General features: G+C 48.3%; 3 protein-coding genes and 1 long non-coding RNA gene across 13 annotated transcripts; 1 reads left to right on the plus strand and 3 right to left on the minus strand.

Annotated features, from left to right (window-relative positions):
• Positions 1-4,890: 4,890 nt before the first annotated feature.
• Positions 4,891-17,073, minus strand: LOC1269377 (homeobox protein homothorax). The gene is made up of 5 exons (XM_061648352.1): positions 17,061-17,073; positions 16,487-16,635; positions 10,526-10,602; positions 6,872-6,930; positions 4,891-5,045 (listed from the first exon to the last, which is right to left on the minus strand). Exons 1-5 carry the CDS (start codon positions 17,071-17,073, stop codon positions 4,891-4,893), a joined length of 453 nt encoding a protein of 150 aa, XP_061504336.1.
• Positions 17,074-50,433: 33,360 nt separating this feature from the next.
• On the minus strand, positions 50,434-193,642 carry LOC133391240 (homeobox protein homothorax). 10 transcript variants are annotated; one of them, XM_061643432.1, is made up of 11 exons: positions 193,500-193,631; positions 192,634-192,722; positions 192,157-192,556; positions 189,049-191,511; positions 165,067-165,320; positions 154,745-154,886; positions 132,313-132,363; positions 132,016-132,066; positions 121,431-121,616; positions 62,690-62,816; positions 50,434-52,657 (listed from the first exon to the last, which is right to left on the minus strand). In XM_061643432.1, exons 4-11 carry the CDS (start codon positions 189,061-189,063, stop codon positions 52,473-52,475), a joined length of 1,011 nt encoding a protein of 336 aa, XP_061499416.1. In that variant the 5' UTR covers positions 189,064-191,511; positions 192,157-192,556; positions 192,634-192,722; positions 193,500-193,631; the 3' UTR covers positions 50,434-52,472. The 10 variants fall into 10 exon arrangements, with proteins under 10 accessions (XP_061499416.1, XP_061499415.1, XP_061499413.1 ...); XM_061643431.1 differs by lacking the exon at positions 192,157-192,556; XM_061643429.1 differs by lacking the exon at positions 192,157-192,556 and having other exon boundaries at positions 192,612-192,722.
• Positions 193,643-204,201: 10,559 nt separating this feature from the next.
• LOC133391500 (uncharacterized) lies at positions 204,202-216,980 on the plus strand. Its single transcript, XM_061646156.1, has 5 exons — positions 204,202-204,915; positions 204,992-208,101; positions 208,178-211,287; positions 211,364-214,473; positions 214,550-216,980. The coding sequence occupies exons 4-5, from the start codon at positions 214,416-214,418 to the stop codon at positions 216,412-216,414; spliced, it is 1,923 nt and encodes a 640-aa protein (XP_061502140.1). The 5' UTR covers positions 204,202-204,915; positions 204,992-208,101; positions 208,178-211,287; positions 211,364-214,415; the 3' UTR covers positions 216,415-216,980.
• Positions 216,981-242,396: 25,416 nt separating this feature from the next.
• Positions 242,397-248,219, minus strand: LOC133391995 (uncharacterized). The gene is made up of 2 exons (XR_009765413.1): positions 246,863-248,219; positions 242,397-242,877 (listed from the first exon to the last, which is right to left on the minus strand). It is a non-coding gene; the product is annotated as an uncharacterized LOC133391995 (long non-coding RNA).
• Positions 248,220-288,358: the final 40,139 nt, after the last annotated feature.

The following is a 288,358-nucleotide window of genomic DNA, read 5'->3' on the forward strand; positions in this document are numbered from 1 at the left end:
ACTGTTGCCTAAAACGATCATCACAGTACCACCCATACTCGCTTGTTCGCTCACTTGCCCCGCTACAGTAGCTTGGTAGCATATATTGACGGTGGTTATTAACGTATGAAAATCAACGTTTTAAAAGTTACAAACAAACAAACAAAAAAGGCAACATATAAGCGAACGACGAAGTTTTTTTGCTAGAAATATTGGGGAAAACTAATAAGAATATGAAAGTTTACACCAAAGAGATGAACAACAGATGTAAAGAAGGAGAATGAAAAGAAAGAACGAAGAGAAAGTAAAGAAAATGTTAATCGAGCAGATAAAAGAGACTATAATGAACAAACGAAGAAAACCAAAAAAAAAAAAAACCACAAACAAAACACATCACGAAAATCATAATGTTGAACGATTGTTTTCTGTTTTATTTCAGCGATTGTTGTTCGATATAATTTTTTTTCTTCTTCCTGTTTTGTTTTCGCTCGTCTTCGGCATCATATTTTGTTTCTTACCTCCTAAGCATAACACGTTCACGTTAACCATCTTGAAACGGGGGCGGGGTACTAATTATTCGTACGCTTTTGACCATTGCTGTGCTGTTTTGCCTTGTTTTGGCATCACCACCAACCGCAAGCTTCGATGCTACGACGCTTGGTTTTGCTGCTTTTTAACTAACGCACACGGCCTCACTTTCTACTTCACCGCAAGCTTCAGTTGGTGGCGGCCAATTCTATGCCCTACCGTGTGTTCTCCTGCTCCTGTTTTCGTTCTGTTACTCTTTCCCTATATTTACAGCACAAAACTATTGCCCCCCTCCTTCTCATTCAACCGCTCATTCGCTACAGTAGTGAGCGAGCACAGAGTTACATGGTATTTGGAGCATTATTACCGCTTTATACAGACGCTGAAGCAACTGAGCTGTGATTTGTGTGATTGTTTGTGTGTGTGGCTTTTTTGCGGTGCGTTCTTGTGATGTGTGTGTGTGTGCATTTATGCTGTTTCTCTTTCATTCTGCTATATATATATAATTTTTGTTTAAAGGATACGCAACTTCACTAAGCTTTCCACAGCGCTGGTGGGCGCTGCAGCTGTATGCCTTTCACATACTCTCACACATACGCACACACACATACCCGCACCCACACACACACTCGCACACATTTAGAGCTTGTAATGCATGTGGATTAACGTTTCCACTGCATTGTTTGTTTGTTTGTTTGTTTTTTAAATTCACCCTGTAACACGTTCAATAGAAAACACTGAACCTTTCGTACATAAGTTGTGGTTTTGGGGCCGTTTTCAGATGGAAGGGTAACAGTGCAATGATGCGATGGGAGAGGGGGGGGGGAGGGGGGGAAAGGGAAGTAGGTGATCCTTATAATGTAAATTGGGGATGGAGGGGTTGGAGGGGAAACAAATTGAAACTAAAATAAAATTTACTGGTAGCTAGTACAATAATAATAATAATAATAATAATAATAATTAATAATTTTAATAATAATAATTTTCATTACATTAATTACTGCAATAATAGTAGTAAAAGTACCTAAGTTGAACAAAAAAAAAAGCTTTGCCTGTGGTTTGGTTGGCCTTAAGCAATTATTACACGACATCATTATTACAAATAACATTACACCAAACGGTAGCAGTTTCTGTTGTTGTTGTTTTTTTACAGCTAAAACCCTACAATCTAAGATGCGGACACGCGAGAAACCCCCGGGTGAAGGTGAAGGATTTACTGTGAAAAGGGGAAGGTGGGAGGATCACTTCCATCGCGCTCTGGTTGACGTTACTTCTGGCGGCAGCAGAAATAATTGTACGATCACTGCTCGCCATTTCTATTCCTACACACTCTGAAGTGTGTTCGACTGATCGACTCGTAGTGGAGTGCGGTGGGAATTGAGATTTGAAATGCTTCTACAAAGTTGTAACAAAACTGTATATTTTCCCATACACCTGCCCGCACACACACACACCAACTAAATGCGTTTTGTTTTTGAGCTTGCCTGCCGGAACGTGCACACGGAGCTAAAGTAACAAACAAACTATTCACCCTGTATAGATATCGATCCTTTGTAAGATCGCTCTTTTTTGTTGTAGTTGTGCATTTTTTGTTTTCTATGTTTCCCTATCATTCTATGTGTGTTTCTGCCTTCCACTATCCGATCCCATTTTTTTCCCAACATCCCACCTTTCATCCCTTCTTGATGGTTTCACATTCCCGCATTCGGGGTTTGAATTTAATATAAATCGTACTTACACACACGGCCCACTGGTGCCCTACCGCTCGCTCTGTTCACTCGCGCACTCGCGCATCGCGCCCTACTTTATCCATCTAACGTTAACGAAAGGATACCATTCACAATCTCGTGCCTCGTTTTACATGATGTGGGTGGGTGGGTGTGGGTGTGTGTATGCTTTCTTTTTTATCGTTAATTAAATTCGTTGATGTCTGGTGATTTTCGCAGCGATGCGCTTCTGAAGCGTTATAACGGCGTAACGCGATGTAACGCCGCTCCGCTTACTCTGATTTTTCCTTTTTTACTTCTCCTAATGTACACGCGCATACACAGTCACACATACATACAAACACAAACACACATACACACACATGCATGCACATGGTGGAATATCATTGTTGTCGTACGGCCTTAATGATTGGAAGAAATTATTTTTACGCGAATGCGTTACGAAATGCGTTACGTTCTCCGCGCGACTGGGAACTGTACGTATATGGCGAGGGGGGAGATTGTTTTTTTGTTGCTGTTGTTATAGGAGGAAGCATTAAGTCGCTGTAAACGGATGGCATTATTGCTATTGGTTTAGAAAATAGCATAAAATTTAAATAAAACCAAAAACAGTTTCCCACCTTCCGCCGGCGATTGCGGCGCCATCTGTTTAGCTTGCAAGCGCTTTTGCAAAAGCTTCAAAAAATTAAAGTGATCGCGTGTAATGATCGGAAGGCGTTCTGCGTTGGTTTGTTGGCGAAAAAATAGGTAAAAGTAAAGGGTTCGCATATTCACATATATAAATTGGTAACGTCTAATATTCCTCGAAACAAATATCCATTAATTGTGCAGGCATGTCTGTGTGTGTGTATGCATGTGTGTATGCTTATGAGTGTGTACACATTGCGTTAGATTAATCTCTAAGATGCGTTTCTTAGGTGTAGAGGGGGGGTGTGTGTGTGTGTGATGCTTTTTTCTCCTATATACACTTTCGATTGCTTATCCTTATTCTATCTTTTGTTGCTCTAACTTGTTTTTCTTCTTCCTTCTATCTCTCTGATATTCACATTTTTGTAGGTTTAGGTCTACGTGTACGTCCTTAGTTGTTGCTTTCGCTTTTGCTTTCCTTACCACTAGTACTATTACTTTACACGGTATATCCGGGGTTTTTTTTTGCACACAACTACCTCGACCGCGCATCAGCACACCACACTATTGCTCCAATGGGTGTGCGTGCGTGTGTATTGCGGGCCTATGCGGTTTCCTGCACTTGTTGTGCTGAGAGTTTTGCGTACCGGTTTGCGACCGGTAATAAGCTTACGCAAATGGTTGATGGTCTAATTGTTTTAGTAGAAATTAAATATCGCTTACGTAGCACAGCAGCGCGTTACGGCATCATCGCCCGTGCCCGTGGGACCCTTTGGGAGCAGATGGCGAGGAGAAGAAGGCGGTTGGTGGAATCTGGGGGATGATTCTGGGATGAGCGCGTAACCAGTCTGGGACGCCAAGACGGCCCGGCCCCCAAAACGGGCAAAGCAGTTTCATAACTGTTGGCACTTTTGAGCACACATACACGCACGCAAACACACACACATATACACGATAGTAACCCACGACAATGGGGTGATGGGAGTTGGGTGGTTGATGATGATGATGCTGATGAGGAGCCTTAAAGATAACTCGCCGAGGTGTGTGCAGCCGTGTGTGTGTGCGTGTGTGCTCGTGTTTGCGTTTAGCGAGAACCATCGAGGCGGTGGCCGGCCGGTCGCCAGACTCCCTCCAGTTCCGCCCGGAAAGCGAAATTGAGATCGTATCACACGGTGGCTGTGCTGCCCGTCGCGTAAATTGCCGGATCGATCGAATCGAGTTGCCCTTTTTTTCTGCATTTCACTAGCGTAGTCTTCCCATTCGGCTGGGCCAAGGATCCGATCGTCTGGGCCTCACACACACACACACATACTCCCAAACAACCAAAAATCCTGCGCAGAACCCGCGCTGCTGTGCAGGTGTGTGTGTGTGTGGTGGTTTTAACTTCCTTCCAGCTTCTTTTTTTTGTTGCTTGATTTTCGTGTTTGTTTCTTTTCCTTTTTTTTGGTTACTTCAAATGGCCACGTTTGCGTTGATGGTTGTGCTATACAACTTCAACAGTACTGTACCGCGCCGCTGCCGCCGCCGCCGCCGCCAGCAAAACGCATTCCAACGAGCGCCCTCCCGGGGGCTGTGTGTCTCTTGGGGATGGGAAGGTTGTGTGTTTGTGTTGTGGCGAAAATGGTATGACGCGATAAATGCATTCTTTGCCACCTAAAAGCATACAGAAAGAGAGGACATAGGTGTATTAGCTTTCAAGTTTGTTCCATACAATCGCAACTCTCATCATTACCTTTGCTTTTACGCATCCTTTACGGTCCGATCGACACCATCCGCTCTTCGATCGGTGTGCGATCGTGTGGCCCCGGTACCTGCGCTCCGTAGGCCACTGGCTGGTTGTGGGGGTAGGGGGGGGGGGGGGGTAGGAAACAAGGATGGGGCAGGTGTGGCTTTTTGTACAACCCACCGCCCCCGTTTCGACACACACACACTCACACTCGGCTCACTCGTCTGGCGGGGCAGAGGGGGGATGATCGTCGTCGTCGGCGGCGCTGGGCACAGTCGTTACCGTCGTCCCTGCAACGACCGCTTACAGATGGTGCGGGTAGTACTCGGCCGGCGGATAGTGGTAGCCCTGGTGGAATGCCGGATCGCCCGGTGCCCGGTGCATCATCTGCGCCTGGCCGTCCATCATGTAGCTCATCGCGTCCGGATAGCCGGCGGACGGGCCCGGATGCGTGTACACTGAAATCGGAGAATATACTGGTCAAACCAAAAAGAAAAGAAGAATAAGAAGAAGAAGAAAAAGAACGAACGTTCAGTTAACTTCAACATTACGAACGGGAGGGGGAGGGGGGGGGTGGGTGGTAGGGAACAAGTTACCAGGGAATGGAATGGGGAGAGGATAGGTGGTATATGTTGAACAATTACTACGAAGCAAATGGAACGTTCTGTCTAGGATCTATTGGCTAACTACTCGAAAGGCAAGACTGAGGTTGTTACTTAGAATATGTGTTAAAAATACAGATTGGTAGCTTATTTTGGTCTAATTTAACTAAAATATGATCTATCTTTTAGTAATTACACAAAACTCTGCACCATTTCAAGGTGTTGATTGAAAAACTGGACTAACAATTATATAAACATGCTTATTACGGGTTAAATAACACTTTAGCGAAGCTTAGTAAACGCAATTCTTCTTACAAATTGCCTGCATAGTGTCTGCAATTGTATACTATTCTTATTGTTATGGATTGTAGTAGGAATCATTGAAACGGAGTTGGTTACGGATTAGATCGGTGCATTCTACTGCATTCCTACTAGATTTTATAAGAATGTGCAAGGTATCCACGTTACGCGAAGCAAATGGCAATTTTTTTTTTCGAAATCAAAGAACATCAATTAAACTTAAAAACGTACGAAAGAATTCAACCGAATGCAATTCCACCGTCCTTATCGGAATGGAAAGAAGTAAATCGAAACCCGTGCTACCGTAAAACGAACCGTTTCCATTTTCCCATTAGATTCCGCATCGCGAGGACGCCGCTCATTCAAGGCTCATTTGTCACATTAATTTAGACTTCTCCGGTCTCGCGTGTGTATTTTCGCAAGCGCTCGCGCAAGATAGATTTCCCATTTCACATTATTAAACCCATTATCCTCCACCTCGCCCACCCCTTTTCCACACCGGCGGATCAATGCCGGGACACGGAGCATTTCATGAATAATGGAAATGCTATGCCCCGGGAAACGGTAATTAACGGGCCCGCCGAACCCGGCCCGGAGAGTGTGGTGCAAGAGGGGAGTGGGCAACCAATCCGACCGGGCTTAGCGCGGCACGGAGGATGCTCGATTTGAGGCGCAGTCTTTAAATGAATGACTAAAACCCCCCGATCAGAAGGAGTTGGAGAGCTGGTTTGGAAGTTTCGGCTCCCAACCGACTGATAAGGAGCAATCTCCGCGACCATGTTTTATGTCGCAGACTTGTATTTCTCGGAGCTCGCGACAGATGAAGTAAGTGGCCGTAGCTCGTAAATTACGCGCCCTTTTCGATTGGTTTTGGGCCGGATTTGCAGGGGGACGTTGGTGTGAGATTGATGCGCGTTCTTTGCTGACTGATCTAGCTGCTGGCTGGGAGCGCGGGTTGAAGACAGCACAAGATGCAAGCAAAGTGATAAGATACTCCGTAGGATGGAAGGAGCATGTAAAAATGGTTTGCTACATGAACAAAAAGGTTTTGCATTTTGCCGGGTACATTTTCTACAACCAAATTCATTCTAACAATAAAACGGAACACTGTTATCGGGTACAGCGAAAGAGACTGGAGGCCAGGAGCATCGACTCGACTGGAGGGTTTGGGGTGAGATAAAATTGCGCCACTTCGCTTCGCAAACGCAAATACAATACACATTAACAACCATTAGCTACGCTACGGTGGATAAGGACAAACACACACAGCCAGAAGGGCAAAAGAATGTTCGGGTCCGTTTGCCCAGTTTCTGTGCCTTGCCCCACCGAGAGACGATACCCGGCATCGCCTCGAGGCGGTAGTAGTAACTCCGATTACTAACCTGCTCGGTTGGACTGATCTATCATGGGTTGCACTATTCTGCGCCGCGCGTTGATAAACCTGTCGAGGAGAGGGGGAAAAAAGGAAGAAAAAGAATCGAATGAGAAAAACAGTAAGAAAACAACAACAACAACAGCGAGGACGACGTTCTGATAAAAGGATAAGACAGACAGAAACCTCTCTCCCCTGGCCCGTCCATCCCGCCCGTTTGCTTCGGGCCAAACCCGTGAGGGAGTGGCTGTTGGAAGAGGAAGAGGGACGCGGGTTTGGTTTCGAGAAAATGGAACAAACACATTAATCAAGTGAAGTGAAATGATTAGAGTTGAACCGAAACCCCGGGGATGAAGGATATCGCCGCGCGGCGTGTTTTTCCGCGCGTGCAAGGATGTGCGTGCAAGGCGTGCAAGGGGAGTGGGAAGGAAAGGGGAGGAGACGGGTGGATAAGCGAGCGCGCGAGGTGATAAAACATTCAAAAGGGGAAAATTCGCTGTGTGACACTGTGGAATGTGTGTGTGTTTGTGTGTTTGTATTGTCGGGGTTTGGTTTGCTGAAGATCGACTCTTTCGACCGAACCCCGCCCGGATCCGTCACACTGTATCTGGGTGTGTGTGTGTGTGTGTGTGTGTTAGTGTCTGTTTTATTTTTCTACTTCACTTGTTTGTGTTGCTTTCTAGCACACCAGCAACCGAAAAGAAGGGAAGGGACGTGCGCGCGCGTTTTCGGCGGAAAGCAACACGAGCGGGCGGAAAAACAACGAAGCGAACGCTCACGCTGATAAGAATCTGTAATTTCCAACCCAAAATTTTCCCAAAAAAGAGATTACTTCTCGGGAAAGAGAGGAGAGGTGCTAGTCCCGTCCCCCTTTTACGTCCCGTGGCAAGAATTCCATTCCCGAATTACACATCTTAGCCGGCGTTTTTCCTATCGGTGCCGGATCAGCACCCGAAACGTGCTGCCCCAAAGCGGATCGGTTTGTTTTTCCAAAAGGGGGCGAGGGCGGGCAAGCGGGGCGAGGGATGTGGGACGGCAATTTTCTTCCCTTTTTTCCGCCCGACCGACCATCCCTCCTCGCCCTTTCTCCCCTCAGAAACGAGCCAGGCCGAGAACACACCGACGCGCGCTGCCCGAGAGGGGCCCGAGATGGCGATTCGGATTGGATTGCACAGTTTATTTGATTTATGGAAATTAAACAATAATAAATCACCTCATCTAGTGATTGTAAAGGGAGCGGCGGGTGGGTTGCAGCTTCCACAAAATCCACCAACCTAGGGATTGGATCCTCTGTGCGGAGAAGGGAAAGGCACATTTCGGCTTCCTTTGAGCGTTCTTACTTTCATTTCCCTACAGTAGTCGGGGCTCCGTGCGTGTTGTGCACCCTTTGTGTTGTTTGGGCCTTTTTTTGTTGGCTGGCTGGCTGGCTGTAAGTACCGTACAGTAGTACCGCTCCTTTCCCTTCCCCCGGGGACGCAATTGGAAGTGACCAGCACGACGACTTTGGGTACTTTGGGCGAAGGGATTCATTTTTGTTTAGATATTTGTTTGTGCAGCGTCGTAAGTTAAACATGAAAATTGCTTTCCATCTGCATCGAAGGGTAACGCATGCGTTCGGCTGCTATGGAGGAGAGAGGAGCGGCCAGGCCGGAAAGAAATCCCAAAGAAAGTGAGACCAAAGAATTCGGTATGAATGCGAAATGACCCAGTGACAATGGTTGGGTGGCGCCGTTTGGCGAAGGACACACGAAGGGGACATGTGGATAAGTGTGTCTTTTCTTTTCTCCTTTTTTTTTGCTCGTTATTTGTGACCGGAGCGTGCTGGGGGGTAAAATGATTGAGTCCGGATTCGATTGGGACATGAGTTGGAAAATAGATGTCTTATCTGCCCGGTGCCCTCGATGCTTCGTTCACGGGGCAGGAAGGAGTTAAACACAGCGGGACAAACTATTAGAAACTAATATGGTATGGTACGTGCATTCAATGCTAGAATTGCTTGTTCGGGCAAATCTCTTAAGCTGGTGCTATTAATATTTAAGATTTGTTTGAATGATACGGCAAAAAGTGACTGAACGAAAATCTATCTTACTAGAAAAAATCTATTATCTTACTAGAAAAGGTAATACGTTTCGTATACCAAAGTGTGCTGTTCTAGTTAGAAAGATCACGTTTAGTGGTCGAGTGAATGTTAACGTTAATTTTAACTGTCAACTTTACGCTGATCTTTGGAGTCATAACAAGGAAATGTTATATTTAAATCTGTATTGTAAAGTGGAATATATGGCATATTGAACTTTCCTTCTCTAGGTGTATAATACGCTACATTTCGTTATGACTTCGGTGAGTTGTAATCAAAAAAATATATTTTCTCTTGAACAAGAAATGATCATTACAAGCGCAAATAGATTTAGAGATAGAATGTGCAAATTTACATTGATTTTTGTGTAAGATTTAAAAAAAAAGTGATGAAACACTATTCTCCAAACCAAAAGAAAACTAAGTCTCCAGTGGAAAACATATCAATTCCAATCGAATCAAACTCTCCTACTGATCTTTATTATCTTCTTCCGATGATTTGACTTAAACTGCCACAGAAAGTGGGGAAAAAGTGGTTAATATATGATTGAAAATTGCAATTTCGTGGAATGTATTTGCCGATAACTTGAAGCATAAACCATTTCGTTTGATAAATATAAGAAAAAAAAAAGTACAAAAATCAACAAAAATTGATCGGATGCAAACCATGCTGCATGCAACAGCTTCCGAGGGTCGTTCGTTTTATTAACCTACACCTTTCCCGCCAAGATGCAGGCTAAACGTTTGACATATTCTTCCTGTCAAACTGTACACACGCCTGCTTTGCCACTCATTGGACGCGCTAAGCATCGTTCCGAAAACAAACAAATCCCCTCCTCCCACTGTGCGCGGCTATTTTCTTTCCCGCGCTGTACATTGTACTAATCAAAGCAACACAGTGAGAATCAAATTGGCCCGGAGCTAGTGAGTGATTTTCCCCGTGCAGCTCGAAACGGCATACGGTACCCCTTCAGCTGCTGAACAGAAGGTGCGTGTGATGTGGTTTTCCACTGAGCGGGTAGGCAGAAGACGAACCTCGCTCGCCAAACAATGGCACAAAAGGGGTATTACAAGCGAACAATCGTCAAACTTCCCCTGTTCCGGCGAGATCCCTTGTCGGAAAACTTTACCGAAAACGCGTGTGTGTGCCAGGTAAGTGTGTACCTATACGGCACCACACACTAGCTAGCTCTTTGAAGAGGTCGTGGCGCGTGTTCCTGCTGGCAAACAACAAATTTTGTTCTGCCACCCAACCGAAACTGGGTTTGCCGGGTTGAGGTTTCCTCCTCCCTTGCTGCGTTAATTTTCCCATTTGGCCGTTTAATGAGGTCTCCTTTTTTGGGCTGGAAGCGTGCGCAGGGGCTTTGTCTGCCGATCCTTTTCACAAGGATCACAGCGCTGGGCCAGCCAACTACATGCGAAAAGGGGTGAAACGAAGCAAAAGCCGTCGGTGGAGAGAGAGCGAGCCTTGATCTCCCTTGGGGACCCGGGGAGGCGGTTGTTTTAGATGTCTGTCCAATTGTCGAATGCCAGTACATTCGCCGGTGTCGAAGAACGGGAGTGAACCACTGTACATGAAAGCACTTACCAGTTATTAACTTGCAGTATCGTCAGGCCCGTGTCTTGTGCTAGCTGCTTTTTCTGGTCCTCCGATGGGTAGGGATGCTGTGGGAAATGGAAGCAAAAAAGAAAGAAGAAACAGAATGAAATCAGTGAACATAGTGTGTGTTTGTGTCGAGCGTCGATGCAAAGTAGGCGGCTTTGGCAGCACACACGCGCTCAGCCACCATTCAAGTGCCACTTTGCCGACACTTTCCTGCAACGGAGTTGAGCAAGGGTGGTGGTGTTAGTGGCGGTGGTTGCCTGGTAAGGGGAAAAGGGATAAAAGACCCCAACTGGATGTTGTTGTGGCAGGCTGTTTGATCGCTTTTCGATTGTTTGTTAATTAAAATCTCGAGCAGTTCGTGCAAGAGCGGATGTTATTGGAGGACTGTGGCACAAGTGCCTTTTACGGCCATTTGATGGCGTGATAGCGTGTCGGGGAATTGGTGGATGGATTAAGGCTTAAGAACTGTTTCGGCAGTTCAGTTCCCTCGTGTTTGTTTTAAGAACCGTCGGCTATAGTTTAGATAATTTCTTTTATGTGTATGACCGCAGCTCGTTCCATTCCACTAATAGGGAACAGTGGAGTCTGTCTCCCACTAACAGACACTCTTTTTTTCTATTTTTTATCTTTACAGCCGCCTTCACGGCCACCATCGCACCCCACCGCGCGCGCTAGACATTGATCGGTCAATTAATAATATTTAATTGTTTTACATCGCTACACATAAACACACACACATCGTGCTCGCGTGCTCGTGCGTTTGGGCTCGGTCGCGGACAACACCGATTTGCTGTCGCGCCGGCCGCCTACCTACACAAGACGGCCGCGGCTGGAAGCGCCGCCACGGTGCAGTTTACATGCGCGTTCTCGGCCCGCTCGGCGCGCCCGTACCGTGTGCGTGGACAACCTGACCCACGCTGGCGCGCGCGCGCGCGCACTCTCGCGCCTATCTTCTCCACATTTACATGTTCGGGAACAACCCCCAACATCTCCTCCCACCAAAAAAAAAAAGGAAAAAGGAAGAAAAAAAAACATGTACCACACAGCACACACACCCGCCGACACCGAGGCGGACGGGTGCAGTATGGTGGTACCGAACAGGGTGAGTACAAAGTTTTGTGATTTCATTACTGAAACTGCATGTGGTGCATGGGTGCATCACTTCGGATGCACTTCGTGCTCTCGGAGGAGAGCGAGAGAGAGAGCGAGAGAAACAGAGAACAAACTGAAAAAAAAAAACGCCAAAGGAAGATCCGGGATAGTCTCGAATGGCAAATTTCACCCCCCGCCACGAATACCTTCCGATCTGCTCTACCCCGAGGGAGGGCAAAAAACAAAACAAAAAAAAATTATCTTATCCTCTTCCACGTGAATGTCAATACGGACTGACAAATATTTTTAGACATTTATATTTATGTAATGCAAATTATTGGCCCCCATGTATATGCATATAAAATACGCAAGCGCTGCTCTTAAATCAGCAGTTGGTGCTGCGCTCTGTGCGGCGCTCTGCCGGAATCCTGCGCGCCCGAGAGGCACGAGAGCGTCGGCGGCCGAAACCCGGCTCCAACCCTTCACCCCCCCCCCCGCGTGACGTTCCATGTCCATTGCCAGGGGGGGGGCAAGGGGAGCTAGTGCTGCTCTGCCGGTCATTGATATTCCATCGCGCAATGCATAAAGAAAACAAAGCAAAACCGACGTGCCCCAACGGACTGTCTCTCGCTCGCCGTACGTTTGTTTTATTTCGCATGTTTTGCGCATGTATGCAACCGGGATCGGGAACGGATCCCCCCGGCCACAACCCCCCGCACACCCGGTTCGTCACACGGGGTTGGAATCGTTTGTATTTTAATCCGTACTCGAAGTTCTCGAAGGCACCGGTGAAGACCTTCGAGGCCATCCTTACGCCTGGGACGAAGGGACCAGCGGGTCCACGCGGGTCCACGCGGGAAGGGAAGCACATGTGTGTACCGTATTACTACGACTATTAGTCGAATGTTGATTGTGTGTGTGTGTGTGTGTGTGCTTTTGGTCTTTTTCCCCTGCGCTTTTGTTTTTGTAGGGTTGTTGAGAATGAACCTGCCACTACTGATCGGTCTGTGTGTGCCTGGTTGGTAGTTGCTGTACCTTTGCTGTACTACCGCGAGTGCAGCTTCTCGATTTGCGCTGCACCGTTTGTCGCGGCATTGTCAACTCCCGCGTCATTCAAAGCCGAACTCTGGGAGCCGGAGCCGAAGTGCAGAAGGATGGGACATTGATGCATTTACCATGAGCGGTGCATGCCGACCAGAAGGACAATTGCATGTGTGCTACACCGCCTCATCCCCACCTTCCCCCGTTCGCTTCCCTCCCTCAAACAAGGGCGAATGAGCTCTGGGGACGGGGGTTTCGAAAGGGGGGCCGTTCAAAACTGCAAGGTGTACGCCGAGTGATCGATCGAATCGTACGACTCGATCGTATTTATCGTGAGTCATTGTGCAGTTTCTTGCGCTCTGTTGTCTCTGTCTCGCCCGATCGAACGTTTGTGGCAGCGAAAAGGGAGGGAGAAAGAAACATCGGAAAACAAAAAGCCCCATTACCATTTTTCTACCGACCGATCGGCATATGTGTCCCGGTGTCAAGTCCCCCTTCGTGCCCACGGCTGCCCGATCATTGGATTAATGTCAAATGTTTCAATTTAATGTAAAGTAGTAAAAATTAGGTCCCCCCCAAAACGGAGGGTTAAAGCAACAAAAAAAAAACCTTGCTTTTCCCACCGGCACAATAAAATGAAACTGCCGGAGGGGGGAGACGCGCAGGCAGAGCGGTAGAGAAGCGAAATAAAACAACAAAAAAAAGGCAGCACCGGTTGATCGCCGAAATCGATCGATCGTTCCGGCAATGAAAATGCAATAAAACGATCATCTGCCGCCGTCTGAGCGCGTTTGCAGGGCTCCGGGTGAGGGAGGGAGAGGTGGATATAAAAAAGCGACTCCATTGGGAAAATCGCACTTGAGCGAGCGAGAACGATGCGGACTTTTCACGTTACCGATGCGCGATCACAGTTTGAGATGATGTTTATGAGGCATTAAACGATGTTCGCGGGAGAGCATGTGGTGTACGGGCGCGCTTTTTGTTGCTTCTTCCCTCGCTCCACGCCTTTTGTTTTAAATTTTGCCACCTCTTCCCTCGCTCCCTCGCCGGTACACAGATGATCAGGAAAATGTGTTCGAATTCCGGAACAGAAATTAATAAAACACACACACGCAGAAGGGGAAAAGTAACGATACTCGATCATCTAAGCCATCTCACCGTCAGCGCCGAACGGCCGTTAGGATGACACATTTGTCGTTTAGGACCGATCGCGGGATCCGATTCGGAATGGGTCCGTATCCGTTTAGTAGGGAAGGGAAAGGCGAAGACAGAGACGTACGAGGCAACCATGCAACGCGGAATATGGGATATAATTTATTGCACTTTTACGGCGCTTAAGTTATGAGGCGAATGATTTATTTAGCAGCGAGCCTCCCCACCGCCGGTGCACGGAAAAAAAAAACGGAACAAGAAACGGATCCACCCGAAGACGGTGAACCCTTTTCGGGGTTGCAGCGAAGGTGCAAAAGGGCAGGAAGAAAAAAATAACAACTAAAGCACACATCGCAGCAGTAGCAACACTCCGCCACACGAGCGCGCACAGACAAGACAACAACTGTTCGGCCTGCCGAACGATTTAATTAGCAAACATGGTTCTATTCTTCCTCCCCCCGTTTCTGCCTGCTCTCTTGTGGAGCAGTGGAAGGGAAAGCGAGGGAGGGTCCGGTGGTCCGGCAAAACAAAACACCCGTCAAAGTCCCATTACCGAAGCAAAGTGTGAACAAAATGCTAGATGATGTGATGTCGGAATAAATTTGCATTATTGCATTTCTGTACACTCTTTCGGGAAGGTACGATGGCGCGCAGTGGCGCAAGTACCCCCCCGCTTCCCCCATTACCCAATCGGGGAGGCGGGGGGATACCATTTCTTCGAGAAGTTAGAGACCTCGTTCCGGCATTCCGGCGTAGGGGTTTTGCGTAACGTTTCCAATTGGAACATCACTGCATGCTTCTAGAATTCGCATAGAGATTTTTGGATTGCGCTTCTTCCCACACCCCGCTTTACGTGCTCGTAAACGATTCGGATGAATAATGCGGAACCTGCGCGCTTTGTTTGGCCGGCGTCGTAACACTCTCCGGGTGACGCACGACCGAACCCCGTGAGTGTCGTGCGAGCGTGTGTATGTCCCCTGTCCGTCCGATTGTCCGATGGCATAATCTATTCCGCCCCTAGGGTTCGACACTCCCCGGTTTGATCGATTGACTCTTCCTTTCGCCGGCCTCGAGAGCGTTCCTTTTTCGGGAATTGGAAACTTTCTTCCTTCCTTCCTGTGTTCTGGCACACACACACACACACACACACACACGCACACATAGACACTGCATTAGCGAATGGTTTTTCGTAAGTGTCGTCGATGCGTATCCCTTTTCCCCATTCGGCGGAGTGCTTGTTTCCACATTCGGGGGGCGTTAAACTATCCCGACGGCCGACGCTGATGCTGCGCCCGCGTACTCCCTTGGGCATCCGGGATTGGCGTTGGTGCAACCATCGCGCAGGGACGAGATTGTCACGGGTCAATTGCGAGTACATTTATAACTGTCACCGCGGGCCCATGAAGGCATGAAGAAAACGCATCAAGGAAATTGAAACGCATCACTTGAGCGATACCGCCACGGAGCGTGAGCGCAGCGATTCGGCTACTTTTGCTTACACACAGGGGGAAGTAGAAGCAGCGTTTCTTCGTATGGGTGCGGGCGGGTGTTTTTTTTTCGAAAGCAAAAACTAGCCCTCTTCCTCAAAGCGATGTGTCAAGTCTGGTTTAAACACTTTTCTCGAAGGATAAGCCGCCAACAAAGCAAGTTGACTTACTGGTTTAAATTGAATACTGGTGTACATCGTGTGCGAATTCTTCGGCCAAAGTTCCACCATACATTGGACAGCAGCCAAAAACGGTAATGGCAAAATGGAACGATCAATTGTGCGGTCTAGCGTGCGCATTAATCGAAGCCAAGGGTCGCTTATGATGATTCGCCCATGCTCACTCACAATTTTGAGCAAATCCTTTCCACGGCTTGAGTGGAATTTATACACCCTTCTTAAAACGTTAACCTTTGCCAACGACATCTTTGCTCGACATCACCATGTTCGAACATTTATTTGTATTATTCTCGCTCGCTATCTCTCTCCGCGCTAAGCTTTTTCTCAATTGTGGCCATTGTGGCCTTTCTTTACCTTCCCGTTGAAATGGGCCCCAATAAAAGCCATTCACGTGGCTGGCCGATAGCCCATCTTAAGTGTAATCTTAGTGGCAGCCGAATGAAATCATTTATATCATTTAAGCGAATGCATAAAAAATACATTTATCCTCTAACAAGTACCGCGTAGGGGGGGGGGGGGGGGGATGAGGGCGAGCTGTATCAAAGAAACGACGGCAGCGCAGATAACACGCTCCTCCTCCGCCGGGTATCGATTATATGGCCAGCCATCCCCCAGGAAAGGTCGTTATCGAGATGCTTCAATTACGGTCTAATGTGGGGAGGAGGCAACGAAGCACAAAAGCATCGCCCTTGCCCGCCCTCTGACCTCTTGACGCTGCACGGGGAACATTTGCACGCGTAAAACCGCGTAAGCCCCCTAGCCACTAGACGCAACCGATCTAGATTGTGCCGAATCCGGCGTTTCTCCGGCTGGAGAAAGAGTGAAGGAGCATCATCTAGCAGCAGCAGCACCAGCAACAACAATCGCCGGCAAAAAAGGCAAACCTCTAAGAAGCGGGATCAGCGCTCCTTAGTTACGATTTGCCAGCAACTAGAATGTTGGCAGGCATCCGTGGACCGCGTGCTCGCTAGAGACAAAACAAGACCACTTACCGTTAGGTGCTGGAAGAGCCACGCCCGCAGAATGTTGGTGGCCACCTTCGGGAAGATCCCCCGCTTCTTTTGGTTTTTCTTGCCGCTCGTATCGTCGTCCTCCTCGCCGGTACCCTCGCCGCTGCCGATGCTGGTATTGCTGGCATCACCTGGAAGGAGGAAAAAACAAAGGGGGGGAAAAATTAGACCATGGAGGAAGATTTTTAAAAGCAAAGCGAATCCATTGCTCACATCGCCAGCGGTTGGAGAAGGAAGGTAGCTTGTAGTTTCTTTGATTTTATTTTTTGGTTTTTGCCCACTCTATTTCTATTACCACCGTTCGCCAGATCTTTGGGACAGGCGTGTGGAAAATGTGTGTAAAATTGGCTCGTGAAAATGTGTTAAATATGCTGTTCCGCGTCGTTTTTTTTTGTTCGCCCGCTTCCCACGCTGCATGCGGTTTGTGCAGAAAGGGAACGAAAATGAAGGAGAGAGTTCGCTTCTTTTTTGTGTGTGGAGTCACAAATTGGGTATGTTTTTTTTATTTTAAAGAAAACAAGAAATTCACATCAAAATGGAACCCTCTCAAACCTGCCCATCACGACCATGGTGGCTAAGGTGATGTAAGGAATATTAACTGTGGAATTTGCAGGGGTTTGCAGGGGTTCTCATAGTTGTCGGACAGTTGCTTAATTCTTTCCTATTGGAAGTGAACTTCATAAGTTGGAAATTGGACTCGATGGCACGCTTTTTGGACAGGTTCCTTCGAAAATCCTGTTGGATTTGTCCAACAAGACTGCTATAGAGTCCAATTCCCATTACATTTAGTTCATTTCACGTCAAAGAAAATCAAAAAAGTCAATAAAGTGTTCCACAGCTATGAGAACTTCTGGAAAACCCTGTATGAGCAACGCTTTCCAGGTTCGTGAGCTAAAAAGCCCCTCGCACAATCGGTTGGTGAACCGTGAAGGGGGGCGTGATGCTTTTAAAGCGCATCTCATCCATCCTAACAGAGGCATATACTTGACAATGCACTAGATGCTTGCGTGCGTAGAGATGGAATGCTAGTCATGTACGAGAGGAGAAGCTAGTAAGTCTCGCTCGACTCCTCGAAAGTGGATAACACGTTTCAAACGTGGCGCTTAGGGTTGTAAATAAAAAAAAACCCATTTCTTTTCGATCCTTTTACTGCGCACCGGAAAGTGGGAAGCGTAAAAGGGCACGTTTTTGGCCGTAATTTGTTGCCGTTCAATTTACCCGCAATTCCCCCACGAAAGACCCGTCCCGAGACCGAGCGAGAAGCGCACCAGCTCACCATTAGTCAGCTAGTTCCGACTCCCACTCGCTGTTTTCAAGGTGGAAATGTGTGTAAGTTTGCGCATTTTATTTCTTTTTTTTTTGCAACACTGTTTGGCCGACCCAACACAGTGTTCTCGGTCGCCGGGCGCATGAGGGAAGCAGCGGCGGCAGCAGCAGCGTGAGAGAGCAACAGCAACGGAGACCCCGGCTCCAGAAGGGGTCACACTGGAGCGGACACTTTTATCGGACATGGGCAGTTAATGGGTGATCGAACGGTGGGAATTCGCCACGGGACGAAATTCTACCACCAACTTCCCTGCCCCCCCTGTCCCCCTCCCTCCACCCACCGTCTGGTCTGCCATCTGTGCGACGCGAAGGGATAATCAGCCGCACAAAACGTGAATCAAACGCATATATTTTAACATATTGCTTTTCGATCGCGCGCGCTCCACTGCCCAAATCGGGGCCTCGCTCTTAGCAAATGTGAAACCTTGGCGCTTCTTCTTCTTGGTTCTCTCTATCTCTCTCCCCTTCCCATTGTGTCGTTTGTGTCGTTTCTGCAGTTTTCTGAGCAGATCGTTTGCCGTGGTCGTCGGCGCTGGTGTTATTAATGTGACGTGTTTTGTTTGATAAGCACACGGAGCTGCAGAGAGGCCAAAACAGAAACGTGGCCGAAACGGGGTGACCACAGTGCCGGGGGGGGATCGAAACCGTGTGCTGATCGAATTTCAAGCTTGATCGTTGTGCACCGCCGTTCGATTGTGCAGTGTCTGTGTGTCTGTGCTAAGAGGGGGGAGGGGGGGGGGGCGCCTCCACTGACACCGTAAATGCATTTCGACGCAAATCAGCTTAAATTTATCTTTTAAATTTATTCCATCCACTGAACAAGGGGGGGTGGGGAGTTGCTGTGCTGCATTCGTCGATTTTGGAGCGAATAGTGTGTGTGTGTGCCGTATTGTGTGTAGTGCATTTTTTGTTGTTGTTGGAAATTAGTAGTTGTTGCATCGATTGGTTCGCACAACCAACGCAACAAATGCAGCCAAACCATGGCGACGGCGCACAGGGAAACAACTGGCCGCAGCGCAGGAGGGCGCGCAGGGATTGGACGGGGGGCAGCAGGAGATGATTAGATAATTTCCTTTAAACGGCGATTCGGTGAGCATATTTTTGATTGGAATAAATATGCAAATTCCACCCGAAGCGAAACATTTTTTGTGTGTGCGTCGGATGAGCCGGCTAGCACACTAGGCAAGCAGAACCGGCAAGCGCGCCGGTGTGCTATTCGTCTCATAATTGGAATGCGATTTACAAGGCTAAAAAGGGAAGCCAGACATTAAAAGTAAGAAATAGAGAGAGGGGGGGGGGGGCGGGTTGGGGACAAAAAAACAGCAAATCTTCCAACAAACAAATCACACACAAGGCAGCAAGACAGGCTCTGGACAGGACATGTTTGTCTGTTTTTTTGTTGTTGGTTGGTTGCTGTTGTTGCTGGTGCTGTAGAAGAGGGCGAAAAAAAAAGATCGATCGATGCGAGAAAACCGTTCCGTGATTTAAAGTCTTTGAATGGTCCTCTCCACTACGATAGCACCGCACGGTTGGGCCGGTTCCCAAGAGTGGCACCAGGCGGGGGTACAATCGTTTGCGTCGTCAAATCGTAGATTTTTAATTTAAAAATTTGCCGTTTTTTCGTCCCCTTTCTTGGATCGAGTCCCTGGACGAAAACAAAAAAAAACAAAACAAAACAAAAAAAACAACCACTGCTTATGGTAAATCTAACACACAACGGCTGGTGGTGGTTGGGCAGCATAATGTTTTTTGTTTAGCCTTTGTATATCATCCTGCAAGTCAACCGGTCGCCGCTGCTGCTGCTGCTGCTGCTGGCCAGCCGACGACCGCAGCTTTTGGGACGTTTTCTGGGTTGGTTGGGATTGGGTTGGTTGTTCTCTGGCAGTGTTGCCGGTGCGTTCTTCTCGGTTCGCTTCATTTATTCAAATTTAAACGCGATTCAATCATCTCATCATCGTACCATGCGGTCACGGTTGGGTGCCTTCATCTTTTTTTTTTTTTTTTTTTGTTAGGTTCGGTTCGTCTCTTTCGGCCGTGATTTCTCAACCCCAAAGTTTTGTGAATTGTTTCGTCAAAAAACTGACTTTATTTTTATTCCATCGTTGAACGTTTTTACTTTTCCTGTTGTTGTTTTTGTTACTGCCATTGAGGTTGGATCGAGAAATATCTTGTGTGTGTGCGTGTGTGTGTGCGTGGAGGAGGTGGTGAGGGGGTGTCGTGTGTTTTTTTTTGCTGTTGCTACTTTGCGTCGTTGTTTTGCGAAACGTCTCAGCGTTTGGGGCACGTTTTTTCTTCCTCCATTTGTTCTTCTGCTCGCGTTGTGCGTTTCTTTGCGGTGATGGTGCTCACCTACACGTTTGACAGAATGTAAAGAAGTTGGGTTCAGCTCCCCCTGCACTCCCCCCTCCTACCTGGGATGCGCTAAATGCCAGGATGGTGAAACACACGGCGAGCGCAGGGCGAAAAAGCACTGTCGGCAAGGCTTTTTACCAATCCATCGCAAAAGGAGTATCAGGGAGAGGGACCAAGGGGAGGAGGAGAAAAAAAACCACTCCACACAAACGCTACGATCGATCGAGGGGGGGGGGGGGGATTCCAAACAATCGAGAGCCTTTCGATCGGGCGAGAATTCGAACGCAAACGGACGCGAACGCGAACCACGGGCAAACGGAGCAAAATGGAGGAAGAAGCAAACAAAACACACACACACACAAAAAACCTGTACGCAACTCGCTTAAGCGTCGTCTGTCTGTCAAATATATTAAATACATTTCAGAATCTGCCGTCCGCGCCCCTTCCGCGTCCTCTTCCCCTGCCCGGCGAGCTCTGGAAATCCTTTTCCGAGCTCCCGGGCAAGCTGCCCCGGAACCACAAATTGATGATATCGGTCCCGCCAACCTCCCTGGGCCAACCTCGGGGATGGGGTGACGATGCTCGCGCACCGATACCGCGGTCGCACCGAAATGGTTACCGAGCCGCAAACCGCCCCCCGATTGCGACAGCGCGCGCTGCACCGACGGTGTCCCAGCGGGTTTAATCCCAGCGTCATCCCAGCGGCCGTCGTCGAGATTTTGGGATGGAAAATTGAAACCTGTCCTTTCCACCTTTGCTCCTCCTCCTGTTCTCCACCCCCACCCTACACCCTCTCACAATCGATCCCGAGAATGTGTCTTTCGGGTGCGCATTTCGCTGACGCTCCTCCCGGTTGCGATCCTCCGTTCTCGCTGGTTCCGCTGGTACTCACAGCGTCCCGCGCTTCTCATCTTAATAAAATGATTTGTAATATTCTTCGCCTGCCTGCCTTTGGTTCCACACGGCACACACACACACAGTGGAATGCACACCGCTTTGGGAACCCGGGACGGAAGAAAGGTTGTCTTCTCGAAAGAGGCATGCCTGTGGAACGATGGGCTCCGGTTCTTCGTGCGTTCTCCTGCCGTCTTGCTGAGAACGTTCCCCACTCGGACGTTCCTGTATGTGGGAAAGTGTTCAAACAAATATGTATTCAAATCAAGAGATGGATCAAAATTGATCTCCATTTCCAGGGCGCACGGAGGGGGAAGACCCCAAGGTGGGGCTGGGCAGCAAGGAGGATCACTTTAGAATGGGATTCGCTGGGAGAAGAACGAACCTCCAAAGAACACCAAACAGCACCACACGGAGCGCGAGAGAGAGAGAGGAACGTAAAGGGCAACCAGATCGGAACCGAAGTAAAGGAGGAGAAAACAAAACATAGAACAAAAAAAAAAAAAACAACCAAACCAGATAACTCCATGAAAAGCGTATTGGTTAGGCTGCTTGTAGTGGATCAAACAAACGCGGAGATGGAGATGGCTCGCGGACGAGATGGAACGCGATCTTCTCGGCTGTGCAGGCATCTTTTTGGACGGAGACGGAGCAGCCGAGAATAAATGTCCCGGTTAATCTTAACCAGTTCCCCAGAGGAAGCACAGGGGGTTTTCTTCTCCGTTTTCTTCCTCTTCGTTACAGGACCCGCGCGCGCATACGATAAACGATAACCAATGAATCGGCTCGCCTCATCAGCGTTTCTATTGCCGCGGATATCGGTCGGTGGATTGAACGTTTTTCACTCATTCTGTGCTTCCTCGGCTTGTGCTTATGCTCTCTGCTGTTGGGATTGTTTTGTTCTATTTTACTTTTAAGTGTACCTTTTTTAGTTTAGATTGTTCCTGCTCTCTCGTGCCCTCCAGCGTCCACTTGTTTTTTTCCCACCCCAACGGGTTGAACTTGTTTCGTGGGTTTTGTATGCTTAAATCTTTGCCTTCCTTTATCTGATTATTTCTACCCATTTGAAATGTTCATCAGACACGTCCGCAAGAGAGACTGTACACCGAGGAGGAGAGGGGATGATGCGATCTAGCAGCCTGCGCTATCGATCGCGTATTCAAAATGAGTGTTTCATTTCGGGGACGCGAACGAAACGAACTGAAATGTGAAGCAGCGAAACAAACCCGAAAAGAAACGCTCTTTTTTTTCCCCGCCCCCCGGAGGCTTCCAATTTATGAGTCTATGATAATGTTGACAAGTCGCGCTGTGTTTTCTGGGGCTGAATGGGCCCAAATTAGATAATGGCGATTAGATAGTGGCCGTGCGGCACAACCAATAAGTCTTTCTTTAAACTGTGAAACCAAAAGAAATGAAAAGACTGCTGGTGCTTGCACCCTTTCCCAATCCGCTCTCTCCTCAACCCAACTAACCCAAGGCGATCAAAATGTGGTGGAAAGGAACAACGAAACACACACACGAGCAACTGATTTCCCATCATTCACGCATTAAATGTTGCGAAATATTGAAAATGATGTGTAACACCGGTACCGATTTCCGGTACCCCGTGCCCGATGAATGCCAACTCAGCCTGGCCAAGTGAATTATTATTTCACCCATCATCCGTGTAATGATTTTATTTATATCACCGTACAACATCTTGCAACCTCAGTACAGCACGAGCGCGCGTTTGTTTGTATCCCGGCTGGCTGCAGGACCCTTTTGACGGGGTGGAGAGTGTTTTTTTGGTTGTTGCTCCGCTGTTTTTTGTTTGAAAAGCAACGTGCCCCGAACCGTAACACCGGCGGCCACAACACCGGCATGCGGAACAATTCACCCTCCGAATTGCCCGAAAAAAAGGAAAAAAAAAACGCACCAAACAATGCTTCCTGACTTTGAAATCCTGTCAGTCACAGCCATCTGACGGTTGGCTGGCCGGCGGCGACGACGTCGGATACACACTCGGTGCCGCACCCGCCACATCACTGTTTGTGTTGCGGGTGCGTGTGTGTCCGCGATCGAAATCGTCTTCCGGCATAGCGAGGACCTAGCGTCGGGCGAAGCGGAGCGAAGTCGTCCTTTGCAGGCTACTTCATTACATGTGTACTTTGGCAAGTACACAGCCGGTCACAGGGGGTTCATGGGTTTCTTCTGCCATTTAGCCCATTGTTGCTGCTGGTCGTAATCACACCTTCCACTCCCTTCTTTTCGTGTGCAACGAATCCTTCCCAGTGTGAAGACTGCGGCCAAAAACCGTTTTTACCCGAACGGGCGCGCGCACCCCTTTTTTGTCGATTGTTGGGAAACGGTCGCTGACGCCATATCACCATCGCTTGCCAATTCTTGAAATGTGTGTGCGTTTGTTGCTCGGGATATTCTATTTCCCGTTTAGGCACAATTGCACACGTGGGTTAAGCAGAGCAGGGGGAGGAAAAACGGAAAAACTGCCCATCCAGGCAAATAAAAACCAGCGCAAAACGGCGCGCATTTCGTGAACCCCGGAGGACGTTTCGTTTTGCTGGTGGGAAGTTTATCTGCCTGCCTGCCTGTGTTTGTGTGTATCTCGAGAGGCTATTATCGGGCGTAAAAATGAAAACGATAGTGTAAGGCGGGGGAGGGGAAACAGAAGTGGGAGTGAACGCCGTACGGCAAGTAATTTCTCAACCACCGCCCTCACACTGCAACATGTCAATTTCAGACGTCGTCGTGCAGATGACGGATGCAGACGAGTGTACCTTCTCCCCCCCCCGATTACTACCGACCGATTGCTGCCAAAGGAGCGGCCTAAGCCCGAACCGTTTCGGCCCATTTTCCGGGTTTGCCGTGCAGCGAGGGGATGGGAAAACTTCTGCAACAACTTCGACAACCGAGTTCCGGTTAGCGTTTGTTCCGGCGCCATTCATACCCGTGCGCCCCTATTGTAAAGGTGTTCTCGGCGTTGTGCGGCGTTCTGAAGAGCATTAAACGTTTGTGCGGAAAATTGCTGGGGGACGGGGGGGTTGATGGTACCGTACGGCACCATCCATACCATGGTATGACGATGCAGAGCACTTCGATGGAAAAGTTTGAACGGGGGGAAAAAGGTAAAGGAGAAGGCAGCGGTTGGGCACACGTGCACGTGCACGGTGTTCGGTACGTGCCGCAACCGTCTGCCGAGCTATGTGACAGATATGCACATGTATAGCAACGGGTGTGCATCACGTTTTTTGTGCCCCCTCTGCTGCAGGCTCCACCGCAGGAGGACACTATCATCATTGTCATCGGCACTCGGGGCACGACCACTTACCTGGGCTGCCGAGGAAGACTGAAGAGTACAGGACACGCCGGGACTGATCGACTCGGGCATCGGATGGCGATGACCATTCTCGCCTCGAACACCATCGACCTGTAGAGGGAGAAAGGAGAAAAAGAACACAGATGCATTAGAGTATGGCACGATTGGTATCGGATTGGTACCGTGCATGGGTACTGCTTGGGTTACTAGCACTCTAGTCGAGCGCCGAGACCGTTTGACTGTTGGACGACCATCGTCCTTGGCGAACACAGGCCTGAAAGTGATTTAGTATGTGCGTTTTTACGTACGAACGCGCTTTGCCAAAGGATGCCGAAGGCGTGATTAGAGCGCCTCGGGTGTAATGTTGACAATGCAAGGACAATGTGTGGGATGCAATGTAGTGTAGTGCATCCTCTTCCACTCGCTGCTCGCTGGCTTTGTGTGCTTTACCTTTAGCTCAAAACTGTTGAAACGCATTATAAAACAATCCCCGCATTATTAGTTGCACACGCCGTTAAACGTCCGAAGAGGATCAAAACAGCAAAGATCTAACCCCCTTCAGCCCATTACTGCTCTGTTTATCTGTATCCAATGGGCATTTCCGACTCATCGGCACTCTTCAGCGCCCTCGGACGCGGATCCACTTAGCCGCCTACCCTATGGGGAGTCCAGCTTCGAGTCGAGTTAGTTCGCTCCTAAACATCTGGTTAAAATCGATTACTCATTGTTCGATTTATCACGCCTGCTTGAATGTATCGACCCTTTTTTCTGCTTCGTTTCCCTTCGGCTGCTCCACGCACGCAGTGAAGTGCCGTGCTAATGGGTGTGTGTGTGTTTTCTTTCCGCCAGCGTTAAAGCGCGGCCGCAGGAACCATTAAACTTTGCTACACTTTGTAATGGGAGCAAAAGTGAAACTGAAGATTTTGCAAAACTATCTTTAATGTGCGCGATGCATGTTTGAAGCATATAGCGAAACCGAAGATCTCAAATATATCTTATGTGATCTGGTGCTGCACGGGGTACGACGGGGCACACTGTGTGACTTTTATTGGGCCTTTCGTTCGTTGCTGTCGCTGCTGGAACACATAAAAAGGATCGGCAGAACCGTTTGGAGCATGGCCCGGCCCTGTTTGTCTGATCGATCGATACAGACACACACACACGCGCGGACGATCATATGGGGTCTTCTGCTTTGGGTCGCAAGATCACAGGAAAAGTCGGCACCGTTTCGGAAACGTAAAAGTCATTACAGAATGGTGTATTTTTGGTCACACAAAGCACAATTCGTTTGAGTTTGTGTGCTGTGGAGATTTACAGCAAAAAAAAAAAAAAGAAAGGAAAACACATACGAGCATCAGCGAAAACAAACGAAAACGCAGGAAAATATGTAACACACACACCGCTATATCTCTCCCTTTTACCCTCCCTGCTGTACCGGAGATGGTGGAAAAACGCATAAACGCCAAAAAATAATGAACCCCCAATGAAAACTGTTTGAAGCCGCCATTCCGTTCTTCATCGATAGCGGAACTTTTCCCCTTTTGGTGGGGCCTGTTTTCTCTTCGGCTTTTCGTGCTTGTTGTTGCCTTGTTGCTCCTCTATTGCTTGCATCTTGCCGTTGTGTAAGTTTATTGCTGCGATTTAATTTTCCCCTGCTTTTGTTCTTTTCCCGTCCGGCGCTGGTCAGCGTTGCGCACGGAATAGAAGGCACAAGCCGTGGGTACCGGCGTGGCGGCGGTTTAAAAATCTTTTCGTGGAACTGCTGCTGCTGCTGCCCCAGATCAGCCGAAAATGTGTCGTTTCGGGGCGATACAAAATCGAACAAAGCCCGCCCATCCGTTCCCAACGGGCAACCAATGTTTTAACACGAATATCAAAGATTTGTGTACCATCGTGTCTCGGGGCGCAACAATAACACCAAGCAAATGCTACGTTGCGCTGGTAAAGAGCGTAAACCCGTGGCCGTGTGTGTGTGTGTGTTTTGTAACATTTTCCACGAGCGCACGAGGTTTCTCCCTGTTTTTTTTCCATGCCTCGGTGCGTGATCGGTGCCGGACGTTTTTGACAATTTCCGCGAAACGCCACGGCCTTCCCCCCCCCCCCTCACGGCAAGGGCTAGGCTGGCGATCGTTCACGGCGTGCGGCACCGATGGCGCGTGATGATCGCACCGCCGGCAGTCGAGGAGTGCCATCGATGGGTTCGTTTTTAAAAATAGAGAGGCAGCGGAGGCCTCCTTTCCTCACCCATGCTAGTTTTCGGACTTTGAACGTTAGAAACACACACACACACACACATAAACACACGGAGGGGTCACACGGTGTTAAAAGCGTTTTTCCACGTCAAGTAAAGGCCGGGAAATTTTAGGAAGTTTGTGTCGAAAAAGCAAAAGAAAATAAAAGGTAGAAAACGGGGGCGGGGTGTGGGTTTTCTTGTGATTTTGCCTTTGCTTTTCCACATTGAACAACAAAGCGAACGAAAAACAACTCAATCGTCTGTGTGTGTCGGTGTGCGATGCTGGATGTGCCTTTTTCTCCCGGCGCGTTTCCAGCGAACGGACCACCGGAACCATGCGTCACGCTCTTTTCGGTGGTAAACGCCGTGCCACAGTGCGCCAGGAAATGGTCGCTTTTGTGTGTGTGTGTGTGTGTTTTTAAGTAATATTTTCCCAAAGTGTCCATCTCATCTCATTTGAGAGCGCGCGTGTGTGTAAAGAGAAGAGGAGGAAGAAAGAGCGAGAGAGAGAAAAAGATGAGGCGAAGATTTCACCCGTTTCTTTACGGTCGTGTGTAACTCTTTGAGGAAACGCTAATGTTGGTGGCGATCATGGGCAAACATTATTGTTTAATTTGCTGGCAATAAACAAATCCATTTCCAGGCGCTTGATCTCCGGTGTGGGGCGGCGTTTTCCAGCGATGGAAACATTTTTCCGCCGTCTTTTTTTTTTCTTTCGCTGAGTGATGTAGCAGCCGGAGTGACGGACACACTTTGCCTTCGCCTCTGCTGGGGCCCTGCTTGCCTGTTTGTGTGTGAATATTTGATCGTCTCTTCCGTTCGCCATTAACGGGACGCGCGCGCTGGTTGGATAAATTAATAGAAGCAAAACAAACGTCGCTTAAAGCTGCTAGGGCGGAAGTGTGGCCATTTTCCTGCAGCCGGCTACGCGTGGGGTTAGTGCACGGTTTCGGTTTAGCTTTTCCAATTCCTTACCTTTAACCAGGGCCCGAGCGCGGAGAGTAATGTTGTGATTGTAAATCAGAAGAAAAGATAAAACCTCCCCAGCCTGCCTGGGTGTAGGTCGTTTTCCTGCGTTATTTTTAAGCCAAAGCCGTCGTTTTCCACCCCGCCGCACCGAAGAAGTTTCCATCCAGCCGCAACTCCAGCTCCCATCCCCGTCGGTAGGAATATAGTTAATTGCTTAGATTGGCAATTTTTCGGGGCACAAAAGTCATCCACTTGGAACGGTTTTATGGCTCCACTCGCCCGGCCCTTGTCTTACCTGCACCATTCCCGCGCGGGACCTGGGACACGATGACGATATAATAATTGGATAGAACATTTTAATGCTAAAAAATTGGCCTCCATTGGTCGGGGAAGCAGCCGAACCGCTAACGTGATTGGGAAGGAATGCCGCCCACGGTGTGTGCAAGCAAGAAACAGGACAGCAAAAAGAAACAAACCCCTCTCGAAATTCCCGAACCAATATCATCACCGACGTGTCGTCGAGTTATATGTTATGGAAATTCGTTAAACTTGTGCCCCCAGGACAATTATTTCTCTTGCCCACACCCAAGTCTCGCCCATTTTGCCACCTTTCCCGGCGAGAGAGACACAGAGCATGTGTGGCAAATTTCATTGCGGAAAAACAAATTTTCACTACCCATCGCGACCAGAAGGAATAAAGAAGAAAAAAAAAGGCTCAGTAGGGTCGAGGTGCGGATAGATGGAATATGGTGAGTGCACACACACGCACCCACAAGCACACGTACGCGGTGCTGGTGGAAATTCTCCAAAGAAATTGATGTAATTTTTATGGAAAATTCGCTCGTCTTGTCTAGAGAATAAAAAGTAATCGCAAGACGGATGAGGGCACCGACGGGAGACGACACGATACGCGTATGTGTTGAAGAATTTAATCAAATTCCTTTGCACACCAGGCGACGAACAGAGGGGGGGCGAGTTTTCCCGCAATTTCTCGCACGCGGCTCGGTGTGCCAGCTCGTCCCGGGGCGAAGGAAGATGAACTTTTGCACAGATTATAATAATGGATGCGTGTATGAGGGGCGTACTCTCAGGTGAAATTGTTTCTTCTAATTTTGTGTCGAAAAAGCGAACTTCTTAAAGTTCTTTCCACATACCCGCCCCCCCCATATGGTTTCACTCGTTTTGCGGTCATGTTCGCCGCATGGTTTCCCCTGGGTTGAATGTGTCGAGCAGCCCGAAACTTGGCGCATCAGCTCGGTACGGGTGTATTGGCGGCACTGGGAACGGTCAGGACTAAGCCAAAGCCGGGGGGGAAGGCATGGCCCGAAACTTGAGCCGACGGCCAAAAAATTAGCCGCTGAAATGTTGATGGAAGCGGAAACGAGAAGCGAATTAAGTCGCTTCCTCTGCACACACGGACAACACGCGGGTTCGCCGCGAAGTTTGGCGTGTTTCTCGCGAGCCTTAAAAGAGGAAGTTAGTTGCCCGGTCTTTAGAATATTATTTACGCTCGCAAGCACACTACGGCTTTGTGTGTGTGTGTGTTTGTTGGTTGAAATTATGCTGTGTGGGATATTACTATTATGCGCCAGCAGGCAACCGTCAACCGTAAGAACGGAACGTGCACATGCTAGAAAGAACGAAGGGTGAGGTCTTGTCCGTCGGCTAGGTAAAATCCAAACATTTAGGCCTTTGTTTTTTTCCCAGCCCAGGCGAAACAAAAAAAGGAATAAAACGTTAGCCCCTCCGTCTTTTTCCGTGCTGCTGCAGAACTACTTTTTCGGCGTTTCCATCGTTCATTCGCTAATGTGTCACCCACACTCAAACCCCTTAGCTCCGTGCTCAGAATTTAGCTAAACAACGAAAGCAATAAAAAGAAGCCAAAAGCAAAAGAAAACGAAGCACCACACAAACCCCCCGGTACTTCCGTTTCCCTACTCCCACGTAAAAGAAGGGGATGATGGGAGGAGCGGAGGTTTTCCATTTCTACTGAATGGCGGCGGCGACTCATTGCTTTTCGGACCAACGCCAAAGACGGAACTTTTGGGCAAACGTACACGCCACCTCAAACGGCATAACCCTAGTGAAACACACATGCACACACACACACACACACACACACACACAGACCGGGGCACCATTTTGAGTGGTTTTCGATGGTAAAATGGGGAACTCAACAACGGGGCAAAATAAAACAAAACAGCAAAGCCAACCCAAACGCGCTAACCAACGTGGAAACAACAGCAACAAAAAAGGCAGCGAACCAACCAATAATGGCCCGGCCGGCCGTCGTCCCGTTTGGTGGTTGTTGTCGTAGTGGGCCGTCGGTGATTCCATCAAGAAGCGTTTGCGAACAACATCCTCTCCCTCTTCTCCCTCCCCCCCATTCCCCCCCTCTCCTACACAATTACCCCATGTTGTGGCACACAATTAGAAGAAGACAGGCACAAACCGGGCCCAAACCAACGAGGACGACGGGTGGATGCGGTGTATATGTACACACACCGGTCGCCCCACAGCCGTTCGTGACCGATAGGGGAATGAGTTGTGTGCCGCTCTGTGTACCGCGGTGCTGATGAAATAAACTAACGCCCAAGAATCGAATAGCAATAATAGCAGCACTAATAACATGCAACACAGACACACACACACACATACACCGGGGGCTCGGGAAATGGACGCACACGCGAAACAAGAGCAGGCCCGCCAGCTGGGGCGCCGAAACTGAGGAATATAATCAGGCCAAGGCACACAAATGCTAATTTCTGTACATAGAGCAGTTCTCCCCCGTCCTCCCTCCGCCATAAAAACAACGGACCCCAGGATCTGAGGGGATCATGGGAAGTGTTTAAGAGAAAGAGAGAAAGAGAGAAGTAGAGAGAGGTAGAGAAGAACAGGAAGAAGCAAAATGGAAACTTTCGATGTGAAACTGAAACCCCCTTTGCTGAAGTGTAAGGCACGGTCAGGGACCATACGATATCGGAAGGATATATTGGAGATCGGAAGGATCAAAACCGGCGGCATATGTGCACAGCTGGTGTGTGTGTGTGCGTGTGTGTGTGATGTTGTGGGGAATTAGAAACTTAGAAGCTTGAAGCCGAAACTGCTACTGCCAAGAAGAAGCATGTCAAGCGTCACTGTTAAATAGGGGAAACCGTTTGAAATTCAACGCTTGCAAAGACTGGCACGATGCACGGCTTTTCAATTTCAAATCGTTTGACAGAATCAGTTCCAGCAAAGATGCAACGATTGAACCAGGATCCCGTAACGCGCTCTGTACATGTGCGTGTACACAATCGGACGATCATTCCACGATCGTTTGAACAAACGAGAGGACAGCAATCACAAGCGACATCAATCTGATAGCTAAACTGGTATGAGTTGAAGCGGCAAACAAGCCGAGAAGATGAAGGCTCCGGCATCGCTCAAAAGGTCCAACCCTCCGATGTTGTAATGGATATGGTTCTGCACCGGACAAGAGGAAACGAAAGTCCAGCAGTGGCAGTAGGATACTTCCAACTCTGATAATTTCTTTCTCTCAAGATGCTTAGTCCACAGTGTTTAAACGATGTACCGCCAGCCTCCCTCCATTCCCCAATAGTAGATGAAACTTATTGGAAAGTTTCCGGTCGAGTCAGACGGGCCGGCCACTCACTACTCAAGCTTTGACACTTTTGGCTTTAGGAAAAGTTGAAACACCGATAAAGCAACGGATGGCCATAAGTCAGTTGGGGGATGGTGGGATCTGATACGCACTGCAAGATAGGGCCCAGCTCGAGCAGTGATCAACGTGTGGAAAACTTTGGGAAAAAATATAGTCGTGTGCGTCTTCGTCGCCGGCAGAGCAAACAAACAAACTTTAACACTTACTTCATCGAATCGCACTCGTGAAATCGTGCCGGAAAGTTGGAAGTTGATGGTACGGGGGACTGGGAGTCAGGCGCAAAGTTTGCGTCCACAACCGGTAGCCGAAGCAGCGGACGGGACCATCCGTTTTGGCAGTCAATCTTGTGCGTAGTTATCAGTGTGGACAAGAAAAAATAAATAACTTCCAAAATCATCCGTCGAGGATCGCGCACCATTCGTCCGGGTTGAAATGGTTGACGGACGGTTGCGGGATAGCAGGGAGAACTCCACTGTCTATCCAAGTTGTTGGTACAAGCAACAAAAAAAAAAAAAACCGCGCTATCCAAAATTGATCACCTTTCGCGCTAGTATGAAACGCCCGTGAACGCGACTGTGGTGCGTAGTGTGCGTTTTTATTCACTCTCTCTCTCTCTCTCTCCCGCTCGGTTATTTGTGGCACGTTTCTGGCTGTGAACGGGGCATTATTTAGCTGTATAAATTTACGGTTTGTTTTTATTCGTTCATTATGATCCGAGCGCGCAGCAGTTTGCACCTTGCAGCGTGGGATCCTTCGCCGCGTTATCTTCGTCAGCCGTCGTCAGTCAAACAGTTTCGACTGACCAAAGGCAGAAACCAAAATTAAAAGGTTTGGAATTTTTCAAACCGCAGCTTCACAGCTCACTGGGTGTCCAACGGCCGACGGGAGTCTGGGGCGCTGGCGATCACCGGGCAAACCCCGCGCGAAAGGTCGTCAGCTTGAGTTTTTTTTTGCCCTTTTCCGAGACTGACGAGCGAGCAGGGATGCCAAGACTTTGATTGAAACCTTCGCTGAGATAGGGCAAGAGATATAGAGGCATCCTAGGTAACAGTTGTCCGTTTGACGAGTTTGTTCAAAACTTGAACAACTGTGCGATGGCCATAAAGCTCGCCCAGTCGGCGGCACAGGTCGGTGCGTCTCGGGCATTAATCATTTTTAGGCATATTTCTTGGGGTCCACTTTGGACCTCCGTTTTGGAGCCACGGGCCAAAAAACAAACGAGTGATGAGGTGTTTCACGCTGTATGGATTTCCGTTTGTGTGTTTGTCATAGCTGGCACGATAAAGTAATGGGGCAAGGGCAGCAGGAGGAGTTATTTGGGAATGCGGTAAGTTTTGAAATAACTAGCTTTAGACGCGTTTGAAGCAATGTGACGCTTTAAGGCACCCGGGGATTATAGAGGCGTCCATTCCATTTCATTGCCGCAGGCAGGTTTTGCTACATTGTGCGTGCGTTACGCCTTTCCGATTAGGCTGAAGGCTTCATTTTGCAGAGGGACGGGTTGGAGCAGGAGGGGAAGAAACTTCAAGGGGTTCCATTTTTGGGGCTGCTTACCTCCTCCCACAAAACCCATCCATTTGCGCATGTTACGACTATGGTTTCGTTCGGCTCTGGGTTCGAAATGAAAAATCCTTTACGAGCGCAGTTTGCTCTAGCCCGGGACACCATTCTGCTGGGGAATATTATGCACGTTTTGGATGTCGAGATACGGACCGGTAAAAGAAATAGCCTAAACGGGGGAAAAATAGCAGAAAGAAACCCCAACCTTTGCGAAAGAAACCGGGTCCTGGGTGTCGCTATTCGTTTTTTTTTTGGTGTGTGTGTGTGTGTCTTAAACTTTGTGGCAAATTGTTCTCGATCCTTTCGACATTGAGGTCGAACCGCCACCACCACCACTTCTACCGACCCGGCCGTTAGGCGCACCTGGGATCCCAACACCGAACGGCACGACGAGCGACGGTCGGAGCGTGCATATTAGATTGAAGAATTTACACATCCCAGCATATTCCACCGTATATAGTGGGGTTTTGCAGAGCTACTATACACCCTTTATCTTGTGTCTGTTTGTTTGTGTGTTTGTGTCTGTGTTTTAGCCTGATAGTTGGGCCGCGTTGGCAAGGCGGCAGTGACCAAAATTTGTTGGCGTATAAACTATGTGATAATGGTTCGTTTTGTCGTCCCTGCTCTGCTCTCAGTTTCTTGGCTGAGGACGCGAGGGGAACGTGCAAGTTACAGCCAAAACCCGTGTGCGCTTAGTTGGCAGAGCGCGGTGGGATTTTGGGAAAGGATTTTCTTCTCAATCTTACTGCTGCAGCACCAGCGGCAGCGGTACGATCTCTTAAGCTGAAGCTATTTTCTCTCTGTCCGAAGTTTCTTGGAATTGTGCAAAAGTTCATTACATCCCTAACGCAGGTGGAGGACATTCTCTAGTAACGAAAAAAAAAAACATCCTCGAGTACGTACACACACACACACAAACCGACCGGTATCTGCGGTACATTTGTGAGGATTTGTTTCCTTATTAAGAAGTTTGGGAAGTTTTTCGTTTTCACTGTGCTCAAATGAGATTGCACCTGGTTAAGCCGGAGTGGGATGAGTCGAATAAAAATGTTTCAAGATTTCGTTTTTCGTCTGCGTTTTTTTGTCTTTTTGTGTGTGTGTGTTAGTTATCTTGCACAGCAAAAACAAATAACAATCAATTTCAATGTAACTTTGCTTTGCACAGCGCCTTTGTGGCGTAGTTTCTTGTTACAGAGCGTTTGTCGAGTGTTGCGGTTTTTTGTTTGCAGCTCAACCAAAAAAGTCGCTACAAAACGTGATATACCAGTCCCAGAGAATGGAACAGAATGTCCCGTGGACTCATGTTACTAAAGTAACACAAATAAAAAAAGGAATAAGTAGAACATCACAAGATGCAGCGAAGATCGTAGCGCGATCGCGTGTTTTCGCAATTGCATCATAACACCGCCGCGGATTGGAAGTGTAGTAATAATTTTCCGTACCGTGTAAAGTTCTGTAATTAATTCGGATGACATGTTGACATTGATGGCATCGGGGAGGCATACTAGTCCTTCGACAGCAGAAGTGGGCCGCACGAAGGAAGTGAAGTGTGTGTGTGTGTGCAGTCTTTTAAATTAATATTGACACTGAGAAGAGAGAAAAAAAAACTGCCTTTCACGCGAGTACCCGCGAGGATCGCATTATATTGCCAATATGTGTCGCGCGTAGCCATTGCGACATTAATGCGACGTTTTGTGTGTGTGTGGCAAAAGCACATATTCCAAACGAACCCGGGACACACTCTCGGCGGTGCATATCGAATATGGACGGGACTAAAAATAAATGTCAAACGAGCGGGACAAGTGGTAAAGGGGGAACGGCAGGCATCCCGCGAGTTGTCAACGGCTCGCACGGGCACCAACGTTAAGCGCATCGCAACGTACACAACCAACCAACCAGGACCGGGTGGCCGTAGGAACATAAAGATCGGGAAAAATTAACAAACCATCCATCGGGAAGGATGTAATAAGGAAAGGCCACAACAACACCAACAAAACAGCAACAACAACAACAAAAACCCTAGCCACAGAAAGGGTAATCATTTAAAAACTACAAGCACACGAAGAGCGATACGTTTCGAGAAGGGAGGGGGGCACCGATGCGTCGTGAGCGGGTTGAAAAACTTGCCAAGAGCGAAGCGCAAGGAGCAAAGCAAAGCGCAGCAAAAAAAGAGCAGGAAAACACACACACAAGACTACAACGAAACCCCACAGCACAGCATGTTCGAGTGTTATCCATATTTGCATGCTGTATTAATTGTCGTTCTGTAATTTAGCAACCGAACCGAGCGATCGCAAAGGGGGGATGGAATGGGTGGAGGGTGGTGCACGCGTGATTTTCGCGATGACAGCGTGCAGTGGGGGCCGTCCGAACGGGCGTCCGGGCTGATATTGCTGTGCGCTGTTTACACCGTGTGATCGAACTGTTCGCACAGCCTACGCGAAGTCAGAACCGTTCGGGACAGGAATTTGTTTCCGGGCGCGTGTATGTGATGCAGTTTATCGCACCCATGGGGTGGAGGGGGTAGGGAGTGAGCGTCTAGTGCAGCGGAATTTTTCCTCATCCCTGGTGTGTGTGTGTGTGTTGAGTCCGCGAGCGCGCGTGTACCACTGATGCTGCTGCTGCTGCTGATGCGGCTGGTGGCAGTACCCGAGCCCGTGTGCTTTACAACATTTTTCATGTGCATGTGTCAATTTTGTCTTGTCCTGCGCTACGGGTTATTTTAAACTTTGTCTCTTTTTTTTATAAAAAGGGATTTGTTACCCAAAAAAATGCACAAAAAAGGTTGAAGGTAACATTTTTCCAATTCGCCACCGACCTGGAGAGAAATACGGGAGGGATGTGATTTTTAAACTTACGACGTCCTTCGTCGTCTTCTTGTTGGGTTTTCGTTGCTTTGCAGCCCTCACGCAACCACTAACCGTACTGGAGCTTTTTTTGTTCTTCTTGCTACAATACAATCAGTTTATAAGGGGTGTACCTTTTTGCTGTAAGAAAATGGCACTTTGGGGAAAAATAATTCTTGTCTGGATGGTATATTTTTCGTTGCTACCTTGGCCTGTCTCTTACACACACACCGTCCTGGGATCCGGACATTCCGTTTGTTGCGTCTTGTTGTCGTCCCAGTCGTCAATTAATTCAACTGTGACGGTGTTAATGGAATGGATTTTGCAGACAATAAAAAAGCCAAAACACAAACCTCTCGACAAAAAATAAGACGGGATAAGGGCGAGATACGTTGAGAGCGAAAGTAAGGTAACAGCAAAAACAAAAAAAAAAACGCCAAGGAAAACCAACATAAAATCGGAACCAAATCAAGGGCCTTCAAGTTGTGTTTCTATGTTTCTGTGCGTGGCTGCAAATGTGTGTCCTTCGCTTGACATAACTTTCTCCTCCCGTTACAGGGAGGTGCCCGCAAATGGCCGTTACCGTGGGCATCGGAAATGGTACCCAAGTGTGTCCTTTGCGCCCGTGAACGCACAATAACAAACAGTGGCCGGGTCCGTGGGATGTTGTTTTCAAATCAAATCCAGCCATCCTGCACGATTACGACAACTCTGAGGACATGGATGGCGGGTGTGGTGTACATTAAGTGTATTGAAAATTACTTTATGTGTCTGGTGAGCGATGTCTGTGGCCGGGAATGGGTTTTTTTGTGTGCTTGATGTTGGCTGATGCCTTCTGTAAGTTAAAGCATTTTCTCGCCTGCCGTTGCTTGAAGTTGTTATTTTTGGGACAGTTTTTTTGTTGTTGCTGCTAATCTATCTAGGTGACTGTTTGTTTTCATGTCATTACGCCCCTCAAAATGTACCGTAAACGGTGTCCAGATATCAATTGTAGCTGTGTAGTGTTATTATCGCTACCGCACGGTGATTGTGCAGTTCGGCGCTGCCTGGGGAAGAATGAATTCCCTTAGAAAGCGTTCCCTCCGACAAGCTTCCCGAGGGAGGTGAACCAATAGAAGCAGCGGAGCCGCATCGCTTTGTGTCTTTTTGAATGGACTATTGTCTTCCCATTATCTGTTCCCAGATAGGGGAGGAAGATGCGTCTAGAGAACGAGCCCAATATCTCGTACCATCTTCCAGCAGGACGGAGCGCAATATCTAGGCACTGATATAGGTACTTTTAGTTGGTTGGAATGAATTCCAATCTACAAAAAAAAAAAAAAATCGAAAATGAAAACCACAACAATAACAATCCCGTTCCGTCCCTGCAGCCAATGTTTGGAGAGATAATTTAAATCATTCCCCTCGGATCTCTCACCGGTGTGCTGACAGTTTGTCGGGGCGCCAGTCCACCGCCCGAGTGGCGCTAGCCTGCGTCCCATTATCGTTGCACTGCATCAGCAATCAAAGCGATCCCCAGGTATTGGAGACGCGAGTGCAAAAAGCTGCGACTCGAGAATGTCGCCTTGGGGGGGGGGGTTTTCTACGCGAGCAGTGTGGTGCCTTGTCCCACAACACCCCCCGTAACATTCATCGTCCGCAGGCGCCCGCCAAGCCCTAGATGAATGTAATCCTGTAATTGCCATCGGCATTGTCATTAGATGTATGAGCTATTGCGACCATATTAGCAATTTAGGTTCGCCCGTCTCTCCTCCGGGTGGAACAAAAAGGTGCGCTGGTGCGCCCTGGCCAATACCACACGACCAAAACGGTCGGACGGTCGGTCCGAGACACTGGCCGGGGACGAAATTAAACACGTAAAAGATGCCTAATCAAAGGCAGCAAAACTACAGCAAAACCAATATCTTGGTCCTTCCTTTTGTGATACGCCGCACGCCCTTTTTACCGTCGGTGGTCGGGCTATTGCTGCTGCCTTTCGGTATGTGTGTGTGTGTGTCCACACGGTCAATCAAAACAAATTGTAATAACGGTTTATGGCGATTGCGCCAAGGATTTAGCGTAACGAAATTTACTGCCAATTGCTTTTCGATCCTTTTTCCGAGCGACCCCAGCGAGCGTTCAAGGATCTTTTCCGTTACCCAATTTCCTCCGTGTGTGCTGCTCGTGGCGTCCCAGCAGAGCCCGCTATAGAGGGCAGAAAAGAAGTCGCCAACAGTGTGTCCCGGGGTGTATGTGTGTGTGCACTCGCCCGTGTGCAAGATGTGGAGGGAAACGATGATTTAAAAAGCAATTTCCCTCGGACTTTTTGTGCTGTGCTGGAAAAGTGAAGTGTGTCCTCGGCGGTCTTTTTTCGCTCTCGCTCCTGCTCTCCTCCGTCTCTCGTGCGTTTTGCACAAAAACTTTTCCCGCCCAAGAAGGCTGAAGGAGGAAAATGCGATGCTTGTGTTGAGATAAAAATGGCCAGCGCGCACCCGACCGGTGTGAAAGAATGCGCAAAACCGTTCGTCTCATGCTCCCTCCTCCTTCCGGCTTTCGGTATCGCCGTGTCGTGCCCATCCGGTGAATGGTCCGCAAAAATGTTATTACAGATTATTCGGATGAGATTTCCATTGTCGTGTGCGCTCGCGCTCTCTCTCTCTCTATCTCTGTTACGCTCATCCCAATGGGTTTGGCCGGCTGGGTCCGGGGTTTTTCGGGTTTTCCACGTACACAAAAGCTAATGCTTTACGCAAACGAATACTCGGAAAATGATCTGTGCATTGTTGATAGTAGTAGCGTACGGTGGGCACTACACAGCATACTCTCACACACACACACATACAGTAAAGCAGAGCAGACGGGGTTCATAATAGCAAAATGGTCGCTTGTGGAAAGAAAAATTCCATTTCACCGGTCTTGCGCTTCTTCGACGGGACACAAAATGGTGTGCACAGAGCGTTCGTTTGTGCTTGTGCTACCGTCTGTTGCTGGCCGGGTCGGGTCTTGTCGTCGCCCAAGAGTCCGCTCTGTCCTGGCCGTTGAAGTGCACCACATTTTCTTCTGCGGGCGGAAAGAAAAACAAACCAACCCCCGTCCGGCCAACCCGCGCGGGTCTCCCCTTTAGCCTGCGTCGTGGCGTCGTCTGTGTTGATATTTTGCTGACGGGGTTTTGCTATGCCCATTTCCATCGCCACAATTCCATCGCTGAGTGGCCCGGCCAGTTGGACGGCCAAGAACAAAGGCAGCGTTTTGCATGTGCCTGACGGTCCGACGGTTTCTCTGTCGCGTTTGCCCTTAAATCATTGCTCCAGGTGGCGCAAACGCAAAGGCTGCATCCCGGCAACCACGGCAGCAGGAACTGTTCGTTTGCACAAACCGGGAGGGACGGTGGCGCGCAAAATGTGTAACGAAACATGACCGATCCGATAACGCAACCCCGGAGCGGCTCAGGTATGGACGAGATGCGCGGCAGGCAAAGTAACGAGATGTGTGCGACCAGGGCCGAGCCGATAAAGTGAAACAAAACAGACAGACCCGAGAGAGAGAGATAAAGGCAAGGGACCGCTGTGGGTGTGGGCCTCCCCCTTCGCCAGGGGTCATCCCGTTGTAATAACGATTGGTCAGTCTCAAATGTCGCCCATCGTCCCTCTGTCGGTGCTGTCACTCGAGGTGAAAGACGCATAGGCCAAGCGTTGTCTTCGTCGTTGCCGCAAGCAAGCAAAGACACAATCGCCTGGGACGCATGGTCGTACCGAGAGCTGGCATGCGGCCTTCGAGACCGTACTTCTCTGGTCGGGTCCCTTTCTTCGATGTGACCTCCCGCTGTGGCGGTGCGGCGCGCTGCCTGGCCTTCTGCCTACAAGAATCGAAGGTACCTTAAGAGGGTGCCCTCGAACAAATGTGGACCCGCTGCCCACCGGGTTCGATTGACCGGTGACCGAAAACAGACTCGAAAAACCATGCTGCGTGTGTGTGTGTAGCTCTAGGTATCGTGCGCAGGACGCCATTTCACGCGGGCTCGCTGTCGGCTCGCTGTGATGTGCTGGACCGGCCGTAGGGACCGCAGCGCAGGACAGATTCACTCAAAACTGCCTCATTTCAGCCCATTTCGTTCCGCCTGCTGCCATATCGAGGTGGACCTCGATAATTCGATAAGGTTCGGGAAACTGACGGGAGGACCTACACAACTGCTTGGGAGGAGACTACGGCAACGTAACGGTTGACACATAGCCACACGGCCGGGATCGGGAAGAAAACAGGCCCCCTGGATCGACGTGTGTGTGTGTGTGTGTTTGTGTGTCACAAGATGGATGAGGATAATCCCCCGCAGCCGAGGCGAGTGAATGCGTTTTGGGCCCCCTCTCGACGCTTCATTTCTTTCGCCCGAAAAAGGCAAGATTCTTCTCGAACGCCTTCGATTGGTCGGTCCGGAGCCCGTGCGTAAAAGGCAGTGCCTTTCCGTCCCTCCGATAGGTTTGAAACCATGTGACAGTACAGGAGAGCGCACACACACACACAAGCTTTTTCAACACTGACTCGGTCGAGCGATCGTTCCCGTGCTCGCGGTGGAGCGTGCAGCGGTGAAAGAACTGATCGGAAACAGGGAGGGAGGGGGAGGAAAGCTCTCTCCCTACCAAATGATGTTAAACGATCGTTGAGAGCAGTTGAACTTTCCTTTGGTGCGTCCCGCGTGCAAGGAATCGACACCGCGGGGTGCCATATCAGTGTGTTGATTGCATCATTTTAAGGGTTTGTTTTGGGACGCTGCGTGTATGGGAGAGAAATTGATGATATTTGTGTGTAATGGAAGGGGGGGGAGGGTGTAGTATAGGTTTTGGTGAACGACTACACCAAGAAAGTTAGACAGCCCGGGAAAAGGTGACGAAGGTATAATGAATTTGGCATTGAAGCGGTCTTAAGATCGTAAGGAATGTGAAGAAGGGAGTGTAATTAAAATTTGAGCAAACTTTGATTGGCAAACTTCTTTTGCTCACACACATTCACACACACATTCGTCCGTGTGTTGCTGTAGACAGTAAGTCTGTGTTCAGCGTAGAAAAAAACTTTCCATCTGATCCGCTTTTTTGAACGCTCGCGACCCCGTAGAGTAAAAGACCAACCGTATTGGTATAAAGCTACGGGGTCAAGCTAAGGCATTCGTTTTGATAAAATTTCAAGCAAGCTGCTTTAATCTAAGCTTAAGTAAATGTACAACAAATGCTGCCGTTAACAAATTAAATAAAGTTCCCCATAGCCGCTAAAAAGCGAAACGTAAAATATTCACAAATAGGCACATAAATACGCACACACACACACACATACATAAAACCGAAAGTAACGAAATGCAAAATTAATCTATATGCTAATTATAATTTGCTACACACACACACACACACGCCGGCGTCGAACCCGTCGGGCCAGCGAAAGAATCGACTAAAGATCGTGAATGAAGAAGCGGCGGCACGTCGTGGAGAAGGCCACACCGGTCCAGCGTGCTGGCCATTACAATAAACGACACACTCTCTCGCACACACATACACACACACACGCACACATTCCCATGCACACACAAAGGCATAGTGAAGATACACTCGGCAAAGCAGCAGCAGCAGCAGCAGTTCCTTTGCAAATGCAACTAAAGTTGCATTAAGACTTCCAGACCGTTGCTGCGCATTGGGCGACGGGCGAGGTATGTGTGAGGCGACGGCGGCGGCCGCAGCAAAACAGCAAGAAATGCACATCGCATTTTAATTTGGCATTATCTGTATCATATTCGCTCCGCGCGAAACGATTTTGTTTTAAATGTCTTCCAAACTGCGGCACATCGTTTTGCGTCCGTTCGTTGTTTTTTTTTGTTGCCGTTTTGCGCCTTCTTTGCTTCGCACAAATATGTATCCCTCGTAGCATCCCTGCGTGTGGTGTGGTGCGGGGCCCCAGACTGCCAGACACAATTGTGCCTGCTAGCAAGTGCCACTGAGTTTTGCGTTTCATTTGTCTTCTCCCCCCATCGGCGGTGCATTGCACACAGCGCTCGGGTGGAGTTTGTTTCATTTTTATTATTTTTGTTCCCATTCCCCCCCCGGGGACGATCGTGCCCCGGGGCTTTGGGCTGTGCTTTTGCTCCTCCTTTGAATTCATAATTATTTACGGAAGGTGAGGGGGGGGGGAGGGGGGGAGTGGGGATGCAAAAGGAGTGCATCAATGTGCACAAACGCATAAGTCAATCAGAGTGAGCTGAGCGAACCCATTTAATGCTTCCAGGTGCCTCCCCCCCCCCGATACTGCTTCCCCATGGGCTCTTTAGCCCGTTCTCACCTGCCCGTGTCTTGGTCGTGTCATTTGAGTGAGCTTTAAAGCGGGTTGCGTGGCCTCATGCGTTCTCCCCTTTATCTTGTGCCTGGCAGGAATGCAACTGTCCCGCGGTGAGGGCGAAGCAAGTAAAGGGAGTTTTATTCCCTCTCATTATTCCTTCGATGAGTTCGGCACGTTTCTTCGCCGTTCCACCACAGATTGCGAGAAGCCACCAGAAAAAAAAAAACACATTTCGACGCACATTACCGCAATCGGGGCTGGTGCAACGATGGCGCACACACTTCAATCAACGCACATTGTGCGAAATTGGCTCCGTAACACTAAAAGAGCACCTCTTTGCATACAGATGGGGTTGAAATGGGAAAGAATGCAACGCTTATTAACGAGGGAGATAGAGTGGGAGAGAAACATACACAAAAGAAGAAGAAGAAGCAACACACATTTCTGCGATTAGTCGTTTAAGTCGATCGCGCGGCGTCGGCGGACAAATCTCTGCACCGCAGGACACGCGGCAGTTCCGGCTGCCGCGCGCATTTTAAGCAGCTTGCCGTGCTGGACGCTAAAGAGGCAGTCGCAGTAACATTGCATTGCGCGCAGCAAAACGGCAAACAAATCAGCTTCGCACGATTGCCCGGTGTGTGGGTTGAAAATGCGGAAAACCGTGAGTCGGGCTTTGGGGCGAAAAGGCGCCCGCGGGCAACGTGTTGTGTTTTTTTTGTTGCGCGCTCAGGCAACACGAGCACCTAGATCCCTTCGCCGCCCAAACCCAACCAATCCAATCTATGCGGGTCGATGCAGTAAGTCGCTGCACTTGCACACCGAAACTAGAACTCAATTAAGCAGAGATGGCAAACACACACAAACACACACCTCGGCATTCCCATGGGGATGGGCGTGCGAAAAGGAAAATAAATAAATACTCGGCCGCTGGAATCTGGAGCAGCGCAAACGACGATCGCATACCTTATGTGAAAGGAGGGGTTGGGGATGGAAAAGGGAGGGTGTGAAATGCACCAGCCACGGCAGCAGCAGCAGCAGCAGAAAGATGATTATTTCCGTGTTTATTTTCCACCCTTTTTCCGCCAGGGTTGGCGGATGGCGATCGGCATTGATCGGGATTGGCCAAATCGATTGGTTGCGTTTGTTGTGTGTGCCTTCCTTCCTTCCATAACTTCTGCTACTTACGCTGCACGGCACGATTCCGCCATACTGCTGCCGGTTCTGCACATTATCCGTCGGCACAATGGGCCGATCTGGCGAAATTTAACGCCAATTGCAGTCGCGCCCTCGTGTCCTCGTGGCCCGCCGTGCAATATGGGGATCGCGATCGGAGAGATGCTCGTTTCACGCTTCGGTCATTCTGCTGTCTCACTCTCTCACTCTCTTTCCCTCAGCCAATGTGTGTGCCTGTTGCTTGTTCAGTCGTTGTCGCGATGATCGTTAAGCTGCAGGCGCTAATAGGTTGCCATTTTGCGAATCGAAGATCAGCTGTCTTCGATTCCCGGGGCGCTCGAACCGACCGAGAGCGCAAACAAGCGTAAACGTTTGCTCTGCCTGCTCCCCTCGTGTGTTTCCCTTCCTGGTTTTGCTAACAATATTTATCGCTCGATTAAAGCACACACACACAGCGGGCTCGAAACAGCGAAGCAAAGACGAGCCAAAGGTACGGGGAAGTAGGAGGACGGCCGAACCGTGTGATGGCTATTAAGCAAAATCATACCCCAGTTAATCGCCTTTGCTTCAATAAATTACAGGTTATTTTATGATTCATCCAATCGAAGAAATTATTTCCATGTAAAAACTCGCCCGGTTAGGGCAAGAGAGAAGGTGGCTGATAAATCTCCTCGCCGCCGGACTTTGCTGTGCCTGCTCCCTTCCAACCGTTCGTCTTCCCTCAGACTTGCGGGGGAAAACACGGATGAAAAGCAAAAGCAAACTTCTTCCCTCTCCCCCGATCTCGCGCGTGCACCAAAAAGCACACTCTGTCATTTTTGGAGTGATTCCTATAATTATAATTTGTTACAGTGTAGGACACGACGTGTGTGTGTGTGTCTGCAGTGCCCGCGGACATATAAATCAGATGCCTCGCGGCTTAGAACACCTGTTTTGGGAGGGGGTTGTAGGAATACATTTTTTTTTCGCTCTCTATCTTTGATTAAGCTAAACGTTGCTGCGGCGCGGGGAGTATAAGCTTTATCGTTTTTTTTTTCGTAATTTGTGTGTGTCGGCGCGCGTTGGATTCATTTAACGCACGCGGCGGTACAACCGTACCCGAATCCGACCGGAGACGGAGGGGATCGGTCATTTTTGTGTTCGATCTCGGGTGCCCTATTAATGATTCAGCGGAGTGATATTTATTTAAATCAGTGTCTGTTTTTACCATAATGAATCATGTTCCGTTTGTAATGAACCACTTCCCAAATGCGCCAGTTTTTTTCAGCTTTTCCGTGGGAAGCGGTGTTTGCGCACCGTAGCCAGCAAAGGTAGCTTTAGGTTTTCCGATTAAAACAGGATTTTAATGTATTTTCCCGATAAAAAAAACACAAGTTCCCTTCAAATGCAGCTGATGTGCGAATAATGCCCGCCACACAGCGCGCTATTGGCGACCTCAAACGCTTCGATACGGCATGGGAGTGAGTTTCATTGAAAGCGGAAGCGGAAAATGAAAAATCGATCGACCGCAGAGCGATGAGAATCGTGGTAGGAGTGTAATGTTTACGAACCAAAAAAAAAGGTAGTGAAAGAAAATTTCAATCCCATTCCCCCGACGGAACCAACCGCCCACCTACCCGTCCGCCCAAAAGCCTTTATGCGCATATACATTTGGTATTTAGTGGCTGGTAGTTGCGGAAAAATCGATTAAATTTCCACGCCACGGTAGAGCGGGCGGAGAGGAGGTTAGAAGATCGATTGCTCTGAAAGCGGAAGGCGAGGGAAACACTCAATTCACGCTTGTAGTTCCAGGTGGGGAGGAGGCCTGGCCACACAAAGGAGTGCCAAACTTTAGGTTTTTACTTTTTTTTTGCTCTCCATTTCATCAGTTTTCCTCTTTTTACTTTCTAACCATCCCACCCGGAGAGGGTGAAGGGATGAATGATTGGCAATTTAAAAGGGGTGGAGCGAGGGTACGGGTTTTATCGTTTTGTGTGCGATTTTCGGGCGAAAAAGCGATTTATTTCGCTCGACTTTAAAGGCAATTTCAGCACCCCGAAGCCCGGCGAGGGGAGGGGGGGGGGGGGCGTAGGTCCGTGGAGGGAACTGCATCATGAAAAGATTCAATCGATCGAACATGAGAATAAAGACAGCTTCTTTGTTGTTGGCTGCACCGAGTGAGCGGGTGGGAGAATAATTTGCGTCTCGAAAATGTCGAAGGTGCTGCAAGTAGTTGAAGGATGCAGGGCGGTGCGCTGCACATACATAGTTGTGTGTGTGTGCAGTATGGGAAAATGTGATGAAAGAGGAAGAGACAAAAAAAGGGGAAAACAAAATCTAAAGAGCAGTAAAACCCTGCGGCAGGGGATGTCTATGCTTCGCCGCTAAAAAGTTCAATCTTTTCTCACGTGATTAGGAGAAGCGAAACTGCAACATGTTTTGCAGAAAATGGCAATGGCCGTCGTTGTAAAGACTGCAAGCCCTTCTACTTGTATGTGTGTGTGCGTTGATTTCCTTTGCATCTCCATTTTTAACTCCATCCGATAGAAAAACGGTTTCACGGGGTCCGCGGGAAAATGGGTATTTTTCATGTCAAAATTTATGGCTCATTCGCTCTTTCGCTCCCTTCTGTCGCATTTCCCCCGTTTTGCTGAACGAACCGGGGCCTGTGGCTGGCAGGTTTGGTGCAGCGTTGGATCGGCTCAACGTCTTATAATCATCATTACATAGTTTACGAGATACGAACTAGAAAATTGCCCCGCAGGGTTTTTTTTGAAAAACCATTCTTCGTCTCTCGAGTCAGTGGGAGTGTTCGGCGTCGTTCGTTCGGCCGTCAAAAGCCATCGTTTTCCGGTCGATCAGATCAGATCCTGCACACAGGCTGTGCACGATACTGATCGTCGATCCGTAGGGTGATCGGGTTTCGCCGGCGCATGGTCGGCCGCATTCCACCCTGTTCGAAAATAATGCTGATTAATGAAACGAATCATTTAAACAGTCACATTTGTGCTACGCAAGGGGAGGCCGTCGGTTCAATTAGCGATCGAAAAGCAAAGCGCGGCAAGGTTTGCTCTGTCGGGCGATTGGCATCGCGGGAGAAGATGTGTGGGGCTGCAAGGGGCAGCAAAAAAGAATAAATAAATAATCGTTGCTGCTGCTGCTGTTGCTGCTGGCGCCAGGAAGCGATGGACGCCGTCGGGAGTGCACGTAAATGCAACGCTCTGCAGCGCTGCAGACGTGCAGTGCAATGGACTAGGATTTAGAAATTAACCCAAGCACAAAGTTCGACGTGGCGGCTTCAATCCGGCCGTGGTGCAACGGCTGGAAGGGATTTACCAAATGCCGCAGTAAGCGAAGATCTCGGGGCGGTCAAACCGTTTAGCGAAACCTGTTTCTTTTTAATGGTCGAAAATAAATCTTTCTACGCGGGGCTGTGTACGCTGGTCGGCGGTTGGGCAGAGGAGATCCCTTACAGCGGGAATGTCTTCATACCCGATGGGGGCAGCGGGAAGGGCAAACTGACAGCGGGACACACCGAACCTGCTACCGGTTTGCAAACCGGGCGGGGTATGTTGCAATTGCAGCAACAGAAGTAAGCGATCTTAGCAAAAGCTACTCGTCGCTTCGCCTAATCAATGCCAATCACGATTTGCTTAGTAGCGATGCGGCGATGGGGGGCAGGGTGAAGAAGGGTAGCTTTTCCTCCATTACTCGGTCATCCCGCTCGTGTGTGTGTGCTCCCGTTTTGAAGAAAATTGGAACTATTTAATGGTAACCGTCGCCGCGAGGGAGTAGAGACGGTGGCATTTGCTGTGTGCCATTTTTGTGCGGTGGATGCAAATTGCCAGGCGAGTGGGGCTTGCTCGTGGGGGTGTGGTGGGTCCCACAATCAACGCCGCTCTCGACGCAGTAAAAAAAACGTACGGTTCCGCTTTTATTGTACCCGTGTTAAAACGCAGCGAAAGAGTACATCATTAGGGCGAACGTTTAATATTTAGCCGCCCGCGCGCTGTGATTTACCAGCCGCCGCGCCCTGCACGGCTAAAGCGTAAGGTAAAATACATGTGTTTTAATAGCCACCCCTTTTCGTATTTAGCCTTTACTGCCCAGCAGCACTCTCGCCCCTACCGCCCACTCTTTAACGCGCGCCTTCGGGTTTGTTGTTTGCGCGCGGTCACTCCGTTTTGATGGGTTTCCATATTTCAAGTTTTACAACTCTTTCGAGAGAAACCGTTTGAGTCTTGAAGGAAGAACCACACACGACTGGGGCAGGGTGTGGAGCGTGAGGAGGAGAGCTGGGAACACGGACACTATAAAACCGTGCTTAACCGATACGTTTTTAAATGGGGAGACGGATGAATGGTAAGAATGGGCAGCGAACAAAAAAAAAAAAAAACTACTACAAAAAACAAAGGCACCAAATGAATCATCCTTTCCCGGTGGTCGCTGTTAGTCTCGCACGACTCTCTTTTTCTCTCTCTCTCGCCTTTCCACGTACATACCACCATCCACGCGGAACTATAAAGTCTCAAAAACGTGCCACCGTGATTTATGTATATTGCGCGCGCGGCATACAGAGCGGTACAGAGTACAGTGTTCCGCCGCAAAACGGTGTCCCCGCCAGTCGTTGTTGGCCCGCGGCATCAATGTAATTGGAAAATTTTACAAGGCAAAGAGTTAAGTAGCGGAAGAAGAACATTGCATTGGAAAAAGCAATGGAAAACAATCACCTTGGTGTGTAGTTACACACCTTGTTGAGTGAGCTGGGATGGCAAATTCGGCAACGCTGGCTGTGGGGGTTGTGGTAGTGGTTTAGTGTTTTGTTTTCTGAAAATAGGATTTCACTAGCATTGGTAGCAGCAGCCGAGAGGAAGCATAAAGCAGTTAGTGCCCGGGGGATAATACGACCAAGATAACAACGCCCTCCAAGGTAGATGTTGGTGGGTGAACATGGAAACCATTCGAGAAGTAATTCCGATTGGATCAGTGTTTCTGTGCTTCTTTCGTTTTTTTTCCTTCTCTTTGCCGCTCCGTCCAAATCGGAAATGGATTCGCTTTAATGTCCTCTTCTCGCTATTCTCGTCCGGCGCAGGGTCCTTGCGCAGTTCCTTGGAATCACACACGCCGCAAACCGGTGCGGGAGTGCGCGCGCTCGCTCGCCTACTCTATATCGGAGCAGGAAAATTATCTCCCCCTTCTGATAATGTACGGAACGACAACAGCAGCAAAAAAAAGAAGGAAGCGAACATAAAGCATTAAGAAGGGAAATAACAGAATCACACAAAAAAAATGGTTGACAACGAAACCCGAAAGGAATCAAAGATAGCAGAAGCTGTTGACAAGAATTAATGAACGGAAGCGCATTTAACACAGAAAAAAATGTACAAACGAATCTTACAAACGCAGCAACCAAAAAAAAAAAAAAAGAACAAACAAACAGAAACGAAGGCAACACGCATCGGAACACACAATTCGCTCTAAAACTGAGGACGATCGGTCGCGGGCAGGCTAGTTTGCCATCCTTTCCGCCGATTGCGACCCGCGAATGAATGGAAGCGAATCTCGGGACCAGCTTTTCTTCGGTTCGGTTTGCAATTGACAAAAGCCATCCTCCCGGCGTGTCGTCGACTAGCGCAGGAGAGGAGGGAGAAACAGGGGGGGGGGGGGGGGTTCGCTTTAGAGAAAGACGATTAAAGGTACAGACCAAACAAACAAAAAAACCAACAAAAGCCCTTTGCTCGGGTAAAAGGGGAAAGAGCAAGAGAAAGAGAAAGAGAAAAAACACACAGTCACATGTACGGCGATTCATTTTATCGTGCCCAGGACCAAGGGCGCGGAAGCGCGCAGCAGCGAGCGGCACACAGGATTGAATTGATGAATGAGTTCTTTAGGGAAAAATGCGAACGCGCCAACCAGAGAGCCCGGCGATAAAACAAAAACAAAAGCCTTTTCAGAACAAAAACAAAAAAAAAAAACAAAAAATCCCTTTACGTTTGTACAACGCGCACCAAACCCACAAAGCATAATAATAAAACAAAACCCTCGCTACGCTACGGAAAGGACAGGAAATGTTTAACGGGAGTAAAATTTAAACTGCCGCGTCCACGTCCACGTCAAAGGACAATCCCTTCGCTTGTCTTGTGAGTGAGGGAAGACGAAAAGGAAGAGGAGGTACAAGGGGGGGGGGGGGGGTGAAGAAGAGCAGGAGGCTTCCGGAGAAGAGACCTGCCGCATAAACGACGACGACGACTGTTGTTTGCCGATCGCCAATTTGAGACGCGAGCGCGCACACACACCGTTGGTGGGGGTCACCCTTTCGTCCCCACTGTGGTCGCCGCGCCGCGTTTTGGGAATCAATTTCTCCAATTTAGGGCGGAAGGAGTTGAAACAGCAAAACCAAACAAAACCATCACCATGTGGGAAAACCGGCCGGGGGCCTGTGCCTGCCGCTGTGTTGGCCTCGTTGGCCGAAAAATAGTGCAAAGGAGATGCCGCGCCAAGGTAAGCGGTCGGGCGCTCGATGCACTCGCCGCGCTGCACTTCGATCATCTGCCCCAGTGCGATGCGAAGATGCGCGCGACCCGATTGTTCTACCGGCGGCGTATGTCTGGGTGAGTATTTTGAGCCACCCAACCGCACGCGGGATCGGTTTGAAAAGGCCGCGGCCGCGGGTTGATGATTGTATCATTGTATCGTTGTGCCGTGTCAGCTTCTGTTTCTTTTTTTGTTCGTTTCATTTTGTTTCTCTGAACGTCGCCAACGAGATCTCGCATTGCCCTTCCTGAATGAGAAAATGGAAGGGGGTTTACCTTTTAATGTGGACTTTGTTAGATCCGCGACTCGCCCGGGGTGTTCGCTGTTCGTCCTTTCGCTGTCCTTTGCGCGGCTGGAAGGCACCCACCTGCGCGCACAACTGCAGAAGGATCGGTTTCTCACTCGACTGCTGCTCCGCGCTAAATAAGGGCATTGTTTTACGACATCTTGCCGCCGTGTCCCCTCTCTGGCCGCGGTGCAAGCGCTCTCCTGCTAGACTAGTTTTTGCAGCAGCAGCAGCAGCACGCAGTTCGGCATCGAGCAACAATTTCGCTCGAGTGGCTGGTGGTGGCTTTTTATTCAAAGCACTCATTTGCAACGCGAAATCAATACCGGGGCGGAAAGAAACACGCCGTCGTCGCTATTGAATAAGCCATCCGCCTAAAAATGACGCCTTACACACACACACACACTGGAAGGGATGGGCCGGGAAAACGCCCGGGCGGAATGGATGGGCATTTAAAGGCTGCTCGGTCGGGCTATTAGCTTTGTGCCATTATTGTAATACACTCTTCCGTTTTTTTTTTGCTTTTTATTTGATTGTCCCCAACGATTGCTTTCGCTTTCGACCGTCGCAAAGCACAAAAGGACACCCGGGACGGGAAGAATATGGTCCCGGGATGCGTGTGTGGGGTGGCATGGCGTGGCAGAAGAGCCGTTTCAGAAAGAGTAAGAAAACGCGGACCAACGCCACGCCCGTGGGCATGGCAAAGGATGTGTGTGCCATTGTTTGTTTGGCGCGTATTGTTGCTTTGTTTTGTGTCTCGCCCGCTTTATGTCCCCGTGTTCCGCTCTCCTTGTGCGCGATGGTCCTCCGATTGCTCGGTAAACAAACCGCCCACCCGGTAGTAATCGGTGCCCCGCGGGAAGGGAGTGCCTCGCTCGAGACGCGAACAAAAAAAGGGATCCATTACCCGCAAAGTCAAGAGCAACGTTCGCGCGGGGTGTGTGTTACACGAAACCGTGGTTTTGGGAAAATTTGAATAAACTAGATTTGCATCACAACAGACACAGCGGCATCGCTCGGTTTGGCAAATGGACGAGCAGCCGGGGGGACCGGGTGGGAGCCCAGGGAGGACGAAAAAAAAGGATAAGAGCGTTTTGTTCGCTGTTTTGGCTCGGGCTAAGCCCTGAGTTGGCTGCCGAGTGCCGAGTTTTGGCACACTCTAGATAGCTTAAGGACCAAACGAAAAAAAAATGGGATATATACACACACACACGGGGCTAGAGGAAAACAAGCAGCACACAAAAAATAGACATCTCATCGAACAGACGAACGAATGAACTTTTTAATCCAATTCGACAACTCGATTGGGGCGGCGTAAGTGGTTTTGCTGGTACTACACCGGTGATTCTATTAATGCATTATGCTGTTTGGATGTTTGTCTAGTCTTTTTTTGTTGTTGCTTGCTGTTGTTGTTGCTGCTCTGCTTTGTTTTGGACCAGTTTTTTTTCAGCCGACTGAACACATCACGGAAAGTGCTTTAGGGACAGATGCCAAACGACGTTCTTGATGCCAACTGCACTCTGATGTCAGCTCCGTGCTTCAGGCCTCGCACTATCGAACGAAGAAATGTGACTCTAAGATAATTGAAGGGGGAGAGAAGATACTCCCAACAAAACTAAACAAAACAGTAAAAAAACCAAAACACACACACACACATTCGGGAAACAGTCTGAACTCATTCCCGCTAGCAAAGTGGCGAGTGCATAAATTAAAGCCAAAAAACGCCCGCAAGGGGACATTTCCCCTTGGCAGGATGTTGTAGATACTGCTGCTGCTGCTGCTGCTCGTCTTGGCGCAATGATGGACTGGTAGCAAATGCAAATTGAGTAAACGGGTTCCCTGTTTTTATGTGCGTTGCTAATGAAACTGACTAAACAGTACGCAAAACAACAGCGCGTAAAAAGCGCAAAGTCTCCCTGCAGTGACAGGAAGGAATGGAGTTTTGAAAACAACGAGAAGCGTTGTCAAGCGGCGCACTGCCAGGATTCTTCCCTCAGGGCAGTACCCGCGGGGCAGTGCGGCCTTTATTTCCCTTCGAGGCTTTGGGCAGGATGAGTTGCGTCGATTAATTCAAACGATCCTGCCCCGGTATGATTCGGTTGCTGGCATGGCCAAATGGCATTACAAATGATGTGATTAAACGATTTAGCGATAATAAAATTTGAAAAGATCTCATTAAAACGCGTCCCAGCGCTGTGACAACTCGGTGTGTGCATGTGGCCATTCTTTCTGTGCCATTGAGGCTTTCCCCCCGTTGTGACAATGTGTGACCGACGGGACAATTGGATGGGAAAGAGAGAGAGAGAGAGAGAGAGAGAGAGAGAGAAAGAGAGCGACTGTGAGATTTGATCAGCCGCCGACCCGTGTGCGTTAAAACCCGAGCTAATCCATAAAAATCGCCTCATCAACATGGACAAAGGTGAGCAATCTTTCGGCCCGATCGATGTGGCACTATTATTATTAGTATCATTATTGTTTTATATAGCAATATACCACCGGCGTTGTGCCGGTGAGCAGCGGCAGGGGAATGCCAATGTCGGGCCGCTCTCTAATACACCCCGATTAATACCGTCAATCCGGTGGTACCGGGTACGCCACGTACAGCGTTCCGGAACCACCGTGCGTTCGGAATCGTTTTATTACCCTCCTCGTACCCTGCCTGTGCGCCAAACGATGTATCGACGGCGGTGGAGATGTGTTGTAAAGCATATCGGATTGTAAAAAACTCACCATCTGTAGAGAAAGAGAAAGAGAGAGAGAGAGAAAAATGGTAATAGTGATTAGTGATTGCACAAAGCCAATAGAACGATAACAATAAAAGCGCCCGGGTCGTTGTTGGATGATGGGGAAAGGTGTTGCGAGGAGCAAGCCAATATCGTTTATGTTAATCATGATCACCATCGGCATCGTCATCATCGTCGCCGTCATTGACGCAATCGGTTCCCGGGCACCCGGCAGGAACGAACGCTGGGGCCGATTTAATATGGCAAACAGAAACGGCACTAAACTTTATCTATCCGGGACGGGAATTACGACACCATACAGAACAGTTCGCACACACACACACACCGGATGGGCGAAAATTAGCATCCTCGATCGAGAGAGGGGTTGGATGGGAATTTGATAAGAAATTGAACGGAAAATCAAACGATGGGGCGAATGGGAAGCAAATTTTTACGCAACCGAAACGACTCCGCAGCTCGATTTGACATCACGCGTGTTATCACATTGAATACTGGAGTGTGGATGTGTGTGTGTGTCTGTGTGTGTGGGTTTGTGCGGGGGTAGAAGATGTTCCGGAAGTTTGACGGCGGAAGACTACCGCCCTATCTATTATCGAGCATCTTTAGCAGAAGCACACAATGGGGTTGTAAGGAACGCATACGGCGTGAATGACACGGTTGGCAACAAAAGCTTGTCGGGGATGGTTGGTTCGCAAGGGAACGGAACTCCACGAGGATCACCCAACTCGTGCTGAAGGCAAGATGGCGCGCGATAATGATGATGTGGTTTCAATTTTCCTTTCCGCCAATAAACCTCGCCCGACCCTCCGGGCGAAATGGCAGAACCCGGGAAGATATTATCCTTTCAAGGCAACTCCCACGATCTTCCGAATATATTCAATCGAAAAACCCCCGGAGGATGATGCGGGAATTACGCGAAGGAAGGTTGGGTGTCTGCGGTTATCCTGCGGATGCTCATCATCGTGCACCGCAACTCTCGGCTCTTTGGATCCAGCCGATGGACGCGATGGATGAAATGTCTCATCCATTGCTTCAGCCACCCTGGACAGCCCGCGAATGGCGGTGCGAAGTTCGGAACGCCCATGACAAAACCGCGACCAAAGCCCGACCCCGGCACTTCCACGACAGCCACGACGACACGACGGAGCGTAGCGATTCGGGAGTCATAAAAAAGCTGTTAAAAATTTATGCTCCGAATGTTTACGAGCCCGATGATTGATAAACTGGACCGCGTTTAGGATGCGACCGGGACGCGCGCGCGGACAAGATGCCGTTTGATGCCCGGATGGTATTATTTCGTTTGATACCCACGTCCCGTTTTACGGCCCCGGTCTGCCGTCTGGCCCAGTTGATTCGGGCGATGAGATTTTTACAGCCTCACGGAGTCGCCTGCTTTCGGGGGAGAAAAAGGAGTCCCTATACTGTCTGGTGCCGAAGAGTGCACTTGAACTGTTTGACGGGGGCGTTGGCCACGAGGAGACACGGGTCGAGGAGAGGAGAAGGTTTTACGACCTCTCCGGTGTTTGAGGATAAGACATCTGTTGAACAGTGTGGCAGCCAGGGCGAAACCGCAGCCCGGCAAGATATCCGCAGCTACCGCGGAGAAGCTACAAACTCACGTCCTGTGGTCACACCACATCACAGCAAGCGACCAAGAAGTTCATTGATAATAAGATAAAAGTATTTAACAGCAATAACAAAAGCGCGGCCCATCATCACGACGACGTGGTCTTTGTGGTGGGTGTGTGTCTGTGTGTGTGTCTGGTATGTGGAGGTAATAAAAAGGCTTCCCTTGTTGTTGCTCTTTCGTGACGCTATCGAAAACCGGGCACGAGATGTCGGGTGAAACAATTGACACCATTCCGGTGATTATGGTTTGCGCTGAAATGGGAGTTGAATAGTTGTAAGGAGCACACCGGGGTAGTGTGGGGAGCAGGAAAAAAACCAACATTAAAACGGAGGAATTGAACTTTTCTGACCAAACCCCGCAGCTTTGAAGGCTTTCGACATTGTTCAACAGTACGATAAAACCTTTTTACACCCATCATTACCGCGAGCGATTTGATGGGAAGCTGGGATGGGGCAATGATGGGAAGCAGCCGTAGAAGAAGGTGTACCATTCTCTGGTAAGGACTCGTGCAGGATGCTTCTTGCCTTTTTGCTTGACGTGACGGGCGCTATTTGCTCGTCTAGCAGTGTCTCTAGCGGAGCGGTGGTCGGTTTAGCCGGCCGCTGCTGCATGATTAACAAGATCCATTTAAATGAAATAATAATGGACGAGTGCTTACGGGATAATTTTCGGGCGTTGAACAATTCCCGGTAATTTTAGGATCCGCTTCGCTCGGGCCCCCACCAACCACGGAGACGCGTTGATCGAAGCCCGTCCGGATCGGGCCGTTTTGGGCCTTCTAATTTTCCATTGTGTGGTGGTGTTTCTTCTGCTATTGAGTCGTACGAAATCAATTTCGAAACCCCTATTCATTGGTGATCTATCGAATGAAACTGTTCCGTCGTGCGATCGTTAGTGTACGGCGAACCGTGGCAAATAGCAGCGGCCCACGAAATGCAAAGACGCGAACGCTGGCCAGGCTTTGGATCTTTAGCAAGAGGGCTGGAGGTTTTCTGTCTCGCTGTGTGCCTTCTTCATGCCGTTTCTACGCTTTCCGATCCGATCCATGCCTAGGGAACGGTGCAACTGGTACGACGACCACGAACCCCGGGCGTGCTTACAAAAGCGTAGAAGAACGCACTTTGTGGCGCTCTATGACCACGACGGGTCTCCGCGTCCGGGCTCGGGGGACGCTGATGTGGACCCGGCCGCAAACGAGTGTGAATAATTGCTTTTCAATTATACAAGATCATCAAAACTAATAGCCGTGGCTATTGTGCCGATCTGGCTGGGAGGGCGTAGATAGACGAGGAGCAAAAGGTCCCAGTCATTCCCGGACGGCAAAAGGGATCCCGCGTGTGGACCGTTGCATGATCTCGCCTGCGGATTAAAACGGGTACTACTCTCACTCCATGGGATCGTGATAGACACACACACACAAACGGGCCCGTGACCGAAGTGAAGGGCTCGTCAGACTCTCTCGGCCGTCCCAAATGACCGGCCGTCCGATAATTGTAGTCATCTTGCCTTTCATCTGTGCAAACCGCAGACAAAACCTTGTGTTCGCGGCGCAGGCTATGCCCTGCCCGTCGCTGCTTAGATGAAGGGGCAAGGTTTATAAAGAGAGCCTCCGTGTGTGTGTCTGTGTGGTTTTGGGGTGTTCGTTTTTCTTTCTTTTAAAACATTTCATACGCCGTACGGGCTCGAACGTTGCGTAGTGGTACTTCTTTTCACCTGCGTGAGGTCACACAGCACCCTATTGCGCTTTGATGAGTTCACCTGTGTGTGGATGGTGTTGTATTATTTTGTTGTTGTTATATTTTCGTTGGATGGAACGCATTTGGGAAGAGAAGTATTGAAACGATGATTATGATGGTTTTTGATGCTCATCATGCGAACGTTTTCATCGTCCAGAGGGGCCGCCTCGTGTCAAGCCGGCCCAACAGCGCATTTGACCATCTCGGATGACCACAAGTGTCAAAATCATTTCATCGACAACATTAACACGCTCTTGTCGGAATTACGGTGCGCAAGTTTTTGTGTGTGTGTGGGAATACAGGGATCAGGGAAATAAAAAAAGTGCAGTTTTAGGGACTTGCTGGTTTTGCTTGGCTTGTCTGCGAGCTGAATGCGAGCTGTTGTGGGCTTTTGGAGGAATAGTGACACGGAACATTTAAGCGACCTGGCACTACTGTGGAATAGCTTTGATTTTTTTGTTATTATTTCAATACAAATGTAAGATGAGGTTTATTTTGCAATAGTTCACATAAATAGGACCGTTTTTAGCCTAGCAAACTCATTTGGTCCTTTGAACCGGATTCATACGTTCAATCTTTAGCTATCTTAGTGTTTTTGCATTATGAAACGTGATTTTAGTTTTTTGCTGCTTTTGAACAGAGATATCGATTGTGATATTGGTATCAACGGGTATCATGAGAGTTCGGTAGACCGTGGTTTAAGTAAAATGTGATCTAGAGCGTCATATCGGGTGACGCTAGCGCTCGTGCGCGTCATTTGAACGCAACAAACAATGTTGTCTAGGAAACTTTATACTTGCACTAAACCGCAACAATTGTTCAAGCTGTATTAATGCATCCAATCTGTTTGTTTTGTGTGTGCGTGGGCGATGATGTGGGGAGTCGCTATACTACTTCCATCACAAGCACAACCGGAAAGATCGCACCACACAGGAAGAATTCGATAATAAAACGATGCACTAAACCCGTTGTCATTGCACGGGTCTTGACAAAATAATACGACCCTTGTTGTGCACGATCATCTGCAGAGGGAATTATATCCTCCTCATAAAAACGCCACATACGGTACACATTAACGCACCAAGTGTACCAAGATCTCGTCCAACAGTTTTGCAAACTTCTCTACCTAATTTCCCTACAAGAATGGGACGAGCGAGCGGCAAACACACGGAAAGACAAGCATCGTAAAATCGGTTCGAGCTCCGGAATGTCCCATAACCGTTTCCCTTTTTTTCCTCCTCGTCCAACATTCTCCTCCAGTTGTCCCTTTCGGAAGGAAGATGCGGGTGTGCGTAGCACCAAGCGCTAATGCGACATTTGGTCGTTGTTTGCTGCCTCGGTGCGTTGGGTTTCGGCCTCTGCCGCGCGCCGTTAATTTTCGTTTTTCACTTCGCTGGCGCGTTTCGCGGTCTCGCGCCCCGGGTGCGAGGAGGTAAAATTATGCAGAAAAATTGTATTTATGGACGGCGCTGCTGCTGATGATGTCGCCACGTCATGCAACGACGCGCGAGTGCGTCTGCCAAAAAGGGGTCTCGCTCATTCACGACCTGGGGTGCTGCCGGGGGCTGCTGAGCACTGCAGCTCCGGCCAGCCAGGCATGTGCATGGCACGGCGCCCGAGGTGTGGTGTGTCCGGGGGTGCGCAGGACCCGGGTGGAGTTGTCGAAAAGCGAAACTTCTCTGCGTGATGGGGCCATTTTTAGCCTGTCGGGGCGTTTTCTATCTATAAAACATCCTCATCTGCTGGTAGCGCAGCATCATCTTCATCGTGTCCCCGTCGTCGTTGTCGTCGTTGTCGTCATCGTCGTGGTCGTTGTCGCTTGTTTGAGTGCATCGTGACTAATGCAGTTTCATCATGGTCGAGTTGAGGAACGCTCGTTGGAAAAGTGCTTCCAACCTCGAGCTGCTGAAGATGTGTGTTGTGGAGGATGGAGCGCCACCAGCACCGTATGCAAAGCGAGCCCGGGGCCCGGGGAGAAAATCCCGTGCGGAAATATGATGTGACAGTTTGGAAGATGGGATTTTGCTTCCACTCTGTTGCCGGTTACCCAGGATTTTCATCCCACCAACCCCTTTAAGGTCATAATGCTACACCACCGAGAGAATGTGTTCTCTACATCCGCTTCAGCATCGCTAGGGAGGAGGAGGGGAGGAACTTTGTGATTGAATTAGTCCACAGAATCTTTCTCGACCAGTGTTAGTCTCAGCGGGATGAGAAGGGGTTCGTTTTCTTTGGCTGCCGTATGTTTGCTGCTAACAAGACCAAAGACCAAATGATTGCATAAATCGCACGTGAGAAGCAGAAGAATGAAGGAAAACAGCAAAACAAAACAAAAATAACCAAAAATATACAAAAAACTTCTTCCGACTCCCGTCTGGACCTATCGGGAAGTCTCTAGTCGTGCGTCTTCCGGCCCTTTTGGAGGTGAGAATTTAAATCACCTTCCCACCAAGGCGGCGACGCACTTCACGAATGTTCGTCTAGTTTAGTCGCTGTATGCAAAACTCTCGACTCGCCAAACAACTCGCCTAGACCTTTCCTTGATGATGATGCATGGCGTTCGATTACCATGCCATGAATACGGTTCCACCGAACATAACAGACCCGGCAATGGGAACTTATTGAATCATCCGGACATCCACGATGGCGCGATCAAACGCCATGCACCGGTATCGTTTTGGGAATGGTGGACGACGAATTTAAAGAGCCTCTAAATGAGGCTCCATCCCCGTCCGCTACGTGCACCGACCCTTTCCTCGCATAATCTCGTGTGCGTGTTGCTTGCACAATGGTTGCATATTGTCGAATTTGTTTTGCATGCTTAAATGCTGTCGATCAGGCGATCAGCTTTAACACAAGGCGCCCGAAACAACAAAAGACCCGGCGACCCGGTATCCTTGACCGTGAGATAGAGGGAGAGAGCGAGAGAGAGCTCGTGGAACTGGCCCGGCGACAGCTCTGTCGCTAAACCTCCCCGCTCTTCCCTCTGGCAAAGTTGAGTGACATTTTTGTCGATACTATATATATATAAACCCTCGAGCTGTTGCCTCCACGCCACGGAAAAGCACCCAACAGGAGAAGCGGGCAAGCAAATAAATAAAGAAATCATCATCGTCCCTCCATTGTTCGGTATGATTGATCGTTTGTCTGCTCGAATGGTCCCGCCGGGGATGGTCGTTTCCCCGTGTCCACAAGAAACGGGTCGGGGAACGGAGAAGAATTCGGTCACGAGTGGTTTCGCATTTCGAGCAGATTTATTGCACTCGAAACACTTTCGCGCCCAAAACAACGCCGCCTGCCGTTTGAAGCGCGTTATGCTCGGTTCGGGATGATTGGGATGAAATATTTAGTCGATTCGGGGTCGGGAATGCCCGTAACCCGTCGTCTGGCGCGAGACTGAGGGAAAGCGCGAACGAAAAAAAACACGCACGCACGCACGCAACAACCACCGCTGCGTACTCAAATTTGTCGCTTTAACTGGCTGGCGGCGGAAAGCCGGCGGCACGGTCAATGTTTATGAGTGCGTGTTTGTTCCTCCTTCAAGCAGTGGTACCAAAAATAAACTGTTACTGTCAAAAGCAAAAAAAAAGAAGGAAGTATTAGGATCCCAAGACACAAACACACATTCATTCGTAGTCAAACCGTTGCGTAAGAAATAACAAATGAATTGCCAATAGTTTGCGGCGTTTCTAGTAGTAAATAGTGGCCGGAGAAAGAAGGGGCACAAACGGGATGGAAAAAAGCACGTAAAGCCCAAAGCAAGGGAGCTGGGTTGGGGATGTAAAGGGTGGCGGTGGCACACGATCAATCGACAAACGCGCGCGACCGAAACGCAAACCGCATTAAACGCCGAAAAGCGAACGCGCGCGCTAAAGTCATGAGACAGTCGAGTCATGTCCGACTGAATTATAACAGCTGATTCCACTTTAACTTGATTAATAGATACTTTTCGGCAGGCCGGCAAACCGGTCCTAGAAGTCGTAGGCCATTTTTTCGCCGCTCCCTGTCACCTTCCCGTACACCTCCCCAGTGCGTGTTTTTTTTGCGCGCGCACCTCATGGGGCGGGGGACGAGTTGTTCGAAGCGCCACCGCGTTGGACACCCTCCAGGCCCGAAAAAGGGCGTATCGAAGTGAAGTGGAGAGGGGGCGGTTTGGTGGTGGTGGTGGTGGTACCAGGAAGACCATCCATCTTTTCCCCCGCTGTTCCCGAGCCAGTGCGGGGTTCGGTTTGTCGCGTTTTTCAAGGTTCTCGCCTGGCTGTGAGTGTGCTTTTTTCGGGCGTTGGACATTTTGGAGACCATCGGAGAGAGAGAGAGCGAAAAGACAGCGGGGCTGCAGCGGGCGTTTGATCGTTATTTTTAACCGAATTTCGTGTTCATCCGTCATCCGCCCGTGTCCTTGACCGTGAATAGGCGATATTCTATGCGAAACGCATAGCGGCGGGCGGACGACGCGACGCAGGGACGTGGTGTGGCACAACGATTACGCTGCAAAGTTTGGGTATTTGCACTATTTTGTTTTTTGTTTGGTGCGAGACGGGAACGGCAAACGCACGACCCCACGAGGCCCCGTTGTAGGTCAATGGCTGAGGAGTGTTTTGTTGTTGTTGTTTTTTGGTGTTTCGCGTGAAGCATTTGGACGTTTGCAAACCTCCGCTTCGCTCCGTGCGCGCTCTGCACAAAACCGAAAGCGAAAGCGTGCGTGAAGTAATAATAAAATCACCCCAAAAACACCACGAAAATAATGGTCCCTCTCCACGCCTCCCAAAGTGTGTCATGCCGACGCGGTGACGTGTGAGAGTGCTGGGCTGCGATCGGTTCCAGCGTTTCGATCGGTTCCGGCTGGTTTTAGCCTGCTTGCAGGGGTTTGGAGATGATTATCCACCTTTCGTTTGATCGCTCGATGAAATCCCCCCCCCCATCTCCTCCTCGTGTTTCACGGCATGGGGTGGCTTATTTAATGTGTCAAAAACAAGTAAAAACCCATCCCAAACACTGCTGCATCGTTGCCTCACGCGAGTGCTGGCCCAAAAGATTGTATCCCGATTGCGATGATCGATTACGGACGATCGCAGCGGGACGACCCGTGGAGTGAAAAGGGATAGAAAAAAACGGACATATTTCTTGTTATGCTTTTTAATACACACTCGCAAACCCCCGTCACCCTTAGTTTTATGGCTGTTAAGACAAGAAATGAAGCAACGAAGCAGCAACAGCAAAAACAATCATAAAAACGGAAGTAAAGACCCCTGCGGGACCACTTACAGAGAGAGAGCGAGAGAGAGCGAGAGAGGGAACGGTAGAGCGGGTGGAGGCATTTAATTTTTCTTAAAGTAATAAAACTTTGGGCCAAGGTTGGAGGGGAAGGAGTAAGAAGCATAAACTCAGTGCAACTTCCTTTACTCATCCGGCGAGCGGACCTTGCGGTGCTCGATTGCAGCGTGAGCATGATAGAACACAACGATCCGCTTTAGCGATGGTTCTGGCCCGGACGGTGGTGGCAGGGAGCAGCAAAACAAAACACTTTTACTTTCCCATAAAATTGATAGTAACATCCATTAAAACGCCGTTGCCGGGAGGACGTGGTGACCCGCGGTGTGACGGTGGAGCTGGCTGGTGGTGGCCGACGGTAACCTTGTAACGCAATGGCGAGTTGCTTAAACCCTGGTGCTAAAGCTTGAAACACAACGATGACTTTGAGTAGTTGGTTATGCTGTTGGTGTTATTGTGTATGGATATGTGTGTGTTGTTTTGTTCGCCCCTTTTTAATTTACTTTGCTCGTTAATTCATCCACGGCAGCGTGTGTCATTTCGGACCTGGCTTGCCACTGCTACCCCTTGGAAGAAAGGTACACTCATCAAAAAAAAGTACCTCCACTCCCTCTACTATCTCTCTTGCTCTCTCGTTGCCCCTGGGGTGATTAATATTTAACAGATCGCTTGATTTAAGATCGCTCGTAAATAGTAAACCGGAGGTGGTGGTGCCAGTAAAGCAAACAATTGTACCGCCAGCACCATGACCAAGGACCTCCGCGGTGTGATCGTAAGTTATTTTCACACACCACAAACGGTAAGATCGCGGGAGAGGGAGTACTACCGGTGTATGTGGTCAACTGGCCACTGGCTCGTAATCCTATGACGTACGAGATGGCTCTTTATTGGACTGCCTGGTGTGTGTGTGTGTGTGTGTGTCATGCACACATGAATCATGCGATTGTTCGAACGCGGGGCCAACCGGGCAGATGAGGCAGAAGCGAAAGTATGTTACGGCGACTTGAACGAACCAGCAGGGCTGGTTGTTGCGTTGTAAGGAGCTTTTAAAGCCGTTAATATGAGAGCATTTGTTACATTGCACTCGCTTCCATTCTCTCTTTGTGTGTGTGTGTGCTTAAAGGGCATTCCAGGTAAAGGGGATTTTTACGAAAGTAGTAAGTAATTTCCATCTTAAACTCCCTGAGATGATGGGGCGGTTTAAAAAAATACTCCTTCTCTCGACACAACGAAGATGATGGTAATGATGATGATGATGATGATGATCATTGTTATTAAGCTGAATACGATTATTGGCAAAAGGGTTTCGAAGCTATTTGTTCGGCGAGAATAATCCCCCACACACACCCACAAACGACAATCGTCCCAGCGTACTACTACTCACCAGCATCCGCGGGGTCCATTCCGGTAGGGGGTTGCGCCGACAGGGGTCCAGGGGTGCTGCCGGAACCGGGCGACCGCACGTCGTCGTTCAGCTGCCCGGTGTACGATATCGATGAGCTTGGCGGTCTCTGTAGGCACGATGGGTGGGGAAAGAGAAACATGATTAGTTTGTGATGTACAGGTGTAAGGCATCAATTAACATGCACGAATCGTTACGACTAGCGACAAACTAACTAAGCTACTACTACTACCAAAGCTACAGCTACAAATGGAATTTACAGAAATGATAAAAAGAAACAAAAAAGTGCTACAAAAGTGAACCAAAAACCGAACCCAATAACTTCAACGTTTCATTCCTCCTCCAAACAAGTGCGTAGTTCGTGTGAAGTTACGTTTTTCGGGTGTATTGGATCACGAGATTATCGCGATGCTGGTTGAAAATGGAGCTGAAAATCGAAACTGACAGCTTTTCCGGCTGTATCGACGGTGGGATGGGTGCGTCGGAGGGTCCGAAACGGTTAAGCAAACCTCGGGCTCGGGATCGACCCAAGTCCCGAGTAAATTCCCGGGACCGTAATCCGTGGGCTATCGCGATTCGCGCGGCCAGCGATGCGGAAAATATTGATGCGAAATTTATCACGTCAAATTGTGAGTTTTCCCGGGGTTTCCATACCCCTTCTGCTGCTGCTGCTCTATTGTGTACGGTGGCGGCACACGACACACGTGCGCGTGTGAGCTTTGGTGTGTTGTGTTGTTTAGCCCGTGCCCGAGGTTTGCCCGGCGCGAGGCAAATGGTTCGTTCGGTGTTGTGGTGGAAAAAGGAAAAAGCACAAACGGAGCGCAAAGCGAGATATCACCGCGGGACGTGCAAAAACGGGGGTTCGTTGGTTTGTTTACCCGGCGTGCGTACACCGCAATCCGCGGGTGATCGGCATTTGTACACGGTTGTACGGGCAGACCTCCCAGTAAAAGGCTTTCCAGCCGATTGGATATTAGCGTCATATCGCCGGAAACCTGGGATCAGCGATACGCACGAAGGATTGAGGGAAGGTGGAAGAGGGAAGGAGGAGAGAGGGGTATATCAATTGTATGAACCTGTTTGGGCTGGGTTCGTTACACATTTCTCGCATTTTCCCCGCCACGTTTTGCTGGTGCGAAAATATGGTAAAATTTAATAAACACAATCCACGGGATTTTTATTTTTTCCGCTTCTTCACCAGCACCAGCTTTTCCCTTGGTTCAGTTTTTTTTGACTGCTCGCTGTGAGCCAGGGAGTTAGGCAGCTTGTACGCGTGGAGGGGTGCCTCCACAAAGGGAAGCACGGCGGCGGACGGACCGCGGGAGCAAATCAGGTATGGCACGAGACTTGCGTCCGAGGTTCGTCGCTAGCTAACAAAACATTCATTTTCCCGGCGGGGTGTCGCTGGCCAGTTTCAGCCGCGCTGCGGCGTTGCGGCCATTCCACTTGCAGGAAGCGAAAGGGGTTCCTAGCAGCGGACGACGAGCAACGGGGACGAGCAGCGAACAAAAAGGTCAAAACCGAATAACCAAAAAAAAAAAAAATCAAACATTTTGAATGCCCCATGAAGCCTTCTGCGGGTGTGCGCGGAGCCACACCAAGGGCCCAAGAAGATCACAATCACATACACACACACACGCGCGCGCGGAGAAGGAGGCTGAAAATGAAGAAAAGAAATCCGTCCCGCAATCGAACCCCGGGCGGTGTAGACGGACGGGACCCGCGCTCTCTAAATCCAATGATTTAGTATCCCACTGGGATATCGTTAAAATGACTCGCCTGATACCGATCAGAGCACAAGGAGGAAAGGGGGGGGGGGGGGGGGATCAGGTTTGAATTTTCCTGCCTTAACGCTCCTCCCGCCTTGCGTCATCATCATTTCAAGCGATGGTTATTGTTTTGCTTCGTTCTTCTCGTCCATTTGGTCTTTGGACCGGGCGAGGCGGGCGGTGGCTTTGGTTAAATGGTTCCTCTCTGTGGTCCTCATTGGACGGTAATAATTTCCCACCCGAGGAACGAAGGAGTGGGGGGGGGGGCTGCATGCGTCCAGCGGCGTAGGAATCCTGCGGTGCGCTGCGCGCTGTGGCAATCCGTCCCCTCCCGCTCGGTGGGTCCGTTCCGTAATGCGCCGATTAACGAGTTGAAATGGAAAAGAAATAATAATAACACTGCTTGGACAATGGGGCGTATGGTCTCGCAGGGTCTCGAGAGCACCGTCGGAGCAGTAAGCGGCCGCTGAAGATAATGGTACAAAACTAAACATCACACAATCGTTATGCACAGCGACACCAGTACCGGTCGCCTGCCCTTCGGTACACGTGTTAGGCGTGTTAGGCTTTAACCTCAGCAATGACGCTCCGCGCCGAATGAAGAAGACGCTGAGGGAAGCTTAACGTATATAATTACCGATCTTGAGAGGAGGCATTTGTCCAGGCATTTTGGGTTGGTGGGTGGATCTATAAAGCCTCTACCCGTCTGCGAGAAGTCTCGAAAAGCTTCTGATGCTGGGATATATTGGGGATCAATGCACACCCGAACCCATCACAACTTATGCATTTTGAGAGGAATTAGAGCAGGCTGCAGTTTTGAGGCACTCGGGTCGTTGTTCAACGTGTCCGTAGTGATTTAATTTGTTTGCAGCCTTTCCTTTCCAACAGCGCTGCAGAGTCAATATTCGCCATTGTGTCCGCAAACCTTTGTAGGTTCGAGAAGGTTGTCCGGGGCTTTTTTTAGTGTTTCGTTCCTCGGCTCCCAGTTGACACAATATATAAATATACTCCTCCCCAAGGCGTGTCAGGACAATGTGTCACCTCGGCAAACATGACATGGGGCGAACGTTTGATTTGGAGATCCCGTTTTTCCCTTGTCTTTTTGTTGTTGTTGTTTTCGCTCGGCGTGAAAACTCTGCTTACGGGTCCCCGTTGTGTCACAGTGGAAGATACACCAACTGTGCACGACTGTGGACTGTCAGTGTGCGAGTAGAATGTAGAATGTGGGGGGGGGGGGGGAGGATGGGATTTTTCAGTCTGACAGCGCCATTTTGTTGGTTTTTTGGAGAGTGCTGAAATGTGGTCCCCGAACCACGAGCACAAGGACCCCCACGATGGCATGTGTCTGTGTGGATGGGTGTATGTGTGCTTAACATCGAGCGTACGGTAGGAGGATGATGTCTCTGCAGCGTAAGTCCTAATCCCAGGATACACTCTGCTGCTGTGCTGGTGGTTTTCATCCATTAGACAGCAGCTGGTTGTGCGCTTCCACATCGAAGGACTCTCGGCACTCGGAGTATCTTCTGCAGACGGGCAAGCCCGGTACCCCCGGCGGGCCCTTGCGTTTGCGAAGGATGCTGAGCGCATATTTATGTAGGGCAGCTTCAATTCGGCAACCATTCCTGTTGTTCATCTCCGTTCTACACACACACACACACACACACGTCCGCTGGAGTGTTTCTGTTCCCCTGTGAGCACTTTCTCCACTTAGCACCGAAACGGAGTGCGAGTTGTACGGTTGAATTCGAAAATAAAAGAACCATTCTTTCCCTTCGTCCCGCGGCCTCTATTTCCCCGCGGTGTGACAGAGCATCAGGGGCGAGGCAAACAGTCTTCTCCAAAATGGCTCTCTCTCTCTCTATCGTGCGCCTCTGCCCGTCCTGGCAAACCTGCACCACGACGAGATCTTGAGCCCCGGTGCCAGTCAACTATGAAATTCACCTGTGAGTTAGACCCACCGTCTCCCACTGACTGTTTCCCCAAATTCTTGAGGCTCTCGCTCGCCAAGAAAGCACCAAAAAGGTCTTGCCTTGGTGTTTGTGTGTCCCGTGTGCCGTACGCGTTCATCTTTTTCCTTCCCCCGTGGGGATTCGGTGGAAGCCGGGGCGAAGCCTCAAATCCCACCGGAGAAAACAGCGAGCAGTGGTGGGTGTGGGGATGAGGAAATGAGTCCGCCATAAATCACTCACCCTCGCCGTTCCTTGCTTTCCACATCGGTCGGTCGGTCGTGCTGGGGATTCCGCTTGTACCGTTTTTCCTGGCGACCAAAAAACCGGAAAAAGTCCTCCCTATCCCCCCCCCCTTCTCTTCTGCCCTCTTCACCAGCACCTTCCTTCTGCTACTTTCGCCCGAAAAATACGGACCAATGTGTAGTGTGTGGGGTACCAGAAATAAAGCAGCAAGATTCTTTCTCTATCTCTTCACTTTCCTCCCTTCCCTGCCCGACCCTGCCCAGCACCGGCATTCCCATCAGCTCGACAATTTTCTCGGGTCTGCGGAAAAACAAAGAATTCTAATCAAAAAACCGTTCCAATTTCGGGTTCGCTTTCGCTTTGCCTGTGTGCTGTTGTGCGCCTTCGTTATGGATGTGTGTTGATGCTTTATATTTCGGCGTGCTCCCAGCTCGTCCCCTCTACACCAGTCCCTTTCCCCTCTCCTTCTCGTACCCATTGTGGTACGGTGGTTGCTTTCGTTCGAAGATTCTTCTTTTCTATTATTAGTTCCTCCCTCACAGCACACACACACGGTACGCTGCTGTCGTCCCATCTTCTGCGGTGCGGTTCGTAGCTCCCACCTAAATCTCCGACCACCTCTCTCCCCACCGCTCGGGGTGTTTGAGAGGGGGGGTTTGTTTCCCTGGCTGCCATCCCATAACTCAGGTCGCCCTGCAGAGGGTCGCATTTTCTAATTTCAATAGATACACATCGCTTTCCAATGTTTTAATGCCACGTGTCTCCCCCCCTATTCCTTGTCCACTCCGGTCCTGATGGTCGGCTGTGGGGAGCCGGAGCAAGTAAAGAAAAGTGGCGCACAGGACAGACGCGGACAAGTTATGCTCCTTATATTTTTTGTTTCTTCCTGGGAGTGCTCTGCTTTTTTTTCTTCTCCTTTCTGCTTCTTGCACTGTCCTCTTGCCTTTCGCCGCACGGTTTGTTTCTTGGATGTTAATGAACCTTCTTTCTAGGCTGCTGCTGGTGCTGCTAAGATTTCTCATCACGTTTGGAGGTTGTTAGTCTTGGGTGTGCGTTTTTTTTTCTCTCGTTCGTTCGTTTGCTGCCCTTCCCATCCCGCGACCCATTGGTTCTTTATTTACAGCGTTGGGGGATTGGCTTTTTTTTGTTGTTCACTGTTGTTCTTACTCCCTTTTCTCATCGGCCCCTTGCGCCCCGCTCAAAGTGCAATTTAATTTTCGGGAAAAAAGTACCCTCTTAAAAGATGACGTCCAGAACTCTCTCCCCGAACGCCTCTTTCCACGGACCTCCACGGTGAAGGTGGCGACTAAACGATCGTTATGCGGTCGGTTGGGCCCCCGCCGAAGCCGGAGGGATCGCTTATTTTCCTCCTCCACGCACGCAGGGGCGGGAAAATTGTCTGACAGAGCCAGCGTCTCTAGGGGGTGGATGGGGGGGGGGGGAGGGGGAGGTATTGTAGTAGGTGAGAAGTGCCGCTTTTCACTCTAAATGCCGTAATGCCCCCGTGTCCCTCGTACGGGGTGGGATAGGGAGTTTTTTCGTTGTTGTTGTTGCTGTAGTTGTGTACGCTCCTTTGGTTTCAATCCATTTTCTTATTTTAATTTTCAAATTCCCGTTCCGTTCCCGCTCAGCCCAGCCCGCGTGAGATGATGCCCGGTTAAGAACATGTGGATTTAACGGCGTTCCACGGGGCAACACGGGAGGAGGGCAACGTGGGGGGGAGGAGACGAAATGAGACAGCGATATTTATATTGCGGGTTTCATATTGAAATGGTGCGCACACACACACACACACACACTAGGGAGAGTGTTGATCAAGAGTGTGAAAACCGAAATGATCTTATTGAAAAGAAGGATTCGTTAATCCGTCTCGGTTTTCATATGCTATTTCGGCGCAGCGCGTTTACCCCTTGACAACCGCATCGAACCGCCTGTCAGTTATAATTTAGATCTTCTCAGGGTCTGCTTTTTCCCTCGTCTCGTGGGGTGTTGTTTTTTTTGGGTTTTGCTTTTGGATATTGCCTTACCACGCGAGGCTGAGCGTGAAGTCGTCGAGTTTTCCTTCCCGAGGTCGATTTGCTGAGACGGATGGATGTTGCGGAAGACTCATATTTGTCTGTATGTCTGTGTGTGTGTGTGTGTGCTCAGAAAGCAAATCGATTCCATCTGCCCGTCGAATGCGCTCCAGGTTTGGGGCATGTAGGATTCGTTTCCCATTTTCCAGCTTGCCACACACACACAAAAAAGTGCAAGCCGGGGCAACGGCGCATAATGATTTGCACATTGTGTTAAAAACCGTTTGCCGTTGGGATGTGCGCCACGCTATATGCTTCGATGGTGGGAAACAAAAGCCTAGAGCAAGGCGAGAGCACCACCCAACACAACAAAAGGAGTAAGATCAGTAACAACATCGAAAGAGAGAGAGAGAGAGAGAAAGGAAAAACGGCTAAGAAGAAAGCAAACAAACAAACTTGCCCGCGCATTTCATTTAAATAGCTCCTCATCAAAAGTAGACACATTGAAAGTGCATTTCCGTTACAGTTGTAGCGTGAATTTTAAATTATATCCAAACCTGGGCAAAAACCCCTCCCCCAGATCGGTTTTGAGCTAAAAAACAAAATGACTGTCGGTGTATGTGTTTGATTGTTTATTCGATTTAATATTGTACTGAAATCGGAATTGTCCAGAGGAGGAGAAGGTGATGAACGGGGAAACATTAAACAGTTCATGTTTCGCCCCTCCTCCCCCCGCCGACGGGGTGGAAAGAAAAAGGGCCAAAACTTTTCTGATCGATTTCAACGACAAACACACACAGACACACACTTACTACAGTGCTTTAAAGTGTCACTTTTAATTTTCTGCTTGACAATGAACACAAACAAAAGGAAGCATTTGTGCTGGAAACGCGTGTTACAATGGCGCACAAAGGTGGAAAAACTTTGCGCGAAAAATAACACGCTTCAAATTCATTACACGGTTGTGCGGTGGTTAATTTTCAATGGAAAATCGAACGATGGCGTATGGCGGTGGGGTGTGGGGGAGGGGGAGGGGGAGGGGGAGGGGGAGGGGGAGGGGAGCAGACAGAGTACTGCGAAAAACGTCAAGTTAAAACAAAGCAAAACAAACCAAAAAACAAAACAACTGTCGAAGAAAACATGGCGTCGGCATGGAGACGTACAAATGGCGGCCTGCTCAACGATGCTGAGAGTGCATGTGTGTGTGTGCATGTGTGTGTGCATTAAAACAACAGCACACACACACACACTGTGCGTGATGATTGTTGTTCTGTTTGTTTGTTTGCTTTTCCAACATTTTTTCTTTGGTTCACTTTCATCGCACCCCCATTTAGCCACCCGTCCCCCGCAGTTTTCCACCTGCAACCCGTTTTTCCGTTCCCTTTCCGGCAGCCCAAATGGGACACAGGGTTGAATGTTCTGTGGTGACATGGTAAATATTTTAAGTGCCCCTTCTCCTGGGGGCACTCTTCTTCATTCTGTTACCATTTGCTCGCTCGTGTGTGTCTCGCTTTTCCCGCGTTTTGTTTTTGACAATTTGACAATGTGCCGTTCTTTTTGTGTGTGTGTGTGTTCGCCCCCCCCCCCAACGGCAGGGTTGTGTAAGGGAGGACAAGGGAAGGGCACATTTTTACCCCCAAACCCTGAACTGCCGAATCACGCAGAACAATTATTTGTTTTGCGCAAACGGATAGCGCACCCAGCGCGCGTGTTCTGCTCCCGTTTTTCGGACACTTAATCATTGCGCGCCAACAAACACATACACGCACATGCACAGGCTGCAAGTAGATGGCTGGTTAATGTGCCCGGACGGGCTGCCAGCTTGTGCGAAGAAAAGCAGTGCAATGCAAATACGGCTGCCCGCCCATCTCCAACCCAAAAAGTACACACACAAACACACACACGCTGGTTTTAATTGATTAATTCAACAGATGACACCCCCGGTGGGCTTATTTTTGGTTGAAAGCAGCACCAGCAATCGAAAACAAAAAAAAAGTGCTAAAATGAAGTAATCGGTTAACCAGCGGACCCGAGCCGATGTGAGCGAACCGGCGAGTGCGGGGAAAGCGTCACAAGTGCGAGCCACGCGCTGTTGCGGTGTCGTAAAATAAATTATTCAGCATCATTTTCTGTCGAGTTAATGATCCAGTTTCTATTTTATATATATTGTGTGCGTGTGTGTGAGCAAGTTTTTGGTTGCCTTGTTCCGTCCTTGTGCGGAGCTCAGTGGTGATGTGCATCGATAATTTACGATTGCGTCCCGGAGTGCAGTGCCGGAGTGCAGTGGAAGATCGATTGATTAAATGTTTAAATGTTTCCCCGCCGCCGTCGGCAATCCGGTTGAGAGGGAGGGAGGGAAAAAATCGTACGTTTATTTGTTATGAGAAGAGCAGCGAAACAAACACGGCAGGCAAAGGAAGCACACTTGTAAGGAAGCGGGGCCGCCCCGAAAAGGTTATCAGTGCGGGCGCGCACCGCTCCAGTTCCCGCTTGACAGGCAGCAGCGCAAGGAGGCGGGCGGCTGCTGCAGATCGATGCATCATGCTTGTTGACTACAAGAAATTAGCTCGTAAATTGCGCTGTGTTACAGGCAAAACGTGCCCGGGCACAAGCAAACTATGCAAAATGCAATCCCCCATGCACAATCTGTTCGGAGATGCTCGTGTGTCCGATTTGTGTTGGCAGGATGGCTAATTTAAATAAGCAAAAGCATCAATCCAAACCTTTGAACCCCGTGTGCTTTATGTGCTGCAGAAAAAATAAAAAAACAAAAAGTGTTTGCAAAAAGCAGCAGCCACAAAACACCCTCTCGATGCCATCTGCATGCGGTGGGATATGCAATGCAACCCGCAGGCCATCTTTAATTAGCAAGCGCGCGCTCGAAAAATTCGAACCACCGGGCCCCGATGCAACCGATGCTCGCTATTTAAAGTGTGTCCGGGTGTGTGCAGTTTTAAAGGCACCTTTAATAGAGCTGGGGCCACCCAGGCCACCCTCCCGCCACGTACGTGGGGTGGAACAGTGCGTTTTCCCCGCGGCCCAAAAGAGCCTCTTGTCCCGCGTGTGGGCCGCGGTTTAAAGTGCGTTCTCGAAAATTTATGACGAATAAAACCTTCATTGACCTCCTGTTCCGACGACCTTCCCGAGCGCACTTCCCTTTGCCACCGTTTCCCTCCACCTCGCCGCCCCGTACTTATTTGTCCCATACGTTTTGCTAAATGGGTCTTTCGAATCGCGGTTTCCCCGAGCGCGCGCGAGCAGCCCCAACGAGAGCAGCGCGCCCCATGGTCAACTCGCCAAAAGGGGAGAAAATCGATTTTCCTTGCAGCAGCCAGACGCGTATGTGTGTGTGCAGGTTGCGTTTAATGTGTGGCCGGAATTTTCGTCCATATTCCAAAACTTCCCCAAACACACACACACACACTCACCCCGTGTGTGAGTGTGTGTGTGCAGCTAATAGATTGTTTGTTTTTGGCCCCTGTGCATGCAACGGCGATGATGCTGCTGCTGCTGCTGCTCGTAATGATGCACAGCTACAGCTATAGGCTTCGTGCACGGTCGCTATACATTTTGCGCGGCCTGTCGTCGGGGGTGCCGTCGGTTAAAACGACCAAGCCGAGTCTGCGTTTGCAGCAGTGCAGAGTGCACACGCAGAGCCGCCGGGAGATTGCAGCTTCAAACACGCTGGCTTAAGAGGTCCGGGATTTGGCGAGCCGGAAGGCCTGGCATTGCAGCAAGGGGTCATTGCAAAGCTGCTCTCCTCGGCTCAGCTCAGCTCCCTGTGGCTTTACCGCGCCACCCTTTAACTCCACCCGGGCCCAACCGCACCGGGATGGAACTTGAGAACTCGGCACCGGCCACCAATAATAATGGTGGTGGTGGTATTCGCGCAGTCTTTTCCTCCCGCTCGGTCGGAGTGGTCGAAGGGGGTGAGGGGGCCGTCTATTATAATTGCTCATTTTTACTTCGCTTCCTTCTTCTTCTTGGTGCGCGAATGGGGCGCGTTTGTAATGGGGTCTGGGAGCGAGGTTTAACGCACAAGCTTCTTCGTTTTTTTTCTTCTTTTTGCCTCCCCTTCCAACCGCTGTGTGAAGCTTAAGGGGAGCCCATTTGGCCGTGCTTTGGTTCATATCTTTTATACCGAGCTAACAACCACATTTCTCCTCCCTCCCACACACACACACACACACACTTGAGACACTGTGAAGGATGCGACACACACTGGGCTCAAGCCAGAAACGCATGGCGCGAAACACTTCACGGCCTCGGCGCGCATACGATGGCTTCTGCGTGAAAGATGAAGGCGTAGCTTCGGAGCCTTCAGCAGAGACGGAGAACGTCGGGGTTGGGTTTGGGGATAAAAAGAAGAGGGCGGAAGCGAAGGAAAAAGATACGCTGTGTCATGGTCCGCTTCGTGTAAAACCATCACGCATAAATTAGAATCAGCGAGTTGAAGTTTATTCACATAAATTAGTCAAGAAAGCAAATGGACGGGGTGTGCGCGAGCGGATCAACAGTGGTGGAGCCCTCTGGGGCCGACCACTGAGTGACCACACTGCTGGGACCCTGCGCGAAAAAAAAGGGAAGCGAACGCGCAATTGGACGCCGAATAATAAGGTTAAGAGGGGCTGCTTCAAAAACGTGAAGAGAGAAGCGGATAAAGAGTGAACAGATGAGAGAAGAGAGCTCGGGGAGGGGGTGCAAAACGCTGTAAAGAAGTAAGAATTAACCATGCCTTTGCCTTACAAAAGGGAGGGGTAGGGGGGGGGGGATGAAATGCACCAGGCGCGGGAGGGAAGGTGCGGAAGGTGATAATGAGGGATGGTAAGAAATCGGACAGACAGCAGGACTGCAGTGCGATTGGAGGAGCAATGGAGATCGCTCAGGCTAAGAAAAGATGTACACACACACACACACGAGCGCGAATACGCACAACGTCCGATTGAACTGATCATCTGATGCGTGCGAACAAAGCGCGAACCCTCCCCCTCCCCACTCGCCCCCCCCCGCTAGCAAAGAGCAGAACAAAAACCATGTGAGAAACAGTTCAAGAATATTCGTTAAGCGAACGAAAGAATTAAGAACCGAGCAACGAAATGGAAGAAAATAAGAAGAAGAAGAAGAAAAAGAAGAGCGAGAAAACAGCGAATTAAAGTGTAAGAAAAGGGCAGCAATGAACACGGGAGGGAAAGAAACAGCAAGCGGAGGAGGTAGCACAAAACAGAAAACAAGAAGAAGAAAATAAGACAAAACACAAAAAAAACGAAATGGCGAAGAAAATGTTTGATTGAAAAGTAAATGAAAAGTACGCAGCAGCAGCAGCAACAACAAAAAACACAGAAGAAAGAAAGAGAGAAAAAAAGAGTTGAAATAAATGAGAAAATGATAAAGCGAAGCAAAGGAAAGGGGAGAAAACAGAAGAAAACGAGGATTTCGCTTCCCTGACAAACAAGCGCACAACACTCGCGGCCCGGTACGTACGGCAGGGAGGCAAACGCAACGCTCGCAAGCAAGCAAAGCAGCAGAGTAAAACAAATGCGAGGAAATAAAAACGGCCTCAGACAAAACAGATAAGTAGACTGCGAAGACACAGAAAGTGCAACAGCAGCAGCAGCAGCAGCAAGTGAGCAGCGCACCGGACGTAACCGAAGCGGAATGAAGTATGCACGCACGAACGCACACATACACTGATGGGAGAGGGAAGGAGTGAGGGGGGCATGCTTACAGAGCAGCCCTAATTACACATCCCCCTGGAGTGGGGGTGGGAGGGGAGGGGATGCAGGGTACGCAAACTGCAAGCAAAGGGCCACAGACCCCCGCGCGCAAGGAATCGGCATCGAATGTGATTTAACCAGCCCGATAAATCGAACGGATGATTAATAAAGACCGTGGTCTCATTAAACGTCTGGGCCAGTTACGTACCGATGGCCACCGCCGACCTCCCTCTGCTGCCTGCCCTGGCAATGGTTTCGTATTTCGATTTCGCCGCTCCACTCCAGCCAGCGCCCGTTTTGCGCTAGTCGATAGTTTTGCTCACTGTGGTGTTTGCTCCGCACTAAGGCAGAGTGAACACATACAAAGAGTGATGATGCGAAAGGATAAACCCTTCGCCAGCAAAAGCCCGACGCTAAAGACGCTCGTCTTGCGGGCACAGCGGGCTACCTGGCAGCCGCGAATATTATATTATGTATCCCTCATTACGATTGCATTACATAGTGCGGCGGATCGTCTACTTCGGCCTGCTCCTGCTAGCTCCATCCTTTGCGCCGTGGAGTTTGAAGGAGTTTGGTAAATGGTGGATCGCATGTTGACGCTGCCACCAGAACACGGCCACTGTCACGAAGTTTCTCGCACACACACACAATCAGGCAGACACACAAACGTCAGAATCGCGAAGACCGAGCGAAAAAGGGTCGTTGACTGGCTCCTGTTGGGACTGAACCCTGTGTGTGTGTGTGTACTCCGGTTAAGAAATCCTTTTGCGAATCCAATCCAGCACACCGAGGGGGCAGTGCAAGCGAGACAAATCGAGACGAAATAGCATTTTGCTGGGGTGAAGAGACTACTGGACGTCACTGTGCGGGGTGGAGTGCGCATGTGCGCAAGGACACACGCGGGTGAAAGAACAGGAAGAAAGTTTGTGTAGCTGTGCGGGGTTTGCATCCCTTCCGTCACGGACTATAGGACTACGCGCGCACACACTCGCTGCTGCTGCTATTGGTCTCCGAATTGGCAAACCGTTCGCCGGTACATGCGCAAAAAGGACGGTTTGCCGTTCGGTACCGCGAAGCCGTTGGGCGAAGGCTCTTGGTTTGCTGGGCGAATGTGCGAATCATTGCGTGTTGGCTGCTATGGATGTAGATGTGCATTAGTGTCGGTTGGTGGTGCGAGTAGCTTTTCTTTTCTCTTCACCCTCCTTAGCGAGAAGTGTGTCGCTCTCCTAGCCTTCTTGGGGCCTTTCGCACACAGCAGCAAAAGCGCCAGCAAACCAGCCCTATATACATTGGAGTGAAGTTCAGCCTTCTTCCTGTGCTGGCGCATTTAACTCGCTCTCTCTTTCTCTCCTTGTCTGTGTGTGTGTGTGTGTGTGTGTGTGTGTTTCTACTATCACATCCCCAACACTTGGGGAGCTCAGCGGAGGACCCTTGCTGCGAGAAACCGTACATCTTACGGCTCCAATATTCGTCCTTTGTGACACGAAGAAGCCCGAACTCGGGGCTTATTCCATAATACCATTGCCTCCGCTTTGCGCTACGCTACATCACCACCACCACCACCGCCTCCATCCGGGCCCAACAACCGGTGGCCCTCCCATGGCAGTGCCCGACAGGCACGAGTGATTTATGTGCATCTATCTATTTGCCTCTCTAAAAGCTAGCCAGAAAATGAATCCTTCCCTCGCTCGCCATAGCGTTCCTGCCTCCCCCGGAACGCTCTCTGCTTCGTTTCGTCGGCTGCCGTGGGGTCGGTAATGGCTTTTTCCCCGGCACGCGGGGTTATTTTTCCATTTCCCTGCTCGCTGCCAAGGTCGACATTTAATGTAACAACAGCAAACTTCCATTCCAAGTGGATGCCGTGGGGAGGGCGACCGAGGGAAGGATCACATTGTAGCGCCGCCTAAGCAGGCACAACTTCCACCGTCGATGGCCACAACGATGGCCACAGTGGCAAACAGCAGTCCGAAGAAATGTGTGTGTGTGTGTGTGTGTGTGTGTGTTTCCCGCGCATCCTTCGCCTTCCCCGTGGATGTTTAAAGGTTCTTTTTTCTGTCAATCTAACTAAGAGCGCGCCTGTTGGCCCCGAAATGCAGCATTGCGAGTGGCTTTAAATTTCGAATCGAAAACATGGCGTTTTTTTTTGTTTGCTTCTCCCACAATTGCAGCAAAACAATCATGATGGATCATTGCCTATTTCAGCTCACCACCACCCTCCTCCAGGCGGCCGAAAGGGAGAATGTCACGTCACGTGCCTCCCGTGCCTCCCGCGTGGGACAGGCTTGGAGGTGAATTTGAATTCTGCTGCTGCTCCGCCGTCCGTTGTGCAAACTGGGGCTGTATGGGCCCGCGTGTCCCGGTAGCACGAAGACGACGTAGACCGACGGCCGACCCACGCCTGCCAGCCTAGCGCCGTCGGTCGCCATCGTCATTGCCGTTATCGCGATTGTGCACAATCGTTTTGTAACCAAAAATGGCTCATACAACAAATGCTGGCGCGCTGCTGCTGCTGCTGCTGCTGACTGGCAGTAGCCACTGGTAAACATTTATTTTCCCTAAGCCTCGGGAATGTGTGTGTGTGTGTACGTGCGCGCGCGAGAACCATAGATAAAGCAAACCTCTCCGGGGGCCTCATGAGTGGTGATTTGCTTACGCTGCCACAAACGCTGCCATGGAGCAGGCTTTGTACCTTTTTTTTGGGTGTTTTTTCCAGCTCACATTTTTTCCCCATCGTTTTCTTTTTGGTTATTGTTGTTTGGAGTGGTTTTGTGCTAGCATTTAATGATGTTTGCTAGCAGCAATATATTCCACCAGTGAACGCTGTCAGTCCTGGTGTGTGTGTGTGTGTGTGTGGATCGGAAATGCAAATAGTTTGCCTCAACAAATTTTTGGAGTTGCAGGAGGCTTACGGCCGTGAGGATCGGCGGAAGAGGGCAGTGTACACTGCTGCCGATCTTATTCCCAGATAGCGTGATATGAATTTAGTGGAATTAGTGTGTCTGAAGTGTCTAGCTGCTCGGGGATAGGCCACAAACCAGCAGAGATATAATAGACCCAACCCAACCCGAATCGTAAGCCTAGAAAACAGCCAAATTCAAAATCCCTCCATTTACCCCGTTCCTTTGGTGGGCCTGCTGTTGTTGTTGTTGTTGCGGGGACTTGCTTCGAGCGGTTTTTGGCCGAAATGATGTAGCAATGTGCTCTCTGCTGCCCAAGAAGTCGGCACAGCAGGTGCCAGTTTCAAGCGACCAGTCTCGCAGTCTTGTACCAGCGGGATGTGTGGGAGACACGGTGTACCGAGGCACAACAGTGGTCACCTTTCATAAAAAAACACCAGACCAGAGGCCTCCACAGCTCATGTCGTGGTGACATGTGCTCTTGTCAAACTCCAAAATGCGCCAAAGCAAACGCCCTTACGGTGTGTGTGTGTTTACTTTGCTCACCAATGTGCCACCGAGCCCGCCAACGGGCGCCTCACGCGGTCGCGCATTAAGCGTTTTAATATCTGAAGTGTGTTTGGGCGGGCATTAAACCGGGATTAGAACCGGGCATGGTTGTCAGATTGCGCTTTGCCTGCGCTTGTATGTACGTTTAATTGTGTCTTCACCAATTGGGCCGCTTTGCGTGTGCACTCGCGTCGCTATAGTCGCGTTGTGGAGTAGCTCCATCGCTCAGTAGGCGGCTCAATTTGTTTTTGGTTCGCCTGCGTTGCAGGCTTCATCTGACGCGAGCTGGGAGGTTCCGTCGCTTTATCGCGACGCGAAAATTACATGATCGATTTTTAAGCAGCACTGATTTACGCGTTATCTTTCGGGTTATTCCCCAAATGCTACCGCGCCCGACATCGATTTGTCGAGGCTCAGCTCCCGAGGTTCGAGCTATCGCCGCTTGTTTGGAAGATATCTATCGCCCTATTAGATGTGACCATTGGTGTGCGCCCACTGGTACAAGAATGCATTGGTGCAGGAGTAGACGGCAGGTGTGGGGTCGAGTCCTCCATTGCACGCGTTTGCAAACAGTAATTACACCTATCGAATCTAAAGCCGTAACGAATTGTGTATGTGTAGCGGAAGGGTCCATTTGTACAGCGTGATTGCAGCTTGAATGCGTTTCCGTATGGAATGATGCTTCTTTTCTGTCCCGTTGTCATGTGTGGGTGTCTGCAGAACGTGCCTAAGCATGAAATTGTATTCCAGGCGGCGAAAGAAAGCGGCAACTGTTCGACTCATTACGCACGAAGGCCATGGAGAACAGCAAATCGGGTGAGGTGGAGGAGGTGCGAAGAAGTAACAACCCTTCCTCTTCCCATCGGACACACTCGCCCAGGCACAGCTTGCCCACACAACGGGCAGTTTTGTGCAGTCTCATTTGCTTTAGCTCGGTCGTTGGGCATCTAACATCGCACCAGACACACACACACGTTAGGGGCCTTAGGCAGCGGGCGAATAAGTGTCGGGGGTATGATAGGGTTGCTGCTGCCGGTGCCTTCTGGCATTTGGCGGACGGATTGCCGGACGACAAGCGACCAACGACCACTTCATTCCAGACCCAACCCCAGCGGACCTCCACCATGGCAGTGTCTCGTGTGGTCTCCGCCGAGTGTCGTTAATCAAACACTTATTGATGGGGTAATTTCGTTCGTTTCGTTTATTTCCATTTGCCTTCATTGACGCCATTGTCGACGCCGTGAACGACTGATTCACAGCGTCGTGTTTGTCGGCCGTCGAAATCAATGTGGGTGTGTGTATGTGTGTGTGTGTGCTAAGGTTTTTTTTTTTACATTGTCAAGGTTTTAATGTCGGTTCGATATTTCCCTTTGCTGTCCGCTTCGGCTCCGATGCCGGACTTCCTATAAGCTATCTTATAGCTCGTCATATTAAGATTAGCTTTTGACATAACGAAGCTCAAAATGCCCCGTTGCGGGTACACCATAACGTTCCCATGGTTACAAGTTGGCAGCGTTTTTTTTTCTTCTTCTCCTTCCGCGGACTGATGAGTGGTCCGAACACAGCGCCGCGTTTTGAAATGGTTTTTGGCGTTGAAGTGGTTGAATAAGTTTGGCGGTGTCGGGCAGCACTATTTGACAGCTCGTTTTCGCGCGCATTTCCCCCAAAAACAGGCACGTGATTTGATTGCTGCTTTCCGATTAATGGAATGTTACTGTTGTTTTCGTTGTTGCTGCAGAGGCTCCACGACAGCAAGTCGTTCGAACTTTGACTGCCGCTGTTAAACTGTAACCTGTAAGTTGTAACATTGTGGCGAATTTAAGTTTACACATAAAACTTAGAATTCAACAGAAATATTAAAAGTGAAACGAGCAGCGGTCGAAAGAAGATTATTAGGAACAGAGTGAGCGTTGCAGTGAAGCATTGTATGCGGAGGGCGAGTTTTCATCCGGATAGAAATTACTTCTCCCGAAGGTGGCAAAAAACATACACCACCAAATTCCATTCAGAAACGGCTTCGACGGAGTTACCGAGAGCGAGAGCTAAAGGGATCGTAAAATAATCACCATAAAAATAAAAAACAAGCCCACCGATGCTGTTGCTGCTGCTGCTCCACCTTTGCGACCGGCCCCTTCAGGACACACAGACACGGGGAGGAACCTCTGGAACCTCTTGAGATGTTTACTGCGACGTACGGGCAGCAGCTTCAGCTGATAGTACCGACGGATCAGCGGCCGTTCGATACTGCCGTTCGAGGAAAATGCATTAAAAAAAAGCAAGCGAACCACGGCTTGCGCATATTAACTCTTGTGCGTCAAGTCTTGCGTATCGGACATGTGTAGAAATTAGTAAAAATAGCTTTGCCGGTGGGGTTTGGTGATGGTTCATTCAGAATTTAAGCACCCCCTCTGCTGCCTGCCTTCCATTCCACAAAAAACGAAAGCGAAACTAGCGACCGCGCCGAGCAGCCGAGCGGCGGTCGTTAAGAGACACCCGGATCATCTCACTTCCAAAACTGACTGCCTGAACTGGGACGGGGAGGAGGGTGTTGCGGGATCGTGAAGTTTTTATGATTTGTAGCATAATTTGACGAGTTCCTGGGATCGAGTTTTGAAACCATTTGGACGTGGTATAGCGTCGTGTGTGTGTGTGTTGCAAGCAAACGAGAGCTGAAAAAGCCATAGCGCTCAGCGCAACAAATAAGCATCGTTTCGGGGCGTTTTCGGATCTTTGTGCGATTCCAGCGATGCTGATGATGATGAGCTGAGGTCGAACGATGGCGACAACGGTTCTGGTTCTGGACGATCTTCATTTGCTGCTGCAGCTAGCTGGTAGCTGGCGGACGAAAATGATGCAAAAATTTATGACCCTCCGCGGGAATGCTCCTGCTGTATCCCATCGCGCGCGATTGTGGCGTGAAGATGACTGGTTTTTTGTTGTTGTTGCGTTTTCATTCCCTTCCTGTTGGGCCGCGTTGCCGCTCTCGAGCGCTTCGGGGTGGCTTTAATTTGTTCCCTCCAAGTGCAAGTGTCGTTTGGGGTCTTCTCGCCCAATCTTTCTCGCAAACGCAAGTATCCGAAAGAAAAAAAAGCAAACGCAAAACCTCATTCAGATTCTCCAGATCGTTTTCCGGCTCGTTAGCGTGGTTTTGGGTGCTTCTGCTGCTGCTGCTGCTACAGCAACCAAGTGCCAAAATGTGGCAACATATTTCTTGCGACGGGGCACGTTTGCCTTGCGGAACTATCTTTCCCTTTTTTTTTGCGCAGCAAACATGAATCACATCATTTCGGCCTGCCGCCTGTGCCCAAGGTGTGTGCTGCTGGATATTGCTTCTTCGCAATTTCGAGCAATGTCGCAACAAATGGTTACATTTTCCACCGCGTGCAAGCACCAGCGGGGGCCAGCAGCAGCCAGTGGATGGGAAAACCATTTGTAACGTTGGCACACTCCCCTCCCCCCCCCTCGCCCCTCACTCTGTCTGAGCCGCTTTTCCAGCGTCAGAAAGCGCTCGCTCATTCATCGGGAGACGGCCGTAAATGTTGTTTCGATGTTGCACATCGCAAGCCACACATTACATTACTGCTTCCCTCCCGGGAGAACGGATATCAGTCTGCAAACGGGGACGGGGGGGGGGAAGTTTCGGGCAAAGGAAAGTGATACAGCTAAGTGATGAATTGATCAAAAATTCACTTTCGCAAATGCCATTTGCAGCCCGTCGTGCCCCCGTCACCCGCAAAACCAGCACGACTGGGGCTGGCGCGCGCGCGCAGGGACACAAAACGCATTACAGTCCTTTCCCTAATTAAACCATCGTCCTAATGACATTCTCTGGTCGGTGCTGCCGGTGCCAGTGGTGGTTACGACTAGTGGCGTGCACGATTGCCGTCAAGGGAGCGGAAACTGCCCCTGCCGCCACCCTAGCGCTGGAGACAGATGGACGGATGGATGGGACCGGGATGAAACTCTCGGTGGCGGTGTGTCGCTGCGTCCTGTGTAACTATGGGTATGTGTATCTTCTTTCCAATTTCCTTCCAACCGTGTGGGTGGGATGGGTGTGTCATGTGTGCGCCCAGAACCAGAAGGAGGATAATCATGAATAATGTATTGTCCAAGTCCGGGACCGGTCGGACTGACTACGTTTGCACCCTTCGTCCTTCGTTCGTTGCGGATCTGTCGGTGGGATCCAATTTATTGAACTGCTCAATCTTCGGGCCCCCGAGGTCAGTACAGCCGGTACGGACTCGGTGACGGACTGTATTACTAGCGAGATGTCGTGTAGTTTTAGTTCTCCTCTTCTGTTGCTTCTGTTCTGTTGGAGCTCAATTTGGCATCGATCTTGCAGCCTTACCCACCAAAACCCGGTACGAAAATGCAGTAGCGCTAGTGGCTTATCCGGCTCAGGCGCAAGAAGATGCAAACCGCACACACACACACACCCCGCCGGGATGGGGGGAATATTTGTACCGCCGTGTGCGTGACCGTCTTCCGACAAATCTGTGTCTTATCAGGTAGAATAATAATAATGCAATATCAATGTATACGCGGCGGTGGAACGGGGGCAGTGAAACCAAACTCTCCCCTCTCACAACGTGGTCGGCAGAGCAGGGGGGCTGATTGAAATCCTGGCAGTTTGATGTATTGCGAGCAATAAATAATTCGCTCATCGGTTTCGCCTTGTCCGGACGGGACGGAACTTCATTTGGAATTCATCGCGCAATGTTGGGGATTTTGGGGGGCCGGGCGGCGTTGTTGCCACAATCCGGAGATAATAAAATTACATGTAATCGTGAGCGAGGCTAACAGTGACAACCGACAGTGATTTTTTTGTCGCGAACACTGGTGTGTGTGTGTGATTATTGATGATCTTTGGTACGGATTTTGGTAGAATGGCAGCACAAAAAAGAAACGTAAGGGAACAAGGTGTCTTTAGCCAAGAGGGCGATACAGAGAGTTTACCGGTTTCAATCAACAAACTTTGGAGCAGAGTTTTCCACACCCCACTCCCGAAGTTTGATTTTGTTTTAGCTTTTAATAACTTATGCCTAACAAAACAAAAATAGGGAGCCCAATTTCTTATGACAAGGGAGCATTGTCTCACCTGCAAACAGAGCGCCTTATTATGCACTGTTCGGCATCCGAACGCAGCGAACCTTGGGCACACAAATCAGAGCCATTCATAGTGCCACGCGGAACGGAAACCGTTCGTAAATCGAGCGTATCATAATCGAGAGAGCGGCAAAGGCATGGCGTGCAGCGGCAGCAGCGACCGGAATCATATGGCCTGCATTATGTTAATTTTTATTTGTGAGGTGCGGTGCTACATGACCGTCCTCCCGTGCCTGTGTTCCTTTCAAAAGTTGCTCACGTCAAACAACAACAAAAAACCCACGGACTTATGGTTTTGTTTTGTGTGTGCTACTCCTGCCCTCTATCGTAATACCCTCCGCAACAAACAAAGCCATTGTTTGTGTGTGTGTGTGCACGATAACAATAAAATACTAATACCGATAATATAATAGGATACCATATAATAACAATAATAATCACACTCTAAAAGTAACAACACCACGCGCGCAGCACGCCCCGAAGGGACACCATCCTCCGGCGACTGCGGCAGCCTGCTTCCTCCCACACTCACCGACGGTGGCCAGCGGGAGCGAGGTGACGGAAGTGTCAGCCCTGTCATAAAAAAATCATCCAACCTCAATCTCCGGTGGGAATATCGGAGCAACCACTCCGCGACCAAGGGCGCGCGGGTTCGTCGTCCGCGCACTGGAGAGAACTAACGTTTGCAAATCTTGCAGCTTCTTTTGTGTTGAATGTTGGGTGTTTTTTTTTTAGGAGAAGAAGGAGGAGTCGTTTTTTTATCCATTCATCGCCAGCAGCCCACTTTATGTGAGTGTTTAGAATGTTTTATGCTGTGGGAAAATGGTTCAAAACTGTTGTTAGTTTAAAAAATACGACTTTCAGCAGTGGGCAAGAATACAGAGCATTACATTTGGGCTGTTCCTATGGTTGTCATTCTAAGAAAGGTTGATGGGAAATGCGAGGAAGAGCTCTGGCTGAACCAACCCACACAAAGGGAGGTAAGATGGAATATCCCTTTCTCCCGGTTGGTTGGACGCTTTTCTGGAAGCTTTTCCCAAATTTAAACGGAATTAGGCGAATTGTTTGCTGAAAAGCGCAACGAAAAATGAATTTTCCTAAGTGAAACGACCCCCAAACCCCTTTTCTTCCCCCCCCCCCTCCCCCCCCACTGTGATGCAGAAGGCCGCAAGGAGCAGTGTTTCGCTGCGTTCCAAAAAGGCACAACAGAGCAGGCTTAAGAAATTTTTCCTCCTCAAACAAAAAAAAAAAAAAAATGAAGGAAAATACACAAGAACGCACAAAAGCGTTTAGAAAACACCCCGGAGAAAAGCATGAATATTATCCGGCATCAGGCAAATAGGTAGGAAAACAAAAAAAAACACAAAAAATAATACAACTAAACCCTACGCAAACCGTGCGCGCACACACAAGTCAACTTTTTGACTTATGACCGTCCCATTTTTTGTTTGTTGATTTTTCCCCCGCACGCGCACTTTTCCGACGGTGCTGGTTCGTTCTCTCTCGTTCTTTCTCGCTTCCCTAATTTGAGTCTACACCCTGTAACCGGGCTGATTTGTTGTGTTTGCTCGTGCCATTCGGGAGGCGCTATCAGCACGCTCCTTTGGAAAAAAGGCGGTGAGGAAAAGAAAGCAGGAGGGGATGATCCGCCTTCGCAACATTTGCCCAACATCGTTACTCTAATTATTCGCCTTTTTCGCTTTTCGTCCTACGTCAGCGCGTTTTTTTTCTGTTCGCTTCTCTGGGTAATGCGGCTAAAGCGCCGGAATCAGCGAAATCCGAAGTTTTGCGGATCTTGCCCCTTTTTTCCCGGCGGTGGCCTTTAGTGTAAATACGCACCGGCACGCACGGACACACGCACGAACAACCCGGATAAAAAAAAGAAAACTTCGGGTCTCTCTGTGTGTGTGCGCGGGCGGGTTGGCTGCCTCACAGGAACGTGATAATATTGGATTTGCATTTTAAATATTTGATATCGGTTTCCCCGCTTTTTGTCCTCCACTGCCCACCTCTCCAGCTCCAGCGCCCTAACTCGATGAGGTGAGGTTTCAAGACCCCGGCACCGTCCTCTTCCTTACCCACAGCTTCAACATAACGAGGGTAACATGGCGCAAAACTGTCAAGCGAGTGAAGGGACGCATACCGCACAGCAGTGCCAGGGTTCTGGCTTTCTGACTTTTCCGCCTGGGTAAAGTAATTTCCAACATGGAAAGTGAAATCCACCCCTTTACGCCATCCCCTCTCCACCCCTTTTGTTGATCGCCTGCCTGCCCCGCACACAGCTACGGCGAAGGGAACGGAAAACCCAGGGCACAGGGAATAAAACATTAGCCAACACCAAGCCAAGGCACGGGAGACGCCCGTTGTGCGTTTGTGCGTGAGAAAGCGCCGCGAGTGTGGCGGGCGGGAAAATGGGAAAGCAATGTTTAAATTTGGGCATTAATTATGTTAGGTAAATTTGTAACTTGATGCCACCACGGGCAGATTGGGTTTGGTTTGGGGAAGAAGCGGCCAAGGCTTCGGTCCCTGCCGATCCCGCCGTCGATTAGTGGCGTTGCGTCGGGGGGGCCCTTTGGTGACGTGTGACGTGATTGTCAAATGAATAACAATTATTCATCGTGTGCCGCGTGACGGTGTGTGTGTGTGTGAGGTGCGTGGCGGGCTGAAGTTTGGAAAGAGGGACGCGTTTGTAAAGTTTGAGGGTGTTTTGAATATTTTATTCTAATCAGTGTACGTGCTCACTTGCTAAATGAGCAAACAAACGGCCGGCAGATCTATGTTTGCCGTGGCAGGTATCGCCAATGTGTGTGTGTGTGTGCGTTAGTGTGCGCAGACAGGAGAGCAATTAACGGTCGAGAATATTGACAGCGATTTTCCTGACTTTCCACTACTTCGATGGGTGTTTTTCTGTCTTTTCAAAGGCCTGCTGTCGGTGATCTTCGGCCGAATCTTCGTCCTCATTACCCGGCATTGTGTGGGTCGCAAGTTGGGACTTCGCTGGCTTGGCTGCCAGCGTAAGCCGGACACCATCCACTGTACACTGTCAACGGGCGTAAGTAGATAAATTTGAAAAATCGTCCTAATACCCGTCCCAAATGGCTTTACTCGTGATGGGATGCGCTTCCAGCAGCTTACAAGCAGCGCTGCCAGCAGCAGAGGGTGTGCGAGAGCGAGAGTATCAAATTTTCAGCATAATTACCCCTTATCGATGAAAAACAGCACAATAGAATGGCAAACATTGGTTGGCACGGGGGTAGGGGGTGGTGGTGGTAATGCAAACAGACTGCTAGAAGACTGCCTTTTTGCTGGCATTGTCCCCCCCTCCCCCGCCGGTCTGGATAGCAAGTGTTCGAAGGGGAAGGATAATATTACAGCCTTCACCATTCCGTCCAGCATCCCGAACGAGCCGGCCCACCCCACTACCACACTGCCTGGGAGTTTTTTTTCGTTGTTTTGCTCGCTTCACTCCAAGAGCTTCTTTCGGGTTCGAGTTTGTACGCACGCTGGAACACCCCTCAGAAATACGGCGGCCCTCTCCAGCCTTGGCTAAGCCAAAACGCACCGGGTTCGGCACCGGGTTTCGGAGGGAAACTAGTTTGTTTGCGTTGGCGGTTGGTAAATCCTGACACCCGGGACACCCGGGCCAGTGTTTGCTGCTGGTGGAGGACGGTTCGGTTTGTTTGCGTGTTTGGCCAAAAGATAAAGCAGATTTTGGGTGCATTTCCATCCCATCCCGTCCGTGGCGTACGGCGAAGGCTAGCCCTCTGCTGCTGCTGCTGCTGCTTGCCATGATAGCACGCATTCTCGGCGTAGCTACTGTGTTTGTAGCTGAACGGTGGTGAACGGTGCGTGCTTGCCTGAGTCCCTTTAAACAAATCCCTTCTTGCCGGCCCCTCGGTTACGTTGGCAGAGCAGCGAAAGTGAGAAGAGCGAAGTAAAAAAAAAGAATACTCCCCGCACCAAACAACCAACTACGCAAAAGGATCACGAAAGTGTTTTATCGCGCAAATGGCATCGTTAACGGTACCGCATTTGTCGTTCCGTCGAATCCTGTCGCCCTGGACGGGGAAAGGGGCAGCATCAGCACCACCGCAGGCGGGCAAATGGTAATCTAAATCTAACGGCCTGTAACGGCCGTTTGCGCCACAGCAAGTGTAAAATAATTTTATAATTGAATGTACACTTCTGGTGTGTGTGTGTCCGTCCCTCTGCATGCGTAATCCTTTTCTGCTGTGGCGGCGGACGGCACCCCAGGATTTGGGTTGCCATTTTTAGTTAGGTATTAGAATAATTACCCAACCGAAGCTACCGAGCGAGAGAGAGATTTTACCGAGCAGCAATGACGTGAGGATCGGGAGGGGATGAAGAGGCAAGGCGAGGGTTTCGGTCAGTGAGTTTTGCCGATACTACTGCCCACAGCAGCAGCAGCAGCAGCAGCAGTAACTGCCCAGGGATTGATCAATGGCCCGAAGCACAATCAATCTTCATCCACCAGCCGGGGACACACATTCGTCCCCGGCCTAGCCCGGCCCGGGGGAAGCGTTACATTGACCCGGGGACATCATTTGCTGCCGAGCGGGAAACGGGTCCACCCCGTTAATCCCGCATGCCGTATGCCGTGAGACCATGAGAATTGATGTTCATCCCTCGGCTGTGGACGGACGGCTTTATCCAGGAATTTCCCAGGTTTCTGTGCGCACTGATAATTGCGTGCGAGGCGTTATGTTCCACTCTCCGATGGATAGATTGCGTGGCGTTTGCCGCTCGATAGCCGCACACACACAGACTACATACTGCTTACCCCTTGATCGTGCAATCGGCCGGACTAAAAGCGTGTGCAATGGGCCGAGTTGACCCCTTTTTGGCGAGGCTTTCCGAGTTTCCTCTGGACCGGGGATGTGCAGTCGTCCGACCGCGCGTGTATTACGCCGTAAGCTGAACGAATTGCGTATCACCGGACATTCCGATCAGAAAGATAGAGGGTGAGTGAGGGAACGGCTGTTTGATGCTGCATACACACACGCGTGCCTACAAAACACTTCCAAAACGATGAAGTCAAACCTGGCCGAAATGTCCGGGCCGGGCTCGGTGTCGAGTTAATTCTCCCTCCGGAGTTGGTGTTAAAAAATTAAAGGAATTCATTCGAAACAATTTCCTCGCCCATGTACCGCACCGTCCCGGAGTGTATTTTTTGTCTTCTTCTTCTTCTTCTTCTCCCTTCGTGAAGAACCACCGTGGTGGACTGACCATTCCGACATGTATCCGTGCTCCCAATCCCATCGGAATAGTTGAATTTAGTGCGCTGAACCATTTCGAATTGTGCACCGATATCGATCTGGTTTTTTTTTATTTCCATCCCCTGGACCGATTTTTCCGGCGTGGGTTGGTTGAACGTCCAGCAAAATGAGATCCTGTGTGTGTGGCTTCGAAAGGTTTCGGATTGCTTTCTCGTGTGTGTGCGGGATGCGTGTGTGTGTGTGCGTTATTTCTGTTACTTGATTGCTTCGATAGAACCGCAACAAGCCCGTGCCTGTGCGTTACGGCGAGTGTGATAAGGGAAAATGTTCACGCAACTTCATGGTTGTACCTTTTTTTTGTTGTTTGCTGCAAAAGATTCCGTTTGGCAACGGAAAACGGGAAAAGCGAAGAGGGACATGTAAATTGAAAAGGGTTTTTACGTTCCTTTAAGAGGGCCGATAGATAGTTTGGCCGGTTTATTTCTAGTTTATTCCTAGCCGCTCCTGCTGGCCGATTGAGTTCTATTTTATGCCCAACAACTCCATGCCAATGAACGGACAGAACGGCAGTGTGTGTGTGTGTACCAAAAACCGAATGTGCTATCAAGTCATTACAATGAAAAAGCAATTTAATCACTGCACTTCGGTGCCCGGCAAACGGCGTTTACGGGTTTAGTTTCGTTGTTTTAGGTAGTCGATTTTAGTATGTTTTTAGCACGCAATACTACAACACTACCAAACGGGCCGGGCAAACGATGTTGTAAGTGGAGTTTAATTTCGACTATCGCTGGGCGGGTAAAACGGGACAGTGTGCTGGCTCAGTTGCATCGTTTCCACGACACACGTTTGCTAGTTGTTTTCTGCGAGGAATGGTGTGCAATAAATAATGGCATTTTGGGGGAAAAAAAGTATGCACAGTCGTTCGATGATTCCTCCAAACGGGTAGCAATCGAATTATCTTTACCATATTTATATCTCTCTTTCTTGTTGCAAACGCGAACGCTTTAAACATTGAAACGTGGCTTTGAAGTGACTTTAATTGGGTAACAATTACCATTAAGAGCTTACCACACGTACAAAGCAACATAAAAAAAAAACCACTTTACTTTACCGTTCAATCGTTCCATTCTGAAAGGACATTCCCCTGGCAAACTGCAACAGCAGCAGCCTAAGGCTTAAGGCACGTTGGAGTACTCCTCTACACCGCGCACGGACATAAAATTCGCATAATGGGCACTCATAAAATTACGGAAATGCGATGATGGGCGAACTTCCAGACAAACCCAAAACTTGATTTCCGATTTCGCCAAACGCACTCGGCTGTTTTAAATGCTCGCTCAACCGCTCGTGGCGCGGCCCAGCAAAAAGGGGTTACAATTTACCCGCCGTTTGATCGATATGAATGATTGTAATCCAATTTGTTCGGGGCGCTTACAATTTATGCGAGTGCCATTACCCCGAGGGAGTTGTTGGCGAGACAACCGGTGGCCCGGAGGGGGCAGTGGCGGTTGCTTTTTTGCGACTTTTGTCTTGTCGTCCACGCGGCGGAGGTTGTAAGATTTGCCGCTAACTTCGTTGCAGTGGAGTGGTTTAATTTCATTCTGACCGTTCCCGGAATGCCCGGTGGCGGTTTTTACAGTTGAAATATTGAGTTTTTTTCGCCCCTCCTGTAAGCGTGTATCGTAGGGAAGGGGTGGAAGTGGTTGGTGGAAACCACAATCAAATAGTATGTTCGATTTCCAGTCCTTTACCCGACGCCCCCGGTTCCCCGCAAGACATACACTCAAAGCGATGAAAAGTGTCGAAAATTCAATTTTCTCACCACGAACCACGAATACAAAGCAATCCAGCCGGCCCAAAAGCGGGCCCATCCGGCAACTGTCACTGGTGGAAAGGGCTGCGTGGAGTAGGCTGCGTGAAAAGTTTTTCAATTTCGTAACCGCCTACCAGCGCCCGGCCCGGCGTGCACGCCCACGGGGGTTTATTTATGCGATTTTTCCCGAACGAATTTTTAAGCCACTTCGGGCTATAAATTCCAGCCGCCTCTTCATCTACGGCAGGGTGGCGGCAGCATGCAAACAAATACAAAAAACGAAGAAGAATCTTTCGCGGAAAGATTTGAAGGACTTCTGGGACTTTGTTCGAAACAGGAAGGCTTGAACTGGGTTGGAGGGGGAGACTTTACACTTTCTCCCAAGAGCGGGTGGTGTCAGTGCAGCCCGGGCTTTTGCACGATGAATGTCAATCGTTGGTCGGTGCCCTGCTCCGAACGGTCCAGAAATGCACACGAAATGCACCGTCGAAACGGAGGGAAAAAGCAAAAAAAAAAAAAAAACAAAAATTACCAACCCATTTCACGTGTGTACGGGAGTGCGCATATAAGCGTGTGATTAAAATTCCAGCTCACGCTGAACGCCTGGCCTGGCAAAGCCTACGCAAACCGTCGCAAATGAACGTTAAAACTGCCAGGTTTGTGTGTGTTTTTTTTTTGTTCGCAAAAGAACGAAGCAGTTTTTTTGTCGTGTTGTGTTGTTTCTCATCAACTTCAACGGGGGAGCGGCTTTCTCATGCGTCCGGCACACCGAAAGTTTGCAAATGAAGCTGTAAAATATGCTACCGTGCAGAGCTCGCTCTCCCATGCACCACCGAAGGCGCTGTGGACGGTGGACACACTTCCACACAATTGCCTCAGGGGAGGGCCAGGGTTGGGGGCTACAAACTGGACATTAAGAAGTCCTCAGAAGCTCGCACAGGAGTGACAAACGGTGTTGCTGCCACTGCGACAGCAACAACAACTACTACCACTACTACCCGTGTTACTTTAAGTCGAAATGCATTTTGTATTTTCAATGCATAAATTTGCAATTCCTATTGCCAGGCTCCTTGCGAGGCCGCACGACGACGGCCGCTTGTGGAGTGGCTCGGCGCCTTCGGGCGGTTTTGCCGTACACATCGATTCATCTTCGTCTTCCGCTGCGTTCCGTAAGGTTGCCTTCAACTAGCACGCTGGGAAGAAGGATTGGCCCGGAACAGGCTGAGGACAGCAGCACATACGACATCCGAATTGGACAGCAGGACACAACATTGAGGTCGGTTTTATCTATGTTCCGAATGTTGGTACACGTTGTGCTGCTGCCTCAAAGTGCTGCCTGCCCTGTGTGTCTCCCGTGTGATGTTATCACCGAGCGATAGCGAGGGAATGAGCTGCTGGAACAGTGTCCAGATCTTGTGCGAGCAGGGAAGTCTCTTCTCTTATGCTTTAACGCGCTCGCTTCGGATGGCCTTGGGGGGGTGGATGGCCAGCACGGGTGAAAGATGCGGTCTGCCCCGGATGAAGTTTATTGCATTTCGCTCCAGTAAAACCGGTGGCATGTTCTCTGCATCTGCATCTCCTCCAGCGATGCATTAACGTGACGAGAGACGGGGGGATGGTCGGCTTTGGTGGGCGAAAGTGCTCGATGGCATTCCAACCACGTCGACGACGACGAATTCGGGCTCGTCCATTCGTTATGCATTAGCCCATTAGTCTCCGCTAGCCCCGAAGGCGCCTCAACAGCCTTCGTCATCGTGATCGTTAAACACCGGGCGGACCGAATGCTCTCCCTCTCTCTGGGTTCCATTCGAAACCGTTCGAACCATTGCATCCCTTTTTCTGGACAGCCACTGCCCGCACAGCACACCCGCACGCCCGGAAATGGGCTCGAAATTAATGTTTAAGCCCGCTCCCCCGGTGCCCTGGACAAGCACAAGCGCCATCAAGCCGGGCCAAAGCACCGGGCGAGGTGCTAAACATTGCTTATGCTTTATCTTCTGGTTCCAGCACACGGAAAAAGGGTTGCCCGGTTTCGCCAACCTCGGGATGCCCAACCAACAAAGGCCCGAGGCCACCGGGAAGCAGCGGAGTGGGCACCCCTTGTGCGCTGTGGAAACACTCAATTGACAGGGCTTTTTAGATGCAACATGGTTGGTACACGCCGGCGCACACGCCGGATGTGTGCTGGCAGGGAGGGGGGGCTCGTAATCAAGAGCACAGCACAATTATCACTGATAGAATAACACTAGACAATCGAACATCGAATATTGTGGGCGTGTGAGCATCGGTTCGGTACAAGGAATCAGCTATCAGCCTTCCCCGAGCTCCCCCCGGTTCCCAGGGTTTTGTGGCGTAGCAATGGCCAAGAGTGGGGATACATCAAACCTTGCAGTTGTGCAGCTTTGTCCGGTAGGAGGTGGTGGTGCATAACATGTTTTGATTCTGTTGGAAATTGAACTTTGAAGGAATTGCATTTGCATCTGTCCGGTTTTAGCGCAATCAATTCGTTCGCTGAAATACCCGATAGAGCCGTACAGGCTGTCATTTCAATCGAAATGTATTCCGATTAACAAGATGTGCTTAAGCTGATTGTGCACAACGTTGGAGGGTTCAGTTGACAGTTAAAGCTTTTAAAAATATGATTCTCATCGCCGATTATTTACGTCCGATGATGAAGATTCTGTTAAAAGATGATGCAAAAAGCACATCAAAAAGCTCTTGGCCAATGCATTTTTGCGATCTTTGATTCACAATTAACAAAACTGTGAGTTGAGATGAGTCGCAACAAGAATTTTTAGAACCTAACGAGAATGAGAACATGGTTCCTTAGGTATTGAAAACTGCTATTCATTCCACCATAATCGTTTGTTTACGTTATTGAGCTTCTTTCTAACGATACTTTTGGCTACAGAAAATTGACCTTTGTTTCAAAAAAGGACCAACATTTGTTACGACAAACATTGATGAACCGCTCATGTTTTAGAAAATATGTTAAAAAAAAACAACAAAAATCCCTGGCATCATACCCCCCAATCGTTGTTGCTAATCGCAATCCGTTGAAACACGTTTCCAACTATTTGCAACTATCAACGATGCATCAATTTCGACAAACGACACAACGACACCGCTGCTGGATGCTGGACGGATGCCTTGTTGCCTGCCTTGTGACTAATCCGCACACGTCTCAATGCAATCCAGCGGTGTTCGCCGCTGCAGCCGCCAATCCACCAAGGCCGTCCAACGTGCAACGCTCGATGGTGCAAGTTCGATTGCATTTGCATATTAGTGCTCAATAAACGCAAACACACACAGACGCGCGCGTGTTCAAAAGTCCACGGAGAGGGAAGCACACATCATCCGCACCAGCAACAGCATCATCATCATCATCAACAACAACCGCATCTTCCACGAAGAAGGAGCAGGTTCTACAACACAGATCTCGCCATTTCGCTTCTCGGCGACGACGACGACGACGAGTTTCTCCTATCTCGGTTTTTGGGGCGTCGTCGATGGCGTGGCCGATGATGTCGGCAAGATTCCGATCGGTTCGCCAGAGCGCCATTATAGTGTGGTGCGTTGTGTGTGTGTGTGTATGTGCAGTTTTTTTTTGTTTTGTTTGCTCTTGCTGTTGCGCTTGCTAATGGATGGAAGCCAAGCTGGGTAAAGGTAAAGAGCAGAAGGTGATGCGCTTTGGTAATGCAGCTTGCAATTGCATGTGTTGCAGCATGCTGCTGCTGTGAAGCCGAACAAGGGGGGGGGGGGGGGTTGATGGCTGGGAGGAAGGATTGAAGAGTTGCAGCAGGATACCTGCACGCCTGGGCTGGCACGCAAAGCGGAAGAATGGCGTAGCAAGCAAGAAAGCAAGCGAACAGAGAGTAAAACACCAAGTCAAGTCAAGTTTGGTGCGCCCCGCGAACTCCGAGGAGCTTTAGCGAGCGTGCGTGCGAGCGAGACGAGAAGCTAAGCAGAAAACGGTGTGTGTGCACCTTTTAGCGCGCAGAAAGAGCACACACCGAGCTTGCTGTGGGTATATAGCGTGCGTGCGTGCACGTTTGTGTGTGTACGGCATCCAATTCCATTACTGCGGCGGGTCGGGTGGCGATGAGGGGCCCGGTGGAATTCCTTTCGATTACACGATGTTCTCCGGTGCGAATGGGTGGCTCGGTTCGACGGAAAAAGATGGACTGTTGGCGAACGTGTGGCTGTGTCTGTGTGTGCTTTGTGTGCAGTTTGTGTGCGCTGGATGGATGGATGGACGCCGGATGAACACGGATGGATGGATGGCTGTTTTCCTCCGCCCAGACGGTTGCTGCCGCCGTGTACTGGCTGCAGCACACACACGCAGCGCGACGTGCCCGAAATGCGGCATCCGCCATTTTGCGCTCCACCTCGAAGGCAAAATGGTTATTTCCATGCGCGAAACTGCCTGCCTGCCTGCCTTCCCGTTGGCAACACGCCACTAGTGCCACGCCACATCGTGTGCCAATCGTTCATCCCGAGCCGTGTCCCTGCGCTGTGCTCGGGTTGGATGGTTTGTAATCCATCCTTTTTCAAGCAGCAAAACAGCAAGAAGAAGAAGAGAATACAACAAAAAAAGCAACTAGAAAACCCGGGACGAATTGAAGTAGGACGACCAGCTCGTCGGCTCGGCACGGACGGGGATTCGTTTGTTGCCCCGTGTTGCCCGGTTGACGCTGTAGCCGGCACTACCGTCCAGCGTTTCCACCGACAACCGGACGTCCGAAATGGATCTGGGGTGTGAGTGGGGAGGTAGAAATAATTTTATAGCTAACGTTGGCAAGAACTCTGCCAACTCAGCAGACTTGGGCAGGATTGTGCGCGTCCAGGATACTAGCGCCAGGCATTGTGTGCCAGGGAGTCCGACCGTCCGTTCTGTCCACCAACGCTTCCGGCCCGCAAGCACAAAACGGTGTCGCACAGTTATTGAAAGGGATTGTGCCCCGTGGACGGTCCGAAGCAGCCAAGAACGGCTGCTGGCTTCGCACGATTGGTTCTGGTGGCAAGTCTGAGCCCTTCGTCCCCCCCAAACGGGCCGGTTCGAAGTGCGCTACCGAAACGCCTCGGATCGTGTGCTTCCATCGCTAAGCTGATGAAGCTGATCCTAGCAGAATTCCCATCCTCGGCCACCGTCCTCAACCGGCCACCGGGCCACAGTGGCATGGCAGATGCGTCGAAGCAATGTCTAAAATGCGGAGAAAATTGGCGCTGTCAGCTTTTAAGTAATTCGGACAGGCGAGATTTTCCTTTCCGAGCGGCTGTGGAGGGTCGCTTTTAAATTGGAAAAAGGTTTGCTGAATAGAGAAATTCTGCCATTCTGCAGCACGGGACGGCGATCAAATTTTGTCTGAGCGACAAGTCGACTTTGGTCGCTCGATGTAATTGATTACACAGTAAGCAACACACAGCAACATATGGAATTTAATTCATTACGATGATTAATTTCCGCTTTAATGAAGAGCAAGTTTTACAATGTTGTTTTGTTGTTTGTTTTTTATGACTGCTGTTGAGATACAAATTAAGAGTAGAGCTCATCGGGCAGTGTTCACTACGGTACTACCATGTCGTGGAATTACGGATCATTTGAGCGTATGTTTCATCGGACGGAACTGGTCGTAAAGGAACAGTTTTTAAAACCCAGGATCAACTGTAACGGTATGCAACTAAAGTGTACGAGCCGAAAGCCAGACGGGAGAAGAGCATGGACAGGTGGGATGTGACGCAGTGTGACATCTCGAAGCCGGGATTTCCACTCGATCATCGAAATCGCCGGAACCAACGGAGAACCAATATTGTCGCATCCCATCCCTTCCTTCCCAGTTCCATCATCTTCGACTGCATTTCAGTAGGATTAGTCACAGACCCAGCGAGTGTGTGTGTGTGTGTGTGTGTCAAGCTGTCAGTACCCAAAAATATACACTTAAACGTGCCACCACTCGTTTCGATCGAACACCAAGAACGAACCCGTCGGTGAAAGCCGTGGTGAAAAGGCAAGCAAGGCAAGCTGGTCCCGTTCTCGTCTTCGGGACCCTGTTTTTTCCCCCGACACACATTTTCCTCTCCCTGGTGCTGATGAGAAACACGCTCACAAACACCCGCCATCTCTGCTGATGGTTTGAAAATGTGTGTGTGTGTGTGTGTGTTTTTTTTTTGTGTTCCACACACACACCTCCTACACTTAAGCGTCTCCTCGCCCCCCGGGTACACCACCTCGGGCGTCTTCCGGGGGCCGGGGTTTTTTCCGTGGAAAATGTGATATTTTTCGTTCCACACGCTTTTCCCGCTTCTTCACAGCCGGAGCCGGAGCTGCACGGTTATTTGATCCGTACGTCAGCCGGTTTGATTTATTACATACTGATTATTGTCGCGCACAGGAACAGGCCCCGGAAAACACAAGGCGTCCCCGGGCACGGAGTCGTCGGGTTTTTGGGATGCATGTTTGGTAGATTCCACGGGAGCGGTGTGCACCGGGGGAAAAACCCGGCAGGCAGGCTAAGAAAATGGCGTAGTATCCGAGTACCCTACCAAGAGTGTTTGGTGTCCCTGCCGATCAGGAGCGGGGGAAAAGCAGTGGAGTGAAGTTTTTCCACAACACGGTAGAGATTGTGCGCCTCAGTTGCTTAAACAAAGAATGCCGAACGGGAAAAGTATTTTAATTAGACAAACGTCACATCCGCCCCCAGACTGTGGAGGGGGATGTTGGAAGAGCGCGGGTAGCGGATGTTAAATTGTTTGTGCACCAAATGTGTCCCTGTAAGTGGTTGAACGGGAACGATATAAAAATCTCCCCTTCGTAGAAACACAAAACGAAGCTGCGCTCGATGGTTGTTTACTGGTGCTATATATGTGTGCGTGTGAGATACACTTCTGGCCCCCCGAGGTTTATTTTCAAATACCGAAGACACACTTTAACTCATCGTGGAAATTGTATAGAAATGTGGCTCACTTTGAAAGCACTAAAAACGCTCATAATTACGCCTAGTACGGAAATGGTCTTTAATGCTCGCCAATCGTGTCGTACTCGTACTCGGCGGCCATTATCTCTGCACTGCCTCTATAGAGCTACTACGTCATGGGAAATGTGAGTGTGTGTGTGTCTCGCCAGGCTCGCAACAAAAGGATTGCTCGCACCGATTCCAATTTTCCTGCAGAGGAGCGAGGGCGCTCGCGATCATCCCACCCCGAAAAACGTAAACAAAGCGCCCAGCCTCGACCCAGACGCCTGAGGACTGAAAAATCGATTTTACACCCATTTTTTGGGGGGAGGGTTTGCAACGTGGAAGGGGGTACGGGCGCGGGAGAGGCCTAGGTGCACTTTTCGGCGGGGGAGGCGCGAAAATTTATGACAGCGGCCCACTCCTTTTATTACCCACGTGGTCGTTGCGTGGTGCGTCGCTCTGTCTCGGCCGGCGTTTCGCAGTCGGACACACACACACACACACTGGCTGCGATTCGGACGGTATCGAGCGATACTTAGGAAGTGTGTGTGTGTGTGTGTCCCGTGCCGATGGTGCCGTGCCTTCCAAGTTTCCCATTGAGAAAGGTTTTTAGTGACAATGACAAAGCACGTTCACGTGTACGTGAAAATGCCGGACACCTTTCGGGTTGCGTTGGCTCTCTCTCTCTCTTTCTCTCTCTCTGTCTGTCTGGCTGTGTGTGTGTTTTCGTTTGGTGCGTAGCGGCAACACAACAACGAGATGCGGCCCAAGGCCGACACACAGATGAGTTGGCAAGTTTTCCGTGGTGTGCCCTTCATTCATACGGCCGTTTTTGCTGCCCGTTGGCGCTGGCTCTATGCAGAAGCGGCTCGAGGTCGCAACACTGGGCCGATCGATAATTTTACGCATCGAGCGGCCGGCGGGAAAATTTTACTTTCCACCCATTTCCGAAGCAGTTAATCAAGCGCCCCCCGCCGGTGCGGGTCTAGCCTTTGCCGGCAGCGGCGGAGAAGCAGGGGCTTTTCTTTTGGTGGTCCAGTTCCAGCTTTCCGCCCCCAAAACAAACACGACAAGCTCTGGCAGCTCTGGCACAGAGCAGGAGCCGGCACAATGGGTCAGCCCGACATGGGGACAAAAACAGAACCAGCCGGAAAATAATGATCCTCCAAAAACGCGACAATAGCATGTGTGTGTGTGTGTTTTGCATGCTCGTTGACCGAAGGGAGAGACGGCTCCGTTTAAAGCAGCTTCGTCGAGCCGTGAGATTAACCAGGCTGGAGTGCGCGCGCGCGTCCGCTGTCCTACATGCGACCGGACAGGACAGGAACAGGCCTTTAATGTACTGTTGGCCAGTGGCGCAGGGCGCAGAGATAAGGAGAGTGAGAGGACAGACAGCTGGGAAAGTACTCGCCGCAGAGGAAGGAAAATCGATACAAAAGAGGGAATACCATCGTCCTGTGATGGCTGATCGATTTCTCATACATTGATCGGGTTAAACGGCACGCCGGACGGTAGGAGCTTGTGGAGTTACTGCTGAAGGAAAGAGCCAGCACAAAAAAAAAAGGTTGTCCCACAACAACAAACGCGCCGGCAACTGTATGATCACGGACTGCAGCATCCAAACCGTTTGCCGTGGACAATGCATGTGGACAACTGAACCATCTGCGGTCTGGCGTCGTGGCGGGGGCGGTAGTGATATAAAATCATGCAAAAAGACAGCAAAAACGCTTACCACCTCTCGCTCCCTCCCTGCATTTAACCGTTTAGCTGGAGCGTTGCCAAAAAAGGGACCCCAAAAGCGACACAAAGGTGGACCCCAAAAGCGGGCATCGAGACCGAAGGCGGTTTGTTTCGGGGCGGCATTGATCAATCAGAGGGCGGTCGCTCTTTCGCTCTCTGTGCGAGTGCGGCACAGTCGCTACCGGCAGCAGGTTGTGTGTGTGTGTGTGTGTGCACGGTTGGCGATCGAGGACACTTTGGGGATGTTTTTTTTGGGTTTGTTTGTCCACCCGCTTTTGGTAGCGAATTTTTTGTATAGCTTTGGTGGAAAAATAGAACCACGGCTTTCGTTTGTTCTGGCGGCGGTGGAGGCGGTTTTTCTTGAATTTATTTTCCATTTGTTCCCCCCCTCCCCCCCACCCAAAAAGCGGTGTATCTGTTACCGCACCCTGCCACAAAACATTATCAATCCTCCTCTCCCCTGCTTTCGACGAGAACGTCATCATTATCGGTGAAGGTAATGGGTGGAACAGTTGGCAGAAAACACTCGTTTGGTACTGTTTGGCCGCAGTTTTGGCTTTTTGTTTTGCTTGTTTCCTTGAAAATCCTTTGCCGTGCACCGTATTAACCTTTGCCAGTGCCGCTGTAATGGATGCCATAGTGCGGGGACAGTTTTTGCACAATGTGCCGCAATGAACGGCGACAGAAGCGGTTCCTCTTTAACCTGTCGCCAAAGCCAAAATAGCCATCAAAAAGGAATTAAAGGGGCAAAAGAACACCCAACAGAAAAGAAAGCAAAAGAGCTGCAATCGGGGCGAATAAAATGCCTTTATTCAAATGATGCACATCCCTCCGCCCCGAGCACTCATTGCAACTCTGCACGGGCTCACCAGCTTCCTATTGGAACTCTCGTGCGTACGTTTCCGATCGCTCTGGACGGGAAAGGGAAAGCCTTATCTGATGGGATTTTTTCATGAATATCTGATTGTGTTGTAATTGTATGTCATCCTCTATCGCCGTGACATGGAATGTAATCACATAATGGGAGCATCGGGATAAAGCGGAGTGGCTTTTTTCTCTCTCTTCTTTCGGAAAATGGTACCCTTCACGTACAAAAGCACGCGCAAGATAGGCAAGCAAGAAGAGACAACAACAACAAAAAAAAACAAACATGGCAAGATAATTTAAACGAGCAAATGAGCAAACGTCATACAAAATGGTGACTCTAAAGGGAGGGGGCGGAAGAGATGGACTTTTAAATAAAGCATACCATCTTCAGGCCCTGTACAACGACCTTTCAACATTCTGTTGCGTTTCCTGGAAGGAGAGGCCGATGTACTGTTTTTCTAATACGAAAAACAGCAGGTCCTTTAAATCAGTGCGACAAACCCCAGCGCCAAACAGCTCGAACTGACCATCGTGGACCATCAGGGCGGCTACGTGGCTCTCCAAGTCCACCTATAGTCCAGCTCCAAGTCCAGCTATAGCTATAAGTTTTCATTAGCACGGAAAGCCCATTAGAGCTGGACTAGATTTAATGGAACAACCTAATTCCGTCCGGCGTTTGTTTTGCTGGGCAGCGCTCCCTTCGCTTCGCCCACTGTGACCGCTTACCGGTTAAACTTTTCCATCATCCAGAGCCGGGTGTAGCCGGTGCAGCGTCGGTGGGGCGCGGACCGCAAGGGGAAGTGAGAAGAGGCCGGGCCAGGTTGTACTGCCCGAGCAAAACATATCTAATGATTTACGGTTATCAGTGACCGTTCCGGCGGCAAACGGGGGGAATGTTAATAATGAAAATAATTGAGATTTTTGTTGCTGCCTTTCCACACCAACTTCTTCTCCAAAAACCCCCAACCCTCCCCCAAGCCCAAGTGAAAACGGGCGTTGCGAATTTAGCACACAGTTTTTCCTTAATTTCTTTGCTTTTGCTCCTTCACCACCACCACCGTCCTCGTCGTTACGCATTGTTTCGTGTTGTTTGTGTTGTGGAAAAAGTTTTTCCCTCCCCGAGCACACCGAGCTCTCCAGCAGCAGCAGCAGCATCCAGCGTCCGAGTTGGTGTAAAAGTCCTCGCCAGCTTATTTGCACGACCTGCTGCACAAAGGGCTGCTGCTGGCAGAGGGGTAGAAGTGGGAAAGAAACAAGGGAGCGCTCTCCTTGCTGCTTAATTACATTTCTGGACACTTCCTTCAGGACTCGCTCGCTTGGGACGGCCCGAGAAGGGCGGAGGGGGGGGGGGGGGGGAAGAAAAGAAAATATTTCAATAACGCCTCCGAAACAATACCCACTTTTCGGGATTCTTTGGCCACCCCTTGTGTGTGTGTGTGCGTATTTTTTTCTTCTTCGTCTTCCCCTGCATCCATCAATCTATCCGTACCGGTTCCGGAAGCTGGTCGGTTTTGGTACAACTACTTCAACGCACAACGCGGCAACGCGGCTCTCGAGGGAAGGTGTCGGGTTCAAATGGGCTTTCCGTGCCTCTCCCTCACCCCCTCCCTCCATTCGAGGTTGCACCATGCCGGTTCCCATTTGGTGTGGTGGCTTCCGAATTTCCTTCTGAGCAGCGTTCTTCAACCCCTCGGATGAGCCTTTTAGAGGCCGGTAGTCCCGATTTCCCAAGCACCAAAGGGGACAACACAGCTGTGGAACGTGGAATCGCGGATTTTTCTTCCCCGCCAGTGGGTGGGTGAGGGCGAGTGCATACACACACACACACACACACACACACGCACAGACCCATGGGACAGCCGAAAATGAGGGAAAACCCATCAACCAAGCGGTTGCGTTTCACGTGCACACTCGGAAGGGGAGGAAACCCTCGGCCAAAAGCAAAGTATCGGATCGTTTCCCGGGGCTCGGGGATTTGGAAACGTTCTGCAGATGGCACCACCCGAACGCACCCCCCCTCCGGATGGTGGCTGGTAATTGGCGTCAATTTACTCTTCGCACCGTGTTCCGACCAGAACAGAAAATAAAAATAATAAAGATAGCATAAAACCGGTGGCAGCAGCAGCGGCAACAGCAGCAGACGTTGCTGCCACTTCGATCACCGCAGCAGTCAATAGCAGGGCTGCGGGCAGAATAAGGGCCCCTGGGTACCTAACGCGGTGCCGTAGGAGAAGCTGGGATTTTTCCCGCCCGCTTTGGGTAAGGGGGAAAAATAAACCCAAGGGGGAACGACGGCAGCTGACGGGCGGATGTAGTGTTGCAGCACGGTGCAGCAGCAGGAGCGACTCGTACGAAGGGTCTGCATTTGATTGAGCCGAAGAGTTTGGGAAAAACGGCGACCGTTTTTGACGAAGGGGAGAAATTGATTTGGCCACAGGGTTTGGATGCGTAGGGAGGGAAACGCAGGTGCAGGTGGCGGCGGTGGTGGTAGTCGACAGTATGGAACGCGTTATGGTGCGCGTTTGCTGTTGCTGCGTGTGTATTAACAACGGCAAGGGGGAACAATAGGCAAATGGTGCCAACAAAAACATACACACACACACCAAACCGCTCAAGGCCAATCCCTCGGAACCGCCGAAATGGTAGCATAATAAAAGTCTTATGTTTTTCTATTACTATTATCCTTGATGTAAATTGTGCGCCAAAGTGCGCTGGAGCGTTGTTTTGTTGTGACATGGGATTGCGCTTGTTGGGACGCTGTTGAGAGGAGTCAAACGTTGGAAAAATGTTGAAAAGTGTCGACTGAGTGTTTTAAAAATGTAATCCTTGTTTAAATTTAAACATTTTGTAACCTCTAAGCCCTTCAAAACTTGTTTAACAAAGAGTTCTGTACCATCTTTACGTCTCACTGTATTACTTGAAATGGTTCAAAGAACCATCTTTTCCTAATCATTTACTCCTAGCACAGCCGTATGCTGGAAGGTGTTGCCCGTGCTGAAACAGCGGTCCCGGAGCGCGCCCTTTCCATCGCTTCCCTCCCAGGCGGTGGGTGAAAAGTGGATGAGATTGTTACGCCAACAACACCAGCACCACCAACAGCACAACACACTCCCGGTGAACCGAAACCGTTGCTCGGTGTGTTCTCCCCAGGGAGGGACCGGGGCCTGCACCGCACCGTGCGGCCGGAGAAACGATAATGGAAATTTTCTCCTCCGCGCAAGGGAATCCGAAGGGAATCAGAAAAGCATTAGTGTGAAAGCCGAAGTAAGATGCGATCATATTTCATAATTTTCATGTCTACCGCGCATTTGCCGCGTTTGTCGTTTGTGTCGAAGGGGACGAACGTGTGCGCATGGGATCAGCCCAAGGACGACAACGACGACGATGGCGATGGCGACAAAGACGACGACGACAGCGACCGGCGTGGAAATGATGGAACGGAAAAGAATGAAACTAATGGTTGCAAAGTGCCACACGGGGGGTGAGGTGGTAGGCAGGTAGGCGGGGGGAAAAAAGCATTCCTACAAGGAAAACACATCCGTGGCCGTGCCGTGTTGAGCGTTGCGGTGGAATTTGCTCGCAAGAAGAGGTTAGGGCAACTAAGGCCCATGTTTGTGATTCCGGTAACCATCCAAATGCTTACCGTAGGGTTCCTCGCAAGCCTCGTCCCCTCAATCCCCACGCTCATGCCACAAAAGCGATGAAATCCTGGATTTACGGAGGAATTCGTTTGCCCGATTGATTTGCGAATCGAACAGAGTAAGGTCGGGGAAAGGAAAGAAACATTCGGCTGAAATTGGTCACGTGACGCACACGACGAGTGCGGTGTGTGTGTGCCGAAAACAAAAGGTAACAAAGCTCTCCCCCCCCTTAGGTTTGGGGAGGCGAAAGTAAACCCCTAATGGTACCCGAATCATTTGCCGTTTGTTGATTGGGGACTCGGGGTTTTCCTTGTTTGTTAATAATTTCTTTCCCCCAAATTTCTTTCTCGTACCACCATGTTGGGCAAGAGCCTCTAGAGCAAGAGCACACCGTAAGACGTCCATTGCGCTCTGCTCTGCTCTGCTAACCCCGTGGATCGGATGCCCAAGAACTACCAAGGAAGGATGGCGAAGTAACAGCACGCACAGTGCCTGGTGCTTGGGAAAATTCTTCCCACCAAGCGGAGGGAGTTTTGCGAAAAAAAGGGCCTCTCTCCAGGGATAAGGCACGGGGGCGCACGTGTACATAAGAGAGAGGAGGAGATGCGTGGGGGTGTAGGAATTATGATTGGCATTATTATTGTTATTAGTTCCAAAGTGATTTAAGCACTGTGTTTCGGTTATAATTAGCGTTAATCACAATATTGGACGTCATGCGTTACTCTGATCGGAAGGAGCGGCAAACAGCCACGGGTGCCCAGGCAGGCAGGCAGCCCGACAAATGTCCCGAGGGTCGCCCGGGAACACCTCCCACACGAAAATGCAGCATCCCACGGCATCGCCCCTGCACCAAACACACGCAGGACGGACGATTGTTACGTGCGTAGCATAAGTATGCGTCCTGCGTAAATTATGACGTTTTGCAGTGCCGTACGAACGAAGAATGCATGATCCCGGGCGTGTCGTGTGCGTGCGTGGCCACCCCTCAGGGGACACTCTCTCACACGGCACGGTACACACGGCCGGTTCTGATCGGGTCCTGACTGACTGTCCCGCTTGTCGGGGCGACAATTCGAGTCGTTCGGCGAGCCGTGCGACCGAGAATGCTTGGGACAGGGCCCACCTTTGCTATGGGAATCCGCCCTAGTTGCCCCCTTCTCGACAACCACTCAGCACATTTTTGACAGCTTCAAATCTGCAGTCCCGCTCAGGGGTCCGGTGCACTAGCTCCTGTTCGTTCGATGTACAATTTCGGTAAATTATTCCACTGCTCCATTCGATCTGCTCTTGCCAGCCAAAACTAGGGAATGTAGAACAGAACGACGTTTCCTTTCCCGGAGCGCAGCACGAATCAACGGAAAGACGATTAAGGAATTCCGACGGAAATTCGATAATTGCTTGGTAATTCAGTTTTCGGGCAAATGCTGCAAAACAGTGGATGAATACTAAAATGCAAACGCGCTGTCCCGAAAAGCGAGTACTTTCCCCCGATTTCAACCAAGACGACTGAGCTGAACTGGGTGTAAGTGTGGGGGCAACATTGTGCGAAACCCTTGTCCGCGTGCTGTGTAGGAGTTTCTAGCCAACTGTGGTTGGTCGTTTTTCGCTCCGAGATGAAGAATCGCTTCGGTAATGAAATTCATCCCACCGGCGGCAGTGTGATGCTGTGATGATCCAGTTGGCGAAAAGGATGTGCCAAGCACGGACACTACACTGTGGTTCGATGGTAAGTGGGTTTTCGGAATTACATTACTTCCCCCTGGCGCTGTAACCGTTGGTGGGTTGCGCTGGACCGATTTGACATCGTTTAGAAGCGATCAAGTGTAACGACGTTTGGTCAAAAGATTTTGCACGTTTGCGATTGTGGCGCGGCGAACAAGCTTGTGGGGCTGCAACGTGCAATGGGGCGCAATTCTTCAAACGAATTGCCTGCCTGCTGCTGGACGGCGCACTTAATCTACCGCCCATCCGCCGCCGCCGCCTGGCTCTTATCAGGATGACTATTGCCTGTGTAGCAACAACACTCATTTGTCTCGGGTACGCCTGTCAGTCAGGAGAGGTTGATTGGCGATGCAATGAAGCGTGCGAGCAGGAGGATAAGTGTCTTGTGTCTGTCTTGGGAAGTTTTAAGAAATAGCATGGCGAGAAGATTTCGCTCTTGTTTTGAGGACGTTACACGGACGTTACACTGGTTGAAGGGTTGAGGTGAAGGGAGCGGGAATGATGGTACGGTACTCGCATCAAATCACGTTCCCAGTAATCCCGTGCTGTACAAACACGGCACGAATACACAGGTCCGTGGTTGTGTGCGGTCGAAAGGGGAATTAAGCCGTTGTTCCGATGAAGGGAGGTTGTTCAATAAATCGGCCGAACTGCATGGTTCAACAGAACATATGTTTAAGGCCGGCATCCCTTCGAAAGCCGAAAGATCAACATACACACCAACAGTGCACATATGTGTGTACAGCTCGAAGTGTAGGACAAAGCAAATTTCGTTTGCGAAAAGATTGATTCACGACCAAGGAAGGCTGCCTTTTGCTTGATGTTATTTGTTCTGTTGGAATGAAGACACTCCGTCTGCCACACGAGTGTGACAGTGTGTGTGAGTGTGTGTCCACAGCAAGAAGCCGAACGATCAACAAGCCCATAATGGTACGTTTGTTTGGTCCTGTGCGAAGGACCGAAGCTTCCCAAACAGGAAAGGAGAAAAGCAACAGCGCTACACGACAGTTTAATGACAATTTCTTCGGCGTGCAAAACAACAACCCCTTGTCTCGAGGTTGAGGTTAAGGTGTCTCTCTGTGTGTGGGTGGGTGTGTGTTTGTTTTCCCTGTGTGTCTTACACACCTACACCAACTGCAAACCGACACCGGAAAGGGAAGGAAAATGCTTGGCCGCTTGGCGGTGTGTCTAAATAAAATCGTTCAACCGTTCATTGAACCACCACCCCCGTTTGGCCCCCGTGGGGCGCTTGGCAAGCGATCAATTATCCAACGACCATCTAGAGCCGTGCAGGAGAGAGAGAGCGAGACCGAAAGGACCTTTGGCTGGACTGCACATCGGCACTCCCCGGAATGCCCGAGACTTTATCGACTCGCCTCTATCGGGGGCGAACATTAGAATGTCTCGTCGCTCGGGGTGGGGCGGGCGGTGCGACAACACGGAAAGCCCATGGCGATGTCGCCAATGGACGACCGAAACGATGCGCTCGGACTGTAGGCTATTACGTTTAAATTAATGGTGTTTTTCTTCTCAACTCTTCCTCTGAAGTCCCCCTTTTTCTTCCTTGTTTAAGTGCTTTATTCCTGCTTCTAACGATCTCTGTGTGTTCGATTTTTCCGAGCTGGGCAGGAAAATGAGTTCATTCCTAGACACGGAAGTGGTTGGCATTTTCGTTATCATGACGCTGGGACAAAGATGTACCAAAGGTGGGGTGGTCTTGGCATTTTTTTTCTGTTTTAGTTTAATGGGACTCGTCTGCATCAGATCGCAAAACATGATTACAGCCAATTTCTTCGATCCATCACTCTTGGGCCCGGGGATGCGATAGGTCTTTAAAGTCACTTTAAAAACAAAAAAAGTTCACCGACGCACCGGGTGCGGTTAGCACAAGACGACAATAACCCGCCTCCGATGACACCCGGCCTCGGCTTTGAAGGTGTTTGTTCTTGCCGAAAGAGCACGGGGCGCATTAAATTTCACACCCCTGAAGCATGCCGCTCTAATGGTGGGACCTCGGCGTCGCTGGGGCCGGGGAAGTGCAATTTTATGCTCGAAAGACGATCAGTATCGGTTCGTCACATCATGCACATCCTGCGGGCAAATAAAAGTGACATTGAATCCGGTTCAAAATTAGCCACGACCGGTGGTGGACTCGGGTCGGGGAGGCTCACACAGGCACATGCAACCCCCGTGTTTTGTGCCAGCGCTCCCCAAACCCAAACATCAATTACCACCCGATACTCATCTCCCTGCTGATAGATGAGCCCGAGAATGTTCCCGAAAGTGATGCCCGATGATGAGGCTGATGATGCCCGTGCTCTGCATCACGTGCACGCGCTCAGATGCATAATGCACCCGCAAGAGCGCTGCACCACGCCAGCCGCGTCCCGCCCCGCGACGCACACCGTTTTGGCACACAGAACGGCGCGTAATTCAAAACGGGTTCCTCCAATCGGGTCGGAGCCTTGTTTTATCCCCGAAAAATTGCACACGCATGCACGCATGGATGCAAGTTTGTGGTAACATGAAACCAAGGGCCACGCGACACACACACGGCACAAAGGCTAGTGGCTGGACAGGGTGGGACAGCAGCAATCCGGATCATAAAGCTCTGTTGGTTTTTTTGTTTGCTTGTTTGGGGTTTGTTTCGGGAGCATTTGACGAATCTTTGCTTTTCTTTCTTTTTTGGGGGAGCGCAGCAAGTCTCCATTGCACACGGCCGTGAGCGGTTGGGAAGCCATAAGAGCATTTCATTCGCCGGATAATTGCATCACAGACGCACGCAACAGGGACTGGATCAAAACCAGCTGGCGGATGATATCAAAATTGCGTGTCGGGTGTTTTATTTTTTTATTATTTTTGGGCGGCAGAAGGAGTGCAAGAGCTTTGGCAAGTTGACTTATTTGCGTGTGTGCATGTACCCGCTTATTACCGTGCGATAGGGTTTCTCTTCCCGGACTACTTTGTATGGTGTGTAGCTCTTTTTTTTAAATCTTGTCCCTAAAAAAAATACAACAACCCCACAGACTGAGCATATGATCGCTTTCCGTCTGCCTGTGCCCAGCCGTTCTCCTTGCGGACCAACTGGTTGCGTCCCTTGTAACCGCAAACCCGTACCCCGGCCGAGTTTCATGACCCCCCCCCCCCCCCACAACGTTTGGAACGCAATAAAACCTAACCGTACGTAAACAAACAATTTGCCTCTGCTCTGCACTGGATGATTCTTCCCGCTCACCGTGAGGAAGTCAATCATAAAACCAGCGTCTCGCCTTTACACAGTTGGCTTAAAAAAAACAGAAACGCACACACTCCATATGGTATGGGTTTTCATTTACACGCGCCGCACACATCCGGAAGCTCATCTTTACTGGCCGGAGTGCACATCCCAGTGTATTATCCGATTGTCGATGTCGTCGGGATGCCATAAAACTTGATCCTTCGGCTTATTGCCCCTCTAGCGACCGGGTGTGTTGGTGAGTGGGAAACTTTGTGGTCAACCCAGCTCGGAAAAGGATGAACTGTGTGCGTCTAAACCGCGGTGTAATAAAACAACTCCAACACCGTTAACTACTTACTCCTCTTACACGCCGGGATTCCGATTGATGATCTTGCGCAACATCATCTTGCTGCTGCTGCTGCTGCCCGAGTCGTAAAACGCATCCCCAATCATTTCCCTTAAATGCACGATAAATGATGCGCAAAAAAAGAAGAAGAGCAAAAAGATGACGACCCCTCCAACCAGGAGTTTATCTATTTTCGGTCTATAAAACTTCGATTGAATGTGTACCGTACACGTTGGCACCCGCTTGATATGCTACCAGGGGGTTTTGCTGCATGTCTCAATTCGTCGGTTGCAGGTTTGAGCAAACATCACCAAACAGAAAAAAAAGAAAAAAAGCACGAAAGAAGCAACATGATTTGCCTTTTTTTTTGGTCGTTCCCCCTTTTTTGCACTAGGCTGGTTTGTTATCAGCAAGATCCTTAGGTCCGGAATTTCATCCGTCTCTAGCCGGGCAGAATCTGTTGCCACAGATGTTGCCACATGGTTTTTCCACATGGCCAGGGGGTTTAGTGCTCGGTCCCGAGCACGAGGATTTGGATTGACTCCGAACTGCCCAAGGGTTGATGAAAATTGGCTGTAAATTTTATGACTTGTAATACAGCCTAAAACAACGAACGACGAGCTGCCGGTAGCAGGTGTGCGACCACGGCAGCTGTGACACCACGCATACTGGCCGATGCGTAGTCTCAATTTGTCTGTTTAGGGATACCAGCAGATACCAGGGACAGTGCCACAAAGTAAAAACAAAACAGAAAAAAAAAAAACAATAAACAGTGCGATAGGCATCGCTCGTAGCATCCGCTGCCTGGGTTGGATGGCACTTGAAAACTTTGCTCGATTGAAAAGTGTAAATGAGTTGATTGAAAAACACAGACACACACACACACTTTGTCCACCTGTGTTTTTCAACCTGAACCTGGCCTGCACCCGGGATGCATCTTGTTTGCATCAATAACAACAATCCAACTCGTAAGCACCAAAACAAAACATCAAAACTAGCCTATCGAACACCATAAAACTGAAGTGGGAGAGTCGCGCGAGACTGCTCTCCCTTACAATATCGTCCACCGCACGAGCGGAAGGGTGTGCGCGGGTGTGCTCGGAGGGTTGTAAATTTTATTACCGGCCATCAAACGGTTTTCGATTAGCTGCGATGGGATTCGATCGCACACTCGCACACGCCGAGTCGTAAAACTCGACCGCGCGCGGGTTCCGCCTGCCGCAACAGTTCAGCTAGTGCAGTTTGGTGGCCGTACAGCGGCTCTTGCGGCGGGCAGAGGGGCAAACTATTACAGGAGGATCGTTTCCAATATCGGCCTACAACCCATTCCACCCCAAGTACTCAAGTACTTCCCTCTCCGGGCGGGGGGAATGTTTGGGAGTGCTGGCAGCTGGCATCATCGCACCGAACCATTTCGATCGGATGATGATGATGATGATGATTAGTGCAGTGACGCGCATTATGAGATGGGAAAACGGCGTGTGCAGATACAGCAGGCAACATGCAACAAGATAGTGTGACTCTTGGCGGGATGTTGTGACTGTCTAGTGTGTGTGTGTGTGTGTGTGTGTGTGTGTGTGTGTGTGTGTGTGTGTGTGTGTGTCGTAAAAAACACACACAACAAATCCGAGTGACAATGTTTCATAATCGGATACCGTTTTATGATGCAGCATAAAAACGTTCTATTGCGTTGGGACGGCTGGGTTGGAAGGGTGGGGTTAACGGGGGCGGTTTTATGAAGCGCACATTAAACGAAACTTGACGCCGATGATACCCCGCGCCACGAATGAAATAGAAAATCCCGGTCGATGTATGTTTCAATCAGGAAAAGGGGAACAGGTTGTTTTTGCTCCTAGCACGACAATGTTGCAGGCACATTTGCATGGCGATGCTGATGGTGTACATTGCAGATGGGACGAGATAAAACGGCTTTTCCCGTTTATAGCCGCCAATACGATGCTGTGTGATCAATGCTGGGAATATTAACAGTGCACGCCAGTGATTTGTGTGGTAAAAATGTGTGCTGAAAACGGTATTGGTGTGTGCATTGCTGCAGAAAACAAATCTCGTTTGAGTGAACGTTTCTCTAGAGCCTTTCTCCTCTTGTAACCAAACACGAATGAACAGACGAATTGTATGGGTGAAGTGATAGGGTCAGGGGTTTTTCTCAATGTTTACGACGATCAACAGGCTGCTCTCTCTCTCTTCCTGCTGCTCCTGCTGCTTCTGTGGTGGTACGGCCATGTTCTGTTCCGCTTCCAGCGCTCGCCCGCGCGTCGATCGGGATCGGGATGCAATCAAAACAACACGCTCTCTCGGCTTATTTTTTTTTTTATTTTCAACAACAAAACATTTATTTTGTCAAAAAATAGTTTAAATATTAGTTATAATGTTTTGCTTCACGGTTGTGTATTTTTTTTTTGTTCGTTTTCTTTTATAGACAAAATACATAATATCATGAGTTAGTGCGAGCGCACGCGCGCGCGCTCGCTGTGGCGGGGTGGCCGCCCCCCTCTTTTACTTAATGGTTTCGATCGCTCACGAGCTTCGCGCCTCACCGAGCTGTGATCGGGTTCAACTCTCGATCACATAAAGTGTAATGTAAATCAGAACGGTTTCTTTTTTGCGTTACAATTAGAATAATAATAATAATAAAATTATTTGTAATAATACACACCAAAAAAAAAAAAATAACTAGATCGGAAATAATCATCTTCTAAACACGGTGTTTTGCATGTAAACAAAGAAACCCGCACCCGATAGGGCGAAAAATAAAATGCGTCGGTGTGCGCGTGTGAGAGTGAGAGAGAAAGAAAGGGTTGAAAAAAAATGAGACGGAAGCAGAACATCATTGTACTATGCTCTAAACATTCAATTACAACGGAACGATCCCCGTAACGGAAGGAAAGAAAATTAAGAAGGAAGCACATTGGAAGGGTTTTGTGTTGCTTTGTTGTTGTTGTTTTGTTTCGCTATAATCGCGTAGGTTTTTGTTCGTTTTTTTTCTTTGTTTTTTGTTTTTGTTGTATTTGTTTTTGCTTTCTTCTTGCTCTAACTCTTTTTTGTTTTGTTTAATAATACCCTATGTATGTAGGAGGTATATGATGATGGAAAAAACGTTACGCTAAAGGAGAGATTCTTGGAAAAAACATCGTTTGGATCGTAACTGCATGAAAAACTCTCTGTGGCGCTCTCTTTCTCTCTCTCTCTCTCGCTGTCCGTAACATCATTGCTCTCTGTCTATCGGCTCTACCCCCTTCGGCTCCTGGGAATGTGTGTAGCTGTGCATGTATCGGAAGCAACCCGAGGATGTGTGTGTGTGCGTGTGTGTGTCTGTGTGGGAGGATGTGGGAAAAGGACACAAGGTTCGGATAAGGAAACGGATGAGTAACGGAAAACAAAACGCATCCGCACAATCCTTTCCTGTATTGCCGGTGGGAAATTGCAAGAAACATTTGCTACGTACGTTTGACAATCCGCTTCCGATGGGTCGCTTTTTCCTCCAATTGAGCGTGAAACACATTCAATTGGGGTACTCCATTCAAAGCTGGCTTCCTGTACAGCATTTCACTGCAGGAATTCGTAGCCCGAATTTGGTGGTGGTATTGTTTTTTTTTTTTTTTTTTGTCAAACGCGCACCGCTTCTTGCACTCACCCCGGTGGCGGGTGAAAGTGGAAAACAAAAGGACAGTAACGGTCTGTGTGTGTATGGTAAGCTGTGTTCATCTGCGTTGGGGTGTGTAGGGATGTGTGTAACGAGAAAGGAAGGAAGCAACAGCTTGTACATTTCGTGGATTATGCTATTCCCACTGGTAGTTCGGGAGTTTCTTACAGTTTGTTTTCCTTGTTTTGCTGGATGAGTTGGTTATGCGTAATGCGTTTTGAATTTTCCACCCTTTTTCATTTCTTTTTTTGTTTTGTTTTGTAATGTTTCTTCTGAATGCAATCGAAGCTCGAGCATTTTACGTATAGTAAGGTATTATTTACAAAATTATGGTTAGGATTTGTTTCCTCATTTCGTTTCCTTTCCCCGTGCCAGCACTGCTTTTTTGCGAGTAGTTCCTGGTGGAGTTTTGTTCCTGCTCTCGAGTGTACTCTTATTCAAAAAAAAAAAGGAAGCAATAGATTTATCCGTATAGAGCCACGTAATTATTTGCCTAGTTTTTTCTTCTTCTTGTTCTTCTTCTTTTCTTCCCATGTTCGCACCAAAAGTATGGCCTTTGCTTTGTGACTCGGGCGTTTCAGTCCGATATCAGCGTGAGGTGCTGGCTTTGCTGTGTGTGTGTGATACCTTTCGTGTACGCTTTATTTATTGTTTCCACGCTCAGTTCAAAGGTATGGTTTGTATTTTCCTCTCTTTCTCTCTCTCTCTCTCTTTTTGCTCACACTCACCTCAAGGGAGATCTTTCGTTACAAATTTTATATAATTAAAGAAACACATTTTTGTCAAAACAAAAAGCAAACAAAACAGATGGTTCTAATAAAAAATCCAAAGTTGGTATAAAATTAGCATTACACGATAGAAATGAAACAACATAACATTTGCTAGAATCTGCCACTGAGCCTGTACAAATAGTAGTGTATTCACCATGCGTGAACACGACCTATACATTAGGTTTACGTATTTTTTGTTTTGCGTCACCATGCAACATGATAAACTTTCGCTTACGTATATGCTTTGCCGTATTGTTTTAAGTATCCTTGTTCATGCGTTCATCACCATGCAAAGTTTGTTACGTTGCTAAATTGGAAAGGAGGGGGGGGGGGGGGGGGGGCCTGTATTCGTGGTGAGGCTTCACCCCCATCCAGGGTGGTAAGTAAGCAATGCCTTTCGTGGTTTGTTCCCTAACAATGGCAACAATACTGTACTGTGCTAACTCGTCCTAACTTTTCGTTTCTTCTTCTCCTATGCGTCTTGCATGCAAAACAACATACTCTCGTATACCCATGCGTGTGTGTGTGTGTGTGAGTAGGTAATTGTGTACAACACTGAGTTGGCATTAGAATAAAGGATGAAAGAATTAGAGCTAAATTTTTAACGCACTAAATAAAAGTGAACGAGAAAGAGTTCAACGCAACGTCTATAAACGAACCGTATTTTTTTAGAAAAAAAGATTTCGTTTTGTGTTTGTGTGTGTTTTTTTTTCGATAGCGAGCAAACACGAGATTCTAGAAAGTTGTTACTTAAAGGGATGATAACCGTTGTGTGTGTGCAAAGAGGGAAGCTGTAGATTCAAAAAGGAGAAGATTAGGAAATTGGGAAAAGATTCTCGGAGCTTCCGGTACGGATGGGAAGGGGTAGTGAACAGACAGACAGTGAGCTGCTTTCAAGGGAGGAGAAGAAAAGAGGGGAAAAGGAGTCTTGGGAAGGGAGGGGGGAAACGGATTCCTTCCTTACATCTGTTAGTTTCTTAGCATTTTGCCACTACATCTATGTACGTATATAGTCATTTTGTTTTGTTTGCATTCATTTGCATTATACTACTGGCATTAAAATGCTGCATTCTTCCGCGGTTAGTGCGCGTGTCCCGGGGTTACACGGCGCGGTTTCATACTTTCATAGTTTTCTGTTTTTATCGCATTTATATTACATACTTACAAGGTATTGCTAACTGAGCTGATTAGAACGTGCGCGCGCGCGCGCAGCGGCGGTGGCGGCAGCGGCGAGGGAGACAACCGAGGCCGAGGCAAAAACTGGCCGCACCATTTTCAAATTTTCCCCCCCCTTATTATGCTCCTTAATGTGTGGTTAGTATTCGATGCAAAAATTATATGATCAATAGTTTTACACGCTTTTGCTTCGTTTTGTTTGTTTTGTTTGATTGGTTGGTTACGCGTTTCATCGTTGCATGAAAGCATCATCGTATACGTTTTGTATTGTGGGTGTGTTAGTATTTCTTCTTCTTCCTTCTTTTTTGCTTTATACCGTTACCCCCATTTTTTGTTGCATAAGAAAGCGCAGGCAGTGTGCGGGAATGATTTGGGTGTTCTGTCGCTTGGCTGTTGCAGTAAGGACTTCCTGTTCCCTGCCCTTTCAGCCTTCACCTACAGCTCCACATAGGACAAGGTAGTGAGGTAAGACAGTGCATTCGTCCAATCAGTGGTCTGTTTGCCGCTCCAGGGCAAAGGGAATGGGGTGGGAGCCTTTATTGCAAACGCACCGGCGTTCATCAAATCATTTCCTCGCATACATCGTCCACACGCGCAATCCTTGCACTATACTAATCTTGCCTAAAAACAACAACAACAACGCAAAATAAAGCCACCCTCTGACTGCCACGGTGTGCACAGTTAGTAGTTGCCCTCTGTTTGCTGCCGCTGGAGTTGTTTTGTTATGAAAATACTTTAATAAGGTATACATTTACAATTTCATTCATCACGCAATCATGTGTTGCTCTTGGTATACGTATGTATGTCCGTGTTTTTCTTGCTTTCATTTGTTGGTATATTGTTCCGTATCTTGGGATTGCCATTGCATCCCCTCTCTTCATACGCAGGCCCTTCCCACCCGTCGTCCCGTTCGTAGCCGTGGCTTTAAATGCAATCGAAATGAATCGGTCCAACCGAACGGATTTGCTCTGCTCGGTGTGCAAAAATTAAAACGGAAATGTTGCGCTTCCCTGACTTGTGCACCCGCGTTTGTTTTCATTCTTTGCTTATCTTCCTGTTGCAAACCAATAATGCTTCGGGTTAGCGGGTTGGATGAAGATGAATGCGTATGCATATTCGTTTGAGTGGCGAATTGGTTGGAAATAAAATCGTGCTACGTTCCTACGTTGACGACCCCTGCTTGCACTGCTATTTTCCCTACCCTCTTTTTTTTTAAACTATTCTGGTAATTTTCTTGCACTTACACATTACGCGCTTATCATACTTATCGGCCATTATAATTTGTGTTTGCGTATTCCCTAGGCCCCTTGCGGTTAAAATACTCTACCGTTCGGTAATAAGTAAACGTGTAATAATTAATAAAAAAAAACAAACCAGAAAAAAACAGATACATAAAGCTTAATACTCGAATTAGTTAGCTTTATATCGGCGCACACTTGTGTCGCTTCGTTTTTTCTTCGTTTTCGTAGCTGTTATGCATTAAAATCGTATACTCATTTTACCACCACTTAGTTGCGTGGGTGTTTGTGTGTGTATTATTCATTGCTTAAATGGGTATTTTAATTTGTATCGACTCCATTTTGTAGTTGCAATATTTTTTTCGATTTTGATTTTTCTTGTTTCACTTGCACATTTCATTCACGATGTGACTGTATACTTGCTCACTTTACTAAACTTACGCACGTATGTAGAGCGTATAATCATTGACTTTCCTGGGAAACGCTAGGTGTGTTTAACCAACCTAAACTTGGATAAAATTTGGTTGAATTAAACTTCCCTTCTTTTCTCTCTCTCTCTCTCTCTCTCTCTCTGTCTCTTTATCTCTCTATCTTCACGTAATATTCTTAAGAGTCAATTGCCACTAAGATTCCTTTGCCCCCGGGCTGTGTTGCCTATCCGTCTGCACGCCTTCCTAATGCCACTGCAAACTGCATCTCGGTCAACTTACCGCTAGATAATGTTTAGATTAGCCTAACTTTGCTCTTTCCACTTTCACTTCCCGCGCACTGTTTGTTCTACCAACACTTAAAGAACGAGAAAAGTCAAAGTCAGTCGTACATTTGCGTTTACGTATTTAGTACGCGCCCCTCCCTGCTGCTGTTTGTGCGATAATTTTGCTAATTAAGGAAGTAATTCGTTTTGCCTTCTGTTCTAAGCAGCTTAGTTTGTGTGTGTGTGTGTGTGTCTGTTTCGTATTTGTACACGCAAAAGAAAAGCCGAGAGGGTAGTTAGCTTGAGATTACAATACGTTTTTTGCTCCATACGCAAGCGCTAGCCTAAACCACCACGCGTTTGCAAGGTACAGCTCGGACACGTGGAAGCGTGTGCGGGTGAGCGAAGGGAAGCGAAAATTCGTCCCCTCTAACCCCCCGGAGCGCGGGCAGGTGAGGGAGGGGAGCTTCGAAGAGCTCAAACCTGTGGAAGTGGCTAATATGTGGAAGCTTACGCGAGAACCGATAAGTACGAAAAGTACCCAAAACTCTTAACACTTCGTTCCGGCACGGGGTCCCATACAATTCGTTTGTTCATTCGTGTTGTTGATGGTTGATGTTGATGGTTAAAGGTAGAGAAAACAAAGCAGCAGCAGCAGCTACTGCACACTGCCCCGACGGGCACATCGAAAAGCGAAACCTTACTCGACAACATGTATGCGGAGGATAAGGATGATGAAAGTACAAAAGAGCCCTTTTTTTGTTAACCCCACACAAGATGCACAAGATGGTGATCGAGATAAAGTGAAACCATTTAGCATGGTTTTTCCTTAATGAATGGTTAAGAGAGTGGAGAGATAGTGTTTTTTTTTTAATGAGGGTTTGTCCTTATCCATCAAGATAAGGACATTATTCGAGCAGTTTGTTCAAAGGTTTAAAATCACATTAACTTGTGCACTCAAGCAGTACAGTTAACGGGTGCATCTAATTGATGCTTCATCGTCAACAGCGCCCCATGAAGGCGCTGGTCACGACCAAATTGGCGACAACATTGAGCACGAATCGTTAAATCAAATATCACAAATCTAATAAATTCCATTTGTCTTGGTATAAAAAAGGGCATGCACATTAAACAAAAAATAACAATATGGGAAAAGAAAAAAAGTAAAATGCTACATCTAAAAAGATAAATTAGTATTGCGTAACAATTTGGCAATGAAAGGTTCGTCCCCGGACGTTTGTTACAGGGTTGCTCGGGAGAGGAGTCGTTACAATTTACGATTATTGTTAGGTTGCTGGGTAGATGGGGAGGGGGTAAAAAATGGGAAGAAAAAGGGACGGGGCTACAGTTCCATTACAGGCAAGTGCCATAGAAACACTGTAAAAACAACAGTGCGCTAAATAAAATAAAGAGAATGAGAATGGCTGGAAAGTAAACGATTGATTAAACATGCTGCTGGCAGCAAACAACTGCAACAATATGCAACGCTCGGCGAGTGTGTGTGTGTGAGCGTGTGTGAAAGGAGAGGGAAGGAGGGGGGGGGTTCCCTCCAATACGTGAGTGGTGGTGGAGGGTTATTGTTGGTTTGGCTAACTATTTAGAACAAATCGCTGCCCACCGCTGCTCTGCTGTGGGCGATCGGGGTAAAATATTAGAAAACAATTTGCTAACACACACAGGCGCTGCCCGGCGTTGAACAGGACCCGTGTGCACAAGTGGTTAGAAGAAGAAGAAGTAGAAGAAAAAACACTATAAATCACTATAAAAGTAGAAGTGAGGGTGAGTGTTTTTTTCTCTGCTGAATTATTAAAAAATTGAAGGTAAATAGTAGCATTAGTCAATAATAATGGTTCGACAAGGTGGGCGGTGGGCAGAAAGGGAGTAGATGAAAAGGGGAGGGTGGGGTACGACATATTGTTTTTTTGCCAAATTGTTACGTCAATGTGTAAATATAGTTACTATTGGCGAGCTATATGGGCCTCTTGCAAAAACGAAGTGCTACAAAACTAATCTCGTTCGTTCGCTGGTAGTACTTTTTTGGGTTTGTTTTGTTTTGTTTGCCTGGTTTCGCTGCTGTTCGCATTCGCTATTGTTTTGTTTTGTTTTTTTCCTTTTGTTTTGCTTTTTTCATTTTGTTTCATTCTAAACGTTTGACTTTCTCAAAACAGATTTAGCAAATGTTTGCATCGTTGTTAAGCCTTTTACATGTTTAGTTTAGTTCTCCGCTAGTTCCAAAAACGCTTTACTGTGGTTTACACTAGAGCTGTAACGCTTGCAGTTTTAATACCCTCCGGTTTGCCTCGGACTGTTTTGTTTTGCTTTATGCTTTTTTGCTATACTTTTTCGTTCTCTTTCTCTTTCTCTTTCTTTTTCGTTCTTTTAGTGTTGTAGTTTGTAGTATTTGTTTTAGTTTGTTTTTTTTACGTATACGCATGAGGAGATTAATAATAGGTTTAATTTTGTTGTGTTCAAAATTCGAGCAATTCTGCACCCCTGCCCTGCTTTCTGCACTAGTTTGCTTACTTACTAATTACGTATTTCTGTTTCATCAGCAATTGCATTAGACTGATTTTCGTTTAGCTAGGTTTTGTGTTTGCCTCACTCCTCTTCGCTGCATTCATTTCGCTACCAAGTTCTACCCAGTTCTCCTGCCAGCACCACCCTGGGTGCCGGTGGCCCCGGTGGGTGCTCTGCCACTTGCTAACTGCCTTACTTGTATGGCTGACTCTCTTGTGTGCCGAGGTTGCCGCCATTGCTGGTACCGCTGCCGTGCCGTGGCGGCTGCTACCACTGCTACTACTGTATGCTCCTTCACTCCTCTGCCCTAGTTCTATGCGTTATGCGCGCGGAAATACTATTTACAATTTTCACAATCAAAGAAGGAAGTTGCGGGGCGTAGAACGCTTGGTTATCGCTTCCTGTCGCTTCGCTGCCTGGCTGTTTGACTTTTGTATGAACTGCGCTGTCTGACTTGCTTGACTTCTTGCGATTATCTTCTGCCTCATTTCCGGTCTGCGCTGTTTGCTGTCGCCCTAAGATCTGTGCGCTCATGCTACCGTTGGCGGCGGATCGGTGCCTGCGTGCCGTGTGCTACTTAGTGCGTGTACGATTGCTTTATGCATCGATTTACATGCCTTTGTGCGCTGCATCCAAGCAAGTGCGTGGAGCGGCAGTACACAACACAAAAAAAAAAAACAAAAAAAGCAAACCTTCCCTCGTACCGGAGGAAAGGTGCAAAAACAATCATTTATTTTAGCTTCCCTCGGCCGTTCTTGGCAGGATTGCATTTTTCCCCTCTTCGTCTTCTTCTTCTACTTTGCTTCCTCCGCAAAACCACAGAAAAACACATGTCCTGTGCTTCTAGTTTGCATGCTCGCATGCCCGTCGCCCGCGAAGGACGCTTTATTAATCGAGCACCGAAACATTTGCGCATGTTAAAATCCTTCTCCCAAGCCTGATCCTTTCCTGCGCGGTCGCGCTGCTACGCTCGGCTGGTACGGTGCCTGCCGCATTCTGCAAACTGCCATCATCGGTCATCCTGTCTGGCTGGCTATGCTAGTACGCTTCTTTTGCTACTCTGGGAACACTGGCTTGCTTGCATTTTTTTTTCTTCTCTTTTTCTTCCATGCCATAATTCGACCATGCCATGCGCACAGGCCCCATAATAAACGCACGCTATATCGTGTCGCTCGCCTACGTGAGCGAGCTGATCAAACAGACTGTACGTACGGTGCTAGCTGCCCCAAGCCGTGTGTGTACTACACAACCTTCGGGCAAAGAAACCGTAGCAAAACATGAAGGGGAGGAAGATGAAGAAAAAATCATGTACGAAAAGCACGCGAAATGCAACAAGATCTCGAATGCAAATTCACTCCGCGCTTGCAGAACGAATCGCAGGCGGGAGAGCAAAAAAAAAAACACAAAAGTATTTGGATGTGGTGTGTGCAGCAGGGCAGGGCTTTGCGCATCAGCCGGCTGCCACCCTTCCACCACGGCTGGTGCGGTGCTGGAAGAGCTTTTAATTTTAATATAATGTCTCCCCTCGGAATGCAATTCCGAAGCTTCTGTACGGTTGATGCAAACGCTTCATTAATCATCTCATTTCATTCGCATTGTGCATGCCAGCTGCCCCGGCAAAAGGCAGCCAGTCCACCAGCCAGCCAGCCAGCCAGAGATGAATGCACATGCTCAATTTGCGTAACGTAACCTGCCCAGTACCAGCCGGTCAGCCGTTTTGCAACTCAATTGTGCATTCTCCACCACCGGCGGTCCACCATGATCCGCCAAGGTTGCGCGGGCTTTCCGACAAGGGAAAAGCTGGAGAATTTGAAGGAAAAAAATACATGTAAAGAACTCGAGGGAGAACTCATAAATGCAATCATCAATGCGAAATAAGTAGCAGGCCCAGCACTGGCAAGAAAGTGTGTGTTTGTGTCTGGTTTTTATTCCCCTCGCTGCTCGTATACTGTAATACTCTCTGCCTTTGACTCGCCTTTCTGCTAGCGATGCTGTGATTTCTTGTTCAGCTGGTTTTGTTTAATAACTTTTTTTTTGGTATGCTTGGTATTCTAGTTTGCAGCCGGAAATGTGTGTTAAATCAATCAATGTTGCTCGTCTGCTCGTGTCTTAATGGTGGCATTTTTGGGGCGGCATTTTAAAATTAAAAAGCAAGTTCCAACTGTGTCCAACGTTGAGACGGCACACGGTTGTAAAACTGTAGCGGTAGCTATTATTTGCATGTTTTTTGTTCCTTTTGTTTGTTTCAGTTTCAATAGAACATGTTAAAAAATGTTTAAACAATTATCGATTAAAAAAAAATGGTTCATACATGTAGTATTGTGGTGGCTTTTTCTGTAACCTTTTTTTAGTTCATAATTTCGAAGCTTTCTGTTTACGTTTTTTGTTGTTGTTGTTGTTTCATTTGAATTGCATTGTTTCAAGTTTTAGGGGCTTGTTTCTCTAAACATAAAGAGGTGGGGGGGGGGAGAAGGGTTCTCTATTTAGCATAGTGGGGTTTTGTTTGTTTGCATTGTTTGTTTTTCCTCCTTTCATTTGTTGCGTTCTAGCGTTTTAGCGTTTTGTAGTTATTTGTTGGTAGTATTTTGTTTTTTTCTCTCTTTTGTTTTCATTTCTTAAACTCTTTCTCTTTGTTTGTTCCTTTTCTTGTTACTCAAATCTGTATCTGTATGGTTGTGTGTGTGTATGTGTTTTTTTCTGTTTTAAATGTCTTATCAAAGTTCTTCAGCGCGATCAAGTGAAGTTCTGGCCATTATCCCAGGGCATTGTGAGCACCCGCTTCGTTTTTGCAAGAAGGTCATAGTCGTACTACGAACATGGGTGCACCACCGCATTGTAGCTCGCCAATATAGGACCATGTGCTCCCGCGAAGGGGGTACTCACAACGTCTGGTGTGCTAGCTCCATCAGTATGCGATGTTGAATCTGCATTACTTCTACCCTCGCCATTGGCACCGCCTAATTCTGGTGGTTTGGTGGTGTCCCGTTCGTCAATCACTAAATCTATTGGCATTTTACCCTTTAAACACGATATATATCGATGGCAAAAATTATCACACAGTTCATGCACCTGAAACAACAGAGAAAGCAGAGAAAGGGAAAGGTGGTGTCACAAAAAAGCAGTTCAGAATTTCGCAAAATAAAAAAAGAAGTATTTGCAAGTCGCGATTATTGCTTATTGCTGTTTTCCTTCTTTTTTTGTACTGTGATTTGCTTTGCTTTTTTTTCCAGTCGAGGCATTCGCACTCGCCCTTCAGTTTCTTCCCTTCTCTTTTCTTCTCTTGCCTTCATCCAATTTGGGGGCCGGTTGTGTGCGTGTGCTACCCGTGTTTCTAGGACGCTATGATCTTCCATTGTAGTTTTGTTATTTTAATAATGTTTTTTTTGTGTTGTTTTAATTTCCCTTTTTTTGTTTTGTTGTTTACAACTCAGTTTAGCAGTGCAGTGCAACAATGCACCAAATGCACAACACAATCGTTCAAGTGCACGCGTCGATGGGTTGGGCGGTTGGCCGGTTGGGTGAGGTGAGAGCACCGCGTATTTTGCGTACCAAATGCACCGCCACCATCACCACCAGCAGCCACCAGTACCACCATCGACACAACATTTGCCATGGTTTGATGGCTTTGTTTCATGTTTCAATGCTGCATGGGATATTTATCAGTCGACCAGCAATAAAATATTGGCTACATTTTTGTCATTCTTTTGGAAGGTTTTTTTTGTTGGTTTGGTTTTTGTTCTTGTTTGTCGGTATGCGTTGTGCGTTTTTATTCGGATCTATTGCTCAATCGTGTTCGATTGGTGTAAAATTTATTTATCGCACACCGTGCAAAACGTCATTTTTGAATAGGTGGTTTGTTGTTTTTTGTTAAGGTTTTTTTCCACGTTTGTTTGTCTGTTTGGTATTTGTTATATCGAAGCTTCAGTATTTCATATCATGGGTGGGTTTTTTTGTTTGGACGAGTTGTGTTTAACACAGTGGAAAGAATGGTGAATTATTGCCCGCTTTTCGTATCCATCACACTTTTCATCAGGGATCAGAGTAAAACACAATGCTCCCAACCGTCGAATGTGTGTGTGTGTGTGAACGAGAAATCGACAACAAAGGCGAACTCATCCTTTTTTTTGCCTCTCTTTCGGTCTGTGTAGAGTCATAATTTATAATAAAGCATTGTTGCAGCAAAGGATCAAAATCGCATTTGACTGGCAGCATAAAAACCAATGCAATCGATATCATGCATCATGCTTTCGGTTAAGCTATCGGCAGAAGAAGAACGAACACACAACTGATGGTATTGGTGATCGTTTTCTGCTCTTCTTCCATTCCATTAAAGTGAAGGGTTTGATCACTGACGGCGACTTTTACACATTTCGCCACAACGATCAATGGACATAACAGATTAAAAAGTCAACACGAGTGTTTGATGCACGTGGGAATCTTATGCGTTATGAGCATGGTAGATCCTTTTCAAGATTTAATGCACCAAGCATAAAAACAGTTCCGTTCGAGGTTATGTGCATATGAGTGGTGCATTCGTTACAAACACACTTGTCATTGCACCTTTGCACCTTCCATTTGGTTTGGTGTGGTTTTGTGCAATCTAAATTCCACCACCGGCAAGGTGACAATGTGGACCGCGATAATTGAAGTTAATTTTTCCCAAAAGTCTACCCACTGGCCGCTACTGGCAAAAAGGCACCAGAATGCATTCAGAAAGCGGGGATGCACTGTTTTTGTCGATTGATCTTTACACAATCTGCAATCTTTTAAATGCTGCAAAAAGGAAGCAAAGGAATTGTGTGTGAACGAGCAAAAATACATACACACCCGAACCCTTGCTCACCGTGTTTGCGTTCGTAATTGTTTGTCATCCTTGTTTATACCATACGATCGTTCCCGATCGGGGAATTAAAAATAAAATCGAGCAATCGCTCAGAGCGATCGCTCAGAGGGGTAAGCATTTAGAATTTCCAAAACATTCGACAAGTTTCTCACTTGCCAGCGAGGTAAGGTGTTTCTGGGAGAAGGGGAGAGTTTTTTTTGTTGTTTGTTTGTTTTGTTTTACGCGTGTTGAGCGTTTGTCATCGTCCGTTTGATTTGTCATCCGGTCCTTACCATTTGCCACCATTTCGTTCGATCGATCTCGGTGACGCGCGCGTAGTCAGCTTTAACAAAGTGTTGATAGTGTTGATAGCGAGAGACAGTGTTACAGTACAAATATGAGAAGAAAACAAAACGATAAAGTTAAGCATTTCATTCAGCGAATTTCAGACAGTACGTTTTCTCTACCGATTACGCAGGATTTACGGAACTGCACCTATAGGCACGGAAAAGCGGTCGAAAACAACAAAAAAAAAAACACACCACTTGGTGCTGCATATTTTAGAATCGTTTAAATTGCGACGAGCCGATCAGACTCCAGAACCAGCATGATCAACGCACACACGCTTGATCGCTTCGTTCGTAATGGATTTGGATCTTCCGTGACCTAAACCCACCACCATCCATCGTCACTTGGAATGTTGCGCCAAAGCCCCAAAACGCACAGCACAACACTCATCATCAAACCGGGGGTCTCGGGTTTTAAAAATATGCAACCCCGAATGATGAAGGCAACGATGGGAGGAAATTAAAGCAAGACACACAATCGAACAGCAACAAAAAACGGGGGAACACGCGAAAGGTGAAAAAATCCTTCCACCGCACGAAAATCCTTCCTTGCGGGGACGGGGAATGAGCATCGCCGCGATCAGACATAACAAGCGTTTCGAAGGGCAGGAGTCAATGAGTTTTGAGCGCGTTTCAAAGTATTTTTCGATAAACATTCCACACCGTCGTGCTAAGCAGTCCACCCCGGACTGAAAGGGTTTCCCTGCTCCCGTAGGGTTTGGGGGTTTGTCAAGTTGGGGGGAGAAGTTTAATCACCTTCCGAATAAGTCCCAGGAACCGCCGACTGTGTGTGTGTGTGTGTGTGTGTGTGTGTGTGTTTGGCGTTAACGTTGAGGGCCTTGGGCACGGGAATCAATCCGGTTATTCTTCGGTTCTTTCCCGTGAATGTGAAACGCAAAACGCGATTCCTTTGCCAAATCCTTCCCAAACTGTCTTCAACCAAATGGCATGAGTGTGTGCGTTGATGTGTGTTTGCGTTCAGGTGGATACGGTGGATAAAATTCAGTTAGAAGTTGAGCGAAATCCGCACACGAAACCAGCACACGGACACACTTTTAGTGTTTCGGTTGCTCCAAGAACGCCTTTTTTCGAGCGAAAAGAAGCCATGAAGCACATGGTGGCAGCAGTGTGCAAAATTCTCTTGTGCCACATTCTCCAAACCGTACCCGAACGATTAGCATAGCTCGAGACGCACAGCGATGGCCGATTTGGCTCTGCCGGTTGGACCACGAGAGGTAATGGGCCTTCAGCCACCATTTTGAGGGAAGGAAACGAGCATTTAAGCAGCGAACTGTGTGCCTTGCTGAATCCATTTCGGGATGACGCTACCCATGCTCATTTTCTAGCCTCCCTCCCTGAAGGTAAGAGTTGATCGACAAATTATTAAACCTCCTCCACCTGCTGGGGCGCACAGGTGAATCAAATAAACTTCAACGATAAATGTTATCAGGTGCGGGCACAGTTTATTCGGGCATCAGCCACTAAACCAAAAAAGAAAACGAAGGGTACTTCAAACGAGGACGACGCCTGTACCTCATAAACAGTCATCGCTTTTTTATGCGATATCCCTGTGCGTCTATGTTTCCAAACAGAGAGGTTTCCAGCGAAAAATGACACAAAAACAAAACACAATGTCATCTTCTCGCCAAAGCCATAAAAAAACCCTTTCAAAAACCTGTGCAATCGCGTAGAAGCTGTCAAGTGCTTTTTTGGGATCGTTTTTTTTTTTTTTGGTTTTGTTTTGCCATAAACATAGACAACAACGACGCTTGGGCTTTGGGTGGCCCTTTCCCTGTTTCGGTGCAAATTGGCTCCTGGACGAGGGGGTGGAAGTGTTTGGGGCGGAAATTTATCTGCCGGTGACAGATATGGAACCGTCCATTGAACATAAACCAAAGCACACTAGATGCTCTAGCGTTAGCTCATTTCCAAAATGTGTGTGACGACGACGACGATGACGACGTCGACTGTGCGAGGTGGGTGCTACTCGTTCACATCGGAAGGGTTTCCTCTTCCATACCTGGGGTGGAGGTTGTTGCTGCTGATGTTGATTCGTTTTGCAGCACACGGAGCATGAGCGTTGAAGCGCTCTGTAGTGTCTCGTCTGCCAACGGCCGTGGATCCCGCAGGTCGTCCTTCGACGAAATCGAACGGACGGTTCCGGACGGAAAGATACAACCGAATGAAAACAAAGCAAGAGGGAGAGAGAGAGAGAGAGAGCGAAAAAAAAATCCGCTGATATACAGGTAAACCTGTTTTCCCAAAAACGTTAGAAAACCACGCAAGAACTAACGAGCTGCTCTTTGGTGCTGGTGCCTCATGGGGAGAGGTGTAAGAGCAAAACGGTAAGAGGGGGGCAGGGGGGGTGTACGATCGAACTCGAAATGAAATAAATTATTCTTGCCCATTTTGTTTGGGCCGCCTGCGATTGACGGCACACACTGGGCTTAGCTGTAGGGGGTTTGCAGGGGTTGAGAGGGGGTTGGGGTGTACCACAGCACAGTGGTCCCCCCCCTTTCGTACAAAAAATAAGAGGAACCAAACGTCGTCCACCGAAAAATCATCCCCCCACCCCTCCCCCTTCGAACGAATTCGTGTAGTGTTTCATTGTGTTCTTTATTTATTTATTTTGTGTTTTCATGGGGAGAGCCTCTCGTGTATGTGTGATTCTTTTTTTCATCATTTGGTATGGCCTGTTGTGCCTCCCTCTCTGTCTCCCCCTTTGAGCTTCGTGTCTCCGCCAATATTTATATGCCATATTCCCTTCCCTGATATCGTTTATCCTTTATTGTGTCGCGAGGTTGCTTTTTCTACCTCAACGCGTTTGGCCTGCGTTGTGTGTGTGTGTGAATGTTGCCTTTTGGAAGTATATTCAAATGTACATTCGATATTCTTCGCCGCCGAAACAGAAGATTCTGTTTTGTTTTTTGCCTTTTTTCCCCCTCTTGAGAAGAACGTCTGTTCCACGGCCGAAAAGCCCACAGCGAAAAGACAGCCCGGTGTGCTGTCTCCGCTGTGCCGGGGCGCGGTGGTTTCGGCTTGATTCATTTCCTCTCCCCCCTCCTATCCACGCTCATCTACGCGGCAGGTCATCGGCCACCGCCCAAACCCCCGGCTGCCCTGCGCAGTGCAGCTAGTGGCACCGCGGTGAGGACAAAAACCCCATTACCGGATCGTTTCAATATTCGCCCCTCGGCTCGAATTTCAAAAACCTCCGAATCGAATCCATATTTTATGTCCACCCCAACACCCCCCAACACCCCATTTGAATGGCTGGCTGGGTGTCGCTACTGCTGCCTGAGTTTCAACTGCGAAGCGAGCTCAAGCAGCGCAGACACATAAACCATCTGATTCGACGTACGAAACGGCGTTCCAGGCTTCGGGGCGAACGGTTTATTAAGGTTGATTAAAAAGCGCAATACAAGAGCCAAACAAAAACAAAAAACGGATGAGAACCACCGTGAAACCGTTGTTCGCAAATCATTCGTACACACATTAAAACGGTTCCACCATCGGCAGCAGCCACCCCCGATCCTGATTGCATGTAATCAAGCGGGTAGCGGGGAGAGAGCGGGATGTTAAAATTAAGCTTCACAGGCGGAGGTGGTACATCTCACCATGCGCGAAGCGGTGTGCACGCACAGCATTAAAAGGTCCTTCTTTCACCGTTCCTTTCTTTAAAATTCGTGCCTCAACCTACCATCCGCCCGTTCGGTACGATGAGCGGGTCCAATTTGTGCGCCCAATTAATTGTCCCGGCGATAATTCGCACCGGCAGCAGGGGAGGGGAAAACTGGGCGACAGAACAACATCTGGAAACGAACTCACAAATTACTGCGTGCGCAAAAAGCTATGCACCGTGGGGCTCGCGAAGAAGGAAGCTGTGTGATGGTGTCCTGGCTGCAAAAGTGTCTAAACTAAAACCTTTTTCTCACACAAGCACACACACACGCACACCGGTAAGGGGAAAAGGTTCCTTAGCTCTGCGTCATATATTTGTATTTTTTATGACATTCCCATGTGCGCCTCCGCGCCGTCGCTGCCGCTGGCGCGGGAAGTGATAATACACGGTTCCGGCCACTCACAGCAAAAGCACCTCCCACCCCATATGTGCGTGTATGGAGCTGAGTGGCTGCTCGTGTTGGTCATAAATCGGAGGATTTTATTGATCCCTTCCTTGATGTCCTTTTACCGTGCACGGGCGATGCTGCAGCAAGCCAAACGCCAATGGTCCGGACCAATTTCAACGAAACCTCATCCTCATATCAGCGTGCCATGGAGAACCATGCCAGGGAGATAAAAAAGCATACCCGATGGACCCGTGGTCCAGGATGGAGAGTAGCAGCAGCAGCAGCAGCAGCAGCAACAAAAAATATAATGGAACTACATATTTTTAACATTAGTAGACAACCGCACCATCTCCCATCGACCAAGCGCACACGCGCGCGAATCTAATCAGAAAAAAGAAGACTCCAGCATTGGAGTAGCCGTCATCGCTGAAAGCCTTGTGGTTTTGTGTCGGAGCTAAACGAAAAGGAAGGAAAAAACACACACACAGACACGTATTCTATCGCACACAGAAACAATTGAAAGATGATTTTTCATCCCCGTCAACTGTGCGCGGTGGTGTATCAACCGCACAGCCAAGAGCGACACCTCCAACCTTTGAATGTTGAGTCGAGGGACTCGAGAGCGCAATCAGCGATCGAGCGACTACGGTACCGGTTCAACAAATTGCGTCGGTACATCAAAGTGTCATTTGTGAGCGTTGATGAGGAAAGGAGGAGGTGGCTTTGCCTCCCCATAATACACACAACCATACACATAGGGCCGCTGGTTTTGCTACTAATATTATTATTGCAATCAATCATCGAGGCTCAATCCGATCACGATCCGACGATGCAATCGACGATGCTTGTCACACAAGGCTGCTTTCAATTGCCGGATAACGTACCCCGGTACGGTTGGATGGAGGGTGGGTGAAGGGACAAAATCCACCAACAGCTGATCAGTTTGCACTGATAAGTGGAGGGAAAGAACTCCACCAATCCCTTCACTTTTGCTCGGCACTGTTGTGCTCTGTTTATTGATATTTATTTTCATACATGTACATGTACACACACACATGATCGTGACACGGGGGGAGCAAATGGGGAGACGCGTCAATAGCGTCTACAAGCGGTTGAAGGGTCACCACCGCTATCACTACTGCCCAATTCGAGGGATTATTTGATTAGTGTCGCAGCCGGCGGCGACGGCACAAGGAGTGGCGCCAGCGTCAGACTTGGTGTAATGACGCCATGATGACTTATGGAAAATGGAGGCGATTTGTTGTCTCTCTCCCGCCTCAAAGCGATGAGGTTCGATTCTTAGTAATTCGTTTGCAAGTCGTAACAAACCTCCAACATGCCAGTCGGGATTGATACGCGAATATGTGCGGTAGTCAACCTGGTTGTGTTCCTAACAGGCAACACCATTTCCAATGTAGTTGTTGTACTCCCTGGTGGTCTGTGCTGCTTGGTAATTGTTTATACGGGATAAATTCTCACCTATTTCTGTTTAGAGACCACCTTAAAAAAAGCTCGCTTTAATGTATCTCCACGTAGCACCAAAACAACAACATTGCGAACAACATTGTGGTGTGCTCCACGGCTGGCGGGAAGGAATGCTTGTTCTCCCATGCCGGATCATATGAATCTCTCCGCTTCCCTTCCATACAACGGGGGTTTGATCCTCTCGTGAACAAAGTATGAGGAAGAAAATTATTTACGACTCATCCATCGCTCTTCCCCCTCAAAACTCTCGGCTACAAATTGGGTAGGAAAGGCATGCTCCCCCCAAAAAAAAGAAAGGGAGCAACAAAAAAAACCAACACCCCTTCACTAGAGCAAACAAAAGAATCAAACCGAGAACGCAGCACACCACCGCGCACCGTCCCGGCGGTCACTCCAAACTCCCACAATCCGGGGGTGTAATTAAAATGATAATGAAATGTATAACAGATTAGTGGCACGAATTTGTTGCAGTAAAATTAATTAACATTTTCATGACTAGAATTTCATTTCACCAATTTTCTATTCCGGTGCGCACTCCGGCTGCGCGACTGTTGCCCTGCTGCTGCTCCTTCTCTTCCGATGGGTGCTGCCCTCTCTGGTCTGTTTCGTTGTTCTGCGTTTTTTTCTATTTCTTCGCTGTGTGGCCGCGCGGGCTGCGTTCCGGAAGAACAGTTTTACCGCGCACTGGCCAATGGTCAATAAATGGGTGCTGCGGGATTTCCCCCGACCCCGCAAAGGTGTGCGTTCTATGGTTCAATTCGGTTCCTTTTAGCTGCGTAACAGCGGTAGTTTAGGGGTGTGTGTGTATGTGAGTGTGTGTGCGCGCGCGCACACGCACAAAATGCCATCCCGGCTAAACGGGCGGCCCCCGTCGAAAGGAGGACCCCGTGCGACCCAGGCTTGGTTGCGTTTTCGGAGGGAGGTAAAAGCGAAGGAATTGAAATAATAATAAAAAAGCCGTTCAAGTCGAACGCACCAAAGCGCGCCCGTTTTCAGAACGGTGCTTTTTGTCCTCTTGCCCACCACCACCATGCTGCCCGGTGCAGCATAGTAATGTTTTAAGAGCCTACTAGCCTCCTTATCGGTCTCGCTGAATCTACCTCATGTGTGTGTGTGTGTATGTTCGTGTTCCGTTCGCTTTATTGGTGGAGGATCCCCGCTGCAACTGTCTTTCCATGGCAAATGCTCCATTTTTTCCTTTGCTGCTCTCGGCAACGGACAATTGACGGGACCGGCTATCCAGGGGACCGACGGCTTACTGCCTCGGTGCACAAATGTCCCAATTGATGCTAATAAATACACCGCCACACACACACACACACACACACACCGAGGCGCGTTGTGGAAAACCCTTCCCGCGGGCTAGGGTGAACAGGTGAAAGAAAAACAGCAACAACCGATGATCGTTTGCTGGCGCGTTGCTTGCGTGTCGAAGGGGAGGAAGGAGGTTTTGGTAAAGAGCCTCGAAGAAAGGGCCAAGCGAAAGGGAACGGACGAATTCAAAGAGCAAGGAAGAAAGGTAAAAAAAGACACGACGGTATGTGTACATTTATTGCTGCCCTTTTGATGGACAGATACAAATTCTAATTTCATAATTAGAAACTGATAGGAAAATGGTTGTGTTTTTGTTTTGTTTCGTATCGTTCGAGGGATACAGATAGAACGGGGGGAAAACCGCTTCGCCGATAATATGAAGATAATTGTTTTAAATAAAAGTTAATGTGTCTGTAATATGCGGGCTGCGTCCTCTGCCCATAATCGGAGAGTTAACGTTTTAATTCGCTTTTTCGTTTAATTGTAGGTTTGTATCAACTATCAACACTTTGTTAATTACGCACGCTGACGATGATCGACGGAACGCATTGCGGTGTGCAATGGACTGGATTGGTCGGGCACAAACCCCAACAAAGTAAGTAGTATTAGTAGTTGTATGGTTTTGTATGATTAAGTATCCTATTTTTTTATACTGAAGCTTCAACAAATCGTTCCAAACTTAGTTCGTTTTGATTGTACTATATTGTTCTGACGTCTTTTGTATTACAACAATTGTAAATTACCACCAGCAGCCTCGGGGTGGGAGTAGTCGATCCCTCCTGTGAGACCTGTCTGGTGATAATGTAAGAAAAAAACCTTTTTTTCCGCAAGTTGACAAAAATGAAACGAAACGTCGCAGCAGACGCTCGATCGATAAATACCCAGCATCATCGGGCGAAACACAGCCATCACTCCACGAATGGGGCAACTGTCCACGATCGAGACACTGCACTGTGGGAGTGGTTTTGGGTGTGTAAACAACAAGAGAAGATCACCGCTTAGAAACACGGCCAGTAGTACACAGCGTACACGCTTCTTGGGTACGTTGGTGTCGGGCCCCAGTAAGGCAGCGAAATAAAAATATACATAAAACATCAAAAATCAACACTCCCAATGGGTACGGGCGTGCGGAACAGCTGGGTTGGACAAAGGGCAGAAAGTGTCTTAAAAAAGTGCATCTTTCTTCCAATAACAAAAAAAACCCTTTCATTGCTGTCACACCCTTTCACCACATTGGTCGTTCTGATTGAAGCTGTGTGTTTTGATGCTTTAGTTATTTATTATTTTCATGCTTTTCACGAAGAAAAGGAATGTCAGAAAGTTCGAAGATTGGTTGGTTGTACGAGTAAACTTCGAGTGGAAAATGAAAAACGTCAGTCGTTTGAGGGGTGTGTTTTTTTTTGTTTGTGTTTGGTAGGGGTAGTACTTACTTTTTCAAGCTCTAATAGATGAAACCTTAGAACTTGAATTGCTTGCACCATCTAGAAATGAGGTGGGGAGAGGGGAGAGAAGAAAATGATAACACATTCCATTAGTACACGATACAGTACGGTCCGATTGTCCGGCGGCTAGTGGTATGACCTCATTCACTGTGCGGCAGGACAAACAAAATCCCTTAACCCTTGATCATCTGCAGACAGCGATGTGTGGTCATATTACACTAGCGAACAATGCGCTCTATAGAGATAGAAACCCCTAACCCATCTACCGACGGGGATGATACTTACAAGTGAGTCCACTTCGGGATCTGCTACGTAGTAGGGTTTTTCTTGCCGAATCTGTGAAAGTGGGAGAGAGAGAGAGAAAGAGAGGTTAGAAAAAAAAATGGTAAGAAACATATAGCAAACATGTCCGCGATAACGGGAGGCGGTCTTAAAGATATGTACTACAGCGAGACCGAGTCGAGAGCGAGAGTGTGTACGGCACTATCAGCGGAAGCAATATCAGGTAGGTGTGATTTTTGGTAGTCAAACAAATACGCCCTCCCGCATCACACCACAAGCGTGCCCTTTACGCAAAGAGGAACGATTGAGCCGTATACGAACACACAGACGGTTAGGAAAATCAACCGGTGGCCATCCGTTTTTTTTATGGCGCACCAGACTTCATGGATTTATGACCTCAATCTTCCCAAAAAAGAAACACAGTCACACACACACACACACACACACACACACACACTCCAGCAGAGAGGAGAGGCCGCCTGTACCGCCTTCTTGTTGTGGCTCCTTAACGGCAACCCATCGTAAAAGTCATGAGTCATAAAATTATCAGCGCACACACAGTGGCACATTCCAGTCGCGGCGGTACTAGCGCGATGATACACAGAATGATTTGTTATTTTGATTCCTACTCTCGTGGTCTTTGTGGTTTTTTTGTTCTGCGTTCTTTGTCTGCGAGGAATTTGTCTTTCAAGCTGTTATCTGCGCAAGGATATTCGATCGCCTCTCGTGCTCGCCTTAAAGCCGTGCTCGGCTGGATGATGTTGACGTTGATGGCTTCGAGCGTGGTGGTTCCTTATCCTGGCCGAGAGCTAATGCTCTTTAACAACCTTAATCGCATCAATTACAGGGCGAAATAAAAAACAAGGAGAATCCGATGGCTGGCTGTACATGTACCTTTGCTCACCGAGTCGTCTGTGACGCCCGTTTGTTGCGAAATCACGATTTATGTGGTATCAGCCACTGCCTGCCCGATAGTGCGGGAGGATAGACTTTACCACTCACAGACACAGCCCATGCAATTTTTTCTTCATTTTAACTGCACAAGAACATCTTCAAATCGTAAGCATCCGAGGCTGCCGAACGAGCTAAAGGGCGGTCAAAATGAAAAGAGTCATTTGTTTTGATAACAAACTTTTTCCTCTCCCCAAAAGCAGCATGCACACTAATGGACTAGCTTTCTTGTTTTTTTTTGGCTACAATTTGACGGAAGTTTTGCTTGGCACAGTTGCAGAAAGTATCATTAGGGTGAAATGATTAGAATTTAAAGTCGGTACGTTCTGGTGTGGCAGGAAATGTGTACTGCTGCAAGATGGACGGAAGTCATCAGTGGTTTGTTATTTTTAAGAACAGGAGTACAAGCAAGGAAGAAAAAAGAAAAACGACAACTCCTTGCAGCATTCAAGTTTGGAAATTGCATTTGCTTCCTTTTAAAGCATATCATTCCGGTCTGCTGCCAACTGAACCAACCGTTCCCAACCGAACCAGTGCGAAGACCTTCAGCAAACAGGTGATTAAGGTACTCGGTGAGATGCTGAAACGTGGCCTGGGTGTTGCCCCGTGTGATCTCTGGCCGAGACGGCATTGGACACTGCGCATTGCCTCCGGACTGTCCATAATAATGTGCCCCCTTAATGGTCATTTGCTACCGATCGAAATGGAGCCTTTAACTGTCCCGGCTCGCCCACAGCGATACGACTCTTTTGGGGCTGAGCAAAAAATAGACAGACCAACTGATGATGGCCATCTTCGCAACCCCAAGATATCTCGAGCAAATTGTGTCCTGCTCATTTCCGGAGTAATATCTTTCTTTTCCCGCACGAGTGGGAAGCAGTCGTTGTCGGTAGGAAAAACACAGATTTAGATACTCCTGCTCTAGTGTGTCCCGTAACGACCGTATCGGTCGGTCTCATCAACGCTTCGTTAAATACGGACAACGATGTACCAAAACGCAAAATGGCTCCCAGCCAGCCGGCCCGATACGTCGCACAGCCCCGCCTGCAAACAGTGTGCCACCAGCAAACCAGCTCTCCTCCACACGAGCATATTATTTCACAGTTCGCCTAGCACGGACTGTCGACCCCGACCTCGCCCCCCGGCAGATCCAATTGTTGGCCACACGACAACGTTGGGACGGAGGTTCTGGTCCATATTTTGCTGGCCTGCTGCAAAACAGGAAACAGAAATAGGCCTTCAAGTTGAAGTGTGCGGTCCCCGGTATTGCTTTTCCGTTGCACGGCCGCCCTCTTTTTTTCTCGCTCCTTCCGGAAATTAAGGAAACCAACAAGGATCGGTGAGCAGGAAGAAAAGAGGCACAGGTACCACCGCCCTTGCCCCCCCAGCTTTGTGCCATTTCCATTTGGGGAGTACATTTGTGTTGTCTACGTTTCCGCCATCTGCTGGCAGGAAAAATAACTGCCAGTTACGCAATAGGAAAACGTTGCGCTCTGCCCCTGTTTGCCGTTCCCGTAAATAGAGGGGGGGGGGGGGGGGGGGGGTTTGCTGTCGCAAACGACACACGCAGGCAGAAACGCTGCTGTAAAGAAAGTGACAGTTTCTGCCTTCTTCGTCGTATCCTGTGTGCGCCTTTTGTGTGAGTGTATGTGTGTTTCTTCAATGATACGGTAGAATGAAATGGGGTGAATGGGGAAGTATTCCCCCCCCCCCCCCAACCGTTATGACTGCAAAAGGAAACATCCGGATCATTGTTAGGCGAAGGAAACGGCATGCCTATCAACGGCGCAAGAAAAGGGGCCCACACCGTGGGGTATCCTGCCACCAAGCGACCAAGGAAGGAAAATGGGTTCCCCTTCGAGGAAGTTGGAGATTTGTACGCCGCCTTACGGTGTTACGGAGCGACCGGAACTGGAAGAAAGGCCGACAAACGATAACATTCGCCAAAAACCGCCCGGCCGAAATTTGCCAAATTGGCACAAGAGGTTCTTCTGTGCGCACTGTGCCCAATCGTCGCTTTTCCGAGTGAGCGTGTGCGGTACGATTTGGCGAGAAGGAGTAGAAGAAATAGAAGAAGAAGAAGAAGAAAGAAAGAAAAAACTCCCAAACCATTCGGACACAACGAACCGCATCCGAAATGTGCCGGAACATACGCAGCGGGACATCATCATCATCATCGTGCACTGGCACACGGCTTTGCGGGTGGGTGGGCCGGAGCAGGGGTGGGCCATAATAATGCACGGGTCAGTGAGCCGGTGGATTGGAATTGGCACTCGTACTTCGGGGTGTACACCGGGCCGTAGTGTAGCGTACAAATTGAAGGTAAATTGACAAAGTCGAAGGGCTACTCCTACTGGGACAGGGAAAAAGTTGCTGTATTTGGCACTACGGGCACTTCAACCCTCCCGAAAGTTAAAGGGAATCTTGGAATTCTTAAACAAAAAAAAAGGAAAAACAATCTCCCCATTTTATAACGAAATACAAAACACAACACAATTCACGACTATTTTATTTCATAACTTCTTCTACCACCCCCATCAGCACCAACAAACGGGAAGACGCACATTGGAATGGATTTTGGGAGTTATACGGGCATTACGGGAAGGGATTACTTTGATGTGTACCCGACGATGAGGAGGGGGGGAGGATACGAAAAATATCCTTTTGTGTGTGTGTGTTTGGGCGTGTGTTTGGGCATGAAGGGGAGTCGGCTTATGTGAGGCTTCGTTGATCCCCTCGGTAAGAGAGGACCTGTGTTCATGAGAACCCTGGGACACGGTTCAACGTGGGCACCAGGGGATGGGCCATTAGGTGGTTTCGGTAATGGTTCGGGTAGTCGCAATCCGTGCCCCGGTAAAGCCCCGTATGCGCTGGCCGTGTTTTTTCTTTCGTTCCATCTCCTCCAAGAAAATCCTTCCCTTGCCTTTGCTTGCTGAGTGCACTTTCTTCGGTGCTTCTTTTGCAAACCCAGGGCAAACCCCGCACACATAAGAATGGGTAAAAAATGAGGAAAAAAATGAAATATCATCCTGCGTGAGTGTTTGGGTGTGTGCGTGTGTGTGTGCGAGCTGTTACTACCCTCACGGGCGAAGGAATTCCTAATGGGTTTTGTGCACCGTCGTGTTGTGCGTGTTGCGTCGTTCGGGGTTATTTTTTCGTTACCGGAGCAATAAATTTATAACTTTATTTCGCACACAGGCGCGCACCAAATAATAGCAGTAATAGCGCAGCGCAGCGGCAGAAATGCGTACAAGAGGGAGAGACCGTTTTGAAAATCTCAGCCAACAGTGCGAGCAGCGAGCCCGATGGAAAGCGAAATCTGTTCACGGTTTCGTGTCGATTTAGTTTTGGAGATTTAATTCAGCATTTTATGTGCGCCGAAAAGCGTCACATTTTTATGGGACCGTGTTGGAGCATATCGGGAGTCAATTAAATTGTTCCTTGTTTTCTCTCCTGTTTTCCCGGCTCCCCCCGCAAGGAAGTATTTCCGATAAGCATTTCTGTAAACACGGTACGGAACTGCAATTAGCCCTTAATTTGTCGTTAGAGTAGAACCGCTTTGTCGATTTCAGGGCCCGGTTGTCGGTCTCAGATAACTCCAAAACACGCACCCAGTTAACCCGGATGTAATAATCCGGGCTCCGATTGCATTTCAGCACTCAAAATTCGATTACCAGATACGACAACTTTGCGTGCTGAAGACGAATTCTGTTTCGTACCTAGAGAGAGAAAGAGCGCGCGCGCTCGTACACACAATTAACAGCACAACTCCGAAACTATTCGCCGATCTTATCAAAGCGCGCTGTATCATCTGTCTGGTTCGGTCGGACGGGGGCTCCAGCTAGCTCCCAAAAGGGACACGAACCGATGGCATGGTAATGTGTCATTCGAGCACGATTCTGGAAGTAAGTTCTGCGAGTTCGGCACCGACCGGCAAGGGATGAGGGACACTTCACCTTCCGTGACTTGTAGTGATTCTCACAAGGATCCACAAACCAAAATGCAACCCAAGCAGAGAGGAAAGTAATTCCCCTCGATAATTCTCGAACCGATTAGTCCGGGTTGGGGACTCGCTTCGGCCGAGCAACAGCTCAGGCAAGTGAATGGCAAGAGTTGCTTAAGCAGATTAACTTAAACAGTGTGCTACGGGCTCTATTTAACGCTCGACTTGGAACGCAAAACCGATTAGCTAGCTCCTGGACCTTGTTAGGACCTCCCGCTCAGCTCCTCGATTATCCCCACAGTTATGTTGTAGAAGGGCGTTCTCGTTTACGTCACCCCGTTCGGGGTGTTAAAAGATATTAAAACGCCGCTTTAAAAGGATAAGCTATAAATTAGCTCCGGAAGATCCCCGTAAACAGGGAAGATCTTTCGATCTAAGGACTGATCGACACTGAGCCGTCAAAAAAAAAAAAACGAGGCAAAGGCCCAAACCAACTGTTTGCCCTTCTGAAAACGTCATCATCAGCGCTTCGTTTCGTTCGTGTTCTTTGCTGGCGCTCACTGCGCTCGCACGTCTGCATCTGGGCCTTCAGTTTTACATAAATTATGAGCATTTATTAGTGCGGTGCCGATTGGAACCGATACCTCCCTCCCTCTCCCGGCAGCTTGGGATATTAAAATGTGTCATTAGGAAGGAAGAAATGGGAACAATTTTCTGTTAGCTCGGGGAGGCCGGACCTGCTGATGAGATAATTCCAGTGCGCTCCCAATGGCACCAGCCATCATCAGCAAGAACGATGAAGCAGTACGGATGGGGTCGAGAAAAACGGAGAAACCGAGGGCTGCAGACGGCAGGACCGAGCTCCGAAATGGTAATTAGTAATTACTTCTCCTGGCTCTACCCCAAACCCAGTGGGCCCCCCTTCCCTCTTCGCCCGGGCTAAGAAGGTCGGAACGATCGGGAAACTATCGTCTTTTAATTCCCAGCGGAAGGAAAACAACCGCAATAACGGGCACAATCGGAAGGGAAAACGAAGTTCCCTCGCGTTTGTTTTGGATTGGATTTCCTTCCCGATGCCTAATCGATACCTTTTGCTGGGCGGAGGATGGAGAGAATGAAGTTTGGGCTAACAGCATTGGCACGCGGGACTAATTTCATCATCCTCCGCGTGCGCGCGTGTATCGACTGCAGATAACCGGAAATAACATATCTTTCACATGCTGCTGCTGCTGCTGCTGCTCCATTCTCTGTTCCCGGCCACAACCCAAAAGTCATCCCCGTACCCGTCCATTGCCTAATGGCCTAATTGCTATCGAAATCGAAACCCGCAAACTAAATGCCCCGGCACCGTACCATTAAACAATCTTCATTTTCGGGATAGAATGGCAGAAAGAAAGACGTCTTGGTCGAGGCGCCACCGGCCAAATGTGGGGGCGAAAGATCGTTGTACGTTGGGTGGAAGGGGAAGGCAGGGAAGTGCCGATGGGTTGGTTTTGGTTGGTCAAATTTATGACCAAAACAATAATCAAATCGTTTCGAGATAGGCATAATAAAATATGCCTCTTTGCTTCCTCCTTGTGAGATAGGGTGGGGAGGTGAGATTGCGAGCGAGCGAGCGAGCGAGCGCGCGCGCCTGGAACCACTGGTGTGGCGTGAATCCCGTGAGGATGGCGCCTTCTACACTTCAACATATACACACACACACACTCACACGTGCGATGTAGATGTAAGTGAGGCTCATAAATTATCGTTCGGCTCCACCGCAATCAGAAGCCAGAAGTGTTGTGCGGCGTCGTGGTTACATGACTCGCAAACCCGGCAGAATGTGCAGACTGCATTAAAACCACTCACACAGTCTGGAAAGGGGGGGGGGGGGGACGAAAAAAAAGATAAATAAAAATACGTACACACACAAAAATAAACATTCCATCATCAAAAAGGGCATCCTGGGCTGTGTACGAACCATGTCCAGGGTCTCTCAGTCTCTCTCTCTCACTCTCTCTCTCTTTCTATCTCTCTGGAAGTCTGTTTTCGTTTCCTTCTGTTCGGCTCCACCACTGATCGTATTATGCTCCAACCGATCATGTGTGTGTGTGAGGATCGGACCGGTTGTACCGTGTGCATATAGTTGTAAATAGTTGTTGTTTGTAGATCGAGTATTGATTGCAGATTTTTCCCTCCCTTGTATGTTTTTTTTACGTACCCTGCTCCCCATCCCTCTCTCCCACCCTGCCCCAAACACCACGGTGGGCTGGCGGGCGTGAGAAAGAGATCAGCAGAGCGCTGACGCGCCAACAGCGAAAGCTCCCGCTCGGAGGACTCGGCCGACCACGGCGTTGCCATCCCGCGCTGGTGATTGCATAAATTTCCAAACAAATTCTCGTCATACTTTCACGCCTTTTTATGATGCACGCGCGTTGTGGTATTGGGAAAGTGTGCATGTGTGTGTGTGTGAGTGTGTACACTGGTGGACTTTGCTTTGCTTTGCTTCTGTTTTATTGCTACCATCGGGGGGGCAGTGGGGCCAGCTCATTTCGTTATTTATTCTGCCCCTGTCCAGAACTCCAAGCCCCGTGCTGAAGAAGTTTGCCGTTAACTGTTTGTTTGTACAGACGGAACAGTTTGTTAGCTGCGGCTGATGCTGTTGCTGCAGGCGGAGGCGGAGTTGAGTTGTTTTCGTTCTGCCGGTTGGTACTAATTATTTGTGGTCAAGTGATTAATTTACCTTTTAGCGTGTGGTTTTCTAGCCCGTGCTAAGGGGGGTTTATTTTTTTTTACGGTAGCACGCTTTTCGTACCATATCGCATAAATCTTCTGCTGTGTGTGTGTGTGTCTAGCTGGTGCGTGTGTTTGTGTGCGGAAGGAAGATGATCGTGCAAAGAGTTCCTGCCCCACAGCACCACCATCCGGGTTCGTCGCCAGTCGCTAACCGAAACGTAACGGAATAATGTCCAATTAAATGTCATTTGGTGCACAACACACATGGGAGGTGGGAGATTTGCAATCAATGACCTCCTTGGATACAACTGCACGTAGGCACTCGGACCCGTTCGCCGGCACACATATGGTGTGTATGTAAATGTATCTGCGTGACGAATTCGATTTCGATGACCTCATCGTCGAGCAGCAGCAGCAGCAGAAGCAGGCAAAAAACAAGCGACCGGGTGTGGAACAACTCCGGCGAGGAGGACACAACATAAAAGCCAACTCGGCACAACCGTGCGGTCGTCCTTGGCGAATACAAATGAAGCTGAAAGTGCACATTTCCATGCAGGAGATGCAGCACACAGCACGGACGGACAAAAGTGCACCAGCAGCGACCAGGTGAAGGAGCAGTAGTCGAACAAAAAAAAAACAAAAACCGAAAAAAACGAGAAACGCGCGACCCACAAAAAAACAACGAAACCTCGGCAACAGACAGCCGGCAACTGACCATCATCCGGTTCATTCAGCACGGCGGAACTGTTGTTGCTAACCTGGTGTATGCGTACGTATGCAGCGCGTACATAGAGGCTCTGAAAGACCTGCTGCTGCTGCTGTGGTTTGGTGCAATCTGCATCTGCGCATCAGCTACAATTGTACATTTCGATACCTAACGACGGTTGGTGCAGGAAGCAAAAACTGAGCCCCCTTCAAACTAAATCCATCGAAATCTGTTACCAATGGCAACAATAGCAAACGCGGCCGAAAGAAACGACCAGCAGGCCAGCATATGGTGCTGCCGTGGTTTGGTTGATGCGTATGGATGGAGTTTTTGTTTCCTCCTTTTTTTGGTTTTGTTTCTGATTTGTTTCATTGCATTTCTGCACAACTTCACCACCGCCGGGTTCGTTTTTGCATGCAGTGTGGCCGCACCAGCAATGCGCCGTGAAGCAATCCACAGCTGACACGGCAGCCCATGGTGACCTCTTCCCGGAGGGATTGGAATGACCTTTTTTTCGTTTTTGCCCCGTCCCGTCCCAATTGTCCTCAGTTGTCCTCCTGATGTAAAAACATTCCGAGATGGATAAGTAATAAGTGGACGGACACACGAGCGTTTACAAGATGCTGCTGATTTCCGGGAAGATCCTCCCATGCGCTAGGGCTTTTGGGTCTCGGGACGAAGCCCTATACGCGGTAAGGACTGTCCAGAAAGGGAAACTTCACAGAAACAGGTCCACTCAGCTGGCCTCAGGGTTTTGGTTGTGCTGAGAAGAAAATGATCACCCAAAGGAACAGATCGAATGCACTCGGTCGCATTAGGATTTTGAAAGCGAAAGGACACTGCCACGCTGTGGAACGAATGCAACATAATGCCATGGGAAGAAACACACACACAGACGCACAAAAACACATGGAATTGCAACGGTCCACGGCAAGTCTAACAAGCGAAGTGACGAACGGGAATGTTTTTGGGCTGTGTTTTCTTTATGACCAGGCAGTTTCATTTCAGCGATGGTGTCCCTGAAGCTCATCGAACGCAGCAAACGTTCGTCAGTTTTAGTTTCTTTCTCGATCTGCTGCTCAAGGTTTTCATGGGCAGCGATAATTGATTTTTGACACCCCTTAAGATTTTACCTCCCTTTTCACGGCCGTTAGCGCAATGGATGGTTGGGAATTTTGTAACATTTTAGAACCGTTCCTTTCCACAACATGGTTTAATGCAACATGTGCAAGAGACTGTTCACTGTGTGTGAGAGAGAAAAAACACAATTCTAATACACACAGCTCAGAACAAGAAGTGAACAAAATGGAAAATTATATTAAATGCACATCCCCTATAGCCTACCATTACCATTAGCCGAAGGGTGACAAAACCCATGCTGGGCATGAAGTGGCCATCGAGCCTCAAAGCGATCGTATCGGCGCGCACACAAAGAAAGCGATTACGCAATAATTAAATCAAACGCGTCGGCCGGTTTGCGCAATTGCTGGTTCGGGTCCCAGCAGGGACCTTTCCCGCTGTTCCGCTGTGTGTTACTGTTCCCCGACTGGAATCTAGGGGGAAGCGCCTCATCTGCAGAGCGACTAAAGCAGGGAGCAGAAGAAGAAAAAAAAAACGCTGTCCCAAAGCAATGACACAGAAACTCTAGACCCGCCGGCAGCGGAAACGAACGCATCGTCGTCGTTTTTGCGCAATTGTTTTGGGCTCCGGGTTGAGTATGGCTTTGCTGTTGCTCTCTGCATGCTACAAAGTATGGTGGCTGTGGCCTGGTATGCGCGTTCCACCTTTTTGCATCTTGCTAAGCAGCACCACTATTGCGTGTGCCGCCAGGGGCTGCGGGGTAAGAGATAATGAAGGTATGAGCGAGCGACATTGCGACGAGCGGAAGGAATGGTTGGTGTTTTTTTTTTCTTCTTTCTTTAATTTCAAGTTCGTTAGTTCGTTAGTGGTTCGTTTGTTCGATATCACGATGTGTGTGTGTGTGTGTGCTTATGTGCACAAATTCAGTTAGCAGGCTAGAAAAGGGAGGAAGGAAGCCAATGGGCGTTGCATTCGCACGGTCGTCTCACCGCATCGCCCCGATTCCAGCGGCTCTTTAGCAGCCAAAAAAGCAATCGATCTCACTGGGAGGGCGCAGAAGGATGCGTGCCTGTGTGTGTATCTACACCCCGTGAAGTTGCGTACGGTGAAGCCCTGAAAAATAAAACCCAATCCACCACGGCCCTGCAGTGCTACAATAAGAATAGCACCAGCACAACAACAACAACCGAAAAAAACGATTCTAACAGAGTTAAAGCAACCCCCAAAAAGCGAACTTTTGGGTGATCTTCTCGTTCCGTAGGCTTAGCTTAGCAAGGCAGAGCAGGGGCAGAACCAACCAGACAGAACAACAGGACGCGAAGACACACAGAACACAGCACAAAAACTGTAACAAAAACTCAAATGAAACGAAACGAAAACCATCCCAAGAGCATGAAAATAATGAAATTCCTAAAAAGGCTAGTCGGCCGGCACACGAACGTTCTGGATCGAGAAGAAAGAAAGAAAGAAAAAAACCCTCCGAAACGCACAAACACACGCACAATGTCACCCCGTGGATTGTTGTTGCCCCTTTTTTTGTTGGGCTCTACCTTCACCCATCACCAAAACGCAGCCTCGGGAAGAAAGGTCCGAGAAGGTCTGCTAAAAAGAGGGATATAGAGAAGAAAAAAAAACAAAACAAGCCACACACACACACACGGTCTTTGCCAATCCTAGAGTAAGCAGACCCATTGTGTATCGAAGGTTGCGCCTGCGAAGGCCAAAAAAAAAAGAACCCTTAAGGAGGTCCCAACTGCTAACACCCCGCTGATCATCAGCGATCATCTCTAAGGGGGAGTGGAAAGTGAAAAGCGGCAGAACTGCGCCGCTCCGCTGCTCCGGTCTGTTTGCAGACATGTTGCAGCAAGGGGTCTGCGAGAGAGAGGGTTAGGCTTTCTTTTACAAATTGGAACCCCGCACGGTCTATGATCGGACCCCGTGTGAGGGTTTGCGTTCGTAGCGCAACGGCTTTCTTTTCCCCTACGGGACATTAGAATTCCCGGCGGAGGATCAGGCGATGGAGAGAGAGAGAGAGTGCTGAACAGTACAAGCAACAGTAAGAGACCACCGAGGCCTAATGTCTGTGCCGTTCGGTTCCTAGCCATCGAAGGTCGATTTGTGTGTGTTGGATGTGGATCACTGTTTGAAGAAGGTTTGGAACGAATAAAACTCTGTTCGTGACTGTGATCCTCGGGCAGGTAGAAATAATCAGCGGGAAAATTGTTAGGCAAGGGTAGTGCGCGCGCGGCCTAGCACGATTCCCGTGCGCAAGGTCGCATTCATGCGGAGGAAGGGCTCTCCTTCCCCCCGGCCAAGCGCAAGGAACGAACGAAGAAAGGCGCAGCTACAGAAAAAGGGTAACACCGCACCACACGGCTGGGCGGACATAATGAATAGGAGCAAAGATGAAAGTCTCGGTTGATCACATAATTGTAATCTTCGATATTTTCCTACAGTTTCCCTTTTTGGCTGTGCGCTTAAGAGCTCGTGAAAGGAGGCCGCGCGTATCGTGCGCCGTTCGTCTTCCTTTCTTTCCTAGGGCTTTCCTAGGAACAGCACGCACTCCGGGATCTCATTGCGCATGGCGGACCCTTTTCTGGAAGGTGTTGTATGTTATTTTTCCTCCCTTTTGATGACTTCGTTTCCTTCCCTCCCCAGGGAGAGGTTGAGGCTTATTTTTGCTTCACTACCCACCCATAATGGAAAGTGTTTAAGCCTCACTGTTGGATGCGTCTAAGGGGTATTTCTTGTCTTCTCTCTCGGTTTTTTCTCACTCCCTCAAGCAGAACTCGATCGAAATAGTTCATTCCGCCATGCCCACGGGCAAACCACGGGCAGTTTGGATGATGCTCGAGGATCACATTCGAGCGGTTACCACCAACCCGCACAAATCCTTCGGCTTGCCGGTAGTGTACACAGGCTCGGGCGCAAATGTGTGCGACCGCCAGCAAAACATATGCTCACAAGTCGCTATGTGTGTCTATTTGTGGGCCCCCGGAGGGCTTTTGTTCCTGATGATCTCATCTGCGCGGTTGGAATTTGATCCAGCGCAGTCTTGGAGCGTTTCGGTGTGACCCCGATAAAAAAAATACCCCTATAGCGTTCGTTCTGGTTCCCTAGAGCTGTTGAGTACGGCTAGAAGCGTACCACAAATCATCAACAGCAGCAGCAGCAGCAGACGAGGAACGCGCGCAATGTGATCGTACGAATGCATTCCGCGCATTGCGTTCGCGTATGTTAAGATTCCATTTTGCTGCTAGAAGCAATGATCTATTCTGCGTTCGGAGTTTTCGCTTATCTCTCTGACCTTAATTCTGAGGCACCGGCACACCAGGCCTTGCTCCAGATTGGCCACCACCGGGAGAGCGAGATCGGGGTTTTGTCATTCCGTACGGTCGTGTCTGTGTGTCTGTGTGTGTTGAGAGAATAACCTTCAAAATCAGCTTAAATTTCAAACCCGTCTTCGAAAACCCGTCCAATATTTCCACCCAATGTGTGTGTGTGTATGTTCGCTGACTCGTTTTGCTCATTTCTTCAATCGTTCACGTGGTTCGCTTTTTTTTCAACGCGCGCGCACGCACTGTTGGCTTTGTACGCTAAAGCTGTTAAGCTTCTATTCTATTTTTATCTCTTATTTCATTTTTGCCGTTTCAATGGTTTTTATGTGTTTTTTTTTCTTCATCTTTCTTTCCCCGATTGCTTTTGTTGCTAACCAACAGCATCCTTGCGCACTTTGTCCTTCTCCCTTTTCCCTCCTCAGCGTACGCACTGCTGCATTGATCACTTATGCCCCAGTGCCAAACAAAACCAAAAACGGCATTAAAATAACGTCCCGCTTGCAAAAGGCTCGGGAATCGCTTTTCAGCAACACAACAGCATCAGCAGCAGCAGGAGAAAAAAGAGGCATCCCAAACCACCTCTCGGTGTGCCCTCCGAGCACTGGCAAATGGCTCACCGGGGCCTGGGTCCGCCCGGCTACCAAGGGCATTATAGCCTCCCGTTCATTCCGTCCCTCCGGCACCGTTCCTTCGAACTGTTTTCTAACCAACAAACAGCGAAACCTGAATTGTGCCTTCGGTTCGTTCGCATCGTTCCCTATATCTGTTCTACCACTCACTAACAAGAACCGGGTCGAACCGGGGTGTGTGTGTAAGAAAAAATAACTCAGCAACAATCACAACAGCGGGAACAGGGTCCCCGAAACAGAGTGTGTGTCGAATAAAATAAGATTCCAAACAACAACAAAAACAACAACATACTACAAAATAATTCCAAAAAGCCCGTCTCGAAACAGCGAGCAAATGGCACACGGGCAAAGGGACGGGAAACGGAGGGGGCAGCAACTTAAGACGAAGATCAAACCAACATAAGGAGCGAAGAATGTGTGTTAAGCTTGAGCAAGAGAGCGAGAGGGGAGAGAAAAAAACCCATCCAAGAAGAAAATCAGATTAGTGTCATCTGGAAGAAATGTTATTCGGCCGCCGATTCGTTCGTTCTGCCGTTGTTGCCGCCTCTTGCCTCGCCGCAAGTGGTCCGCGGCTTTCGGCTCTCGGGTTGGCTTAAATCCAACGCACGGGACGCGGCACGGTCAGAAAGCATCGAACCGATCGACAACGGCCAGAAAGCGAATACATTTATTTTAATGCGTTTAGAACGTTAGAATGCGGCATTACACACCCTGACCGTGCACCCTTGTGATCCGCCGCGTTCCACCTTTCGGCGCAACCTGACGGTGGGCACAGCAACCTGGCACAACCTGAATCACACGGTGCGGGAACAGATCACATCATAATTTGGAACGACAGGGCGAGCTACATGCCGTACTCTATGTGTCTGTCTCGCTGTGCGTTAACCGAGGCTAAGACAGGGTCCACCACCAAAAAGGTTATGAGCCTGCAATGTGAGCTCTCCACCGTGATCGGACATCACCAAGCGAGCGGTCATCTAAATATGCAGATGAAGTTGATCGTCGAAGTATGCTGCAGCTCCGAACGATTTGATGATATCTTTTGATTGAAAATTACTTAACCGAGCGCTCTCGCAAGCCCTTTACCGTCGTCCGCACTTGTGAACTCGGTCTCAATCACGGTCTAATGAATGTTTCGGCCCCGCCACACATTCAGCTCGATCGTACGGCGATAGAACTCGATCGTACGGCTTGGGATGGGGTGGGAGAACACAAAAAAAACCCAAGAAAACAAAACAGAGAGCCTTGGAAAGCGTCATATTTGATTGGTTTTGGTGTTTGCACCTGCCCATACAAGCTGTGTGAAGTGACATGCCCTCCCCATTAGCGCACAATAGAGCAAGGTGTTATGCCGTACGAAATGGTTCGTTGTCTATTTCAGCCAACACAATGGTAAAGGCTTTACGTAACTGTTCCAGTTTTTGTTTTTTTGAAGGGGACGTCAAAGACACTCCAAGTCACTGGTTCTAAGGCACTGGCGAGCAGATGAGCGTGGAACACAACAGCAATATAAAAAGCCCGCGCGATCCAGGGATAGGTCATCAGCAAAATTTACATTTCTGCTCAGTCACGCAGGGTCGTGCTTGGACGAACGTTCCGAAAAAAGGGAAGCCAAAACCGCCCCAAAAATTGTAAGCACACGAGCACACGGTGCGTCACAGGCCTGGTGTCCGCTGTATACTCTAGCAAAGTCACTGTCGTGTTTGAATGTGTGTGTGTCTGTATCCTCCCGCGTTATCTTGATGCAGAACATCATGATCCACCGGTACATTCCGTTTTTTTTTCCTTCTGTTGTCCAACTCCCAGCCGGCTGGTTCGTTGCTGTCCTTCTCCCGTTGCCCTTTGCTGGAATGCGGTCCGAAGGTACTCGCGAAACGTAATAGTATAGCTCCAGACGGCGTGGGGAGGAACAATGAGCACATTGTGCTGGACGACTTTTCGTTGGCGAGCTTCTAACTAAATGTAGGGCCGGGCCGAAGTAAACACCTTTCGTCGAACGGACTCTGCGGCGCTCATGCCCTCCTCATCGCCGTCTTGTCCGATCGTAAACGAAAGTCTCTTATTACAAGGATACAGCGAAGTAAGAAACACTGAGAGGTAGCGCAAAGAGCTGCCAAGCATGAGACGTCGTGATGTCCATCCGCGTCGTCTAGTGTCTTTTTCTTCCTCTTTGCCTTTTGGCCAGAGTACCAAACTGTGGGGAGTTGCTCTGCTTGTGTGTGTGTGTTTTTTTCTTACTCAAAAGCTGTCTTTATTAAACGCGTCTATACGCCGTCCAAAATGTGCGTCCCGAGACAACACGAGTCGTGTGGGCGCGCTCGTGTGGGATGACCGCTGATGACGCTGATGATGTCGGAGCAACGAAATAAATAACAAAATACGCTCGCATCCCCCGGGTAATGACCGGGTCACTCTTGGTAAGAGCGGGACCGCTCGGCCCACCCGCTCACGGTCTGGGATTGATTACGGTCAGACTAGAAATGACCTAGAATCAATCAATATTCCATCCGTCTTGTCCCATCCAATTCCACAAGTGCACTGTAAAATGAGCCTTCGCATTTGGTCACTGTAGACACACTCACGAGGTTTTTGTTGCAGAGGAATGTGTGGGGAGGAGTAAACGATACCAATATCACACACTTCGAGTACCGAAACGAGTCTTCGATGGGACTTGATTTGGTGAAGATATCCTGGTGTGAAGGGCAAGAGAGGCTATCAAACAAGCAACAGAACCATCGTCACCACCGAGTCACACACAAACACACCCCGTACCGCCCCAGCAAGGATCGGCTTCGGAATCGGAATCACGGGCAAGATAGCACACGCCGTGCCACCTTTTCCTCCATGGGGTTCTTTTTTACAGCCTCTTAAAACGGCCATAAAGTTGTCCGAATGCCCGCTCGCGCACGCTCGCGTGTTTTATCGCCCAGCCCAGCTTGATCTGGTTCTTCTGGCTCACGCTCTGCCGTATTCCAGCCTTGCACCTTCCTCCTCCGTGTGGTGTAAGTTTTCCCGGAGTTGTTGGGGATTTTCCTTTCGTCCCGTCCGTCTGTCTGTCTGTCGCTGCGGTCCCATCTACTCGGGGTGCTCATGCGATCCACCCGGCTCGGAGTGTCTCAGCAATACGTCGATTTGAGGAATGACATAAAATGTTGAATGATCTCGCTCGCTCGCTTGCTCTCGTGTGCGCGCCTCGGGAAAGATGATTCGGTACAGCACCGTGGCCGGGGCCCGTTCCGTGCCGCGACCCCCCGTCCCAAAGTGTTGATCGTTAAACGGGCCGCACATTTTAATGACTTTCGCGCTCCGTCTGCAGCGCGCCTTTGCCACCCTTTTGCCTTGTCGGTTGAGAGGACCTCTTCTCGTTCGGGATCGGCTCTCTGTGAATGAACCGCAGGGGCGCAGCAAACGAATGTCTCTGTGTTTCTGGCATCCATGCGCGATGAGATGGTGCTGTGGCGGCGGCGGCGGGACGCGACCTTGCCGCTTTTTTTTTCGTGCGACTTTGCTCGTTCGCCCAGGCGAATGCGCGCACACGCACACGGTAAGCGACGCGTTACGCTATGGCACCACCGAAGCATTCCGGTGTCGCCAAAAGTGCGATCTCACTCTCCGCGCGCACGCTCGCGCCCATGGCACGTCGCGTCGAAATGCGCGGTCGGTGTCTGTGCCCTCCCAGCCCGCCCGCTCGAATGGCATGGCTGGTGGCTCGGTGCGCGGTTTGAGAAAACTCATCTCCGGCCCTAGGCGCGCCGCCAGGAAATCGAGCTAATGGGTTGAGGTGCTGGGAGTTCTTTTCGCGTGTTTTTTTTCTCTGCTGTACGAAAACAAAAGCAGCAGCGGGCAAACAGGCACCAGGCATGCTTTCTTTCATTCATTTGTATTTATTTCTTAGATGTACATTAATCCTGAATTACAATTTAGTATTTTACATCGGTACCGGAGTTTCCATAACGCGATATTTCGTTGATTTTTCTTGCACTTGGCATTGTGGACACTATTCCTGATGTTAAATGAATTTGACGTATTGATGGAGGAAAAATTACAAAAAAACCTCTTAATTTGGCTGTATTTTCTAAACTATGTACTAACTTATTCTTTTATAAACTATACTAGGGGAACTAATTCATATTGGGATTTGCAATTAGGGAGAAAGAGAAAAAAAGGTAGTATTTACAAATATAAGTATCGTTTTAGATGAGGTTTTGTAGTGTATGTATGCCACTATTTGTGCATTTAGATCGATATTTAATATTGATTTTTTCTATAAACTCGCTAATCCTGTCAATTTTAGCTTTTCTATGAATAATGCTTGTACTGTACCAAGGCGGGAGATTTAGTATTCGTTTTAAGAATTTGTTTTGAAATATTTGCATTTTCTTTATGTGTGTTTTTGCACTGTTTCTCCATATTGGTGATGCATAGGTAATTATAGGTCTTACTAACGATTTGTACATAAGAAGTTTGTTTCGTAAATTCAATTTAGAGTTTCTATTAATAAATGGGTAAAGAATTCTAATCGCATTTGTGCCGCTAACTAATTTTTCTTCAATGTGTTTTTGAAATGTAAGCTTTTTATCTAATACTACTCCTAAATATTTAACGGTGTTATTCCAAGGAATTTCATTATTATTTATCGTAAGTGAACTATTTGGGAGATTTCTTGCGCTTCGGCACCTCGTGAAATATATTGCTTCCGTTTTTCCATCGTTAATTTTTAGCTTCCACTGCTCACAGAAGGTCACATATTTTCGTATGCCTTTGTTGAGGCTACACAATATGCTATCGGGATTGGAACTAGATGAGCTGATAGCAAAATCATCAGCAAAAGCGTATTTCTTAACTCCTTTCATTTTAGGTATATCGCTTGTAAATATATTAAATAGTATTGGGGACAGCACACTGCCTTGGGGCAGGCCGGCAAGTGGTTTAAAGGGTTCAGAATGATAAGAATGAAGATGAACGGAGCCAGATCGATTCGACAAGAAGGATTTAATGAGAAGAATTAATTTGGGGGGAAAATTGTTGCTGATCAATTTGAATATTAGTCCATCGTGCCATACTGTGTCAAATGCCTTTTCGAGATCAAGTGTAACTAGTCCTGTAGATTTTTTAATATTTCGATTCGATGTTATAGTGTTAGCGAGTCTATTTAATTGGTGAGTGGTGGCAAAATTGGCTTGAAATCCAAATTGGAAAGAAGGGATGATGTTATGAGACTTGGTATGAGAATCTAGCTTTTTTAATATGATCTTTTCGAAGATTTTACCCATACAGCTTAGTATGCTTATCGGTCTGTAATTTGCCGGAATCTTGGGGTCCTTTTTTGGTTTTGCTATGGGAATGATTTTCGCTATTTTCCAATTTTCAGGATAGTAGTTTAATTTTAAGCAGCTATTTAAGATAAAGCATAACAAAATTATTCCTTTTCTTGGTAAATGTTTTAATGCGTTGTTACTTATAAGGTCAGTACCAATCGACTTTTTTGTTTTTAAAGTTTTTATAATTTTATAAATTTCCTTTGGCTTCACAAGATGAGGCGGATTTATATTTACTCTTTCTGTATGATAGTTAAGAAACTGGGTTATTAAGGGGTCAATTTGTGCAGTTAATGGACTTGGACTGTTTAAAGTGGTGTTATTGGCATTCGCAAAATGAGCTTTTAATACTTCACTTTTTTCCTTTGGCGTGAGAAGTATTCTATCGTTTGCTTTGAGGTGAGGAATGGAGGTAGAGCAGCCTTTGATTATTTTTATAGATGTCCATAGTTTACTATTGTTTATGTTTTTAGAAGTATTAATTTTTGTTAAATTTCGAGACCATGACATATTTCGGTATTGGGATATATCATTTTTAATTTGATTTGCTAGTTCGTTGTAATGATCTTTAAGTGTCAAGTTTCTTCTGTTTCTTTGCCATCTACGTCTTACTGAGTCTCGTATTTTGATTTTGGATTTAATATTTTCAGGTAACACTAAAGTGAATCTAACTGGGTAGAATACTGGTATAGCATTGTTTTGTGCCAAAGTGATTGTTTTAGTTAAGTACGTTACCATTGTATCGATCTGGAAGGTGTTAATTATGTTTTGGAGGTTTAGTGAGGCGAGATTAATACGGCTGTTAATGATGTTTTTAAATAGAGGCCAGTTTGCTGCGGCATAATTTGGCATCCCATAAGGGGATTTGCTGATGATTTTACTGTCGATAGTTTTGAACAGGATGGGTAAGTGATCTGATGAAAATATTTTTAGTGTACAAGGGGGAGTTATATCGATTCGGCCATTTGCAAGAATTAGGTCAAGAGTAGAAGGTGATCGTCTGTGACAGCTTGGAATATAAGTGGGCTCGTTGGGGCTATGAAGGGAAAAGGTTCCTGTTTGAATTACATCAAATAGGATTTTACCCATACTATTGCCTTTGATGCAATTCCACAAGCGGTGCCGGGCGTTAAAATCTCCGCAAATTAGTGATTTTCCTTTAAGCTTACTTATTTTTCTTAAATCGTTATGGAAACTAACATGGTCGGAATTTGAACCAGGGTTATAAATTGATAATATAGCTAAGGGACCAGCTACTAATTTAACATTAATTCCTATGCATTCAATAACTTTGAGATCCAGTGCATGTAAAACTTCATGCGGTACTTCTTTTGCTACAACAATAGCCACTCCGCCTTTTTCACCGGTAGTTCTATCTAGTCTATGTACAATAAAGTTTGGGTGTGAGAAACGAGTTTGGGGTTTCAGGAAGGTTTCACTAATTGTAGCTATATCTATCTTTCTCTCTATTAAGGTATTGAAAAATTCATCTTTTTTTGTATGAATACCATTTGCATTCCATGATATGATTTTAAGTGTCCTAGGAGATTCAGACATGGGAGAAGCAATACTTTGCAGTTACCTTGATGATAACGGTGATGAGATCTTGTTTTGAGCGGACTGAGCTCATGCGAGCGAACACATCTTCGATGATTTCGCCTATTTCGTCTATCGCGAACATGTCCGCTTCGGGTGTATGTGTTCTATTTCGCTCGCTAAACAAGCCGGCGTAGGTAGGCGTTCTGCTATTCGGTGTAGCGATCGTTGGTGTGGGAGCGTTTTGTCGATGTAGCGGTGGGAACATCTCGTGTCGTAAGGCGAACGTCGGGGCGCTTTGCTTCTTGTTCCGTGTGTTGGTAGATGGACGGGATTTGCAACCACGGTAATTCGCAGTGTGGTGTTCGTTGCAATTTGCACAGCAGAGCTTATTTGTGGCGATTTTGCCATCAGGATTTAATGTGCTCTGTGATAGAGGGCAGGTTTTTGAAGTGTGCGTGCCAGCGCATTTCACACATATGGACGGGAGAAAGCAGTTTGCGCTACCATGGCCAAACTTTTGGCAGTTTGAACACTGGATTGGCCCGTTTTTTTGGTTGTAGTATTCGAAGTAAACACGATGATGGTTTATCGCTCGTACATTTTTTAGTTCGGCTAATGTTATCGAACCTTTAGTGAAATGTAAGAGGTACATTGCTTGGTCACTGTACCTTTTGTTTTTGATTGCCAAGCTCTTCACTGCAATTGGATTGACGTTATTTTCTTCTAGAGCACTTTTGATATCGTGCAAGTCCATAACGGGTAGGCCAAATACTACGACTTTTGTCGTCCTATCATCCGCGAGTTGATGCGTGTAGAAGGATACTTTCTGATCCTCAAATAGACTTTTTATTTTGCGAAAGTCGTCGACGGATGAAAATGTTACCACAATTCCTTTTCTGGTTTGGCTCGTTGTGTAGTTTACTACATGTGCTGCTACAATACGTCGGTGTACATCACTAACACTAGTACCCGTTACGATGATTGGCGGTATGCGTGTATTCTTTTGCTGGACGTTCTCGCTCGTGTGTGTAGATCGTGGATTGCGTTGCGGTTTAGGATACACAGCATCCATTTCTGCGTCGTTGTCCGTAAGGAGATCAAATTCGTTGTTAGTACGAATATTGGACGATGCTGACTCTCTTAAGCGTTGGAATTCCTCAAGAGGGATGGTAATACTTCTTGTCCGTTTGGACGCACCGGTTTTTACTCGGCCCATTGCTGGAGCCCGAGTGGCCAAGGCCGACAACCTTTTCTTCTTAATTTTTTTTTTGCTTTTTTATCTCTTCACTTGATAACGAAACACATCCGAACGCGTCGGTGGTTAGGTGAAGACTGAGGCACCAGGCATGCCCGAGTTCCTACACGGCCCAGGAATCCTGGTGGGTTGCATAAAAACCGTTAATTAATCGACTCTTGGCGGCTTGAACAACGCAAATAAACGCCACCATGGGGACACCACGTTAGGCAAATGCACGATCGACGGGACGTCCCGCAGGAGGGGGGCCTCACAGCGTATCGGAATCTTCCCCGGTTAGATCCCGAAGGAAATGAGAAGACAAAAAGAGCGAAGAGACAAACAAACCAAACTCGACAATGTGTGTGCGCAGGGCAGTGTGTTGGGCGAGAGGGACGGCTGCTGAGGCCTCCCGTTAAGACGCCACATACACACATCGGTTGGGCCCGTGGCGTGAAAAGGTCAGTCAAAGGCAAAATAGTGCGCACGCCCGCTCCGCTCAGCTCTTGGCTCTGGCAACAAATGACAAACAAAACCGATGGGACGCACAGTTCCCGCAGGCTGGTTTGGACCCCGGTTGGACCCATCAATTTCAAGCTGCGATACGACCATCGGTTGATTATGAATGATCGATCGTTTCTGCTGACTTGCAGCGTGCAGCGACGTGCGCGATCGCGATCCCCGTTGCGAGGAGCGCTTTGTTCTCCCGCACGCCGCACGATTAGATCCTGGGATCGTGGGATGCATTAGGCACTACTTTGTAGACCGAGCGTCTCCCGCTGCGCTTCGATGCCATATGCGGAGCAGCTCATTCGGTACGCCAAACAGGGAGGCCTTCATTAACACCAGGCCTCACTGAGGAGGTTTTGATCTTTGAAGGGTTTTGGGGAAGAAAACATTGAACACTCTTCATACTCGGGCTTAAAATATGATCCGCCGAAGGAGGAATCTCTTCCAGCACAACTATCCAAGGACTTACCTGTTTGCTGAATACAGCCACATCTTCGCTAAAGGAGTCGGACGAACAGACGTCACCACCGGCCACGCCCGGTTCTCGAGGGGTGCAGGTTGCTAGTTCACACTTTTCGAAGATTAGTGCCAACAGCGGGAATAGCGGGTGTCTGTGAAAGAGAAGAATGGCAAAGCAAAGGAGAGCATGAGAAATGGATCATTAGGCGCGGAGATCGCCACAAAGCAGCTACATCGGGAAGGGTGTGGAGCATTTTCATTAGCAAAGAGCAAGTTTGCTTGCTGTCGGACGGAGACGACCCAACATTTCGGACATTCCGAAACCGAGGAGAACGCCACCAAAGTTGTCTGTCACTGCTATTACAACTAACACCGCTAATAGCATTACTCGCTATGGTCAGGTTCTCGATTTCATCCGTTCGAAATAAGGTTGCCTGTTTTCCCCCAATCCATCCCGCTGGTGAACAGTGCACAAGTCTTGTTGTAATACGTCATGTAATTTCAACCCTGCCAATGTTGCATTAAAAAATATGCCACGTAATCGTAGTAATATGTTAGCTCCCAGCCCAGACCGGAAGACGACAGATGTGTGTGCGTTCGTTCGTTCTGCATTCGAATGCCCAGTGAAAGTGGATTAATGTACGCGCGTGTTTCTGGTTCGTCTACGACAAGGAGGGGGGCATAAAAATCTATTCCCCAGCAAATGCCCCACGCAACTCTCTCGCTGTGTGTATGTGTTGGGATGGGTGTTTGCTTTCCGATTGCGAGCTCACCCTGCCATAAAGCAATCCACGAGCAACAACTCCGTTCCAGCAGAAGCCCTCCGCTTCGGGCTTCGTATGTGTATGAGATCAACAATCAAAAAAATACCCTCTCCCCGCGTAAAATGTATCCATCGTGTGTGTACGGTTTTCGGGCCCGTGAGGGGGCCTGTCGTAAAGAGGAGATAGAGGCAGAGCACGGGAGAGCCGAAAGCTATGTCATTAGGAGTTTATGCGTTTGACAAATGTTGAATCACGTCCCTCTATCACTATCACCAGAACGCCAAACGGCACGATGATGGCCGGAGCGAGGCCGGCCGAGGTAACTTTCGGAAGTCGTTCGGTCTGTTTACTATTCCCTTTTCTCGCCGCACCCCGCACGTCGGTGGCACATACCGGGCCCGGTGGTGTTTCCTAGGAAGCTAGAATATTGCTCCAATAGAAATGGAATAGTGAACCAAAAAAAACCAACACCCTGGAATATGTACACACGCACCAGAGATGGTGAGGAGGAACAGTCATTCCCCTTTTTTTCTAAGGGAAACCGTGGTGGTATCACCCTTCTACCTTCCCAAAAATAAAACCAACCTGTGTTTACTTATTTGTACTACTTCCCATCACGGGTAAGAGTGAGCCTTCGTGTGTGAGTGTGCCTTATCTGTAGCCACAGTTTTGTATCACAACGACCGGTGTGGCGTGGGCATACGGTACACAGTTGCACGCATATTCGGAACAATTTAAGCATTATGACGTGTTATATATGGGTATATTGGATTGCTGCCAGCGTCTTGCATACAGATTGTGAAGCATACAGGGCCCACAAACGCACAAACACACACACACACACATGTTTGGCTCCACGTGGCATTCAGGTAGTCACGAAAAAAAAAAATAAACCGGGCCACTGATTTGTCCAGGTGCACTCACTCCCGGTGCGTGATACAGTGTGATAGACGCGCGCTCAATGCGCGCGTTGACAAACCGACCGTTTTGAAATGTGTGCTGCTGCGTACACCAGTTATGGTGATAACTTCACAACTTTAGCCTTTGCACGCGGACTGCCTAATGCCTTTTGATCTCTAACACCCCCACTTTAGAATGGAAATGCCGTCACACGGTTAGGGCATACTTGAGCACTTGAGCGCTTGTTATGCTCGTCCCCGTGGCCATAAAAGAAGGGGTAAAAGATTTTTTGCAGATAAAACTCAATAAAGAAGCCCCAAAAGTATCTGCCGCAAGTGTTTTCCTTCCCGACGAAGGCACGAGACATTCAGGTGTCGAGGAGTGCGCGGTGGTAGTGGTGAGCTTCTCGTGCCTCTCTTACTCCATGAGAGCATCTCCAAAAAGCCCTTTGAAGCATCGTTCTTCACAAACTTATTACCACGGTGATGGATTTATTTAAACGGTCTCTCTCGATAAGGATCTCATCGTGCTGTGTGCTGTCGCCTTTATACTTTGCCGTTCAACTTTCCAAACTCGTGGTGTTGGAGATGGTGCCGGTGATCGGGGAACCGGTGATGCGTCCCTGCGAAGAGCATCTGGAAAGGTGCGCGACTTCCCGAAAAAGTCGTCAACTTTCGACTTACTCCGATAACATCCTTTTCCAGGTGTTACACAATGTTGAACAGTACTTGTGCTTGTGAGTGCAAGAAAAAAAAAGTACGAATTCTACCACCGGCTGGAAAAGGCAAACAGGTTGCGGCATTTGATGGATAAAGTGACACCTCGGCAATCAAACCCGTTCCCATCCGTGTGCGCTTTGGAATGTTGCGCTCGAGGTGACTAAGTCTCGGTCTGAGTGCCCTAGTAGGGCACAAAGAAGCTTAAGGTGACACCAGCCTCCATATGGACCTTAAGGTAGTGGGGATGCTCTCCTTCTCTGTCTCTCTCTCTCTCTCTCTCTCTTTCTGGAAGAATCTCGTCTGTGTCTTGTCAGACGGCTTTTGCCCACGCACACCATCGGGGTAGTGTACCGAGTGTGTGCATCGTGTGATGTCTATATTGAATGTTTACAGCACACCGGGTGCACAGGCTGCTCGAGTGTGCACTACCGACGGTAGACACACACACACACACACACACTCACATACATACACATTTTGTGGTCACTTGTGTGGGCACATGGGGCCACTCGGGGTGCAGCGGTGTTTTGGAGTGCACAGTGGCAACGGCACACTAATCTCCGCATCGGTCCCGCTTGCGCTGACGCTGAGATCGCGCGGGCCGCACCGGCATGATTAGTGTGTGTACATGTCGAACGTTGTTTAGTGTGGATAAACAATGTGCCCCGGCAGCTCTCGAAACAGAGCACAGACTCCAGGAAGCGCTCGGTTGAAGTGGACACGGCCGGGGCAAGAAGGGGCCCCCACAAGAGGGTGCTCTTGCTGTATGGGAAATCTTCACAACGTCTCCCACACACGCAAGGTAAATACACACGCCTTGGTGGCAATGGTTGTGGACTGGTGCGGTACAGCTTCTTAACCGCCACTCACCCAGAGTAAAATGTAAATGCCTAAGCGAAAGTCGTACTAGAGCGACCGGGTTTCTTCTTCGGGGTTTTGTTCCTGCCATACACACAGACGGTGGCGCGGAGGTCGTCACATCCGTGGCGTCGTCCCGAACCCCGTACGGGCAAATCTCAGCCAGCGCCCGAGCACCATCGGGAGATCGCTGGCGACGACACCGACGCCAGCGTACGTAAATATTTTGATAATGTCACTAAATATTGTACCGCATCCGCCAGCGCGAATTGTTTATGTAATTTGTAGGATATATTTAACAAAATGCATCTTGTTTGTCCAACAATCTAAACCGGAGTGTGTTGTGGCGGAATGGGAACGAACGAGGGCTAGGGGTAATTTGGAGGTAGCTCAGCCTGTGCGCAACCCGGACGCATTCATTCAGCCTACTAGACAGGCGAATCGGGAAGGGTCTGGCACTAACAAACAGGCCCTTTGGGTGTTGATTGTTTTACAAAACCAGCGTAGAGCGCATTGTCGGGCCTGTCGGTGAAGGAGAGGGGTATAGAGTCCAGTTCCCAACCGTTTTTGGAGCAGCATTGCAAACTACTCAAATAAACCATTCCTTGCACCTAGCAAAGCAAACGCAGTGCTTCTAGTACGTCCTTCTGTGTGTGGAGTTTGCGGTCAATTGCTGCAGATTGCTGGGATGTTGGGTGTTTCGAGATTTCGCTCGAAACTCCTCCCGTCACCCAACTGCGCCTTGGGCGAAGGATGTGACTCCCCAGCCCGAGGGTGAAGAGCAGGGAACGGAACCCGTGCGCTCGCTGGAGTGTTGTTGTTGAAGGGCTGAAAAAATAAAACGCACAATCCGTACACATACGGCTAAGATTGGTTGCCCGGTCGGTCGGTCGTCCGGGTGTCCCCTCCTAGTCGGGTGGAAAAGTGTTCGGTAAATATACACAGTGTGCACCAGTGTGCCATCGAAGAGTGCAGCAGCAGCAGCAGCAGCAGTGTAGGATGATCCCGGGGACGGCCTAGCACCATTACGCCCCGGGAGCATCTTTAGCGATGTGCTGCTCGTCGTGCATTTCTTCCCGCACGGATGCATCCGACCGCGGTCGAGGGCATCTTGATGAAATGCATCGCGCTAAGAAGACGCGAAGACACCACCGCGTATGCGTCCTTCTGCGTGTGGGAGAGATGATAGAGGCCACCGTTGAGTGTGCGCGCGCGGAGAACGGAAGAAGATCGTTGCCGAGCAGTTGCGCGCTGCAACGCCCTGTACCTTTGTTGTTCTTGTTGTTGTTTTTGTACTGTTCTCTGGGTCGCATTCCATACACACAGAGTGCGATGTATCTGTGGCAGCTGCAGCAGCACTTGGCTTGGCGGGTGAAAGGTTTCGTGGCGCGTTTCCGTTCCGCCCGGTTCTTTCTTTTACGACCCTTTGCATTTTGCATGCATGCAGCAGCAGCAGGAGCAGTCTCGTTTTCTTCGCTGTCACTTGGCTCGGCGCAATGCCGTGAATCACATGTCTAACGAGATGCACCGGCAGCACGGCAACGATGAACCGAAGCCATCATCGCACAAGAAATAGAAGAAAGTACTCACAGAAAACACGATGGAAGTGTAAATAAAACACCCAGCACAAAAATTAAATCCGTCGAAATGCAGCGCGTTGGCGAAGGTTGGCACCCAGCGCGTCCGCTACTGCACCACTAGACCGATCATCAGCTGTCATCTTCGTCGCGTCGTCAGTTATGACAGTTCAATGTAAATAGACGCAGCATGCGTTGAAAATGGTTTGTTTTGGGGCTAATTTTGCGCTACCGATTTTACACCATCCCGCTGCCGTCCCCGAAGCATTGGGATGCATTTGGGAGTTCGAGCACAAAGAGATGCGATTGCATTGACGAGACGAGAACAAAAACAAGCAAGCAAAACAACAACGCAAAAAAAACCACACTAAAAGGTCCTTCCTTTTCTCTTCCACACACACACACACTCTCATTCTTGTGCTGCGCGCGTGAACTTTGGTCGCGGTTCGTTTCGCGCATCATCATCATTCGCGCACACGATCACGCACACCGAACACGCAAGACACAAAGTCGCGACGAGCCCGGTCGTCGGCCCGCTGCACCGCGCAGACCGGCCATCCATCTCAGCTCATCCCCCCAAAAACCTACCATCGACAGCACCACAGAGAGAGAATGAAGTTGATGGAAACCTTGTCACAACCAGCGACACCACCACCACAGGGTGTCGGCCAAACTCGCCAGAATGAACTCATCGCACGGGATGCAACGCGCGTTGTCCCGGCTGCTTTGGCCCCCGTTCGCTGCCCTAATCGAAATGGAACGAACACTTCAAACACTGTTACTGGATCGGGGTCCGATGATCGCTTCGGTTCCGAAAATGCCTGCCCCTGCGCTGCTCGCTGTGTGCCTCACGCACATCCTCCCGCGTCGCCAAAATACCATTTAATGGCAAAAGATCAACACACTTTAACGCAGCAGCAGCAGCAGCAGCATCATCGACAGATGACTCCCGTACTCGCGGCACTCGCGGCATTTCTCCCGTTCACCCGGCCTGCTACGGCCAAGACAACAAGGTTGCTGTCATACATAAAGTATGAATTTTTAATGAAACAGAATTGCATTTTGGCATTTAAAATGACTCGCCAGCTTTTAAGCAGGCACGGAAACCGGTTGCCATCGTGCGGTTAGAGAGGGAGACAGAGAGATGGAGAAGGATTTGAAGCCCATGCAAACTCCTGCCGGGAACGATGCGACTGACGGGTCGTACGCGTCGTCGTTGTGCCTCGGCACAGAGCGTCACTTGTCACAGTGCCACAGCGCGCAACCGGAAATGCAGCGCGAAACGCGCATGAAGTCTATCCGCCCAGCGGTAACGCGACCTCGTACCCCTCCATTACTCGTCTATCTGAACAGCGTTTGTACGGGACGTATTCTCACGGCAAAAAACCAAAATATAAACGCGATCCGGCTTAACGGGGACGGAACGATTAATTCCAGATTAATGACCGTTTCGCATAAAAGGTATTTGGCGAGGATGGCCCATGGGGGGTTGGAGGCGATGGAGAGAGAAACGACATTCTCGATTTAACGATCGAATAAAACTCTGCATCGATCCCGGAGCCATATCAAATGGAATAGAAGATGAGATGACCGAACCCTTCTTGGCCCGCGCGGCCCTTCTCGCGACGGATTCGCTCGTGATAAAGTTGTCGTACCCGGCCGCCGCTGACGATGAGGATGAGCCATCACAACCATCAAAACACACGTTCGCTCGTTCGTTCGGAGCGGAGCGGACCGTTCCGTGCGCTTGTTAATTAGGATCCGGGCCGGAGCTGGCTATAAACTCCGGCGTACATCAAATGTCAAATTAAAAATGGAACACACGGTTTATCGTCTTTTACCACTGTTCCTATGCATGTTAAATCGCCCCCATGAGTGCATATTTAATGTGTGTGTGTGTGTAGGGGCGCGTGGAAACATCGCGTTTTGATGGCTTGTAAACGTGTTCCGTGTCGTAGCGACCGCGATCGTCGTCGTCCATGGCAACGAAGGGGGAAATTCGTAAATGCGACTTCGACAACTGCACTGCGATGCGTCGTCGTCGCCGTCTTCGGCGTACTGTGTTTGCCAATTGAACAAAATGCAAATAATATTAGCACATAAACACAAACGCGCACACACACACGCGCCAGTGTTGCATTCGGTATCGTTTGATGCATCGTACTCGAATGCCGTAAATCAACAGCTCGTTACGCACGCGTTATGATTGGTGAGGTAGGGAGGTGCTTTTTTTTTTGCAAATATTCACTTACACCCAACAACACCTTCCGGGCAGGGATTTATCAATATTCTCGCAAGCAAACAACAATGCGGTCCCCATGGGCATGTACCCCGGGAGGGGTGAAAAAACATCCATTTATACTAAATAAATATGTCATTATCGCGATCCAGTACGGGCCGCCTTGATGGCTTATCAAAATTCAACCCGGCTCACACACCAGTGCGCACAGGTGTGGTGCCGCCGCGACACGGAAAGCATAATTTGTAAAACAACCACGGGGGCGGCGCGCACGCCCGCTATCATTGTCTGCCCTTCCCTGCCTGTCCCGTCTATTCCGCGGCCATCATTTATCCATCAATGTGCTCAAGCTGCAATGGGCAATACAATAGTGTGGTGAGCACACGGCCGCCTAATCGCTTCCGATGCGGTGCTGAGAGGGTGCTGTATGGGTGCATTAAAAGCGTACAAATTAAAAGATCACTTCCGCCGGCCACGGGCGAACGCACGGGTGCCAAACCAGCACTTAATCAATTTTCAACCACTCCACATACACACACACACACACACACCTAAAAAGAAGGGGAGGGAGGCGGAGGTGCAGCATAACATAAAAATCAACTAAACAAGTACGAATTCGGGCTAGCGTCAGAACTGCCCAAAAGAAAGGACAAAAACAAAAACCCCCCAACACATCAAGTTTCTCCGTCTGTCGCCTCACGTTCGTCGCCTATGCGGGGGTGCCGGTGGCCGTTTTTTTTCTGGTGTTGCTGTTCGTCGGTTCGTTTCCATTATAATGTGTATAATAAAATGCTGCGGCAGTAGCGATCGGATGATCAGATTGTGTGCAGCCACACGCGCTCTAATGGGATAATAACGGCTTGCAGTCGGGGCGGCTCGCCCCCCCCAGCACAAACGACGTCACCCTCACGTTGGTTTCCCGTTTTTTATTTGGGACAAATTGATGCCTTTCGAACGGCACAGTGTGTGTGTGTGTTTTGTTAATTTTATCCTCTCCACCGAAGGAAGGTCCTTTTCCAGTGGCCGAGCGCACGCGCAGCAACGGAACCGCAACCTGCCGCGGCCACCCACGGCAGGCAGGCAGGCAGCATAAAAGCTACTTATCGAGCATAATTATCCCTTTCGCACCCGAAAATGAAGAGAAAGAACGGGGATGGAGAAGGGCGGAGGGGATATGAATAAAAAACACGAGGCAACTAACAAAAACAATCAATATGCACAAACCATCGGACCGGCACACCATTTGTGAGCCTTTTATTTTTTCTTGTGGTAAAGTGTGTGCGTAGCTTGTGTTGTGTGGCTCACGTACAAGGGGAAGTGTGACACACAGCAGCGGGTGTGGAACACCCTTCCTTTTTGGGGGTACCTTTGGTTTAATAATGCAGACAGGTACGAAAGGACGAACCGATAAAACACACACACACCATCTGTGAACTGTGGTAGGCGAAGCAAGCGGGAAAAACTGTTCCTGATCAGTATGGATAACAAAGCAGCAAAAAGCCTCCGATCCTCTGCTCCAATGCATCAAAACGTTCGTTGTTATACCCGCTGCACCGTTGAGTGATGGGATAGCAGCGATCATGATAAGGTAAAGATCTCCACCCAAGCAGCATCATATAGCGCGATCAGTGAGCGAGCCGAAAGCCAAACGAAGCGTTCCGATCGACCCGCCAAACGGGACTATAATTAAGCTTAATAGATTGATCACAGCTTAAATTTATAGCTTCACGGCTCTGTGTTCCTCTCCTCCCCCTCCATCGATCCCAGTGTTGTGGCCTCTAGTTTGTTGCTGCAAAAGGGAAACTCATCGATCTCTCATGCAAGCTTGCAAACATTGGGACCGCATTTGAAGCGTTTTTTCCCTTGCAGCTCGAGAGATCGGCCCCAGCAAAGGCAGCTCTCCTCATGCAGCACGCAGACCCTCGCAGTATTTAATAGGGTATTATTACGGAATTTCAAAATCATCATAATTAGGCTGGCTGGCTGGCTTGGGTGTTGCAATTTGTTGCTTCCACAGACTGAGCTGGCGAATCCGGTTCGGATCTAATCACGGACGCATCCTTGATCGTCATTCATCGGGAGTCGGTGTGCCTTCGCTGCCATCCAGCGCGCTCCGTATCATGACTTAATTCTGCATCCTTTTGGCGTCCCTCACACCCGTTCCCAAAAAGGGGGAAATGAGCAGCCTGCAGCCACCAATAAATCGGATTAGTGAAATTGCCCACAGCGCGAGAAGACACACAACCATGGGATGGAAGTGGCTTGCTCCAATCAAAACCCCTCTCAAAAAAACTCAAAACAACATAAAGAAAACGTTATAATTTCCAAAAATGTTTACAATCGAGATAAAAGCAGTAATTATGCGTGTTTTCTTAAATGTTTACCACGGTGTTTTTAGCACCAGAACGCATCATCCTTCTGCTCCTTGGCCGAGGGGTTTTGATAGCCGTAAACGCAGCACCGGGCGAGTGTCCGATTTTTTGTTGTTGTTTTATTTCGTCGCTTCAAACCTTTCCCCTATGGATCCCGCACGCCCGCCCGCAAACGCGGAATGATTTATCGCTTTTTAATGTATTAACACGCCGAGCCGAATGGTGACGAACCACCTTCTCTCTCTCTGTCGGTCGCTTGGTGCGAAGGGATGCGAAGGGGTTGGCCGTTTTAATGCACAGCCAAAGCCTTCCAATGGACCGGCGGTCCATTTGTCAGGGCAACCTTTTTTCCCCCCCGCGAGAGCGAACGCTTCATTTTGCCTTCTGCTGCACGTTGTCAGCACAGTCCGGCAGCTGTGGCCGCGCACACTCTATGCAGCGGTGGCACACTCCACATACCAGCCGGGGGAGGCAAGGCAAAGGATCCTTCTCCCCGTTGTGCTGCCCGTTGTGGACCAAATGCAGTCGAGTGTGTGTGAGTGAGTGTGTTTTATCGGTCAAACTTAATGGCTGGGCCAGTTTGGGAGCAGCGCATCCGTACGGGCGCGCGCGCGCCCGCGGTGCTATCGATCTCGATCTCGAGATAGAAGTGTCTTGCTGCAGCAAAAATCGCTCGCCAAATTGGTAGCAAATGAAGGAAGTTCTTTGTGTGCTCTGTAGCACGCACGGAAGCGTACTTCACACTTCACGCGAATGTAAAGAGGCAGGCGTGAACCGGGGTTTGTTTTTTTTTGCTTGTGAACGATGTGACTATCGCGGCGGACTTTGCGCGTGTGATGATCGCGCCCGCGTATCATGGTGGATGATCTCGTTTGCTTGTCGTGTTTTTTTTTTTTTACTTACCCATAGATAGCTTCTTTATCTCGCTTGTGTATGTCGGGCTGCACTGCGCCCATGTGACTGGAGGCCGGTGAAACATGACTAGAGGTTCCGTGGTAGCCGTGCATGCCGACCGAGGCAGCGGCGGCCGCATGGTTCAGGTGCGGGGAGTGATGTGGTGGCAGGCCGGACAGCGCCGGAGGTCTGTGGCCGGCATGTGGGTCATACATTCCGGCGGCGCTCGCGTCCATCCCGTAGCCGTGGAGGCCATCCTCGTACTGTAGGAAGAGAAGGGGGAAAATAGAGAGAAAAAATTAGCTTAAATCGTGCCTCACAAAGAAAGGTTGAATTTATCGAACAGATCATCTCCAGCTGCAAACTCTAGCCTAGGAGGTCCACCAACCCACCAAGCGTCCGTTGCGTGTGCCTGCCAGTGCTGGTCCGAAAGGTGGCAGATCCTATTAAATCTCTGCGCTCGTGTCCATTATCCATCCTTTCTAACCCTCAAGGTGGAAGGAACGAGAGAAGGCGAAACCTTCATACACACACGCACGGATTGAGCAATTTCATCCCCAAAACAGCACTCCTACTTGCTTCACTTGGGAGCGTTTTGGACGTTTGTTACGACCGCACGAACTAGACCGAGCTTAGAGAGAGCTGCTTGGTCGTAAAACGTAACCCCCTCAACCCAATGTTTCTTCTGCTCTCTGGGAAAGCCCTGCTGAAGAGCTCGAATTTGATGACCCCCCAAAGATGACGACGGCGACGGTGATGGTGATGAAGAGGATAATGATGTTCCATCACAATAGATCAAACCCGGGCGGGCGGGGTATCTTCACAGTTTGTGAGCAATAAAACTCGTGCGCGTTGGGTGTCTTTCGGGCCACAATCGCGAGGAGGACGGACTGGTTTCAACCCTTGGCCGCTACTGACCGAACATTACCGGTCACCGCACACTGCATTCCATTGCTGAGGAGAAAGCCTCAAATTGACTCTCGCCATTAGGAGGTTCAAGCAGCGGGAGAACTCCAATTGCCTCCTAAACGGACCCTCATTATCGAGTCCCGGTTCGCGAATGGCGCAAACAACGCCAGCGCTGAGGACTTCCCACACCCCCAAAAGCCGCACTCTATAATCAATCGACTTGGTGTACCGCAGAAGGGGAGAGTTTGAGTTTGAATTAATATGTATGAACCGTTTTTCATTTGCCACCCTCTGTCGACTCTTTCGACCTGCTCGGTTCGATGTTTACGGCCAAGGATTCCATTGTTGGAGCGTGTGTGTGTGTGTGTTTGTCACTCCTCTTACTGAACCGAAGATGATCCAACCGATGATGACAATGTTGATGGTGTGCCTGTGCCGCCGCACACAGCGCGATTTCAATTTGTGTGTGCGAAAACGTGCCAGGACTTTACAATTGCTCTGCCGTGGAAAACTCGCTCACACACAAAACAACCCCTTTTTTTTGGGGGGGTTGCACAATGCTACAATAGGGCGAGAAGATCCTTTTTCTAAGCCCGCAACATTTCCGTGCAGCTGTGTCGTTTGAATGTTTTTCATCTTCGGGGTCTTTTTTTGTGTTGGTAGTACTGGTTTTTTTTTAAATAAAACATGCACTCCCTCCCCACAGCACACGCACAAGGAAGGATAACAAAATTGTTCATGTAAGTGCGCGCACCACGCGCCAGTGGGAGAGAATCGATTTAGATTCCATTTTCTTGCGGCTCCGCGAGATATACCCTTCCCCGTGCTGCCTGCCACGCAAAGCCCATAATTGAAAAACATTCATTTTATGCTTTTTTGTTCGGGTTTCAATTCCCCACCGCATCGTTTAGCGGCGCTCGCGCGCTCCCGGTTGTGGGGAGGAAAATGAAGGGTTTTTCCATTTTTTGTTTTGTTTTTGGCAATTTAGTTTTCCTTTTTTCGTCTTTTTTGTGGTGTCTCAGCCCCTCCTGCTGTGCGAATGAAGGTGAAACAAGGCGCAAAGTGAGTGTTTGTATGATCGCATCATTTCGATACAGAGCAAAACTCCATTTTATACAACCTATTTTGTTTTTGTTTTCCTCCCCATTGCTGGTAGGAAACAGAAGAATAAAAAAAATTGTAACCGGTACATCAAAAGCACAACCCTGCGGGGCTGCGATTTTCTCCCCCCTCATCCGCTACACCTCAGGTGGCCAGGCACTCCCAGGAGGCCATTGAAAACCCCTTTTTTATTGCGTGTGCGCCTTTTGCTGGTGCGCTGCTGCTGAAAATCTGAAATCAGTTCGCGGCCACCAAACAAAAGGCGACTTCTCCCTCTCTCTCTCTCTCTCGCTTGCTCGTTCGACCGCATAATGGGGAAAAGATGCTACGAAAAACACCCCGCGTATGCATATCATATCTCCCGGCGGTATTGTTGTGCAATTTTGTCTGCTGCGCGCTCAACCATGCACAGCCAATCGGCGTAGAATTGGCCTCCTGGTAGGAGGGAGTGGGGTTGGTTTCCAGGGCGCATCCGGGATTCCGGGAGGCAAGGGTTGAAAGATTGCTGTATTATCTGCGTTCGCTTCGCTGTATTCTTTTCGGCCACCTTTGGCATTTGTTCGGTGAAATTCGTCTCAGGCAGCAGCAGCAGCAGCAGCAGCCGCCATTTGATTACCAAACAGCAAAAAGAGCACGAAATAATCAAATCCCTTGGCTGCTCGCACACAACAACCAGTGCCTCCGGGGGCAGAGAATTTTGAGAAACAGGGGGAAATGGATTGTGGAAAAAAGGAACAAGCTAGAAATCACAACCCATCTCACCCTATCGAAGAGCAAAAGGGGGAGACGGGAGGAAGAAGGTAGGCACACCACACCCCTTTGCTGGCAAGGAATGGCAAGGCGGATGCTACAAATCCGTGTTCCGGAAATGCTAAACATCGTGCTGAACGGAGCTGAAAGTCAGAAAGAGAGAGAGAGAGAGAGAGTAAAAAAAAAGCACCATTCCAGGCCCCGTGCGTGAGTAATGGCAAAGTCTGGGAAGAAACGCGTCCTCGGAGAAGCATCCGTTTAGCATCCTCACAATGGCGGAGTTACATATATCTGTTCGACTAGAGTGTGTGTGTGTGTACACATACATTTCTATAAACAAATCCATTTCACAGCAGATGATGCTCTCACCACCAGGCAAATGATGTTCGTCTTCGGGAAAAAAAACGCCATCTTTACGCGCAAGATGCTGTTTCCGGACATTGTTTACATAGCCGCATACGATACTGCGCGTACTTGAGAACGTTCGACCCTGCCAGTCGAGCGTGTGAGGCGGGGGAAAGCGACAGTGAGATGAAGATGGAAGCGTTTAAAAGAAGATAAATACGTACTTTAATGGTAATTGTACGGAGGAAATCTATGTCATGCGATAAACCATTCGCGCTACCCTTTTTCCCATTCCAGCGTGCAGGACTTCCCCACTGCAAGCTGCACACACATCTGCACTACTCGATTAAAATTGATGATGGGAACGGCACCCACTGTCCTCTACTTCATCGCGCATATGGCAACGAGCTTGATATCCCCAAAATTTAACACACCGACGACTCCCCCCATTAGCGCCCCAAGGATGTCCCAAGCCAAGAACTGTTCTTCCCACAGGACGCTCCGGGGAAAAGCTTACGATGGAGCGCGCGGTTCTCAGAAATTTGGTCCCCAGTGGTGGGTCCTCAGATACATAGACGGCAAAGAATAAAACAAGAAGCTGCCACCACTCAGCCCCACAGAGCCAGGTCTAGCAGGACCGGAATGGCCCTGTTCCCGGCGAGCGGGAAACGAAGGCGAGGGACGTGGTTTGTGGTGTGGTGCACACTCGCGCCCGCAACTTGGGAACGATGATTGATTATGTTCTGGTAGATTTTGACACCAGGGATTTGGAGGGATGACGGGAAACTCGGGAGAAAATAATCAAGGAAACGTGAGACGACGACGACGACAACGACGAGGCAAGGCATTCTTGAAAACGACGCGAACCGCAGATGACAACAACAAGATGCAGAGGCAAAGATATATCTGTGGGGTATTGGATTTGTGGTGCTGCTGCCGATGCTGTGACTGTTGTTTGTGGTCCGGGATCGGGTGTTTTCGGTCCCGGGACCCGGGGGAGGAGAGGCGAATGTGCAGTCTCAGAATGCTGCTGTACACTCGCGCATGGGTTGCATGGGTTCAGTGTGGTTAGTTGTCTTTGCGGCCCCGAGACACGTATCGCACAGCCGCATCGCATCGCACCTCGCTGTCACCACGGATCGTTACCGGCAACTGAGGCGAGGGAGTGGTGCCAAACGGGCGGGTTTGCTGCGCGCCTGAAAAGCAGAAACATGTGCACTGCAGAACCATTCCAACAACAACAACAACAACAACAACAACCTTCCGGGTCCGAGGGGTTCCGCGGGCTTACATGGCACCGTTGACAGACCGAAGTGTAATAATCATCATCAGTTTGCATGTGTGGGTCTGAGGGTTCAAATCTTCGAAAGCCATTTCACACAAGGCCGGGGAAGATATATCTGGTAAAGATCACGGGATGATCTGCTGCAGCAGGGACACATGCTGCTGTAAGACCGTACGGGACCACATTGCGATGTTACTTGACACCCTCCGAGATGTCCCTCGAGAGGCAAAAAAGAGAAAGAGAGAGAGTAAGTCATTTTTCAAGCAGCTTAAACCTCCTACCCCGTCTGCAGGGATCGGTAATGACACATTCCCACAGAACGAACGCCCGCTGCAGACCGCTACGCGTACGGACACATTGCTGGGGCTCGGGGCTATCTGTTTGCTTTCCGAGCACATTTCGGCATTACGGAGGAAAGCTGAGGTAAAAATCTCATGTTTTTCGTGAACACCACTCAACGACATCACTAATTTCCCAATTCCTCCCCAGCTCCCAAGCAAGACACTGGCAATAATGCAGCTGACGATTGGGGGACGGACGTGTTTGGTGTGGCGGTTTCGGAATTTGCTTTCCCAAAATGTGCCAAGGGATGCGTGGAAAGATTGAATGTGGTCAAAATGTTTACCCCGTTCAACACACGAGCGCATGGGTTGTGTACATCCCCAGGACATGATGATCGGACCTGAATCACGAAGCAGTCCGGACGGTCCGTCCGGATCCGCCCGCACACAAAAACAGTGAGGGGACGAGGCCGTCCAGAGGCCATTTGCTTTGACCGATTAAACGCGACGTGGTGGTGGGGTGTTACAAATGGTAAAAGGGTTCAACAACAAACACACAGCACGCGATGAGGCTTCGGTCCTTGATTCTCCTTACCATCGTCAAACCGAAGTTTAACACACACGCTTCTCCAAAACCGTTCTAAAACCGTTTTGATATCGTTTTCAAAGCATACAAACACACACACAGTAACCGTAAGTAATGGACGGGGAGTCGAGAGTCGAGTAAATAGTCGAGTAATTGATATTAATACAAAGCCGGGCGAATCTTCCCCCATTCTTTCGACGGGCTGATCCCTTTGACCTTTTGCCGGTTTGGCGGGCCCCCTGTTTTTGGCATCGATAGCATGACGGCGGTAACGGCGGTTTCGGATGATGTAGCCGGAAAGGAACACCCGCAAAACGGACTAGCGTGATAAGAACAACAACAGAACACGACCAACGACGGACCGACCAATTGGCCCCGGGGAGTTGTCATTCCCTCCGATCCCTTGCTCTGGCTGCCGTTTTGTGTGCGCATCAATTAGGATAACGCCGTCGGGACCGCCGTCGTGTCGGTCCAGGGCCATTTGCATAAAATTAGGTCATGCTCGCACATAGAGGAGAGAGATTTTCCCGTTTCCTAACTTTTTTGCCGTGTATAAACTGGAGCACACACAAAAAAAGAACATAAACACCCACACACTTTTACGGAATCATACGCAATCTGTGTGCGTACAGCTCTCGTTCGAAACCGACGACCATTAACATGCGCATTATCAGCAAACGCAGTGACAACGATGGTCTTTTCCCAACTTCCCGTTGTTACAGGTTACAGGGGAAGCGACCGGAAGTACTCCGCGACAAGTTTTCCAATTTTCAACCAATCAACCGACACATCGGAATGGCCAATTATGGTAGTTCCGGCAGGTTCTACGATCACACCGTAGACATCCTTCCCTACCCACAACGCGTTAGCTACTACAGTTTGGATGTCTGGAGATTCTTATAGGGCCCCCTTGTTGTGTCCCGGGAATGGCCTGTATCCCATTAGAATACACTTATGGTTTCGTTTTCTAAGGAATAAATGGGGAGAACCTTGTGTGTCGCGCTCTTGTGCGAATTGAAATGTTTTCCTATCGGTCGGAGCGCAGCGTCTTGCCTCCGAAATCCAGCGCCAAGTATCAATCCTCTTGTGAAGTGAGTGTTTTATGTTTTCGTTTCTTGTGGTGAAGATTTTATTTTTTTTTTTTGAGGTAGTTAAGGCAAAGGCAATGATGCTTCTTTATACGAGTGGGCGTCGCGACCACTTTAAATGTGAGTGTGGGGATGGAAAGGGGCGGCGGCCCACACTCTTACGCAAAGTGCCATACAGTTTGAAGAGATTTTTTTTTCCGTGCATATGTGTGTGTGTGTGTCAATTGCCAACACAAAACGTGCCCTCCTTCTTTACAACCACGATCAGTACACGATCATTACACGGGTGAGTGGATTTTCGGGGAAGGCGATAGGAAGGTGTACCAGAGGATCGATTACAACCGCTATGGAAAGATTCCAACGGTACGGTGTGAGTGGTGGTTCAGCACTCTTGTGAAGAACCAAAACTCGGCCAAGAACCCACCACGAGTGTGTGTCTGTGTGTATATATAGAAAGAGCGTTTTAAAAAGGCTCTAATTGATTTCGAAGCACGCCATGTTTCTTGTCCATCCTTCGCCATCGCCTTCCATGCCCGCGGAACCTTTTGTTTGTGGCTGGGCTGATCGTGCCAGGGGCAACGGAGAAAGGGAGATATGTTCCGCATCAGGAGGAGAAGAAAGAAAAGAAAGAAACCTTTAGAAAAAAGGCCCGCGCTTATTCTCGCGGTCATGCTCGATTGACCGGTCGATTAAATGCACACGAACACACATTGTTGCTCGGCACGGCATCTAGCTTCACCCCTGCCCAGGTAGAGCTCCACACACGCTGTGTGTCCACGCGGTCCATGCCCGATCGTACCGGCCCGCTGCCCAATCATCCGGACGGATCAGGATCAGGTTTAAGTGGTGATCGTGCGCAAATTCCTTTCGCAGCGCTTGGTGGAACGGGGCGGGAGGATGATTTTTACAAATCATGAACACCTTTTCTTTACCCTTTCCACTCCCCATCGGCCTCCTGCGGTGGCCCTTGTTCCGCAAATAAAATTCCATTCGCCATGGTGCGGCCACGGTACCAACAATGGAGCTTGCCGTCGCAACCGTGCAAGCGATCGAAGCTTCCCGCGCGAGCCCCGCGCCGGCTACGACTACACAACAAACTGGCATGTCACGCACGCCCGAAAATCAGCCCTCCGCGTCGTCCGATCGACCGATCCCGTATAAGCGCATGATTGATTTTCCCCTCTTCCCTTGTCGCTGCACCAAATCTCGCTCCAGAAAAAAAGAAGCAGTCATTCTCGATCGGTAAGATCTGGTGCTGTGGAAGATGCCTCTCCGTCCGAAAAATCGGCCAGTCACTCTTAGTTGTCAAAATTTTCTACAGACCCTACCCGAAAGAACGTAGCTGCCAATGGCTGTGTTAGCGCCCTTTTGTTACGCCCTGTGGCCAGAACGTCCAGCGTCTTGCCGTCTGGCGATCGGTGCGCGATGGCTGCACTATATGCTCTTCGCGCTTTGGTGCTTCCGAAAGACCTCGCCACCCCACCCCCATCGGGTGGGAGATGCTGTGCCTGTCCAATCAATTTGACCATTTTAAAGCCTGCCGCACCAACCCGAGTAATGGAAAGGAAAACCGGGTGCCGGCAGTGTTATTATGTTGTGCAATAATATCTCTCTCGGTGAGCTGCCCTGGACTGCCGTGTAGGCGCGAGCGCGCCCGCTCGATCCTTTTGTGTGCCCGCGAGCTGATGGTACATTGAAGGGAGCGGGAGAGGAGGGGGGAAGGATGGACAAGTTTTGGAATATAAATTCGACTTCCACGGGCGCTTCTTAGTCTGCCGTCCATTTACGCTCTGACGTGCACACGTAAATTTGAAAGTTTTACAAAGTGGCGGACTTGCTGGAGGACTTGAAGCATTAGCCAAGAGGGAGCAGGTTGGGGGGGGCGAAGAAATTCAATAAAACCAGTCAAAAAGTATTACCTTCACCCCGCCGCGCCCGTCCATTCACAAGCAGGTCCAACCTCATGCCAGAAAAGAGATCGGGCATTCCTCTTAGCCCCCGAAAGTCGCCCCGAAGTGCTCTGGTATTCGCGAAGTGAAAAACTTTACCAACCGTAAACTGCCCCCCCCCCCCTCCCTCCTTCTCGTTCGCTCGCTGTGTAGCATGACGCAGTGGTGTGAAATTATATTTTCACCGCCTCAAGTACGAAACTGAACCGAGTGGGCGGTATTCTTTCTTGTCCCACCAAAGAAAAGGAACTTCAATTACTTGTGCGCTCGCCCTTACTTTTTTCGCGTTTCGGGGGAAGATTGGTTGGTTGCCTTTTGTCTGTAAGTCTACGCTTTTCTTACGCGGCTTAAGAAGCTCTATTCGGAGTGCGTAAGCGAGGCTCTCTATTGTAATGGATTATTAAAAACAAAATTATGCAAATGAGTTCCTGCCCAGCTGGGCCGGCTTCGTCTTTGCAGTTTGCAGAGGCGGGACTTTGCGTAGTTGGGCGAATTTTTATTGGGTGTTTGTGTGCTCCGCTATCATAGCCGTGGTTTCGCTGCGCGTTACGCGTTAAGGTGAAAAGAAGATGATTCGGGTGGCGCAAAAGGCGCGCATCGCATGATAAAAAAAGACAAGCACCGGTCGATGCTGGGAAGGCGAGCGAGCTGGAGTTGGGAGGCTGTGTGAGGCAACCGAAAAATTCCTGTTGTTATCAGCACTTTACTTCCTCCTCTCCGAAGCCAACAGCACCAACACTGTCGCTCACACACAAACAAACACACACAGCCAAATAACTTGAGAACTTTATTTTAATTAACTAATTATTTCGCAGCATAAAGCTACCCACGATCGGCTCGATAATAATTTTTGGGACGCGTTTTACGGCCTGCTCTTCAGCTTTATCTCTCGCTCTCTCCGGTCGCTGTAACAAAAACCATTACCAGCCAAAAGCTTTACCTAATTACCACCATGAGACTGGGGGATGCATGCTTGCCGATGTAACGGAATTCGGTGGGGGGCGGAGGGTGGTCGAGAAGCAATCGGTTGTGTTTTGCAAAAATGTTGCTAAACCAGCAGAGCAAACTCCAACATTCGCTAACAACAACGAACAAGCAAAAAAACAACAAGGGAGAATCCATTTCGTTATGGTTACGCGTGGCTAATCTTTTGCCGTTTCCGAAATCGGCATACAGTAAAAATGTATGGCCGTGTGTATGTGTGTGTACAAACACATTAAGCACAATTAAAACAAAACAAAAGATATGGCAAGCGCAACAGCAGAAGCACCAACACAAAAAAATCGCACAAAATTGTTTGTGCGCGCGGGCCAAATTTATGCATAATTATTGCACCGACGCACCGGAATCGAGCTGTGGTTTGCTATGGCATGGTTTTATTTTGTCCCCCCTTGGGGTTGTTTATGGCTATTTTTTACCAACCCCGCCACCTTTACACCTGTGCGTGTGTGTGTGTTGTGTGTCACACGATTGAGCGTATTTATTTGGCATTCCGCGGACATCAGGCCATCGGAAAAGGGTGCGTGTAATTTTGCCCCAGACGACCCTTGTAGGGGTTCAAACGTTCTGCCCAGGTGGACATCCACACACACTCTAAACGCTCTAAACACCCGGGCGCAGACAAAAGTCATATCGCCATAAAACCACAAACCGTCTGATTGGGTGTGCGGGGGACTGTGTGTGGGGTATGGTACGTGAAATAATTTTATATTAATGTGCAATAAAATATTGAGACCCCTACCCACTCCCCCCTTTTAGCCATTTCCCCCCCCCCCCCACCCCCTCTCTGTATGGTTCGAAGGTACGCGCGCACACACACGTTCCGATGACAAGTAATAAATAAAATATCGCTAAAACATCGTAAAGTACTCAGCTCAGCTGTGCACTACCATGGAACTCGAAACGGAACTGAACATTACTGGGCGCACTGCAAAACGGGGAGCGGGGAGCAAGGGTGACTAAAAGTGCTGATAGAAGGAAATAATTATGCCCAGCCACACGGTGTGCCCCCCCCCCCCCTCCCCCCCATCCCAGTCTGCGTCAGGACTTGCCTGACAGTGTCGCGCCCTTTTTCACAAACGGTTCGACCCCATCGGACCGGGGACCTGGCTGACCACAGAAAAAGCGTTCGCAGAATTACCACTGCCCTGTCAGCGCGACTGACGAACCCACCCACCTCCCCCCGCCGGTTGGGCGTGTGCGTGCTTGCACAGGAGGGGATGCCAGTGGCTCGCGCGTCAAACCTTTGACAGGACGCGTTCCCAACGTTGACGTACCCCAGACACCGTGTGGACACCGACGGAATTGGAACGAATTTGCTGCCGCCTCTCTCTCACTCTCCTTGAGTGAGTCCTGCTAGCGAAAAAAACAGGTAATAATTGTATATGGCCCTGTTTTTTCTTCACTTCAAACATTTATGCCTAAATTACAATCAACGACTTTCCAATAGGCATAATTCACGCAACATTAAATATGCATCGACCGTTCATTGATGGCGGCACTCCGTACGCAGTGGCACCGCACAAATTGCTTCACTGTGGCGGTTCCCCGTGGGTTAATCGATAGGGCAGGAAGAAAAGGGCCCCCACCGTGGGCAAAGGTAAGGCAAAACAACAGCAACAAAAATCCCTCCCCCTTATTGGAAGCTAGAATGTGTTAGTCACACGCCATGGGCCGCCGGCTGGCGAGGGTGTCGGTTGTTATCGAAGGCGACTATACATGTGCATGTACATCAGCTACAACTTGCTGCTTTTTATTGCAGCTCTGGTGCTCTATCGATCGGTTCCTTCCGATCGATACAATGATAGAGCGGGTTTCTTTTCCGTATTTTAAAGATAAAATTAGATTGCTTAAAATGTGTCTGTGTGGCTCGGTGTGTGTGTGTGTGTGTATTTAAGCTTTTTATTATTCATTTCCAATGCTAACACGCACGCGGCAGGCGGCGCGCTGTGTGCGCTTGGCAGTGAAATGGATGGAAGGTTCTTGCACATAAACCCCCGAACAATGTTGCCGATCACCGGAATGACGCTGCAAGAAAGGACAATTTAATGTAAGGAAGGTCCTTTAAAAACGGGGATCCAGCACAACGTTCGCAGGGAAATTTGTCAACTCATGTTCGACCCGGTGTGGCCGGTGTGTTTTGTCCCGCACTCCCTCGACCGGAACTCAGCTGGCGGAGGAGCGCCAAAAGTAGCTTAGTCATGGCGTTGCCTAGTCAAAACCGGGGTGGGTTGCAGGACAATGTCGGCCTTATGTGACATTCCCGATCCCGGATGGTGTGCTCTGTGCTGGTGGCTTTAAGTTTGCTCACGGTGTGCTGAGCCGCTTTAAAGTGGCAACGCAAAAAAGAACGTTTGAAAAAGCAAGTTCCCCCTTTTCTGCTGCTAGAGGGTCCACAAATTTACATACATCCTTGCTGGACGAGAACCACCAGAACCCTGCGGGGCCCTCGGCATTGGTCAGTTGCTGTCCAGCGCTGTCCACACAAACACACGCAAAGAAGCATTTGAATTTGGAGCGGACCGCGGACCGTGGTTCCTGGGGTTGGAAAATAAAGGCAACCTTAAGCACGGGCCTGGACCACGGTGCCGCCACCACCACCGTGGAAGTGTCCTCGGCCAAAAAGGAGGAAAAAGAGGCCAACCCAGTTCGCTTCAAAACACAAACGCATGCGTGTGTGCGTCCAGCGTCAAAGCGGAAGGGAGGCCGTCGCTGTTACCGTCCCTAGGCTTTTTTTGTTAAATGGTTCGAATCGAAGGGAATAATAATGTAAAGAGCCAACAGGGGAAGATAACGCAAAACCCCCCCACCCCAACCAGACCCTGGAAGGGTGAACGAGAAGTGTGGCGTACAGCAAAAGGAAGAAGCAGAACAAGAAGAGAAGGAAGCAGAAGGAAAAAAAACCATCACACACAGACGCTCACAACATTTGCTGGCGGAGAGGTCCTCCCGGGATGCGACACAGACCGCGCGCACGGAGGGGGAGGGGAAGGTTGTAACGGAACGAGAGCGGGCGCCGAAAAAGGATCATCAATCAATTCTATCCCCTTTGGTCGGTCGGTCGCTCGGTCGTCGTCGTCCGTGTGGTGTATGTGTATGCGCGCGGCCATTTTGAAATTCATTACTTACATGCCATACGCAGGCGAAAAACCCTCCCTATGTATATATATACCCGTCTGCCAACCCTGGAGCGACTCGTACAACTAATAAAGCAGCAGAACCAAAGCAGGCGGCCGCCGCCCCAGGATCGACGTAAACGCCAGACCAGACGACACACACACGCACGCACGCACGCACGCACCGGGTCTGGTACTGACAGCAACCGGGTCGTGATGAGGGAAGTTAACAAAACCCCCCTTCAAAAAACGTCCCGTTGAAAAGGATTTCAAGCTGGCTCAGCACCGGCAGAAGCTTAATAAGCGCGCAAAAGTAAGGTTTAAACGGAGCACAAATTACACAATTGAGCGCTGGGGGTTTGAGTGCGCCCCCTGAGGAGCAAACGGGCGGGGAGTTGCCTGGCGCCCAAAACTTATCTATCTTCAAAACACATTTGCCACCGAAAGTTTCCGGCGGCAAATCTCCGTCGCCAACATGCCGATAGAATCTGATTTCTTTCAAAGTGTCGTTTCGGGCGTATTGGGATATTGGCTTTAAGATTGTGCCAGTGACGCCGATACAATAGAGCCCATTTTTTGGTTGGCCCCTGGATGCTTGATTCCCATCCCTGATGTTCGATTGCTCGATGGCTCCAAAAAACAGGAAGCGTTACGGGAATTTCTCAATACCCACCGAAACCACGAAACCTGACGCACGCAGGGTGCCCTTCTCGCAGTTGTGATTAGTCGAACAAGTTCGCACCGTGTAGCGCTGATAACAATTGTCGAACTGTTTTCCCAAACCCCCCTCCCGGTGTGGCTGATGCTGCCACTGCTCAGTATCAGTTTCATTCATCGACGCTTCTCGACGTAAGCAGAGCTCGGTCGTCGCAGCAGTTCGATATCGCACCGATACCCCACGGTAGGGTTCACCCAAAACAACAGCAGCGACTTGAAGATTACAAAAACGGTACCCGGCGGCGGCGGCCACCAGAACCTGACCTGATAGTACCCCCGTTTGCAAACACACGGCACAGGCATTTCGTATCGGGCCTCGGTGCTGTTTTTTTATATTGTGGGGCACAGCCAACTTGTCTAGCCGCGCGGGGCACACCCGATCATCGACACGGGGCTACCCGTTCCGTCTGTTATCGCGTTAGTGGGCAATTGGAGCGCCCATAGTGTCACCTGAGGCTGGTGTGTAGTTGTGGCCTGAAGTCTGACCGGACACCGGAGCCGAGGAGAAGATCGAAGGAGGAGGGCAAAAGGAGCCAAATAAACAGTCGAACTCGTTTTCGGATAAAATAATTCAACGAGCCTCTCGATATCACCATCACACATCACACTCCTATCATATCAAGCGGGAGGGCACCGAGATACGCGTTGCTGTGTTGTTTGATTTATTTAACATTTTGCCCCAATCTTTTTACAACTTGATTGGGCTCGAGTGTGATACTTGTGTGTGTATGTGTGTGTGTAGTTGTCTGTGTGTTTTGCTTCTGATTAGTTTGATCACCATCGTTTTCTTATCAGGCTCAGCACACGGCTCTATCTCGAAGCCGGAAGGTGTTGGAAAAGAGGCACTCATTCCCCCGAATCTTACACTATTACGAATCATCAGCACCAGCACGGCGCAACGACACACTGTGGTGACAAGTTTGTCGAAGTTTGTCACACTGTGTGTCACATATCCGGTGCACATCTCGGAGCCCTCTTGGGTCGAGATTTTCGGCAAAGGGAAGTAGTGGTTCAAAATTAAGCTCGATAGGGCGAAACCACCCGGCAACCGGATTAAACGATCCCGGCGAACGGCCGCTCGCTCTGGCTCGTTACAACCAAGTGGGCAGTGTGGAGGGACACACACACACATTGAGACTCGAACCGGCAGCGGCTGTTAGAAAAATTGTGATCAATTGAAATGGAGAGCCATCGTTAGCATGGGCCCTCCCTTCCATCGCGGGTCTTCCCGCTCGCCGGCTCTGTCTGCTGCCGCCAGCGCGCATTGAATTGTCGTCAATTGATGGTGAACGACACCGCCCGGCAATCGGACCGCTTGATGTGTGTGTGCGTGTATGCTGGTATTCCGAGCGTTGTGGATGCTGGTTCGAAGTAGGCGCACTCAGGCCGGGCCTCATCAACGCCGACACCCACCGAGAGGTGACACTCTCGAGCGTCATCGAGCGAGCAAACCCGTCAACGACGCGGGTCCTTCGGGGTGACCCGTTTCGCCCGGCAAGCTGTCCGTAAAGGATCCGCGTTTGTTTCACTGCACCAACATCATCATCCACAATACATCATTATCATCAGCAGCGTCCTCCATCACACCATCGTAGGTTGTACGTCATCGACTTCGGCATGTGTATATATCACATGTGTCGCATGAAAAACGCGCTGATCGTTGACATACTTTCCGACACCTTTTCGGACACGAATTAACCACCCAAAAGAAGATACTTAAGCGGGGGGGTAGGTATAGTAATAGGCAGGGATGTACAGAAATTCTGAGAATAAGAAACTCACTCACACGCAGCGCACGAACAAGAAACCTTCAGGGGGAATTAGGATCGTAAAAACACAACAACAATCTCCACACCTCACTAGCACCACAACCAAGCGCTGCTAGATGGACGGTGATGCTGTCTTCCCTCTGTCGCTGTGTGTGCGATCGTGGGGTGATGATTTTTGGTACACTTGGGTCGCGAGCATTAAGCAGACAGAAAGCAAAAGACGGAGGCGGCGGCGGCACGGAGACGGCAGCAGCGAGAACATCATTAGAGATTGTCAAAAATCAAGCTGCACAGCCCGCGAGCGAGCGCGACCGGGGCGATATAAAATATTATAGTCATCATCTTCTGCGCCTCCGCCTGCGGTTACCTCCGTGGCTGCCTATTGCCGCGGGTTAGGGGGGGGGGGCAAAGGACAGCATGGCTGAGCTGGGGATTTAATGTGCCCAAAATCATTTCACGCCGACCATTTCTAACGGCGTAACGAAACGCAGCCAGTGCCGCTTTATGGCGTTTGGTGGGGTTTTTTTTTGCTTTGTGATGCTCTGTGTGTGTGTGTGTTGGCGATGCGGACGACACACCAGGTACCAGGGCCCAAGTTCCCGTCGGAATCGTTGGAGGGAACACATTGAAAACATTCCTGTTTTATGTGCAAGTTTCTTTGTCGCTCATATCCCAAGCCCTTTCGGGTTTGGATGGTCCACAAAATAAAATGAAACAAAAAAAAAACCCAAAGCGGAATTCTTTCTTGCACTACCTCCGCGTAACCGCGTGCAACGTTACAAATGTTACGTGATCTATTACCATTCGCACGACCACCACAAAACTGCAAAAAGGGCCACCGGCGGGGGCCACAGCCAGTTGTCGGTGCACGTGTTTTGTCACCTATAGGCAGTGGTAGAGTTCGTGTTCGAGTGACCCGCTTTTGTTTCGACTACAGGACATTATGAACCACCCGAACGATGATGACCCTCGCGAGCGTGTGTGTGTGTGTGTGCGGGAGAGAGTAAGAGCAACCGTAACTTTGCCGCATTATGTCATACTCCGTCGGGTGGAGAAGCCTCACTGCACACGGTGGGAGGTATTTCAATCGATCGATCGCAAACAACCCCACATTGTGTGTGTGTGTATTCGGCACTGTTAGATTTATTTCCTGTTCCTGTGACCCATGCCCATGAGACATCCCGGGGTCATCGGTTGTAGCGATGTAAGCGATTGCTCCGATCCGACTAACCGACGGACGCGCGGTGCCTTTCGAGTGCTTGCATTTGAGGCCCGCGGGCGCGCACTGTACCATATTCTCATTATCTGCCCGACTGCACGAGATGTATCGTGGCGCGAAACTGCCGCGGCCTTTGGTGTGACCTTTACAACTGCAATTGCAACCGTCGGATTAGAGAATCACTTGCCTAGTTGGTGTGGTTGGCATGTAGTGTGCCCACTATTTGCGCCACCATTAGGATGGCTGATGTGAGTGCAAATCGCTCTTGCTTTACACACGCACACATTCGCTCGTAGTGAACGTAGTGAGGCTTTGGAGTTGGAAATTGAGAGTTCAGTTTTTCAAGTCCTTTTTCCTCCTCCAAAGTTTGGCTTCAAATGCAACGAAGCAAGCCGGCAGAGACACCAACCGGCAGAGACACCAAGACGACGACCTTGGTTGGTATTTTATTGCAAGCAACAGCACAGGCCTGTGCCCAGGGCCCAGGCACTCTCGCAGCTTCCCACTGACTGGCCGGAGGACTGGCCCAAGGAAATCAGAAAGATCATCCCAACACACTAATATAATAATTTCCTAAACTGCATATCATTTAATGTTCGAGCATAGCTCGGCTCTTTTGTGCCTTCACTTTCCTTCTCCTTTGGCCCTTTTTTGCATCGAACACACATTCCTTCTGCTCGCTGGTCATAATTTTATTGCCTGACTGCCTTCCCATTGCACCACCGTTGTGGACGAAAACGCCTCGAGAGGATACTGTTCTGCTGCTTCTCGCACTCAAAAGCTACAGTGAGAAGAATAAAAACATAGGCACAGGGCGGGCGAAAGCCGCAACAGCGAGGCAAATGAAATGAACTTTTAAGCGCTCGAATCACACCCTGTCATTCCGATCAACGCCCTTTTTTTTCAAACCCATCAAACGGCGATAAACTTTTACGACTGTCATTTTATACCACATAATTATACGTATTTTGCTCGTTTGCTTTGTTTTCGGGCAAGGTTTTTCGAGTTCCGTTCCTTTCGATCCCTCTTCTCGAGCGCGCTTCTCGAGTTGTAACGAAAACTACATTTAGCTGTGTGCCCCGTTTGGGTCCCTCGATGCGTTTGACTGATGCATTTGGAGGTTTTCGTTAGGATTGCACTTTCACACCGTAGTGCATATCTTTCCCTTGCGAGACAAAATAACGCTGCAAACGCACCTTCAAAACACACACTGCTAACACTTTGGCGACACTTGGTGTGCCACCTTGTGCGCTTGGGGCGTTGGGATGACGTCGCCGGAATGCGGTGGCCGTGTCGGAATGGTCTGTTCGAACCATTTCCAGCCGGCATCGATGCGTCGAGGGCAGACACACAGCGCACACACACTTGCGCCGGAATGTGCAAAACTCGGCATGAAAACGACAAATCATCACCGTCATCACGCTGGGTCGTGCTGCAAAGAATGCACACGATCGTCGTCGTCCCCCCACCCATATGTGGTCCGGATGAGCTGGGCCGGATTTCGGCCGTATCGCACACACACACACACCGTCGGTAGGCCAGCGGGATTAAGCAGCATCTTTGGCAGCGCGGCACACAAACGGCGGCATTTATTTAGCGATCGACAGTCGTTTGCCGCGGCGCGGCGGTGGTTACTCGCCCTTTTGCACGAACGGTTGCGGGACCGCCCGGGGAACAACGAAGGGAGCCGGCAGTAATTGAATTTTTAGGGCTGCCTCCCGTTTGCCGTTCTTTTCCTCACCTCACCCCGGTGTATTGGACGGGGCAGGGGGGAGGCCGCCATTTCCAGAGAAGATCATCTTCACACGCGACGGGTTTTAAGGTTCTGTGTGGTGCTTTGCCGCAGTTTCGTGTGGCCCCGACGGACTCGCCGTGTGTGTGTGTGTGTGTGATGCAATGCATCCAATATCCATCTTTTCACCCCCCCCCCCCCCTCCCTTTGAGGAGACGAGATCTGTCGATGATTAACGCTCTCGCCCTCGGGCCCTTTTTCCACACACACACACACCCCCCTTCTGCCCGTTTCGTCGTTTCTTAGTGCAGCAAACGCACGGGGAATGGCCATATTGCGATCGAATTCGTTCACCAAGAGTGGGAAAAGAGTGAGGCAAAACGATGGATGCTGCGACGACGGTTTGGACGCTATTTTTACCCTCACTTTTTCACGCACACACACACACACACGCATAGGAAAGTGCCCAAAAGCAGCCAAAAACACTCGGAGGAATTTATTTTCTAGCCAACCCGGAGAAGTTTCCCCCATTTCAACTGGGCGGCTCGGGGCACCGTGCAAACCCCACCCGCTCCAATGCGGCCCACAAGTCGCGGCGAGGTGCGCTGAGATTAAACAAATAATAATTTATATATTCATGATGTTTATCTCGTCAAGGATTGTATACAATCGATCACGCGCGTTTAATAATCACAGCAAAAGGCAACCCCGCGATCTTGCTTCTGTGCCCTCCGGACAGGTGAGAAACGCACTCTGCTGCTGCGCGTTTGAAGTGGGGCCCTCATTTGGAGTAAAACTCCACCACAGACATGCACAGCCACAGTTGCTTCCCCGCAACGTCGGGTGCGTTTTTTTGGGTGGCTGTGTTTTCCCTTCATCGCTCGCGGTTGATCGTTATTCAAAAATAAAATACCAAAACCGAGGTGTGTGTGAGAGTAGGTCCTGCAAAACATAGGCGTCTCCGGAGCAATGGGGTGAATAAAAAAAAAAAACAAAATTAAACACACACACACATAGACCATATTTGTGGGTCGATCGAAGTAAATCGAACGCGTGATTTCGTCTTTTAATGGCGCCGAACCGAGGAGAAGAGGATCGCGCCTACTGTGTGTGTCTGGTTTTTCCAGCCCGATTGATGTTTTCTTGGCTGTGCGGCGGCTAGGTGTATACCCCACATATCCCGGCGGTGGTAGAAGGAAAAAAAAAGAGAACACAGACACTTTCCCCCCTGCGGTTGCAGTTGTATTTCATAAAGAATCGTGCCTCCCGATCCTCCCTAATCCTTCTAGCACGCACACACACACGCACGGGGTTAATGGTGTAAACAAAATAACGGTTTCGGGAAGCTGCAGCACTTTAGAGGATCCACCACGGCCGTCCGTGGTGGATTTGCTTTCGAAACCGAACTGTTTCGGTAATGATTTATAATAAACTCGGCTTTGAATAATATCACTTTCCGTACACACACACAGCACTACAGACAGTCACACACACACACTCTATCCTTCACACAGTGCACTATTTTCACATCGATCGCAAACCGGAGTGCGTAGTTTTGATGGGGAAAAGTTTGGCCGCATTTCACACTTAATCGATCAGCGTTTTTTTTTTTTGGGTTTTACTGCCTGCATCACATTATATGGATCGCTGAAAAAAAAACACACACACACGCACTAACATGTGCTAGAACTGAAGGTGGAAAACGATTGCTACTGTGCGGGAAAAGGGGAAAATCTTTGCCGCTGCAAACGCATCACGCGCGCGGATTCGAAACAAAAACGACGACGCACCGCAAACGCAAACATTTGCACGCGTAATCATTTTATATGCCAACTAGATTGGCAACCTGCTTCTCTCTCTCTCTCTCTCTCTCTCTCTCTCTCTCTGCTCCTTGACGCGACAAAAGGAGCTCGTTTGGCAACATATAGTATAAGTTGATTAAAATGTGTGCGCCGTATCGGCAGCCGCTGTTGCTTTATGAATTTCATCACACTTTGAAACGCATTCTGAAAGTCGGAGCATCTTTTTGTTTGCCGTTTTGCTTCGCCATCACCATTGCTGGTTAAATATTAATAAACACCCCCTTCAAAAGTACCCATTCGCCCTGTAAACCCATCTGTTGCGAATTGCCACTCGTTTTGGTGTTGGCGAACGACGATACGCCCGGGATAATAATCATTAGGCGGCACCCCCTCTAAACCTCTAAGCTAGACACAACAACGAAAAAAACGAAGCTGTGTGGCATAAGTCAACGGTTTTTGGGAAATTGACGCTTCAACAAATGTGCATGTGCCGGCTATGGCTAGCAGGCAGCGCAGGCGAGGGCCAAAAAAAAAGCACAACAATTTGAACGCAAATTTCCACATGGCCAAACCTCCACGGGTTTATGCTTGCACGTTTGCCTAACGCGGCTGGTAAGCTGGCACATTCAATGAGGGTATTACTAAGCTAAGAAGGGAGAATAAACACCACAGTACCACACACACAGCCACAGGCACACCAGTAAAATAAAGGCAAAACATCGCGAGGAAACTCATCTCACTCCGCCGCCGTGTTTTGGGCTGCGGCGGGAAGAGCCGGGAACATTCTTTTTATGAAAATGTTGTCATAAAACGAGACGCTTGTTAGCGCCCAAAGGGGCGGGGAGGCAAATTGGGGGGAGGACAAAAAAGATGTGCACCCAACTAGTACTCCGAACTGCGATGCAGATTCGGCGGTGCCAATGTGCCGTCGTGCCGCTGGAAAAGCCGCTGAAATGGTGGGGATAGGAACCGTGGAAATCCGGAACCGAGCCGTCGTAAAACGTCTGAGATGGGGAGAATCGCATTTTTATTTAAAAAAAATAGAAAGCACCCATTCTTAAAACATGCTGTCGGAATTTGGAAATCCTGCCGATCGATGTTTGTCGCGCACAAGCGAAGACAAACATGTAGAACATGCTAAAGATCATTGCTCGATCGGGGTTGTAATGTAAAAAACTGTGTGTCACTTAACATGTGAATGCAAATCCCACGCTTGGTTTTTGTGTATTTCTTTATTTTTTTTTTTAAATGCGGACCACTTTCGGGATTTTAAGGAAGATTTTATTACACAAAAAACACACACACAGCATCATCCCCCTTTAACGAACTTTGCAAAAATAGAATGTAATAATTCATCGTGGGTTTTTTCCTCTTTCGTTTGCATCAAACGCACGCTGGGTGTTGCGCTGGGTTTTACGCAAAACGGCACGGTGCGGGCGTGTGTGCTTGCGCTAGGACAATCGGTCAATTTCACCGATGGTCCTCGGCGGACGACATCGACTCGCTGCATTCCGTGTTGCCATTAGACATTTAATTACTCGACCCGGTCTTTCGCTAATCGGTTCTGTTCTTGCGGGGAGAGGGAGTTCGTTCTTCTTGTGTCACATTCGAACGATTGAGTCGCAACAAAACGAAACAGAAATGGAGAAACGACACACCGCATCACCGGGAACGGGAGATTTGGCACAAATTGATCACGCTCTTTCCTCCAGCCCGCGTACAATGCCGCCGCGCTGAAGTTGTTTGAACAAATGCACTTTCCAGTCGGTTGCACACTTCGCAAGTAGGGTCGAACGGCGGGTACACACCGCACCACAGTGCGTCATTGAAGTGTGCTATAAAATATGAAATCTGGCGGTCACAATATTTTTCTCCTCCTCATTTACAGCGGAATGTGGTTTGCAATAGACCCATCATTTCCGCCGATCTTCCGCCATAAACACTCCCTCGCTCTCGCTCTCTATCGCTGTCTCCTTCAGGTACGCACTTAGTGTGCTGTTTGCAAACAATTTTATAGCGACGCAATCATACTGAAATTGCACATAAACCAGCCAATAAGCCTGGGCTAGCCTTGTTAGCACCACCGTCGCCCAAAAGCAGTTGCAGCTTTACAACATTTTAAAGCAATGAAGAGGAGGATCTTGCCTTGTCAGAGGGTTCAGGTTGTGAGATGCGTCAGATGTTGTCGGTACGCGCCAGGCACCTTGTTTAGCTTTAATCCTTTCATCGGGGTTGTAATTCAAGCTTTCACGGGAGTTTGTGTATTTCATCATGCTTTTACAATCCGCAATATGATGAAGGTTTACAATAAAAACAAAAAAAGAAACACTTAAATCCAAACCATTACTGCCATGGTAACCTTAGCAAACCGCCGCGAACGTCACGACAAAGTCATATAATTATGAGCCGTATGAGATGTTGCTGGATAATGCCTGGATGGGGGCCTTCATAATCAGCACCCCGAATTCTAAGTGTGTGTGTGTGTGTGTTTGGTGCTTTCTTTCTGTGCCTGCTGCTCGGAATGTGATATCTCCATGGAACGAGGATCATTACTCCCCAAGCACACGAAACAAGCTTCAACACAAGAGTTCGCATCTCGCACACGAGATCGCTTGTGTCTTGTGTGTTTCGGACTATCCCGAAAAGGCTTAATGGGTAAAAGTGTGTGTGTTCTTTCCCTTCCCGCGAGCAAGCCGATATGGTTGGTTGGTGGATGATTTGCGAGCCCGCACAACAGCGGGAAGGTGAGCGATCGTACATGTGCGTGTCTGTGTGTGTGTCTCGGTATGTTTATATGACAAGTTTACGATCGCCCAAAAATCACCATCATAAAGAGTTAATTTTGGATCAGGCATGGTACCTTCCTGTCCGTTGTTAGTTTCCTTCTGCTTCGGTTCACCCCCTCGCAAGGGTGGTGGTACCGTTACCGTATTTACACTTCTCTCCTTCGACTTCGACTTTTAAGCTGGTTACCGTTTTATGGTGGCTTATGGTGGAAGTGTCGGTCACATCTTCTGCGTGCAGTTAATTTGCCTGCCAAACACCAGCCGACCTTCGATCCGTTTATGATCGTAACAAACCGTACAAATATCCCTTTTTGAGCGACGGGTAGCTGCTAGCAGTTGGGTAGTGTGTGTGTGTGTGTAGGTGCACTTCCCTCCTGATTCGCTCGGTCGGCAAAACACCCTTAGCGCTTGTTAATAGGACTGTTGTGTGTCGGTTTTCTTTTTTCGCCCCGAAAATCCAATCAACTTTGTGTGTTTTTCTTGTGCTGAGTTGTGCGCTCTCCAGGGTCGGTACTTTCTTCTTTCACCGGATTAGAATGAACCCGGTTGAGGCACCTATAGGTGCTGGGGTTTTCTACCTGTGGCGAAGGAGGAGGTCATTCCTGAATGCTCTCTCTCTCTCTCTCTCTCTCTCTCTCTCTCTCTCTCTCTCTCTCTCTCTCTCTCTATTTCCCTGTCCCTCTGTTGTACCTTTCGCCAAACCAGGCATCAGGCGGCAGGCTCATTCTGGCAAGGAAAAGACGAGTTCCTGCTGACTCCCGCTGTTAAGACCCGCAGTTAATCAGAGGGTTCGGTCCGGGCATCCCTCTTTTGCCTGCCTAACCAATATCACCATCTCCCGCTGACATTTGCATCTACTGGCATACACATACACACACACACATGCAGGCTCTTATTCACACCCACAAACAAGCGCACATGCCGGAGTTTCACGGTACCAATAATCAGGGCTTTTTATTGGCAGGAGACAACTCCCAGCACGGCATCCCCCTCAAAAACGGACCACCGCTTGACTGTTTGTTTCTGTTTGGCCGACGAACAAACACACACGCACATGGGCATACAGAGTTCTAACGCTTTATGGTGCGCGGCAAAACCCGAAAACTGAAACTGTCTTTAAACCGCCCAAACTGTCCGGGCCGGCCAGGCCGTCACACATTACCTGTGGACGGCGGGCACGATCGACTTCTTGGAACGTACCACACCACCGCTAACCTGGGCAGGAGGGGTAAATACATTCCTTGTAAAAACTCCTCCGAACTCGGAAAGAGATTATGATGGGTTTGAAATTTGCATTTAAATTAAGAATTCTCGAACGATCCTCGAGCGCGGTGCGCGTTCCGGTGCGGAGGTCCACGAGTCCTCCAGCATCCGCACGAACCCAAATTCCACCACTCCTACATGTTTCGTGCGCTCTCGCTCCTTCTTTCCTGCTCCCCAAATATCCCGCCCAACCAGTCTATTTGTATTGAGACGCGAACACACGGCCAGAAGGCGTCTCGCGATCGCGGTTCACCCGCAAAAACCCCAGGAAGGAAAAACAATCACCAAACTTACCCTAGGCTGTGCCATGTGTGTAGATCGTTGAAGTAGTCGTTGTTGCTGGTGAAGCCGGAATGTGGTTCGCCGTGGCGCAAGATTTCGGCCGTTTTTGCCACGTTTTTCTTTCTTTCTGCTGGCAAGCGGCCGTTTGGCGTGTGTGTGTGTGTGTGTGTGGTGGGTGTTGTAAGGGCACCTCCACTCGCGGTTGTTTTGATTCGCGCTTGATGCGGCACACGTTAAGTATTGATGCCTGCTGCCTGCTGCCCCTCGCCGGGGGTAAGATCCTCGCGTATTACACACTCGCGCACTTATCACCGCGCTTTCACATCAATCGCCATACATACAACACACACGCACACTCTCGCGCTCTTTTAACACATACGCACATACACACACATACACATAAAAACTACACTCCCGTGTATGTGACTCTATGCACACATACACTCACACACACATATATTTGCAATACCCATGCAACACACGCGGGCAACACGCGCTCTATACGCACTGCAACGGTACGCCACCACTTGCACGGTGCATGATGCGTTTTCTCTATCTATGTCGCTGAACGCAAATCGCCCGAAAAACACTCTCGCTCACTCACTTTTTTTTTTTGCTGTTGTTTGCACGCGAAATCACTTACAATTACTGTTTTGCAGAACCTTGGTGGTGTGTTGGGGTTTGTTGTTTTTTTTGTTTTATTCTAATGCTCTTCTTAACCTTTCTGTTATCCCGTCGGATCTCTGCTACCGCTCGCTCACCGCCCAATATCAGTGCCACCGGAAGCATGCATTACGCGACTGGTGACGCGCGGAGCTGCAGTAGCTGCAAACGGATGCGATCGTTCACGATCATTGGGGGGGGGGGGAGGTGTGCGGGGCGCCGAACCGCACAACGCACCTGTCGCTCCTGTCCCTCGCTGAGATCCTGCGATGCGTTTGCCCTATTTGCTGGACCACGAAATTTTCCACCGACTTCGAAGTGTACCAAGCAGTAGCGGCGGCGGCGGCGGCGTTGTGTGATTGTGTTTATCTCGCGTTTTTTGTTTCGCACGCGCGCTTGTGTATATATAAAGGTATAGGCTGTATAATTTGTATATAAAGATAACTTCTCTTAACGCTGTGCCGCTGCGTGATGTATCTGCGTCGTTGTCGTTTTGTTCTTGTGCTGTTGTTTGCCACTCTCTCTCTCTCTCCAGAACCAGCACAAGGTACTTTGCTTAGGCAATCTTCACTTCTAAATCTATCATCAGTTTCGTATACTTGCTCCACAACAGACACCGCGCGCCGGCAGATCTTGCGGGGTCGCTTACTGCTGCTGCTGCTGCTGCTTTTACCCACGGCTCGATCACGGGCTACACTCTCCAGGAGATCATCAGACAGCGCGCACCCGATAGAACGCGCTCTATCGGCTAGCCAAAATGGTGGATGTGTGTTTGTAAGAATCTTTTTGTTTGTTTTAATTTCACTCTGGTTCACTGATGATGTGATCGTGTGCGCTGTCGTATGTTGGTTGTTTTTTGGTAAAACTTTTGTTGCTAAAAAATAAAGCTACGCTTTTTTTCCCTCACTTTCCTCGTTCCGGCACGTTGTGTTTTGTGTTGGTTTGTGTATACCTTGGTTGTTGCGTTTCAAGACGCTCGTGGCCTGCTTCAATGTTACAATTTCGTATACCTGCTGTATTCTGCTGCACTTTTCTGCCGCTCTTCGTATCACGCCGTAGTAGTAGTAGCGGTATTAGTAGGCTAGTAGTAGTAGTTGTTGTTGTTGTTGTAGTTAATTAGCAATAGAAGTTGTTCGCTTGCAGTTGCAATGAGCTGATAAAAGGTAGGTAGTGTTTTTTTGCTCTTGCATTCAACGGACTTGCTCCAGACAGCGATTCGTACATTAAAGCGTTGTTCCGCAAGTATTGGGGTGCCGTTTTCGGGGGTAGGGCGAGGAGGAGTCAGATATTCTGATTATTATTTTCTCTCTCGTATTTTTTTTGTTTTGTTTTTGGTGGTTTGGTGGTTGCAAAAATGCCGTATACTGGGTTGCTAGGAAAAGTGCGATACATGTACACTCCCGCCTGTCAGTGGGTTGAGAATGCGGCTCCGCCTCGCCGGAAAACGATCACATCCTTTGCTTGCGCGGGTACTGGCGGCGCTGTTTTTATTTTCCCGTCGGGGATCCAAACCCGGCCGCCCGCGGAGACCGTTCACGTCGAAGCTTCCGAAGCCCTTTGCAGAAACTGTAAACCGCCGGTACAACCGCCGGAACAGCCGCCGGTTGTTAGTGTCAACGCGAATTATTTACGCACACACACACGCGCGCACACGCACACAAAAAACGGACACTTAGACACAATTTTCGTTGTTTTTCTTTTTTTGGTTTTGGTTTTGTTCCGCGCGCGCACTGTTTTGCGTGTTTGTGCTCCGTTGTTTTGCACACACTACCACGACTGGGCTACTCTGACTTTTCGGGAACGCAACGGAAACTAAAGAAACGATAGAGAAAGACAAAACAAAACACTTAGAGAGCACACTCTTTTAGGCCGTCGCGCACACTGTCGCATTGGGAATTTGTTTCGTTTCTTGCTGTGGTTTGTTGCTGCTGCTGCTGCTGCTGCGTGTAACTTACACACACCGCGGGCGGCGGTAACGATTTAAATTTAATTTTGATATAAAAAATTTCAAACTAATAAATGATGATAACCTAACACCGAAGGCCAAAAAGGGGAGGAATGTTGGGATGAGGCAACAGTTGAACAAATCAAAACGGGAGAAGAAACAAAAAGCCGCTTGGCTGAAAACGGCAGCGAAAATTAATAAGGGACCGCGCGATCGCCAGCAGAACACACGCGCGCGCCCGTATCGATACGTTGCTGGAAAACTGCAGCCGGCCGAAAATCGGTTTTGCAAACCAAAAAAGGGCACCACTCTCCACTCCGTTGTTACTATTATTGTTTTGCGGGTGGCACAGGCCGCTGTTGCTGCTGATGCTGCTGCTGTTGCTCTTCGCGCGAGATGGGTTTTTGTTTTTATGTGTCGCCCGATTAGAGGATATTAATTTCCATAGCCCCGGTTGGCAATATATTTTCCCGGTCAGTGTCGGCCACATGCACACGCTCACACATACGCACTCGTTCTCTCTTGCTCCCGTCGTGCGGGCGTTCGGGTGTAGTTCGGTGCGAGAAAAATGGGCCCCGCTGGCTGGCTGGCTGGCTGGCTGGATCGCTGGTTGGCCTGGTGGCCTGGCGTTTGGCGCAAAATTGGCCGCTTTTACTCCGAGGGGGCCCAAAAGTGCCAAAAAACCTTTTAGTGTGTGTACGCGCGCGGCGACGGCAAACACGGTCCCAAAAAAAAAACAGAACGTTCGAAGGGAGGACGCGCGCGCGATTCTGTATATTTTTTTATTGTTGCACCGAACAACACGAACAACAGTATACGGTAACGACACACGGGACAGCGTTGGTCACACTGGTTGCGGGGGCAGCGCAGCAAACACACAACCACGACCAACAACAGTAAGTGCAGCAACAACTAACGAAACAGCGAATAATAGTAAAAAAAAATAATAACCCACTAAAACACGAACGGTGATTTCTCGTCGTACGCACGCTGCTTTTCTCCGCTCTGTGTGGGGCACGGGCGCTGCTGCTTGCTGGCCTGTGTGCGCGCGCTCTAGTGTGGTGCGGTGTGTGCTGGGCTATGATGATAATAAATGACTAAACGCGCTCGAAACGACCCAACCGAACGGAATCGGTTTTCTCGTGCGCTCTCGGTCGCGTACTTCGGTCGCTTCGCATTCGCCGTACGCTCCGCTGCGCTGGTGTGAGTGTGACGGAGCAACATTTACTCACACGCTCGCACACACACACAGGTACGGCTCATCCACAGCACCCCGGACGTATGACGGATGGGATGGAGCGAGATGAGCACAGTGCCCACAGTGGTGAGATGAAGTGAGCTGCCGCTGGCGGCGGCGGCTGCTGCTCACCCGCCTTTTTTGTGTATGCGCGCGCGGTGCAAATGAACCTACCTACACACAAACACATGCACACGCGCAAAGCTGAGAAGGACGATGACAACACGACGGAGGCACGGTAGGTTTCAATGGTGGTGGTGGTGGTGATAGGGGAAGGTAATGGCGCGAAGGTATTATATTGGAATATATCCCATCGTTCCTATGGGAAAGTAAGTGCCGATGGATGGGGAAACGCGGTGGGCTGGAAAGACGCGTGCTCCAACGTGATACGCGAAACCGAATCGTCACAACAATGATGGGAAGGAAGGCTGCAAGGTGACGAGATACAGCCACCAGCACGCACACAGAACAATAGCCCCGCCGGCCCCGCAAAACCACCGAGTCTTCCACACGGGATCGTCACTTGCGCGCACTTGCCGGTCGCTGAGCAAGATGTTCGCGTGATGGTGGGAAAATGTATGCGTGTGCGTATATATATATATAGATATGTATAAATACAAAATATATTTGTGATGCTGGCTGGCTGGCTGGCTTTTTTTGCGCGCGAGACCAGTCCGACGTTTCCGTTAACTTCGACCCGGTGTGTGTGCACGTCGTACGCGGTTCGAAGGCAAATATACACTGTCAATCAACATTTATCTCTGCCCAGCCTCTGGCCCGCGCGCACACACGACAACGGCGATGATGATCCACGTTGGGGCTGGGCCACGGGCCCACGGATGGAATCCCCCCCCCCCCCCCCCAGTACACCCCACTGACCAAGGGTGGATCCATTTCGACAAACCCGGTGGAAACAACACCGCTTTACCTTGGCGCTGTTCTGTTGGCGCGCGAAAGCGAAACAGAGCATCGTTGCCCGCGCTCGTGCGGAGCGAGACGGCACGAAGCAGAGAAAATTTATGGTCCCGCCTCTTCACCGGCTCGTTAAACACGCACACACACACACACGCGCGCAACATGGAGAATGCGAACACGAGGGAAAGGAAGAAGAAAATGAAAGATGCCAAACAAACGGGGCCAAGTGAGCGAGAATGAAACGCTGCTCACCGCGAGCGGCTCACGCGTGAGCTGTGGCTCATGCTCATCCGCTCATTATTGGTGCTTTCTCACCGCTCGCTCTGGTGTGTTGTATGTTGGTTTCATAGTGTGCGTGTGTGTATGTAACAGAGAGAACGCTACTGCACGAGCGAACGGGATGGCAACACCCATTGCGCTCAAGCACAAGAGAGCGAATGCGTGTGACCGCGTGCTGCCCCGTTTGAATGTGTGCGTGATTGTGTGCGCGAAAAACGTGCTTCTGCTTCTTACTACCTTCTCTCGCGCTCGCACACACACACACACACCACCCAAAAACCTAAACCCATTGTGCTGCACGCAAACCCATCTTGAAACAAAAACAAAGAATAAAAATTGCGAGCGAAAAAAAAAGAACGACCGAGTTATCATCATCGTTTCTCACTCTCGTGTCTCGGGTTAGCGTCTCTGCAGCAAAACACACAGCAAAAGCACCGTGCAACCTTCCGCCCCCCCTCAAGGGGGCGGGGTATGATTGAGAGAGAAAAAAGCGCACTGGCTCCGCCTATTGCGCCACGAGCAGCTGCCATTGGGCCTATGAAAAGTGATGGCAGTATGCTATTATTTATACGGCTGATTGAAATGAAGGATGTTATGGGCCGGAGATTGGTGGGTCAATTTCATGCCACCGCAAAATTCCTCCATCCAGCCAGTGTCGGTGGGGGTTTCGGGTACAGAGCGGGTAGACGGGGTGCGGAGGACGGCTGTCACTGGGTGCTGTCGTCGTCGCTTTCCTTCATACGCGCAGAAGCCGCTCACATGGCCAGGCCAGCACTGTGACATCATCTCCGTGGCGGAGCGCTCCTCAAGAAAGTGCTCGCAAAATGACAACAACGACGACGACGACGACGACGGCCAGCACACGAAGGCTAAGGCTAAGCCAACCTTCCGTACGTTGTGTTTCTGTATGTGTGTGTGCTTGTGTGTCCGCTGCCGTCCGCATGGCAAGGAAAGACACAGCGCGGTGTGCACTGTGTGCCTCGCTGTGCTGGGACGCAGAGAAACACAACTCCGTTACAAGCAAAAGAAGGCAAGGCAAATCTGACTCGATTCTCGACGCGAAAAGGCGGCATCAAAAGCACCCCCTTAGCCGCTTGTTTTTGGGGGAAGGTAGAGCGGGACAGCGAAGAAGAAGAAAAAAAAAGCTAAAACAAAAATACAGCACACAGCGCATTTGCGCCTTTCGCCTGCCCGCCCGTCTAAATACACACACTTTTCAAATCCGCGAAGCAATAGAGCGAAGCCAGCGAACGCGCGAATGATGAAGATGTGCGCGCGCGAGCGAGCGAAAGCGAGAAGGCCATGTCTGTGGAGAAATGAACGCAAGGCAAATGTGAGCGAGCGAGATAGAGTTCGAAAAAGCAACCAAAAAAAAAAACAAACGAACATCCCTCTGCATATTAGAACAAGAGCTGCGCAAATGTGAATTTTTCATACCAACTCAAGCCGGGCCCGATGGATCCGGACCGCTCGGGCTGTGGAACGGATTGGATGGATGGATCGTCGGCCTGGTACGGTATGGCAAGTACGCTGGCTAGCATTTTCCTTCCTTTGTTTTTGCATGAGCTCGGGCGCAACTCCCGATGTTGCACTCCAGCATTAGCTGGGAAGGAAACTTTGAGCCTCTGAAAGCGAGGAGCTTGTGTGTGTCGTTTTGTCTTTTTTTTTTTTGGTTATACTTCTAGTTCATTGTTGCTTGCTATCAACTCCGACACACACACAAACACACAACTCATCTCTCAAACATCTCCCCTTTCCCTTCCTTTTGGTTCGTGATACGGTTTTGTTCGTTATTTTCCAATTTTCCTACTACCACCATTCCCCACCGTCATCAGTTGGAGACCGGTGCTGGAGCAAATGGTGCAAGGAAGGGGCAGGGAGGGGGGCGGGGTGAAATCATCTCGTCTCGTTGAACGAAAACCCGTTAGCGATGGCTTTTGCTAACACGGGAATATGGCTCGAGCGAAAAGGAAAAACCAATTTCGCGTGCCCGAAAGGAAACTCCTTTAATTTTGCTCCTTTCTTACTGCTCCCTACCGCTTCCTGTGCCAGCCCGCCTGCCCTCTCAGGGATGCATGAGTAAGGAAACATTCAATGGAAATAAAAGAAAAATAACTCGGTGATAACTATGAGAGAACCAAAAAGAAAAGAAATGAAAGAAAACTAAAACATGCAAAAAAAGAAGGAAAAACCCCTTTTTTCTTCATCCACTTTTTTGGAGCAGATACAAGAGCCAAGAGTACAGGGGGTGACGGTGTGAGTGTGAGGAGAACGGAGATAAAGGATATTTTGCAGTTTTTTTTGCTGGTTTTGTTGTTGTTCTGCGCGAACGAGTTTTTCATTTAAGATTGCAACAAATTCTTAACTTTTCCATTTAATCTTTTGTGCAATGTGCGCCACCCTCACCCCAGCACTCGCTTATCGGAGCATCGCTCAGCGGTGGCAAAAAGCAAACACATTTCTTTAATGCAACAACGCACAGCATCGTTGGGTGTGTGTATTTTATTCCTGTTTTCCCTCCAGATGGTTAGCAAGAACACCCGGGCAAGTTAATAGAGCGAGCAAAAGCGGTTGTAATAATAAAAATAATTGCTTCACGGTCACTACGGGCGCAGTCGTTGGTGGTGGGACAGCCAGAAGGTGGTGCCCAATGACAAACGCGTGGTGATTCGTGGTTCGCCGTCGAAGAATATGCATATACCGCCGTACACAGCAGCCGTACGATGAGCGATGACACGAGCGATGAGCAGGCCTTGCCGTTGTCGTCGTCAAATTATGTAGTGCCCATAATAATCTCACCTGAGCTGGCACAGGCTCGGCAAGAGCGGGAGAGGGCCAATGCACGCTAGATGGTGTTGATATTCGCACCCGCGCGCCCGTGCACCGAAAGTGATGTAGTGATGTCAAAATTATTTAAATCTAATGATAGCGCACGACAAATGAAAATTTGTTACCCCGGGAGAAAGAAGCAACAGCACCCTTGATGTCCCTTGGTCCAACGCTGGAAGGGAGTACACACACACACACTCACACAAACAATAACAGCAGCCAGAGCACAATATTAACAACCATAAACATTAGACAGAGAGAGGGAGCGCGCGCCCGCGCGCGTGTGTGAGTGTGTGGCTGCGCGAAAGGAAGGAAAGCGTAGAAAGGATGCACGAGAGAGCGAGACGGCAGATGTCACCGGGCGTCGTCGTGCGTCATTTTGTTGTACTCCAGATTGTAATATATGCCCTCTCATCTCACCCCACTTCGCTGCACGCTCCGCGGACGAACGGGGTAAATATCCTCGCCATAAGGACCCCATGCCCGTGCTGTCCCGCGTAGACGACGTGTGGCGCTGTGTTGCCATCACCGGCCAATTCCTTCACGCCAGCTTTGAAAGTAATGAAGGTGTGTGTGTGTGTGTGTGTGTGTGTGTGTGTGTGTGTGTGTGTGTGTGGGATGCTTCTTCCTGCGTAAAAGGGGAAAGGGATTGCACCGGCCCGCTGCTGGCCGGAATCGATCCGTGCACAACCGCATTTATTATCCGTGCAGTGCGCGTCGCTGTGTCCCATATGTTCGCTCCTGCTGGGGTCTGCCACCATGCTTTCTGGCACCATGCGCGTGCTGTACATATAGCTGTACAATACAATTTTGATCGCTTCACGGGCTGATGGAATTTTGCTCCGTTCCAAATGTTCCGGAATGCCGTCGCATCAGATCAGAGCTCGGCCTCGGCATTAGAACCCGTTGCGGCGTTGCTAATAGCGCACTGTCCGGCTGTGTGTGTGTGTGTGTTTGTTTGCGGAATGTGTGTTCGATTGCGCGTAAGCGCAAGGAATGCGTGAGCGTTTCGGTGTGATTTGCGCCCGTTGCGCTGCTAAATATTGAAACATTTCAGCCCCGTCATCCCCCCGTTGCTTTCATCTAGTGCATTTTTTGTCGGCTCGTTACGTACGACATATCATTTGGAGGGTGCGCGCGTTTGTGTGGGGGAATGTCTTGTCTATTTTTTTTTTTTTAGTTAGCTTCATTTCACCCCAAACAGCTGTCAAAAAATGGAAGCGCAAGCTAAAATCGCCGTTGTTGCTGTCGCTGATAAAGAAAAACCCCGAGACCTGCGGCTTTTTTCCCACAGCAAAAAAAAACAAGAGAGCCACCAAAAACCTTGAGCCATAGTAATGAATTACGATTAATGGCGCCAATATGTTTAATGGTGCTTTTTCCAAAAACCACGCTCTGCAGCGCTGCGTTTGTTCATTTCGTCTGGTGTGTGTGTGTGTGTGTGTGTGTGTGTGTGTGTGTGTGTGCGTGTGTGTCTATGTATTTGTACGGATGGGACACACACGTTCGCGCCATTCTTGTGACAAATCCAACCGGCTAGAAGAGGAAGGAAACGGGGGGCGGATAATTCAAGACACATACACACATTTCATTCCCGGCTAAGGATTGGCAGAAATCTCTCCGTCTATCCGATTTATTTTTCCCTGCCTTATCATGCGCCATAAAGAGAAACAAACCCATTTTTGGCTACAGCGAAATGTTGTCACCGCCACCACCGCCACTCCGTGTGTGACATTCATTGCAGCAAAAATTAAAGAACAGAACCACCGCACCCGCGGCTGCTTCTGTCAACTACGCTGGAGCTGGAATTTTAATCATAGCAAGCGTTTGCCCGAAAACCGCGCTTTCGCGCACTACACACAGAACGGGTTCGCCTAGCTTTGTCGCGCGTTCTGTTGTTTATGACGCATGAAAACGGCCTGCTTTGTTGGCTGACGGTTTGTGCCCCGGTTGGTGTGCGAAGTCGTTCGGCACAGCACGGTAACCAGCAAATGAGCTGCTGCTTCACGCGTGGGCCTCTCCTGTGAGTCGAAACCCCCTCCCCACACACACACACACACACACACACACACACACACACACATCGTCAGCCGAATTTATCGAAGCAAAAGTTGTGCCAATTTCGGTGCCAATTCCTGCCCCGCCAAAAAACACCGGCGTCAGCCGTTGGATTGATTTTTGCAATGGCAGAACGCATTGGCAGTGCCGCTTTCTTGGTGAATTACGCTCGCCAGAAACAATATCACAACCATGGTAGGCATACACACACACACACGATTAATAGCAAACTTTTCATATTCATACATCGTTTCGTGCAGGTGCCGTTTGCTCTGTACCCCTACATGCGCTGGATTGAAAGGTTTGCCCATTTTCGTTCTGGGCGCACAAAATGACGCGATTTGTTGGGAAGTTTTGATCAACTTTAGCTTTACAATTTCACTCGCTCCAGCCACCCTCGCTGGAAGATGTGTGTGTGTGTAGTTTATTGGCCATAGAGACTCTCCAAACAAGCGGCTAACCGTTCGACAAAAACCGTCCTGAGCAGCGCATTCAAAATACGGAGCGTACGAGAAGTTTAAATTGGGCCGTCGGTGAAATTTTCTATTGCTGTGCGTTTGCTTATTGCTTTTGGCCGAACGGGACGCGCACCCCGTAGCTTTCGGGCAGGGTGTCGTCGTCGTCGTGCTCTGAGGGCCAAGCGTGCCAACCATTTTTGCCCAGTCATTTTGGTAAGCGTCGAAACGGGCCGGGCATGAATGAAGGTCCGGTCGGAAAATCGGGCTTAAATTCAAGTTGGTTTCCAAGTTCAATATCGGCTATGCTTGCGTGCGATGAAGCAGATAGGTCATGTTTACACAGTTTCGTTGAAGATAAAACAAAATGATTTAAGCAAATTTAATTCAAAGCATTCTTTATCGTTCTCATTGACGCTGTTTGCTTGTAATTTTGCTGCAATTAATTGCTGTTGGCTGTGCTGGGGAAAAAACGGCACTGTTAACAATGAATGTTGTTTCAAAAACAGTGCTACTTTCAACTTAAGATGAAATCGTTTAATTATACTTTTCAAATAATTTTAAGAATAAGACTTATAAAGAAGTTGTTGATGAAGCAGTGATATTAACATGGGAAAAACTACCATATTTACTAAATGTTACTCATTAACTACGCGAATTATTGTAATGAAAAATAAATTCTTTGTAGGACAACTCTTCTCAAAATCTAAAAAAATAGCAAACTTTGAGACTCCAAATATTAAATTACAATTAAAAAAAAACTGTAGAGCGCCGCCTAAAATAAATTAACGAATCATATCAAAATAATATATTTGATGTAGGATAGCACACGGTTCGGGCAAAACTGTAATACTTTGGCTTTGGCGTTGTATTAGGTAAATGGTTTGGAAAAATGGCTTGGCGTCGAAATTCGTGAATAGTTTGGTGAAGGATATTCATTTATTTTTAATTTCATTTACTTTAATAAAACAACTGTTTTGCCACCTTACTCCTAACACTGCCAACATTAAGTGTTAAGTATGATACTGATATATGATATAAATAGCAATTATTTTAGAAAGTATTTTTACGTAGTATTTATTTTTATTTAATATGTTTACTCATACTAAATTCCCACATATCGATAATGATGCGTTTTTGCTTTCTTTGAGAAAAAATATTGTCATACAAATCTCTTGGTGTAACGCTTTGCTCACCTTTCCTTTATTTTTAACTAAACAATGTATATGCCGTATCATGCGGCGAATGTTTAACAATACTTTCTTACAAAACTTTATAAACATACAATGAATGTAAAAATAAGATAAGTATAAACTTTTCTTTATTATTTGCACTTTCTATCATCGACCGGTATGCAACGTATTTATATGAACACACGTACGCAATCGCTTGATAACTGAACACTAACATTCTTGATATCTACAATTTACGATAATTTATAAAATTTATATTTTTCCATTTTTTTAAGTCATTTATTTAATTTTGTGTATGACGATTTTTTCCTAGCTGTATTGTTAAGACTTCATAAGCAATACGGCAAAGCCGTCTCTCCTGAATAAATAAAAAAAAATATTGTTAACATTTCCTGTGCTAACGGTTATATCAATCTCAAGGTATTTCCCCCGTGTTCTTTTGCCTTATACCGGGCATACTCGGTTATTGTTTTCCAATTTAATGGTGAGGCAATATTTTGGCCAACAAATATGAATGGTGTTTTCCTGGCGTACATACGTTAAACTTTAATAACAACACATAGTTTATTTGAATCATTTAGGTTGTTTACGCGAGTGTTTGAAGACCCTTTTCTCAATGTATCTGCCGCATTGCTGTAAAATAACATCGTTGATAGCTAAATTTCCGAAACGTTTAGATAATGAGTGAATTATCAAATGTTTATTCGTTCAGGAAATAAAAACTACATGTCTAACATCGAAGCACCAGAATGATATCGTATAGATATAGTACAAATAGATAGTTGGACTTAAAGTACCCGAAAACATACATTGACTAAGACCAAGGGACTTCATTCAACCCTAAGGTGCATAGTTTAAAGACCGTTGGTTTACATGATGTAGAGTTTACTTTTAATAATACACTTCTAAATAAACATTTCCGTACGAGTCAGCACTACAGCACCAAAATAAAAGCTTCACTTAAAGCTACCCAAAAACCGTGGCAGAGCTATCCTTCAACCGTACGCAAGAAAAAAACAAATGTTACTATCGATTTTTGCGCAGATCTTAAAATATATGCCCAAATTACAGCCGACCAAAAGAACAAAACACATTTATTCGCTTAAAGTACCATCACGTCGGCCGTATCCTACCTTTTATCGATCCCGTCGCAAGCTCTCTTTAACAATGCTGCTGCTGCTGCTGGTGCCGTGGCGCGCCTGTGTTTAACGCTTGTGCCACACCGGAAAAACTGCTCACGGCCACAACCTCCAGAAGGGGGGCGGAGTGAAAAAATGAGGCTTTCATTTTTTATTGACCATTTGCGCTTTCATTTCCATATCCGAGGTACCCAACCGAAATGCGTCGCCGCGAATCCCAAAACCCAGTATCGCCCTACAAAGCAACAAACTCTATTTCCGTCGGCGGGCGCACTAGATAAATTGAAGGCTTGAGCAGTAGTGCCAAAATCGGAATCAAAACAAAAGAAAATCATCAAAATAACGTGAAAAAAGAGAGAGTGAGAGAGAGATGGAGAGCAAAAAATCGATCAACTATGTACACCGCAGCGCGAGCGCGTACACTTCATAAATTTCCCACTAAATTAATGAACCGAAAGGTACCTGTGACACACGCACACACACGCACACACGCACTCCTCGGACAGGAACTAGACTGTTTCACTGTACATCATCAATTGTGCGTGAGCCTCTCACAATGTGTGTGTGTGTGTGTCCGTATGAATTAATGTAGGTCGTCAGCGGGCCCATCAGCATCATCATCAACATCATCGTGGCAGATCACCGGGACCGGGTCGTGGTCAGAAGTTTGAAGCTTGTCAGAAATAAAGCTGCTCGTCTGAAAAATGCAGCAAAAAACACTACACAAAAAAAAAAACAGACTGCAAGCAGATTGCAAATGCAAATCACTAAACTCGATTTCGAACAGTGCAAAAAATAAAACGGATAACATGGCAAATCGAAATAAAAACTGATGGGTAAAAAATGGCTAAAAAGTTAAAAAAAAAGGATACAAAACAGCCAGCCAAACCCAAATGCTTCCCCCCCAAATGGCCGCCCCGAGGTCAGGTGTGTGTGTGTGTGTCTGGCCTGTGTACCTTTTGCACCTCGCGGATATATGCACGAATTTCGCTGGAGTCGCTGCGCTCGATTCGATGCGCAAAAAAAAAAAAACAGAACCAAAAAAGCACAGAAAAATTCTCATCCTCAAGTCGAACATTTGACGTGGCCCGTTTTCGACGGCATTGCCCGGTGGTCACCCTCTGGTATCTTTCGCGGGGATGAAATATTGATAAATGTTTGCTTGGTCCGTGGTTCCCTCCACCGGGGATCCCATAAAACGCCAAACCAGCCCAACCAAATTGCACTTTGACGAAAGCGCGTCCCTGGGAGATGAAGATAGAGTATAAAAACACAAAAAAAATATGCAAGAATCCATCATTGCATACATCAGCCATCCTTAAAGAGATGTTTCCCTAAGGGAGGTGAAAGAGAGGGGGCAGAAGGGGAGGAACTCATATTTTTAGATGAATTCCTCAACCTCATACTCCTCCGAGTATGGCGCACGGGAGGGGATTGCATTCAGCATCGGTTCCAGCAAAAAATTGGATTATTAACACACACGGATCAAACAAGAGAGAGAAAAAAGGAGCACAACATGGCACAACGGGGTTAGCGGTCACCTGTGTCTTACCCTCCTCCACTCCCCTTTCCCCCAGAAGGACGTTGCACCCAGAGACGCCCCGATCCTTACCGGACACTCCAGCAAGGCTCGAAAAAATCGATATTGATCCATCGATTTCGTTGACAACTTGACAGGTGACAAATGAAGTATTATAGTCGGAGCCAGCGCAGGGCGAATACACACGGGCAGGTCAACGAAGTGGATAAGTAGCTGTGGATAACGCATCGAAATCCTCGTGTTCGAGGGCCGGGCCGAGGATGATAGGCATTTTTTTGTTGTTGCTGTTGTTGTTGTTGTTGGTTGGTTTGTGACGACCGTTGTAAGCATGTGTCTCTCGCCCGCCCCTGAGATGCAATCGATATATATATTTGTACGAGCAAGCTTTAACGATGCGTCCGCGTTTTAAAGTGGCCTGACGCAAGGATCGGTTCGATTGTTGTTTTTCTTTTTGTTTTTTTTCTGCGTCACGTAAGTTTGATTGGCATCGACGGTGCGAAAAATGCACCCTTTTGCACCGACCATTTCAAACCCTTTTTGCAATTAAAGCGTGCGTTTTGTTTTCGCATTGTCATAGAAATTGTATCAAATGTCGTCAGAACACGCATCCGCTTCCAAACACTGCAATTTAAACGCTGCCAACACCGAACTGCGGCGGAAAGCATATTTTTTCCCATGGTTGTACTTAACGGTCACCCCAACTCCGTTTTCCCTGTTTCGTTCACGTTCCTTTTTGCCCTGTAAATGGCCGCTGGCGCGCGCGCCCGATCACCTCTCAAACAACAATTCATTCGGGATAATCGGGTGTACCGGGTTGGGGGGTTTAAAAACAGAAAGAAATAACAAACTATCAATTCCATCAACCAGACCCACAGGCAGTGCGCTCTTCTGCCACACCATCTCGGAAACCATCTATATATAAATTTTCGTTAACGCTGACGCTCGATGTCACACTTTGCGTTACGCTGTTTCTATCTCGCCCGTTCTGCCTTCGCTGCCGTATAACACCATCACGCTCGCACGACCGCACGACGAATACCCCTACCATCGTGAGCACGACCAACGCTGCAGGGGTGCTCAACCGTTTCCTCGCTTTCCGAACTCGACCGAGCAGTGCGCACACTATCGACTCGCCCTTGCGAGCCCCTGCCAGCGCATGCGCGTACGAGCAAGCGAGCGAGCGAGCGAACGATCGAGTTGGCTACGCGATATGATATATTTTTTGACAAAACGAATATCGTTTATTAATACGGTTATAGGTGCGATTTACACTTTTTTAAGTTGATTTCCAGTTTTTTTTAGTTTAGTTTGAGTATTAGGTTAATTTCTTTAGGTGCGCATGGTGAAGTATAGTGTAGTGTAGTTTAGAAAAGTGTTGTGTATTGTAGTGTAGTTTAGTACGCAGGGCAGTGTAGATTTAGTGTAAGGAGATTATTTTCGTAACGTACGTTTCGTGTACGTTTTGTGGTTCAATTTGTTGTTCCTGCGTGGAACGTGTGTTCCTGTGTTCCTGTGTTCCTGTGTTTCTGTGTTCCGGCGTTTTCTTGCAATTCTGTTTTTGCTACGATATGGAGCATAATGAGGAAAGTGTGGGCAACGGTTGCCCTATGATTGACATCATGTCAGGTATAATATTTCCTACTTTCTTTTATTCACAGCACTTATCTAAAATTCTTTTTTTTTGTTTTACAATTTTCAACAGCCCCAGTTACAGAACCCTATCCACAAACCATGCAGCCCTCCGTAAGTGATATCGTCTCACAGAATCTCACTCCACCGGAAGAAACTCCGAACGAAAAGAAAGCAAGGCTTCAAAGGAAGCGACAGGCGTTGTACAGGGCCAAGAAGCGCCTCCCGGGTGCAGCTCCTACGCTGGCAGCTGTACAGGACGACCAACAGGCTGTACCTTCAACTTTGGCCGGGTCATCCTTATCAGCAGCTTCTGCAATCCTGCAACAACAACAACGAAGGAATACGGACGACGAATTGCTCAATGAAATCGCTGGACGATACTCCACCCCACCGGATGAAACACCACCCGAGAAGAAGGCAAGGCTCGCCAGAAAGCGACAAGCGCTGTACAGGGCCAAGAAGCGCCTCGCGGGAGCAGCTCCTACGGTGGCAGCTGTACAGGACGACCAACAGGCTGTACCGTCTACTTCGGCCGGGACATCCTTATCAGGAGCTCCAGCAATCTTGCAACAACAACAACTACGAAGGAATATTGACGATGATTTGCTCAATGAAATCGCTGGACGGTACTCCACCCCACCGGATGAAACACCACCCGAGAAGAAGGCAAGGCTCGCCAGAAAGCGACAGGCACTGTACAATGCCAGGAAGCGCATGGTGCAAACTCCGAATGTCGCAACTGTGGTCAACCGCGCCCCAGCACCAGCATCAGCACCAGTACCAGCACCAGCACCAGCACCAACACCAGCATTGGTAGACCCAACTGCAGCAGTTGCTATCCGAGTGCCAATACATCAGCAGCTACAAACATACGTGCGCCATCTTCGCGACCATGAAGCAGATCAGCAGCGACAATTCATAGCCCGGCGTCGTATGACCGGCCATCTGAGAGTAGCACATGGGAACCATGAGTCGTACAGTTGTCCCTCGCTTCATACGCTTGCACCACGCGTACCTTGCAATTTCTGTTCCGCTCTCAAGTGGCCTGGAGAGCCGCCCAGTGTGTGCTGCAACAGTGGACAAGTTGTGCTTCCACCGTTTCCCGAACCGCCAGCAGAGTTGCGCCAACTATTTGACGTGCCGCAATTTCTGCTCAACATCCGGCGATACAATAATGCGTTTGCCTTCACCTCTATCGGTGCCTCAATACGAGGAAATGACCCAGTACGCCAGGATCTACGAGTCGGTCACGGTGGAATTTACAACTATCGCATACAAGGTGCGCTTTGCCATCGAATCGGTTCGCTCGCTGTGCTTCCAGGACGTCCACCATGCTACGCACAGCTGTACTTTTATGATTCAAGCTCGGAGGGTCAGTACGACGAAATGCTGAACGCTCGGGCCATAGCATATGGTAGTGAGCTGAATCGTGAAATATTGGCCATTTTGCAACGTGTTTTTTCGACTCACAATCCGATTGCAGAGATGTTTAAGCATGCGTACGAACGGATGTCTGTTCGAGATGATCTGCGGCTTTGCATCCACTCGCGTATACCAGGCATCGATCAACGGCGTTACAATGCACCGACTGCAGATGAAGTTGGTGGCGTGTTCGTGTGCGATGATACTACCGGAGCCACGGAACATACACGCGATATTGTGCTGCAGCATCGTGCCACAGGATACTTGCAGCCTGTGTTTGATACCAACCAGTTGGCAGATGCACTCCAATACCCGATTCTGTTTCCGCGGGGTGAAACCGGTTGGACTTACGGTATGCCAAAGGTACAGCGCCGAACCAGACAGCAGCAACAACCAAGCAGACCAACAAGTTCGAGCAACGGAGCGGCGCACATAGATGAAAATGATGATGCTGCTGAGGATCCTAATCCTGAGTTGGATGGAGCAGAGCGTTCAGCAAATCAAATAACATAGCCGCATAGCCTGGCGGGAAAACGCTCAAACGCTTATGCATCGTGCCGGACGATTGTTTCAGCAGTACTGTGTAGACCAGTACTGTAAGATAGAGATGCAGCGGTTGAAATATTTGCGAGAGCACCAGGCACAACTTCGCACTGAGGCGTACACGGGCTTTATGGATCTTGCCGGCGCTGAAGGTACCATCGCGGATCTTCATCCCGATAATTTGCCTAATGTGGCTGTGGAAATCCCTGTAGTGCAAGAACCACCTGTTGCACCCCGTCGTTCCATCATCGATCCGCCCTCGAACCTGTCGCGTACGGGCACGCGTGTTATTCTCGGACCATCATTTGTCGGTAGCAATCGATATATGCGAGCGCAATATCAAGACGCAATATCCCCACATTTCCAGGCTCTCCAGCAATCTTTCCTTGGAATGCCATGAGACTTCCAATTTCCACGAGGAACGAGGTGGCATGCTCCAGTTGTTTCTGTGCAGCCTGGAGTTTCCGTGCGTAGCACTGTAACCGGGCCTCTTAAGCTAGTCTATATATAAATTTTCGTTAACGCTGACGCTCGATGTCACACTTTGCGTTACGCTGTTTCTATCTCGCCCGTTCTGCCTTCGCTGCCGTATAACACCATCACGCTCGCACGACCGCACGACGAATACCCCTACCATCGTGAGCACGACCAACGCTGCAGGGGTGCTCAACCGTTTCCTCGCTTTCCGAACTCGACCGAGCAGTGCGCACACTATCGACTCGCCCTTGCGAGCCCCTGCCAGCGCATGCGCGTACGAGCAAGCGAGCGAGCGAGCGAACGATCGAGTTGGCTACGCGATATGATATATTTTTTGACAAAACGAATATCGTTTATTAATACGGTTATAGGTGCGATTTACACTTTTTTAAGTTGATTTCCAGTTTTTTTTAGTTTAGTTTGAGTATTAGGTTAATTTCTTTAGGTGCGCATGGTGAAGTATAGTGTAGTGTAGTTTAGAAAAGTGTTGTGTATTGTAGTGTAGTTTAGTACGCAGGGCAGTGTAGATTTAGTGTAAGGAGATTATTTTCGTAACGTACGTTTCGTGTACGTTTTGTGGTTCAATTTGTTGTTCCTGCGTGGAACGTGTGTTCCTGTGTTCCTGTGTTCCTGTGTTTCTGTGTTCCGGCGTTTTCTTGCAATTCTGTTTTTGCTACGATATGGAGCATAATGAGGAAAGTGTGGGCAACGGTTGCCCTATGATTGACATCATGTCAGGTATAATATTTCCTACTTTCTTTTATTCACAGCACTTATCTAAAATTCTTTTTTTTTGTTTTACAATTTTCAACAGCCCCAGTTACAGAACCCTATCCACAAACCATGCAGCCCTCCGTAAGTGATATCGTCTCACAGAATCTCACTCCACCGGAAGAAACTCCGAACGAAAAGAAAGCAAGGCTTCAAAGGAAGCGACAGGCGTTGTACAGGGCCAAGAAGCGCCTCCCGGGTGCAGCTCCTACGCTGGCAGCTGTACAGGACGACCAACAGGCTGTACCTTCAACTTTGGCCGGGTCATCCTTATCAGCAGCTTCTGCAATCCTGCAACAACAACAACGAAGGAATACGGACGACGAATTGCTCAATGAAATCGCTGGACGATACTCCACCCCACCGGATGAAACACCACCCGAGAAGAAGGCAAGGCTCGCCAGAAAGCGACAAGCGCTGTACAGGGCCAAGAAGCGCCTCGCGGGAGCAGCTCCTACGGTGGCAGCTGTACAGGACGACCAACAGGCTGTACCGTCTACTTCGGCCGGGACATCCTTATCAGGAGCTCCAGCAATCTTGCAACAACAACAACTACGAAGGAATATTGACGATGATTTGCTCAATGAAATCGCTGGACGGTACTCCACCCCACCGGATGAAACACCACCCGAGAAGAAGGCAAGGCTCGCCAGAAAGCGACAGGCACTGTACAATGCCAGGAAGCGCATGGTGCAAACTCCGAATGTCGCAACTGTGGTCAACCGCGCCCCAGCACCAGCATCAGCACCAGTACCAGCACCAGCACCAGCACCAACACCAGCATTGGTAGACCCAACTGCAGCAGTTGCTATCCGAGTGCCAATACATCAGCAGCTACAAACATACGTGCGCCATCTTCGCGACCATGAAGCAGATCAGCAGCGACAATTCATAGCCCGGCGTCGTATGACCGGCCATCTGAGAGTAGCACATGGGAACCATGAGTCGTACAGTTGTCCCTCGCTTCATACGCTTGCACCACGCGTACCTTGCAATTTCTGTTCCGCTCTCAAGTGGCCTGGAGAGCCGCCCAGTGTGTGCTGCAACAGTGGACAAGTTGTGCTTCCACCGTTTCCCGAACCGCCAGCAGAGTTGCGCCAACTATTTGACGTGCCGCAATTTCTGCTCAACATCCGGCGATACAATAATGCGTTTGCCTTCACCTCTATCGGTGCCTCAATACGAGGAAATGACCCAGTACGCCAGGATCTACGAGTCGGTCACGGTGGAATTTACAACTATCGCATACAAGGTGCGCTTTGCCATCGAATCGGTTCGCTCGCTGTGCTTCCAGGACGTCCACCATGCTACGCACAGCTGTACTTTTATGATTCAAGCTCGGAGGGTCAGTACGACGAAATGCTGAACGCTCGGGCCATAGCATATGGTAGTGAGCTGAATCGTGAAATATTGGCCATTTTGCAACGTGTTTTTTCGACTCACAATCCGATTGCAGAGATGTTTAAGCATGCGTACGAACGGATGTCTGTTCGAGATGATCTGCGGCTTTGCATCCACTCGCGTATACCAGGCATCGATCAACGGCGTTACAATGCACCGACTGCAGATGAAGTTGGTGGCGTGTTCGTGTGCGATGATACTACCGGAGCCACGGAACATACACGCGATATTGTGCTGCAGCATCGTGCCACAGGATACTTGCAGCCTGTGTTTGATACCAACCAGTTGGCAGATGCACTCCAATACCCGATTCTGTTTCCGCGGGGTGAAACCGGTTGGACTTACGGTATGCCAAAGGTACAGCGCCGAACCAGACAGCAGCAACAACCAAGCAGACCAACAAGTTCGAGCAACGGAGCGGCGCACATAGATGAAAATGATGATGCTGCTGAGGATCCTAATCCTGAGTTGGATGGAGCAGAGCGTTCAGCAAATCAAATAACATAGCCGCATAGCCTGGCGGGAAAACGCTCAAACGCTTATGCATCGTGCCGGACGATTGTTTCAGCAGTACTGTGTAGACCAGTACTGTAAGATAGAGATGCAGCGGTTGAAATATTTGCGAGAGCACCAGGCACAACTTCGCACTGAGGCGTACACGGGCTTTATGGATCTTGCCGGCGCTGAAGGTACCATCGCGGATCTTCATCCCGATAATTTGCCTAATGTGGCTGTGGAAATCCCTGTAGTGCAAGAACCACCTGTTGCACCCCGTCGTTCCATCATCGATCCGCCCTCGAACCTGTCGCGTACGGGCACGCGTGTTATTCTCGGACCATCATTTGTCGGTAGCAATCGATATATGCGAGCGCAATATCAAGACGCAATATCCCCACATTTCCAGGCTCTCCAGCAATCTTTCCTTGGAATGCCATGAGACTTCCAATTTCCACGAGGAACGAGGTGGCATGCTCCAGTTGTTTCTGTGCAGCCTGGAGTTTCCGTGCGTAGCACTGTAACCGGGCCTCTTAAGCTAGTCTATATATAAATTTTCGTTAACGCTGACGCTCGATGTCACACTTTGCGTTACGCTGTTTCTATCTCGCCCGTTCTGCCTTCGCTGCCGTATAACACCATCACGCTCGCACGACCGCACGACGAATACCCCTACCATCGTGAGCACGACCAACGCTGCAGGGGTGCTCAACCGTTTCCTCGCTTTCCGAACTCGACCGAGCAGTGCGCACACTATCGACTCGCCCTTGCGAGCCCCTGCCAGCGCATGCGCGTACGAGCAAGCGAGCGAGCGAGCGAACGATCGAGTTGGCTACGCGATATGATATATTTTTTGACAAAACGAATATCGTTTATTAATACGGTTATAGGTGCGATTTACACTTTTTTAAGTTGATTTCCAGTTTTTTTTAGTTTAGTTTGAGTATTAGGTTAATTTCTTTAGGTGCGCATGGTGAAGTATAGTGTAGTGTAGTTTAGAAAAGTGTTGTGTATTGTAGTGTAGTTTAGTACGCAGGGCAGTGTAGATTTAGTGTAAGGAGATTATTTTCGTAACGTACGTTTCGTGTACGTTTTGTGGTTCAATTTGTTGTTCCTGCGTGGAACGTGTGTTCCTGTGTTCCTGTGTTCCTGTGTTTCTGTGTTCCGGCGTTTTCTTGCAATTCTGTTTTTGCTACGATATGGAGCATAATGAGGAAAGTGTGGGCAACGGTTGCCCTATGATTGACATCATGTCAGGTATAATATTTCCTACTTTCTTTTATTCACAGCACTTATCTAAAATTCTTTTTTTTTGTTTTACAATTTTCAACAGCCCCAGTTACAGAACCCTATCCACAAACCATGCAGCCCTCCGTAAGTGATATCGTCTCACAGAATCTCACTCCACCGGAAGAAACTCCGAACGAAAAGAAAGCAAGGCTTCAAAGGAAGCGACAGGCGTTGTACAGGGCCAAGAAGCGCCTCCCGGGTGCAGCTCCTACGCTGGCAGCTGTACAGGACGACCAACAGGCTGTACCTTCAACTTTGGCCGGGTCATCCTTATCAGCAGCTTCTGCAATCCTGCAACAACAACAACGAAGGAATACGGACGACGAATTGCTCAATGAAATCGCTGGACGATACTCCACCCCACCGGATGAAACACCACCCGAGAAGAAGGCAAGGCTCGCCAGAAAGCGACAAGCGCTGTACAGGGCCAAGAAGCGCCTCGCGGGAGCAGCTCCTACGGTGGCAGCTGTACAGGACGACCAACAGGCTGTACCGTCTACTTCGGCCGGGACATCCTTATCAGGAGCTCCAGCAATCTTGCAACAACAACAACTACGAAGGAATATTGACGATGATTTGCTCAATGAAATCGCTGGACGGTACTCCACCCCACCGGATGAAACACCACCCGAGAAGAAGGCAAGGCTCGCCAGAAAGCGACAGGCACTGTACAATGCCAGGAAGCGCATGGTGCAAACTCCGAATGTCGCAACTGTGGTCAACCGCGCCCCAGCACCAGCATCAGCACCAGTACCAGCACCAGCACCAGCACCAACACCAGCATTGGTAGACCCAACTGCAGCAGTTGCTATCCGAGTGCCAATACATCAGCAGCTACAAACATACGTGCGCCATCTTCGCGACCATGAAGCAGATCAGCAGCGACAATTCATAGCCCGGCGTCGTATGACCGGCCATCTGAGAGTAGCACATGGGAACCATGAGTCGTACAGTTGTCCCTCGCTTCATACGCTTGCACCACGCGTACCTTGCAATTTCTGTTCCGCTCTCAAGTGGCCTGGAGAGCCGCCCAGTGTGTGCTGCAACAGTGGACAAGTTGTGCTTCCACCGTTTCCCGAACCGCCAGCAGAGTTGCGCCAACTATTTGACGTGCCGCAATTTCTGCTCAACATCCGGCGATACAATAATGCGTTTGCCTTCACCTCTATCGGTGCCTCAATACGAGGAAATGACCCAGTACGCCAGGATCTACGAGTCGGTCACGGTGGAATTTACAACTATCGCATACAAGGTGCGCTTTGCCATCGAATCGGTTCGCTCGCTGTGCTTCCAGGACGTCCACCATGCTACGCACAGCTGTACTTTTATGATTCAAGCTCGGAGGGTCAGTACGACGAAATGCTGAACGCTCGGGCCATAGCATATGGTAGTGAGCTGAATCGTGAAATATTGGCCATTTTGCAACGTGTTTTTTCGACTCACAATCCGATTGCAGAGATGTTTAAGCATGCGTACGAACGGATGTCTGTTCGAGATGATCTGCGGCTTTGCATCCACTCGCGTATACCAGGCATCGATCAACGGCGTTACAATGCACCGACTGCAGATGAAGTTGGTGGCGTGTTCGTGTGCGATGATACTACCGGAGCCACGGAACATACACGCGATATTGTGCTGCAGCATCGTGCCACAGGATACTTGCAGCCTGTGTTTGATACCAACCAGTTGGCAGATGCACTCCAATACCCGATTCTGTTTCCGCGGGGTGAAACCGGTTGGACTTACGGTATGCCAAAGGTACAGCGCCGAACCAGACAGCAGCAACAACCAAGCAGACCAACAAGTTCGAGCAACGGAGCGGCGCACATAGATGAAAATGATGATGCTGCTGAGGATCCTAATCCTGAGTTGGATGGAGCAGAGCGTTCAGCAAATCAAATAACATAGCCGCATAGCCTGGCGGGAAAACGCTCAAACGCTTATGCATCGTGCCGGACGATTGTTTCAGCAGTACTGTGTAGACCAGTACTGTAAGATAGAGATGCAGCGGTTGAAATATTTGCGAGAGCACCAGGCACAACTTCGCACTGAGGCGTACACGGGCTTTATGGATCTTGCCGGCGCTGAAGGTACCATCGCGGATCTTCATCCCGATAATTTGCCTAATGTGGCTGTGGAAATCCCTGTAGTGCAAGAACCACCTGTTGCACCCCGTCGTTCCATCATCGATCCGCCCTCGAACCTGTCGCGTACGGGCACGCGTGTTATTCTCGGACCATCATTTGTCGGTAGCAATCGATATATGCGAGCGCAATATCAAGACGCAATATCCCCACATTTCCAGGCTCTCCAGCAATCTTTCCTTGGAATGCCATGAGACTTCCAATTTCCACGAGGAACGAGGTGGCATGCTCCAGTTGTTTCTGTGCAGCCTGGAGTTTCCGTGCGTAGCACTGTAACCGGGCCTCTTAAGCTAGTCTATATATAAATTTTCGTTAACGCTGACGCTCGATGTCACACTTTGCGTTACGCTGTTTCTATCTCGCCCGTTCTGCCTTCGCTGCCGTATAACACCATCACGCTCGCACGACCGCACGACGAATACCCCTACCATCGTGAGCACGACCAACGCTGCAGGGGTGCTCAACCGTTTCCTCGCTTTCCGAACTCGACCGAGCAGTGCGCACACTATCGACTCGCCCTTGCGAGCCCCTGCCAGCGCATGCGCGTACGAGCAAGCGAGCGAGCGAGCGAACGATCGAGTTGGCTACGCGATATGATATATTTTTTGACAAAACGAATATCGTTTATTAATACGGTTATAGGTGCGATTTACACTTTTTTAAGTTGATTTCCAGTTTTTTTTAGTTTAGTTTGAGTATTAGGTTAATTTCTTTAGGTGCGCATGGTGAAGTATAGTGTAGTGTAGTTTAGAAAAGTGTTGTGTATTGTAGTGTAGTTTAGTACGCAGGGCAGTGTAGATTTAGTGTAAGGAGATTATTTTCGTAACGTACGTTTCGTGTACGTTTTGTGGTTCAATTTGTTGTTCCTGCGTGGAACGTGTGTTCCTGTGTTCCTGTGTTCCTGTGTTTCTGTGTTCCGGCGTTTTCTTGCAATTCTGTTTTTGCTACGATATGGAGCATAATGAGGAAAGTGTGGGCAACGGTTGCCCTATGATTGACATCATGTCAGGTATAATATTTCCTACTTTCTTTTATTCACAGCACTTATCTAAAATTCTTTTTTTTTGTTTTACAATTTTCAACAGCCCCAGTTACAGAACCCTATCCACAAACCATGCAGCCCTCCGTAAGTGATATCGTCTCACAGAATCTCACTCCACCGGAAGAAACTCCGAACGAAAAGAAAGCAAGGCTTCAAAGGAAGCGACAGGCGTTGTACAGGGCCAAGAAGCGCCTCCCGGGTGCAGCTCCTACGCTGGCAGCTGTACAGGACGACCAACAGGCTGTACCTTCAACTTTGGCCGGGTCATCCTTATCAGCAGCTTCTGCAATCCTGCAACAACAACAACGAAGGAATACGGACGACGAATTGCTCAATGAAATCGCTGGACGATACTCCACCCCACCGGATGAAACACCACCCGAGAAGAAGGCAAGGCTCGCCAGAAAGCGACAAGCGCTGTACAGGGCCAAGAAGCGCCTCGCGGGAGCAGCTCCTACGGTGGCAGCTGTACAGGACGACCAACAGGCTGTACCGTCTACTTCGGCCGGGACATCCTTATCAGGAGCTCCAGCAATCTTGCAACAACAACAACTACGAAGGAATATTGACGATGATTTGCTCAATGAAATCGCTGGACGGTACTCCACCCCACCGGATGAAACACCACCCGAGAAGAAGGCAAGGCTCGCCAGAAAGCGACAGGCACTGTACAATGCCAGGAAGCGCATGGTGCAAACTCCGAATGTCGCAACTGTGGTCAACCGCGCCCCAGCACCAGCATCAGCACCAGTACCAGCACCAGCACCAGCACCAACACCAGCATTGGTAGACCCAACTGCAGCAGTTGCTATCCGAGTGCCAATACATCAGCAGCTACAAACATACGTGCGCCATCTTCGCGACCATGAAGCAGATCAGCAGCGACAATTCATAGCCCGGCGTCGTATGACCGGCCATCTGAGAGTAGCACATGGGAACCATGAGTCGTACAGTTGTCCCTCGCTTCATACGCTTGCACCACGCGTACCTTGCAATTTCTGTTCCGCTCTCAAGTGGCCTGGAGAGCCGCCCAGTGTGTGCTGCAACAGTGGACAAGTTGTGCTTCCACCGTTTCCCGAACCGCCAGCAGAGTTGCGCCAACTATTTGACGTGCCGCAATTTCTGCTCAACATCCGGCGATACAATAATGCGTTTGCCTTCACCTCTATCGGTGCCTCAATACGAGGAAATGACCCAGTACGCCAGGATCTACGAGTCGGTCACGGTGGAATTTACAACTATCGCATACAAGGTGCGCTTTGCCATCGAATCGGTTCGCTCGCTGTGCTTCCAGGACGTCCACCATGCTACGCACAGCTGTACTTTTATGATTCAAGCTCGGAGGGTCAGTACGACGAAATGCTGAACGCTCGGGCCATAGCATATGGTAGTGAGCTGAATCGTGAAATATTGGCCATTTTGCAACGTGTTTTTTCGACTCACAATCCGATTGCAGAGATGTTTAAGCATGCGTACGAACGGATGTCTGTTCGAGATGATCTGCGGCTTTGCATCCACTCGCGTATACCAGGCATCGATCAACGGCGTTACAATGCACCGACTGCAGATGAAGTTGGTGGCGTGTTCGTGTGCGATGATACTACCGGAGCCACGGAACATACACGCGATATTGTGCTGCAGCATCGTGCCACAGGATACTTGCAGCCTGTGTTTGATACCAACCAGTTGGCAGATGCACTCCAATACCCGATTCTGTTTCCGCGGGGTGAAACCGGTTGGACTTACGGTATGCCAAAGGTACAGCGCCGAACCAGACAGCAGCAACAACCAAGCAGACCAACAAGTTCGAGCAACGGAGCGGCGCACATAGATGAAAATGATGATGCTGCTGAGGATCCTAATCCTGAGTTGGATGGAGCAGAGCGTTCAGCAAATCAAATAACATAGCCGCATAGCCTGGCGGGAAAACGCTCAAACGCTTATGCATCGTGCCGGACGATTGTTTCAGCAGTACTGTGTAGACCAGTACTGTAAGATAGAGATGCAGCGGTTGAAATATTTGCGAGAGCACCAGGCACAACTTCGCACTGAGGCGTACACGGGCTTTATGGATCTTGCCGGCGCTGAAGGTACCATCGCGGATCTTCATCCCGATAATTTGCCTAATGTGGCTGTGGAAATCCCTGTAGTGCAAGAACCACCTGTTGCACCCCGTCGTTCCATCATCGATCCGCCCTCGAACCTGTCGCGTACGGGCACGCGTGTTATTCTCGGACCATCATTTGTCGGTAGCAATCGATATATGCGAGCGCAATATCAAGACGCAATATCCCCACATTTCCAGGCTCTCCAGCAATCTTTCCTTGGAATGCCATGAGACTTCCAATTTCCACGAGGAACGAGGTGGCATGCTCCAGTTGTTTCTGTGCAGCCTGGAGTTTCCGTGCGTAGCACTGTAACCGGGCCTCTTAAGCTAGTCAAAACAAACAATCAAACTAGCAGGGCCAAACACAGCAAACCCCCAGAGTAAAAACGGTACGGCCCCGAGATCGTGATCGAAGCAACAGTAGAGAAATTTGCGCAAACGGAAGTCACCGCTACGCAATACACTCGCGCGCGCGAACGCACGCTCTTCCTCTCACTCTCACTGTGCAGAATAGTTGCATTCTGCCGGGTCCTGTCACACATTACACACCCTTTCTGCACTGTGACACACACACACACATACACAACAAACGGCACAGTCATCCCAAGCCAAGTCGGTCGTGTTTTACGGTATTATTATTGCTACGTCGACTACCGGTTGCTGCTGCTCTTATTAGCGAGCGAAGCATCTCGGAACACGATCACATTTCCACGCCCCGACTGGTATACCGGTCTCGCACTCAATCTGTGTCTCTGTGTGTGTGTGTATGTGTGTGTGTTACGGTGTCTGAGTGTCGATATAAAATTTATTTTATGCTGATGATGGTGTAGATTATCTGCATCAATTGATGACAATTTTCGGTTCCGGAATCGGTCGTAAAATCGTAACACTGCTTCTCGAGGACAGAACCCGTCGCGCAATATTCCACGCGTGTCTTGTACACACTGTCCGGGACCGGGACGGGCAGGCAGATGAGAGCCCTTAGCCAGGAGGGGAACGAACACGGGTTTTCGCACGATTTCGCATTAGACGGAGGGGGAAAATAAGAACAGAACAAAAAAGGTTGTGTTTGTACCGCCCGATTACCGCTGCGTGCACGAACCATCACCGAACCAGACGCTCTGTGACACGGGAAGAGTGTGTTTGTGTGTCCACACAGCATTCAAGTGGCACTTCAGTGGTCCCAACCGGGCTCGAGAGACCGGAACCGGGGGAATTTCAATTCACCACATATCCTTACCGAGGAAAACAACCCGCCGGCCATCCCGTAGTATCATTATGTGCGGAAGAAAATTGCACACAATTTTTTTTTTGTTTTGGGTAACTGGGAAAGGTTTGGGGGAAAACAACATGTCGAGTACTCGTCAACTGTCAACTTTCACCACGCCAGTGCTCATCCGTAGCTGGGGAAAAACAACGAGCCGCTTCCAAGACACTAAGTCGTCGAAGGGACGAACTGTGCCTGTGGTGGGAAAGATCTTGCCGGAAAGATAGGGACGAAGCCTTCACGCCTTCGCCGTGGTTTGTGGTGCGTATCGACAGAGGTCGAGCGGTGGCGTTCAACACTCCAGTCACTGCCAAACTCTGCCAAGCAACATCCAGACCATCCCGTTAAGCCATGGCGTGGGCTTTTTCGGGATTTTTGGGGAAATGGTACCAATATACCGGAAGTGTTTTCCCCGTAGTTCCAAATGAACTACGCGGGCTCGTCTTGCGATTGTACATCAATTTTCTGTACGCTTCGGTTCCTTTCCCAAATTCTTGTCTAATGCTAGGCTCAACTTCATTTCCCAAAACACCCGGAAGCAGAGTACCAGCAGGCACCAAAACAGCGAGAGCGTGCGCCTTACTTCACGCCCTCTCTGTGCTCGAGGACCGAATTGCGTGGAATTGTTTTAGGATTATGGTTGTAAAGTTAATAAGCAGCTCCGAGTGACTTCTTTTACCGGAGCCAACAACCCCTTTATTCCCTCGGCTCGAGCTGGAAGCTGGCACAATCGCGAAAGGGGTGCATGAGGGGTTGCCGGTGTACAGCCGGCATGGTGTAGCGCCTGTCAACTGGATTGAAGAAGTGTTTCTAATTTCGAACCAGCACACCAGCGCTGCGGCGTAAAACTGCCTATCGCCCGCACTCGCAAGCTAATTGTCCTTGTGTCCTGTGGGTGGCGAAGGAAGGGGGATGGCCAAAAGGATACCACCGGCTGCTGGCGTCAGCTTTTCGTAATGAGCGTAGTAAGCCTTCCGTTGGCAATCATTGGTGATGGTGACACCGCCACCCAGGGCCGGAGATGGTATCAAACCGGTGCCGGAGACGCTAAACTCATTCACCAGCAGCAGCCGCTTCCGATGGGAGGAGGAGGGCTTTTTTCCCCCCGACACAGCAGCCGTAGCAGCCACATTTGGTCGCTAAGCTGGGAAAAGGGAGGGCGCTGGCTGGCATGTTCCGCAAAATCCAGCAAGGGGACCAAAACCAAATTGGTCGAAGAAACATCTGAGATCTGGAGAGCATATCACCAGCACCAGCAACAAAAAAGGGATTTGTTCGCTCTTTGGAATGGGTGGGAGGGGAGGGGATGGGGGAGGGCGATGGAAACGGCGATTTTGGGAACGGGCATCACAGCCGCGCGACACCGTAAACCTTTAAATTATTCAAAGCAGTGATTAAAAACTGACTGGCTTGCTAGAGGCGCAGAAAGCGGAGAGCGGAAGTTCAGGACCGCAGGCTAGCCGAGCTAAAGTCCCGTTAGGGAACAGTTTTATTCAATTTAAGTGTCCATTTTTAACGCATTATTGATGAATAAATTTCCGCATTTTCTGCACCCACCAACGGGGGCTGGCTGCGACATCCCGGCCAGCGTGCGCGTCGGTTTGGTTGCGTCTCGGGGAAAAAGGTGTGGGAAATAAAGTTTTTTTCTCCCTCCCCTCCCCCCGCTTGTGCTATGGAGCAGTGCAGATGTGATATCTTCATTGCAATACACACTACTATCGGGCAATTCGCGTCCAACCACCCTTCCCACCCAAACAACGATACAGTCGACAGTAGGCCGGAGCAGTTGGTGCGGAGACGGTGCGGAAAAACTCCCCGACGTTTGGGGAATAACGGTTACAGTCTATTACCGCCAGATGGCGTCACCTGGTTGTTGTTGTTTGGTTGTTGTTTTTTTCGTTGCGCAGATTTTCCCGCTTGCTGAGATTTTGCCAACTGTGGGGGACTGTTTTTGTTTTGTGATTTTGGTTGTTGGCCCTGGTGTCCATTGAGAAGGGTGCGATGGGTTGGTGTGTCCTGCCACAATGGCATAGTGCAGTGAGGGGATCTTTTTTCTGGTTATCCCTTCAAGCAGTGATCAGCAACCTTTTGAGTTGTAGGAGGCTAAAAATCTCAATTACTTGTAGGATAACAATCGAAACTTCAGGTTAGGAGCAAAATTAAAATATACTTTATGCTGTTATGCTAATTTTAAAGCCTTTCGCATGGATGTTCTTCACAATATTAAGAAAAGTGAATATTCCATTGTTCTATATCTGTATCTGTTTTAACTACGGAATGTACTGTTTTATTCAATGAAAAATGTCATTTTTTTTCGACAAATTACTTACGATAACGTGAGTTGTTATGCCTTCAACCAAACACCTAATAACATAATGACTATAAATACATCTGCATGTTTTAAATGCTTCTTTTTTATTAAAAAGGAATTTTTACATTGATAACATTGATTTACCGATCTCTGCCGCTGTCAATCGATCTTTAATCTAAAACAAGTCGTCTTCCTGTCGCATCGAAAGAAAAATTGTGTGTGAAAACACTTGGAACGAGTTATTGTTTAACAATCGAAATGAGAGTCACAGTTTTCAAAAAAGCACCAACAGTTGTACCTAATTTTTGCATAGTTTATGTTTCAATCCAAGCTGCAGCTCAACTGTTTAGCAATTGATTTTATCTGCTGATTTTAACATCGAGTTTGCAGAGCATTATAACACATGTAGCAAATGTTTATTCAGACATCAGCGCTGTAGAGCCCTACTTAAGGGCCGAGTTTCGGCAATGGCGGAATCGCAGGTTGCCGACCGCTGCCCTAAGGAACATCGGTAGCTTTTTTAACATTTAAAGGGGACCGGAAAAGTAAAGCAAAGCCCAGTCCCCCAATGCTTGTGTGTATATATATATGTGTGTGTATGTTTTTCCAATTTACTGGTACCGCTGGTACAAGCAGTTTTCCTGCTACACACACACACACACACACACATTCTGCTCAGAATCAGCTCACCATTCCCCCGTTGATCCGACACCACAAAATGAATTCAATTTGGCGCACACTACGCCACGCCGGTTGTTTTTTTTTTTGTTTCGCTTTTTCCCTCTACCACCGCGCATCGTTGCGCCGGGCATTTTCCCGCCCGTTTGCGTAGGGGAAAAGCAAAAATTTAAATAAAAAACTCATTTCCACTTCCTAGCCGGTTGGTGCCGGGTGGCACCGGGCCTACAACACCACTTCCCCAATACTGGCGAAACATCAGCGCAATCACCACCACCATCAGCCATCATCAACACCATTCGAAAGCCATCCAGCTCGCTGGAGAAAATCGCAACAACAACAACGCAACATTTATGCAAACGAAGGTGGGGAGGGGCGGTGGAAGGAGGAGTCAAACAATCGGACAATGTGAATCCCTGCGCCCTGCGCCGGGAGTTGTATTGCCCGTACGTAGGACAGCCCGTGCGTGGCGTGCGTCCCGTGCGCGCGTTCAGAGAAAAGGGGCCACGCAAAATGCCCCGGCTGGTGGCGCACTCTCTGGCCTCACGAAGGGAGGGGGAGGATAATTTTATGCCACCACGAAATGTTGCATTTTATGAACCATTTGCCACCTCCACTGGAGCAGATTGGTCGGTGCTGGTGGGAAGTGGTGCATTTCAGTGATGGGGCGTCCGGGTATATCGGAGTGATTCTAACGGACAGCGGGGACCAAGCTTGGAGTTTGGAGAGAATCAACCCAAACAAGACCATCTTACGACCATTTCTGTCTGTATGTGTGTGTATGTGTGTTAAACAATTGAAGCGCTCTTTACCGCTCTTCTAATGCGTATACGATAAGCGATCATACGCGAGTGGAAAACTGCGCCATCAGTGAAGGCTCCCCCTTTTCCAGACGCGCACGACCGCATCGTTTGCATCGAACGACGTTTGCGGGATGAAATGTCGTCGTCGCTGAAATTAATCTCGTTAAAACAAAGGGGCGCACAGGGGTTTGGCAACAGCAGAAGGGCAACAAATGGTGAAGGTTTGTTAATGCTTTTCTTGCTTTATGATCAGCATCCCCCGGTTCCGGGGGGATGACTTAAACGCGAGGGATGGCTTGTTCCCCCGTACCATCGCCCTTTCTCGTTTCTTCTCTGCCCCTTCGAGCGAAGCGATGGCGAATATCGTTTCCGCAATTTTCCACTTCCGCTAGCAGGAAGCTAAAATTGTCACATGCTGTGTGTGTGTGTGTGTGTCGGCCTGTGCACGCTCAAGGCTGATGCTCTGATACCATCCTTCCGGCCCTAGAGCTCGAGCCACGACCCGGGAGAAATAATTGCAAAAAAAAGAAAACAAAATGGGAAAGAAAATTGAACTGCACTAAACCATTCCACCTTGGGGCGGCGGCCCCGTTCGTTCGTTCGCCTGAGAGTTTCTCAAGCGGGGAGGAGGATGGGGAGTTGACCTCGAGAAGGATAATTTTCATTACACAAACGGCTTCTGTGTGCTGCGATCGGTTCGGTTTAATAATAATGTGTTCGTTTCCTTCTTCTTCTCTCCATTCACTCCTTGTATATTCTGACTCGTTTTTCATGCAAAACCGTCGGTCGCGGGAGGCTTTTTGGTACGGTTTTTTTTTTGTGCTGTAAAGACTTCACCATCTCTTATCCTGCTGCTGCTGCCGCTTGTTGGCGCTGTGTGTTTGCATCACTGCGCTGGGATAAGATTAAACAGAAATCCTTACTTAAATCTTTCCTCCCCCCTCGGGTTGCCGCAACCGCGCTCCGATCGCTTCGAGCGCAACCGAACCGAAAAAAAAATGTAAAAACCGAGCGCGCAAAAAAATAGCGAACAAAATTAAAATTAAGGCGTACGGCACTGACAAATAACAGCAGGTAATCGATATGCAATTAAACGGTTCACTGAAACGAACTGAATCCCCTGCTTCCGGAGGTCCGGGTTGGGGGTGCGGTGGGTTGGATGGTTGGAAAGCGTTGCTGGTGGAGCCTGGAGGAGCTGAATGGCTGATAGCTGGATAATACTCAAAAATATCATCGATTGGACCTCGACAAGCAACAAAAAAGGAGGAGCGCGCCAGCATATCAATAGTAGGGAGAGAAGTACGGAAAAAAAATTATACGAATCACACACACACACGTAAACGGAGCGTTTCGATTAAGAACTGGCGCACACCGTGGGGAGGCGCAGCCAGGCAGAAGCGCACAGGTATACGCACACACACACACACACAGGAAAGCACCCGGGGGATGAAATGTATGGCATTGGCACCATTTGCTTACACCGTTTGGCTGCTGGCTCCAAACGGGTGTGGGGGGGGGAGGGGAAGGGGAGGTGGGCGTAGAGTGCGTAGAGGGAGGAGAAAATGGCGGACAGACCGAACACAGCCGCAGTCGCCTCGGCCGCCGTCGCCGCCGCCGCCACCGCCATCCTTCGCCACCTGGTGCCAGGCGCGTCGAGATGCCGTAATAATTTAAACTTTGCCAACTTTTAATATATTTAACGAGCGCGTGAGTGGAGAGAAAATGAAGTAAAGTAGACACACACACACACACGCACACACACACACACACATGCGCATGTGTATTCCTGTGCTGCTGCTCAAAGCGAGCGACCCAAAAAGTACTTCACCTTCGATTTGTTTGTAGAAAGGAGCAGAAATCGATAATAAATTAAACACAAGCCCTCCTGCCCCATACCCCCCACCCCCCACACACGTCCCGGGGCAGATTGGCTTTGCGTCAGCTTCACCCGCTGCTGCTACTCGTCGTTGGAGTGTTGTTGTTGATTTTTTTTTTTTTAGGTTGGAAAGGTTGTTATTTTGTTGGCGGATTGTTTTGCTGTACTATTTTAAAATTCCTGTAACGTCTTGCAGCGTTCAGCGTTTTGAGAGCAAGCGAGGGTAAGAACAAGCGGAGCCATCCTTTGCTTGTAGGTGTGTTTTTTTTCTCTCCTTCGCTTACACCTCGGCCCCTTCAGGTTCCTTCCAATGCGTTCTAGAAGGAGGTGCGACTGAAGGTTCTTGTTTAGCGTCAAATTGAAAACAGTGTCGAAAGTAATCCTACGAGGCGGTTAGTAATAATTGAACTTGAAGTTTTGAAGCTAAATTTCAGAAGCGTTTTGCTTTCTCTTAAAAACAAAAAAACGCGGCCGCCTGCGTGGCGCATTTTGGGGCTGCCGCGTGTTCCTTTCATTCTTTCCTACTCTCCTGTTTCCTACCGATGCAATAAATAATGAAAGTAATACGCTTGTAAAGAGCGTGAAAATTGAAAACAAAAACTTTCTTTCTGAGGTCGGGCAGTAGATTAGCTTTGGAAGGGATAGAGAGACAGAGAGATAGCGAGAGGGGAGGTTTAAAAAGTAAAACAAAAAAAACTGGGAAGAAATGTATTGATAGGACACACTTGGCTTTGGTTCTTTCTCCCACCATAGCGTCCGTTCCCCTACACTCTCCCCCGTCTGTAAGTTTGGGTTTGGGTTTGGGGATGATGTTTATTTTGATATTTATGTGTTTTTAACTTGTTGCAAAAGAGCGAAAGAGGCAATAACAGTAAGTAATAAGTTTAATTTATTTTTGCTTGCACGTTTGTGCGTAAATTTGGGTTTTTGTTTTTTTTTCCAATGCATTTGCGCAGTTAAATACACAACTGATGGGTTTGGAATGGGGAGTGTACTGGAGTGCGTTTTTTTTTTCTACAGAGTGTGCGAGTTTGTCTTCGGAAAGGTTTCGGAATATAGGTTTCGAAATAAATTGTTTATAATAATTAGCTTTTTTTGCTTAAAATCAATGCGATCGTAAAATGAGGTCAAAAAGAATGTTGAGTAATAGGGATATATCAATTTGCTTACTTCTTTACTTATCTATCCGACACCACAACCGCTGCGTCGTATTGGCATTCTGCCGAAATGTTCAAACTCGCTTAGGTCTCACGTCGATCTAGCCAGGGATATACGAATTATAATTAACAATTTGAATATTCCATTAAATGAAAGAGCAATTTAAATACATCTGTAAAAGAGCAGACGTATTTAAAATTCCTTTAAACAACTAGCACCATGCCCAAAACAGAAGTTGTGAATCATGTAGCTACAATAACAGTGAACAAGAACAGAAGTATTCAATCTGTGGCATGCAATAATTTACTCACAAAAGATATGAACGTACAATAAATATCTGTACTGTAAGATCCGAAGGTGTCGAACCATAAAGTAACCGGAAATATTGCCGAACCATTCGCAGAATGATATCATCATATATTGACAGTGTTTTCAACTCTTTTTGCATCAAGAACAATCCTTCGGTATGTGCTTTTGTACGTAAAGGATGTGTCACAGAGGTTCATGTTTCGTCTTCCTCATTCTGGGGCAACGACTTTTCTTGGGATCAAGGCTCACACGCCTGTATCACTAATGGGTTTGGTGGTAATCAAGCTTGTATCACTTATTCGATTACCCATAGTAGAAGATTCAGTCTTAAGTATGGGTGGTAACCGGGGTTTGAACGCATGACGGGCATATTGTTAAGTCGTGTGAGTTGACGATTGTACCACGGGACCGGATCGTTGAAGATCAAGTTAAATGTCAAACACATCTTTCACGTTCATTTGTTTGGCTTATTGTTTGTCTGTGCCTTGTTAAACCATTACATGATTTTTAGCTAAGTTTAGCGAAATACAAAGCTAAAAGTTGGTAAAGCCTTGCAGATTTCAAACAATAATAATAATTTGAAGAAAAATATAAAATAAGCTATTGGCCTATGGCTTAATCATTACTCGTTAGAGAAAACAAAACACACTTTTCTATAGAACGCTTCCACTTACAGAACCCACAAGGACGATGAAACAGATCAAAGCGTTGGTTAAGATGACTGTAATTCCATTTGTAATTCCATTTCCATTAAGCCGGTCTCGTAGTACAGTCGTCAACTCGTACGACTTAACAACATGCCCGTCATGGGTTCAATCCCCAAATAGACCGCGCCGCCATACGTGGGACTGACTATCCTGCTATGGGGGGGAATCAATTAGTCACTGAAAGCCAAGCCCACAAGTGGGTACAGGCAGGCCTTGACCGACATCGGTTGTTGAGCCAAAGAAGAAGAAGAAGAAGAATTCCATTTGGAATTAAAATTTGTTAAATCAGATGAATTTTCACGGCATCGAATGCGTGCTTCTGATTTAAAACCAGACTATTAGATGTTACACAACAACCTTCGAATGTGAATAACATAAATTGCTCCTTGAAAATGTATTCCATATCCGAAAACGGAAAACACTTGCTAAACAGTAGCCACTAAAATTCATTTTCTATCGCTGTGAAAAATTACACCAACCCAAGAGCGACCGATTTGTGTTTGAAAGTACACCGACCCACACACACACAGAGCGCTATAAAAGTATTCACTTTATAGCATTAAAAATTAAAATTCAGATTTATTACCACCTCAAACGGAGCGAGCAACACCACCACCACCCAGAAGCAATCGCGCACTGCGAGTGGATGGGATGGGATAATTCTAAACTAATTAAGAACGCATTTTCTCCTCGCACCCGTTCCCACAACCCGCCGGCTGCTTGCTCAGTTGAGCAAGGAGGGCAACAACATGCTTTGCTTTCACATTTACAACCATTTTACAGCATCATACGGTGCGATTAAAATATCAAAATTCATAACAAAATAAGCCTTCCGATGGCTGCGAATGTCTTGCACAAGGGTGGGTGTGCGTGTGTGTGTGTTACCCTTTCGCGCACAATTCCTGCCCCCATCCCCTTCGAAGCAGAAGCCACTCCGTCTCCGTCTAATCATATGCTGACAATTAATGGCCACACCAAGCGCACCAAGTCTGTCTCATCCACCGGCGGGCGAACGGAGAAACCCCTTTGTGCAGAAAATCACATTCCTTGCCCGACTTTTCCCTCCTGGGTGGTGATGGAATAAACATGCAAGCACACACACACACGTACGCACACAAATCCATAAAATGTTTATCTTCTCCCATGCTAGGAAAAACAACCCACCACCCATCTCCGGTGTGATCCTGCTGAGCAGCAGCGGCGTCCGGCGTACGCCGTCGATTTCGGGGAAATTGAAACGACGCACCAAAACAACACCTCCCCGGTTCACGGTGGACGACGCGCGTTTGTCTTAATCCTTTGAAAAAGCAATTGGCGTTTAATGAGTCATAAAATCGTATCACCTCTCCGGCGCGCGCTCACGCACCGAAGGGGGGAAGCGTGCTTGTCCCTCGGGGAACGCAAGGCGGCGTTTGCGTCTTTCCAGCACCGTCCAAGCGGGTCCCACTGCGAGCGGCGCGAAGAGGGACGCGGTGATGAGACTTTTATTGCATGTAAAAATTATACCAAAAATGTAAATTTTGAACAAGGGCAACGGTAGCGGGGGAAAGGACGAGGGAAAGGACAAGATAAATAAATGGTTTTATTTAAAATTCATTAAACATTCATCAAACTTTGCGCCTTTTGCGTCCAAGCGAGGTGGCTGTATGGACGGCGGTTTACGGAGTTTTTTTTTTTGCGTCTTGCGTGGAACGTGGAATTCATCCCTTGATCCCGATAACCTTTGAGGGGCACGGCAAGGGAATAAGAGAGAGACAGAGAGAGAGGGAGATACTTTCTTCCCTTTTGTTCTGACTGATTTCTTACGTTTTTTTTTGTGTTAAAACGGCACAGATTATAGTGAGCGCAGCGGTTCCACTCGCATCGATAGGCGACCACTATCAGTGCCCGGTCTGGTCTGGTACCGGAGAGGGGAACCGAATCTTCCGAGGGTTGGTGTCAGATTAATAAGAACCAGCCCGAAGTTGAGTTGTTAACAGGCGATTGAAAATAATAATCATTATGTCTAAACTAGATCATAAAAATATTTTACTGCCGACCTGGGACCCAACGCGCGTCACCCAGTGTGCCAAAGGATTCTGCCGACCGGGGCGACGGATGAAATATTGCAGTTTGGTGTCCCTCTGTGGCTGTGTGTTGTGCTAGTTGTTGTTCAGTTTTTCCCCGATTCAAACCCGAAAACAAAACCCATGAAAGGACGTGGACGAGATGGACGTGTCCCAGCCCACTCAATCCATCCATCCACCAGCTACCGAAATCCGCACGCGCGACACGACGAACCCATCAACACAAATGGATGGTTTTATAACAGGATGGGGCTTTTTTTGTTTATTACAGTTTAATTATTGCTTCCGAAATCGTTATCCTAATCGGCTGTGTTGCAACGGCGGTCTTTGAAACCTACCCGAGGGACGAAGGGGATCGAGACGAGCGTTATTATTATCGTGTGTCCCTTATATTAGGTTCCCCTTCTCACCATCCCAAGCCCCATCCCCTGCCGCAAGCGAGAAAGATCAAAGCTCGACAAAAGGTAGTAATTATTTCTAATCGAAACTTAATTCAGCGGGCAACGCCACCTTTGGCACCTTCCGGGTCCGGCCCAACAGGCGTCACCGTATAGTCGATCAAGGTGGATGAGAGCGAGAGAGGCGAAGCAAGCCTACGCTACGCGCACCAAACAGCAGCAGCAAAAGCCTCTTGCGCAGAAACTAACGTTTTGGGTCGCGTTTTTGTCTACCGTGTGCTCTGCACAGAACGATCGCAGCAAGCGGGGCGAGAGTGAGAGTTTGGCCTCTCCTGCGTTTCACTCTGTGTTTTTTTTATTATTATTTGCCCACTGTCTCACTGGGTTCGTCCTAGAGCTATTATTTACAGCTCAGCGACTTTGACAGTCTCATCAGCGTCATAATTATCAGTGTTGCGTCAAATTGATATGGCCGAACCTCGACCCCAAGGCGCAAGACCCCAGGGGCGGAGAGATGGAGAACGGAAGCCCCGGTCGAGTCCCATTCTCGCGCAGTGCGGGAAGTAGAACGGCAATAGAAAGTAAAGCGAGAGCGCATTTGCCGTTTTGGAAGTGAAGATTATAGGAATAAAAATTACGACCTAACAGCAGCAACCCTAAGGCAGGACTAACGGCACCGGGAGGGGGGCGAGAGCAGTACAGAAGCCAGATAGATCAGCCCATTAACCAAACAGTCCCGCCCGCTTTCGAAAGGGCATACACACACACTCGAGCGCGGGACTATGAATTATTAGCCCAGCAAAGGCATTACTTTTCGTACCTCGCGTAGACAGGTTCGGTTTTGTTTGCTTCCGAGTTAGCTACTTGGAGAAGGTTGCTTGGTTTTATGTTGATTTTTTTTTTCATTTACTCATTTGTTCCTTTCCTTCTCAGGAAGTGTGCATCTTCCTTTCCTCAGCACACTTGGATGAGTTGGGACAGGGCGCGCGCGTTGCGTTGCACCAGTTTGCCGGACGGTGAAAGTCGATTGCATTTCTGCAGCTCGTGCATCATTTTCAAATGCAAGGGGGGGAGGGGGAGGTAGGAGGAGGAACACTGACGTGTGAGAATCGAGAGCAATAATACATAAACTTGCCAGAGCCTGAGCAACACACCATTTTAAATTAATTTCTTCCCCCAAAGTGGCGATACGGTCGACTGTGTGTGTGTTTCTTGTGCATTCCTTGTTTATGTTCTCTGGTTTTATGTGTTTTTTGTTTGTTTCGTATGTCTCTGTGTTACTTCCTCACTTCTAATCCCTTCGTCGGCACAAGCGGCGGCGTTTGTGTGAATGTGAAATAATATTGCATTTTTATTGGTTTAAAGCTAATTTACGATCAGTTTGTTATCGCTTGAAAATTGAGTGATTTTACGATAATTAAATATGCTTCAACTACACTTGGCTGTGGTCGGTGTGTGTCTGTGTGTGTGTGTGTGTGTGTGTGTGTGTGTGTGTGTGTGTGTGTGTGTAGTCATCACTATCATCCAGCAGAAGCAGAAAGGACGGAGGAAAAACACACCAAACCGAACATGACAAAAACATGACCCCCGCTCGCGTGGAGTAGCAAGGTGTGTAAATGTAAACAGCACAAACACAAGTCGAGAAGAAGTCGCTGCATAGTAAGGTACGCTTCCGCACTGGTTCAGGTTCAGAGTCAGACACACACACACGCACACACACACACCGAGCTCTGAGCAAATGGAGTGAAGAGTGATTAGACATGATCAGCGGGCACAAAGACACAAGCCACAGACAAAAAGGGCACGGCGCGGGCAGATCCGGGGCGCAGATAGTGGCGGGCGACGCGCGCGGAGTCGTAAAATATGACCGACGATTGGTTAAATTACCCCCGCAGAAAACAAAACACAGTGGCCCCATAAACTGTCAGTAATTATGATTCACAGCAGCAGCAGCAGCAGCAGGATGGAGTGGGAATTTGACTTTTTAAACTTGCGACCTTCCCGGTTGGCGACTTTGCTTCCTAAGCCGCCGGGCCTGAGCAAGGAGCGAATATGGAGAGAGGGAGGGTATTCTGCTACGCACGGTTGTGACAACTGTTTGTACAAACTTGTCGCATCGTAAAGTGTCCTGAGCCGCCTCGGCCCCGGTTTCGCATGCCACCCCTTTTTAATCTGCCGCTGCGCTACTGATCGTTGACCCCACCCGTTGGTTGCAAAGGAGCCTGGCCGGGCCAATGAACTGTGTTTAGGGGTGTATTTTGTGGTTGTAGCTTTTTTTCTTCTTCTTTCTAAGTTGTCCAAAATCGAACCGTCAGTCAAAAATCTTTACGAGACCCCGTACGGCCAAAAATGGTGTGGAATTTTCGTCACACGGGATTTTGGGGAGGGCGATTCCAAGAGTTTGGTTGCGGAATGGCTTAGCCACCCTGCCCCCCTTCAGCTGTGCCTCTCTTGGGAATGTGGGAGGGAGGGTGGTATAAAACACACAAAACCACCGGCCGATCGAAAGACGATCGAGAACAACGCATCCGAGCTCTACAACAGCACACGACCAACACCGACCTGCCACCTGAAAGTGAACTGGAAAAATATGATAATACCATTGAAAAGTTTCTGGATGCGATGCTCCGAAAAGGTAGCAAAGAACGCGATGGCAAGTAACCATCCCGGCAAATGGGGCAGGCGGCCGGCCGGCCTGCCCGAGAGCCTCCCCTTGCGCTTGCTCGAACTCGAACGCAACCACCGACAAAAACGAAAAGGAAGCGAACCGAAGCGGCCACAACAACGGCCCTGCCACCTGATAGGATATTGGATATGGGGAAACACCAAACGGGCCAGGGCCTGCACCTTCCAAGTTTAGTTACGTGAGTGTGTGCTGCGCCCGTGACGCGCACCGCCCCGTGCGCGGGAATCCACTTGTGGCACCGGTCGCGTCAACCGAAGCAGAAAGCGTCCTCCGGCCAGCTCTCAGGATGGACGAGAATACGGGGCGGCTAAGGCAGGAGACAGTAGACACAGTAGAGACCAAGAGCAGCAGCAGCAACAACAACGACGAAAAAAAAAAGCTAAAAAACACCGGATGAACATTAGAGTCCCCATGGTGCGCACCATCGCAGCGTGTGAGAAGCGGCGCAAAGAAGAAGGGGTAGCATTGAGTTTCGAGATTCAAAAATTAGATAACGCCCGTCCCGGACCTAAGACGTCCACCGGGCGAGCCTCTAGCAGCGCACCTAAGCTTCATCGCCACTCGACCGACTGCGCGACCGACTGCGCGACGACGACGACAAAGCCTAAAAGGAGGAGAACCATTCTCGCACAAGGAAAACGAATACCCTCCCCCTCCCTAAACCGCCTTACCCCTTGGCACCCGCGATTGTTTTGGCTTTTCTGAGTTTGATCGTTGACTATAGATTATCTGCGAGGTTCCTTTTCCCTCTGTCCCTGTTTCCCCGCTGGTCCAATCCACGGCCTTCGTCGTCCCATGAATATTTTCTGTTTCGAACCCCATAAGAATAATTATTTCCGACTCGCTATACATACATACATACGTAGATACGCAAACGCGCCCTCACCACACGCGCGTGCTTTTCCCATGGTTCAGTTGGTTCGGCCGTAGTTGGGGGCTCCCGCGAACGCGCAACCCGAAAAAGAAATGTAACCAATTTTGAGTCACTTTTCGACTGTTTTTATTATATTTTATTGTTTGTGCCGTTGTGTGTGTGTGTATGTGCCTTTTGCCTACACAACCTTCCCACTAAAATTTGTACTACCAGTTCTCTCTTGGTCCCCGTGTGTGTGTGTGTGTGTGTGTGTGCGCGCGAACCACCGCGAACAAATTAGAGTACCATTTGGGGTGAGTTGTGGACTAGAGCAGCAGCAGCAGCTCCCTTCTTTTTTTCTTCTATCGACAATGACAACCGGACCGGTTAAGGGAAAAAAAGGAAGACAAAGCAGCCAAACAAGAGTGTGAGCTTTTTCTCTTGACCAAATGCTTTTCAGGACGCATCAAAATTCAAACACACACACACACACATACACGGGCGAACTCATCGCTCACTTGGCATAACGAATTGGGTTCGGGCCAGCGTTTGACTTCACGCACGCGGAGTCGTCCTAGGCAGCGAAACATTGAATAAATTTGACGCCATCGTGCCACTGCGGACAAAGAGGTCGCGGGCGGACAGGGACCCCAGAGCGAGAGGGGGTAGGGGATAGTAAAACTTTAATGTCCGTAATATGTCCGTTGGAAAATGTGATAATTTGGGATGTGCGCAGCATGTTATCAAAAGGAGCAGCGCAGCAAAGCTTGTGCGTAGCGTCAGTGAGTGTCCGATAGAGACCGATGGATGGATGGATGGACGGACGCGGGAACTGTGATAATTGTTGCGAGATAATTGTTACCCCGCCCCGGCCAGTCCCACGTACGATAAGAATTTGTTAAGTGAAATAGCAACTAGTGTTTCTTTAACCTGTTTTTAATGAGCAGTTTTACGAGCGGACAGCAGTGGCAGTTGGTGGTGGTGACCGGCGTGACAGTGATCGCGCCGATGTGCATTTCATTAAAGTGTGATCCGCCGAAAAAGCGGTTGCGCTCGTAAAAAAGCTAGAGAAACGGGATTGTGGTTTTTGGGAGGCTTTTTTGTTTGCTTGCTATATGCTATGAAATAGTAAAGGCACAGAGGGGGATGGTTTTTTTCGTTTCGTTTTTAATGCCAAATCTGTGCGGAAGTTCACTGCTTTAGTTTTCATTTCAATTAAAGTTACTGCACTTTAAAATTTATTTATTACATGCAACCGGTGGTCGGTTTTGGCAAGCTCGGGGGCAGCGCTGGGATGTTAAAATGTATGAAACATAAGGCAATGATTTGAACATGCCAACATTTACAGCGGAAATGTTACTGTTAACGGGATCAGTTCGGTTATGGCGCTGTGATGCTTAGGTCATGTTGTAAGGCGAATAGATGAATGAAACAAATGAAACAAATCAAATTAATTGTACTATGTGTTTCATTGCTTCGTAATCAGAAATTTCACATTTCAGTTTTATGAGATTAAGTCAATTAAATAAGTTTTATCGAGGCTTAAATCAAAATCAAGTCGAAGGGCATTCTGATTGTAAATCTATTAATCAGTTACCAATATGTTTATATATTGCATGAATTATTAGTAAAATTTTACTTCTTCTAAACTTTTGGGTTTAGTTGTTTGTGCTTAACAACAAGAAATTGAGTAGTTTATAAAGTTGTTAATTTACTTCAAATTTTGATGTGAAATATTGAAATATGAGTCCAAATTTGTCCTTGTTTCTGTTTAATGATGTTGCTCTAATGTAAATTACAATTTTTATTCAGCTTAGTTCTCAACAGTTATCAAAAACAGCATCGTTGATGCACAATAACAAGCTGTTCCCAGGCTTAAAGCAGTCAATGCGTTTCAAAGATATCGGATTAATCCGACTATCCGCATTAGACTAATATCGTCTTTTACACCCATAATGGCTCTTAGTTGTTTATTGTTTTGATTGCCCTTTGTCCATTGACCATGTATCAATATTCACTTAAAAAGTAAGTCATTTCAGGATGTGATCTTTAATGTGTCATCTCAGTAAAAGTTTCTCAAAAAATGGTCAGAATTTGGGAATCTTTTCATCTTCGAATTCGGGTAATATTCGGGAATGGATACTTTTGGAACTGCATCGTTTTGTAACGATCTTACTTGACTAGATATAACCTATGATGATACATCCCAGCTCTTATCCCAATACAGGTTTAAGAAGGACAGAAATATCTTAAAGAAAGTATTACCCTTAAAATTGGATACATAACATGAAATAGTAGAAAGAAAAACCTCAGAAAACTTACACTCCTCTAGCAGGTTGCTTATCGGGATATGACTTACCCTCCTCCATGATGGCCCACATAGTTCTATCATGGAAACACATATCAAACTACACCGAATTCTATAATTGTTGTGCAGCGACCACATCAAAGGTAGTTTTTAATGTTTATAATTTTACTAATTTTAATTTAAATAAATATTACCAGTCTAATTATTAAAAATAAACCAGTCTTACACCAGCACTTTATCAGTGTGTTTCTTTGTTTGGTGCTAAGATTGTCCCGAGTGAAGGTTTGGGCAAATACACACCATCTCAACGCCATCTTGCGAAATCAGTGACGGCACTACCACGGCATAGACTTCAAAAATTTAGATTGGAAGAGAAGTGTAACTAACCTGGTAGGCCAATACTAAAAGAAGTTTGGTGAAGAAGATTTGGACCGTTGACGCTCCCAAACCCCTTTGCCCGGGACGTTCTGTACCGTGGCAGCAGACGGTTTTCCAAGCACTCCAGAATGACTGAAACCTTCGCGGTCGGCTTGACCGTCGGGTCCGGAACAATAATATACTCAAACATCATTAACGTAGCTTACAAAGATTCAACTAATGGATATGTTTCATCACTTAAGAGGATAAAACTACAATATGGTCAGTACCACTGGTAACAACCGGTGGTTTCAAGTCCTTTTGAAAAATGTTCACCCAACATATTAAGATGATTGAACTCTCAAAGACTCCAACATTTCAGTACCCTTAGTGAATCCAGTATCCAAAGCATCTCATCTATTAATTGAGGATTTTTTTTAAAACATACGCTAGTTTATTTTCATTTTCCAGGATCTGGTTGATCCGTCTACTAAAACAAAATCTTTTCGTAAACTAAAACGAAAACTAAACAGAAAATAAGGAATTGTATAAGTGTTTGAAAAAGACGTAAGTGGATTTTATCGCAAGTGTTTAGCTGCATCAAGTACGGCAATAAAACTATTTTCGCCCAGTGCGTTTTTCTAGACTTGCGAATGTTTATTACAAACAACCCATAATCCAATTGCCTTGTAATGAAAACCAAACAAAATTGTTAAGCTAAACCAATACTCTTACTTCCGAATACTGCTGGCCGTAAGCACCGATAAACTCTTTGCCTGATACCGGGTTTTTTTATGAGTAGTCAATCATTCTGCATCACATGCCATGAGAAGCAACGATTCCCAAGCGGCAAAAGGTGTACACCGGCCAAAGCCTAGCCCTCACCAATACGGCAGCAGCTCCATTAGCATATCGTTAAAGTCAATGTTGACAATTTTACAGATAACATTATTACCTCGCGCCCGAACTAGCAACCAGCCCGAAAACTAAACCATTATCTTTTCTCTCCCCTCTTGGCTTCAAATTCCCTCCTGTCCTTGCGTATGCCCACGGCGAACGAAAACGTTCTTTTTACGCAATCTCCAACATTACCATCACTCTTTAGTGCCGCTTGGAAGAAAATGGAATCACCACTGCCACCACCCAGCCCAGCCCAGCCACCCGTCCATAACATATCGCGCATTATGCAGCCCTGTTGGGTGGTGGGGGTGGGGGGAGAGGAGGATAGGGAGCGAAATTATTGTCACTGTCCACGTTACTGTAGCCGCTGTAGCGCACCGCCCGCGGAAAAGCGACCCGAAAAGCAAACGGCAGCAAATAAACCGCGCAACCCGAATGGCAGCAGCAAGCATAAAACACTCGCGTGGTACAAGAACCCCGGAGCCAGGTTGTGTGTCAGGTTGTGCGTTCTCTCCCCCGCCATAGGGTGAGGGGGGGGGGGGGTGGCCCCACAGTGATTGAGTGCTTAAGTCGAGTCGAACATCAGCTGAGCCGTCGAATTGAAGCATGATTTGACAAATGAAAGCGACGAATCCTTACCGACCGACCGGTAAGTCGTACTTGCCATTGTTTGCTGTCCTGCCCCGCCAGTTGACCTCCTCACACCCCCCCCCTCTTCTTTTGGGACATTCATTCACTGCACGTCGTCATAAAACCATCTACCACTGGTTGAGCTACTGGCACTATGGGCCGGACGCCGTCCCTTTTCGAGGTGGATCGGGGTGGAATGGAATCCGTCCGAAACAACGACAAATCACAAATCCAACATTATCATTTCTTCCTCCCACATACACACCCACCCCCCCTTGTATCGATGTTGTGTTTATAATACAAAAGGGAAGAAAAAAAGAAACAACAGTCACTCGGCCCACCACCACCACCACCACCATCCATCCAATGATCTTTCGGCACTGGAAATCCCTTTCTGGATTTGGCAATTCAGTTCCCGCCCCGGTGGTGGTGGCTTATCAATTTGTTTTATTCATGATGGTAGTGTGCCGCCGCCGACACCGCCGCCCCTCGGTGAAGGTGTATACTCGGTGTGTGTCGTGCGGAAAAGGAGGAACGGTGTTGTGAGGCGGAAAATGCTAATTTTGGAGGTCGAATTTTCTTCCCTCGGCACGGAAGCCATCGCGCCTTCGCCTTTGCATTGCTGCACGATTCCCGTCCACAGCCGTCCACCCCCCTCCAAGGGGGTCGGAGGGCAACGGTACCCAATGCAATGCAAAAGACACACACACACACAGAGGGAGGCACGTGGTGGTAAGCGGGAGGGCCATCTTGTCGTTATTATCGGCCATTGCCGCCACCCACCGCTGCCGCTCGGTGGTATTATGATAATTTTTCGCGGTTCACTTCAATCGTGCTGCCTGCTGCCGGCAAAATCGCTTCTGGCAGGTTTTACAAACCTTCACCCCTCCCCCTTCCTCCTCCATCTCGATCGAGGCAGCTAGTGCACGGGCCACAGCGACTTTAAAGCGATCACCTTTCGGAGACGGGGTTTTTTGGGGGCGGTAGACTGGGGAACCACAAATGTTCCTTCCCAAACCATTGTCTCTTTATGTCAATTTGTATTCAATTCCATTTAGTTAAGGGCAGTTGAAGCCGCAGTATTTAGGCAGTGGGGCGGCATGGGGGCGGTAAAGCGAACCGGCAAGTGTGCTAACCGCTGCTTTCGGAATTGCAAAACATCGAAGGAGGCCAAAAGTCAAGCTGGGTTGATAATTGATTAGCAGCGGGCGTGTGTGTGTGTGTGTGTACTGCTCCTCCCGCTGCCGATGGGTCATTCCGATCGTTACGGCCAGATCGTGATGAAGGTCACGCACTCACTCACCGACTGGCTGGGGCTGGACAGGCGGACACAGGATGTTATTTAATTACTTATCGCTAGCGGTTGCAAGCACGGACCGCTTTCTACACGCACATGTGGCACCGGTGACTAGAGCCGTGCAAGCCGACTAATTCATTCATTCAAATCAAAACCATTCAATGTTTATCACACACTCTACCGCTCGTTTGTCATGCGGGGCGTAAGTACATGGAAAGCAAACAACAGCGGGCGCGACTGTTTGCCTGGCGACCTCACTCGGACCGCTGATAGAGAGCGAGACCCCGCGTGCTACACGTGCTGTGCGTCTGTCTATTTCTCGTAATATTGTTTGTTTGGTGTTTTTGGAAAAGGCATTCTTTTTTAATACAACACCCCCTTTCCATTGCCGATTCACGCCGGGTAAGGAATGTTTTGAAATCAAAACAATCAGCAAGCACCACCAACGGCCACGGACCAAGCAGATCTAGATGACAGTTATTTGACAGCTCATTTGCCGGCTCGGGATGCCGCACAGTTTGCCAGCAACAACAGCAAAAACGGCACACAAAAATAGCAACATTCTTTTAATATGATTTTCGAGATTCAACCAGAACCGGCATTGTCTGCTGCCGGCCATCATCCGACGGCCGGCGGAAGGAAATGGCAACACACACACACGCGCACGCAGCCACTCGCACACTCCATCATTAAAACGCCCGCAATTGTTTTGCGCCCGAGGAACGGGGCGCATCCATGACAGGTTTGTGCGAACAATTCTGCTGTCCCCACACCCCGCACCCTCCCCCTTGGTCCGGGGATACTGCAAAACCGAACGAAAGCTTCAACCATTTCTGTTTTTTTTTTGTTGTGTCTTCTGTGCCGATGCGCTGAAGTTTGAAAAGAGAACTAACAGTAGCGTTATCTACTGTACAGTGGCGGTGCAGTGATGGTGCCGGTTGCCTTTTGTTTGTGCAATGGTTTATTTTTAACATTTTATGCTGCATGTTTTGCATACGATGAGCTTAATCCAGTGCAAGTGCGGCGGTAGTGATACAACTTTCGTTACCAATGGCGACCGCCGCCGTCGGTGTCGGATGGAGTGGATCGAGTGGAGGCTTCGCCGGTGCCGGGAACACAAAGCAGAAGTGAACAGACACACACACACACAAAATGGGAGAAAAAAAGGAAATAACGACTGGTACCGAAACGTCACCACTGACACTGCTGATGGTTGTTGTCGTTGGTTCTTTATTTCTTGTTGCTGTTTTTTTTGTTTTTTTTGTTAGATTGATTGTACCATGTTGCTAGGTGGTGGTGGTGGTGGTGGTGCTGCTACTACTGGAACAAAAGAGCCCGTTAAAGAGCGGACGGTAGTTGATGAGTGGGAAGGCGATGGCGGCCGAGACGGTAGGTTTATGCTTTCCAGTAGAATAAGAATGGTTGAGAAAGAACTAAACAGGAGGAAAATACGGAAAATTTCATTTCCCAGTTTCGTTTCCGCCCCCGGGACGGGGGAGCATCCGCACTTCACCAGCCAACCAGCCGGTCGAACTTCTCTTCATATATACCTACAAATTTCCTCCCGATGCATCTTTGCGCCAGTGTTTACATGTCAGTAAGCTGTCCAGGCATTCGGACAAGTCCAGTGGAGCCGGGCGAGCGCTGAAACACACAGATCCACCACAGTTCGGTCGGATCATTGCGCTTAAAACAAAACAGAACCGAAAACGAAAAATAAAAAAAAGGCAACAAACCCAACGAAGAAGAAGGAAAGCTCTAACGGCATCAATGTTGATGCCATTGTTGGTGAGGCTCATTTCTCAGGCTAGCTGGCTAACGAGCTGGTGCGCTATCTTTCGAAACGTTCCGTGTTCGGTTCGAGGGAAATGAAACTCATCCTTTTTCCAGCAAAGGTACATGGAGAGCTGTATGTGTATCCGGTTGCACGGAATGCAACCGACTTTCCACTGCACCCACCCCCCCCCCCCCCCTCCACAATGCAACTGGGTGTATACACCATCAGCAAAGGAATAGATGCAGGATACTGTTCAAGGACCGAAGGAACACCACTAGCCGCCATTAGTGCAGATGTCTCAACTGCGGAGCAACTGGAAAGCGGCAATGGAGAAACCGTTGCTCGTTGCTCTAGGTACGCCTTGTTTGCCAAATTCGATCCAGTGTTGGTTTTGCCTTGGTTGGTTGCAAGAAAGAATGAATGCCTTGGCAAATCCCACGACCATAGTCGAGGCCGTGGTGGGGGTTATCATTTACCCGATTAGTGGGACTTTTTCATTTCCTCCGATTTCCTGGCAATGATCGTTGGGGTGTTGTTCTACTTGCTTCAAATCATAATATAGCTCTTCCAAACACATCCTGAGCTTCTAATCCGAAATAGACATGCTATCGAAAACCTTAAAAAATGCTAGCATGATTCAATGTCGTTCCATTATCAAATCCGTTCTATTTTGAGAGGTTGTAGACCAGAGTAAAAGGGTTTCTTTTTGGTTGGAATGATTCTAGGTAAATGCTACAAAATGGAACAAAAACAGGAACAAGTATTATACTTACTCAGCAACAAATATTCTATGCCAGAGTGGAATGACAGAGCTGTTAGGCCGCCTATGAATTGCCTTGGAATCAAAATCATCATTTGAGCGATTGATTATTTTGATTGAAATTATCTACAGAACCATCTTACAATCTATTCTTAAATGAATTTTCAAATCTTTTTAACAAATGGAAATATTCCTTCATTGACATTCTACGAGAGAATGATCTTATAGGATAAAACGACAAACCCTTTAAAATCGTCTGGAATGGTTATATAGCTTGGAAAAAATGAAACACGGAACATTCTTTAGATAATGGTTTAATCACACGAAAAACATATATTGAAGAAATCTCAAGAGTCTTTTATTCTACCTTGCCAATCGTGTTCTATCCCATAAAACTACAAATTCTAGTTCCATGTTTTACCAAGCTTGGTCCACTCTATACCTTACCCAACTCCGTTTCTAACGGCTCCCAAAACGACCAGCATTTGCATACACTGCCCAAAACATCCCGAAATAATGTCCACAAACCCTCCATCCTTACTCCCCTGCTTAAATGAAATAACTTTTCCCAATTCGCCTCATTTAATTTCCAAAACGATGTGCATCAAACCATTACTTTTAACGCGCGCGCGCGCGCCTTATCAATTCATCTGGTGCAGCAAATTCCAACTGGCTTCAAAACCCCCGTAGCTCCAACCCCGAATTACGCTGCCTGCTGTCGAGCCGTCCCTTGGCTTGGCTCATTTCGAGCGCCTGTGTTCCCGTCCACGAACCACGAACACGGCAAGTCTCGGCCGCCACTATTGGCAACATTTCATCTTTGCAGCATTCAGCACAGAACAGAATGGGGGAGAGGGCGCAAGAAATAAATGGGTGAATAGTAAGAAAAAATAAAAATACACACACACACACACAACCCTTTCACACCTTTTCCATTTCCCACCGCCGATGGTGCTAGAAGGCTTCATCTTCTCCGAGTCGACTCCGAGGCTCAACATACATATAACTGCACATAAGTTTGGCAGCAAAGTGTCATAAAGTAAAGCGATCTACGGGGGCCGACGGGTACGCGGAGTGCACTCAAGATAAGCGACACTCCGACGGGATCCGGGGGGGACGGGAAGACGCAAAACCCGATGGCAAGCAAAATGGCCCAGCGTGCGCACTACCACTGCCACTACTACTGCTACGACTACTATGCCGTTAGTCGCGGTGCCCTGTCGGTCGTAAAATTCAGATTTTACGCGCGGTTGATTCTTCCACAAATTTCACTTCCTTTCGCAGCGTGGACTTCGTTTCGGGGTTGGAGAAGCGTTGGGGAAGGAAGATGTTTCATTCTTTTCCAGCGCGCGGGTTGGCAAAACCCTTGGAAACCCTCCCCCAACCCCTTCATATCCACCGTGGAAGAACGAAAGAAGTTTCATTCCGATGCGATGTTCCATGTTACGATTCGCACACACGGATCCCCGCACTGTCTGCCCTTCTAATACCATCCAGGCCCGTGGTTTCAACGTTGAATGACATTCCTAGCGAGCGAACGATCGCGCTAACACTAGCTGTGTGTGTGTGTATGTTGCTAGCAACCCATCCAGCCAGCCTGCCAGCCAGCTTGGTTGGTGCGTTATATGTGTTCATTCCGGGTGCTGCCTGGTGCCTTTTAGCTCTGTTACACATTTTTGCGCACTAGGGCATAATAGCATAATGGCGACGGGGCTCGGCGGTAGAAGTAGAAGGAACCCCCCATCGCCCTCCTCGTCTTACTTCTTTTTTTTTTTTGAGAAAAGCAACAGAGCGATCACGAACTAGAATTGAAGCGTGTCGGAGAAAAGCGAGCGGGGCCGCTGTTAATATGGCAGAAAGAATAGAAAGCAGGGGGACGCGCAAGCGAACGCAGAGAGCACCCCACCTAGAAAACATAGCGAAACATGATTTATGCCATCCCAATTTATCGCGTCTTGTAAGAATTCATCTTTCTTCGCTAAAAACCCCGCGTCGGCTTTGTGCTGCTGCTGCGGCTGCTGCGGCTGCTGTTGCCGTAAGTCCTACTGTCGCGCGCGCACGCTTCACGTCCAACAGCAGAGAGTGAGGATTCCCGTTCCTTTTTTAATATCGTCAAACATGTATGTGGCATATATATGTATGATGTTGCAAATGGGACAGCAGAAGAGGGGGACAGTAGCGATAGAAAAACGAAGAAAGTGAAAGAAGCGCACCATTAGCTGCAAGGTCGTAACGACACGTTACGGGGTGTCCTAGAGCGAGGAAAGGAAAGCCCCGTAGGAAAGCCTTCTCCACAAGAGCTAACGCCGTTTGGTGCCATTATTTCTATTTGTGATTTCTTCCACAACGGTGCCCAGAAAGGTTGATCCTGTTGGCACACAAAAAAAGAGCCCCTTATCCTTGTGCGCACGACGGTGCCGTTTTTGGCGAGCGATAACTTTCACTTTTGCTCGGCTGCGCTCTCCCACCGTTCCCACCGTTTGTACCATGCACCGTTTTGGCCGGCTTTAATGTCTTTCCGGTTATTATATTTCTCCCAGGTCAGTGGCCAATAAAGCATAAGACGCGCCATGAGGGCAAAAGGCCTTTAATCAAGTTCGGCATGAAAGCTTATGCTGATGAAACACATTGAAATTAATGTGTTTGTTTGTTTGTATATTTTTATTTTATTTTACTCCAATTTACAACACATTAAACGCACGATCGGACGATGTTTGCGACACGTCAGCACGCATACACACGTGCAGTGCAAACAAAACAACAACAAAAAAATGTCGCGCAAGCCACTTGTCTCGTCCCCGGTGCCGTTTAGTGTCCGCGTCTTCGCGATGCTCGTAAATTTTGCAATGACGTATTTTACGCATCGTTTTTCATTCCCTTCTGCGCGGGAACCGGCGGGTGATGGTGACGTTGAGACTTTTTCGGGACGGGACGGTCCAAGGATACACACCACACGCTGCCGCTCCTGCTGCTGGGTGGTCCAACCCATCTTCCGCGTTTAGATGAAGTTGAAGGTGCCGATAATTAAACGAGAGTAATTTGACGAAAAACGCAACGTGTCCGAACGGCGCGTAACGACTTTATTATCGGCGGCGATGAATTATGATCGTGTCGGGGCCGGTACTGAAAGCGAGACAGAGAGAGAGAGAGCGGGAGACGGTACTTAAAAGATAATTAACGGTGAGTGGAGTTGTTGTTTTTTTGATGTTGTTGCTTATTCCAACCCATCCATTTTCCCCTCGTCCCAGCGAACTCGGAGACATGGGTAATTGAATTCATATCACCTTTAGCCGCTGTGTTGTGTTTGTTGGATTGTTTTACCGACGTACAGTGCCGCAAGTGTGTGGAGTGAATTAGCATATGCACCTACTTAGTTGTACGCCTTAGTGAAGATGTCGTGCCTGCCTCTGGTCGGACGCATCACCTTCGTTCCCTTTGACCGGGCAACAACATGCACTTTTCCCTTTAATGGCATAGGTACTTATCAAACTGTGAACTATCATCAACCCGATACGTGAGGTCTAGCATAACGTTCAATTATGCCCCGCGTGCTGCATCTAGCACAACGGCAAACACACACACACAAGAGAAAGAATGTAACGCAGAGAAGCAAAACAAAACAAAAAGCAACCGAACCCCGGACACACGGAAACCACAGATGACAAAACAATGATATGATAATTAACGAAAATGATTGATAGAAGAATTTTTATAATTAAGACATCGGTCGTCTGGCTGCGCCGTCCGCCTCCTCCGGCTGCGCACACATCGGTATCTAGTTCGTGCGTGCGGAAACGGACGAGGGCTGGCCGAGAAATGTTCAGTGCCAGTTTTACCTTCCTTCCTCCTGCAGTGGTAAATGGTAGAATACTGGTTACTGGGCCCCGAAGGCGGCCCCGTTCCCATGGCCCAGTCCTCCGAAACGTTACGTTACACAACAACAAAATGTCGATCACCACCGGGCCCCCTGTGCTCGTCCGTCGCATCAAGCATCAAACCGGGAAAGAAAAAGCTTGACATCCATTTTGCATTTTTAATTTCATTTGCTGCCCATTACCAATACTCGGCTTGATAGCTCGCTCGCCGGTCGTCTATTTCATCTCCCGTCCGCGAAGGTGCTGGTCTTAGAACTGGCCCTCGTGAAGCTGGCCTGCTGGAAAAGCGAATGAAAACGGATTCCTTAAATAGTTTCGTTCGTTGCGCGCGTTTTTGTTGCTGCTGCCTGTTGGTGTGTTACCAAACCCGTTTCTAAGTTCTTGCCAGAGAGTTCCCGAATGCGCCAGCTTTGGGTAAGACGCACACACACACACCCTCCAAAAACCATCCGCTTGGAGATCACGGTCCGAAGTCAGTGCAGGAATTTTATCAATTTCACTCTATCGGGATCGATGTAAGGGAGAGAGAGTGAGAAAGAGCAAGGAACGGAATTTAATGTGTCATTCACGTGTCGTCCTGGTGAGCAATTTTTGTTCGAGCGTGGCGCAGTATTTGATGCCAAACGCACCAGTGCCCTAGCCGATGCTTCTTCAACCATCATTTGGCAACGGAGTTTTTTGTTAAGTTTGCTTTCAGTTTTCAGATGGCAAGATCGACACCTTAGAATGTGGCAAGGTGTTGTTGCTTAGGCAGTGACCGTTTGGCACCGTTCGCATTGCTTTCGCTGCTCCGCATGACCATCGTTCGGGTGTGCTGAGCGCTGTTGCGCTATGCTTTGTAATTGAAAAAGTAAGTCACTTTGGCATTCTTCTACTCACCCTCGGCGGGGTGGAGCGAGGGTCAAAGAGAAAGTGCTTTGGACGTTGTGGCGTTGTTTCGTAGTAGCTTTCTATTTGCCAGCCTTTTGTGCCCCCACCTTGAAGGTCCTTGCTGCAATAATTCATCTTTTCTCGGGCACATCTCGGGCAATTGTTTCGCACGACTGTCCCAAATAAGGATCGCTAGCTCGGGCCCGTAACGAACCGACGGAAGAGGCGGAAATCAAATATCGTGTCCGTCGCTTATTTTGGTGCGATTCTGCGAACGAAGTTTCCCATTTCGTTTGTGTTGTCAGGCAGCGGTCTGCAGTGCTGCTATTATCTCGTTTGATCATTTGTCTCCTTACCTACACCGGTGACTCGGGGTCGACCACGGGGAGCTTCCTGCCGTTGCTGCGTGGAGCTTTTTTATGTATCTGGAGCGCAGTTCGCAAGTCCTTCAGCAGTGCAAACGCAGCAACAGCAGCAGCAGGAAGCCGAGTTGCTGTAACTTCTGCCACATCCCGCGAATCTACCTACTTAAGCGGGAAGAAACACGCAGCGCACTGCATGCAGTGAGGAGAGAAGCAAATGATGCAAAAAAACCATTCCGCCCGCCTCAAGTGCTTCGAAAACAAATCGAAATCTAGCGACGAGCTTCAGCAAGCGACGAACTGCTCGTTCGCAACGAAACGGGAATCAACGGGGGAAAGGACACACACACACACAAGACATGGTTTGGTCACATCTGGGGCTCCAGCCCTGTTATTCGCACACACACTCACACACACACACACACACACCGCATGCAGCTAACCAGCCGAAACGGTGGCCCTGGCTGTGGCCTGTGGAGGAATGGACTGCAAAGGAACGGGTAGGAACGGAAACGGTGGTGCATATTGACGCAGACGTACATTGATATAAAATGGCACCGTTGCGGGGGACCAGGGGGGACAGATCGAACGGGGGGAGGAAGGGGGTGGGGGGGTTGACGGCAACGGTACTGCGGTAAGCCCTGGCTGCGGATCGTGAAATGAACAAATGGCAAAAGGATTGCGGTTGAAGCCTTCAACGAACCCGGGGCTGGAACTCGGGGGGCCAAAAGGGAACGGGCGCACACACGCGCACAGACACCCGAACATCCCCCACCTACCTCCCAACCAGTGAGATAGCTTCCTTTCGCCTTTGCCATCCGGCAGCAGCAGCAGCGGCAGCATCAGGCAAGTCGCCCCACAAAATGTGTACATATTCCGGGTCCATATTACGCATAATTAAACGCCACGCTATCGCAGACGTTCGGCAAATGACACCTCTCGTTAAAGAGGACTCCCCGGCTTCTACCATCCCCTCCCATCGCCCATCCTGCCCTTCTCTCCCACACACACACACACATGCACACAATCAAAACACTCCACGTGCTGGTTGTGCTGGGTAGCAACGCATCATGTGCCGGAATACCGAATCCGAAGCTTTGCCACCGGTTACCGGGGGGACAAACGCGCACCACTCGCTGGCAATTCGCGCTCCCGCACGTTCTATCTGCTACGCCAGTGTAGCGCAATGTCGGATGGGGAAGTGGGGGCGGGGAAGGGGGATGTATGTGTGTCTGATTGTGAGTATTTAAACGCAAACGCTGCAGTAGGCTGCGCAATTTCAAACTGTAACTGTCAAACGGTAGAAGAGGCAGGGTGACTATGTGAAGCAGAGAAGAGGAGGAGGGGGGGGTGAAGGTTCGAATTGTCAGTTGGTGAGGGGTAGGGAGAGGAGGGTGGGGTTCGACACGAAACATTTAGTGAATATCCACCGTGAGCTGGGCGAGATGAAAACCGCATGAAGTGTAGAGGTTCATCTTTCGGTGGCGTACGCACCCAACTGCACTGCAAACATGTATGTGTGTGTGTACAGACAAGGGGGCGAAACACTTTGCATGCAGCGGGAGAAAGGAGCTGGAGCATGCATGAGGGAAAGGGTATTATATATGGCCGGTGAGAGAATCGAGGCCGGTTTGTGTTGGAAGCGTTGATCTTGAATTGAAATTAAAGACTAAACCCCTGTGGCCTGTCCGATGCATCGCCACAGTGGTGATGCAAGCTCCTTCCCGCCATCCCCTCTGTTGTGACTGTGAATTCACCTTAAGACTGGCCTTCGCGCAAAGGATGAACGATGAGTTTGCACCATATAAAAGGTGCCCGAGGTACACAATTTTCATCTTCTCCTCTCGCTCTCGTCGTTACATACGACTGCGACTTTTGCGCAAGGAGATCGACGCACCGTTTTAGTCACCGAACCGTGGTACCGTCGAGGAAGCACGAAACACCGATCAGATCGTGCGTGTGTGTGTGTGTTTGTGTGTAATAATGTTCAATTTTCCTTACCTGCCTTGCATGTCTTTTCCCGCCAACCTTCATTTGACCAATCGACGACCCAATGGCGAAGCAGTTCTGCAAACGCATCGTGGAGGAAGCGCGTCCATCTTCAACCTTTGCCTGCCGAGGCGCAGCGCACGGATGGGGAGTTGCGTCGGTTTGCCCTTTTGTCGATTCGCAGCTTTCCTTCCCTCACCCTCTACACCTCCCACCGTGTATGGAATCGGTTGCGAACGGTTTCGTCGGCAGCAGTACAGGAGAGCAGCGTCCTTCCGCAGCGTCCACCTTCACAGCTGGTAAAGGGACGATAGGAGGGGACGATGAATCAAAGTTCACTTTGTTTGATTCTGATTTACACATGTAAACTGGCTCGCTGGCTGGCTGCCGGGTTGTGGCCGGGTTTGTGCGCGCTGGCCCACACGGTGCGGCAAAAGATGAACGACCCGATGAGATAAGAAACAAGACGGTTACTGCCGTGTGTGTGTGCCGCTTTTCCCGCTGCTCCGTGATGCACTCGCACTCGTTTGGGCCATATAGGTGGGTGCCGATCGGACCGATGGGTTTTGCATTCGGGTCGGGAAGCACACACGGAAGCAGGGAAAGCTATGGAAGCATATGGGCCCATTCCTGGCGGTGGACACGATTTAATCACACATCGAAGAGGGTGGCGAAGTGGCAAACGGAAATGATCCTACGACCTTCAGCGCTTCTGCATCATGTACGATGAATTTTAAGCGCATCATTGCAGGCCGGCATCGGGCACAGAGGCGAATGAAATTGTAGTGGCTGGGATTTGCTGCAAAATCTTTCGTAATTGGAGCAATCTGATAGCACACCGGAGAAGAGAAAAGTAACTTTGTAAACAGGAATTAATAATTTGAAGACTTCTTTTGTTGCTATTTTCGTTTGGATTTTTGGTATTCAGAAGGACGTTGAGATGTTTGTATTTATTGAATTTATTGACGCATTTGTTTAGGCGACTTTGCATCTTCAAAACTGAGATTTAATGTATCTTCAACACGTTTTTGCTCTCTAGGCATTTCCTCCTTGCATATTCGGTTATAATCAAGATCATAATTAAGTCGCATATTATGCTTAATATTTATTGAAAATTCTACCAAAATAGTTTATGTCTGGTAATACCTATGTGGCCAGAAATTCAGCAGAAGATTGGGTACTTGAGTCAAGAAAGTTAATCGATTCAATTGCTTTAAATACATTTGAACTGTTTAGGCCTGTAAAGATTACAAATATAATATAAAAAATCAATGTCAGCAGCAAGAAACTTCTCCTCAACAATTCATACTGTTAAGACACTGCCAAAACAATATCGCATTCGAAGGACCATAAGAATTGGTCGTTTATTTAGGTCGAAACAAGATCCTATGGAGTATTTGCGAGTGATTAATTAGTTTTAAATGTTTTCCTTATCTCAGTACTTGTGAATAGGTTTTCGGCTAATTTTAGAACTAGAGTCACATTGTCACAGCCACCCAATCAGATGAGTTCATTACGGTTGGAGTGCAATCAATTTCTCATCACAAACACATTCCTTACCATCGTTCGTCTGTTTGCTGTTAGAAAAAAAAGACCAAAGCTCACATTCCACCCCGTCGGTATCAGGTGTTTGGAAAATTTTGATCACAAACAAGATCGAATTTTCGATGATGGCGCAAGTTTCTCGTATCAAACATGGAGTGTACAAACGAAGCAAAAAGAAAAAAAAAAACACCTTTCACAACAGCATTCAAGTGAACCAACGAACGAAGAACAAAAATCCCCCCGTTGGAAGAACATGGCTGATAAAAAAACGAGTCGCCCTACAACGCAACCGTAATGAGAACTGACAATTCACAACGAAATTGACAAGCGCTACCCATCTTTGCTATCTGCTACAGTCCGCTCTAATCAGTTTATCAGCTCAAAACACCGAAATACTCGCTGTACCCGGTCATTATCGATTCGAAGAAATCGGCTCCACCGCTGGTGGAACCGGTGGTTCCAACCCTCGCCCAACTCGCCCAACTGGTCGCCGGGCTTCGATAACATTGGCGACGGGGTTGTAACCTGAGCTGGCTGGGTTTCGTTTTTGCATTTCTCAACCATCCACTGTCGCTTCCCGCTCGCCTTTTGCAACGCGTAAGTGCGTAAGTGCGTGGTTTGTGCAGCGTAACGCCTTGCGAAACAACGATCAATTACTTTCCCCCCGTTGCGCATACACGATCGGAGAAGCATCACGTACGCGATTGCCGCGAAGAATGCCGCGATCGGTATTGGTATTGTGCGCTCTGAGATGCAGCAAACTTCCATCAGCCCACCTTTCCCGGTGGGTCCGGGTATAATAACAAGAACGCAGAATGAAGGGCCTAGTACACCGTCCGACCAGCAATACACCGGCCCAATGGCGCAGCATGTTCATTACGCCTACGGACGGAATATATACGGCCGATTGCAAGATTCGCTTCCGCACAAATGTTCACACATTTACGCCCGCTGGTCCGCTTTCGGGCAGTCGGCCAGAATTTCTTCATGCACCGGTGTTCACACCGGTACGGTCGGCCGGTTGGCTCGATCGGGGCCGAACCAGTGGGCTCATTTTTCAACCTATCGACCCCCTGTTTGCCCTTCCACGGGGAGTGCGTGCGGGAGACGTACCGTAGCGGAGCTAAACCGATGTCCCGTGGTCGTATATCTGCTCCCGAATTCTTGTACGACATCGTATTATTAATATCGTTGGATCACGTTCGACTTCGGCTGCGCGACCGTCGGGTGCGCGGGCAGCGCTTGGACAGGGTAGGGGTAGGTGATGCAGTTTGCAACTGCAACAGGAAGCGCAACAGCATCGCACGCACGATGAGAGTTGAGCAGCATGGCAGCAGGGATGGCGAACGATATTGTCACCTTTTATCATCATTATTCGGTTCAGGTTAAACCGAGATGGCGTTGGTAATCGGTGCGTCCTTAGCGATGCATGTTTCATGTCGTTTGGATATTTGTAAATAAATAAAAAAAAAGTGCGCTTTATCCTAAATGAACACAGTAACAACATCGAATCATTCGCACAAAAGCAACGCGTAGCTTTTCAATTGCGCGATTTTAATGTATCATTGCGTCCAATCGTGGTGCGCTGTTCGCATGGCCTACTGCGCGCTGACATGAACAAGATTGCGCTCCGCCTATTCATAAAGCACTCGGCAAGCAGGAACACACACACACACATACACACATTCACAAAATACGACTTGTTACATCCGGTTCGGATACAACTGGATTTTTCCCTGATGGAAAACCCCCGACCCCCATCCCGCGGGTTGTAGTATCCGACAGGTCGCATGCTCGTCTTCGATACGACACGGGGTAGTAAGAACATTCGGTACATGTGGAGCCAAAGCAACATACACAACGGACGGGCGAGTGAGCAAACGCACAAAAAAACGAAGCAAAGTTACACTCAACAATACACAAATAAACAACTTGCAACCAATGCAATCTAGGCTTGACAGGGAAGAGGGCACCAGGGTTGGTTGCCAGCAAAAATGTACATACGGCACACTATCACGCCACAGCGTGTGTGTGTGTGTGTGTATGCCTGTTCCAGTACACGGTTAATCGATAAACAAACGGTACGTTAATGTCACAGGTTTCACAATCTTCAAGGTGCTATGCTTCAATGCACGGCGGACAGATGGGGCTAAACGTTGGGGAGCAAGAGGTGAGCGTGTGTGTGTGCGAAGAAGATGTGGCCATTTTGGTGCCGTGCCAAAGTCAACCTGGACGGCAAACGGAACGGAACAGCACAACAGCACAACAGGCACTACATATCAGAAATGTTGTTTCACCAACACCCTACGGTACGCAACGAATATTTGTAACGTTCGCAAGGAACAAAAACAACCAGCCCGAGCCGGAGCCGGAGAAAGAAACGGCAGAAAGTACATTACATTACACGGCCAGCGCCAGCGGTGCCAGCGCGCAGTGTACAGGAAGTTGGCCCAAACGGTACAGACGGAACAGGAAAAAAAATAATAGCGAACTGGTGCAGATTTTCCCCGCGTTGTGTCCCCCTCCGTCGTGTCACGGGTGCAACACACACACACACAGACTGAACCCAAAGTGACGGCAAAGAAAATGTCCAGAAAATGTGCGACACTCCAATCGCTGGGGATGGGGGATGGCGACGCCAGGGGAGAGAAGGAGAAGAATGTGCGTTCCTCCCAAAGAACGATAACGAACCCGGGCACCCCGGTTGGTTGGCAGACATTCTCGAGTTAAGCTGCCCCGAGACCTACCACTTGTCCTTTGACCGGTGGTGTTGAATTGTTTTAACTGTTTTTTGTTATTGCTACTAACAACGCCAAGATGCAACGGCCGACTTCCTCCTCGGTGGGTGTGGTGTGGTGTCGTTGTCGTCGCGGACTCGTCCGAGGACTGCGTTTTGTTTTCTGTCACAGGACAGCGCTTTATTCGCACCAAGGAACACGGGTTTCTTCGTGTGCGTTTTTATCCAATCTTGGCTTAGGACCACGGCATGAAATATTCTTTGTTAAAGCTACCTTAATGCTCTGATTTTGAAGTACGATATTCATGAATGTAACGTAAAAATGGATATTTAATGCTTATTATCCCTCTTGTTCTCTTAGCTACAACAAAAGAGTTAAAGTTGATGGATCTTCGACAGAGTATTTTTGACCAGGCAAAACACTTTGTATGACAGGAATAGGAGTGAAGAAATGTGTAAAGATATTTATACATCAAGAAACTGTTCTAGATACTAGATACAGATAGAACAATTTGCGTGATTTCAATATCACGTTTTCAGCCATAAGCCATAGTCATATACTATTCAATCATAAGATATTTGGGATCAAGTTGATATGAAGAATTGTAATAAAATAGTTTATCAATGATAATAGAAATAGTGTTAATGGATAAAAGTATCGCAAATTAATACATTACAGAAGTCTTGAATTTAGAAAACTGAGAATTTTCAAATCTGCTTAAATAGATGTCCTGAAGCACATAATGCATATACTTGTGGTATACACAATCAAGCAGTTTAGTCAATTAGTACGAAAATAAATGATCACATAGAATAGGCAATGAAAAAGGCGAGGAAATTAAACTAGTACGGGACAGGATTGCTCTGTCCTTTTATAGAAAATGTAATGAAGCTTTAGAGTTCTTTCACAGAAATATGGCCTAGCAGCGTCCCATCGAAAGAGCATAAATAGCGTTTCTTGCTGATACTGATCTGCTAATGAGATGGCACCATCTTAAGGACAGCCTAACGGTAATGGCTTTTAAGCTTGATTTGAAAAATTGCTTTACCCTTAATACTTGAAATGCTGGAATTAATGTCTGTAAACCTGCTCCTGTCTGTAAAGTGCCTCCAGGAAGATGAGCATAATTTCTCGTTTAGTGATACAATACTTGCTGCCAATCAATGTTCATTAGGGATTTTCAATTAACAACTGAAAATACTGTTTCTGTGGTTTTAATGGAATATTATTGACGTGTTAAAATATCGATACATACAATGTATAGAATTGTGCACAGCATCGAACAAATGTTTCCTCTTTCGTGGTGATTTTATAAGCTAACACGAAAAGAGTATGTGTTGCATCTGTTTGCGTCACACTAGCGCAGTTGGTCAGTTGGTTGCGTAATGCAGCAATAATGCTGCTGTTTATTGAAGAGTCTATCATAGATCCTCCAACGCTTTGCAACTCGTTGAATGATTGGCATTTCCATGAAGCCATTTTGGCATTTTTTTTATTATAATTATACGCAATGTTGAACAATATTTGCCTCCCTCCCAAAGGTATTTTTAGCAATCCTGGTAGTAATTAACACCTTATGCGTGCTAACAATGCGTGTTCTTTGTGCGCGTGGGTTATTGCAAAGCTAGAGAGTTAATAATATGCAATAATCAATAATTAAATTTAATATAGTTTTTAGAAAAAAAACTTTACCGCAACAATGCTCCTTCGAACCGGCATTACGTACAAAACTGAAGCTATTGCTCAGGCGAAGCCGAAACGGTTCGAGAAACAACCTCAACGCTTTCACTAAACGTTCAAGCTGCAACGTCTTTCCTTCTATCACGCTTTTCAACATATGCTAGGCATAATTAGGCAAACCTTCATTCTACCCGCTGCACTTTCCAGTACCGTGCACATCCGTACAGTACAGACCATACAAATTGTATAAATTATGCATTGATCTACGCGCGGGCCGGCCGAACCTATCAGCTATAGAATCGGACCAGTGGCAAATATCGCTAACGTGCACACGTACAACCATCCATTGCCATTCCAGTGCAATTCACGCCTAAACCCCTGGACCACACGCACTCAACAACACTCCTCACTGGACACACCCGCACAACATTCCCACCTCCCCTCCCCCAAAATGCAAACCGATGTGAAGTATAATTACTTGCACTTGGACGCGTTTTCACCGCGGGTACATGCGTTTTCTGACACCGCGCAGCAATACAATCAGACTCCATCCGTCCGGACCTGTCAGCCCACTCAGGCCGGTCGCGCGATGTCGCACGGAACGCGAAATGGCCCCATCTCTCCTCTCTGCGCCCTGTTCCCCACCAGCAGAAGAGAATATCTTTCATTTCATTACGGTGCAGCACCAGGCACCAGGCACGGATCCGTATGCAAGTGAGGTGAAATATATCACACGGCGAATAGCGCAACGGAACACTCCCCAGCCCGGTGGCATGGCGATGCGCTGGTTCACCGGAATGCATAATTAAAATCGAATGCGAAGAATGATCGGTTCAGATCATTGGTGCGGTTTCGCCAATTCTGCCCATGTTCGCGTTCGCGCCCCACGTTGGTTGGCACGAAAAACGGTGGGAATTGGGAATTTTGTGGTCGATTGGTTTCCGGAGTGACAAATTCCGGCCATCCCCACAAAAAGGTACCGTTCTAGCGTTACCGATAAGTTCCGCACAATATGCAGGTGATTTGACGAAATTAGATCCTCCCCCTTCCCCTTGCCCTTCCTTCTGATACGGCCCAGGCACTGGGTTAGGGGTTGCGACACATCGGTCGCACACTCTCGAAGATTGATCGAGCGCGCGCGACCGTGTGTGGGTCTGCGCTGCCAGTATGCTGAAATGGGAAAAACTTTCCGGCGTCGCCGGCCAGACTCTTCACTATCTGGTTGGTCACGATGCAACCAACCAAACTCCCTTTCCCCCTAGAAAAGCCTGGGACGGCTAGGATGGGGAGCTTCCCCCAAAACCAATTGAAAATCATTATTGTCAATCTCTGTTTATCGATAATCGGGCGAAGCATTCTTTTCGTCAAGTGGCTGGGGTGCAGTTAACTGGGGGGAGGGAAAAAACCCGGAGCTCATCATTCCGGACACTCGTTATCATGTCTAGTGCCGCGAGGGAAGGGTTTTGGCCATCAAATGTGTAATGACAGCTAATGGACACTCAATCGTTTGCAGGGTTGATAAGGAAATTTTTGTACGGTGCGCGATAGGTTTTCGTGACGGGAAATGGGACGAGGCAGGAAGTGGAATAATAAATCATACAAAGTGTATTTATTTTTATATCACACTACCCGTAAACTCCGTATACATTAGCGGGCAGCGTTATTCCGGTTGCAGCATTCACATTAAAACATTAAATTAAAGCGTAACGCTTGTAGTAGTCAGGAACTCTCTCAGACATCTGTGTTACTATCCATCAACCATTTTTGTCTTTCTGACCAGTTTTACGCGCTCATTATAAAGTTTTATTTGCGCAGTATCATTTGCAACGACGCCGCAAAATGATCCGATTGTTGTGTTCCAGTTTGATGTTGCTTCTTAGCAAACCTATGGAAGAAATATAAATATTCTCTTTAGCATTGTTACAGACACGGCAACAAAAACTTTCACAAAACTCACACTATGGCAATGAGCAAATGTATAAACAATTGTGTGTATTTGTGTGTGTGTGATAATCGCTTCTTCTACACCGGCATTCCATTGAATCGAGTTTAGACCCTGGCGGTTTGGCAAGCAGAACAGGGCCGGGTCGGTAAATGTAATGTTTTGCAAATACGATGCCGTCGGAAGGCAAGATGAGGCGAAACAAATCAGCCACTGGAGAACCACTTCACCACACACTGCAGGCCGTAGCAACTGCAAGTGCGAATTTATAATTATTATCACTCAGCTTTCTGCAAGAATTCCCCGACCATCTTGCTGCTCGTCCCCATCGTGCTTGTGCTTCGGTTGCTTCAGTCGTGAAGCGCCGAAACCCACCACCCCATCATTCCCAGTGGCATTGGGGTTGGGATTGGGAATGAAAGGGGAGCGGATTTTCTACGTTGACGTTGGATCATTCGCGTGCATCGGATCAGCAAAATGGTATTGAAATGTGTGCAGCGGGAGGAAGCAAAACATGGCGGGCAAAAATAGGCATACAGCCGTACAGAGGTACGGCCACATTCGGACGGGCCAGTGCACAATAATCGTAACTCATACGGTTGATGAATGGAATGCATTCAGTATTCTGCCCACCCCCCCCCCCCCTGGATTCACCCCCTCTCTTTCCCCCAACTGCTGCTTTTCCCGTCCAGCACACACCATGCCGATGCCGATCGTGGTGGTGGTGATCAGAATCTGTGGATTGTAAATGAAAATTAAAATCAATTGCCGGCTCTGTTTCATTATTTCATGACACTTTACACTTGCGATGCGACTTGTCGTGGATGTGTTTGTTTGTTTGTGTGTCCCTTTCCTCCAATGGCCGCAGTCACACATCGGATAGCCTCCCCGATCACGAGGGGGAGCTGGTTTTATCGAAATGAAACGGATCGATTCGTGTATTTGTGTGTTTTTCCCCCCGTTTTTTTATATTTACACTGCTATACACAGCCCACGTACAGCCCGTCAGTTTGCAATCAGGCGGCAGGAATACATCGGTTGTAAGTGTGTCTGAGATTTGCTGTGAACGAAAAACAAACTAAATTTAAAAAAATGGTAACACAACATATGCAAACGAAGCAAACTTGACTGTCCTGAACTGTAGGCACACAGGCACGTTAAACAACGCTACATATTTGTGCCTATTGTGGCTTTCATATTTACTGTGGAATCATCTGCTGACAGCTTCTCGTGTGGCTGTAAATCTATGCGTCTATGCGAAGCAGTGACGATTTTTCCGAGCGCGCCGGAAATCATCTCGCGGCAGCCGTAAAACGGACGTGGGCCTTGTTTTTCGGACGGAGTCTGTGGGCTGGTGGGTTTTGTCTTCCAACAATTCCACAACCCAATCCCCCCCCCCCCCTCCCTCCCAAACCGGACGTGGCATCAGCATTGGAACGGTCATTTTCCGCTTTCCCTGTCTACCCGAATGGTTAGCCCGCCGCGCGTTATGCTAACGAACAATTTGACAAACTCAAATCAGCAGGAAATGATGTACCTGATTTGATGGTCGCAACCACACCCCAGCCATCTCCTCGGTCTATGTCCGCCGCCGATCCGGTGTGATTTATCCTCTCAAACGCGAACATGTCCGGAAACACACACACGCACACACGCACGGGCATGTAAAAATGATGCTCAACCATGTCATTCAAGGTAGAGAGGTAAACGGGCAGCAAAGCATAAAACAAAAAGTTGTCAGGAAATGGACCATTCACTCAACTCAACGGCTTATTATTATCTATCGTGTTGAAAAGTGCATTGTCTATGCGTCCGAGTGCGCGCGCGCGTGTGTGTGTGAGGATGTAATTTAGTGGGATTTGATTATTTTCAGTTTTAGCATCACTAATTGCCACTTAACCAGGTCACATTTTTCACCCACCGCTCCCGGTCGGCTGGCTGGCTGGTGGTTCAGGGCACAGCGCGTTTGAGGTTTGGCTCCAAATGATGCGGATAGATGTGCGGCAGCGAATTAATTGAAACGTTGATTACTTTCATTGGCTGAGCTTTTTTTCTGCAGCACGACAAGCAGTAAAATGAAATACTATTCATTATTATAATGTGAATTTGGCTTCAATTCGTTGTCGTTTCGATATCTTTAACATTTTAGCTTCCTAATTGTTTTCTTTGTTGTTCGGTTGGGTCGGTTTGTTGTGCGTGTTAAAAAAATCATTTCACTAATTATGTATTTTGAATGGCGATTAAGGTATTGTACTCCATAAACTCGTTAGTAGCATACGTTTTGAAAATTTTGTAATTGATTGTAGGAAGCAATATCTATGGCATAATCTAGCTTTAACGCTGTAGCTTATTCAGAAGGAATGGCAAAACGCCGACAATTCAAATTTTGAACAGATTATTTTATTTTTAATCTGTTCTATGCACAAAATCTTCTATTGATTACTCAATTTTTAATATTTTTTCTTTACTCCTTAGTCTGTAATGTAACTCGTTTCACTGGTATGCAAAGTTGCTCTGACTGGCTCTAAGCGGCCGTACACCGTCGCTAATGCAACGATTTTATTGTGTATTAGTCATATTTTCTTTGTTCTTTCAAGTTTTCTCATAATAGCATTTCGATATTGCTGTCTTTTTAAATAAATAAAATGCACCTCAAAGATCCTTATGCTATTTATCATTAGTAGTTTAAGGATCGAAGTGAGAGCAAAGCTTTCTGGAGTACAGTCTGTTCCCGCGTCTATTACGAGGATCTTGACGTAGGCGGATTCGGAGATACGCGGTTTTCTAAATTTGACAGATCAAATGTCAAATCAGTACAATTTGTTTCAAGAAATTTCCACTGCAGTATGCATTGCATCTTAGCTAATAAATTTAATTCACTTACTAGCGAAAAACATCAGAATATTCTACACGAATCGCATTAATTCAATGATAAAGTGTATAAAAGTACTAAATTGAATACAAATTCCGAGTAGCCAATTGTATTTTGGTTGAAAATACCGATATTCGAGTTACGCGGATTCCTCGGAAACGCACGAACCGCGTAACTCGGGAACGGACTGTACCTAAAGATCCAAATGTCGTACCTTTTCCACAGTAAAACTACACATTTGATCGATCGATCAAGTGTACGATTAATTATTAGTCTATTATCTACTAAATTAGCAGTCATTTACTCGCGTCTGTTTGATAACGGGATTGGATTTTGTTTAATGATCGATATCTTAGAACGCCGTTTCAACGTTTAATCAGAATAATATTACACTTTTTTACCACACAACTTTTGATACATGATTAGCAATTGTTTCGTCGATTCTGTAAAAGCTTTTAAAGTTCAATTTTTCTATCTTCTCTTCATAACTTGTACTACAGTTACACAGTTTCCGTTTATTTTCAGTTCCACTCAGCAGTTGCAGAGTCAAAACTCGGCGTTCTAGCATAAAGCATTAGACCTTTTTATAATAAAATGTATATTATCCGTACTAAAAGCTTAACACTTCACATTTTCCCTTCCAAATGTGTTCTACATCAAATCATCGTTGTAAGTTAATTGTTTAAAAATGTAAACTTTATTCTAGGAATACCAGAATTTTCAAAATGTCCATGCAAATTTTCATTGAAGTTGTTTGATTTTTTTATTAAATTGAACACAATCGAACGATTGTTTGCGCTTAAAAACAGAATAATTACTCTTCCCATCGCTGCCTTGCCACCTGTACAAATTACACCTCATCTGCATTATCTCCTGCCACAATAGTGCAACCGTAGCTGCACACACACGCACACCGATATTGCGTTGAAATTTGTCAAACCGAAAGCCTGTTTAGCGCATTTCAATAAATGGAAACAACAGCACATTATCTGCGGCTTGTGACTGCGCGCGACTGCTCGGCGGAATGATCGGCGGGCATGGACGCAAGACAAGCGCATGGACTGCGATGGTTTTGGAATGCAATTAAGCGATAATGTTTTGCCACACTTCCTGTCCCGGGGTTTTATCGATGAAATTGCGCTTAGAATTCTATTTCCCCATTTTGCACCTACGCACCCGCCCGCGTTCCCGTGCAGTGATAGTGGGCCCGCACTGCTGCCGAGGTTTGAAGCGAATTAAATGTAATCGATCGTCATTTAGCGTTTGGCAGGTTTTTGGGGCCCGATTTCCGATTCTAATTCATTACAGCTACATTATGATGCACCGCAGCACCATTCTGCCGCGGTCTGGTCCGCGCTTTGCTCAGCTTCCACTGCCCGTACACGCCTGTTAGACCAACGTTAGACGGCACGTGATTCCATTGCGCGTGAGACCAAAACGGGCCAATGCTTTCGGCCAACTGAAAAAAACCACACGCAACAAAAAATTGGCACCACTATTTAGTTGCTATTTGTGCGGTCGCTGTTTGCTAGTCGTTTTTTGTTCTGCTTTGTTTTTTTTTGTCCCATACATGTTTGCAGCTCAATGCATTCGACAAATATAATGAAAAATTCCAATTCATACATTTGGCGATGGCGCCGGAGGTCAAACGTTAAGCGGGAGCTGACGGTGCGGTGTGACAACAATGGGGTTGAAGGGGAGGGGGGGGAGAGAGGAAATAAAACAAAACGAAACGATGGGCTTAAAAATGATTTTCAAATTGCCCGCGCACCAAAGCGAGTGCATTTTATTTAATGCATTTTTTCCTCTCTTTCCATTTCTGTGCCCCGTTGTCGTTGTCAGAGAGCCGTTTGCCAATTTCTGTTGCTTTTGTTTTGTATTGAGCGCGCACACACACACACACACCTTCCAATTGCTTGGATGCCACATATTTTTACGCCTCACCGTGGAAAATGATTTATGACCATGGCGATATGTTTGCGTTGCGTTTATTATTCGCGCACTTCGGGGTTTGATGCGCAATGTGTAACTATTTCCCATCGTACGCAAAAGGTGTGTGTGTGTGATGCGGGAAGGAGATAGAGCGGGGTACAGTTTTGTGCCAACCGGGCCATTTTATTTGCGGCCAAACGCTTGCCCGTTTTCCCCTTTTTCTCCTGCCATTCACCCGCTCGACCAGACACCATCAGCGAGAGAGGCAGCCGGAGTTATCGACGCCGATGCACCTGTGTGTTTATTGATTTTATCTGCCAATTTACACCTGCACACACACACACACACACAGAGGCACACATGCATACATGGGCACGCTGTGCCCAAAATATATGCATTACGTTCCGATTCGACAAACAACCGATTCGATTGGCACACTCCAGTGCCGGTGAAATGCATTTCCGAATGTGTACCGGTACATATATACGTGTATCGTCGGGGTGAGCAAAATAGAGTTAAACGGGGGGGAGTGAGAGGGGAGTTTTCGGTTCGGAAAAATAAAGGCAGTTGGAGCTATTTCACGCTATCCAGACCTTCCCGGCCATCCATTTCGCCAAACCAAGTGCATTTGCAATATCTGCAGCTTTTTTTTCTTCTTTCCCCCCGCTCTCTTTTGCCGAAGGATGCGGAGCGGAACTCGGAAAGGGGCTAGAGGAAGGGAAAAATGGCGTCCGTGAGATGAGCTTTTCGGTGTGGTGCTGTCGCACTGCGCTGATATCGCAACAGTGTCTGTCGCCCGTGGTGTCTGTCCTAAAACGGTGGACACGGACGGGGCGAGACAAATGGTTTGCCTGGCAGAGGGTGAAAACCAAGCGGCATGGTTCGTCCAAAGTTTTCTCTTTCTGTGTGTGTTTGTGTGTGTGCCCTCGGACTTATGCACGAAAATTATCATATCTTTCCGTTTTATCCACATTTCCAAATATCTGACATGCTCAAAATCCTCCCCTTGTTCGGCAATTGCACAAGGGGGAAGCGGCAGTGTCGCCTCGCCAGACGCCATTAAACACATTCGCGTAACTCATCGCACAAACTTTGCTTAAAGCTGGCATCACCGTCACCATCACCATCACCACTACCACCACTACCAAAACCTGCCCCAAAATGTGACAAAAATAAAAACATTTCCCACACACAGCTGGTGGCCAAGGGTGTCCGTGCTCGTGTCTGTGTGTGTGTGACGCGATGGGCGGCTGGCTGGATGCGAATGGCCCGGATGGCTACCGGTGCGATGCAAACCGTTAAAAATGCATTCCGGTGTGAAATGCATAATAAAAGTGCAGAAATGCAGAAGACATTTGTCTCGGATGTCTTCCCCGGGGGGGCTCCGGTTGCTCTGTTCCATGCGCCTTTGCGTCGGTCGATGTGTCTGAGGGGTTTAGTGCGCCTGCTCACCAACAGCAGCAGCAGCAGCAGCAGCAGAACCGAAGCCGGATCCCGGAGCTTTCGATAGTTTATTCGCTGGATAAATGTTATCTGAAATTACATTTTTACCTTTACATTTGTTTGGATTATTATCGTCGCGACGGTCGTGGTGGTGGTGGTGTGGTGGCAGCAGGCAGTTCTTGCACATGTTGCGAAAGCGCATACACACGGCCAACATGGCCAACCGTGTCCGTCGATGCCTATCGGGGTGTGCGCTTTTCCGGTGGTGGCGATTGTTGATAAGCGCTGGTGGACCGCTCTGGTGGAAACGCGAAGCTGTACCACACTAATAATGACAAAACTAATGATTCGCGATTAATGACAATGTTTGGGAAGGAGCGACGAGAAACATGCTTCATGCGGTTGGGCGTCTTTTCTTATCCCATATTCTATCTCTCTTGTACCACAAACACTTTATGTTAAACTTCGCTGCTTTTATGTGAAGTGAAGCTGAAGCATTTAAATACTTGTTGGATCAATTCAACAGTTTCAGCGTTCCGATTTGTAGCTCGCCCGTTTTGCCCGTTCGTGGCCCGTTCGAAGCCCGTTCGCTTTCGTTCGCCCTCGACCCCTTTACCCGGCTAATGCTCTTAATGCATAGATATCGCATTCGAAAAACATAAATTACCGGCCGACTCTTACCGCATTTTCCAATTAAATTCCTTCAGCTTCGACTCACCATTCTCCACCTTCCATCTTCCATCACCTTTCCAATAACCCTTTCGACTCGCCTCTCCCTCCCCCCCCCCCCTCCCCCGGGGCTACGCACTGATGCCGCCGCCCGCTTGTAACACATCATTCCGAAACCGGAACACCGGAATGATCGAAATGACATCGTACCGAACCCTATTTAAATACTAGAAATTACTTCAGCTCACGCCCTACCTGATAGATAACGTCAAGCCGTCGGAGGGCCGTACGTCCCTATGTTTCCAGCCAACGAGGAGACCCCGGTGCGGAGCGGTGCTGGGGACGGGGTGGCGACTCATCCTCACAAACGCTCCACAACGCTCGAGGGAGCATTTCGAAACACAACGTTTCAACCATTTCCTAGCTCAAACTGGGGCAAAAGGGGGAGGGGGGGAGGTACTTCCTCACCCAGTGTCTGTCCACCGGGCAAACAAAGCTCCCTAGCACACACACACACACACACCCCGTTTCAGCCTATTTCGGCCCGCGCCAAACCGTGTTCACATCATCCGTAAACGAATTAATGAAGTGATAAATTACATCGATAAAACATGCCAAATTATACGTTTTAAAAGACAACAACAAAATGACCCGATGAAAGAAATACAAAAATCAACTGCAATGACCGGCCGGGAGGGTTTGGTGTTTTTTGCTCGCTTTCCGTACGTACGTGCGCTTGTGTGCTGGCAGGTTACGTGCGACGACTGCTGCTGCTGCCTGGGCGATTGGTCGAGCAGTTTTAATAACCTTCTAATCGATGGCATTCGGGGAGCAGTGCGAGTGTGTGTGTGTGGGTTTCTTTGGCCAGTAGACTGCGTGCTCGATTCGGTTTTGACCCGGGCAGTCGGGTCGACGCCACCCAAAACCCGAGTTCCCAAGTGTCATTAGCGATTGTGGCAGATCGCATGGACTGTCTGACGAACTGGCCGGGATCCATGACGATCGGATCGTCCAGTGATCGAAATAATTATGGCTTCTAGGTGATGATCACGGTAAATACGCCCCATGGTTCGAACCTGCTCGGCACCGGACCGTGGGGAAAGGGCAACGATGATGAGACGAATTTGGTGAAGCTCATTGATTTAGATGTGTGTTTTTTGTGTTTTCTTTTTTTAGTTTGGGAACCCTATCATTAGCCTGGCTGCACTTATGAGTAGAATGGGTATGGTTTAGGCTCAAAAATGGACAAATAAAAAAACCATCCCTCGTTTTAATTGTTTAGTATTATTTAATTTAAGGCACGGACATGGCTAATTATGTTGTGCTACGGAGCATTGGCCAGTGGGAGATAAGTTGTGACGCGTACATGATTTGTTCTCACATCGTTTAGTGCTATAAACTATGTTGGCAATTAGTGTTGCGTTACATAGTAATTTTGATTCGATAAGCTTAATCATGACCATCATATTTTAATCAATGTGTATTCTGCGTTGTGACATAAGTTGATTTATCCTTCCTTACTACCAGGTTTCCTTAGCAAATCTATTCTTAACTTTTATTTTTTATTACTAAGACCAAAAAGACATGATTTACATTACATAGATGTATGTAAGATTGAAATCTGGAGAAATATCTAAATTCAATTTGATAAGATAGAAGATCAAAAAGGTGGCAAATATTGACCTGTGTTGTGGAGAACTTTAATGACTGTCGTAACGACACTATTTCCTGGTTATCTGTAACAAAACTTTCATGATTTTAAACATTTATGTGGCTAAATTATGTGAACCTTATATTTTATTTTGAATATCCTAAAACACGGTTCTATTACTTATGCTCATAAGGAAGGATCTTCTTCTATTTGGCGTAACGTCCTACGCAACACTTACCGGCCTATACAGATTATCGAGACTTAAGGATAAGGAAGGATAAAACCATCAAAATGTATGTTTAAATCATTAAACGCAACATCTGTTAGCTGTCCGGCACGGTTACAATTCTCCGAATAAATTTAATTTTTATCACCATTAAACAATACTAGAATGCTCTTTACTTTATGCACCAGTGTCAGTGTCGATTATAGAATTGTTTTTGAATGATTTATGACTTCTTGAAAAGGAGTATATATTAACCACAGAAATTATTTCGAATTAATACTAGAAAGCCAATTTGCGAGCATATATAGCATATTTACTATGTTTTGTAAAACAGTAAACTGTCAACAGTAAAAAAGCCTAATGTCTAGGGTTTTTGGTCGAGCATAGTTTAATTCAATTTTACTTTCAATTGCCTTATTACGCGTCTTTTTGCTAATATCTCTCCACAAACGTAAAACCGCAAACCTGTTTTAAAATAAACATTTAAAACATTCACATCAACAAAGCCCTTATGTTCCATTTTCATTCGGTTCATGAACAGCATCATAATCAAATTGATACTTTGTTACATATTGGAATTCAAATTAAGTCATGCCTTTTGCCTTATTTTTCAACATCAGTTTTTTTCCTCACGTATTTGTAATAAAAGCAAAGCGTATGTGCTTGAGCTCAATTTCGTTGAATTTTTGCATTGTGTCTGAATTCATTAGCGTGCATTCATACGGATACGATCTATTCCTTTGTGACGTTTATCCATTTCTAGCACATAATTAGATACTTACACGATGCATTGTGCGTTATCGTTTGCAGTGTACAATGTGTTTCATCTTTTTTTTTTTCTTCTTTTGCACCCTGCACAACACCAGGCCATTGTGGAAATTGCATTCCCAAAAAAGGGAGAGTGCTCGCCCAGGAGCACCGGGATCATCTAGCCCCGCCAACCCTAAAGCCAATCCTTCGAAGCCATTGGCAGCCCGCTGTGCCCGGCAAATCAAGCGTCCCGGGTGACGTTTGCCTTTAATTGACAGCGGGGCCACACCGCTCGCACGGCTCGAGTTGGCGTGAAAGTCAACGAGATAATCCCATCGATGCATCAGAGTCAGACCTCCGCCTGTCCCTTATGCCAGGCACCTTCTGCACTCTCCGCAGCCCGCTACTCCGCAGCCCGTTGGTGCACCTGCATCGGTGCAACAAGCATTTGTGTGCCGCGCAACGTGCACACATCCGTTCACATCATTGCCGAAGAATACCCCAAAAAGACACAAATTCCATTTTTTGACTATCGGTATCGTTTGATTGAAATCTATTCATTTCAGCCCGAGCTGCTGGTGAGCGGACGTAAACACATGTGCTGGGATTATTGTACCAAAAAGGTTCGTTCGGCTCGGTGCGGCTGAAATGGAATCCTCTCTCTCTATCTATCTTCAAAGCTGAGGATGCAGCCGGGCAGCCATGTAAAATGGTATAAAGCGACCGAAAATGCCAGCCAGTGCCTGGGACCGATGTCAACCAAAGTGTATACACACACACACACGGACCAAAAACGGACGATAGAATAGAGCTTCGAAAAACGGGCTAGTTATTTCTTTCACCGTCCGAGGTTTGTTACCACGGGCTGCTCTCGATTTCGAAAACCACCGAGCCATCCTTCATCTTTTCGGGATCTCGCTGGCACGGCAGGGGACAATGGTGCAGGGGCTGGTACGGCGTGAAAGCGAGAGGCTAAAAAGGCTACAACAACCAAACAACAAAAATAGAAGAAAAAGAAGTAGGGCCCGCTTACCAGGATACCACCGTATGGGAAACATTTGTTTCATTAAATGTTTAATACACATCGAGAGAGCCGGAGAGAGAGAGAGAGAGAGACCGAGAGACGGGGGAAGAACTCACAAAACGCGCTACAACAACACCCATCTCAAGCCGAGGGGAAAGCGACAGGACATACTATAATCACCAAAAAGGCAAACGGGACAATTGTACTGAACCTTTGCTGGCATACATACACACACACACACACACATGTGGTAACACACGGGCCCGTGGGATGGACACTGGATCTTCGGAATTTCGAGTCCTTTTCTGTCAATATCCTTCGCTTTTGTCATTCATCGAGGATTTAGATCGATAAACGAAATGGTTACAAATCCCCCGTGCATGCCACCAGACGGTCCTGCCCCGGCGGCCCTTCCCTGTTTTTTTTTTTTTTTCGCTGGTTTTGGTAGAAGCGAGCCGCGGGTCCCGAGACCCCGAAACCGAAGCGGAGATTGCTGGGAAATGTCACTTATCCACAGGAAATGAACGGGTCTCGAACGCTCTTGCGGGCTCAGGGCACGGTACAGTCCCGGCGACAAGGATGCTGTTTTCCGACGGTTTTTCACACACACACATACACACAAATCGACGCGGCAAATAATGCTCGGTTTTGTTTTCGTTTCGGGCCAAACTCCTATCAACCGTCGCTAGATTGCATTTCTCGCCTCTGGCGCAAGCAGGCGGGCAGGCTGGCTGGCTGGCTGGAAGCGAAGCTGCTGAGCGTTGCCGGTGGTGCGGGGCTGAGAGGTTTTATGAGGCTATAAAAATTTAACCGAGACTAAATGTTTGTAAACTCCACCGAACAAATGTCAAATTAAATCGTGATGCGGCAGTAAAGGTGTTTTGTGTTTTATTGCTCTTATGATTGTGGTAAGAGATATGCTTCATTGGGTAGATTAACGCACGAATCAAACCGGAATGATGATGAATGCTGTCCGGTGCTGTATGCCGAGCGATGGAGCCAGTGGATGAAGTCAATCAGTATGCGGGATAATTTACAGCGTCACATTAAAGTGTGTACAGGCTACGGGCAGCGCGCTGTTAGTATTCGGCCACTCACGGTAGCATCTTGCCTGGTGAATGATACACGGGATTGATTTTGGCAGGTATATTGTGGAGTGCTGTTACAGGTTGGATGTATCATGTACACATCAACGCATGGTAATCCTTCGATCAAGCCGTCATTTGTACTATGATTTTTTATACCATTTAACTGTTACTTTAAGAGCTTTTCTATTGAAAATGAAATGAAACCTAAATAACAAATAATTCAGAAGATAGCAATTACAGGGTTTTTGAGGATTATATAGACATGTTCAGCGAGTTTTACAAGTTCAGCGAGTGCAAACAAAACAAATGACAGCACTACAGTGTAACTGAACATGTCAACGTCTACTTCCGAACAATTCTATATCTCGCTGAAAGAGTCTATTATATGCCTGAACAAAACTACAACTCGCTGAACATATCTATATAATCCTCGAAAACCCTGTATGGCTTAACAATGTTACAGCTCAAAAATGAATTTGTTATGTTGTCTTATGTTCTTCTACCTCTTTAATCTCAAGAATGGAATATGAACTAATACATTAAATCATATTTACTTTTACCACGGAATACCTTTTTCTGATTCTTTCATTTGGGAAATCGCTTATAATTAAATGGTTTTTGTTCGCTCAACAATGATTGGAAAAGATGTCGAAGAACGATACTGTATATGTACTATTGCAATACTCTCAAGCTGTTAACAGATGTTGAGCGAACTTGCAATTTAGTTCTATGAAAATATTGACAACTTTTAGTGATTTTTTGATTGATTAAAGCTAAGCTATTAAAGCAGAAGCTAAGCGATCTGACAGAAAGCAAGATTTTTTTTTTGGCAAAACCCAAAGTTTAAATGAGATGTATCATCAACTTTTAACAACTTTTATTTTTTTTTGTTATGGGTCTATTTATTGATTAGGAGATAGCAAACTTTTTTTTAATAATGCAGATGTGAATAGTACAATAAATTCCAAATTTTAGAATGTTGCTTACCTCACCTATTTACTAAAATAAATCAATAAAGAACAGAATAAAGTACAATCTATCGCTAAATCGACCAAAGCATGATTTAATTTTTGTCATTATCCACTTCTACATGTTTTTATATAACATGTTTATATAACAATAAGCGCTTTATCACTCTAATGATACGCTTAAAAATGTAAGGCAGTGTTTACTATTGACACGTGAAACCGTTTTTATCAAACAGAGTTTGCAGGTTAAACAAAGTCGGCAGCAAATAGTTGGCTGGCTGCAAGCGACCTACATTTTACACACTCATTTCAGAATTGCATTTTGTTCACAATCAACAGGACAAGAACCTTGTAAACTATCAAACAACTTTAAACCGAATTATTTCAACCGAAATCTCCAATCCAATCCAGCCTGATTCATGCACTTCCCGCCAGACAAAGTTCATCCGCAGATTAATCTAGCATTTGGATAGTGTCCAAACAATCTGCTCTGCAACGCTGTAAATAAATTCGCACACAGCCATACATCTCACAGAGATCTACGTTTCGATCCGCAGAGCTACGCTTTTCCCACCCCGTTTAGCGGGGAAAGAGTATTTATTTTCCATTTCAATCCATTTTGCACCACCATCTTATTAAACCCTTTTCGACCAACTAACGCCACCTCCGCACCAACTGTTGCACCGAAGCAATAAAGAACTTGCATTACTAGCACGCTCACACACAGATACACAGGGGAGTTAGAGCCGGTACGCGCCATCAGCTCCTTTCGCCGGGTGCTGTGCTGGCCCCACTCATGTGTGCTGATGTAAGCTCGTTGACCGTCGAAAAATGTTTATTACTTCCTCGAGGCGAAGCGAAAATGGCGATGTGTGTCTGTCGGTCGACTCGCTGATAGAATAGTTTCCGCCCTCCGCCCCACCGACCCGGGGGTTAGGAGAGGAAACATTCTTTCAATTAGAACGAGAATCCACTTTATCCAACGAAAACGAACGAACTAAAAAAAACGACATCAGGAATCCTGGATCCCCGCGGGGAGTCGAAGGAAACAGTCAAAAATATACTCACTCACACACACAACCGCTCACATAAATTGATTTCGCAGCAAAACGATAGTCAAAGTCGAAGCGAAACTTTATCTGTGGTCCGTGTCCGTACTACGGCGCGCTCATATCCACCCCGAAAGAAAGGAAAAAAACCAAACAAACCCCCAACACCAAGTGGAGCAGCTCAGCGCAGTGTGGAGTAGTGATTTATGGATATTTTTGCACATCACAGGCGAAGAGTTTTTCCCTTCCCGGTCTGTGGGAGTAGAAGAAAGGAAGAGGGAATGTGTTTTACATTGATTGCTGAGAGAGGCACAAAATAGCGCATGACCCTACGGTGCACTTTTCCGTACTATCCGTAGTGTCTATGTGTGTACTGGACGCTACTTTTCTAACACACAAACACCGTACACGAATCCCACGTCCCACGTACGTCAAAGACGCTTTGCTTCTAGCGTAATTTCACCAATTGATTGGGACATTGGGAGAAAGGTTTTCTTGCGCGCTTGGCGCCCTACTCCCGGGCCGCTCAGGTGCCCCACATCGCCGTGCCGGCCTGTCGTGGCACACAGGGACAGGCTCTTAAGATGCAATAAAGAACGGCATTTGATTGCCCAATGCAGATCATTATTGGGATGCAGTTAAGCCCGTGTGACTCCCAATTGCCAGTTCCCAAAGGCGCTGTGTCGTGCGCGTCTTCGCCAATCTCCAAGGGCTTTCGTGGGGGTGGTGGACGGGCGATGAAATTATCCTATATTTTACGTTCGACCAGTGTCGCGTCCTGCACAATAAGCAGGACGGTCCCGTCTCCAAATGGTCGACGCAGTTTGCTGTGCCGTAACGAATTCCTCTTTCCTTTCACTGCGGCCACACGGTCCCACTGGTCCCCTGTCGTCCCCACGCAAACTCCCAATTCGCAATCGTGTAATGAAAACTGCAGCGGAAAATGAAGCCTCTCTCGATCGGTTCGGTCGTCTGCGGTGTTGCCCTCCGGTGGTGCTGGGCCTATTCCAGTCCAGGTTAGGCATGATATGGTTTGCTATTTTTACCGTGCCGTGGACTCATTTTCTTCCTCCATCGTGTGTGTGTGTGTGTTTGTGTGTCCCTCGGGAGAAGGGAAACAAATAAGGATACTCCAGCAACCCGGCAAGGGAATCGCAAACTATTCATCCGACTGTTTGCTCCAGGCCCCTCGAGCAAATGATGATGATGTTGATGGGATGGGATTCGCCCGCTTTTGCCTACCCAAACTACCCCCCCGCATTCCCATTTCGGATCAACAGGCTCATTCTTTTGAGCGTTTGATTAGAACCTGTCGGGGAAAAAATAGAACAAAGCAAAAAGAGTAGAAACATGTAGAGCGCGTTGTAATGGAGCGCAGCCGTCGTCAAAATGCGCCTTACGCTCAGGCGCGGCCATCGCGTCCAGCTGCCATCTCGCCAAAACCCCCCGAAACTTTTAGCGTCAAGCGAGAAAGCGTCCGCGTTCCGGCCAAGTGTTTTGCGCCACGAGAAGCAGCAGCAGCAGCAGTTCAGCGCCGTTCGGCGAATCGAAGCGCTTTGCCCCACGATGCCACGGGACCGCGGCGATGCGCCCGATGGGTTGAAAAGCGTCTTCTATTCGTACATAATAATTGACGTTGCAGTGTGTGTGTGTGTGTTTTCGCTTGTTGCTGTTGTTCGCTTTTCATTCGCTTCCACCTTTTAATTCCATTGCTCGTCGGTGGGTTTGGCCGATAAATTCATAATCACCGGCCCAGCGCAAAAGGGCGGTGCAACCCTTGGCCGCAAACAACTGTGGCGGAATGTTGATACCACCGAGCACACCGCTCCGCTTCGAGAGACTATTAACAGCAAGCTCTTCTGGAGCAGCAAAATGGGGAAGGATAAGGCGCGAGCGATTAAAGCCGTGTTGCCGTGCGCCGGCGTGTACCCCGTCCAATCTCGAGCTTTGCTGCCATTTTTCCGCCAACCCAGACAGTGCGGTTCCTGCGCTGGCCGTACGGATCGCATCGTGCGCAAATTAAAATGCTAAAGAAAGAAGCATAAAAAATCCACTGTATCCCCCTCAATGTGCAGGGAAATGGAAGGATGCAACCACGCCAACGGAGTGGGGTAGCTTGGGATATAGCAACGGTGCCTCTTCGAACGCAGCACAGAGTGGAACATCGACCCAGCCAGGCTCAAACCTCGATCCTCGGGGAAACCACTTTCGGACAATTATCCAACAAGAATCGTTTTCTGTGGATGGTCGTTTTTTTCTTACAAACTCTCGCTCGCCTATTCACTCTTTCCTTCTAAGATGCTTTGAGTTTCGTTCTGGGTCGAACTTAGGGTGTTAGCTTTTTTTGTATTCATCTCCAGTGCGCTTCTTAAACCGTTCGCTCAATCCCAATGTCGATTTGTGGCCCGGCATAATGAGACGGTGTACGGTGCCTTGGCGTCCGTCAGCTCGGTTCTGACCGTGTGGGGTGCCGTATCTTATCCGCGCATGTGTGTGTGTGTGTGTGTGTGTACTGTCTTGTATACCGTGCGCATAACACTGCTTGCGGTTATGCTTGCGCCTATTACCCAAGCCCCAGCCCTCGGGGTTCGTCCAGCACTCTCCATCACCTATAATTATCCATCATCTTCGGGATATGCTGGGGGTTTATTATGTCGCTTTGCTGCGCTGCTCTGGTGCCCTGCCAGTTCCCCGTTCTCCCGCACTGCACGGACGCGCATCCATCGGAGGTTTAATTTTGGCTGTTTTGTGTTATGCGTTATTCTTAATTTCTAGTGTCAAACTTGTTACTCGGGCGATCTGTTTTAAATACACGGTTCGGCTTTACTCACCTTTTCCCCGCCTGCTCTGGTCCTGTGAAACACCGGACCACGAAGAACCACAATAACCGCGCGCACGTCAACAGTTTCGTCCTGTGGTCGGTTTCTTCGGGGTCAATTTGAATGCCGAGCCCCGCAACAGATCCCTCGCGTCCTCTCCGACGCTTTGCCACAGCCAGACCCAGGGCAGTGCAGCAGATCCTATCCGCTTACCCTCTGTTCACGGTGATTATAATGTTGCCTTTAAGAGTCCTTACGAAGCGTCGCTTGCTTCTCAGCCCGGTCCTTCCTTCCCTTCGGCCACAATACGCAAAAGCTACACAGACGAAAGGGAACATGATCAACAGACAAAAGGTGCCCTGCTTTGTTGCAAACGCTCATCAAACATTGAATATCCTTGGAGCGGGTTTTCGGCGGAGGTTGGAAGGAGCGAACGGTGGAGAACACAGCGCCAACACACTAATCCCGCACAAAATGCACTTTCTACAGAACATCGATCGGTACGGTCGAGCGCTTCGAAGCGAAAAAGCTCCCGGAAAGGACTCGGGGAAGGATAATTTTCGTGCTCGGAGGCTGAACGGTGCTGCAGGAGGATCTGGCGGGATGGGGTACGATTCTTTGTACTTTAATTTGCTCATTTTCAGGAAACACAAATTTTCGCCTGTCTGTGGTTTTCCCATCCGTTTCTCGCTCCCAACCCCCTCGCCAGTGTAGGTTCTGGGGTGCAGCAGTTTTTGATTTCCCATTAATCATACTCTTCCGCCCGTTTGTTCGGGAGCAGGTTCGTGCAATGCACTTCAGCATTTCAGCCCGGGCGCGCCCCGGCCAATGCTCACTCGAGTGCAGTTTGATGAGTGGGAATTTAATTCACATTCATGTGGTCAAAGTTTGGGTGCATGTGTGTGTGTGTGCGAATTTAAATTGAACGTTTGCAGGGTTTTCTGGAACAAATTTAGCAACAAATACGGTTTGAGGTAAAATTAATGAACGAACGAGCAGCTCTTGTTTTGCATCTGGTATGCTGCAAGTATGAGGTATGATGAGGAGCACAGTTTGCTCATATTGCTATTAGCGAACAGGACAAATATTATTGTTTGAGTATAATTGATGCTTCAAACGTTACAATTAAAAGCAATATTTTCACAACCTTTCAATTGGTTTTGCTATTAAAAAATCCATTATAAACTTAATTATAACTTCAATGCAGAGTAAAAACACACTCAACAATATTAGTGGAAAAAGCGAGCGCATTCAGGTATAGTTTGTTATCTCGGGTCATCCTTTTTATCCCAAAAATTCGAAATTAATTTAAAAAATGGCAGCTTGCACGTTTCACTAGTAAATTACACCACTACGAGAAAGAGAGGAGAGCGACATATCTTCTGGGTGACACTGATCGAGAGGAATATAAAAGCTTTTGTGTGGGATCTCTTTCTCGCGTGTGTAGTAAGCGCGCGCAGGATATATTTCTCATACTACTTAATGGATGCTGTATTCTTATCACACAGTAGCAGGCGATCGTCAGTGAGTGAGTAACGCGGAAGGAGACGCTAGTACATTCTCTCTCTTTTGGGTCCTTCTAGAGTCGCCATTTTCGGAACGGTTTTCAATTCGAGTAACATGAGAGCATCCAAATGCAGAGGTAACTCTTATCAGTAATCATACATCTCTGGTCTCCTTCTGGCTCGTGTTCAATGGAAGGAAGGATATTTTCTAATGCTACATTCTAATTAGAGAGAGGAGATCGAATGATCCTCCCGGCGACACTGATCGAGAGGAATGAAAAAATGCACATGCTGGGTATATTTCTCGTACTGTGAAATTGATGGTGCATTTGTTATCAGAGTGGTGAAAGGAATGGAGGAGCTATGCAAGTTCGAATGTGTAATAAAAAAATGAACTATGATCTTTCTCACTAACATATCCTTTTACAAGAGTGTTCACGCAACCGCCCACGGTTTAACATTATCCTTAAGCCCGACATTAATGGCAGACGCTTCTAGGTCATCTAGCCATCTCAATTGCAATCTACGACATCATGCATGGGGCGGTCCCGTGGTACAGTCGTCAACTCGAACGACCCAATAACAACGCTCGTCATGGGTTCTAGCCTACAATGGACCATTCCCCCGCAGATTGACTATCCGGCTTGAGTGGTAATGAATTCGAAGTCTCGAAAGCCTGTGCAGGCCGGCATGTTCGCGTAAGACGTTCACAGACATATCATGCATGTGAACTGCCCAAAAATACTTTACGACTACCAATAGCATGACCCGACGAACATAAGCCCGGAATGTTTTACATGCTGCACGATAGTGGACTTAGCGAACGTTTTATAAAGCTAAAATAAAACCCCTCCTAGTAAATATAGGATCATTAACCACATGAACGTTAGATGACCATCCGGGCCTAGAGCACAGTTGGTTGTAACATTGCCAGAAAGTATGAGCTTAATATTATTTGTATACAACCTCTTTACTCCTGCTCTCGTTTCTGCATTAGCACACTTTCTTTTCAAATTGCATTACACATTGTATCACCTACCACCAATCCACATTTATTTTTCTTTCAGCTAAATTAGCCAGCTAAGTTCATGTTTCTGCCGGAAAGCCACCAAACAATGCGTGTATCGCAGCATATTCCCCAAATCCCACTGCCAATCGACCGCCTTTTGTTTGCGGTGGCAGCACGTCGAGTAGCTTTGCATTAATTTTGACGTTTGAATTAAACTTTAATAGCGATTATCCACTCCGCTAGAAAAACACACACACACGCGCACACGCACCATTTTTAACCCTACATTTCCCTCCGCCATCGGGCGAAACGCAACGCAGGACGAGCTGGCGTGGGAAATGGGTGTGTGCGTCTTTCCTTGCCATCCCCTAGTGGGAATTTGAAGAAGAAAAAAACGGAAAAATACAAACCAACACACACACACGCACACGCATCAAAAAGCCAAAACTCAGCTTGTGATGGTTGTGATTCTAATCTTTACCACCATAATGTGCAAAGTAGTTAAAATTCCGATCGCTGCTGCTGATCCGAACGCAGCAGCAGTGCGTACTGCGCCCCGCCGCTCCGCTGCAAAAGGGGACGAACAAACAAGCACCTCCTTTTAAAATGCCCTTTATTTTTTTTAATTTCGGCACCACTCTGATACCGTCAAGGGTGCTGTTTTTAAAATGGCAAAAATTAGTTGCTTCATACAGGGAGGGTGCGAAAACGAATAACAGCATTTGATAGGCAACGAAAACACACATTCGGGCGACCATTAATGCACCGCGTGACGATTTTGTTGTTTTTTTTTCCACTCGATCCTCGAACCGTAATCGAGAATGGAACACTTTTCAAAGAGACACACACAGTAAGATGAGCTGTTTTTTTTTGTGTATTGTGTGTGTGTTCCTCCATAAACGATTTGTTTGGTTCTTTTGTATGATAGTTTTTCTTTTTTTGAATACTTCTCTCGCATGCTTACGATAACCCAAACACACGGCTACGGTGTTAATTCTCATCATTCTCTAGCGCACAAACGCGTTTTCAAATCGCATCGAGCTTTGTGTGTGTGTTTTTGAAATGGTCTTTTTTTCCGATTCTTTGTGTGCCTTTTTCAAGGAGAGAGAGAGAGCCTGAACCCTTCGGGCCAGGGTTCGGAGCGATGAGGACCTGGGACGATCGCGGGGTACGCCCGGGATGGAAATGATGCGCGATCCACCCCGGGTGCGAAGCCCAAAAACCCATCAGTCTTCGTCCGACAACACGGGGCCCCGGGAATGGTGATTGTGTACGCACAGGCACCCCGTGCTGTGCTGTCGGACGAGGAAATTGACACATGCATGCACTAATCATAGAATTTAACTCCGGACTAATCAGGCTGGGAAGGTTTCGGGTGTCTTTCTTTTTTTTTTTTTGTTCGTACCATTGCTGCTGGATTGTTGATTGTTGTTTCGAGAAAAAGTCAAGCCTGCCCTTCAGCTTCGCGGCTTCACTCGACGTCCCTTAGGCGAACACACAAACAAAACAAAAAACTACGTAGTGGAGTGTGATTCGATTTGATTACGTTTATGAATTGTTCTGGCTTTCTCCCCAACAAGGAGGCTTGCAAGGATCTACCCAGTGCCTGTGATAGGCAGCAGGCAGTTGGGTCGGAAAATAGAGCTGTCTGTGGTGTGTGGCGGTGGTTGTTGAGCCATCATTAAGCGACGAATCCTTTTCCTCGCTTTTTGGCTGTACCCGGAAAACTATCACCCGTACTCTGGTGGCAGCAGCAGGGGCAGTCTTCTTAGTCCTTCAGCCATATCAGCACCAGCAGCATCACACGCACACTGCACAGAGGGGAAAGAGCGTGTGATAGCGTACGATAGTGTAGCAGCAGTAACTACAACATCAAGATAAAGCGCAGCAACGAACGTGCGCCTCTGGTGGCCCCGTTGCCGCATCCCGGGGTTAGTGGTTGTCGACGCATAAAAATGGTAAAGGTTCGTTTGTTTCAATTAGAAGATTAACCGTTCCGTACGGTTTGACGAGCAAACGGTCACCGGTGTGGGCTGGGGTGTGTGTCTTAAACGATAGGGAAAAGGTACACACTCACACACCTATCCGGGGCAGGGGACATTCGGGAAAACCAGGGAGTTGACTTGTGAATGAGTTATAATTTTCCTCGTCACTGGATCACTTCATTTAATGCTTAATGCCATTCCTGTTTGTTGTTACATTCTCTGCCTTTACCGCAAGCTGCAAAGGCCGCAGCGTTGTTTACATCCCAACATACGCTCTCTAACCACCCAAGGTCCAAGCGTACACGGCTCCTTCTGCCCCGGCTAATCCTGTTGGCAGAATTGGCTCGTAATCGCTCACCCATTGCAACCCGTTAGGTGCAATAGGTTTTTGTTTTGTGCTTTAAACTCTGCCTGCCTGTGCCCGTAAAAGGATTATACGGCCGTGTGTGTACGGTACGGGGCAGCTTTCAGACTGTCACCACGTGCAAATGCATAACAAGACGGGCACAGTAATCTCAATCCGTTGCGAAACAAACCCAGAAGAGCGAAAAGAAACCCACTGGCACTGCTACGGTTGATGTTTAATGACGAGAAATCATTCTTATTCTGTCGCCTTTCGTCTGTCGCTGGGGGGGCATACGACAACTGCTCGGTTGGGGGAGATTAGCTTTGACGTCTTTATTGAAGCTTGAGCAGCAAAGGCTTGCCGTTTGCTAATGTGGTTCCGTTGGTCTATGATTGAAAAATCGTTCCACTCCAGCGCAGTTGCATTCGTTGCATTTGGGATTGTGGGGGATTTTCTTGGCGAAAAAAAAGTAATAACGAGAAAAACAACCGTAAGCACATGCTGCGCAAAGCGGATTAGGCTTACAGCGGTCGTGTGTGTGTGTGTGTATGTCCCCATGTGAGGTGCGTTAATCCGTCTGTATGTGTGTGTGTCTTTAGGTTACCTTTCTAACCCACCGAGGCGGTTTAAAGTTGGCAAACGTAGCAAAAAGCAAACGGACTGCTTCATCGGTGTAATTATTCACTTAATTATTTATTACACGTTACTGCTGACGATGAGCGAAAGATTAATCATTACCAGCACACGCACACACACACACACACGCACACACATGCGCACTTACAAACAATTATCTCTATCAATGCAAATTAGAAAATTAAAACTAACAAACCATCCCCATTAACGGAGCAGGGGTCTCTTCTCAGCATCTTTTCGCGAGCTTCTTGTCTCCCTTTTTCCTTCCATTTCTCTTCACCCCCCCCCCCTCAAAGTTGCCAAGAATTCGACTTGGACAGCGTGCCACGCATGCCAGCCGGTTGCCTTTCACACGTGACGGCAACCACTCTCCGGACTGCGTGTCTTCATTCCACGCAAACGCACGCGCACGGGGAGACGCTCTCGTGCCCGGTCTCGCGTCTAATGAAATGATAATAATTCATCACTCATAAGACTAAATTATCTATTACATTAAGTCACGATACGGAATGGAGGGGCGGGGGGGAGGGCTATAACCATGGCGTGGCCTTTTCACAACCCCCTCAGGTTCCTCACGAGAAAGGCTTTTGGAGGGGCGAACGGAACGGGGGAAGAATTCTTCATCATACCCCCGATTGACGGACGATCTGTTCGTTTGGTTAGGTGTGCTTGTTTAGTGCAAACTGGGGTGTTTAGAAAAAGAAAAGGTAGCGTAAAAAACCAAAAAAAAAAACGAGCCCATCTTTCTTGCTGCTGCACTTCTCTGTGTGTTTTTGCATTGCTGACACTGAAATGGCGCCTCCCTCCATAATTTGTGTTGGAGGGTACTGGGGAGGGGTGAAGGGAAAGAAACGAGAACACGGCAGGGGCAGGGGCAAGAGCTTGTCAGCTTGTTTTCCACACCAATTGCATTCGGTAGCGATTTACACTTCGCCCGCGTCATCGTCACAAACGTGAGCGCGGCAACGCATCTCGGCAGCGCGATCGCGGCTAATGAATTATGAACCACCGGGCAAAAAGATTAACTGTTTCTGCTGGGCCCGGAGTGTGAATTAAATGCGAAAGGGAAAGAGGAGAAAGAGCGAGAAAGAGAGAGAGAAGAGAGAGAGTGCGAAAGGTTTCATTACCAGCACTGCGTGGGCAGTGGCAGGATCTTGTCCGGGACAGCTAATAACCACCAAACCAACCCGAACCAGCCGGACGGACCAAACCGTTTAGCCGTGGCATCGCGATTAACATGACAGACCGGCAGACAGGCAGGGGGGGGAGGGGGGTTAGTTGAAAAGGAGGCTCTATTGTTTATGCAAAAATGCATCCGAAGTGATATTAATACACTGATTTATGTGGGAACAGCGGCACTGGCAGCAGTTGATGTATGTCGTTCCGCAAGCTCACAAGCTCTACCAACTCCTCGTGTCCAGCCTTCTTCGCTAGCGCGTCAATAGCGGGCCCGAGTCCTTCCGCAGCAGAAGGAACGTTCGACTTTGGCTGATTATCGAGTTCGATCTTGCCGTCACCCGCGTCCATCCGCCTCGCTGTACATTCCGCCACAGTCCATTCGTTTTCATCCCTGCAGCCCTTTTGCTTGCGATGAATTTTCTCGTATTTTACCAACCTTTTTTCCACTCGTAAGAGTTTGTTTGGCCTTTCTTCTGTGCGCCATTTTCTTCCACGGACGCCGGCACCGCCGCCATCCCGGTTAAATGTTCGATTAATAATTCCAATTGCAATTAATTGGCGATTAATGGTTCGCTTGCCTTCGAATCGCCAAAACCGACCGGTTAAGAGGAAGATCGGATGAGAATAGTCTTCTCCACCCGGATCAGCTCCCTGTTGATATGGAATTCAGTGGGCTCGGGTCGCAGTGGAGTAGGCAAAACGGTTAGCTGCAATGAAGGCTTTTTTCTGTATGTAAAGAGCAACGCTGCAGGCAAAAGGTAAGTTTAAAGGCTATCGGGAACCAATCTCGTTCTGTGTGTGTGTGTGTGTGTGTTTTCTTCTCCCCACTCCGTTTGCTTCCTTTTTGTTGGCGTGTCCTGTGTGTTGTGCTTTTCGTCGGAGATGATCGCTCGGACAGCATCACCACTGGACGGGTTTTTTTTTGTGGTGTCCGTCACCGACCATCGGCTCGTCCGTCCCGTGTGGGTACGTTCGTCGCTTATTTCGATTCCTTGTTTTTTCCTTCTCTCCCGATCCCCCCAGCTCCCGATCTCATCAAGGGGCAATGGTCGGTGGAGGGAGGCGAAGAGTTTACAAAAAAAACCCGCAGGGACCCGCAAAGTAGGAATGAAACCACGATCGACAAAACGAAACTAAAAAAAAGGGAGAAAAACGCATCCAAGCGTATATAATAAGAATGCAGTAATATCTCATCTCGCTAAATCTTCCCGCGGGTACTGGATCGCGCATCGGATCTTGCATCGTTTTCAATCGAAATCGTTTTCGGCCCAGATCGGTCGTCCCAGCAGAGAGACGGCCGTTTCGCTGGCTCCGCTTGGCCCCGTTGTCGGTACCACACCACCGCCAACCAGCCATTGCGATCGACTCCCGACAGCGAAAACACTCATCAGATGAAGAGTACTGCTGCAAAAAGGGCTTCAAAGGGCATCGAAGTGCCCCTTTTGCGGGTTGGGAAGCAACAGTGTTAGGGGTATAGTAGAGGTGGATTATCGGCTGTCGCGTCAAGCACAAAAATGCATCCTTCTGCGTGCGTATGTGTGTGTGTATGCAGATGCACGTCGTCCACCATCATCCCTTTACGATGGCCGTCGAAGCGGTCGAAGTTGGCAATTTTTATTTTATCCAAGTGTTCCCCCCACTAACCTTTTTTTTTGTTGTTGTTGTTCGGTTTGATTTCTGTTGCCGATCGAGTGGTGCAAACGATTCGCTTTTGGCATCCCAGTGGAAATAACGCAGACCAACAAAAAAAAACTAAAAAACGGGGCAATAAGTTTGCATTTGCATTTTCTTCGTCTTCCGCCGCCGCCGCCGCAAATCGATTGGAGCACAAATGAGCGCTGGCCCCGGCATCGATGAACGTCATCATCATTACCACCATCAGCACACCGCGATGATCATCAGCGGGCCGGCAATTTAACCCGGCTTCGCGTAACCAGGGCCATTGCGCCAATCATCGTCGCGCGTATCATCTCCGCGCGGAATTTGTTTTCATATTTACCTGGATTACATGGGCAGGCCGGGGTGTTTTTTTTGCCTTCGTTTGTTGGCTTCTTATTTTGCTGTTTGGTTTAATTTACGTACGCCCGTTTTCAGTCGCACATGTTTAGTCGGCTTTTTGCATGCCTGCACGGTTAAGGCGTCGTAGCTTCAATCCTTTGCGTTGCGTGCCGTTTTTTGAGCGCGCGCGATCAAACCCGTTGCGTTAAGTTGCGTATAAATCGCGTTGCGCTCGGCGCAGCCCGTTTGGTTGCAAGCCAGTAACCTTTGGCGCGTTATTTCTGCACAGTTGCGTGCATGTGTGTGTGTGTGTTTTGTGATTCTTTTTTCACTCACTCTCTGCTACTCTTCATCTTGATGCCTTCTGTAGCCCTCATCATCTTCGGCGTTCAGGGCCGAGCGCTTCACCGCCCAACTATTGAAGGGCCGCGGCCGTGGCGTGGTTGGTGTGTGGTTTTTAACTGCAACACCTTTTCCGACTCCCCCGCTCCCTCCTCCTGTGCAATGCATTTTCGCTTCATGATGTCTTGGCTCTGGTGTGTGTGTGCTTGCTTAAGAACTTCGTTGCTACGGAGCTAAAGCAAAAGGGGGGAAAGAAAAGGCAGCACCCATAACAACAACATTCCACCACTGCGTAGCCCATTTCGTGTTTTCACCCATCCATCTACGCATCGATTGGCTGTCGAACATTGCGCCATCATTGGAAGTGGGAATGGGGGACAACACTTGTCCGCCGGTTTGGTGCTGGATGCATTCTGGTTGAGGAAAAGCGAATCTTCCATTTTGAAAATCGTACTCCCGGTGGCAAATCATCATCCTGCTCGTTCGCTGTTTGGTCAACGTCCGCATACCGGGACGACGACAAAAGGACGACACTTCACACGCACACGATGGGATGGATCGTCGAGCAATCATCACAACGGCACAAGGAAAACGCATCGCTGGAAGCACCAACCGCCGCCCTGCAGAATGCTCCACACTGCAGTGGGGGAAAGCATCACGGGAAAGCAAAAGGCGGTGGAAAAGGGGGTAGGGTACGAGTGGTACTCCCAAGCATTGAAGAGGAGCCTCCAATCGAGCGAACACTGAGGAACATTAACGAACGAAGCTGTGGATTATAAATTTCGCCTTTGGCCATCCAACCGGGGGGATCCCATATATATCGTACTCATCCCCTTTCTCTCGCGCTCCCTGTCGCCCTCGCTCTCTCTCTCTCTCTCTCTTACTCTCTCGCGCATGTCACGGTCGTGCTTCCTCCAGCCCGAGATCGTGGAAATGCCGGATTAAAAGAGTGAGCAATTAGCATTTAAAACATAAATTTCTGGATAATAAAGCGGACGATGTGTGAACGATGGCGCGCCAGCACAGTGTGCCCGGGTAAAGTGGCTTTCCAGGGCTGGATTTGTAGCATTTGGGTGAGGGGGGGAGGTGTAATGGCAGGGGGAAAGATAGTGTCCCGGTGTGCCTGTTCGATCAACCGGGGGGAGGGGTGCGGGTGAAACGGATTTGTGGACAGTTCCGTGTGCGTTCGATTTGGTTGTTCGAGTTGAAGTCAGTGTGTAGGAGAATCGTTCGCTTCGGGTAAAGGTCTGTCCCTGGTGCGATGATGGCATTTGGCATTGATTGTTGATGATACTGCCCGGATACGTCGATGATGATCAACAACAGCACTGTATCCGAACGTTGCCTGGATGATATAGACACGTTGTACACACGTGTGAAGCTTGTTATTGATGAATTAAAATTATTGCATTGCACTGTATTCCACCGAAAGCCTTTATTGAGTTTTGAAGCAGATTGCAGGAATCAATCGCCGGAGCCGTTCGGTTCAGCACTAACGCTAATAGATTCAAAGTATTACGTTAAGATTAGAATGATGAAACGAGTCGAGGAAATGATTCGTTGTGCTTGTTCAAGAATAATGATAATAATAGCACACGTCATTTGCTTATGCCCTTTCGCTATCGTACTCTGTTTCAAAGTGTATAATTTTCTATTGTAACAGCCAGCAGCTAGTGCAGTGTGCACGGAACTGGGAAGTTTTACTGGAGACAGATAAATTATATAAAGACAGATATAATTATATAATTAATAAAAATTATATAATTATATAAAGACAGATAAAGAGTGCATGCGGACGCCTCGGGGTGATGTTTATCAGATGCAGCGTGCGGTCACTACAGATCTTTGCAAAAGATGTATAATCAAACAGTATCTTGCCAGCACTCATTGCCTTAGTGCCGTTACAAGCTCTTTAAATGAATTTTAGTAGTAGATAAAATTATTAAAATAAAAAATAAAATTATAAAAGTACAATTTATATTATTAAAAAAAATTAAATATCATTCACCAAGGATTGGCTTTACTTTTTCTTTAAATCCATTCCAGGAAACCGTTTATGCAATATCGTATGCAATATAATATGCCTTCGTACAAGCTGCTGTCGTTTGTTGTATACAAAACGTCGCAGGGTTGAGCTGAAGGGACAAGAAAACGCTTCAAATTATTCTGTATTACTCTATACCAGGGGTCTCTAAACTACGGCCCGCGGGCCGCATGCGGCCCTCAAGAGCCTTTAATGCGGCCCGCGATGACTGGGTAAAGGTTAATGTAAATAGTTTTCTTTTCTGACTAACCAATCAAAATTTATTTTTTTAATTCTGAAAGACGAAAATCAAGATCAATAAAAGAAAGTTCCAGAAATTTTATATATTTTGTTGGTAGTTTCTTATTAAAACGAGATTTGAACATCCACTCCTTCTAAAGGTAGCGTCAAAATGGCCCTCGACAATGTTGATTGTGAAGCAGTGCGGCCCGCGAACTGAAAAGTTTGGAGACCCCTGCTCTATACCATACGAAGAACCTAAAAGATAATTGTAAAATTCAACTCTTTTCTGCATGTTTCAAGAAAGACATAAAGAAAAAGAAAAGCCCGTTCTTATTCCATATATAAATCAGTATTTTATTCTTTCAAATGTTTCCGCAAAATCCGCCATCAAACCTCAACCCAACCCTGCGTGTAGTTGCGTACCATTTTCTCGCCAACTTGTACGCCATCGTGCAGCAATTGGTCGATCGATTGTTGGCAAAACAGAGAGAGAAAAAAAGAAAATAACCAAGTTTTAAACTCTTTTTGAATCGAGTACAAATTTATGTTAAGGTCCTGTTCCCTTATGCAATCAAGAATTGTGATAAATTAGCTGTAAAGTTTATTCCAAAAGCAGCACTGAAAAGTGCAGCAATCTGTTGCTTCTGTTGCCGTTTGTTGCTCCATCGATTTTTGTTTTGTTTTGTTTTGCCATTTCCCTTTCACCGGTGAACGCCACGCCCTCCGTCTCGATCGTGCACGAAACGCTCGGCCCCGATTGGCGCTGCTCAACGTGGCATGGCGATAAATGCACCTTGCACGAGTGCAGCGAACGCAACCAAGAGGTGCATTAAATTGCAGTTGTACAATTAAGCTCACTGCCTCCTTCCGTGCCATTCCGCCGCACCGCTCCCTGGTGGGCATCCTGTGTGCAGTGCTCATTGTGCAAGGCATTGCTTACACGTTTCAAGGCGACAGGCTTCCTTGATCGTGCGCTCGATCGCTTCTCCGGCCTGTCGCCGCCATCGTTTTGATCTACGGCGCGGCTCGGACGGTGTAGGGGCGGGGGAGGGGGGCCTGTTTGCAATGCAATAATCACAATAATGATAGCGGTGGTTGCGTCGTGTAATCCAACCTTCATACCAAACCACAATCGGCACGAGGTTTTTTAATACAAAAAAGAGAGGAACGAATGACCCCGCCAGCGTGCACACAAAGCCATCGCACAACTAACTAACAATCTAATTCCGGTCACCATTTCTAAGCAAATTATTTGCATCAAATCACCGGAATAATCGTTTCCTCCCTCGTTTCAGTGTACCGACTGGTGTACCGGATGGTTGTTAAAGGTTTCTTCACAGACCTTTCGGGTTCGTGATTACGTTTACGCGGGAGATTCCCCTCCTTCCCCTCTTAGTCGAACGGTGCAATCAATCAAACGGGGCAATGCAATGCACTTCGTCGTCTCGTCGTCGTTCAGCTCACACACGAAGCTGGCAGTAAAGCAGGGGAAGAGGGGGTAGGAATAGCCAGCAACATTTCCTTTTTGTTTTCATTTTGAATAAAGCAACAACGGCAAACAAATCGGCCAACAATTTTCCATCAGAATTACTTTAAATGCATCAAATTACCCGGCAGCCATCGTGCGGACGTGTTGCGTGTGTGTGTCGTGCGGTGGTTTCATTATTTTGAGTAATTTCAATGATAAGTTCTTGATTGACATCCGACAACCACCGCAAGCACTCAGCGCTCAGCGTGGTAGCCGAAGAAGACCGAAAGCTGCAAAATGGTGCTGGCCGCCGACCAGCGAATTCTATCCCGCCCGTTTATTATGATCTCGTTGCACTTGGCCATTGCATTTGCACTGGTATGAATGGAAATGTTTGCGCGCGCAATTCGTACCCAATGATTACAATCCACTCAAAAGTAATAACACGCTAGACAACGCACCTGAATGTAGCGTTTAAATTGTCACTGTCCGTTCGGTTCGGGTTTTGCTTGCTGGGTGTTTTTTTATTGTTCAAAATTTGACCTCCTCTGCTTCTTCGCCTTATGTCAGTGGCGGATTTAACGGTGCGCGGACTGAGCGGCCGCGGGGGGCCCCGTCAATGTAGGGGCCCCGTGTAAGGAAGTCCAGCATATAGAACAATGTGTGCAGTAGTCTCAGCAAGAGCTTCTGTGCTAGTTAGGGGTCCCATGGATGAAGGGACTCATAAACTATAGGGGCCCAGTACAGGGATTCTGAGCACCCCCCCCCCCCCCCACCGCTCGACAACAACCGGGGGGCCTCCACTCCTTTTAACGCTTAGGGCCCCCAACACCCTAAATCCGCCACTGCCTTATGTCCTTTTGTGCATCGCAAAACGACACTAAGTAAGACGTCTTCTTGCTAACTGAATGTATAGTGGTTTCAATGAGCGAAATACCTAAATTCTTTACAATTACTCTTGAACTTCTTCGTACGGATTTACCAAATCATTGCTTTTTCATATCATAAATTGCCTAAAAGTGCAAAAAATACGATAAGTTTGAATAAATAATGTTACAACGAACGATCGCCCATAAAAACCCTTATAGGATAAACATTAAATTTCAAAGGCAATCGTTACAATCGATTAAAAATTAAACTATGAAATAACACTTCTATAGTGCAATGAGATTTCCATACAAATGATTACCATAACAAATATCACATTTAAGTACAAATGAACAAGACAAAATCACATAACATAATTAACATAATTTCCAAAAACGACAACTTTGTTTTAAAATCTCGTCTTAATTTTCGACGTTTTGAGCAATTTGTTTCTCCCTGGGTTTAAGTGTACGATTGTACGATGTTTTCACTAACAAATTATCAATATTATGTCAAACAAATATGTAGTGTCGTAATGTGATAATGTTTAAATAAATTAACAAACAATTGAAATGAACTAACAACAGCAAGTATTGATGCATCATCCATAAACGAATTCTTCAACCACTTCCAGTTTATTGGTCATCTCTTCACAAAAGATGTACAAAAAGGCTCTTTTTCTTGTTTACTTTCAGAAAATGTGCCATTATTGGTTTCATCATTTGGGAAAGATGGTCAAGAATAAGAGAAGAATAAAAATATGGTAAGTTAAAATAATAAACAACAAACTGTTTACACGAATTAGCTTTTAGAATGACGATTTGCGGGTAATTTTATTCTATTTGCTTCTTATCTTAGAGAAGAAATGTGAGAAATCTTCCTCAAAGTATAGAAATAAACATAGATTGCGAGTGCTATGAACCTTATCTTCCCGAAAAGATAGCAAACAAACAAAACCCATCTAATTTAAACCCGACCAGCACACAATTTTTCAAAACCACACCACGAAACAATACCTTCAGCAGTACCAGTACCAAAAACAACATTTTAATTTTCACTTTGTCGGCATCGAAATCTATTGTTCTTTGCTGTGGAACAGCAACACTCGCGGCACCGTCGCTCCTGCGATAAAACTCATCGGCATGCGTACCCTTGACAAAGGAAGATTATCGGCTTTGTCATGGGTTTTCAATCTTCCCCGGCAGCTTTTCCACGGGACGTACGGGATCCAGTTTTTCCCCCGTTTCGTGTGCGAGGCCCGTTCCGGGACCCTTAATGTGATGCGTGAATTTACCACGGATCGCACATTTCGCCGATGTCAAACCACCGACATTGGGTAGGAAGGGCGGTTGGAAGAGAGTGATGTTTGGAGGAGAACCGAGGCTGATAGGTGTAACGAATTGCTGTAGAATGCCAGTAGAAGCCCGAAAACTCCCCCACCACACATTGCCGTTGGAGGTAAGAGGCTGAATTTTGATGAATGTTACAACGGGAGGCTTTGAATTTTAATTTCTAAACCTTGTTTTTTTAGACAGAACCGATGTGTGTATGTTTGTGTGTGGTGCGTTGGTTTAGTTACAATCGCTAACCGATCAGCAGACGAACGGCAAAGGGCAAACTTGTTATTGGGGTTGGTTGTTTCTTCCGTTAATCATTTGAAGAAATCTCTGATCGATATCTGCGCTCTGCTATCGTGGTTGAAGCAACGGTAACAAGCGTAACCCTTGCTTCCTGAAATTTCTCATCAATTCCATTGTGTTTTTTGCTAATGAGATCGGTTTGGGTGCGTTTGATTTAGCTAAATAGTAGGTTTACACGAGGGTGCTTTAAATAATGCTCGTGGCAGTCAAAATGTTAAGTACGTTGTTTTGGCGTTTCAATGTTAACAGACACTAACAAGAGTGCATCAACTTTATTGTTCATTCACTCAAACGTGGGATAGAAAAGTTATTAAATATAAAAACTAATTTCTATAGGGCTTGCATATATTTTGAAGGCACAAAACGGGGGAAAAAGTACACGAAAACTAAATTGAACAAACTCATTCGTTCTGCTCTTACTAGGATAAGAATAATATAAAAATTGGAAATCCGATAACAACTTCCTTGTTTGTGTTTTACTATAAATGTGTAAAAAGGAATGAAAATAGGAAAATTGGCACTATTACCAAATAGTTTACCAAACTATTACCAATAGATTACCAAACATCTACCTGATTTTAATCATTTGTGAGTTTGATCCAGTAGAACCGTCTGAAATGGTGAATGTTCAACTTACAAATTGTCTCATCATTGCATAAGCTTGGCATTGGTGACCAACCTTCCAGAGGTCTTTGTCTTGACCATTTCCTGTATGATAAATCGATTCCCTGATCGTCTGGACAATCAATCTAGAACATGTATGCAGGTGATGACTGATGACGTCAAATGCTCACTACCAAGCACAAAATGCCGCACTTATAAGTCGAACATACTGCAGTATCAAATGTTACATGATACATGTTAATGATATTATTATTATGATACTTTTTTTATTGAAGTCAATTGCTCTTGGGTATGGAAAAGTAATGCTCGTCACATCGCCGTGCTTTGCGAGCATTATTCTCATCAATTCTCTTAAATGCACCTCACGCTCTAGATTGCGCTCTTCCCTGTTTCTATTCGATGATAAGGTGTACTTTGCCTTCTTTCTCTATTGCTGTTTATCTTTCTCTCGCCACGTTGTATTTTGCGCTATGTTGTTGGAATAATACAAGTAACCTTGTTCAGAAAACCGTAAATATTAAGTCATGGTAAAATGTATGGATAATACGTGTAGTAGGTTCAATCTAATTACAGTAGAGCGTCGATTATCCGGGCAGCTCGGGACCGGACGGTTGCCGGTTAATCGATTTGCACGGATAATGGTCCAAGAAATGTCAAATGTATATAAAACATATGAAATTCACTAATTTTATTATTAATTCACCTAGAATCAATCGATTAATCGTTAGTAGAATATTATTTTAATCAAAAAGTGTAGGTTTAACAACTGTTCATGAATAAAAATGATTTTCGAAAATACCCCTAGACACTACAGAGCTGCACAAGAAACTGGTTACCCAATTGAATATCGCTGTAAACTTTCGCCGTACGTATGAACAGCTGTCAGATTTATGCGCACGGTTAAGCCGTCCGCCGGTTAATCCGCCCCCGGATAATCGACGTTCTACTGTACCATCAAACAAAATTAGATAAGATATACTATAAAACTTAAATAAAAAAAAAAATGAAAAACACTTTTTAATGCACTATAATCAAAACTAAAATTAAAAAAAAAACATGTTTTTTTATACTTTGAATCACCACGATAGGGCATAGTGCGTGCCGTACCCTGTTATCTTTATTATTTTAAAATTTACAAGAAAAATTTATTATTTTAAAATTTACAAGAAAGTATTACATGTAAAGATGATTTCACTGCTTTTTACTAAAATAAACCAAAGCCTTTATCAAACTGCCCAGTTACACCT

The sequence above is a fragment of the Anopheles gambiae genome, chromosome 2 (assembly GCF_943734735.2).
Source record: "Anopheles gambiae chromosome 2, idAnoGambNW_F1_1, whole genome shotgun sequence".
NCBI lineage: Eukaryota > Metazoa > Arthropoda > Insecta > Diptera > Culicidae > Anopheles > Anopheles gambiae.

What these genes read in the sequence shown, in the direction of transcription:
- LOC1269377 (XM_061648352.1), bottom strand. An exon ending in ATACTGCAAGTTAATAACTG is followed by an intron (nt 6,931 to 10,525) that starts GTAAGTGCTTTC and finishes TCTCCTCGACAG; the next exon opens with GTTTATCAACGCGCGGCGCA. An exon ending in AGATCAGTCCAACCGAGCAG is followed by an intron (nt 5,046 to 6,871) that starts GTTAGTAATCGG and finishes CTCCGATTTCAG; the next exon opens with TGTACACGCATCCGGGCCCG.
- LOC133391240 (XM_061643430.1), bottom strand. An exon ending in ATCCCGAAGTGGACTCACTT is followed by an intron (nt 132,067 to 132,312) that starts GTAAGTATCATC and finishes CCTCATTTCTAG; the next exon opens with ATGGTGCAAGCAATTCAAGT. An exon ending in ATCTATTAGAGCTTGAAAAA is followed by an intron (nt 121,617 to 132,015) that starts GTAAGTACTACC and finishes CTGTTGTTTCAG; the next exon opens with GTGCATGAACTGTGTGATAA.
- LOC133391500 (XM_061646156.1), top strand. Translation starts at nt 214,416, where the DNA reads ATGGAGCATAATGAGGAAAGTGTGGGCAACGGTTGCCCTATGATTGAC. An exon ending in TATGATTGACATCATGTCAG is followed by an intron (nt 214,474 to 214,549) that starts GTATAATATTTC and finishes AATTTTCAACAG; the next exon opens with CCCCAGTTACAGAACCCTAT.